The sequence below is a fragment of the Pelodiscus sinensis genome, chromosome 3 (assembly GCF_052426305.1).
Source record: "Pelodiscus sinensis isolate ZL-2025 chromosome 3, ASM5242630v1, whole genome shotgun sequence".
Lineage (NCBI taxonomy): Eukaryota > Metazoa > Chordata > Testudines > Trionychidae > Pelodiscus > Pelodiscus sinensis.
Genome location: NC_143054.1, coordinates 173,790,000 through 174,078,357, shown reverse-complemented (window position 1 = coordinate 174,078,357; position 288,358 = coordinate 173,790,000). Strand labels below are relative to the sequence as shown.

Genomic DNA, 288,358 nt, shown 5'->3' with positions numbered 1-288,358 from the left:
ATGAGGGGATTTTTTTTGTTTCCTCCATGGTCTTGGGGCAGATTACTCCATTTAATGAGCAAATTGGCTATCGATTTCCCAGTGACAGTTGCAAGGGACCAGCATTTCCTTGTGATTTAACAAATGTTATTTTCCATAATATAGTTTATTCACTACCTCCCCATAGCTTATAATTGTGGAGTTGTGATTCAGAGCAGAGTAAATCCCCAGCCAAATGCTGCCAGATGGAAAAATATTGCAATAATCACTGACAGAATCAGAACCTGACAATGGGATGATTGTATCAAAAGTGGCGTGGGCGTGTGATGCTCTGCAAAACCTGCTACAACACATGTCCCCCAGAATCAGGTGCCTGGCAAATAGCGGGTAGCACAAGTACAAGTTTTTGTACTACTTTGGATTTTCTGAATTACAACATTTCTCCTTGATTTTGTTCTGAAAGTTTCCCATGGAGTTTATTTAAGTCTGGAGTCAGTTGCTTCCAGACTCATCATCAGCATTTTAGAAATGCCTGAAGTAAGGATGTTAAATTGTGGTTACCTAGCTAATTGTATAGTTGATACAATTTATATCAACTATATGATTAGCTGATAGGACTGCTCTGCAGCAGAGGTAGCTCCAGGAGCCGACTTGAGCCGCCAGGCTCTTACTTTATTTAAAATGCAGAGACGTAGCATCCCAGACCAACACAAGTTGGGACTGCTCAGTCCCAGCTTGTGCTGAGTCCAGCAGCCCCTGTTCATGGTTAACAAGGTTGGCAGCCATGAACAGAGACTGCTCTCGCATCAGCCCCTGTTCACAACAGCCAGAGGTCCAGAGGCTGCCCACTGGGACCCCTTGCAGACAGGGACTGCTTTGCATCAGCCTCCCCTGTCCCCCACCCCCTGTTGCCTCTATCAGAGGCAGCAGGAGGCATGGATGGCACGCCAGAAAAGAGCCAGCTTTTAAACTGGCTCTCCCCAGCACCAGCTCCTGCTCCCCACCCTTGCTGCCTCTCTCTGATAGAGGCAGCAAGGGGGGAGGAGGGTTGAGCAACTATCTGAGTCATTACTCAGCTAGCTGATAAGCTTATGCTTGTCAGACTAGTTGCTTACATCCCTAACCTGAAGAGCAGAGAATGATTGAAGAATGCTTGGTAATTAATTTATGAGACTGGAATTTGTTTTTTGTATTGTCTATAACCAAGGAAATGGTTCATTAGGAAGTAACCCACCATGTCACCATTCATTCAGAACCACAGAGAATCCCATGTTATAGGGGAGTTTAACCAAACCGCAAAATAAAGAAAAGAACCTGATCATGTCCAGCTAAACACTTCCTGTTCTACTCACAATTGTTGTTGCAAGGTTTAGTCCTTCTTGCTGGAAAATCCATGCCTTATTCCTGGCTCAGCCCATCTCTCCCAGCTCTTGCCCTGCACTCACACAAAAGACTGAACAGGTAGAATCTATTTCAGTTCAAATCTCTCATTCTCTTCCCATTGGCTCTTCTGGCTCTCAGTCAACACTTCCTAGAAACCCATTATCTTTGGGTTTAACCCTTTACAGGAAATTTGAATGTCTGGGATATCTAGAAAATGGTAGTACCCTTCCCATCCATCACAGGGGGAAAGGAGTGTAAGTTTGATTTAATTACAGAGAACAAAAGTCACTTTCATATCATGATTTTTTACAAGGAGAATTGCAACAGAGGACCAAGTCTACCTTCATTTGGGGTTTGTTTGGAGAATTTCATTCAAGTGTCAGGCCAGAATATAGGGTTTTATTGTAGACTGCAGAATTTTGATGATTTTTCTTCCTCTATTGTTTCTAAGACAGAAAAAAAACATTTCATAGTGAAAGCTCTTAGTCTTGAAATCAAATGTGTGGGAGGAAAGCTGATGTTTTATGAAAGATTTAAAAGGGCGAAATATAATTTCCCACCTGATCTTCCCATTGATCATCTTTCAAATTCCTAAACATTCCATTTTGACAGGAATCACATTCACAGCTTCATTTATTCTGGCTATGAAATTTGACCTTCTTTTTTCCTTGCTGGCCCTAGAGAAGATGCTTGTTGTTTCTCTTGGGGTTTTATTGGTGAGAGAGGAGATGGAATCAACTTCAGAACTGATTTGATTTTGCAATTAAGTTTTTTTCCCCTTTGAAATAATATTTGCTTCTATTGGAACTGTCAGTAAAGTGGGAGAAGCAATTAATATTTTTGCCTCTGTGCCTTTCATAATATCCCTGCTTTTCTGCAAGCATAGCTCTTGAAAAAAATTGCAATTCACCTTGACGAATGATGAGATAGAAAAGAATGGTAACATCTTCCCTGTGTCCCTTGATCATTAGCAATGACTAGGCTGTGAGAAAAAGAGAGATCCCACAATCAAATGTTTCAGAAGGATAGCCGTGTTAGCCTATAATTGAAAAAAATCTTAAAAAACAACAAATAGTCCTACAGCACCTTAGGGTATGTTTACACTTGCACCCTAGTTTGAAGTAGGGATGCAAATGCAGGCATTCAAAATTGCTAATGAAGTGGGGATTTAAATATCCCGTGTTTCATTAGCATGATCGCGCCAGCGCGTTACTCCAAATGCCAGCTGTTCCAAAAGAGAAAGTGCGCACCAGAACGCATTAGTTTGAACCAAAAAATTAGGAGTAACGTTAGTTTGAACCAAGTGGGTTGTGCCCATGAAAGCTTATGATACCATCTACATTTTTTGTTAGTCTGTAAGGTGCTGCAGGACTAATTCCCTCAATCAATTTTTTTTTAAACTCAGTTGCAATAAAATATATTTGGATGCTACAACAAATAATAATTAGAAAGGGATTGGCCATTTCTTTCAAAAATCTACTTAATCATTGGTGTTATTTTTGGTTTTTGCAAGTTCAGTCAAAACAATTGTAGCCTGAAATGGTACCAATTAGGTACAATTGATAAAAAATGGTACCAATTAGGTACAATGTGCTGTTTACCAAATATATATTGGATCCTTTTACAAGCTTTGTTTCATAAAGTAGAAATTGGCTCCTAACTGTGACTCACCACATTAAATGTCTATTGCTAGTGTGTATCTCTGTGTTATGCACTACTGAGTCTGCTCAATTTGAAAGGGAAACTGAAGGCTGAGCTCCTTTTGAAGTCAAAAGCTCCTTTTCTTGAAGCTTTGGGCATCTGATTGTGTTACTATCGCATCCAGTATCGGATTCATTGAATTAGTTCTTGCAGATACCTAACTGTGTGAGTGGTTGGCAAAATACTTGATATTCTGCTTTGCTATGTTTTATTATTCACTATTTTTCTATTATTGTAGTACCTAAAGAACTCATATTACATCAGAGCAAATGTGCTAGGTGCTGTAGACACAAATAATAAGAGATCACCCCTGTCCCCAAATGCTTACAATTTAAATACAGAAGAAAGACAAAGGCTATATAATTATTTTCATTTTACAGACCAGGATCTGGGCAGAGACATGTTTAGTGACTTGGCCAATAGTCACACAGACAATTGGTAGCACAGCTGATGAATCCAGATTTTGCATCCCAGCTCAGTGCCCTACCCACATCTCATTGAGTCTGCAAATTATTTACTATATTTCCCATTACTTTGAATTGATTGATTATTTATTGCCTCACTTGCTAATATCAGATAAGTAGTTTGCAAAGGCTAGCAATATTTCTCCTATGGTCGAACTTTGAGTATAGTCAAACAAATGGCTGGAGATCTACTGTCCAACAAATACAGTTTAATCCTGGTAAATCTAACAAAATGGCTAACATATAGTCTAAAACCTTTAGTCCTGACCACCAGAAAGCAGCAAGCTGAGCAATGGAGCAACATGGCTAGGAGCTGGGGGAGTAGAGCAGGCTGGGAGCAGATTGTTCCACTTCTTACTGCTGTCAGTGAGTTTGGGGGCACACTTGAAACCTGCTGCTGGTTCCAGATTCCCACTAATTCCCCAGACCATGTTTCTTTAGGGAGGGGAAATTAGCAGGGGTCTGGAGCCAGCAGCAAGAGGAAGAGATGGAAGGGGCAGGTTAGAGCAGGGCCTGAGTATGTGAAGGTTCTCCTGAGTCCCACACCCCTCCCCCTCCTGAGGCCTGAGATTCATTGTATTCCCAAGCACTAGGGAAAACAGATATGATTAATACCTCGTTACATGAGGAAAGTAGGACTGAATAAACTAGCAACCACAAGAGCATTAGAAGCCCGGTTGTTGATACTGTTTGTTTAAATTTGGTACCACCTAGGAGCCCAGAGAACAGATTAGATTCCCATAGCACTAGGCATTGTACAAACACGTGTAAAACATAGCCCAGAACCCCAACATGCTTCCAGTGCAAGGGAAGCTGATATGCACTGTTTTCATCCCAAAAGTTGTAAAATGATCACTTTCTTTAGAAAAATGAGGTATTATGTTTTAGTGCAACTGTCCTAGAAAAAAGTGTATGTTTTTAAAAGGCGGTTGGTCTTCAGAGAGCGTGGGGTGAGGACGGAAGCAGCAGATTTCATCATGATCTGCCCTTATCCTCCCAGGTTACTATGTTACAAAGGCTGGGAGGAGCAAGCCCCTTGTAATACCAGTTGTCTCGGAGCTGCCCCATTTTTCCGTTAAAAATATTTGCGCAAAATCATGCCAGTCTAGACGCAGCCTAAGTTACTTCCACATTGCAAACATGTTCTTCCGAAAGTAAATCGAAAGAACAGAGGGTTTTTTCCGGTGTTGGTAAGCGTCTTTCTATGAGGAAGAAGCCTTTTTCCAAAAGAGCTCTTTCGGAAAAAGGTGTGTGTGGACAGGGAAGAGGGAGTTCTTTTGAAAGAAGAGGAAAAAGCACAGGTGCCCTGGTGGCCACTCTTTCCATAGTAATCACAGCAGTGTGGAAACTCTCTTTTGAAAAAGCAGATTGATTTTTGATGCGCTTTTGTGTGTGGACGCTGTCTTTCAGAAAAAGTTTTTTTTGAAAAATCTCTTCCGAAAAAAGGTTCTTCCAAAAGAAGCCTGCAGTCAAGACATAGCTTCCCTGCAATGGAGGCAAGGGCCAGCATCTAATTACTATGTACTAGAGCTAGGAAGAAGCAGGGGAGGAATTATGCCTCAGAGGGTTGTCTATGCCTCCTGAGAGTAATGCAACTTCCACCTCACCCCTTGCTCTGGGCTCTGCCTGAAGTCACAGGTAGCCCTGTTATATTTGAGAGATTTTATTTATCATTTATTTTTATGGAATCACACTTCTGTTGCACAATATACTTCTTGCTGTTCAATGTGCGACAGCAGTGATGAATAAATATCAGTATATTTCTTTCTGTTCAACTCTGGCTTGGTGTATAGACAGACTTCAATTCTTTAGGTATAAATGGAAAGTTTAAAAGGCTATCCAAAGGTGCCTTGTTTAAATAAGAATTCTGAAGATGTTATTATATGGATTATGTATTCAGAGTAGAAGTGTGCCATGGATGAATTCTCTGACACTTCACCATCATGTCAATTTGAACCTGGGACCTTTCATATACAAGGTGAGAACTTGCCTTATTTGTCACTACATCACTCAGTTCTGTCAATTTCAGCACTAATGGTATTTTGTGACTCAGTGACCTTGTTAATACAGCAATATGTTTCCTGCCATATCATCAGTAACAATCTTTCAAAGGGGAGTGGAGGAAAGCTAGCATTAAAAGAAAAAATCACACTCAGATTCATTCCATTCTTTTCCTGGAAAAGCAAACAGCTTCCATTACCGTAGCAATTAGATTACTTTAGAACCCTACATAATGAGATGAAATAGTTAAAGCATTACTTTCCACGAACGCAAAAAATGTTTTATTAAAGAGCTCATTGGCAAAAAGTAAATGACAACAACATAAATATGGACAGGGTCCTTTTAAACCTAGCACACTTGAAGAACCCTTCATTACACAAGGGAGAGAGAATGACACTTTTAACATCAGTTACCAACAAAAAGGTTTGCATGAGAAGGTACTATGGTAAAACTGGAGGGGTTTTTTCTTTACATTTTCTATTTCACATTACTTCCAATTGTGTTGTATGACATTAATAACTGGGGTTGGGCTTTGACAATACTGTTATGTAGTTTATAGTGGTCAGATACTGCAACCAATACTGAGCCCCGTAGTTCTTAGCAGCGTACATACATATAGTAAGAGCGCTCGGAAAAGCTCACAGGCTAAATATACAAGACAAAGGGGAAATAGGTATGAAGAGGGGAAGTGATTTGCCAAAGGTCACACAGCAGGACAGTAGTGGAGTTAGGAATACATCCAGTCTTCCTAAATCCCCAATCCAGCATCTATCTTCCAGTCCAGGTTGCCTCTTGATTTATAACTAACATCCCTAAGGAAACTGGCTAAGAAGATAAAGCTCTGTGGAAATGAATAGTTATAGAAAATTGTTATTGCAGCATGTCAAAAGGATTTTTATAGGCTTTTACTCTTAAAAGAGCCAGGGCCTCAGGACCTCCTTTGCACCAGTGTCCTGGCAGGCACAACTGGGGACACAGCAAAGGTGATGAGTGAAAGCAGACAAGAAGTTGTGCAAGTCCAAAGATTTGGCCCAACATATTACATGGATATCATGACAAAGGGGAAAGTGCAAAGTGCCTTGAGGAATCCACACTTTCTGAATGAGCCAAGAGTCTCTCTCAGGCTATGTCTACACTTCGGGGGTTTTCCAGGATACCAGAGGTATTTCCAGAGGTATCCTGGAAAAACTCTGCCTCAACCAGGGAACACATCTACTCTTCTGCTTTTTTTTGTGGAAGTACAAATGCACTCTTTTGGAAGCCCCTGTATTCCTCCTTCCACAATGAAGAGGGGCTCTTCCAAAAGAAGAGGCTTTTCTGAAATATGGCACAGTGTAGATGGGCCAAATGTCAGAAAAGCCTCCTCCAAAAAAGCTATCGGAAAAAGTACACAAATTTGAGTATTTTTTCTGATAGATCACTGTAGTGTAGACAGAAACATGTTCAGAAATCAGGTAAGATAATTCAAACGTTCAGTTTTCAGGAAAGGAGGCAGGATAGTTCATGGGATGGATGCTTCTTGGGAAATCCCTAGACAGTTTCATGATTAAAGAGATGCTACTTTCCATTTGATTTCACTGTTATCTCAGTTACCAGTATGATGTGAGGATACTCTGCATCTGCAAGAGTTGTCTGTCTGATAGGACATGAAATTGAGGTTCTGATCACATTGGACTTTTAAAGATTCTATGGCATTTTTCATGAGTAAAAGGATATTAGCCCTTGTGTCCTAGCCAAATTAGTTTTTTGATAACAAAATCCTGCCGTTTTAGTTCACCTGCAGTTTCTATTGGATTCAACACATCAGTTCATACCTCAACATTCTGTAATAATATGGTGTCCTGTTAAATAAGTGCTGAATCCTACATTAGATGTGGCAGCATTTTAGGGAAAGTGTGCGTATCTGTTTGGATTTATTAAATGTACCTCATGCTAGATATATTTATAATTTTTACTTTTCAAAATCCATAGCAAACTCTGTGCATTTGACAAAGTGGGTTTTGCCCAAAAAGCTTGTGACCAAATAAATGTATTAGTCTTTAAGGTGCCACAGAACTCCTTTTTGTTTTTGCAGATACAAACAAACTCAACTAGCCCTCTGAGACTTACAGAAAATACTAGTTTATCAATATTCACCAATATACTAAAATACCAAACTGCCATTAATACATGTTAGTTAAACAAATAAAGAGTAAATATACTCCCCACAATCAGCCAACCTCATTCAAAACTCTTTCAGATAATATAAAGAAAGTTGTTGTTGCTGAGTTATGTTTATAAGAATTTGAGTATCTCTTGGACAGCAGGTAACATTTTGTAAGAGCAGAATTTCCAAAATTCTGAGAATGGAAGCAGGAGTCTCAGGCTTTGTCTACACTACAAGGTATTGTTATCAAAAGCTACAGTTTGGCAACAAAACAGCGAGAGCATACACATTATAATGTGACTCTTGTCTGGAAAAATTTCCAGTTTAGGAGACAAAAAGTCTCTCTCCCTACCAGAGACATTTTTTTCTCCTCCCTTTATTGTTCACAAAGAGCCAGTGTAGGCAGAACTGGCTTCTGCTAGTATCCAACAATGCCTGCCCTGATGGCTGCACTCAATGTTTTGATCTCTCATGCACCCCTCCCCTTTCAAAGCTCCAGGAAGTACCTGAGAGCTCGTGTGCTGCTCTGTTTTTGGAATAAACAAAGAGCAAATCATTGGACTGCTCCTGTTCTGTCCTGTGTGAGGAACACAGTGATTGTCAGACTGCTGCTGCAGCAGGAGGGGGACAGATTTGAAATTCCTCAGCAGGGAGTTTACCCAGGATGTTGCTCCTAGCTAGATCTGCAAGATGTGCAGAGATCCGCTCTGCCTTCCCACAACACTACATTGTAGGATACATACCCACAGGGCATTGCTCACACTGTTGATGATGGTGTCCCCAGTGTGGATATGATCTGTTGACAGAGGGAACCAGTGTGAACACCCGCTAATGATTTTTGCTTTGTGGACCTCTGGGTGTCGACTTAAGCTTTGTTGTCAAAACTTGGTTGTGTAGACATAGTCTTAGAGAAGAGCATCCATGCTCTAGAATGGAAACAAATTCGTTACAGATCCATTCTGGGATAAACCCTGATTCCACAGTGCCCCTAAGTTCATGTTAAATTTTAGCCATGTATATACATTCCTAGTTTGAAAACCAGCTGAATTTATTTCCTGTTAAGCCCATGAGTATTCTCATTAGTTGTAAATAGTTTGTGTTTTGAATGCTTCGGCAGGAGTAATATCCCCAAAAGAAATTCATGATTTTTCAGTGGATTCACTCTTGGGAAAGGACCTACAATTTTTCATATACTAAATATGTGTATTGAGCATTGCTTGAACATGTTCTTAAGTAAATACCCAACTCAGATCACACAGAAGCTATAACAAATAGCTTTCCTTTTTCCTAAAATGAAACTAAATATAAGTAGTTTTGGGCTTTTTATTTTTCATTGACCTGGTTTGTCATAAACAAGATTTAAGAACCAGCTCTTGCGGTGTCAACCATAACTAAACCTTGGGGTGTGCTTTTTTATCTAAATGGTTCATTATGATTCAGTTTGTCAACCACCATTCGGGCCAAGAATGGTCTTTGAATGAGGTTGTTTAATGTACATGAGCTTCGGTGCGTGCATCTGTTTTCACAGACAACTCTAATATTTCCTGCTCCACTGGCTTTACCTTTATGAGTTCTTTTGACTGGTAATTGAGAAAATAAATCTTTGAAGAACTTACATAAATGCAAACAAATACATTAAGATTCCAGCCATAAAATGCTGACTAGTGTATTTTATATGGTACTCTTTCAGACTTTTGCTCTTTAAATTCATTTAGCCAGACAAAGATTCAGGATTGGTATCCAGTTATAGATTTCTCTTCTTGTGCTCTGTCAACTGCACTTTTATATTTTTACTTTTAGTATCAGCATAGTAAATGATGTTTTGAGATTGACCTTGAGATTGTATTAAAGGTACACCGCAAAAGAAAGAATTTAGTGAACTATGAGAGTAGGGCTTTGTCTACACTGCAAAGCTATTTCGGGATAATGGAGTTCTTGAAATAGCTATCCTGTGTCTTCACAGCAAGCCTGTAATTTTGGGCTCACTGTTCCAACATCTCTGTAAACCTCATTCGATGAAGAATATGGGATGTTTCAGAATAGCGCTTTAGACACACCCTAGGTGCCTTCAGTGCCCATATTCAATGCTGAGGTGTCCTTATTTGTAAATTTCAGGTCTCTACACACTGTAAATGTTATTAATTAGTAGTGCATTACAACTTTTGTTACTAATGATAGTGAGCTCTCACTAGGTAGTAAGAGGCCACTCTTTTTGTATATTCTTGTAAAGCAAGAATGCATGCTGAGAGCCCTGCATCTGTTAGCATAGAGGTGTTATAAACAAAAACTTCCTTTTGTTTGCCCCCCCCCCCTTAAGCCAAATCAGCATTAGATCCTGAGTGGAGAGAAAGAGTTGTGTTGAGGGGGTGGGGTGGGGGACCAAACTAAAGAAAGTGGCAAAGCCATCAATTGCTGAAAAACTTGATAATAATCACAACATGTTTCAAGGGCAAATAAATACATGAAAATAGATGCATTTTCATTATACATAGGCAGATCTGTGGAGCCTAGGCCCCATGTATCACAGGCTACACTTATGTATAGTGAGAATCTGTAAGAGTCTTGACTAGCTCACCACAAAAGGGCTACTGTCGCCCGTGTTTATTGGTCATCCGGGCCAGTCCTGTAGCCCTAGGCACGACCCACGGCGAAAACCCGCCCTGTCCCCAGTCCCTTTTTTATATTAATGAACGCCCGAGGCTGCCTTTCCGGCCAACGGAGTAGGGGGGTTCGGGCCCACCCCCTCTCCGAAACCCTGCCCAGGGCCCTGAAGGCAGGGACTCACGGTCCCTCCCTAGCGGATGGGGGAAGTACCCCAAAACACACCCGCTCACGGGCTCCATGACCCCACCCTGGGCCGCTTCCTACTCCATCCTTCCTAAGGGCTGGTCCCTTCTGCGTATCCCGGCCTCACCTCTCCTTCCTCCTGCTTCCCGGCTCTCAGTTTCTCTCCCCTCTTCCATGGTGCCAGACCTGGTTTTAAATCCCCCGCCAGCCCTGGCCCCACACGGCATCTCCTCCACGCCGCCCAGCAACCTCCCTTCCCCTGTAACGTCACACGCCGGCGCCTCCCTAGCCCCTCCTCTCTGGGCCTCGCCCAGCGGTGCCCCTTGCACCCCGTCACTCGCCACGCCGAGTCCCTGCCCGGCAGCGTGGCCCACCGTCCCGGCAGCGTGCCGGCTCTCCACCCCCCAGTGCGTCCATCCGCCGTCGCCCCGGGCACCCTGAGTGCGGCGTGGGAGCGCCCCGTCACAGAATCCTTTTCAACTCAGCTTGTTAGGTTAAACATAGGAAAAGCCAGAGAATAATAAGGTCTGATCACAGCAGATTTGGAGAATTCTGTTTTATAATGTTCCACTTATTCATGCTCCAGTTTTTAACTTAACATTCCCTTTCTAAATCTTACTTGATAAAAGACTAGTGCAGCCAGACACAAAATGAAATGGCATGATACCCATTAACATAAATGCCCCGCATTTATGAATTAGCTAACACCAGGGATCCAGTGACTGCACAAATAGTGTGAAATAGTGATTCAGGTTAGATGTTCTGCTCCTGAAAACAGGCCAAAAATTAGGTCTGCCACAGGTAGCATAAACCCAGTGCATTAACAACTGCCAGTCTCAAAGAACATATATTGCCAGTGTGTGACTTCCTTATCGAAACAGAACCTGAACCTTTTGATTTCTGAAAAAATGTGAAAGTCTACTGTCTAAAAATCTGGCCATGCAACAGAGTGACTCTGTTTTGAGCCAACAAACTTCAAGCGGGAAAGTTACGGGAGCAGAATGAAAAAAGTGTTCCAATAGCTTCTGCCACAGAATACGCTTCCTGGAGGCAACCGTTATCTAACTATGTGCATCTTTCATAGAATACTTCTGACAAACAATTTACCATGAAATAATCACCCTGGTGTATCTGCCAAAATACAAAAAATCAGTTATTTGTCCATTTCTACTGAATAGATGTTATACTGAACTGTCTGATATTCCTCAGTCTGCAAAATTATGAGGCTGGACTGCAATGTTCCCTCTAATCTTTTTCCATCTATGTGTGTATTTTTCTATCCATGTGTGCATTTTTTTCCATCCATGTGTAGAATATTTTTTTATGTGCAAAAAAAAACACCTAGCTGTGGGCACTCTGTTAATCAGCTGGGAAGAATGTGAATCTCTCCTGAGTGGCCGCACAAGCACACAGCTTACAAGGAATACCGCTGGACAGTGGTGAAATGTTGCACGGGGTAAATGTTGTCTTCAGTTATAGTCATATACTCTCCAGCCCTTCATTGGGGTTGCACAAGTGTAAATCAGAGCAGATTTTACGTTAGTTCAATTTAAAGAGCAAGAATACTGTGGTGAAAAAACACATTGCTAAAGGTCTGTAGTTAACTCCTCAACTATTAACAATCTATAATAATTTATTAATCACTTAATAAAACTTTTTAAAAATAATTCCGTATCAGCTGCTTATAAACATACCAGTAATATAAAGGATGGCCACCTTGTGTTAAGAAATCAAAAGTCTTCCCCTTAAAACAAAACAAAGGAGAATTTTTTTCACTAAGATTTACGAATCAAACCTAATTAGAAAGTATGGTACTTTTCAGAACCAATTAAGCAAATTCCTCTCTAAAAATCTTCATACACTGCTCTTAGTGTGCACACGTGGTAGAAATATGTTAAGGAACTAAACTAAACATCTAATGCACTTTGATTTTAAAAAAACATAAAAAGTATACACAGCAAGTTACACTCTTCAAGCTGTGTGGTTTCATTATTCCTGGCTAGATCCTCCTAATTTCTCCTTTCTTCTTATCCCATGACATCTTATTTTTCTTTAAAATCTTTTGTGAGACTTGTGAAAGGCTTTCTGAAAATCTAAGTACACTAAATACACTAAATCCCCCTTGTCCAAATGTTTGTTGACCCCCTCAGAGAATTTTAGCAAATTGGTGTGGCATGATCATAGAATCATAGAATATTAGGACTGGAAGGGACCTTGAGAGGTCATCGAGTCCAGTCCCCTACCCTCATGGCAAGACCCAGCATTGTCTAGACCATCCCTGATAGACATTTACTAACCTACTCTTAAATATCTCCAGAGATGGAGATTCCACAACCTCCTTAGGTAATTTATTCCAGTGTTTAACCACCCTGACAGGAACTTTTTCCTAATGTCCAACCGAAACTTCTCTTGCTGCAGTTTAAGCCCATTGCTTCTTGTTCTATCCTCAGAGGCAAGGAAGAACAAGTTTTCTCCCTCCTCCTTGTGACACCCTTTTAGATACCTGAAATCTGCTATCATGTCCCCTCTCAGTCTTCTCTTTTCCAAACTAAACAAGCCCAATTCTTTCAGTCTTCTTTCATAGGTCATGTTCTCTAGACCTTTAATTGTTCTTGTTGCTCTTCTCTGGACCTTCTCCAATTTCTCCACATCTTTCTTGAAATACTCCAACTGAGGCCTAATCAGTGCAGAGTAGAGTGGAAGAATGACTTCTCGTGTCTTGCTCACAACAACTTCTGTTAATGCATCTTAGAATCATGTTTGGTTTTTTTTGCAACAGCATCACACTGTTAACTCATATTTAGCCTGCAGTCCACTATAACCCCTACATCCCTTTCTGCCATACTCCTTCCTAGACAGTCGCTTCCCATTCTGTATGTGTGAAACTGATTGTTCCTTCCTAGGTGGAGCACTTTGAATTTTTCCTTATTAAACTTCATCCTATTTACCTCAGACCATTTCTCCAGTTTGTCCAGGTCATTTTGAATTATGACCCTATTCTTCAGAGCAGTTGCAACCCCTTCCAGCTTGGTATCACCTGCAAACATGATTTCCCTTTAGAAAAAGCATGTTAACTTTTCCCCCCAACAAATAGTGTTCATCTATATGTCCAATAATTCTGTTATTTTTGTATAGTTTCAAACATTTTTCCTGGTACTGAAGTTAGGCTGAGTAGCCTGCAATATTGCTTCTGGAGGCTTTTAAAAAATATTGGTGTTACATTAGCTCTCCCTCAGTCATCTGGCACAGAAGATTATTTGAATGATAGGTTAGTAGCTCTGCAATTTGACATGTCTGTTCCTTCTTGGGTGAATACCATCTGCTCCTGATGGCTTATTACTGTTATTTTTCAATTTGTTTCAAACCCTCCTCTAATGACCCCTCAATCTGGGACAGTTCCTCAGATTTGTCACCTAAAAAGAAAGGCTCAGGTTTGGAAATCTCCCTCACAGCCTCATCTGGATGAATGGAAGATGGAGCTTCCCCTGGGGAGGACTAGCCCCTTTTCCTGCCTCGTCCTCCTGCAGCCCTATCCACAGTCCACCCTTGCTGCACCCCAGGCTCTGCCCACTCCCGCTGCACCTCACCACAGCTGCCTCCTCACCCTGCACCTGCCACAAGACTCCCCTGCTCCCACTCTTCTCCCAGCCATGTCCTTCCTTATCCCACTGCAAGATTTCCCCCCCCCACACACACACACACCTACTGCTTGCTGCTTTCCCCCTCACTCCTCTGTCCATTGCATACTCTGTCCCTGCTCACTTTCACACCTGCCACAAGACCCCCCTACCTACCACTTACCTCCTCACTCCATGTATCCTTCCTCACTCTCTGCCAATCAGGACACCATCCTGCCCATCACTAGCTCAGCACAGTCCTCCTCACTTCCCCACCCACTGTGAGACCTCTCCTTGGTGCTCTCTTCCTCTCCCTCCCATTGTGTCCCTCTATGGTGAAACCTCCACCTACCACTCTCTTTCTCCACCCCCACCATGTGACTCCCCTTGCCTGTCACTAGCTGCATCCCTTCTCCCACACCTGCTGCTTGCCTCCTAACCTGCCTGCTGTGTCCATTCTCACCTCCTCCCAGCATGAGATTTCCCTCATCTGCTGCTTGCCCCATCTCTCCTCATTCCCCTGCTTACCACAAGATGCTGGCACCTGCCACTTCCCTCATCCCTCTGGGGATGGTGTTCCATCAGATGCTAATAGATGTTCAGCTGCATGTGCGTGTTCCCTCTGTGTGCCTCCTTTTCTCTGTGCAGATAGCTGGTGAAGCAGACCTAGAGTGCACTGCCCAATGACCACAAAATCAGATAAGAGATGATGGCACTGCCAGGTTTATTGTCACTGAAGCATGGTCCTAAAGTCTCAAACCACTAACACATGTATGTCCATTGCAATGGATTCAGCTTAGTCAGAGGTAGGACTTTCCACTGCCCCCGAGGCCAGACACAGACAGCTCCTTTGAGATACAAACACCTTGTGTGTTACTTCTCACGCATCTAAGGTGTTTGGATGTCACCCATTGCCTGTCTATTTGACCAAAACCACCCTATCCAGAATGCTGTCATCCTCATCTTATCCTGAGGATGAGTCAGTATGGGTATGTCTACACTACAGCACTAATTCGAACTAACTTAATTCGAATTAGTTAATTCGAACTAAGCTAATTCGAATTAGTGCATCTAGACCTAAAAACTAATTCAAATTAGCATTTTGCTAATTCGAAATAGCATGTCCACATTGAGTGGACCCTGAACCGAACTTAAGGCTGGCCGGAACCAGTGCCTGCAGGGCATCAGGTTAGGACTTAGAGTGTGGAGCTGCTGCCTCAGGCTAGCTGAGGGCTGTGCTTAAAGGTTCCCGACTCCCACCCCGGAGAGACAGCTCTCAGGGTTCCCTGCTTGCTTGTCTAACTCGATGAGGGACAGCAAAGCAGTCCTGTCTTGGAGTGCCACACTGGCACATCACAGCACTCAGCCATCAGCCCGGCTGCACTTGCCGCAGGCTGCTATCTGAGGGGAGTCAAAAGGGAGGGTTTCAAGATCCTGGAGGCCCTGCAGGAGAGCTTCCACCCCGAGGAGCCCGCAGAGCCAGCCCAGTCCTCCCCATCGGGGGTTCGTGCCCCATTCCTCCCTCACCTCCTTCCACTTACCCCTCCCTAGCCTCCCTTCCTGATGTAAAAAATAAAGAAACTCTCTTTAACAAAACTGGGGGGAGGGATTAACCTCTGGGGAGACTGGGAAAAGGAGGTGGGAGAGGGGAAGAGAGAGGGTGGGAGAGGAGAGGGGGGAACCTGGGAGGCGGGAGCTGGAAGGGGGAAGCCAGGGGAAGAAGGAGGAGGGGAAGTATAAAACTAAGGTACACTATATCTTCAGTACTTTGTACAGATGTGGTCTCTTCACCTCAAAAAAGTTATTTTGGCCTTGGAAAGGGTTCAAAAAAGGGCAACTACAATGATTAGGGGTTTGGAACAGGTCCCATATGAAGAGAGGCTAAAGAGACTGGGACTTTTCATCTTAGAAAAGAGGAGACTGAGGGGGGATATGATAGAGGAATATAAAATCATGAGTGGTGCGGAGAGGGTGAATAAAGAAAAGTTCTTCATTAGTTCCCATAATAGAAGGACTAGAGGACACCAAATGAAATTAATGGGTAGCAGGCTTAAAACTAATAAAAGAAAGTTTTTCTTCACACAGCTCATAGTCAACCTGTGGAGCTCCTTCCCACAGGAGGCTGTAAAGGCTAGAACTATAATAGAGTTTAAAGAGAGGTTAGATAAATTCATGGAGGTTGGGTCCATGGAGTGCTATTAGCCAGAGGGTAGGAGTGGTGTCCCTGGCCTCTGTTTGTGGAAGGCTGGAGAGGGATGGCACGAGACAAATGGCTTGGTCACTGTCTTCGGTCCATCCCCTCCAGAGTACCTGGAGCTGGCTGCTGTTGGCAGACAGGCTACTGGGCTAGATGGACCTTTGGTCTGAACCAGTACAGTCATTATTATGTTCTTATGTTCTAAGCTCAGGGCTCAGGGTCGGGGGTTTTACTGGACCAAAAGCGGCGAGGAGTCCTGTGGCACCTTATAGACTAACTGAAGTATTGGAGCATAAGCTTTCGTGGGCAAAGACCCACTTCATCAGATGCATCTGACAGATGCACAGGACTCCTTGCTGCTTTTGAAGATTCAGACTAACACGGCTACCCCTCTGATACTTGTCACTGGACCAACTTGATTTTCATGCAGACCTGCTCCTGGGTTTGCATGTGGCCTTTGGTGGCCAGGCTGGCAGCTATCCTGCCCTAGACGGCCACATTCCTGTGCCTAGTGTGGAGATCGTGGACATTGGAGGCCTCCCCCCAAACCTCGATGAGATCCACGATCTCCGCACTAGACCAGGCGGGCACCCGCCTCTTGCGGCCCCAGGCAGGCTCCTCGGAGCTACCAGCCTGGTCCTGGGAAGAGGCGGAGGGCTGGGTGGCAGCGGGTGGCTGACTCATGCCATGTCAGGTGCAGGGTCTGCTGGCTGGGTGCTGGCAGACTTGTACCTGGCACAAGCACTGTAGCCAGACTGTGCCCCTTTAAGGGCTCCGGGGCTGGGAGAGGGGCAGAAGAGTTTCCCTGGTTTGGCCCAGAGTGGCCAGCAGAGCAACCTGGGAAGGGCTAGCCTCCCACTAGTTCGAATTAAGTGGCTACACAGCCCTTAATTGGAATTACTTAATTTCAGCTAGGCGTTAGTCCTTGTAGAATGAGGTTTACCTAGTTCGAATTAAGTGCTCTGCTAGTTCGATTTGAATTCGAACTAGCAGTTTGTATGTGTAGCCCCTATGAAACGGCTGTTAGTTCGAATTAACTTTGTAATGTAGACATACCCTATGTTCTTGTTATCCATGGGTAGTGTGCTGGTACTGGGATGTTCTGGCTCCAGCCTGAGCCCAGCAGTCTACCTGCAATTTAACAACCCAGGAACCTGAGCCCTGCAAGCATGATTTGGATGGCATAAGCCAGCCATTGGGATTTTCTTTGCTCTGTAGACATACCATCTGAAAGAATGTAGATTATGTGTAACAGTGTCACCTGGTGATACTTGCCATTACAATAGCATAATGTGCTGTGGTAGGGCTGTGCTCATATTATGAATCACATTTTAGTGGATAGATTGTCTTGTGAACATCTCGCTTGTCTTTTGTTTCCTCACCTAATCTCTCAGCACATCTGAGACCCTAAGCACAGCTATAGAGTGACTATACCTGACAGCAGACTGTCAGCAGACTGAGTCCCTGACAGCAGACTGAGTCCCAAAGCTGAGTTTCCTTCATGGAGAATGTACTGTTGACAAATCTGGAGATATAAAAGCACTTTAGAAAATTAATGAAATGAAACAGTGGAGATACTGTAGGTAAGTAGAGTAAACCAAAACACAGAGAGGTTCAGTGATTTTCCCAGCTTTATTCATTGAATTGGTAGTAACTGATCCAAAATAGACCCCAAAAGTCCTAGTTCCACAAAGCTCAGTCTTGGGTTAGGTCCGATTCTCCCACTTCCTTTAAACAGACCCTTTGTATAACCATCGGTATACAGGCACTCTCTGACTTACGTGGATCCGACTTATGTCGGATCCGCAGTTACGAACGGGGCTCGCCCCGGAGGACACGGACTGCAGGACCTCGCGGTCCTGCCGCCCGTGTACTCCGGGGCTTTCTCCACGTCTCCCTGGTCTGCAGACCAGGAAGACGCGGAGCAAAGCCTTGGGGAAGCCGGCAGTGGAGCAACCCAGGCGCACCTGGGCTGCCTCGCTGCCCGAGCCCCTCCGCGGCTTTGCAAAGCCTCGGGGGAAGCCAGCAGCGGGACAGCCCAGACGCACCGCGGCTGTCCCGCTGCTGGAGTCCTCAGAGGCTTTGCTCCCCGTCTCCCTCGTCTGCTGGTCTCCAGAAGACCAGGGAGACTGGGAGCAAAGCCGCAGAGGACCCAGGCGGCGGGACCGCGGTGCGTCTCATTCCGCCGCCCGCGTCTTCCTGGTCTGCTGGGGTGGGGGGGGCGCAGCTAGTACGCCCCCCCCCTCCAGCAGACTAGGCTTTTCTCCGGACGCCTGTGGCAGAGCAGCTGGGGCGCTGCCAGTTGGTCCCGCAGCGCCGCTCTGGGCGCTACTGGACCAACCCGGCAGCACCCCAGCTGCTCTGCCCCAGGCGTCCTGATTCAGCTGCTGCTGGTCAGTTTCAGCAGCAGCTGAATCAGGACGCCTGGGGCAGAGCAGATGGGGTGCTGCTGGGTTAGTCCAGTAGCGCCGAGGAGCGGTGCTACTGGAGCAACCCAGCAGCACCCCAGCTGCTCTGCCCCAGGCGTCCCCAAGTCAGCTGCTGCTGAAACTGACCAGCGCTGACTACAGGAAACCCGAGGCAGAGTTGCTCTGCCCCGGGCTTCCTGGAATCAGCTGCTGATCAGTTTCAGCAGCAGCTGACTTGGGGACGCTTGGGGTTCTTAAGTTGATTCTGTATGTAAATCGGAACTGGCGGTCAGTTTCAGCAGCGGCTGAATCTGGACGCCAGTTCCGACTTACATACAGATTCAACTTAAGAACAAACCTACAGTCCCTATCTTGTACGTAACCCGGGGACTGCCTGTACATTCTAATCTTTTCACCTGGAATCCAAGGCTCCGAATGAAACCACTATTAACATATGTACTTATAAATGTGTCTGAAACATCACTTGATGAAATAAAAATCATAGTTCAAAACTGTCACATTCTATAATCTTTGATATGTCAGCTACAAATTTTCCCTGTTCTTGAGGATCACCAATTTTGTTGTCTTAAAGATCAGAATTGGTTTATTTGTTAAAACAGATACTGCATTAACTTTGTGTAGAATTTTTTAAAGGTTTTTTCCATGATGGTTGTTATCAAAAAAGAATCCATGGGAACCATTTATCTAAAGTACACTTAACAATGCTAACATACTCAGCCTGCTAGGTTTGCTGACAACTTCTTCTGTTGCTTAATGATGATTTCGTTTAATTTAACATTTTAATGAAAAATAATGTAGGAGTTAAAACTTTAAATGAGGGTAAGAAGACTTTTGTACTATAATTGGCATTGAACTTACCAATTAAATGCAACATGAATAAAAATTTGATGTATTTTTAATTGTATCTTCAATAAGTAAAAATAAAGCTTTTCTGTTATATATTCATTGAATATTTAACTATTGGATTCAGTCCTGAATTTTATTGAGCTTAATTATCTGTTGATGGAAGAAGAAAAGGATTCTATCATTTACAGATAAATATAAGAAGATAAATTATTTGTTATGCATTCCCCTTTTGAATAAAATTATCAATACTCTACTATTAAAATTATATGTTAGGTGAATAATTAACATTTGTATCTATATTGCAAACTGTATGAAGAAAATATCTGGTAGGAAATACCTTGAACAATTTCAGGAATAGCTATTGAAAATCTCACAGGAGTTCAGCAGATGAACCAAATTAATATATTTCATTTGTTATGGCTCTAATGTGCCTGTAATCATGAAATTAGGATGCCTTGTTTTGGAGGTTCAAGTTTTCTCTGTTGAACAAACTCTGAACTTGATGGCAATTGATATGGAAAAATGAAGAGGATAAAATGGCAAAGATCCCCTTGGGACTGTCATCTGGTGTGCTGGTCATACCACTGAGCCCACTTATCTCCCTCCAGGGCACCCCATTACCCAGTCCTGGTAGGCCGGAAGCTAGAAGGCCAGAAGATGAGTCTATTCCAGTTAAGGCACTGAGGGTACGTCTACAATAGCCCCCTAAATCAATCTAGGAAGGCTAATGAGGGCGACTGAAATTGCAAATCAAGCCCGGGATTTAAACATCCTACACTTGATTTGCATGTTCCTGGCCGGTCGCCATTTTAGAAATTGAGTAGCCCAAAGTAACTGCTCGCATCTACATTTGACAGTGAAACGGGATTCCGATTTAAAGCCCCTAAATTGAATTAGCTGGTAAACCTCATTGCAGGAGGAATACCAGCTAATTCGAGTTAGGGCTTTAAATCGGAATCCCGTTTCATTGCCTCATGATAATAAACAAGTGTTTTTATTAAGTATAAAAAGTAGAATTTCAGTGATTACAAGTGAAAACAGACAGATCAACGCAAGTTACTAAATTAAAATAAGAAAATGATACCAGCTAATCCTAATACACTAAGAGAAATTATTACAGATCATCATTCTCACTCTAGTCCTTACTCCAAGTAAAATCTTTCAAGACAGAGCTGATTTTTTCTTGGTCCTGGGCTTGTGCCTTTGGAACTCCTTGTTTTCAGTTTTCTTCTTGTTTATCTTCTTAAGAGTAGACAAGGAAGTTTCAAAAAACAGCTGAAGATGGTCCTTGATTGTGTCCCCTTCCTTAGTCAGAATTTCTCCTGGGTGTGAACCCTTTGTTTAACTCCCCACATATCCATGTAAAAATTCCAGATACAATGTGGATTACAGCACCAGAGGTCATGGTCACATGTCTTTGTAGGACCAACCACAGTTTGGGTCCACAGGAAAAACAAAACCATTTACAGATCATTACCTTGAGTATTGGGTCATTGAGCTCCATAAGTACCACTAATGGCTCTCACTAGAAATTCTACATTACTAAGCAGGTACACACTTCATATTTTCTAACTTCACATACAAGAATGATACATGTTCACAAATAGAACATAGACTTTCAGGTGATCACAGGCTCTTGAATGATAGGTTACTTTACCTGTTTTTCATAAAGTATTTTCAAGTTATTCATATTAGTATTAAAACATATTTCCATAAAAATATGTGGGCATAGTGTCACAGAGTGCGCAGCAGAAAGTAATAAACTCCTGTGACAATGTGGGGGAGTTTTGAGGGATTCAAACAGTTTGTATGCAGAGGGGGGAGGCACTCAATGTTCCTGGATGTTATTGGTTTAATGAGGTGCGGGGGAGGGAGTTTGCTGTTACAGGGACCAGCACAGAACTGGAGACCCCAGCAACTGGTGACATGGTGATTGGGAGACCCAGCTCAGATGGCACAGCCAATTCTGGCCAATGAGCTGCAGAGAGAAGACTTTGGTGACCTGACCAGCTGATTCCAGCAGGGGGGAAACAAAGGATAGAAGAGAGGAGAGACAGAGAAGAGAGGGGCCAAGGCGACCCTGTTTACCTGGACAGAAGACAAAGGACACACTTTTCTCTGCTTTGTTTGTGTCCTCTTTCACTTTTCCAGTTTCATACTATCTCTACTGTCTTATCACCTTATATGTGTCTCTCTCGCCACATAGCCCATACTCACATTGTATGTTAGCCTCCTTTCCCCTACTGTTGTAATTATTAGGATTTTTTTTTGTTATATCTTTGCAAATAGTCTGCTTACCTGCAGATATAGCTGCCATTTTGTGAACAAGAGTGCATGCAGCATCTGAGAAAAGAGAATCACACTGTACTCTCTCTTTTACTTTGCTTTTATTCTTTCATGTTGTGTTGTTTCATGAAACTAAAATATATCAAATTTTGTGTATCCAAACTATATTTAACTTATTTCATCTCACATTGCTCTTATTTCTTCCTCCTCTTTCTTTTGAGTCAGTGGTGTTACTTCCATTCTTCTCTAACTTTTGGAGTGATGAGTGAACATCAATGGTTCCAAGTTTAGATGCTTGTTTGAACCCTCCTACCATCTTATGTCTGAAAAACTCATGAGAAAAAAACTTTCTTGTTTGAATTCTCTTCCTTCTACTAGCAGGGGAATATATTAAGGATCACCTTTCTTGAGTATTTTGACACTGCTAAAGCTCCCAGAAAAGTGACATGTAACATCATATAGAAAGGGAATATAATGGAGTAAAAGAGGATTGTACTTCAAACATGTCCTACACAAAAAGGTTCACTCTGAATTTGGGCCAAAGGTCTAGAGAAATTATGAGGCTTTCAGAAATGACAAATCTATCCCCTGTTGTTTTAATAAATTATGTATTTCTATTGCAATAGTGCCTAGGAGCCCCAGTCATAGATCAGGCTTCTGTGTCCTGGACACTGTACAAACATACATAGGTATAGATGGTTCCTACCACAAAAAGTTTACAATATAAGTAAAGTTACTTTCTGGTCTGTTTGTTTTCTTACCTACTGCCCTCCACACATTTTTGACATATGCATTGCTCACACTTAATGTTCTCTGCTTGATTAGCTCAAGATAGCACTGAGTTTTGCAATCATAGAATTATGGGGTTGGAAGAAACCTCAGGAGATCATTGAGTTCACCCCCCTGCTCAAAGCAAGACCAACCCCAACTACATCATCCCAGCCAGGGCTTTATCAAAATTAACCTTAAAAACCTCAAAGGATGGAGAGTCCACCATCGTCCTAGATAACACATTCCAGTGCTTCATCACCCTCCTAGTAAAATAGATTTTCCTAATATCCAGCCTAAAGATGCAACTTGAAACAATTGCTCTTTGTTCTGTCATTTGCCACCACTGAGAATAGCCTGGATCTGTCCTCTTTGGAATCCTCCTGATTCCTGTCTTCTCCAGACTAAATATGCTCAGTTCCCTCAGCCTCTCCTCATAAGTCATGTGCCTAAAGCCTCTGATCATTTTGGTTGTCCTCCACTGGACTCTCGCAAATTTTCCACATTTTTTCTGCAATAGGGGCCCAAAATGGGACACAATACTCTTGATTTGGCCTCACAATGTTGAATAGAGAAGATTAATCACTTCCCTCAGTCTACTGGAAGTGCTCCTACTAATGCAACCCAGTGTGCTGTTCACCTTCTTGGCAACAAGGGCACACTGTTGACTCATACCCAGCTTCTCATCGATTATAATCCCCTTGTTTTCTGCAGAATTGCCACTTAGCCAGAACTGCTCACATTCAGAGGAGTATTGTGGGGGCACTGCAGGGCCATGTGTGGGCAGTTAACCACATGCTGATAGGGAAGTGGTTCCACCCCATGTCCAACAGATTTTGGAAGGCACCTCAGATTCTTAAACCTTCGGTCAAATGCTATCTTTAGAAATCTCACATTGTTTACCTTCTCTGTGTTTTGTTAAATCTGCACTGACTGTGTTCTTAAATGAACATGCGCTGGGCCATCATCCAAGATTGCTATAACATGAAATATATGGCAGAATGTGGGTAAAACAGAGCAGGAAAAATATAATTCTTCCCGAAGGAGTTCAGTCACAAATCTAACACATTTTTTAATGAGTGTCATCAGTACGGAAGCACGTCCTCTGGAATAGTGGCCGAAGCATGAAGAGGCATAGGAATGTTTAGTATTTCTGGCACGTAAATGCCTTGCAATGCCAGCTGCAAAAGTGCCATGTGAAAAGCCTCTTCTCACTTTTAGGTGACAATGTTGTCATGAGCCCCCCTCTCCTCATGTTTTAAGAAAATTGGCTTATAAATATGTATATGCAAAACAGATCACATATCCTATCATTCAAGAGCCTGATTCCCTTAATGTGTATATTCTGTTTTTATGCATGTATGTAACACTCTAGTATGTGAAGTTAAAAATATTAAATGGGAACATGTTTTATTAGTCCTGGTATTGTAGTAAAAGCCATTAGAGAAACTTTAGGAACTTAATTACTTAGTGATCAAGTCAATGACCTGAAAATGGATTTGTTTCTCCTGTAAGCCCAAACTGTGATTGGTCCTAGAAATACATGTGACCATGCCACTTGGTACTGAAATCCATGTTGAATCTACTAGCCAGTATTTTTCCATGGGGAAGGAGAAACTAAACAAAGGGTTCCCTTCCTGGGGGAAGGTCTATTTAAGATGTGAAAAGCAATCTGGCTTTTGTCTTCAGCTAGTATTTTAAATGGTCTCCCCACTTTAAGAGGATACACATGAAGACACCAGAAAACAAAACTCTAAAGAACTCTAAAAAACTGTAGATCCAGACCAGAGAGAAAGAATAATTCTGTCTTGAAAGATTTTTACCAAAACCAAGGACATGGGTGAGAAACATACCTTGAAACAATTTATCTTAACGTATTAGGCTTAATTGGAGGGTTTTGTTTATTTTAGCTTAGTAACTTACTTTGATCTGTTTTCACTTGCAATCACTTAGATCCTACTTTTTATACTTAATAAAAACACCTTTGTTTATTATCAACCCCAGTGTAAATATTGTTACCTTGCGGGGGGGAGGGGGAAGGAGGCAACCACTGCACATCTCTCTTTTTCACTGATAAAAGGGAGAACTTATAAGCTTTTTCTGTGTAGAACTTTTATACAGGGTTAGACAGATTTATTTGGGGGTTTGGTCTTCTTTTGGGTTGTGATTTTGGGTGACATCAATGGCATTATAGATGAGCCCTCCCAGAGCAGAACTGCTTCAGTGTCTGTGTTGCTCTACTGAGGGGCTGTTATCCCAACTCCATGCCTTGGCTAGGTGAGACCAGAACTTCTGGCCTAGCAGGACAAGGTGGTGGGGTGACCCAGCGGACAGCTTGGCAGGCTCAGTGACATGACCAACATACTAGGTGACAGACTCAAGAAGGGCCCTGTGATCTGACCCATCACAATTGAAAATAAGAAGCAAGCAGCATTAGCTCCTGTAAATGTAAATAAACTTTCTTGTGTTAGCAATTGACTAAAGGAGAACTGAGTAGACATGTAATCATTAAAAAAATCTATATTTGTAAGTTGCACTTTTATGACAAAGAAATTACACTACAGTATTTATATGTGGTGAATTGAAAAAGCAATTAATGTTATTATTTTACATTACAAATATTTGTAATAAAAATAATATAAAGTAAGCACTGTACATTTTGTTTTGTGTTTTAATTAAAATCAATCTATTTGAAAATTTAGAAAAACATCCTAAATATGATATTTCCATTGGTATTCTATTATTTAACAATGCAATTAAAATTGCAATTCAACACAGCTTTTTTAATCATGATTAATTTTTATTAATTAATCACATGAGTTAATTGTGATTAATTAACAGCCCTAGGGATTATTTCAAAGTTTGATGACAACTGACATTGCGTACCAAAACAATTGATTATAAAAGTCCTCAAGCATTCTGACAACTGACAGGAATATTATTGCCTACATTTAAACTGTTTTGCTGGAATAAATCACTGGCAATGCCAAAATTCACCTTTGGCCCTTTTCAGATGACTTTTAAATAGTAATTGGTGAGAATGTTTGTTTAAGCAGCAAAAAAACTTTACGTAGCAGACTTCCATTCTTTTCTGAATTTTCCCTGGAAATGTTATTTAATCAATAAGCCCAAAGAAATTAAAGCTTTACTGAATTGGTTGGTTGTCCTCAACTTTGGTAGCAACTGAATTAAAAGGAATCTTGCTCCTCTTTTAATATTCTGTAAAATAGTTTAAAAAATAAAAACATACTGATTTAAAAATATCCGAGGGAAGAGTACAATTCATGCAAAATTTAGGATTCATTTTTCTGGCTTTCTTTTCCCCAATATCTCCAAAGGCTGCTATGTGTGCCAGGCCTTTCCATACATGTACAATTCCCCCTACAAATACAAAAGTGCACACTTTGAAATACAGTGTACAATTTCTAATTCTTTTGTCACAATCCTGTGGTCTTACACAAGTGACTTGTTATAAACATTTTGCATGATTACAAATGCAGGACTGGCCATTTCATTCCCTGTGTGTCTCTTAGTCCTAATACATTCAGATGAAATGCATCAATGGGAAGAAATTCTTGATACTTAAATACATATCTACAAAATCTTTATATTTAGAATATGGGCTGAACTCTACATTCAGGATATGTCTACACTACATGACTCCATCGATGGAGCCATGTAGATGAGCTTTGTAGACATAGTAAAATGAAGCGGTGATTAAATAATCGCCGCTTCATTTACATCAAAATGGTTGCCGCACTGTGCCGATCAGCTGTTTGTTGGCTCAGTGCGGTAGTCTGGATGCTCGGTGGTCGACATCAAAAGCCTTTGTTGACTGCCCCGTTATGCCCAGTTAAGCCTTTGTCGACCGCCGAGCGTCCAGACTACCGTGCTGAGCCGACAAACAGCTGATTGGCACAGCGCGGCAGTCATTTTGTTGTAAATGACGTGGCGAATATTTAAATCGCCACTTCATTTTGCTATGTCTACAAAGCTCATATACATGGCTCCGTTGACAGAGCCATGTAGTGAAGACATACCCTCAGAGCCTCCAGCCCTTTTGCACCTCTGACAAAGCACAAAGCAGTGAAAAACTGTCTGCAGTTGGATAGTAGAAAATTCCTCCTATGGTGCATCTTTTGACCTGCCTGCCATTTCATTTTGCAGGCATAAAGCAGGCAGTGTGTGGGTGTGGTGTACAATTTATTCTGAGCCTATGTGCTACCTAGCTCAGATGATACTTTACCAAGATTCATCACTGAATTGGGTTTGCCGATTGGATTAATATCTTTGGCTTGGGCAGGATACTGACAAGGAATGCAATCTGACTGCTGATCAAGGGCCCCCCAATGATATATTGAGGACCCTGTGTCAGCGACACAAGTTAGAGTTGCCAGTAGGCGGTAAGCTCTAGCTCTAGAACTGGTACCCAGAACTAGTGAACACCCTGCAAGCCCATTTCTCTCTAAGGCAGCATAGCACTGTGGTGCAATAGAGAATCAAGCCCTTTTTTATCAATCTATACTAAAATAAGAACCAAAGGAAATATCTGTCCAAGATGCAGTGGTCCCTATTCACCATAGTGCCACAATCATTTATACCACTGCAAAGTGGGTGTAAAATCCTACCATCCCAAATCAGTAATCTTTCACAAACACACACACCTCTCTTTGAACAGTGCAAATACCTATACACGGTCAAGGCTAATGCTGAATGAGGTCATAGATTGATCTGTTCCAAGGACAGACATGACCATTATGATCATGCAGTCAGATCTCCTGTATAATACAATCCACAGAACTTCCCTGAAAGTAATTCCTAGAGTGCAGCTTTTAGAAAAACATCCACGGTTGATTTAAAAAGGTCAGTCATGAAGAATCTACAATGACCCTTGGTAACTTGTTCCAATGGTTAATTTATGTCACTATTGTGAATATATGTATTATTTTCATTCTGAATTTGCCTAACTTCAGCTTCATCCCATTGGATCATGTTATACCTTTTCCTGCTAGGTACAGTGAAGCCAGCTCTTTTACCAGTTGACAGATGTTATAATGTACATTAACACACACACTTTTCTTACCTTTCCACTCCCTGGTTCCTTATAAGGCTGGTAGTGTGATCACACAATAAAATGGGCAGCTCTCCAAAATTTAAGTGTAGAAGCATGCAAAACAGGCTGTCACTATGAGATCTCCAGCCTGGGTTTTCTGAAGAACCTACAGGGACAGGTTTGGTTGAGAGATCACATCACATGAATACCAACATAAACTTCTGTTTCTAAATATCTTTTCTATAATGTCATGTCATGGTTGTCTGATATTTTTGTAAAGCTCTAGGATAAATCCCCATCTGTTTTTTGTTATATACCAGGGCACAGGGCATATTTATTGAAAATGGCTTGGTATTTAGGCTTTTCCATTGGCTCTAATATGTCCCATGTCAGATTGCATCAGACTGTTATATCACATAACATGATATAACTTGACATGACCTGATATAGCACAATGCATGTGTCTCCTTATATCAGAGATTTACAGAAATTCACTTAATAAGGGGTAATTATGCACAAAACATGAGTACTTTCCTGCTGCCTCTGATTAGAGGCAGGTAGCATGTGTTCGGCTTCTGGCACATATTTAATTTTGATTTGTTCTCAGTTAACTTCTGCTATCTTGTTTTTAAGGGCTTACATAACTACAAATCTTCTGCCAGGTCAAGTAGCACTAGTATCATTCTTCCTTGTACATATAATGAAAACGTAAAAATGAAACAGTTCAGCCATTTTGTCATCATAAGTGATTCATTTTCTCAATCTGGCCCATAATATTCTAATTTCCTCCTTCCCTCATCTTTTGATTTGTACTATTGAAAACTGAGTTATATTTTGCATGATTTCAATTTCTATTTTCAAAGTTTTTCTTTGCATTTTTAAGACTCTCCTTTATCTCTTCTGACATCTTCTTGTAATCTACCTAGTATTCAATACTTAATTAAAAAGTTACTGTAGTATGATTGAATGACTGCTTTTGAAACTCAATCAGTATAATTCTTCTCAGATTTCTGTACTTATCCTGATGAATGGTTACTTAACGGATGATTCAAGAAGTGAAGAGGTTAAAGAGCTGCTGCAATGATGCCTTATGGGGAACTCTTAAAAACATTTTTGTTACAAGAAAATATTACTGAGCTATCCCATCACCTGAAAACCTTGTTCCTGTTTTTATTTTATAAGGAATGTTTGCATGAAAACAAGATCTTTTTTCTTTAGAAGTGCAGCTGTTCCACTTGTATTCTTCACCTGATGTCATAGTTCTGTCTTTATGACATCATATATTTCCACAAGAATTAGGTTTTGACATCACAGATGGAAAATCTTGTAACTTGAACAAATGGACATTAAAGAAACAATCATAAGAATCCTAACTTTGCTTGTAATATCAAGGGACAAGATTTCCAGCAGATAAGACTTGACATAGCTCCATTGAATTCGATGGAGCTACACTCATTTACTTATCTAAAAATCTCACCAAAGTTCCAGCTAGGTAAATCAGAAGAGCTCTTAGTGTAACTTTCTCTGGAAGGATGTGTTACTTAACATGAACTGAAATTGATTTGGTGGTTTATATTTATATCTGTTCTGACTGAGCACCTCACAATATTAAAGTGTTTGGGTGCAAAAAAAAAGAGCATAATAAGTGTCTAAATAGCTTTCAGTGGGATTTATTTTCAGTGGGGAGCATCTAGACTACATCCAGTTCTGTCGACAAAGCAAGCCGCTTTGTCGACATAAGAGTGTAGACGCAAAGGACAGTGTAGATGCAATAATGCTTTCTGTCAACAGTACTCTGTTGACAGAAGGCGTTATTCCTCATAGAATGAGGTTTACCACCGTCGACAAAACTGCCGAATTCTGTCGACGTTATGTCGACAGAACTTGGCGGTAGTGTAGATGCAGGTATAGTTTTGTCAACAAAAGTCTACTTTTGTCAACAAAAACCCTGTAGTCTAGACACACCCTAAATCAAGATAGCACATCTACATTAGGGAAGCCTGCCTCAGACTAATTTTGAGGCTTCCCTGCAGTGTAGATGTGCTATTTTGAAATAGGCTATTTTGGAATAACTATTCCAGAATAGTTTATTTTGAAATATCAGTGTAGTGTAGAGGTACCCTGGGAGTCCCAACCTAATAGTGTATAGTTTCACTTCATATTAGGGATGCTAGGTAGCAGGTAATTGAATAGTTGAATAACCGCATGAATTCTTGTTGGTTACTCAACTATTCTATAGTCCCCAGGGGTGGGACCAGCAGCCAGTGCAATCCTGCCCCACTCCTGGGGAGTCCCCTGCAATCCCACGCTGATGCCTCTGTGTCAGAGGCAGCAGTGCAGGGTGCTAGGCATGAGACAGTTTGTGAGGGGAGCCAGTTTTAAAAACAGCTCACCATACAGACTGACTGCCAACTGCCCTATACTGCTGCCCCTGTCCAGAGGGCAGAGCAGCCTCTGCCTATGGTTAGTCTGGGCCTGCCGCAGGCAGAGGCTGTGTCATGGCAGCCTTCCCCCTCCCCTTTCCTTTCTATTAGAGGCAGTAGCATGGGGGGAGGGTAGGCAGCACTGTGGAGCTTGTGCTGGGGGGCAACCAACTTTTAAGCCAGCTCCCCCCACCACTGACTCCTGATTCCCCCCTCTTGCCGCCTCTATATAGAGGCAGAAAGGGGGGGCAATGCAAGTACTCAACTAGTTTAACTGATAAGCCTAAGCTTAATCGTATAGCCGACTACTCGTTTACATCTCTACTTTATATCCCAGCTGATTTGACTGAGGTTTAAGGCATTTTAGAGGAATCATGTATATTAACCTAATTTTTCTAATCTGGGTATTTTAACATATCCTTCATGTTATTTTTGGGTGGCTTCAATATTAATGTTGATTACTGAGGGAAAGGGAGGGCATTGGGTTGTCTTGTGACTACTGTGTAATCTTTGGGCTTGAATTAAGTGCATGTAGATTCAAGAAATCAAGCAAAACATGTTCTGGATCTTGTTTCAGAAATAAAACTAGATCCCAATGGGATGAGGATTACTCTTTTGTATTGGCCTCAATATCACTTCCTTCAACTGGAGTTTAACGTTCACTTTGATCTAGCTGGTAAGAAAGGCCTGTGTAATTAGTTTACCTGTTGAGACTGACAGAAGCTGTAATGGACAAAAATGCTGTGGAATCTTTGTAAATAAAGAAAAATCTTTCAAAATATGCCACTTTGCTTGAGCACAAAGACATGAACAAACATGGCTCCTTCCTGCCATAAATGAATAGTTGCTAGAGTAACCAATGAACAGGAACATAGGAACTGCCTAGTTGGATCTGACCTGTAATCAATCAATGTTCCATCACCAGTACTGACTCGTCTCTTCCAGGCCCTGCTCTGCCTCCTCCCACCTCCTTGTACCTTTTCCCCAAAACTCGCTCCCCCAAGCTACGTGACTTGGGGGATTACCAGGGGTCTAGCATGGGGTGGCAGCAGGGGTCAGCCTCCCTGCACATTCACCACAGTAGCATGAGCCTTGGAAGTGGTGCAATGAATGCAGCAGCATGCACCACTTTGCCTGCCATCTCCCAAACCTGTCGCTCTTCTTCACTGAAGTAGTGGGTGTGGTAGTCAGGCATCACCAGTGTGGTATTCTGATAGATCTTCTACTCCATTGATGATGATAACCATACAGCTGTGTGCATGTGCTCATCTGTATACTGCTTTGATTTTGCTCAATTAGTCAACATAGCAGATTCTAGGAGAGTCAACAAAGATCACAAAATCAGATACGGATTGAAGGCACCAGACCACGTTTATTGTCAAACAAAGTACAGTAAAGCTACGTCTACATTGCCCAGTCTTGCACAAGAACATATGCAAATGAGGCACAGCAATATTCATCGCCGTGCCTCATTTGCATATGGTCTTGCGCAAGACCGGGCAATATAGACGTAGCCTAATAGTTGTAAGTAGACTCTACCGAACCACTATGCACATATACCCCCTAAAAATGGATCAGCTCAGTCAGTGTCAGGAAAGTGGCACTGCCCCCTCAGCTGGACAAAGACAATTCCCTTGGGGTGAATTTTTGTACACAGGTACAATCAAGTTACAAATCACTCCTGACATATAAGGTTGCCACTTGCAGACATACCTTTATCCACCCATTACCTTCTACACGGGGGTTCAATCACTATCATGCTGTCAGTTTAGACCCTGTCCAGAACCTATATTGATGTGTTTCTATTAACTGTGCGGGGGGGTGTTGGTACCAAGATGTTTCTTTACGAGTTGTTTGTGATGACCCCTCTGGAATGTGTTTACAGCCTATGTTTAATTCCTCTTAGAAATGAGTGTTTCTGTAATAACAGCCTAGTTCTTGCCAACTTCTATGAGCAAGGCCTGCCTCTTGCTCACAGCTTCACTTTGCTTTATATTAGCAAAGTATTGACCCTTGTGGCCCAGGCCTCAGGTCTTATACCAGCCTGAGATATGTGAGCCTATGTTTCAGATCTTCATCTTACTACATTGAGAAGTGGAGCACCCTGCGCCTGGCCTTAGCCCACTGTGCTCCAATCCCTCAGGTCTGCATCATTTTGGGGAATGGAACAGGCTGGGCTGGGCCACTCCACTTCTCTCTGCTGCGGTGAAGCACAGCAACCCGGCTGGAACATGACATCAGAGTGGAGCAGTGTGTCGCTTTCCTTCCCAGGTGCCTGCTACCGTGGTGTGTGCAGAGATGCCAACCCCTGCTGCCACCCCATGCCAGCCCTCCTCAGGTTATCCCCTAAGCCACTCTGAGCCCCACAGGCTACCATGAATATAGGGGACGAGCAAGAGAAAAGTAATAGGAAAATAATATTCAATGGCCAGCTGGGTGAGTGGGACAATCAGGATATGGATGGACATAATAAAATTATATCAGATGAGAAGACAATCAACAAATGGGTGCCACTCGACCTCCTCCCTCATTGTTTACGTGACCACCATTTCCCCCATTACTCGGGATTACAATTGAGAGGTTATTTTTTACACTTTTTCCTGGACATATCCAAATCCTGCTGTTATTTCCTTCTCAACATCTCCCAAATTGTATCCTTCAATCTATCTCTATAGTGAGATCTCTTATTCAGGTCTCATTATCACATGCCTCTACTGCTGAAACATCACCCTCACTGGCTTCCCAAACACCAATGTTGACCCTCTTCACTCAAAACATAATGCAGTTGCTAACATCCTTAGTCTTCTCTGTAGCCTTGATCATCTGTTTTCCCCCTTTGAATCCCTGCAGTGGCCTCCCATCTGTTTTCATCTGAGGTTTAAATTCCTTGCCCGCTCCTACCTTCAAAACTCTTTTTCTCTTCCTTTTCCCTTATTGAGCCTTTGCTTTACTCCTCCACTCTATTGATGCTTTTAACCTCATTCACCCATTTGTTGGTTTCTTGCAAAGGCATCTTCTTATCTCTGACTGTATGACAGGCACTGTAACAAGCTGCTGTACACACCAATGCATTGAAACCTTTCTCTCCCAGAAATGCACTGTACAACTAAGAAAGACTCCAGTTCTGTATGCTCTCCTGTCCTCCTGAGAAAGATGATCCTTATTGCCCTCTCCTAAGTCAAGGGGATGCTTCATGGAATCCAGGATGTGACCAGGTGTTTGCTTATCCACAAATATGAAATATCAATAAACCTAGCAGGGAAAGAGTTTGAAGAGCAGTATATTAATAAAATGAGCTAACTTTCTTGCAACTTTATTGTACATCACAATTAATCCCATTAGGAAAATGAAGTTACTGAATTATGTCAAGATACGGGTCCTTGTGATACATCACCAAATTATTATAATTTGTGTTTTATTACAGAGGTATCTTGGATATTATTGGGCCACCTCTTTATTTAAAGTACAATACTAGCCACTGAGTGTGAAATCTCTGTGAAGAGGTTTTCTCTCCAGTCATGGTCATTGGCTGTTTTCCCCTTTCTGTTTTCTGACAATTACCCTGCCATTATCTTCAAAGTAGGAATAAGAGATCTCTGGAAAAGGGCTTTTTTCCGGAGGATCGGGGACAGTGTAGACGCTCTTTTCCGGCTTTCCTAAAAGCCGGAAAAAAGCGGCGGACATTTTTATTTAAATGCCATGGGGGATATTTAAATCCCCCGCGGATTTCCCTATTACGACCTGTCAAATTAGCATGCCCCTTTCGGAAAAGGGGCCAGTGTAGACGTAGCCCTTGTTTTTGTGCAAAAACCTCTTCCAAAAAAAGAATTGGACGAGGATATGCAAATGAAGTGGGAGATTTGCAAATCAGTGTTCCATTTGCATTTCCTCTTTCCTCATTGGCATTTCCTCTTTCGGAAAAAGAAAGCACACTAGATGTAGCCTAGGTCATTACTGAAATGGGTTTTCAAAAGCTCCTGGAGATGCAGAGCTCCTTGCTGGGCTCTTCTTGTTGCCCTGGTATCTGGCTGCTCAAAATTAATTGCCAATCTATCTGCTTGAGCACCCCATCACTTCTGGAACTTCCCTCTCTTTGCTTCACATATATTATGGATCACACAGTGCGCTGCAATAACAATGGTGATTTGCTTTCACTGAGGTCTAACCTAATAAGCCAATGGAACCCTTTAAATGTACAAAGGCATATTCCACCACTATTCTACATTTGTTCAGCCTATGATTGAACTGCTCCTATTTGCTGTCCAGGTGACAAATATAGAACTTCAGCAGCAGGGAGGCTGCATCTTCCAGAATCACAACTGATATTTCTACATCATCAATGGGCATTCTGAGGTTTGGAAAGAAAGTCCCTGATTTCAGCTTTCTAAACAGACCTGTGTTCCTATTGATGCATGATCCTTTCCTAAACCTCCCATGTGAATGTCTGTGAAATGACCCCTGTCATGTAGCGGGTCCTTTTGACCACGGCCTCGCGCGTATTGCCCATACTGCCACACCTTAAAGCCCCTCACAAGAAAAACACAGGCTGCTGAGGTGGATCCAGAGACAGAGCTTGAATTCCCTTGGGTGCTCAGTAAACGGAACTGGACTTGGTAAGCACCCGGGCCAGGGACCTTTAAGCCCCAGCACAGTCCCCAGTAAACGGAACTTGAACTTGGCAAGCACCTGGGCCAGGAAAATAAGAGTGGGGAAAAAAATTAAGTTAATGAGCACTAAAAACAGGACAAGGTAGGAATAAGGGAAATGAGCTGCCATAATACACCAGTTACCAAGCACCCGGAACAGGGAAAGAAAAAACATAGCTAGCGTTCATGTGTGCCAGTCATGTCTGCATCAGGCATTGACCACAATGCCTTGAGGCAGATGTCATATCAAACAGGAAGGAATCCTAATATGGTACCGGATATCAAATCATAGTATCAACTAAAGCTGAACCCTAATATGGCACCGGATGTCAAATTTATAGTATAAAGCAACCTGAGCCCTAAGCTCGAGGAGGTTCTGTATCAAAAAATAGAAGGCACATATCGTCCAGCCTGGCTGAGGGGTTGATCACCCAAGGCCGCCTCCCACCCACCGAATCACGAAAGGGTGTACAAATCTGGAGCATGCTATGCATTATTTTGTGTCTGTGCATTGCAATCATTTCTGGGCTTAAGTATCAGAGGGGTAGCCGTGTTAGTCTGAATCTGCAAAAGTGGTGAGGAGTCCTGTGGCACCTTATAGACTAACTGAAGTGTTGGAGCATAAGCTTTCATGAGCAAAGACTCACTTCGTCAGATGCATGTAGTGGAAATTCCCAGAGGCAGGTATAAATATGCAGGCCAGGTTCAGGCTGGAGATGACAAGGTGGATCCAATCAGGGAGGATGAGGCCCACTTCTAGTAGCTGATCTGGAGGTGTGAATTCCAAGAGAGGAGAAGCTGCTTTTGTAGTTAGCGAGCCATTCACAGTCTTTGTTTAATCCTGAGTTGACTGTGTCAAACTTGAAGATGAACTGTAGCTCAGCAGTTTCTCTTTGAAGTCTGGTCCTGAAGATTTTTTGCTGCAGGATGGCTACCTTTAGATCTGCAATTGTGTGTCCAGGGAGATTGAAGTGTTCCCCTACAGGTTTTTGTATGTTGCTATTCCTAATATCTGATTTGTGTCCATTGATTCTTTTACGTAGGGACTGTCCAGTTTGGCCGATGTATATAGCAGTGGGGCATTGTTGGCACATGATGGCATATATTAAGTTAGTGCAAGAGAATGAACCAGTGACAGTATGGCTGATCTGGTTAGGTCCTGTGATTATCTAAACCAATGATTTCAGAGGATGGAGAAAGAGAGGAAACTGCATAATGGGAGGTTGAAGACATTTTACCATTCTCACCATGACAATATTTTGATTCTTTTAGCATTGCAAGCCTTTCCCAAAACTCCTTGTGCTAGTTACACTGTGAGGGTATGTCTACACTACCCCCCTAGTTCGAACTAGGGGGGGTAATGTAGTCATACGGAGTTGCAAATGAAGCCCAGGATTTGAATTTCCCAGGCTTCATTTGCATAAAACCGGCTGGCGCCGTTTTTAAATGCCGGCTAGTTCGGATTAGGCTTCCTAATCCGAACTAGCTAGTCTGTGCCACGCGTGGCATGGGGACCGAACTAGCCGGCATTTAAAAATGGCGCCATCCGGCTTTATGCAAATGAAGCCCAGGAAATTCAAAACCCGGGCTTCATTTACAACTCCGTATGACTACATTACCCCCCTTAGTTCGAACTAGGGGAGTAGTGTAGACATACCCTGAGATCGCTACCCTTGGTACACATTTGAATATCAGTGCAAGCATTACTTGCGAGGACACACTCTCACCAAGACAATGAGGTTCATGACCAGCTTAATTACTATGGATGTCGACTTGTATTAAGTTGACTTCAGTCTGTAGTGAAGACATGCCCAAAGAATCATGCTTCAAGCAGCAAGTAGAGAATCCCTTCACAAAGGCACACTCCTTTTCTGTTGTCCTTTGGAGTTAACCCAAATAAAGACATGAAGCAAAGCCCACTGAGGTCAATGGGAATCGTTTCTTAGGTGTCGTCAGTAAGCTTTGGATCAGATCCTAAAATATTTTCCCTAAAGAAATGTCATCAATAGAAAACAGTTGGTAGACTTCAGCTTTTCACTGTCAATGTGCACTTTAATTTAAAATTAAGCCATTTGAATAGATTGGTGATTAATTGTGTATATTCAGTTAGATTCATTATGCATATTAAAGAAATATGAATTACTACAATGATAAATGCTCTGTCCTGTGAGAGAGATGCACATAATCAGTTTTCAGGACTGATAAATAAAGCTTGCACTTTTTTACATCAGTCTGCTCTCTGAAGTGAGTTATGAGTTGTACAGTTCTATTCAGCAAAAGGTGGTCTTCTGGTCAGCATGCAATTGTAAACACATGCAAGCATATTATTTATAATGATATAAAACAGAAAATGCATATTAAATGTGTTTATTGTATGTGCCATAACTACTAACTGAATTATACAGTGAGTGCATGCATCATAGATTTAAATAAGTTGAATGCATCACAGCATTGTTATAAATAAATGTACATATGCTCCTATTTCTCTTGATGCCACTTAAACTCATTAGCCAATTCAGTATCTTAGATCTTTCTGAATTTTGGCTAATGCTTCTCTTGTACAGAAGTCAAAGATCCAGCCAGGATCTGCAATGTACTGGCAGTAAACATTCTTTTCTAGTCTTTCCTTTTCCTGATATATCTGACCAGTTAGGAAGGGTTGGTGTTGTAAACAAGACAAATGGTGATACTTCTCCTGGGTAGCAATACAAATTAAACCTTGCAAACAAGTTACTTAAAGTATTTTGCTAATCTACCTGATCACCACTAGTCTTATCTGCCTGTAAGATCTTAAATTTACAGAATGTAGTTAACTAAATGAAATGAATTAGACTGGAGTGTTGTGAAAAAAACCCGGCTTTAAAATCTTGTTCAAAGTTTTTACAAGGGCAAGAATGTGTCAGTCTCAATCCATTAATCCTGTTTATCATCCTCTGAAAATGCTTAAGTGCAAAGGTATTTTCAAACTCTGCAAATTTGCCCATAACTCATACCCTATATCATATATCATTTTCATAGCATATTAAATAGCTGTACTTATGTTTTCTGTTTGTGCAGCCAGTGGTGGATGATTTTTCCAAGTTCCCTCTTAGGCTATGCCTGCACTGGCGGGTTATTGCACAAGAATGGCCGTTCTTCTAGAAAGTGTCCACACTGTCCACCCACTCTTGTGCAAGAAGATTTACAGTACAGCATGGTAAGAGAGAGCTTCTTGCACAAGAGCTACACTCTTTATTAACGGGTGTAAGCACTCTTGTGCAGGAGCTCTTGCGCAACAGGGCAGTGTGGATGTTCAGCAGGGGTTTCTTGTGCAAGGAAGTCCTATGGCTAAAATGTCCATGAGCACTTTCTTGAGCAAGAGAGCGTCCATACTGTCATGGGCACTCTTGCACAAAAGCACAGCGGGCACATGGCAGTGTGGACATTTTCTTGTGCAAGACTTCTTGCACAAGAACCCTTGCACAAGATGTTCTTGTGCAAGAAGCCGCCAGTGTAGACATAGCCTTAGTGTTTTCATCTGTGTGATTCCAATAGTTCCTTAGGGTGTGTCTAAACTACATGGCTCCATGGAGCCATGTAGATTAGACAGATAGGCAAAGGCAAATGAAGCCGCGATTTAAATGATCGCGGCTTCATTTAAATTTACATGGCTGCCGCGCTGAGCCGACAAACAGCTGATTAGCTGTTTGTCGGCTCAACGCGCTAGTCTGGACGCTCCCCTGCCAACATCAAAGCCCTTTGTCGTCAGCCCCGTTATTCCACGTGGGATGAGGTTTACCGGGGCTGCCGACAAAGGGCTTTGATGTCGGCAGGGGAGCGTCCAGACTAGCGCGCTGAACCGACAAACAGCTGATCAGCTGTTTGTCAGCTCAGCATGGCAGCCATGTAAATTTAAATGAAGCTGCGATCATTTAAATCGCGGCTTCATTTGCCTTTGCCAAAAAAACAAATCTACATGGCTCCATCAACGGAGCCATGTAGTTTAGACGTACCCTTACAGAGTAGTGCGGCAAGGGCTCCTCTTTCCCTTGCCTTTCTCTGAATTTCTCTCCTATTTGCAGTGTCTGGGCAGTTAGCCTTCCCCTTAGTGGGGGGATGAGCTTGTAGTCTTTTACTGAGGCAGGGACCCTAACATACCCTTCTAGAGCACCTCACTCTCCCTTAGCTCAGTAGCTACAGCAGTTTCTTCCCATCTCTACCTCTACACCCACCAGGGGAGGCTTTAAAAGGCCTGAAATGGAATCAGCTGACCCTAATTGGTCCAAGATTGCCCTGTTCCAGTTGATCCTAATCTGCCTGAGACAACCCCTTGTCAGCTAATCCTGCTTGACCTGCTGTAACCCACTTCTAATTAGCAGGTGAGTTGGCTTTTTACCCCCCTAGGTTTCCCTTTTCTCACTCCATTGCAGCCCTCTGGTTTGACTTTGTCACAATAGACAGCTGGACAGTTCACATATGCTTTCTCTAACAGGACTAGCCATGCCTCATGTTTTAGCAAATCTAATGCTGAGATTGCTACCCAGCTCAGGGGGTAAAGTGTCACTGATTCAGCCATTTTTGGGGGGGTTATTCATGAGGTGTTCTGAAGACAGTAGCCAGTTAGATTTTAGATGGGAGGTTAGTTTCAGGATATAGTCATTCTACCTCAGTAACAATGATAGTCTCAGCTAATAAACTCTTTGCCCTTAGCCCAGGAAATGCCTAATAATATGGAAACTGGAAAATTCCACTAGTATTTAAATAAAAGCCAAGAGACCTGGTTAAAGGACCATATTACTGATAAGCATGCACAGACATTGTTTTAGCTCCATTAATGACCAGACTTATCCATCATGATGGTTCTGCTTTCTTATCTTTTGCTCCTTTGCTTTGTGTATGTGTGTTTTTCCCCCATATCTCTGCATCTAATTTCAAGATCAGACTCAGTGATTTATGTCCAGATGTTGGGAGTGATGTACAGTCACAGCACCCCATCATGGAGATCCATGAGGGTGTTGAGCTAAATAGATGCAGTATAGCTTCATTAGCTCCTGTAGGAAGCAGAGATGTGCGACCCTTCTGGATTGGTTTGCTCTTGGGGGGGGGTGAGGGGGCGCTAATAGGAAGCAGTCATTGAGTTTCTTCAAATACACCTACTGCATTTATCACAGCCCCTTGGGCTGGAGTCAGGAGCATGAAAACTCCCCACGCACTCAAAAAATGATAGAGATCATTTAATTCACAGGCTTTGCCACCTTTTCCTGTCCCCTCCATCCATTCTCATTTTGTGCCACCTCTTTGGTTCCGACCCTTCTCTCTTCCTCTTTGTCACTTGTCAGTTTCCTTCTTTTTTTCTTGTCTTCTTTCTCTTTTTTTACATGTTTTACCAGTCTCTGGCTAAGACACTAGAATCCAAATGCTACCTCAGCCTGTCATCTCTAGAAGAGCTTTGCTCCTGCTTTACCCAGCATGTCTGCAAGGTCAACTGTCTCACTGCTTGTTCCCTGCATTGGTATGCCCACAAGTGATGGTCTAACTAGCAGAATTCAGCATGATTTAATCGGGCATCTCTCACTGAATAACATCCTTAAGTAATATTGAATGAGATCCAAGAACATCTGATGTGATGTCTGTTGGAGATCTAGTCCAGGTTGATGAAACTGAACAGAATTCAGAGATGCCTTGACTTCATCAATGGCTCAATTATCAATAAATAATGATAGTGTAAGTCTAGATAAGTGAACTAAATAGCAAAATCTGTGCTTCCCAGTGAGAAAAGTAAATGTGCAATATTCCATAAAATTCAGTCAAAATCAGAAAATTAGTTTCCTCCAGCAGCAGGGGAGCAGAAAGTTTCCAAAGGCCCACAGACAAAGGGCTGGGGAGGGCGGAGGGGGGAGGCTGGCTCAGTGCTTCTGGAAGAGATGTGTCCTCATCCAGAAGGGGTGGGGATATGGCAGCCAGACCACAGCACAACACCCACTATCCCCCAGCCCTCACAGCTGCTCAGAGCACTCAGTGCAGCACTCCAGCAGTGATTTAAAGGTCTTTACGCTTGGGCTGCCAACACTGCCAAAGTAGCAGCAGAAGCAGCAGCTGAAAAACCCAGGCCCCTTTGAATCACTGGGCCCTGGGACAACTCCCCTGCAGTTGGCGGGCCCGTCCTGCAGGCTTTTTTGTGCTTGATAATGGTGGATGTAAGTTGTGACACTAACAGCTCTAACCAAGATGAAGGCCCCATCATTCTACGTACACACAGTACATGACAGAATACAGGACGGGGACTCAGGTGACATAGTTTCTATTCCTTGCGGTGCCACTGGCCTGCTTGATGGCTTTGACCAGCTATTTCTCCTCTTCATACCTTAGAAAAAAGGTGATAAGGAGAGAGGCCTCCTTTGAAAAGCACTTTGAGATCTATTCATGCAAAGCAATTTATACGTGCTAGACATTATTATGAGCAGGGAAGTCACTGGAGAATTTACAATCCAAGTAGACAAGACTTCCTGTGCACTGAACAAGACAGGGGTCTTGAGGTATGCGATCATGTAATTAAAGACTATTGTGATGCATACGCATGAGAGGGTTGAATTAAAGCTGCAGAGGCAGCTTTTATCCTGGTGTTTTCTAATATTTGAGTGTTTGATTCTGCAATCTTGGTACCATATTTTTAACATAAGGCTGTGTGCATCTAATTTGTTGTAACTGGGGAAGGCTGAAACAACACTGACTGTGTTAATCTGCCCCACCACTTGCCAAAAAAGACAGCTCCCTCTGGAGTACTTTGTGAGGGTGCAGAAATTTTTATTTTATTTTAGCTAGAAGTGGATTTCACAAGCTAAAAGGAAAAGCTTTTCTTCTAACAAAAGCTGAGGACTATATCTCAACCATTTTAGAAAGAAAAAAAACCCAAACAAATGTATACAAATTAACTGTTCCATTATTTGTAGACCCTCAACTAGAGCAAGAAACCATAATCACATTATCTGTTAAGCTCAATTAGAAAACAACAGCTGTGTTTCAAAATGAACAAAAGGAGACTATTTTATAATAAAATGCATTAGTGGAAGAATACAGATGGTTATAATCAAGGCCATTGGAAAATTGTGGCTCTCTCAGCTTTTACTAATGTCACTGTGATTTTCAGGTCACGTCACCCTTACTCTTTCTCTTCACCACTAATTGTGGTTCTCTGTTTCACCAATGTCTATGACTTTTCAAAACCTATGACCGTTGTTCTTGCTTTTTATCCTTTGCCTTTCCAGTGCTGACTTCAAACATGTCTCAGACTCAATGGTTTAAATTAGTGTATCTCAACAACAGGTCAGTGGACCTGCACCAGTCTGTTAGATCTTCCAGACAGCAGCAAGCCAGTCCCTGATATCAAAAAGGTAGAGAAACATTGGTTTTAGATGCTCTAGAATCCAAGGTCATCAGAGAATCAACTGGAAACTAGGAGGAAAATGAACATTTCATTATGAAAATAGAGAGTTCATCTTTCCCCAAAAAGAAAAAGAAGCAAAATGCCATGCTTCTTTGCATGCAACGAGGTAAAAAGAATCGGGATATCCCCTAAAAAGTGCTTATAGACCTTGGAGATGAGCATAGTAAGGACGAGCAAAATCTAGAGTAACTCTGAAAGAAGGAAGTCTCTAGATGTCATTTTGTGACACTCTGCACCCCAAAACAGCTTTCTCGCACCCCCATATTTACCATGGTGATATAATTATGATAAGTGTTGTGCAAAATATGCCTTGTAAGAATAATTTCAAAAGTCTTGATCTGTTGAATCTTAATATAATTTTGGATTGTATGTGCTTTTGTTATGAATATTGACTATGTATCAATATGGCAAATGTTTGCTGCTGGGATGACACCCACAAGATACTTTACATCCAGTCTAGTCAATATGTTATGAATGAACCATTCGAGGTAATGGCCCATTAAGAAACACAATAGGTCAAGGAGGAAGCTTATCCCTACCTGATGGATTTTTCCATGGATGTTTTAGCCAGTATATGGGTAATGGCTGCTATGAATCATTGAAGCATACAAAGGCATGGGACTAGATCATGTAATACCGGATTCCATCTTGTGCCTGTACTTTTCCACAAAGTGGCTGGAGACTTTGTTTGAAACAATGAATTTCTTTTTATACATGCTATAGAAGGGGAAAGTAACATTATCATCACTTCACCTCACTCCCCACAAAACTCAACACCTCAGGAACAAAGACTGGACTGGGGATGTGGCCCCAGGCTGAAAGTATTTCTTGCTTGTGTATGGATTATCGGAGGACTGTTTGTGCTATCAGGTGAGGCACTGTTTGATTCAAATCATCTCAACGTATACAACTTAGATTATGAATTTGTTTTATTTCTTAGGTAACCAATTTTGATCTATACATTATTACTTACAATCACTTACAAATCTGTTATATAGTTTTTACCTAAAGCAGAGTGCTGTTTGCAAGTCAAAGGGAAATCTGCTCAGGAACATTATCTGGTGCATTGTCCTCTCCACATTGAGGGAGCTGTGAACTTTATAATACATTTACACTGCTCAGGCTTTTGACTAGGGCAAGACAGTACAGCTCTGGGCTCCTAATCTGAGGAGCTTGGGGGGAACTAATTTAAACCTCTCTACAGTTAGTTCACGAGTGGCTAGAAAAAGTATCCAGCTGAGTTTGTCCCTGCTTGTGTATGATTGTATAAGTGCAAGACCGGGAGGGGATTATATCTTGTCATAGACTCACGGCTTGAGAGGGTGCCCAGATAGATATGCCAGAGAACTCAACGGTATCTCAGTTCTAGGTTGCACCCGGGGAAGTGCATCACACCTTCAGACTGTAAAAGCCACAAAGCTTTTTGGTTCTGCAAGGGACAGAGTAAACACTGCAAGGACAGCAGCAAGAGCCCCACCCTTTCCTGATGTAGCCATCTGCGAAGGGGCATATTCACCACAGTGGCACTTGAGAGGATAAATTAGGCATATGTTCACCCAGGGACTGAACAAAGACATTGCCTGGATGGGTCATTACATTCAACACCCAAATGACATCAAAAGGTAAGTATTGGACACTTACTGCCCACTCTATTAGCTTCATTTAGCACAGACACTATAATTTACAGGGTTGGGGTTTTTTTCTTCACCCTCTCTCTCCTCTTTTTCTGCTCAGGTTACAATAGATTTATATTAAAGTAGTTTGGCTGTAATGCAAGGGACTTACAGGCAACATCCTATATGTTGAGATAAAACAAATCCAGTATACACATTGTGACGTAGTGGGGGTACCTGGATGGTTTCTATGCTGCTGGCTCTGGGGTAACCCCCACTGGCTGCCGTGGGTACCATGACCCAGCAAAACAGGATGAGTCACTCGCTATGCAAAAGGATCTCTCAACCAGTATGGCCAGACACCCCCCATGGAGAGGAACAAAGGAAGGTGGAATGCTGCCCTGGCTGGGGGGCAGGGCTGGAAGAGTGTTGGTTAGTTGCTGGCTGGGAGCATGGAGGAGACAGCCTAGGGAAAGGGGCTGGAGTTTAGGGGCCCAGTCTCCCCCATCTCAAGGGGGCCTGAGGCATCCTAGCCCAGCTCTGTGACCAGATTACATCTGTGCTGTACTGTATCCTGGAGAGGCAATAAACTTCCTCTATTCCACCGGCTGGTGCAGTCTGTTTGTGCCATTTCGGGGTGCAGGAGACGGGGGACCCCCAACGCGCCATCACACACATACCTGGAACTTTTCACTCAAATAGCAAAGTCAATGTGCATATACAGTAAAACTCCGATAGTCCAGCATTCAACTGTTCGGCACTCCTGATACTCCGGTATCAAAATGCCAAGCACTCCTGACCAGCTGATTAAAAAGCCTGCTGCTTAGCACATGCGCTGGCTGTAACCAGAGGGAGCATAAGGTTGGGGGAAGGAGGTGGGACTGGGATCGTGTTACAGTATGGAGAAGAGCGTTTTGCTTCAGCGAAGGGGAAAGGGGAGAAGGATCAGGCTACAGCAAGCAGGAGAGAGAGGCAAAGAGGAAAGGAGAAGGAAGGAGGAGGAGGATCAGGTTAAAGCACGGAGGAGATGCGAAGAGGAAAGGGGAGGAAAGAGGGAAGGAGATCATGTCCTGGCCAGCTGTTAAGCATGCAGCTGTATCGGATCTCCTAATTCTCCAGAAAATCTGATAACCCAGCACCACCTAGGTCCAAAAGGTGCTGGATTATCGGAAGTCTACTGTATTCAGGACCTTTCACCTTGATAAAGCAACCTTCAATGGCCTAGGGAGGCCTGGTATGAGGAAGGACCTTCTCACAAATTCTGAGACTCTGGCAAAAGCAGCTGATATTGCAGAAATACACATTCCTAAGTAAGGTTAAGCACAGAATACTCACACAAGTACACCCTGATATTAGGTGGTACCAGAATATCTCGGTATCAAGAATGGTAGAAAAATATTCTGCATGGATAACAGGAACACATTGAACCCCCTTCCCCAAAAGGTCAGAATAAGAATAACATGTATAAATAATGTCAGGGGGCAGTAATTAACTATCAGTGGAACAGCACTAACCCATTTGTATTGGGGCATAAAAGTGCAACTTAGAGAAAGAATCTTTGTTCAGCTGAGGGAAGACCTAGAAAGTTCTGCAATTCACTGAGTCACTGTCATGGGCATACATGTTTTAATAGCCTCATAGAGTCTGCCAGGTGCCATTACTGTGCTTTGTCGATGATAAATCTGGGCTGGACCTTTCATCCCTTAGTGGGTTTTGTGGTTATTGGGCAGTTTGCTCAAGGTCTACCATGACAGCTGTTTGCATAGGATTGGTGCAGCACACCAAGAGAATACACACAGACAAACTTCTATTAACGTTGTGCCATCTTGGTACTACCACTGTTCTTCTGCATCCATTCCACACATCTGTGCAGAATATATTGTTGTGGATGAGAAAGATGCAAGGTCAGCCTTTCAAAATTAGATTAGCTCCCTCCTAGTTCTACTTCATTTCTGCCCGATTGCAGCCTTCTGTAAGGATGAGCAAACAAGAAGGGTCACAAAAGGTCCAACCAAATTGGAACCAAAACCTTGGAAATTCAAAAAAGTGAGGTTTTTTTCTTTTTTGCTGTTTTGCTGCACCTTCTAGTTTTAGCGAGCACCAGGTTTTTATAGTATTTCTGACCTGAGAAATCCTAAGAAGGATTGGAAAGCTCATAAGAACCCTGTTCTTGAGGTATTTCTGGACTGAAGAGAGTCAGATGAATTTTGCTATTCTGATTGGCTATGTCTAGACTGCAGTGCTTTTCCAATGCCGCATCCAAAGAGTGTGTCCACTTTTTCCGAAAAAAAAAATAAAAAAGTAGACATGCTCTTTCACCATCCATGTAATCCTTATTCTATGATGAAGAAGGGATGTTTTGAAAGAGGTTTTTCTGAAATCTGGCACTGTGTAGACACACCAATTTTTGGAAAAGCCTCTTTCGATGGAAAAACGGAAAAAGAGACGCAAATTGTGGTTCACAGCCATTCAGGTGGAAGAAATAAATGAAGGTGTCCATCTCATGAGACACAAAGTACTCAAAGCCTCATTTCTAACTGAATTCAGTTCCACTCAGGTTCCTGTATCATGCCGATCACCAAGTATCTAAGCAGCTTCCAGCAGTGCATTAAGAGGCATGACTAACAGCCATTACAAGTGATTCTTTCCTTTTCTTTCCCCCATGTGGATTGTTTTTATTAAATTACTGTATGGTGTGCAATGTGTTTTGATACATGAGGTCAGGCTGAAGTCTGCTTTTAGATTTGAAGTAGAAAGCAGGGAAGTGGTTCTTAGATGCTGAGGGACCTTGCTCCACAATCATTTCCTGGCCCCTAAAAAAAGCTCTGCTACTACTTAAATAAGATTTACCCTTACTGCATGCAGGTCCGGTGGCATTGGAAGAATCTTGATAGTGGGGGTGCTGAAAACCAGCCCTATTATCCCTGTCTTCACCCCTTCACCAAAGCTAGGGCCCAGAGCAGGCTCATGTCTCTGGGTGAGCGGGATACCCCGACAAGGATAAGGGAGCAGAAGTAAAGGCCAGCAGATGGGACCTTGAGTATGGGAATTGGTAGGTGGGGCTCAATAGAAAACTTGGTGGTTCTGAAGCACCCCCCCCCACACACACACCTCCAGTTCCCATGCCTATGGACAGCTCCATTATTCCAGAGGAGTGATATTCACTGCATTACTTGTCCTAGAGCTGGCATACCTGAAGGCACTCAGCATCTCTTGGCAGAAAAGCTAGCAATCTTCAGGTCACTACAGGTACGTCTATATTGCAGAGGAAGATCAAAGCTGTCACTGTCGATCTTCCAGGGATCGAATTAGCAGGTCTAGTTAAGACAGCTAATTTGAAGAGAGACACTGTTGTCAATGCTGGTAACCCTGCGTTCACAAGGGCCGTGTCCAGACTCAGGGGTTTTTTCGGGAAAAGTAGCCTTTTCCCGAAAAAACTTCCCCTGCGTCCAGACTCAAGCCGCGTTCTTTCGAAATTATTTCGAAAGAACGCGGCTTTTCTTTCGATGGCGGTAAACCTCAATTTACGAGGAAGAACGCCTTCTTTCGAAAGTTCCTCTTTCGAAAGAAGGCGTTCTTCAATGTAAAGAGGCCGTCTTCGAAAGAGAGCATCCAGACTCGCTGGGTGTTCTCTTTCGAAAAAGTGGATTTCTCTTTCGAAAGATCCACCTGCAGTCTAGATGCGATCTTTCGAAAGAGGCTCTTTCGAAAGATGCTTTCAAAAGAGCCTCTTTCGAAAGAAGCCTGCAGTCTAGACATAGCCAAGGAGTAAGGGAAGTCAAAGAAAGAGTGTTCTTCCTTCGACTTCCTGCTGTGTAGACAGAGCCAAAAGCCGAGTTACACTACTTTGACTTCAGCTACACAATTAAAGTAGCTGAAGTTGCGTATCCTAATTCAACTTTGTCCCGTAGTGTAGACATACCCCACAAAAGCAGATAAGGCACTCTATCCCTCCACAGGTAACAGATCAGCTACCACAGAGAATATTGAAGGTGAGTATATTTTCCGGAATGTATCTACAACTTTCCATGCATGTATGCCTCAAAAATCTCCATCAATGACAGCATTAAATTGTTTCAACTGCCATAGATTTTTTACACTGAGCGAAATCACTCCTAACATCCAGTATTGGCATGTTTTCTTCATAATGCCCATCAAATGTGGTCTTTTTTACAAATGTATGCAAGCAGCAGTAAGAGGAAATGCAGAATTAGTTGCCCTTTCTGGCTTCAGCAATACAATAAATATTAAAGTGCATTTTAGTGGCTCACAACTTGTATAACCTGAGTATATTCCCAGTCTTCCCAGAGCAGAATTTTTTACTAAAAAGCTTTACATTTCTTTTAAAAGTGGGTTTCTAATTCTGAAGAGGAACATTTCTGCAGCACATTTTCACAGATCACCTCAATTCAACCCTAACTAAATTCATTTAAGATGCCTGCCATGCTGTACATCTCAACTTATTCCTGCCTTGAATTTACCTACAATGGATATTGCCTGGTTGCACGGATCATTGAACAGAGAAGAACTGCTATGCCCTTCCCTGCCCTTCTCTAATAATCAGTAGGAAGTTGCAAATTATGCTTCCCTATAATGAGGTGCTCAAAAATATCTTCAAAGCTCATGGGAAATGACATTCTCTGAGCCAACTTGCTGACCTGTCCTCTTTGCCTTATAATTTCAGTTGGCTGGTGTTTGATCACCAAAGGTTTTGATTCAAGTTTACATTTGTGTGTGGTTTTCTGTTGGCACATGAGTAGATGTTCATGTTCATCCACTTGAAACCTGCAGGAAATGGAGATCTCAAATTTGCCTGCTTATGAAAAGGGAAATAAAAAAAAACACAAGGAGAGCATTCACCCATAGTTAAGCTGATAAATGACAAAAAAAATTAACATTCTTTCTACATACAGAATTGTCTCACTCCCTTGAGATCTCTGTTTACACTTGGTAGTTTTTGTAAAGGACTGTTAAGGAAAGTAGTATTTGCAGTTTGGCATGGTGTTAATAGTTGCAGTTGGATATCCTCAAGCAGCTGATTCATAAAAGGTATTCTCTTTAACAAGTAAATGTAAAATAGCCAAGTTATATCACTCATCTGTTTGGACATAAATCAAACACACTACTTGTAGTACAGTCCTTTGTGCCACTCTGCAACAAACATACAGACAGAAAAGCCTGTCAAGAATTGGCATGTAACTCTACTCTTTCACTTACTTTGGAAAACAACATTTCCTGCTTTAATCAAAAGAAAAAAATGTTATAGTGGGCTTCTGGTGCTCAACACTGTAAGAGCTCATATACTTAAAGCATTAATGTATATACCCTGGAGAGTGAAGGAAATCTTAAATAGGGGAGTCAAAATGATGCTTTGAGATATTAAATAACTTGAGCAAGATCACACAGGAAATCAGTAACAGAACCATGAAGAGATTCCCCATTTCCTAGTTCACTGCCTTGATCACAAAACTATCCTTCTGCTCTATTTATCTGAACAAGTTCACACACACAAGATGTCAGTACCAAACTGCAGCAGCCTACATTCTGAGACTTTGGTCTGGCTGTCTTCAGGGCAATATTGCTGCGAGGTAGAGGATGGTGCTGGAATTGCAGATAGGTGTCACTGCTGCTTCTAATTCAGAAATGGATGTGCTGAAACCACCAAATTACAGGAAGGTTAATGTAAAAGTATTTTCCTTCTTAGAGATAGCCCCTGCACACTCGCTCTTGTGTGATATGTCCCTGTACTGCTCGGCTCCAGCAGCTTCCAGGGGCTCAGCTTCCATTGAGGATACCTTCTCATGGCACCAAATGTTCACACTCAGGGTATGTCTACACTGCAAGGTTTTTGTGCAAAAACGGCCATTTTTGTGCAAAAACCTGCAGAGCGTCCACACCTTGAATGCGCTTTTGCGCATGTAAATCAGCAGTAAAATGGCAGAACAGAGGGCTTTTTCTGGTATAGATACACTTCCTACTACGGGGCATAACTTCTTTTTGCACTACAGCTATTGCACAAAAAGGCAAGTGTGGATGCTCTGCAGGGGTTTTTTGCGCAAATAGAGCCTATCCGAAAAAGCACAGGTCCTCTGATGGCCATTCTGTGAATGGCCATTAGAGCTTTCCTGTGCAAGAACATCCATGCAGTGTGGATGCTCTCTTGCCCAAAAGTGCATTGCAAAAGCGATGCACTTTGAGCTGTGGCCGTGCTTTTGCACAGAAAGTTTTTGCACAAGAACTCTTTTGCAGAAGACTTCTTGCACAAAAACCCTGAAGTTGTAGATGTAACCTCATGGTAGGAAAGGCCTCATCCATCATAGTTTCTTCCTTTTGTAACCATCCATGGATTTAGTGACTTTTACTCTTTGCTCAAAGCAACAACCAGATTAGTTGCCTTAAAATTATACTTGGTTTCGTGTGTATGGTTAGTGTTTAAGCTTTCTACACTTTCATGTATGTATCTTCCACACTAGACTCTAAGCCATTTGACCAATTACAGGTTGGAAGTCCCTGGGCCAGCACCCTGGGGACCTAGATGAGGGATTTTGCTAGACCAAGAGAGGTCATTTCTTGCCCCCACTGCCACCGCTCCACCTCCACCCTACCTCCCCAATGGGATTCCCTGAGCAGTCCAGCTGGGCTAAGCACTGCATTACATGCTGGACTTCTTGGCTCCTGTTCCTCCCTGGCAGAGTGGCAACCTCATGTATCCTCTCCCCTGCCCTCCCCGACACACACACCATCCACAGCCTAACTGGACCATGCACCAGGCTCCTGCTCCCCTCTGCCCCCGCATCATGCCAGATTCTGTTCCCCTGGACATTACAAACCCATCTGTCCCATGAAGTAGATCAGCATCTGTCCCATAAAGTAGATCAGCATCTACTTTAAAGCCAAACAAGTCAAGAATAGCACTGGCGCCAAAAGAAATTAATGCCAGAAGGGCTAGGCTCTATGGCTATATTGCCCAAGTCTTTCACTGTCATCATGGCTTCTGTGGCACCACAGAAACGAGCAATGCTGAAGCCATCTTTGGCTCCTTCTTCACACAGGACACATCTCAGGGACAGAAGAAATTGGCTCTTAAACAGGCTGCCATGGAAATATTGTCCCTGGAGGCTTTGTTAATTACTTTTATGTAGCACTGCTCAGAGCAGCTCTAGACCACTTTGTTTTTAAAATGGTGAGTGTGGGCAACTCCTGAGGGGTGAAGGAGCCTTGCACTGCCCTTCCTGTGTACCTCCATGCAGTGACCTGCTGCCCCCTGCTGGCCATCGGCATACACAGATACATGCTTTCTGCTACAGTCACCTGTTTCTGTGTGTGTGTGTGTGTGCATATTTTGTGATTGCTATTTAAAAGGGAGAACCTCTGCTGGTTTAAATAGGCATAGCCCCATCAGATTCAATGGAAGTACTCTACTTACACCAGATGATGATCTGGCCCTGTTTTTTTTTAAATATAGCCCTGACATTTAGGTTTTTTTGTTTTGTTTTGACCTTTATATGTAGCCCTGCTTTAGAACTAGAGAAGTTGAGGAAACACTTAATATTGAAGCTTTTAAAACTACTTCAAGATGGAGAAAACTGAAGTTTTTGATCCATAAGATCAGCTGCTTCCTAGAGCCCAAAATTTAATCTTTGAAATAATTTTAAAGCCACTCAAATTTTATCAAAGTTAATTGACCAGCAACAATTCTGCCATGTAAAAATGCTCCTTTGATTTCTCACCATTTTGTAGCAATTTATCCTGACATTATAACAAGCTAACTATATAAAATAGTTGAACTACCACTTATTATGAACCCTTTGTGGGTGGAAAACGAAAAGATCGATATGCCTAATTTAACTATCAAAATGTATAAGATATTTAGGTCATTAAATAGGTACCAATGAAAATCTAGTATTGGTGGTAATAAACAATACATTCTGTCACTCCACTTTCTAAGCAAAATTAAATTTGCATGATATGTTGGTATTAAAAACTAGTGAAGATAACAGGATATTTCAATTTATTTGACTATGTGGCTATGTCTACCATAACCTGCTTTAATTTCTTGCAATATCTTTTGTTGATTGCTTGTTGTTAATTTTATAAAATGGTTCCAAAACAGTCTTGGAGACTTAATTTCATCTGCCATATTTCAGTCTTTCTGACCTGTAAAGTGATTTCCATCAAGTCCTACAAAGAAGACATTCCTTCCTAGTAGAGCAGATGTTATATTAAGATTATAGGACCATACTTGCAAAAACTCTTCCATTAAGTTGTACTTGTGTGCAGAGGTGAAAGTGGGTGCACCGCGGTGCGCAGCTTCGTCATGAACTGGTTGAGCTGCAGCAAAAGTCAGCAGGGAGCTATTTAAAGAGCTGACAGGGACCTGGGTTGCAACAGGAAAGTACCTGTAAGAAATGTTAAGTTACTTCCACCCCTGCTTGTGTGGGTTTTTACATGGTTCTATTCTGCCATCATTCCTGTTTGATGTGTCGAAGGCTTTCAGTAACTGGGATAAGTTGAACACAGTTGTTCCACAACTCCAGGAATTGCTTCTTTTGTTGATTCAGGTTTGTTGATATTAAGGATACAATGTTGGGGTAATTTATCAGATCAAACTTGAATGAGTGTGATTTGCAGAACTCCTCGAAAGGGGAAGGCTGACTTCTTTACTAGACTATTCACGTGGGAAATAAGACACATATTTTTAATAGCCAGGGTAATTAATCAACTAGAATAATCTGCCTATGGGTTTGGCCTTCTTTAAATCAGGATGGATGCCTTTCTAAAGACATGCTGTACTCAACCACAGTTCAAAAGCTTCAGAGGGGTAGCCAAGTTAGTCTGTAACAGGAAAAACTAAAAAAACAACAAATAGTCTAGTAGCATTTTAAAGACTAACAAAACATGTAGATGGTATCATGAGCTTTCATGGGCAAAACTTCTTTAGATGACCAGAGTATAATGAGTCCAGATCCAAGGATAAATAAGAGAAGGAGAGAAGAGGGGAAGGAGAAAAAGGGGAGGGGCCGAAGAAAAAGAGAGACAGTGAGTAGATAAAACTTAAAAAACAACAATTAGTCTAGCAGTACTGTAAGGACCAAAAAAACATGTAGATGGTTAGTAGATAGTTCAATTAGTTACAGGAGTCTGTGAAGAACCTCCATTGTTTGTTTGGTTGGTTAAGTTATTAAAAGGTGGATGATGTGGGAAACTCTGGTTCCCTTAGTTCTTGCTTGACAGTGATTGCAACCTACATACAAGCAGTAACTAATAGTGGATTTGTTCATGAAGGGATCATTTCCAATAGAAGTGCAACAGTTCTGGAAAGTCCTTGATTTGCCTCTGGAAGGGTCCTGTAAAAATTATTCTACTTTCACAATGGACAAAAGAAATTCAATGCTAAAGAATGAGTTCTGGATCAGAAATGTATTGTATGTGTAATGTAACCTGTTTTGTTAGTGCACTTTACTTTTAGCTTCTTGATAATTTCATTCTGAAATAATGTTTTAAATAGTTAAAATTAATATCCTATTAATTGCCAATCTCTTGGGCTGACAAATGTTAGTCTTGATCTGCCGAGTCCCATTTACACTGTACAGATGGACAGCTAACCATGTGGCATAGGTAAACTCCTACCTTATCTAAAGTGAAGGTTTCTTTTTGACCTCAAAGCAGCTGTTGTTACCATGTAGGAGACAGGGCAGCCTGAAAGGTCTCATTTTTCTACAAAGATACTTGATTTAGACTCTTGGTGTGCTTCACTCTATAGATTCCACTGGTGTAAGCCAACAGAGCTTGGGCTCTAGAATGCTGGTGACTGAATAGCTACCATCAGAAGAGATGAAGCAGTGGTCCAGATTGTGCACAACCCTCTCCTGGAGGGCCTGGAAAGGGCTGACACATCCCCACAAGCTGGGGAGGTCAATCTAAGAAAGCATGGGCCTAGTTGCCACTTTGCACCTTCTATGGGAAGCGTCAGCAAAAGGAGCTCTATGGGAGCCTTAAGACGGGACTTAAAATTGGCCTCCAATATCACTGTCTTTTGCTGGTGAATCTCCATGCTTGCAACAGTTTCCAAATGAGTGCTAGTGGACACACTTTCCACTTCCCTTCACTCCCAGAAGAAATTAGCAGGTTGTGGCATTGAGGTGTTACAGGTAGAGCCACTGCAGTACGATAGCACCCTGGTTACCTTAGTGAGATTGTTGTTGAAGAACCACAAAACATTCAGCAATTGAAACAAGTGGGATTTGGGTTGTTGGGGTTTTTTTGTTTTGTTTTTTTGTTTTGTTTTTTGTTTTTTTGTTCCATTTTCTCTCTCTGCTGTTCTATTAGTAAGTGGAAAAATCAGGCTTTTGTCCCAAGTAGTTGTAGCCATTATGCCATCAACTCTAGCAATTTTCATAATGAAACCATATCATTTATATCCTGAAGCCATATGGGGGGGGAAGGTGATTTCTTCAACCCAGTGAACAACATAACTTATGCCAACATAGTGTAGATATGCCTGGATCTTTGTATGTGTATACTGACCCTTGCGTAGTGAGGCACCAATCCTTATTGGTGGTTTTGGGTGCCACCTGAACATAAAATAACATTAATTTAGAGAACGAGTAGGTGAAATATATTTTTTATTGGGCCCACTTCTGTTGGTAAAAGAGACAAACTTTTGAACTACAAAAGACCTTTGTTTCCTCATCTTAATAATCACACTAATCCCTATCTTAACATAAATCAGTAGATTACAGGTCAAATCTCCCCTGCGGTTTGGAAAATCCTGAGATCTTTCTCAATTAATCAGCACTTACTCAAATAAATTCCCATGGACTTCAGGAGGAGTCTGAGTAAAAATTGAGCTAGGACCTCAAGATTTACCTCAGTATGCATCATTGTTTTCAGGGTTGGTTTGTTTGTTTTGTTTTTAATGTTGTTCAAATATTTGATTCGTCACAAAGTTTGTTTTTTATAGATATATAAAAAATTCTGACTTTACTTAAAATGTTTCCAGGCCTGTTTATTTTTGCAGGATTCTCTTAGTTATTTGGGGGGGAGTGTTTGTTTTTTGGGGGGGTTGCCTGGGACATTTGTCCAAATTTTCTGGTTCCACTTTTATTTCCCAGGGAGATTGCTAACTGCTAGTGGAGTTTTTCCATGTCTCTATAGTATAATTATATATAAAAGCTGTGGGGAAGACATATTGTAAGGCTGATTCTTCAAAGCTGCCAGAAAGTAAAGTAAAACCTGCCACAGGACAAATGTCATATATTAAACAAATACACTTGCATATTCTTACCTAAAAGCTGCATTTGGTTTGTTCTGTTGAGACAACCATACTCTCCCTACCAGCTAAATCGAAAATGCTAATGAACATATCTTTACTATATATTAATCTTGAAAACAGAGCAATTAGTTATTTATGAGTGTTCAAAAAGTGTATGTTGCTTTGAAATGCTCATCTTGCAGTCCAATTTTGCACTGATATATAGCAGGTTCTGGCCACATAAAGTAGAGGGCACAGATCTGAGGGCTAGAAGGTCTTCTAGGCTGTGTCTAGACTACATGGCTCCATCGACGGAGCCATGTAGATTAGGGTTGTAGGCAAAGGGAAATGAAGCAGCGATTTAAATAATCGCTGCTTCATTTAAATTCACATGGCTCAGCGCGCTAGTCTGGACGCTCCCCTGTCGAAATGAAAGCCTTTTATCGACATCCCCCGTAAACCTCATCCTACGAGGCATAAGGGGGATGTCGATAAAAGGCTTTCAGGTCGGCGCGGAGCGTCCAGACTAGTGCGCTGAGCCGACAAACAGCTGATCAGCTGTTTGTCGGCTCAGCGCGGCAGCCATGTAAATTTAAATGAAGCCGCGATTATTTAAATCGTGGCTTCATTTCCCTTTGCCTATCTGTCTAATCTACAAGCCTCCATCAACAGAGACATGTAATGTAGACACACCCTTGGAGAAGCATGTGATAGCACAAGGTAGGCTACAATCTCCTTTCTATTAAGGCACCTATAGGCACCAGTACTAGTCAACAAGTGTTGGTTGGGAAGAAATGGGGGCATGGCTTAGTATCTAGGAGATGCATTCATGCAGTAAACCCTGACAATAGGACTCCCAAAAAAGAAATGCAATGTCTGTCCCTAGGGGCCTGTTGTCAACTTGGAGAGTGAGATGGATCCTTTCAGGGACTTGAGGCATCATGTACAAACTGCAAATTACAAAAGGAGCTCGTGGCACCTAGGAACTCCAAGAACCAGGCTCTTGGAGCAATTCCAGACCATGCTTCTCTTTAGAGAGGCGCTTTTTTTTTTTTTTTTTTTTCCGTGCAAATGATTGGTTTCTTTCAACAGTCAGGATATGACTGGATATGAAATATATGCCCAACCCAGCATGGAGTGGGGCAGTACCTGGACAGGGATAGAGTAACTGCCACCAAGCCCAAATCACGGCATCCAGGGACCTAGGCACACCCTGAAGTGGGTCCCTCATGGCCATGGCCCCAATCTCTGTTAAATGCAGAATGCCTTCCATCTCAGAGAGCTAGGGCAGTAGCCAGGATACACATGCTAGCAATCAGGGATGCTTGGTTTTGGGGATGGGGAGAGAAGACCTGGTATATTTTTCTCCTGCTGCCACACACATGCACTTCAGCTGTCAAGAGGGCATTATGTTAATTCCAACATTTATAGAGCAGTTCAATGACTCTGAGATATTGATATTGCAGATTCGGGCACACGTCGCTGCTTCAGTTACACACAGTTTTCTTGTGGCTTTTTGCAATCATGAGGGCTAAAAAGATACATTTAAAAAATGAAAGGAAAACTTTCAGGATAATCCCATGACTCCATGATGTGGTACCTTAAGTATGAGCCTAAAAAGAGAGACAATGCTTGTTTGTCAAGGTGCAGGTAAGACAATCTTGTTTTCTACCTGCAGGGAACTGAAACACATGAGGATTTGCCAAAGCTACTCCATCAATTTCACTCAAAAGATCGCCTCACAGTGGTTGCACATTTGTTCTCCAGCATGGGGGAATGTACTCTCAGTGCAGATTCACGTTTACTTTAAAAATAAGCATAAAATTACAAAGCTTTACTTTCTAAAATGTAACCAGTTTTCAGTTATGGATACAAGTACATCCAGTGAAAATTCACACTATAGCTGTTCATTGGCATCAGCATTTTAGAATGTACTTTCTAAGCTGCAAGGAATGTCATAGGTTAATAATTGAAAATGTTCTGGGGTGCAGTTGCTCTAATTTCTGTTAAGGGGCACTCACTTAACAAAGTGGCAGTGCACCTACTTCTCTTTCTCTAGCACTGGAAAGTCTGGATGTACTTTAACAACAGTACGAATGCAAGTTTCATAAGCATTGTTTCAAATATTTTAATGACCACATTATTGAAAGTCTGACTTGTTTAGCAACCCTAATAGACTGGAGAGAGAACGAAGTGCCACACAGTGGGAAGTTTGTGTTAATAAACAGCAGTTCACACCTTGTAATTGTGACTATGTTTGCAGACAACACTGGGTTTAAATGGAGCAGGTTGTCAGCTCTTCCATTATTTCAAGCCACTGAAACAAATTGAAACAGCTGTTCCTTGGATGTAGTCCCAATTTAAGGTGACCTAGAAAGAGAAAAAAACGGGTAAAGGGATCCTGCTACATACAGTCGTGAGATTGTCAGAGAGTGTAATTACTGTTGCACGACTTATAGACCAGCATTGTCTGCTTGGGCACATGTGAGCTTACATTTGTGTTGCTGAGGTGAACTCTGCATTCTGGCTGTGTATAAACCTGACTATTAATGGATCCCTAGGTAAATCCATTTCAGCGTTAATGAATTCTAAACTTCTAGCTGGCCATTTACAACGAGGAAACATAATCTAAACTTCGTAGGGTGACCATATTTCCCATAGGGACACCAAGCCGGGGGCCTGCTGGCACTCAGGGCTTTAGCCCAAAGAGGGGGGGCTGCTGGAGTTCAGGGCTTCAGCCCTATGGTGGGGAGTGGGGGGTGGAGGGTACTGGCATTTGGGGCTTCAGCCCTGCAGTGGGGGAAGGAGAGGAGAGGGGAGCCAGCAGTTGAAGCTCTGAGTGCAAGCAGCTCCTTGCCCACCCTACCCCACTGGAGGGATGAAGTTCAGCCCCACAGCATGCAGGGTGGGAAGGGGAGGGGAGGGGAGCCGCGGCACTTAGGACTTCAGCAGCTAGAACCCTGAGTTCTGGCGGCTTCCCTCCTCCCCATATTCCCACTGCAGGGGAAATATGGGATAATGTGCCCATTTTTTAAAAAAAGTCAGGACGCCAAGGAGAGTTCTTAAATAAGGGACTGTCCCAGTAAAAACAGGTATCAGAGGGGTAGCTATGTTAGTCTGAATCTGCAAAAGCGACGAGGAGTCCTGTGCCACCTTATAGACTAACTGAAGTGTAGGAGCATAAGCTTTCGTGGGCAAAGACCCACTTCGTCAGATGCATGTAGTGGAAATTTCCAGAGGCAGGAATAAATATGCAGGCCAGGATCAGGCTGGAGATGACGAGGTGGATCCAATCAAGGAGGATGAGGCCCACTTCTAGCAGCTGATCTGGAGGTGTGAATTCCAAGAGAGTAGAAGCTGCTTTTGTAGTTAGCAAGCCATTCACAGTCTTTGTTTAATCCAGAGTTGATTGTGTCAAACTTAAAGATGAACTGTAGCTCAGCAGTTTCTCTTTGAAGTCTGGTCCTGAAGTTTTTTTGCTGCAGGATGGCTACTTTTAGATCTGCAATTGTGTGTCCAGGAAGATTGAAGTGTTCCCCTACAGGTTTTTATATGTTGCCATTCCTAATATCAGATTTGTGTCCATTGATTCTTTTACGTAGGGACTGTCCTGTTTGGCCGATGTATATAGCAGTGGGGCATTGTTGGCACATGATGGCATATATTACGTTGGTGGATGTGCAGGAGAATGTACCAGTGACAGTATGGCTGATCTGGTTAGGTCCTGTGATGGTGTTGTTGGTGTATATATGTGGGCAGAGTTGGCACCGAGGTTTGTTGCAAGGATTGGTTCCTGAGTTCGAGTTATTATGGTGTGGTGTGTAGTTGCTGGTGAGAATATGCTTCAGGTTGGCGGGTTGTCTGTGGGCAAGGACCGGCCTACCTCCCAAGGCCTGTGAAAGCGAGGGATCATTGTCCAGGATGGGTTGAAGATCACTAATGATGCGTTGGAGAGGTTTTAGCTGGGGACTGTAGGTGATGGCCAGTGGTGTTCTGTTGGTTCTGTTGGAGACTCTGGAAGAATTTCACCATGATTTCAACAGCTTCCACCCCACCATCAACCTCAGCATGGACAAATCTACATGGGAGGTCCATTTCCTGGACACCACGATACAAATAAGTGACGGTCATATCAATACCACCCTATACCGAAAACCTACCGACCATTATACTTATCTGCATGCCTCCAGTTTCCATCCCGGACACACCACACGATCCATTGTTTACAGCCAAGCACTGAGGTACAACCGCATATGCTCCAACCCCTCAGACAGAGACCTACACCTACAAGATCTTCAACAAGCATTCTGTAAACTGCGATACCCACACGAGGAAGTGAGGAGACAGATTGACAGAGCCAGACGTGTACCCAGAAGCCTCCTGCTACGGGACAAGCTCAAGAAAGAAACCAACAGAACACCACTGGCCATCACCTACAGTCCCCAGCTAAAACCTCTCCAACGCATCATTAGTGATCTTCAACCCATCCTGGACAATGATCCCTCGCTTTCACAGGCCTTGGGAGGTAGGCCGGTCCTTGCCCACAGACAACCCGCCAACCTGAAGCATATTCTCACCAGCAACTACACACCGCACCATAATAACTCGAACTCAGGAACCAATCCTTGCAACAAACCTCGGTGCCAACTCTGCCCACATATATACACCAACAACACCATCACAGGACCTAACCAGATCAGCCATACTGTCACTGGTACATTCTCCTGCACATCCACCAACGTAATATATGCCATCATGTGCCAACAATGCCCCACTGCTATATACATCGGCCAAACAGGACAGTCCCTACGTAAAAGAATCAATGGACACAAATCTGATATTAGAAATGGCAACATACAAAAACCTGTAGGGGAACACTTCAATCTTCCTGGACACACAATTGCAGATCTAAAAGTAGCCATCCTGCAGCAAAAAAACTTCAGGACCAGACTTCAAAGAGAAACTGCTGAGCTACAGTCCATCTTTAAGTTTGACACAATCAACTCTGGATTAAACAAAGACTGTGAATGGCTTGCTAACTACAAAAGCAGCTTCTACTCTCTTGGAATTCACACCTCCAGATCAGCTGCTAGAAGTGGGCCTCATCCTCCTTGATTGGATCCACCTCGTCATCTCCAGCCTGATCCTGGCCTGCATATTTATTCCTGCCTCTGGAAATTTCCACTACATGCATCTGACGAAGTGGGTCTTTGCCCACGAAAGCTTATGCTCCTACACTTCAGTTAGTCTATAAGGTGCCACAGGACTCCTCGTCGCTTTAGTAAAAACAGGGTGGATGGTCACCCTAATTCTTTGGGCTGCAAAGAATGTTAATCTGTCTCAAATCAAAGCCTTGAACGCTTTCCTCCTGTAACTTTCATATTGCTCATGCCCATCTCCTTCTTGTCTTTTCATTTACTATTTAAAGGCAATTTATTTTCAGTTTTGTTGTTGATAGGAAGCTAGTGGAAAGCCTACTTATTAAAACAGCAATGAACAAACAATGTTCACTTTACCTTTTTTTCAGACCTGGGGAGAGGGGGGATAAATGTATTTGTCTTCAGCTCACACATTAGTATTTCCTAGCTACCCAGAAATAAATCATGAATATTTTTTCCTCAGAGCAGCTTGTCTAATTTTAGGTGATATATGTACCAGTTAGAATGAAACAACTATTAATTTTACCTGCTAAATTATTTCTACCTCTGCAGTGTGTTATTTCTTCACATCAAATAAAAAAGCTTTTAAAAGAGGTCGTTAGTTGGCTCCATGACTTTTAAAAGTTTCCGAAATCTGAAAAGCTGCAGCAGCAGTTCTCAGATTTGTTGGTACCCAGGTGACCTATTCACCAACACAAATTTACCTGGGTCTCAAAAGCCTTTTTTCCTTTTTATTAGGTACATCAGTTGGGCACAAACAAGTGGTGAAAACCTGACTTACAGAACTCTATCACAATGATCCAATCTGATCTAAAGAGAAAAAACCTGGTCTCTCCTGAGCATTTTTTCCTTTTACAATTGTAGCATTAACTCTCTAAATTGGGTCAAATAGTGTGGATACCTCTTATGACCAATCTGATACTGCTACCCAATGACAACATATGAATAGCTAAAAATGCATGTCATGGACAATATATATCAATTATGTACATATCCGGCCAAGTGTGTATATATGTACAAGATTTTTCCAAAGTCATTCTGACTTTGAGTATCACAATTTTTGAGTACCTAACATAGGACAACTTCAGGAGGCCTTGTGTTAGACAATGCCTAAATACACATACACATGTTAAATATTATGCTGAGCATATCAACTTTACAACTAGATATGTTAATTCTTTACCTAAGTAATACAAACTTGTTTGGAGTTGTAGGGTGGAAAATGAACTGGTGCTCTTTATTAATTGATACTGAATCGGGGTCTGTTGTTAGCATGGTAGGTCTGTAATATGAGGGTGGGGCTGATGGCTGAGCAGAGAGCAAGAGGGAGGAGGTCCTTTCTTATTCTCCTAACAGCTTACACCTATTGGTTGCAAAGAGAGATACCAGAGCAAGCAGCCTCAATGGTGTTAGCCTTCTCACCTGTTGGTTGTCTCTTGGGAGCCGAGGAAGACATATTATGCATTTCATTTGTGGAGTCGCATGTGGCTCCAGAGCCCAAAGGTCGAAGCACACATGCGGCTACAAATAGGGCATGGGACGCCGGTTGTCAGGACAGGAGAGAACACAGCTCTATGTCGTCTTTCACGTGCAGCTGCGAGGCGTTGGCAGCGGTCATCCTCAAACTTTGTCACTGCTTTTCTCGTAAGGGAACGCCAATTAGTCCTGTCTGAAGCAGCTAGTTCAAATTGTCGAGGTTGAAGGCCTGTCCACTGCAAGTTGGTCTTCAGGTTATCCTTATACCTCTTCCTCAGGCGACCCTGTGCGACTACCATGTACCAGCTCTCCGTAGAACAGCTGCCTCGGGATCCTGCTTTCATCCATGCAGAGAACATGGCCAGACCATCGAAGCTGGATCTGAAGGAACTTGGCTTCGATGCTTGTGGAACTAGTTCCATCAAGCATTTCTTGGTTAGTAATTTGGTCCTGCCAGCATACTCGCATGATTAATCGTAGGGAGTTCATATGGAACTGCTCCATCCGCTTGATGTGCCTACGGTACAGGGTCCATGTTTCACAGCCATACTGGAGAGAGGTGAGGACCACAGCATTATATACCTTGAGTTTAGTTGTCAGGCGAATATCTTTGTGCTTAAAAACTTTAATACGCAATCTCCCAAGTGTCTCACTGGCTTTCTGGATTCTCGCTGTAATCTCTTTGTCAAGAGATCCATCACTTGATATTGTGCTGCACAGGTACTTAAAACTGTCCATTACCTTCAGTTGTGTACCATCAATAGTGATACATGACTGTGGAGGAGCACTGTTTGGCTGTTTGGTGCAGGCAGGAAGAGGACTTCTGTCTTTCTGAGGCTAATTATGAGACCAAATAGTTTAGATGCTTCAGAGAATCTGTCGATGGTCTGCAATTGGTTCTCTTGGTGTGCCATAAGGGCACAGTCATTAGCAAACAGCGCTTTGGTGATAAGCCTCTCCAGTATCTTGGTCTTTGCATAAGGCGTCTCAAATCAAACATCAGAGAGGTAGCCGTGTAAGTCTGAATCTGCAAAAGCGGCGAGGAGTCCTGTGGCACCTTATAGACTAACCGAAGTATTGGAGCATAAGCTTTCATGGGCAAAGACCCACTTCGTCAGATGTATGTCTGACGATACATGCATCTGATGAAGTGAGTCTTTGCCCTTGAAAGCTTATGCTCCAACACTTTGTTTAGTCTATAAGGTGCCACAGGACTCCTCGCCGCTCAAATCAAAGAGTGAACCATCCAAACGGTATCTGAGGTAAATACCAAGATCTAAGTCTCTGACAGCATGTATGAGGACTTGAGTGAAGAACAGGTTAAAAAGCACCAGGGCAAGTATGCAGTCCTGCTTCACGCCATTGGAGATGTTGAATTTCTCAGATGGCACACCATCCGAGAGTATCTCTCCTGTCATGTCATCGTGAAACAGCTTGATGAGTGAGATGAACTTCTCTGGGCAACCCAGCTTCCTGAGGATGATCCACAATCCATCTCTGTTAACCGTGTCGAATGCCTTCATCAGATCAATGAAGACAGAGTAGAGGTTCACATTCTGCTCAAGGCGCTTCTCTTGCACCCGTCTCATTATGAAGATCTTATCGACAGTACTGTGATTAGGGCGGAAACTACATTGTGACTTAGGGAGACTCACTTCTGAAACTGTCTAAATCAGCCTGTTCAGGGTGATGCAGGCAAAGATTTTCCCGGCAACGGAAAGTAGCGAGATACCTCTGTAGTTCCCGCAATTGGTTCTTGCACCCTTATTCTTGTACAGAGCAACTATCACGGCATCACGGAGGTCAGATGGCATTTCTTCCTCTTCCCAAATACTGGTCAAGACATTATGAAAAACCTTAAGTGAGTCCTCGTTAAATGCCTTGTACAGTTCTGCGGGAATTCCATCCTTGCCGGATGCCTTGCTGCAACTCATCTGCCTAATGGCCTATCTAACTTCATCAATAAATGGAGGCTCTCCCAGGTCTTCAAGAGTTGTCTTCTGAGGAATCTGTTCCAGTGCTGACTGATGGACTGATGATGGATGATTCAGGAGCTGACTGAAATACTCTTTCCATCAGTTATTAATGCCAGCCTTATCCCTAATCAATGTGGTTCCGTCTGCAGACAACAAGGGGGCAAAGCCAGACTTGGAAGGACCAAAGACTGACTTAATGGAGTAGAAGAACTCCCCTGAGTTATTTAAGTCAGCATAGTGTTGCACCTCTTCAGTTTTCTTCTCCCACCACTGATCATGCACTCTGCGGCTTTCTCGCTGAGCCTGGTCCTCGAGAAACTTAAACCTGTCTTTCTTAGAAATGGATCCTGGGTCATTCTGCCACTCCATAAATGCCTTGTTCTTCTTGGCAAACAGGTCCTCAATAGCACTGTTATTCTCATCAAACCAGTCTTGATGATTGTGTTTCTTGGGACCCAGCACTGCCTTCTCTGTCTCCATCACCATTTCTCTAAACTGGCTCCACTTCTGAATTGGACCTCCAATCAGTGGTCTGTTGGCAGTCAACTTTTCATCAAGGCTTGACTGGAACTTGCGCAGATGAGAAGGCTGCTGTAGTCTGGCAATGTTAAAGGCTGTTCGAATGAGCTTTGGGCGCTTTGGGTGATGCTGAGCAACATGTATTTTGAAAATAGAGTGGCAAGCCTATGGGCAGTCCAGCACTCTGCTCCTCGCAGGGCTCTGGTGATAAGGACATCCCGAATATCACACTGATGAACAATAACATAATCTATCATGTGCCATTGTTTTGATCTAGGATGCACCCAGGTAGTCTTGTATTTGTTTGCCATCCTGAACACTGTGTTTGTAATGAGGAGGTCATATTCTGCACATTTGCTCAACAGCAATAAGCCACTGCTGTTCATCTTACCAACACCAAGTTTGCCTAACACTCCCTTCCATCGACTGTAGTCACAGCCAACTCAGGCATTGAAGTTTCCCAACAAGATCAACTGGTTGTTGGCCGGCACTGAGCACAGAATGGACCTGAGATCAATGTAGAACTGTTCAATTGTCTCCTCTGTGCTGTTCATGGTGGGAGCATATGCACTGATGCCTATTGCATGCCGCTTGTGACTAAGGGGTAGGCGTAGCTTCATAAGCCTCTCATTAATACCAACATGCAGGTCCGAAAGTTGTTTCATCAGACTAGTCTTAACGGCCAGGCCAACTCCATGAACCCTATCCTCATTCTGCGCTTTCCCTTTCCGGAAGAAGGTATAACCACTAGCTAGCTCAGTTAGAAATCCCTCTTCAGCAAGCCTGGTTTCACTCAAGGCAGTGATATCAATACCATAGCGTGAAAGCTCTTTAGCGACTAAGGCTGTTCTCTGATGTGGTCTTACTGTGTCCTCATGGTCCATGAGCGTACAGATGCTCCATGCTCCCATTACCAACTTCTTTTTTTTTTTTTTGCACAACATAACCTGTGCGTGAAAAATATTATTATAGTGGGAAAGCCTTTGCACAGAGATGATCCCACTCTCTAGGCCTCAGAAGTCAGAATCCAGTGGCACAAAAAAAAGCATTACTTCTGGAGACTACCTAGGCTGCACTGGATGGCCATGTCACCTTAAATGTTCTGACATGCCCCACACACTCCACAGTGTGCTGCTGCAATGCTTTCTCAGCCATTGAATCATAAGGATTTCCCCCGCCTGATCTGTCGAAGCAGTCTTTGCATGCTGGGGTGCGCAAGTCCCTAACTCACCAAAGGTTTCAGTCCCATCAGTTACCCTCACCTGGTTTAGCCGGCCTGTCAAAGATGTTGTCCAGGGTGTGGCAGTTGCTGCAGGCAAAGCAACTATGTGGAGCCACAGGTGAGAGCTGAGTGCCGGTAAAAATTGATACTACCATGCAACCACATACACCCCAGCCTTCTCACCCAGGAAGCATGGAAACCAGTGTGTACAGGGTGAGTGAGACTGAGAAGCTCACAGACTCTAGCAGGATCTGGGCTATGCAGGTTCTTGTTCTATTCCTGCCATTTAAGAAGATACCCAGGGCTACTGACAGGGAGAGGCAAAGGGGACAGCTGCCCCAGAACCTGGTGATTTAAAAGCATCCTGCATTCCTGGCCACCACTGGTTACCTCATCCATGGCAGTAGCTCGAGACCCAGGCCCTTTAAAATCACCTCCAGAGCCCCCCAGAAGCACATGCCTTATGGCCCCTTCCACCAAAGGTCTCTCACCTTCTGGGGAGCCAAAAGATGCCTCCTCCCAGGACCCTGCAAAACCTCTCCTCAGCCCTAAAGATCTTATCTGCTAGTGAAATGTAAGCTTACATGAGACAAATATGTGTGTAGGATTGTTCTCCCAAATGCTTGGTTCCAAGAAGGCTGAGTTGGTCATTAATATCACTGGTCACAGTTTTCCCAAAGTTAAGAAACAGAGGGCCCAAAACCCAATCAGGTCTGCAGGATGACAAACAATTGATACACACAGGCCATTGTAACCAGGCCCTGGCCCAAGAGTGAGATTTCCACCTTGAGATAGGTAACTATTAAGACCTGAGATGAATGCTTTTAGAGGAACCAGAAAGGGGACAGAGGTGTAGCTACCTCCATAGCCTTGTCAGGTATATAAAATACAAATGTTCTACTTTACTAAGGCTAATCTAGTTTATGGCCATTGGTGATCCCGGATGAAGCTGGAGAGATAATATTTGTTGGAAAAAATGTTGAAATATGTGACTTGCTATGTTATGGTGAAACTGATAGCCATGTACCTGTGGCCTATTTGCTAAGTGGCCTCATCCTCTATTGTCAACTGTTGCATACAGAAGAATGGCAAAGGGGGTGGATAAATCCAGCATAGTAATATGTTGTGATTTACCAGGAATTGTGGGAGAGATTCGAATAGCAGTAATAAATGTAGCTACCCCATGTCTACACAAGCCACCCATTATTTCAAAATATTTTTCAAATAACGACAGTGTTATTTCGCCATCCTGGTAAACCTTGCTGCTCAAGGGATAAGTAATGTGCTCAAAATAGTGTGCTGTTTTGAAATTTGGTGCCGTGTAGACACACCACATTTCAAAATAAGCTATTTCGAAACAGATTTGAGATAAGATATGCAATTTGCATAGTGCAAATTCAGGAGATAAGATAATATCTTATCATTGCAAATGATATAAAAATATTCAGAGTATTAAGTCCAAAGCAGACCATAAGGACTTACAAAGGAATTTCACAAAACTGGGTGCGCCCCCACATTGAATACTGAATACAGTTCTGGTTGCCAAAGAAAGATATATTAGAACTGGAAAAAGTACAGCAAAGGGCAACAAAAGATATTGAAGTTATGGAACAACTTGTGAGAAGAGATTGAAAGGACTGCAGGTGTTCATCTTAGAAAAGAGATAAGTAAGGGGGGATGTGATAGAAGTTTATAAAATCATGAGTGTGGTGGAGAAGGTAAATAGGGAGATCTCATTTACTCCTTTACATAACACAAGAACAAGGGGTTACTCAATATAATAACCAACAAGTTAAAAGTAAACATAAGGAAGTACTTTTTCATAAAACACACAGACAATGGAACTCTTTTCCATAGGATATTGTGAAGACCAAGACTCTAACAGGGTTCTAAAAAAGAACTAAGATAAGTTCTTGGAGGATAGGTCTATCAATGGCTATTAGCCAGGATGGGCAGAGATGCAAAATCATGCTCTGAAGTATTCCTAGCTTCTGTTTGTCAGAAGCTGGGAATGAATGACAGGGGATGGATCACTTGGGGTGTTTCTACACTGCACTGCAGGTTGAAATAAGATACACACATTGGAGCTACACAAATTGTGAATCTTATTTCAATGTTATTTCAAAACAGCTTGTTTCAAAATTTGGCACTGTCTATGCAGCTTTTATTTTGAAATAAATCACGATTCTGAAATGTCCCTTACTCCTTGTGGAATGAGGTTCACAGGGATATCAGAACAGTGAGCCCATTATATTTCAAAATAATAGGCTTGCTGTGAAGATACAGGATAGCTATTTCAGGATACTCCAGCATCCCGAAATAGTGCTGCAGTGCAGACTTAGCCCTGATGATTACCTGTTCTGTTCATTCTTTCTGAAGCATCATGCATTGGCCACTGTCACAAAGCAGGATTCTGGACTAGTCGGATCATTGGTCTGATTCAGCATGGCTATTCTTATGTTACTAGCCAAGTAGCCCGTCATAAGATGGGATTTTCAGGTCTCTCCTCCATGTCGGTCTTCTCTCCTGAGCCTCCGGTCTCTCTCTCTCCTCCTCTTCCTCCCCCTCCCCCTCTCTTAGCTCTCCTCTGCCTCCTGCTTCTCTCTCTGTCTCTCTCTTTCACTTCTCCTCCCCCTCCTGCCTCTCACTTGGGGGACCGCAGAGCCTAAATGGCCATTTGGGCTATGCACTCCCCGTACTGCATGGGGGGTGCGGAGCCCAAATGTTCGCTTGCACCACTTGCTCCCACGAGGTGGCCTGGCTGAGCAGCGCAGAAGTCAGCCGAGCGCCACGGCGGGAGGCGAAGGGGGACAGGGTGGTGACGTTCACGGCCAGGGGGCAGGGCCTGGAGCTGCTGTCACACCGCACGTCACCACCCCGCCCACCTTCGCCTTCCACTATGGCACTTGGCTGACTTCTGCACCGCTCAGCTGGGCCGCCGCAGGGGAGCAAGCTGCGCAAGCGGCCGTTTGGGCCCCGCACTCCCCATGCAGCACAGGCCACCCAGAGGGAACAGCCAGCATTTTGGTGTTAGAGACTCAGACACTGGGCTACTATATATATATATGATTATGTAATTTCTTAATATTCTGTAGATTATTATAATATAATGCTCAGGACATAAAATTGGAGAAGTGGGGTTGAATTAGCCAGGAATAGTAATGCCAATACATATTTTGGAAAGCATAACTTGCTTTCTACACTAGCAAACATCTTTTTTTCAAATCAAAGTGCAGTAAAGATGCCTCGACCTCTAATGTATTTTTAAAATGCTAATGGGTATTTTTGTGCATGCACAACAAGAGCAGGGTATGAAGGTTTCTAGAGAACAATTTGCTGAATGGGCTCAGAAAAGTACTGTACTTTCTAATTAGGTTTAATTTGTAAACCTTAGTGGGAAAAGTTCTCCTCTGTCTTGTTTTAAGAGGAAGGCTTTTGATTTCCTAACAGAAGGTAGTCATACTTTATTGAGAAGTAGGTAGCTTTAATCCTAAATGGGGTACAGGATCTGGTCCAAGAGGTAAATATAGTTAATATATAATTAAATGTAATATCCCTGTGGTGGGAAAAACACCATAGCAGCCCAACACTATGGCATTTATTTTCAGAAAGGGAAACTAAACAAAAATGAGGAGTTGAAAACAGGAATTAAAGGTACAGTGCCAAAAGTGCAAATTCCCGCAAACTGCAAAGAAACTTTTCAAAGACACTGTAATAGAGGCTTAATTTAAATGTATACCCCACATTAAAGAAACATAGTAAGAGAACCTTAAAAGTGCCCCAGTGACTTAGCAACCAAATAAAAGAAGCAGAGAGAGATAAAAAGGCATAATTAAAAAGTGAAAGTTAAAACCTAGCAACGAAAATAGAAAAGAGCATAAATTCTGGCAAATAAAGTGTAAAAATATAATTAGGAAGGCCAAAAAAGAATTTCAAGAACAGCTAGCCAAAAACGCAAAAAGTAATAGCAATTTTTTAAATACATCAGGAGCAGGAAGCCTGCTAAACAACCAGTAGGACAACTGGTCAATCAATATGCTAAAGGTGATAGAGATGTAGCCGTATTAGTCTGGTGTAGCTGAAACAAAATCTTTTACAGGACTATGTAGCACTTTAAAGACTAACAAGATGGTTTATTAGATGATGAGCTTTCGTGGGTCAGACCCACTTCCTCAGATCAAATAATGGAAGAAAATAGTCACAACCATATATACCAAAGGATACAATTTAAAAAAAATGAACACACATGAAAAGGACAAATCACATTACAGAACAGAAGGGGGATGTAGGGGGGGGGAAGGAAGGTGAATGCCAGTGAGTTAATGATATTAGAGGTGGGGAAGGGGAAATGTCTGTGGGTTATGCTAAAGGAGCACTCAAGGATGAGTGTATTACAGAGAAACTCAACACATTCTTTGCACCTATCTCCATGGCTGAGGTCATAAGGGAGAGTCCCAAACCTGAGCCATTTTGTTTAGGTGACAAATCTGAGGAACTGTCCCAGACTTAGGTGTCAATAGAAGGGGCTTCCTCTAAGCCCCTCTCTGAATGGCCAGGACTCTACACAGGCTCCTTCCAGCAGGCTTTAACCCCTTTGAGCCAGAGTGGGGTAGGCACCTCACTACAGTAAGTAACATTAAAATCTAACATTCAGTGTCCCAGGTAGCACAAAAACATCTTCCTATTTGTAGAATAGAGACAACCTGATCTCATAATTACATTAGGGTAGCCATGTTATGGGGCACACACTGCATATCTTAATCTGCTAAGAAAAATGAAGCCGGAGGCCATGTCCCAAAATTACATTTAGGTGAAAAAAACCTCTCCCTCACTGTGGTTGACTATATAAGCAAAACAAGTTATTTAGGTGCCATTCGTGATCTATATACAGAAAACATACATGTTTGTTTATTCCTCATTTTAAGTTTGTTGATTTTAATTAACACCTCCCTCCCCCCTCCAGCCCACACACAGAGGAAACTTCGAGAAATTTTTAATCCACCAAGCATGCTCATCATCAGTTATATGGGTTTTCACAAGTTCTTTCAGCTTTCCTCTAATCTGACCCATACCAAAAGCCCTCAAAGATAAAACTGTAGCCACATAATGATCTCCCTCTCCTTGTGCACAATTATTTCAGCCAGCAGTTGCATGAAGCAACTGACAGCACACCATAGAATAAAACAGGTCTTCACTCCCAGCATTTGCAATCAGGCTAGGAAGGACCCTAGCTGGACATTACAGGCACCAAGTGATGAATGGAATACAACTGGGGTGCATCTAGACTGGCAAGATTTTGTGCAAAAGCAGCCACTTTTGTGCAAAAACTTGCCAGCTGTCTACACTGGATGCTTGATTTTGCGTAAGAGCACTGACGGTCTACTGCCCGAAATCAGTGCTTCTTGCGCAAATGCTTTGACGCTCCCGTTCAGGAAAAAGCCCTCTTGTGGAAATGATTTTGCACAAGAGGGCCAGTGTAGACAGGCAGCTAAGACGTTTTGCGGAAAAGCAGGCTAAACAGAAAAAAGCCCTAGTGGCTGCTTGGAGACTCCGTAGCCCCAGTCAGCTCCCGGACTTCCTGGTAACCCGAGCCCCCTTAAAGCAGACACAGGCTGCTAAGGTCACGAGGCAGGAGCCCTTCTCGGACTTCTGGCCAGAGGTCTGCCAAGTGGCCCCTGCCATCCTCAACAGCCACCCCAGAGCACGACGGCAGCTCCAGGGGGGGATCAGGCACCCGCACCCCCAGCACAGGAGGCCCCAAGGGCCAGAAAAAGATGGGCCCCAACCTGGTTGTCAGGGGAGCTGGAAGCCCTCATGGACCTGTGGCAGGAGGAGGAAGCCCTGCACGACATCTATTCCTGGTGCTGGAACACAGACATTTTTGCCTGCATGGCCCAGGCGCTCACCCAGCTGGGCCATCCAGCCCGGACCCTGGAGCAAGTCTGGGCTAAAGTTAAGGAACTGGGCCTGGGCTATGTCCAGGCCAGCGAGGGCCAGGGGGCAGGAGCCGACACCTGCCCCCACTACTGATGGCTCCATGCCATCTTAGGCCAGCCAGCACCGCAAGCACCGGATGTCCCTGTGGACAGCAGCATGTATCCCTCCCTCCCCCCCGTCACCAGGACCACCGAGGTGGGAGAAGAAGACACCAGCAGTGGGTCGGAGGATGAGGCCAGCACTGCCACCCTGCAGGCCCCCTCCGGCAGCCCCGATATCTGCCATGCATCCTCGGAGATGATCCACCAGTGAGTGTTGCACTTTGCACTCACCTCAGTTTTTCTGCAAGGATGGTACACTCCCCAGTCACCCCTGGTTCCGTCCAGGAGACATCCCATGTGATGGGGATATGAGAGCCCAGACCACATCTGCCAGATGTGCTCCCAGGCACTGTGTGGGGATTCATCTCACTCCCTGTCAAACACTATTGATCAGCCTCCACCGGCAGGGAGTTCGACAGGTTAACACAACACAAGTGTTCCCCAACCCTCCACGGGGCCAGGACACAGACCGGTGGTTCCAATTGAAAGTCTCCTCCCCCTCCCAGTTGAAGGTCTCCTCCCCCTCCCTTTCCGCATAGTAAATAATAAAAGACAAGTTTTTGTGTTCAAGAAAAAACTGTGTTTGGTGTTTATTGGGAGGAGAGGGGAGGGAGGGGAGGGGGAAAGAGAGGGAAGGGAAGGGAGTTGTAAAGGGAGACCAAGGCGACCCTACTATGGGGCCTGGGAAAACATCTCCGTCAGGGCTTCCCGGATGCATACCCCATCCTGGTGCACCTGGCAGATGGCAGCTGTGTGGGGCTGTTTGTAGGCCTGGCCCTTGGCTGCCATCCATGCAGGGAGGAAGGCCTCCCCACTCCGCTCCACAAGATTGTGGAGCATGCAGCCACTACCTCCATGGCATTCCACTCACCCATCTCGAGACGGGTGAGCAAACACCGGAAGCGGGCTTTCAAGTGGCCAAAGGCGCACTCCACTTGATTGTGGCCCCGGTTGAGGTGGTCGTTGAACTGGGCCCGGTTCTGGTCTGGCCGCCTTGTGTAGGGCTGCATTAGCCAGGGCAGCAGGGAGCAGGCCGCACCCCCGATGACACGGATGGACATAGGCACATCCCTGACAGTAAACTCCCACCGGGGGAAGTAGGTGCCCACCTCCAGCCTGTGAAACAGGCCAGAGTTGCGTAGTATGCGGGAGTTGTGTGCCCTGCCAGATCAGTCCACATAAATGTCCAGGAAGCGGCCATGGTGGTCCACGAGGACCTGAAGTACGATCGAGCAGTACCCCTTCCTGTTCATAAAATGGGCCGCTTGATGCTCCGGGGCCCAGACGGGGATGTGGGTTGCATCTAGGGCTCCCCCGCAGTTGGGGAACCTGAGGGCAGTAAAGCCGGCCACCGTAGCATCCACGTCGTGCAGGCGGATGACTCTCGGGAGCAGGAGGTCGTTGATGGCGTGGATGACCTACAGAAGGGTGCAAAGAAACACAGGGGAACACATCACATAATGCAGGGTGAGTGTGTGCTCCCTTGCCCCCCCATGATGCCCTCTTTGCTCTCGCACACACACACACCAGGGCCCCCTCGCCCCACGGCCCCCCACCCCACCAGCAGTCCTGTGCAAGGGAAGGACGGCCCAAACCCCTGGGTGACCCAGCCCGGAGTCTTGGCTGCCCCTGGGCATGGAGTGCAGCACCCTTCCCCCACCCCATTCCCCACTCCCGCTGGGACTTACCTCCATCACAATGACACTGACAGTGGATCTGCCCTCCCTGAACCGGTGTGCCACCAATCGGTAGCTGTCTGGGGTGGCCAGCTTCCAGACTGCTTCTTGTTGATGGGGATGGGTGCCCACAGCCGGGTGGTGGCTCTCTGGGGCGCAGGGGCGAGCCAGGAACACAGCTCCAGGAATGTCCGCTTTCGCATGCAAAAGTTCCGGAGCCATTGCTGGTCGCCCCATTGCCCCAGGACCAGCCGGTCCCACCAGTCCGTACTGGTGTCCAGTCTCCACAGTGGCTTCTCCACCCTGGGGTGGAGATGCCACAGGGACGCCATGGCCTCCCTGGTGAGGGAGTCCAGAGCAATCTGCGCCTCCAGGTCCTGGAACGGGAGGTCACCAGCCTGGAGCATGAGCTGCAGGCACTCCAAAATGGCCGGAAGGGGCCAGAGCAGGCACATGACTACCCCTGGCTCCATGGCAGAAAAACAAGGGAGATTAAAAAAAAACAGGCAAAGGCACTAAGGGTATGTCTACACTACCACCCTACTTCGAATTAGGGTGGTAATGTAGGCAACCGGAGTTGCAAATGAAGCCCGGGATTTGAATTTCCCGGGCTTCATTTGCATCTCGCCGGGCGCCGCGATTTTTAAATGTCCGCTAGTGCGGACTCCATAGTAAGCCTAGTCCAAACTATCTAGTCCGTGCCGTGTGTAGCCACGCGGCACGGAGTCCGCACTAGCGGACATTTAAAAATGGCGGCGCCCGGCGAGATGCAAATGAAGCCCGGGAAATTCAAATCCCGGGCTTCATTTGCAACTCCGGTTGCCTACATTACCACCCTAGATCGAACTAGGGTGGTAGTGTAGACATACCCTAAGTGACAAAAGGCAGTGGTGTCCAAAAAGGCAGAGGGCTACCACCAAAACTTCTACAGCTGTCAGTCCCTGCAAGAGGTCCTATAGCATGCAACAGGAGAGAAACGGCTGTCTGGGGAGATCCCTTTAAGCACGTGTCTCAAAGAAGCTCCAGCACCAGCCCCTGGAAAGGAATGGTGCCCTTTTGCCCTCTTCAAAATGGTTCCAGGCTTCTGCTTTTCCGCAAAAGCGTCCTGCCAATGTAGACGCGCTTTTGCGCAAAAGCGCATCGTTATAATGTTAACTCCGGGTCCAATCTAGATGCTCTTTTGTGGAAATACTTTTAACAGAAAAGCTTTTCCGTTAAAAGTATTTCTGCAAAATCATGCCAGTCTAGACGCAGCTCATAAGTGAACACATTACCCTACACAAAATTACAATGATACCTGTGAAAGTGGAATTCCCAATGAAATTGGCTTCGCACTCTGAATCTTCTCAACTGCTTGCAAGAGCACACAGGATGCAAAGAAATCTCTGCTTGTGAGTGAGGATGTTTTGTTTGGTGATTGCTTGGGACAAGTTTGGTCAGACTTGTTTGACTTGGTTATTGCATTATTCATAGCATCTTTTTAATCTGATGAAAACCATTTTATAGCAGTTCAATTTGTCTGGTAAATGGTTAAATATGTACTTCTTTTAATTTTCACAGCCTGCAGGTGGTAGAACTGTCTATAACCAATCTCTGTAAACAAAGCAGGTATTATCACACATTAAAATCACAGCGTTGCTTTTGAAAGCACAAACTAGCTCTGGGCACTTACCTTTGAATTGAGAAATAGCTTCATAATTTAAATGTGGGCTTACATAACAAGGTGAAGAATCATGGTGAGAATGGCTGTTACTGAAACAACACATTCATTTTGGCTTAAAAGAAGCATACACCGAAGTGACTGTACTGTCTGTATCTGACAAATTTGAAATATAAAACAAATACTGTAACTGAAAATGTATTTAAATTAACTATTCTGACTCTGTGTTTATGTGTCTCCTTTGAACCTCTAATCCCAATGACATGTAAAAGACCCTAAATCTGATATTCTATGATTCTATGATTCTACAATACATGGCTTTAGCTCATCTTTCTTAAGCTTGAAACAAAGCACTTCATCTCAAGGCCAGCACATGGGCATCAGTTTCAAATTCCTCAACTTCATGATGCAGAAAACCTTGAGGGAAGCAAAAAAAGAAAATGTATTTCAACCCTGGACTAATCTTTAGGAAATTCTGTGTACCTGTGTAGAGATTTGGCCACGGTTATTCAAAACAATTTGACTTTTTGTAATTAGAGGTTAGTCAAAGGATTTTTATTACCTTTAAAAATGATTTTGAAATAGTAGTACTTCAGCGGCAGCCACAGCTTCAGCTATTTATTAGTTACATTAAAATATAAAGCTTAGCCAGTAGCTTTATGAAAGTTATTAAATGTGGGTAATTTATTGTCCTTTTCCATAAGCAGATGAAGAGAGAACAAATTGGCTCCTTTTGTTCCTTTCCAGGATTGAATGTTTTTCTTGCAAATTAATTCTTGTATTTTGATTAAATCACCGGTTATGCTGACCAGCTTTTAGATGCACAATGAAATGAAGCAAGGCTCAGTATGGAGTGTGATTTTTACAGTTTGCATAGAATAAGTCAGGAAACCTCAGAACTCCTGCCTAGAGAGAGGTAAATTTTCATGGCTTCAAAAATATTCCCATTCTCTACGGGGCATGATATGAGCATGAGAAAAAAATAAAAATCCAGTAGCCTGGTAGTTAGGACACATATACTGGAAATTTAGGTTCAAGTTCCTAGTCTGAAAAAGGCTGAAGGAACTTAATTGTGGTTTCTCTTGTGTGATTATCCTAACCACCAGGTTATTGGCTATTTGGAGAGTGGGGATGGAATCTCTCTTGATTTGAGAAGAAATCTCAGCCTGGACCTGAGATACCCTACTCAATGCAAGTTTTGTCAAAACAATATATTAGTGTGAAAAGTTTAGAATTCAAGAATTTTCCAATAAACAACAAAGTTTATAAAAAAAAATCCTGACTCGTGCTAGCTCACCTTCATCAGTGCTCATCTTCTGGGATGCACATGTTCACTAAATGGGAACTGAGTTTGCGATAATCTGATTCATAAAATGTTATCCATTAAAAAGGTGTTTTGTGCATGCATGAAATGTGATGTTTCACTAGTTCATAATTTGACCTATTCCAAAATAGTTTCTGGCACAGCACTTAATAAAGGTACTTCTCTTCAATGTTGAGTGTCAGCTTTCCATTCGTGGCCCTCGTGGTTTTCAAACTGTTTAAAAAAATCATGCAAGATTTAGTTTAAACATGCATTCAATATTAGCTGAACTAATATTGCTCAAATTTACCAAAAACATCTAATCACTTTTGGGGCAGACACCAGATTTGACATCTGAAAATTTCAGAAAGTTAAGAGCAAATCAGAATGAGGATTGAATGGAAACCTTTAGGTAGTCTTATTTATACATAGCGTTTGCACTCCAACCTAAATAGCTCACACATCTGAGGCAAAGTCAGGATTCTTCCCAACATTTTTTAACATTTGTGTTTATGGTCTCACATACTTATCTATAGTGAAATTAATTCAGAGCACTCTAGGGCTGACTACATAACAATTACAATGTGTTCTTGTACAAGGTGTGTTGCAGTTTTTCTTTTGAGAACTGAAACAATGTAAGAAACTCAGAATAAAGACAAAGCTTGTTGATGGTTATACAAAGACAGGTGGCCAATTTGAAATAAGCTTATGTTCTTGTGAAACAAATTCTGATGATATTGATAAACTAAGTGCCAGCTCTTGCCAAGATTGGAGGCATTAGCTGATCATTGACAAATTCATAGCTGGAAGCCAGATGTTCAGGATGGATTTTAGACTTGGGAGGATATGTTTAGTATCTAGACTCTATAAAATGCTCGTAAGTTGCTGCATGCATTAATCTTAGTTGTAAAGTCTGTGTCCTGTGCTTTAAGGCGGAGGAGAGGAACCTCCAGTCTGCAGGCTGGACAGGGTTAGTGACTGGCAGGCTTCCAGATGCTTTGTTTACCAGAGGATCTGCAGGTACAGCTGCTCACAGTTCTCAGTGGCCATGGCTCGCCATTCTAAGACAATGGGAGCTGCAGGAAATAGGGTATGTCTACACTACCCTCCTAATTCGAAATAGGAGGGTAATGTAGTCATACCGCAATTGCAAATGAAGCCCGGGATTTGAATTTCCCGGGCTTCATTTGCATAAAGCCGGCCGGCGCCATTTTTAAATGCCGGCAGTTCAAACCCCGTGCCGCGCGGCTACACGCGGCACGGAGTAGCTAGTTCGGATTAGGCTTCCTAATCCGAACTAGCTGTACTCCTCGTGGAATGAGGAGTACAGCTAGTTCGGATTAGGAAGCCTAATCCGAACTAGCTACTCCGTGCCGCGTGTAGCCGCGCGGCACGGGGTTCGAACTGCCGGCATTTAAAAATGGCGCCGGCCGGCTTTATTCAAATGAAGCCCGGGAAATTCAAATCCCGGGCTTCATTTGCAATTGCGGTATGACTACATTACACTCCTATTTCGAATTAGGAGGGTAGCGTAGACATACCCATAGTGGCCAGGTCTGTGCTGCTTCCCACAGCTCCCATTGACCAAAAACAGTGAATCATGGCCAGTGGGAGAGGCTGTGCCTGTGGAGATGCAGGTAAACAAAACATCTGGTGGCTGGCTAGAGGCTAACTCTAGCAAACCATATTTGGCCAGTGCACTAGAAGTTCCCCACACCTGTTATAAGGTATTATGAAAATGTCTGTTCGTTGTAAAAATGCTTTCTCTGAACGTGTGCACCTTGACAAAAAGTGGCTCCCCGACTCATCAAGAAGGACTATGTAGACTACATGGGCTACGTAGGAGAAAAGCTTTGATTGCCCCATCCACCCATGAAGAGTTTCCATGTTAGAGGACTTGATCCATCAGTTTAAATTTTTGGAAAGGGCATATAAAGATGCCCACAAGAAGAAATGACATTTATTTGCTACTTAGACTCTCACAAGAGCTGTAGATAAGAAATAAAAGCAAATGACTCCTGTGTGAACCTGGGTTAGCCCTAAAAGACATACAGTGGACAGATTACAACTATATATTTTGAACTATATATTGTAACTCATTTGTGGTTGTGTTTTGCCTGCTTTAACTTGTAAATCACTCTCTAATTTCTTTTACCCATTTAACAAATCCTTAGTTAATCTACTTAGTCAACCTTTTTTTTAATAAAGTATCCCTTTTTAAAAAAAATTATAAGTACCCCCAGTACAATTTTCAGACACACAACATTTTTTTCCACCATTGCAATACATTTGTTTAAACAACTTAATAGCAGCAGGATAGGCGATGAAATTTTTGGGTATAAAAAGTACAAAAATAATAAAGTGCTGTAAAACTTAAAACAAAAATTCAGTTTTCTCCAAATTTCAGTTGTGTTGATGTACCCCTAAATTTCTCTCAAGTACCCCTTAGAGTACTTGTACAGTGGTTGAGAAACACTGGTCTACTGTAAGATAGGTTATCAGTGTTGTCTTTGGTGTAAGATTTAAGGCACAAATTGATCTGGGGTAAGGGATTGGTCTGGGAGAAACCAAAATATTTTGTGAATTGGGGGGGGGGGAATTTACGATATATCTCTAAATCCAGCTTGCCTCAGTGGCAAGATAGACTGGAATGCCCAAGAGGATTGTCTGTGACTATAGAGGAAGACTATTACAGTGATCCAGGAGTTCACATTTGTTACCAGGTTGGTGGAAACTGATTATGAAATATCTGACCAGATTGGGGTGTTTGATCAGTTTTTGACAGTCCACCTAGAAGTAGGCACTCATGGCCATGTACCACTCCATGCAGGTTTCCAATTGTCAAGCAAAGCTTATATTCTTTGACGTGAGAGAGACAAGATGTGTGACATGATCTCTTCTGTTGGACCAATTTAAGATGATGAAAAAGACAACTTTCAAGCTCCAGAGAGCTCTTCTTCGGGTCATCTCTCCTTCACCAACTGAAATTGGTCCAATAAAAGATAATTACTTCACCCACCTCATTTCTCTTATCTCCTGGAATCAACATGGCTACAATGGCACTGCAAACTATCTTGATTTGACATCCTTTAATACAATTCCACACACAAATTATGATTCAAGCCCACCTGATATGTGAATGAAGATTAAAAAATGATGAGGGATCAGCCCATCAGAGAGAATAGCTGCAAGTCAATATTTGTATTATGGGACCTAGGCAATTTGTTTTCAAAGTGTAACACAGTTGATAGTCCATGGGAGTATGGTTCCCGATGGCATTTCAACAAAGGTATTACAGTGTTCAACCTGGGTTCTGCATTAATATCCAAGGATACATCTACACAGCAGGGCTAAAGTCCAATTAAACTACGCAACTTCAGCTTTGCAAATTGCTTAGCTGAAATTGAAATAGCTTATTTTGGCTTATGGTGCCATCTATACAGCAGGAAGTCGAAGGAAGAACACTTTTCCTTCAATCTCCCTTACTCCTCATTAAATGAGGGTTACCATGAGTCAGAGTAAGAAGTCCTCCAGCTCAACATTATTTCGAAATAAAGGCTTGTAGAGTAAATGCGCACTATGTTATTTCAGAATAACTGACATATTCTGAAACATTGCTGCTATGTAGAAGTACCCCAATATAGCTTTTTTTTCTATCGGTGAATGATTGTGCTGCTGCTATCTTTCTTTTCTACAGATAGCCAGAAAATCTATGAATATTGATAAGAGAACCATTGCACAAATTCATAGCAGTGAATTGCCTCCAACTGCTGTACCTTTACTTTAATGAGCAGATTGTTAAAAATAATAATCTGCTGCCCAGGCACACCCTAACGTACTATAATACCTGGCATTATACATTGCACTTGGCCATGTTGGGTCAAAATGTAGTTAAAAAAAACAAATCAAAGAACAAAATATGGTAGGCAGTTCCTGTGAGCCTGAAGCAAATAAAAGGAAGTAGTGGTGACATAAACTTATGCAAATTCTGTATTGTACCTTATTCATTAGCAATTATAAACATGTATCCATGAATTTAAATGCAGAATATCTAAAACTGAGTGACACGAACAAAATCTCCTTCTCTTCCATTTGTAAATGTGGAAATTATGAACAAATTTCGGATAGACTCCAGTGCTATTCATGAGACATGAAACTGTATCAAAAAAGGCAGATGAAAGTGAATTGGCATGACATTTGTACTAACATAGAACTGGTAAATTAACAATAAAAGTGCAAACTCTTGTCTATACATGTAATGATGTTATTTGTGAGAAAATACCTCTACAAAAGGCTTCCTTAGTAGGCAACTTACATTAGTTCTTAAGAGCATAATACTTTTTCACTTGTAAAAGAAGCAGTGAAGATAAAAGACAAATTTTTAGACTAAAGCATAGTGCGCTCCACATGATAAAGTATACAGAGTAAAATGGCTGTCTTTGTAGAAACCTTTTATGCACCTCTGCGATTATTGTAACCTCCAGTGTGTATTTTTAGTATAAATGGGAACATTTTTAAAAGACTCCTCTCTCGAAAACCACTTTTTCTGAGTTCCACAGACAATCTTAGTGGAAATCAGTCTTATTCTCTGTAGTGAAACCTCCTTAATAGAAAAATACTTATGTTACCTTAATTTAAATCTTCCATTCTCCAAAATTCCATTGGTGAAATAAATATTATGGTTTCTGTGTGGTATTTTTCTTATTTGAATAAAACTCACATGGATTTCAATAGGACTTTTGACTGAATAAGGACTGCAGATCTTGATCCTGTGTCTGAGAGGTTAAACTTACCTACAGCCTATAACAAAAATATTTAGAAGTATGGCTAACTGCTCTCAGTTACAGTCTGCATATTCTGTGAAACTATGCACAATGTAGGCTCCTAGGTCTTGATATCAGCCATTTCTGCTTCCCAAAAATGGGAAAGGAAACAAAAGGGCAGGAATAGATATGTTTATGAAAGATAATAGCAAAATGGGCTTTCAAAAATATGCAAATCAAAGCTGGACATACATATCATTAGCATACAGGAGTTGTACAGAGAAAGTTGTATTTTTTCAAGTTCTAATCACATTTTGCTTTTTGGGGGACATGGAGGATTGTTTTGTGGCATTTTTACTGAGATTTATTTCTTCTTTGCTGGTTTCTTTTTTTAAAAGTGAAGTAATACCTGACATGGTATTACCTGATATAGTATTTTGGAAGAATACAAGTAGAGCAAGAATATTTCTTTAAGGAAAGATGGAATATGCTCCTTAATCTTAAACTTAGATTTCCTACAGCCTGATGTGGCAACCTACCTACTTTGCAATGAATACACAGCTAATTAAACATGTATGCTGTTATTCCTCTAATTGGATCCCACTATTTTACTTCTTCCCTTCTTTGGCACTGCATTTTAACCACATTTGTCTGCTGCATTTTGTGCTGAGCTTCTACAGGATTTGAACACAGGAGCTGTCCAAGAAATCCTCCTTTTATGCTGCCAATTTGTGAGAAGCTGACACCAGCCTTTTGATAAAGCTGTGATGTGATATGATTAAAGCCCATAATTTGTAGAAATTTACCGTTTGTTTGTTTGTTTCTTTGTTTGTTTCTTTGTTTGATGATGAGGAAATAAACTGGGAGGTAGAAATATCAGTGGGGGTGTGCTACACTTTGGCTATGTCTAGACCGGCATGATTTTCCGCAAATGCTTTTAACGGAAAATTAGTTAATTCGAACTAAGCTAATTCGAACTCACGGATCCAGACTAAAAAACTAGTTCGAATTAGCGTTTTGCTAATTCGAACTAGCATGTCCACATTAAGTGGACCCTGAACCGGGGTTAAGGATGGCCGGAAGCAGTGCCGGCAGGGCATCAGATGAGGACTTAGAGCGTGGAGCTGCTGCCTCAGGCTAGCTAAGGGCTGTGCTTAAAGGGACCCGACCCCCACCCCGGACAGACAGTTCTCAGGGGTGCCCTGCTTGCAAAGCAGTCCTGGCTTGAAGTGCCCTGAGTGCCCACACTGGGCACATCACAGCACTCGGCCATCAGACCGGCTACACTTGCCACAGGCTGACATCTGGGGAGAAGGGGCAATCGGGGGGCTGCAGGAGAGGTTCCACCCCCAGAAGCACGCAGAGCCAGCCCAGTCCTCCCCATTGGGGGCTCATACCCCATTCCTCCCTCACCTCCTTCCACTTACCCTTCCCTAGCCCCCCTTCCTGATGTACAAAATAAAGAAAACGTGTGGTCAAAAATAGAATCTCTCTTTATTGAACAAAACTCGGGGAGACTGGGAAAAGGAGGCGGGAGAGGGGAAGAGAGAGGGTTGAAGAGGGGAGGGCAACTAAAATGATCAGAGGTTTGGAACAGGTCCCATATGAAGAGAGGCTAAAGAGACTGGGACTTTTCAGTTTAGAAAAGAGGAGACTGAGGGGGGATAGGACAGAGGTCTATAAAAGCATGAGTGGGGTGGAGAGGGTGCATAAAGAAAAGTTCTTCATTAGTTCCCATAATAGAAGGACTAGAGGACACCGACGGAAAGGAATGGGTAGAAGGTTTCAAACTAGTAACAGAAAGTTATTCTTCACAAAGCAAAGAGTCAACCTGTGGAACTCCTTGCTGCAGGAGGCTGTGAAGGCTAGAAATAGAACAGAGTTTAAAGAGAAGTGAGATAAAGTGATGGAGGTTGGGTCCATGGAGTGGTATTAGCCAGGGGGTAGGAGTGGTGTCCCTGCCCAAACTTTGTGGAAGGCTGGAGAGGGATGGCACAGGACAAATGGCTTGGTCACTGTCTTCGGTCCATCCCCTCCAGAGTCCCTAGGGTTGGCTGCTGTCGGAAGACAGGTTACTGGGCTAGATGGACCTTTGGTCTGACCCAATACGGCCATTGTAAGCTCAGGGCTCAGGGTCGGGGGTCTCAGTGGAGCACCTTGATTTTCATGCACACCTGCTCCTGGGTGGCCAGGCTGGCAGCTCTCCTGCCCTAGACGGCCACTTTCCTGTGCCTAGAGTGGAGGTCGTGGACGAGGTCCACGATGTCCGCACTAGACCAGGCTGGGGCCCGCCTCTTGCGGTCCTGGGCAAGCTCCCGGGAGCCGCCAGCCTTGTCCCGGGAAGAGGGGGAGGGCTGGGGAGCATTGGGTGGCTGGCTCAAGCCGTGCCAGGTGCAGGGTCTGCTAGCTGGGTGCTGGCAGGCTTGCACCTGGCACGGGCACCGTAGCCAGCCCGTGGCCCTTTAAGGGGTCCGGGGCCAGGAGGGGGGCAATAGAGTTTCCCTGGTGTTGGCCAGAGTGGCCACCAGGGAAAGCTGGGGAGGGCTAGCCTCCCACTAGTTCGAATTAAGGGGCTACACCCCCTATTCCAGACACACTTCCATTTTCCAGGCACAACCAAGCACTAACCTTGCTTTAAGTTATAAGAGGAAGCTGTGTACCAAATTTGTTGATCCTAGTTCTTTCTGTTTAGGAGTTCTTAAACAGACAGATACAGGAAAAAAACTCTCAAATTTGTTGTATATGTGTAAGTTTGGTGCAAGTGTTTTGAATAGTCTGCTGCTTCTGGCAAGCTCTTAATTTACCCCAGGCTCTTCCTGATTGTGCTGTAGCAGTCCCTGCCCTGGATACTCAGGAAATAGACAACAGTTTGCTTTGAGGCCACCATATCTAATTTCATTCAGATTGTGGTAGCCAATTTGCCTGGGTATATCATGTTATATATTATATAATATGAGATATTGTAATAACTTCAGTATGACTCCACTGACCCTGTATTCTGTTCAGTACTTCTGATAGCAATGAAAATAAAGGAAATACTTTTTCATTTGCTTGTACAGTTATGTAGTGGTGTTGGCATCAAAAGAATGAAGCAGCTGATGTGATCCTTCAGGTATATATTGGAACTGATTCACTACTCTCAGTATTTAATTTATAATGAAAGAGGTGCTATCACTCAATCTATTTTTTTTTAGATTCATAGCAGCAAGCTCAGATGTGCTGGGGCTGTGAATTGCTAAGCTGATAAAAATTAAGCACTGCATGCTCTACTTCACTAGGGTATTAGAACTGAGAATCAGGCCTGCAATGTGGCTCTGTGATCTTCCTCTCCGAAAAAGAGAGAAAAGGAAGGAGAGGTGTTTGAAAACAAGATTCTTATAACTTTGCAATCAAATTTTATTTTGTTAAATTCTCAGAATAAAAAAGGAAAATTTTCATCAAAATTAGACAGGCCAAGTCTACACTGGTGTGATCTTGCGCAAAAACTCTTTAGCGCAAGAGTTCTGCAAGTTTTTCTGCAAGATCATGCCAGTATAGATGTAGCCAGGGCTTTCTTGCGCAAGAAATTCATGTTACCTGTCTACACTGGCCTCTTGCACAAGAACAGTTGCGCGAAAGGGCTTATTCCTGAGCGGGAGTTCTGGCGCAAGCCCTGATTTCATACATTAGAAGGTCAGTTTACTTGCGCAAGAACACACGGCCAGTGTAGACAGGCAGCAAGTTTTTGCGCGAGAGCAGCCACTTTTACGCAAGATCGTGCCCGTGTAGACATAGCCACACAGTATGGTATGTAGTGACTTATACACTGTGGCTACGTCTAGACTGGCATGATTTTCCGCAAATGCTTTTAACGGAAAAGTTTTTCCGTTAAAAGCATTTGTGGAAAAGAGCATCTAGATTGGCATGGGCGCTTTTCCGCAAAAGTACTTTTTGCGGAAAAGCATCCGTGCCAATCTAGACGCGGTTTTGCGCAAGAAAGTCCCGATCACCATTTTCGCGATCGGGACTTTTTTGTGCAAAACAATACCACGTTGTCTACACTGGCCCTCTTGTGCAAAAGCATTTGCGCAAGAGGACTTTTGCCCGAACAGGAGCAGCATAGCATTTCCGCAAGAACACTGACAATCTTACATGATATCGTCAGTGTTCTTGTGGAAATTAAAGCGGCCGGTGTAGATAGCTGACAAGTTTTTCCGCAAAAGCAGCTGCTTCTGCAGAAAAACTTGTCAATCTAGATGCAGCCTGTGAGAATGTGTAACACTGGCATTTGCTTTCACTCATCCTTCAACTTAAGCTCATATTCCCTTACAGCCAAAAACATACTCACTAGAGGCCAAATTCTTCTCATGCTATTTATTTCAATGGCAGCCTGTGTATGTTTATCCAAGGGCAGAAGCTGCCCCTAGAGAAGATAGAACTTCCTTTGGCACTCAAGTATTTAAAGACTATTGGAACTAGTTTTATAATTAACACTTCCCTGGTGAATAAAACATTGCAACAAAGACAGGGGTCAAATGTTCAGTTTCTTGCAGCAAATCTTATTAGCACTCTTGTGGAGCATCTGAGCAGTGTAAAAAGCAACAAGACCATATTGCCTGTGGCTAAGTGCTTTACCACAGATGGACTTCACAGCCTCTGGGATCATGCTGTCAGAAACAAAGAAACACAAGATTATTTTAACCTCTTAACTTCAAAAGCTCAAGGGAGGAACAATCTAAAATAAAGCTCTCGCTGTTTTGTGATCCAGAATTCCTATATAAATGAGAAACTACATTCAAGGGCCTGATTATCAGAACTAAGTGACTTTCCATACTTAAAGCTAAATACAAATCAGAATAATACAGGCTACAGGTGCAGCTATACTGCACCGTTACTTTGAGATAACTAGCGTTATTTTGCGACAAGGAGTCCTGTAGTGCATCTGACAAAGTGGGTCTTTGCCCACAAAAGCTTATGCTCCAATACATCTGTTAGTCCATAAGGTGCCACAGGATTCCTTGTCGCTTTTGCAGATCCAGACTAACACGGCTACCCCTCTGATACTTAGCGTTATTTTGAAACAATGTGAGCATCTACACAGCCATTCCGCTATTTTGAAATAACGAATAGTTTATTCCAAAATCTGTAAACTTCATTCTATGAGGAATAACACCTATTCCAAAATAACTATTTTGAAATAAGGCATGTGTAGACATTCCACTGCTGCTATGTCAAAATAGCTCCTCCTCAAAGCCATTCCAAGTTATTCCACCGCAGTGCCCCTCCTGGAGCTCTAAATTGAGATAGCACGTCTACATTTGGGAAGACTGCCTCGGACTAATATTGAGGCTTCCCTGAAATGTAGACATGCTATTTTGAAATAAGCTATTTTGGAATAACTATTCCGGAATAGTTTATTTTGAAATAAGCATGCAGTATAGATGTACCCTAAGGTGAGAAGCATCAACATCCCCTGTTTATAACGTGTAACAAAAAAGGGAATTAAAACTATTTTGAACATTACAAACTGGAGTTGCAATTATTGTTCAAGCAGAGAAAAATGCTTATGCAAAACATATTGGCTTCGTCTACACTGCAGGGTTATTGAACAAGAAGCCATTTGCGGACGAGTTCTTCCGCAAAAACTCTTGCGCAAAATCATGTCCAGACTTCAAAGCACATCACCAAAGCGATGTGCTTTTGCACAAGAGAGCATCTACACTGCATGGACACTCTTGTGCAAGAAAGCTCTGATGGCCATTCACAGGATGGCCATCAGAGCACCTGTGCTTTTGCTGATAGGGGTTTCTTGAGCAAAAACCCCTCCGGAGCATCCACACTTGCCTTTTTGCACAAGAGCTGTAGTGCAAAAAGGAGTTATTCCTAGTGGGGAGAGGAATAACTCTACTGACAAAAGCCCTCTGTTCTGTCAATTTACTTGTGCAAAAACATGCTTGAGGTGTGGACGCTTTGCCAGTTTTTGCGCAAAAACAGGTGTTTTTGCACAAAAACCTTGCAGTGTACATATAGCCATGGAGAAGCCAACACCTTTAACTTTAGAAAAACTGCAAAAAGCAAAAGGGTGATTGCAGAAAACTTCAAGAAGACATGCTAACAAGTTCTGGCTAAACCTATGTCACAGTGTACGATCTGCAGCAGAGGCTGGAATTCAGCAAACCATGTATGAAGGCATTAAAAGAAGACTCAGAACACCAATAATATCCAGAGTAGTTCCTATCAAATCTAAAGATGGTCACATCTCATCAGGCTAAACAGAGCAGATGGAACATTGTGTGGAACATCATTTAGATCTGTGCTCTTCTAAGAACAGCATTGCTGATAATACACTTGAAGATATCTCTAAGTTTCCTATAGTAATTGAGCTTGATCACAAACCAAGCATTGAAGAGCTGGATGAGGCTTTAGATCTCTCATTATTGGAAGAGCAACTGGAAAAGATGCTACTGAAATGTAGGAAACCATCTCTTTTACAATATCTGTAGTCTCCTCCTTTAAAGCTGGAAAGAAGGAAAAAGTTCCTCACTATTTCACACAACAAGGGAAATTGTAACAACCACACAGACAATTCACTTCTCAGCACCATCAGCAAATTGTTTGCTGGAGGAATGCTTACATAGCTGCAAGTACTTGCTGAAAGGGTCTCCCAAAGACAAAATGTGGATTTTCATCAGGCAGATGTAAAGTGGATATGATATTCTCTTTTGCTTACTATAGGAGAAAAGTAGAGAACGAGAGAAACCACTTTTTATTGCCTTCATTGATCTGACCAAAGTGTTTGACATAATTAGTAAAGCTGGTCTGTACAAAGCACTCTGTAAAACTAGATGGCCCCCAAAGCCCCTTGGATAATACAATCTTTCCACGACAACTTGCAAAACATTTGAAGGAAATGCCTCTGAAATGTTTGAAATAAAATGCAGATTAAAACAAGGATGTGACCTGGCATATACACTGCTTGGAATATTCTCAGTACTCTTGAGACATGTATTTAAAATGTAGAAAACAATGTTTATTGTCATACACAATCTGATTGCAAGCTCTTCAATCTCAGGTCTGAAAAGATGCTCTGAGGGTATGGCTACACTTGCTTCCTCGTTCAAACTAGGGATGGCAAATGTAGGCGACTGAAATTGCTAATGAAGCGGGGATTTAAATATCCTGCACTCCATTAGCATGATCTCGCTGGCGCGTTACTCCACTCAACAGCTGTTTCAAAAGTGAAATCCCCGCTTCATTAGCAATTTTGGTCGCCTACATTTGCATCCCTAGTTCAAAGTAGGGAGCAAATGTAGACGTACCCTGAGAGAATTCCTTTATGTGAATGACACTGTTCTTGTCTCTGGCTATGTCTACACTTACTGCTCTCAGGGAGTGGAAGTATTTTGTTAGCAAAAGTGCTGCCAAACAGCACTCACACACTAACTTTTAATATCTGGGCGGTGTCAACTAAAATCAACCAAAAATCAGATGATTCACCAACTTTTCTTTAAACGTGATTACGAAGTAGAGTCATTTATACTTTGCCATTCTCAGTTATGTATTTTCTTGTAACAGTTTTTTTAAAATCAGTATACTTAACTGAGTGGTAGGTTAAGCAGTTAGCTGATTGGCTAACAATGACTTCATCAGAGGAAGAGTCTGCATGGATTCCAGCTAAAGATTCCTACAAGCAAGTGGAGGGAAAACATTGCTTTTGACTCAGTAAACTGTATAGATATGTTGATCAAAGACTCTGAGGTGAACTCAACCTAAGCTTTTGGGAATGCTTGAGTTTCTTCTCATTGGCTGTGTCTAGACTGGCAAGTTTTTCCACAAAAGCAAAACTTCCCAGCTGTCTACACTGGCCGCTTGAATTTCCGCAAGAACACTGACTTCCTACTGTCTGAAATCAGTGCTTCTTGCAGAAATACTATGCCGCTCCCGTTCAGGCAAAAGTCCTTTTGCACAAAGCTTTTGCGCAAAAGGGCCAGTGTAGACAACTCAGATTTGTTTTGAGCAAAAAAGCCCCGATCGCGAAAATAGCGATCGGGGCTTTTTTGCTCAAAAGCGCGTCTAGATTGGCCACAGATGCTTTTCTGTAAAAAGTGCTTTGGCGGAAAAGCGTCCGTGACAATCTAGATGCTCTTTTCCGAAAATGCTTTTAACGGAAAACTTTTCTGTTAAAAGCATTTGCGGAAAATCATGCCAGTCTAGACGTAGCCACTGTGTTTCTGTGGAAAGTGACCTGTTTAGATTTAATTTGGGTTTTTAATTTGGATTTTATGTTTATATATGTGAAGATGTGGGTGGATTACAAAATCGCTAAGTTATGTTATAAAATTAAGTTTATTATAAATCTTATTATAAGAAACATAATAAATAATTAAGTTTGAACTTACAGAAATCAGATGTGCAGATGTGGGCAATAAGTCGGAGGCAGTTCACCAGGGTTAGCCTCAGGCGTTCCACCACCACTTTATTTATCTACACATCTGAAAGTACTGCTCTTGCAGTTCCTGTTGGCTGCAGATCGCTGATCCCAGCTGCAGACCAGGTTACCATTTCCCACAGATCCCATTAGCTGAAACAATGAACCACGACCAATGGGAGCTCTAAGCACCTGTACCTGTGGTTGCTCAGGTAAATACTGTGCTGGTGATCAGGCCAGGCTAACCTTGTCAAACTGCATCGGACCCACAGGCTCCTTGTTCCCCACCCTTGTCTTAGAGACTGAATTCTGGGTCTCCAGCTGCTTTTCAATGGGAGTTGGGGTATTTTTAAGCACTGGGGAAAGGCAATGAATTGCACTCTAGCCCACCAAAAGGCTATATATAGTGTCTCTATTAAATAGTGTCTCTATTAAACACTGTTTGCTTGTGCCCAATTTACCAAGGTATTCAGATTACTCTGCATCAGAGACCTGTCCTCTGCATTTTAGCTGGTTAATTTTAGCTGGTGAAATACGTTATCTTCAATGGGGCTCCATCACTTTACAACAATTCTAGATCTGGGCTATATGTGTTTTGACAGTGGCTGTAAGCTAAATTTGAGACACATCGCTTTCTAAAGGCTAGATTCTGGAACTCTTACTCCTGTTGGTGAGCACTTGCATGTGCTCAGTATTTCCTTCGGTAGGACTGCTCATGTGAGTAAGTGTTCATTATTATGAATAAGGGTTTCATAACCAGGACTGCCCTTCTAGCAAACAAATCAAGCCCTGTAGCCATCATAATGAGATATCTAGAAACTCTGGAGCAGGGACATTCTGACTGGATCTAAGTAAATTGCCTGTCACATGGTAATGTTTGCTTCCCAGTTTATCATTTCCTGTCTAGTAAACAACTAAGGATACCTTTGTAACAGAATGGCTATAGGAATGCTAGGGAGCCCAGCACTGCTAAATATTTCTGGATGATGAAAGGATTAGACCAGAAGGACCAGATGGATCATACATCCCATGCTATTTCAGCCTTCTATTTTTTCCTCTTTCTTCTGACCCTTTGTCGAATACTTTCCTTATATTTCCTGCAATAGCCTGTGTACTAACTGGTATTCCTGCAAAATATGTGAAAAAGATGCTTTCTGAAGATCTTATATTGTTGTTTCCTTGGCTTTTGCTGATTCACTTCCCCTGCTGTTTCCTCAGCTCCTTCCAATGCTGGCATTCTTAGGGTGACATCCCAGCCAGCCATTTTGTTGTCTGGTGTGACCAATACCTCCCGCAAGCATTCTGTTTTCCAGCTTTTTCTGCTACCAACCCTCAAGATCAAGTACTTTATCTATGATATTCCTGAGTGAAAATATTTTCTTTGGCTGGCATTTGTTCGACCCAGCCTCCTTCCTCTGCACTTGCTGATAGTCAGTAATGAAATTCAGTAAGATGTGTGTGTTGGTTTCTTAGCATTGTTCTTTTTATACAGCTACATGTAAACAAGGGATTATGGTGAGAAAAACTGACTAATAATAGCAATAATTCATCTGAAGACTAAGCTTAATTAACATGCTGGTAAACTCTGGAAGCCATTAAAGCAATATTTATACAAGTTCATCCACTTAAGATAATTCTAAAATGGTGGGAATTTCATTTTTCTTTAATCCTCTGAGTTGACAAGATTTATTTGTCCTCAGATCGTACTGTCACCATTCCTCAGTGGGTCACAGCTAAGGTTTCCAAATTCAGGCTGAACTGCTAAGAAATGAGGCAAATACACCCCAAAATGCTTGTTATTCTACCATCAGATATACCAAGCCAATATCCAAAGTAAACTTGGTTGGTGAGATACTTTTGGCATATCTTTTGGTTAACAAGAAGTGAAAAAATGCAGCTCCGCAAGCATTCCAGCACTTGTTTCACCACCAAGACATACATTTTATGATCTGCTGTTATTAAAAACCAATATAATCAAACAAAAGTTCCTTCTAATCCCAAAAGATCAGCCACATAGGTCAATATATAACTCAAATCTTTTTTCAGAAATCACACTGTTGTCAATCTTTTAGCACCTCATCTCTAAAGTTTTATCTATAAGAGGAGGCAGTTAATAAAATGATTAAGGAAATCAGACACACACAGTCATTGCAAAGTTCTTACATCGGGTTTGAAGCAGTGATGGAATAAATTGCTCTCTTGTAAAGTGTCTAAAATTGAAAGGTCCTCATTTCATTGGTTGGAAACTTGGAATGCTCCTTTTATGTAAGTCCATAATACAGAGATCAGAGCAAGAAAGAGACAAAATAAAGCTGCTTCCAGGGATTTTTTTACACCTTTTCCCATGTGAAGAGAGTGCTCTCTGTTTTGGTTTGTGGGAAAATAATGGTACACGGAGTCCATGGTCCATATGTCCTTGCATTCTTTGATGACCACAAGGAATAGCCATTACTTGTATTCTGGCTAAAGTGTCTACAAGAAAGCTCACCACACAAGAAAGAGATTCTTTGATGGCCCATTGTGAGAGGTAAGTGGTCTTTGATTTGCCATCGACTAGAATGGCTCATTCACAATGTGCTGTCTGCCTTTAGTGTAGATTTTACCTTATGGGTGCTACTCAGGAATACAGCATATACATAAAACCTCAGAGTTAGAAAATACTTAGGGAATCAAAGATGTTCATAATCCTGAACAAAGCATTATGGTTGTTCTTACAAATATTTACAACTCAACATTGACTACGTACAGCTTTGAAACTTTAGTATAGAGAAGAAAAATCCTGCTTTTAACTGTCTTAATTTAATGTAATAAGCACAGAAACAGTTTCCTTACCTTGTCAAATCTTTATTTTAAACTTTCCCTTTATTTTAGTAATTTATGACACAGTAGTGTGTTTTATTTTATTTTGCTTCACTGCTGCCTGATTACATACCTCTGATTCCAAATGAGGTATGAGGTTGATTGGTGTTCATAATGATGAGGTTCTAATGTAAATGTAGGATTCCAATACATAATATCTATAACTTCAGACACAAAAATGATCCATACATATAAACAGGATAACTATGTTCAACAAGTCACATTTTTTTCCATTGACATCTTACATAATATACTTTGTACAAGATTTGTTGCAATTGTCTATCTAATTGCTAATGATATAAATGGTCATGTTTCAATTATACAGCATCTCAGATGATATATCAAATAGAGAAATATAAAAGGTTAAGATTAAGATTCTGGGTTGTATGTTAACATTTTCTTACATTGCAAATTACCTGGATTCAGATCTGCCTCCACATAAATTTCTCTGGTTTCAAATTAGCTCAGTGTTTCAAAGCAACACTTGGTTAAAATCTCAGATTTTAACCAAGTTTCAGCATCCACTTGCATCAATTTCACATGATTTTGTTGTAAAACCATATAGCAACCCAGATGTTATCAAAAGGTTTGTGAATCTTAGCCAGACCTTAAACATAGTCAAATTTTAATTTTATAACAGAACACACACAAGCAGATGAGCTTCCATAGATTATAAAGTCAGAAGGGACCATTACAATTATCTATTTTGATCTCCAGCATAATACAGGCCAAAGAATTTCACCCAGTAATTGCTATATCCAGCCCATAAGCTTTACAGCATTTTGAATTTTCTTCCAGAGGTCTACTACACCAGTAAGCATTAAAAGGAATTTGAAGTGTCTGTGTGCTGCTGCTACGCCTGCTGCTGCCAAGTAAAACATAAAATTAATGCCAAAATATTATAATCTGAAATACTTTACCCGTTTTTTCCTTTTTGGACATCCTCTTCTTCTTTCTACAGGCTGCACAATAATAAAATAATAATAATGTATTATTTTCTAAAGCAAAAGCATTAGCCTATTAAATACAAATAATTCTGTACGTTTTAACTTTTCCCTTAGAGTCAGTTGGATTGTTTTGTACAAATGACTGCTAAAAGTTAAACAAATTAGCCATTTAACTAGAGCCACACAAACACAGGCACAGACATGCAGCCTGGCCATTCTGCATCGGGTGTCAAAAATATTAAAAATATCCACACGGGCGATACAAATAATAATACAACATTGATATAATATTTTTAAAGGTTGCTGCCCATTATGGACATCATAATTCATTATATAATTATTTTGTATTAATTGGAATACTGTTTTTTTATAATGTGTTTTATGTATTGTTAAAACCAGAAGCCATAATTGCTTCTTTATACATTGTTTTTTAAAAAAAATACATAAAATGTGACCCATCCAGTATTGTCATTATAGTGTAAAAAGGAGGATGTCTGGTATTTTCTGTTTCTCTCAGACAGAGGGCCAGCGGGGAGCAAGGAGCGCAGGGATATTTAAAGGTGCAATGACCTCTTTTTTTTCCCCCCATGTTCAGGATTTTTTGTGAAAGTATCTGGCAACCCTAGAAATGAAGGCACCAGAATCATTGTCCTTTAGCCCTCATAGTCAGAGAGAGAATGCAAATTAACAACACCAAAATGCAAAAGTCATCCCCCTAAATCAAAAACAATATAAGAGCTGTAAAAACAAAATGGTGCAAGTGAAAAAGAACTGCAAAAACAATCAGTCTGTAATTAAGAGTCCAATATAACATAGCAAAGTCCATATGCTTATATGAGGATTTGTTGCTATAGACAACCGGCAAGAGTCAAGGGGCTATGAGTCATTCTGCAACAACAGTGGAGCTTCAGACATGTCCCGCTGAGGCCCAGCTCCTCCACTTGTGCACAGTCTTGCTGGCCACTGACCTGACAAGAGCAACAATGCAAAGTAGTAACTATCAACCCCAGCTGCAGAACCTTTGGTGGAGTATGTGGGGAGTATTAATGTATGCAAATGCTGATTTCTGATATCTACATTTTATTTTAAATAAATGTGACGCATTGCCTTGCACCCTGAAAAAAAATTCTGTGAGCTTTTTAAAAGCGTAACACTCTGAGACAGGCTGACCTTGATACTGTAACTTCAATTAAACTTGCATTTTATTTCTCTCTTTGGATGTTTAGGTTTTTATTATTATTGAAAAACATGATGGAAAGATCTAGACTGAATGAATTTGTAGAGTTTGATTCCCTATAGCTTCATATTTAATATGGTTGTTTACATGTGTGCAAAGTGTCTATAACTGATACCATTCTGAACTGGTAGCACCCTGAAGCACCTTTACTGAACATAGATGACACCTAAGGATGCGGGCAGTGGAGGATCACTCTTTTTGTTAATGCTCTCTCATTATCTCTTCAGTACATTGTTAACAACTGATATCTTTTCAGTGGTATCCTTGGAAACAAACTGGCAAAACTGATAGTATCTTTTACCCAAACCGATGTGCAACAAAACAAAATCAATCCAAAAATGTATTAATTTTGTGTTTTAGATTCATTCACAATTAATAATTAAATGTAACTGTGATGGGTTGCAACTCCCTTGGTCTGCTACCTGATTTTCTGAGATACCACTGGGCCTGCTTCCTCTGATAATCTAGCCCTTCTTGTTGAGCTCGGCTCTCCAGCTTGCTTCTTTGGAGACACAGGAATAGAGCCACATCCAGTGTTCCCTCTAAGCTGTGGAGCAGCACAGCTTCACAAGTGATTAATCAGCCCCGCCCAGTCAGAGGCTCAGAGCTCCCTGCAACCTGTTGATTAATCACCTGTGAAGCTGTGCTGCCCCACAACCTTTTCCAGATGGGGATCTATTTTGACAATTCAGGAAGACTTGGTGACCCAGGGCAATTCAAAAAATGTGTGAATGGCTCCTTAAGAGTCACCTGGGGAGACACCTGGCGACCGATATTTGGGTCCCAACCAGGAAACCCTGGCTTAGAGGGAACACCAGCCATATCTGCAAGCCTGCAGACACACACTGAAAGCGGCACCATGTGGACATGTCTATGCTACATTACATTATTATTACATTACTTACATTATTTCAAAATAACAAGGTGAGTGTTCACACTGCAAGTTCATTATTTTGAAATAATTTAGAAATAATGCGCTGCTTATTCCAAAATAATAAACCCTCATTTCACGAGGAATAATACCTATTTCAAAATAGGCTGAGTGTGAACGGCTCCGCGGTGCTTATTTCGAAATAAGTGGCCTCCAGAGCTTCTCACAGCTGCCTGGTGGCCGCTCTGTCCACACCCCTCAGAACACTATAGCGTCCCTTCCCCTGCAGCCTTCAAAGGTGCAGGCAGAAGAGAAAGGGCTTGTGGAATGACACAGGCCCTGTTCACACCATGCCACACAGCAGCACCCTGCTCTGTGTTCCCTGCTGCTATGAGTGACCACAGTGCTCCCTCCAAGCCCCCCACAGCTGCAAGCAAGCCTGCAGCCACCTTGGAAGCCCCTTGCCAGGGGCAGAAAAGGGCCCTATCCTGGACTGGTGTGGAGAACCTGGATCTCATCAAGATCTGAGGTGAGGAGTCGATTCTCCAGGATCTCTGCACCAGGTGCAGGAATGCTGATGTCTATGGCAGGATGGCTGCAAGCCTGGCCTAGAAGGGGCACACCCTCACCCAGGAGCAGGTATGAATGAAAATTAAGGACTCCAGCAGTCCTATGCCAAGGCCAGGGAACAAAGTTCCCTATCTGAAGTGACATTCCAGACCTGCCACTTCTACGCCCACCTGGATGGCATCCGGGGGGAGGAGGGAGTTGGTACCTTCCCCCTCTCCCCCATCATGGACTCTAACCTGGCTATACCTGTCATCAGCCTCCAGGAGTGCAGGCTGTGGACCAGAACAAGGAGGAAGAGGAGGAGAAAGTCACTGATGACACCATGCCCACCAGCCAGGAGATCATCCTCAGCCTAGAGCCAGTCCCACCCCTCCCAGAATGTCTCCCAGAGCTCAGATGAGGCCAGGGAAGGCACATCAGGTGAGTTCTCCACCTTTCCCTATCTACACATGGGGGCAGGCAATGGGCTGCAAGGGACTGCGTGCTCCTTGCCTGGCCTTCTCAGCCTAGGAATCACATAATAGCCTGGGCACGTGGATGCACGTGAAATGCCAGTCTGGAGTACATAGCCGCAATAAGGCTAAGACACATGAACCTGTTGCTCCTTCTCACAAGGATTTTAGACAGACCTACCTTACTCTGAACTCTGTGATGGGACACGTTCCCACCACAAGCCACCACTAAGGAGGCTGGGGTCAGGGAAACAGCAGTGATGCACATGGCACAGGCTCATGCCTGCACTCTCGGGCAGCATCCACACCTGGGCAAGGGCAGCGAGGCAGAGGATACTGATCCCCTGCAGGGGAGCCTGCTGGGGGGAAGAAGTGGAGGGGATCCCAATAGCACCCTCCCCAACAAATGGCATCTGTCAAACTCACAAACACCTCCTCCAACACCCTCCCCTACCTCTCCTCCAGCGAGTAGGGATAAAAGTCCTCTCTCTGTGGGATGCCACCACTGCCAGACCCACTGGCTGTCTATAGACTGGCCAGTTTTTCCGGAAAATCAGCCGCTTTTCCGGAAAAACTTGCCAGTTGTCTACACTGGCCGCTTGATTTTGCGCAAAAGCACTGACATTCTACTGTCCGAAATCAGTGCTTCTTGCGCGAATGCTTTGACGTTCCCGTTCGGGCAAAAGCCCTTTTCCGGAAATGCTTTTGTGCAAAAGGGCCAGTGTAGACAGCTGAAAACTGTTTTGCGCAAAAAAGCCCCAATGTCGAAAATGGCGATCGGGGCTTTCTTGTGCAAAACCGCGTCTAGATTGGCACGGACGCTTTTCCGCAAAAAGTGCTTTTGCGGAAAAGCGTCCATGCCAATCTAGATGCTCTTTTCCACAAATGCTTTTAATAGAAAAGCTTTTCCATTAAAAGCATTTGCGGAAAATCATGCCAGTCTAGATGTAGCCACTGTGTGTATGACACAGAGGGAAGCTGAGCCACCGCATCACTCACTCCTGCCCACAGGCTCCTGGCCTGGCCAGCACCTTTGCACATCTGCTTGTCCTTGAGCAAAATCTGGCAGCAGCTGTCCCAGCACCAGGAGATGATGTGCATGGCATACACCAATGCCATCACGCACCTGGTTGCCACTATTGAGCCATCCAGCAGCCTCCCTCCAGCACCCACTACCCTCTAAGTCCCCCTGGCACCTGCACCTGCCTCTGCCCTCACCACCCCGGCTTCTCCTCCTAGCCTACCCACCCTCCTTCATCAGGGCTGCCAAGGGCCTTGCACACAAAGCAGTAGGATCTCTCGGGCAGCTGAGGTATCCCAGCACACCCAAAGCCAGCACCAGTCCCAGCCCCATCCCTAAGCCCCTGCTGCTCCTTTGTCCCCCGCCCCTTTCCTCTCTCCTCCCAGGTTCTTTCACCAATCTCTCCCCAGTTATATATTCCCCAAATAAATATAACAGAGTTTATTGTTTCAAATGAAAAGTCTTTTTTTATTTGTCCTGCAGGGGAGGATGGAAGGTGGGAAGGGAGGGCAGAGGAAGGGAGGGGTGAGAGGGGAAAGGCATACAGGAGCAATGCAGAGGCCCCTTGAGAGGAGGCCCGGGGGAGAGTGTCTCAGCTGGCCTTGGCTGAAATTCCTCCTCAAGGCCTCCCAAATGTGCACAGCCCCCTCTTGGGCTTACTCAATGGCAGCAGTGCATGGCTGCTCAAAATCCCTGGTAAGCCACTCGGCCTCTGCCCCCCACCCTGGCAAGAAGGTCCCCCATTGTTCTCACATATGTTGTGGAGGACATAGCAGGCCACCACCACCTGTGGGATGTTCTGGTCGCCGAGGTACAGACAGGTGAGGAGACACTGGAACCTCCCCCTGAAGCAGCCAATGATGTCCTCCATTACAATGTGGCATCTGCTGAGCCTGGTGTTGAACTGTTTCTTGGTGGGGTCCCAGGTGTCCCATGTAGGGCTTCATTACCCAGGATACCAAGGGGTAGACTGCATTGCCCACAATGCACATAGGCATGTGTATGTCCATGTCCTTGACCCTGATGGTGTGGTCGGGGGGGAAGCACCAGCATGCTTTCTCTGGAACAGACTGGAGTTGAGGAATATGCTGGCACTGTGTGCCTTACCTGACCACCTGACATAAATGTCCGTGAAGCGGCCCCAGTGGTTGACGAGGGCCTACAGCACCATTGCAAAGTACCCCTTCTGACTGATGTATTCAGAGACCTGGCAGTCAGGGGCCTGGATGAAGATACATAGAATCATAGAATAATAGGACTGGAAGGGATCTCGAGAGGTCATCGAGTCCAGCCCCCCGCCCTCAAGGCAGGACCACGCTCCGTCTACACCATCCCTGACAGATGTCTATCTAACCTGTTCTTAAATATCTCCAGAGAGGGAGATTCACCACCTCTCTTGGCAATTTATTCCAATATTTGACCACCCTGACAGTTAGGAATTTTTTCCTAATGTCCAATCTAAACCTCCCCTGTTGCACTTTAAGCCCATTACTCCTTGTCCTGTCCTCAGAAACCAAGAGGAACAAATGTTCTCCTTCCTCCTTGTGACACCCTTTTAGATATTTGAAAACCGCTATCATGTCCCCCCTTAATCTTCTTTTTTCCAAACTAAACAAGCCCAGTTCATGAAGCCTGGCTTCATAGGTCATGTTCTCTAAACCTTTAATCATTCTTGTCGCTCTTCTTTGTACCCTTTCCAATTTCTCCACATCTTTCTTGAAATGTGGCGCCCAGAACTGGACACAGTACTCCAGCTGAGGCCTAACTAGTGCAGAGTAGAGCAGCAGAATGACTTCACGAGTTTTGCTTACAACACACCTGTTGATACAACCTAGAATCATATTTGCTTTTTTTGCAACAGCATCACACTGTTGACTCATATTCAACTTGTGGTCCACTATGACCCCTAGATACCTTTCCGCCATGCTCCTTCCTAGACAGTCACTTCCCATCTTGTATGTATGGAACTGATTGTTCCTTCCTAAGTGGAGCACTTTGCATTTCTCTTTATTAAACCTCATCCTGTTTACCTCTGACCATTTCTCTAACTTGCTAAGGTCATTTTGAATTATGTCCCTATCCTCCAAAGAAGTTGCAACCCCACCCAGTTTGGTATCATCTGCAAACTTAATAAGTGTACTCTCTATCCCAATATCTACATCATTGATGAAGATATTGAACAGTACGGGTCCCAAAACAGACCCTTGAGGAACTCCACTTGTTATCCCTTTCCAGCAGGATTTAGCACCGTTAACAACAACTCTCTGACTACGGTTATCCAGCCAATTATGCACCCACCTTATCGTGGCCCTATCTAAGTTATATTTGCCTAGTTTATCAATAAGAATATCATGCGAGACCGTATCAAATGCCTTACTAAAGTCTAGGTATATGACATCCACCGCTTCTCCCTTATCCACAAGGCTGTACAGGTGTCATTAAAGGACCCCTGCAGTTGAGGAAGCCCATGACAGCAAAGCCAGTGATGATGGGGTCCACGTTGTCCAGGATGATGACCCTGCATAGCAGAATGATCTTGATAGCCCTCACCACCTGTAGGGTGATAAAAGCATGGAATCACAGGGTTGCCAGAGTTCCCGAAGACCAAGCCCCTTCCCACAGCAGGACCAATCCCAACTACCCCATCCCTGGCAGGGCTTTGTGAAGGTGGGACTGAAAAACCTCCAGGGAGGGAGATTCTACCACCCCCTTCCCTAGGAATCCCTTCCAGTAATTCACCATCCTCCTGGAACAATAGCAAGAGATTCATACTCACTGAGCATTGCCCCGATGGTCGATCTCCCCACGTCCAACTGGTTCCTGATAGAGTGGTAGCCAGCATGGAGAGCTTCCACAGTGCAATGGTGACCCACTTCTGGAGGGAGATTGCAGGTCGCATGCAGGCATCCTGTTGCAGCAGAGCAGGGGCGAGCCACTCACAGAGCTCTAGAAAGGTATCCTTCCACATGCAGAAGTTCTGGAGCTACTGGTGGTCGTCCCACCACTCAATGACAATGTGATCACACGAGGCGGTACTGGTATCCTGGCACCAAAAGCAACAGTGCACGGTGTGCAGTGGGGGTGGGAGGAAACAGGGGTGGATGATAATTTTGCGGGGCCTAGGGCTGCGCCGCGGGGCCCGGGGAGGCACAATTTTGTGCATGCGCCTCGGCAGCAGCCAACCAGAAGTAGCGTTTCGTGCATGCGTCTCGGCAGCAGCGACCGGAAGTAGCGTGCGCGGTGTGTGTGTTCAGGCCCTATTGAAGCGCAGGGCCCGGGGCAGCCGCCCCGCTCGCCCTGCCCTATATCTGCCGCTGGGAGGGAATGTGGTGCATGAGGAGCACCCGGGTCTGGGTGAAGGGGTCACACAATTCCAGGCTATTCATCATCCTCAAGCAGTGCCATGAGGTCAGGCTGCATAATCTGCACCAGGAGTTGTTGCAGCAGGTCTAAGAGCCGGTGACTGCTTTGCAGCAGGTCAGGCTCCATGGCGGAAGTGCTGTGGCATCTGCAAGGTCAACCGGAGCATGCAGTGTGGTGTTTGCTGTCCCTTAAGGAAGTAAACAAAGGAGAAGAGACTGAGACATGGTTATAGAGGGGAGTCCCTTTAAGCACAAGCCTCAGAAAGCCTCAGGCAGGAGCTACAGGAAGTGACTGCTGGCCTGATACCCTGGCTGGAGTGCTTCCAGGGGGGCTTTAAATGTGATTCAAGCTCCAATGAGTGTGGATGCGCTATTTCGATATAGCTCTGCTCTATTTCTACGGTGATTTGTAGTGTGGATGCGATTTTTGGAAATAGTTATTTCAAGAGTTATTATTTCAAAATAATTTATTGCAAAATAATCTTGTAATGCAGACATGGCCTGGGAGACCTTTTCTCAGCACTCAAATACACAGCCTCTCTGGGATATGAACCCTAGATAAATCTGCCTGTATAGAGATCTATAGAGTGTAAACTCATGAAATTCGCCATCTTTCTCAACGTAAGGAGAGAGATGCACAGGCTATTAGCTACCCCAAGTAGAAATTACTTACACTGGGTTTATTACTAAACAAAAGTGATTTTATTAAGTATAAAAAATAGGATTTTAGTGGCCATAAGAAGTAGCAGATACAAAATAACTAAGTAAAATAAACATCCAAGTTAAGCTTAATATACTAAAGAAACTACATACATAGAAGATCTCACCCTAAACGTAGTTCTAATAATATTCTTCACATACCAGACACCTTTCCAGCTTGTGCCTTGTTTCTTCCCCTTCCCACCCTCCCAGTTCAGTCTTAGTTGTTTCCAGCAGTCATGTTGGGAGGGATAGCGAGGCAGAATTGAGGCCCAATATTACCTCACTCCCCACCCTTAATTTGGATTTGTATAAGGCAGGAGTCCTTTGTTTCATAGTGTGACCCTCCTGTCCCTGCTTCTCATGGAAAATTGCAGAAATCAAGATGGGTTCCAGAATCGGGTTACCTGGTTGCATGTCTCTCTAGGCATTCTTCATGGGCTGACCCACACATTCCCAGGAAGGTTAAGCTCTTTTACAGTTCATTGTCTCTTGCTTTGTATCAAGCATATCTGAGTTATGACATTCATATCACATACTCATATTTTAATAAAGCATATGAAATATTACAACACAGAAACTATGGGCTAGATGTTCTGTTGCACCATTTTTATACTTCTATAGTTCCATCCACTTCAGCGGAATTACACCTGGCTCACATCTCTGTAAGTAAAAGGAGAGTCAAGCCCTATATTTTTAAGAGAGTTATAAAACATCCAATTTCCTTGTATCTTGATCATACTTACTGTAAGAAAGGATTTTAAAAGGAGTCTGTTTCTGACTAGCAGATGCTGCATCTGAGGTAAACTTCCCTCAGTAAATAAATTTTTAAAAAAGATCAAAGGAATGGTTAAATATTAAATAGTTACTTTCACAGCCTCAAGGACAAGCCTAGTGAAGCTTTAGCAAGCCACTAGGGTGACTTATGCTACTTGATATGCAATGTAATGTTTACCAGTTACCATTCAATCAGATATCTACATGAAAAGCACCCTGAAAATCTTAAAATGATTGAAATGAATACTAAGATGGCATCATTCATATGGTAACTTTCATTAGATTCTTTGAGAACAACATTGAAACTAGGCCAGCTGATGGAATAAGCCAAGACATCTCAGGTAAAGAATCAGATTTACAGTAAGCAAAATCAGGTGCAGGTAGCATGTGATAAGTTCTGCAATTCATCAGCAGTAATAGAAGAAATCAGAAAGAGACTCTCTTTGAAAGGGTCTACAGAATATTTAACATGCAAAATGACCTTGTAATCTATTAGTCATTAATACAATAGCACAGAACATGAATGCCACCCTGTGGTTACTGAAATTATGGTTAATATAACATAATTCTCCATAATTAAAAATTAATTAATTTTTTCTCATTGCTTATAGTTAATGTTTGTCATGTGCCATTCTTTTTATATAAATAAATTGTCACAAAAATTATTGAGTTTCTAAAAGAGAATAATACCCAAATAACCCTACTCTGAGCTAAATAGTGCAAGTATGAAAATATTTTTAGTCAGACTTAAAACCCCCTTCATTATGAAATTTCATAATGCCAATTAACAAAATGGTGATTTATAATTATTATTGCATCAAATATACAAAGTGCAAATTAAATGGATTGCATATACACTCTACTCCATTATTAAAATTGTAAAATCGAGCATTGAAAAGTTATAAAATGCTTGAATGAAAGTTGCCTGTGCACCCTTAATTTAGCACCGTTGTGAGTATGCATTATCATACATTTAATTATGTGATTGCATACTATTTTTATAAGACCCTGCCTCAGTGCACAGAGACAATGTATGCATCAGGGATGTGTAGTAAACTAGGCTGTTGTTTTGTTTATGCCAGAAGTTGGAAAGTGTGTAGTAAATAAGGGAAGGGGTCACAGGAAGAGAAAGAATAACCTCATGATTAAAATAACATAATGCTGCTCTGAAAATTGATTCTGTCACAGAGTGTCTGCGTGAAATTGCACAAGTCACTTAAACCAAACTTTTCACAGGTAGTGCATTCTATAATTTCTGGAGGCTTTGCTTGATATCCTAGGTCTGAATTGCAGAAGTGCTGAGCATTCACATTTGCAAGTGAAGTCAATGAGAGCTGTATCTTGAAAATATAAATGTTTTATAATCCTAAATACTGTGAAAAATCAAGTCCTATGTTTCTTACTCTGGGCACTCAAACTTAATGGAAAGTTTTTACCTTAATTATATCTTTATGCTTCAGTTCCCACAATATAAAATGCAGATAATATCACCCCCTCACAGAGATTTTATGAAGGTAAATAAATTAAAGTTTTTTCAGCACTCAGAAAATATAATGATGAGTGCCACAGAAAAGCCTCTGAAGAAGTTACTAATTCTGTATTCAGAGCAGTGTTTGAATAGTGTACAGTAAATTCTGCTAAGAGCCCTATATTGAACAATGAGGATAAAATTAAATATTAAATAGTTGCTTATAGAGGCCTGGTTTATACTAGACCAAGCGGGTCTGTTTAAGGTATACAATTCCAGCTATGCAAAATGTGTAGCTGGAGTCAGCTTACCTGCCCATGCCTGTCTCAGTCTCCACCCATCAGGTCTCATCCCAGTCTCCTTTCTGAAACAGTCCCACTTCCCCAGTCCTGGCTTCTTGACTGTTTGCCTCTCCCCATCATTGGCTTCCAGCCGCAGTCTATCTCACTGGGCTCTTCCTCCATCCTCAGTCTCCCCCATTTCTTATCCCAGTCTCTTTCGCAGCTCCCAGTTACTTTTCAGATTTACCAACCCATCACCATTCGCTCTCACTGGTTCCTACTCCCAGTCTTCTTTTCCAGACAGTCTCAGGTTCTCCTTCTCCAGCTCCTTGTTTGATCTCAGCACTTTTCTTCCTTCTCCAGCTGCCAACTGGCTCCCAATTCTTACATTTCAGTCCTACTCTCCTTGCCCAATCAGTCCCAGTCTCACCTTACTCCTTGTTCACACCTCTCTTTTCCCTCCCTCTGGTCTGGCTTTTATCCTCTCTGCACTCAAATCAGATTGCTTTTCCTCCATGATGTCTGGATGTAGTGGAAGAGAGAGGACATTGACAGTATAGGAGCAGCAAACTCTCTTCTTTAACTTCTGGTCCCCAGTCCCACCCCAGCCCAGTGGAGCTGAGGAAGCAGCCTTTACAGGGGAAAGTCCAGTTTCATGATGGACTAGAATATGCTCAGATGCACTGAGGGGCTAGTGCAGGAACTGAGGGGTTAACATGTGCAGCCCAATCCGTTCTAGAAGTTGCAAGGGAATGGAGCATGCTCCATGAAGATGCAATCTTAGAGATTTCTGCTACTAAAATCAGTCTGTTCTCAGCAAAATTACATTTTTGTCAAAGGCCTGTACCTGGGCTAAATGTGGGTGGATATCTAGAGATACAAAGAGGCATCCCTGAGACAAATTTCAGACATGCCTATAATATATTTTTATGAGTGGATAGTGCTCATGAAAGTGAGACACTAACAATACCCACTAAAGCCAGATACAGTATGGTATAGGCTTTCCACAAAGCAATGCTGTGACACTGTTCTTTTTTAGGGAAATACTCTGCTCCATCTGTGACTAAGATGCTGAAAATCAGGGCAAGGGGAAGGACACTGTAAGGAGACTCTGTACTCCAACTTGGTAGGAGATTTGGTGAAGATTCCTGCAGTGCGGGAGGTGGCAAAAGCTTTATGAGGAAGACATATTAGGAAAAGCCTGGCAACAGGAACTGGATTCTCTGGTTTAGATTGTACGGGGCAGCATCTGTGCTGGAAAATACATTGTCCTGAAATAGATACTGAAATTCAGGTGCAATTTGGAGCTTGATATGACAATCTGGCCCATTTTACAAATGAGTAAATGATGTGGCATTTTTAAGATGTCCAGCTGTCCTGGCCCTGAGTCTTCTGTGGGATCCTGTCTGTAGGTCTCTTCTTATAACTCTTGCAAGATGGCCCATCATCTGACCTGCAAGTGATCACCTGATCCTTGACCCACAATCCATCATGCTTCCTGAGGCCAGATTTGTGCATTTAACCCAATGCACACTTACCTACTGCATATGTTAACCAGTTCAGACTGTTATCCTAATCTTTTTGTATCTAATGCTTTTCCACTGAGATTCTGTAATGGACAGGAATAAATATAACTAGTCTCATCAAAAACAAATCTAATGTGAAGAACACATGATGCAGGTGGTTAGGTCTAGAGAAGTCTCAGCGCTCCACTCCCTATCCTTCCCCCATCTAGCTATCTACCAACTCAATGACTGTCTGGCTGCCTGTCCCCTGCTCCATAGGAGAAGCTCTGACATGGATCACATGATGCTATGGCAGGCATGTTGGAACAGCCTGGGTGAAGGCGAGGACCATGAATCAGACCTGTAGTGCCACCTCCTGGGCCCGCACTCCAGCACCCTGGGCCTAGCCACATGGACAGGATAGGGCTTGAATAAAAGCAGGAGTCAGCTGGCTCATTCTGGACCCACCATGGGACAAGCGCACTGCTGCCCAGATTGAGTGTGGGATGAGCTTGCTCTCCATCCCCTTGTCCTCAGACCCTCCCTCTACACTGGGCCAAGATAGAGCTGTGAGGCAAGAGCTGTCACTGTATAGGATAAGTGCAGGGTAGACTCAATCCCCAACCTACCTTCCTTACCCTCCTACCTGACCTCCCCTCCACACCAGTCTGGGATAGAGCAGGACCCCAGCCCTCCCCCACCCCCATGCCTAAAAAACAATCTTCACCCTTCACCTATGGTAAGTATAACAACAATAGCATAGTGTCACTATAGAAACCAAAGCTCTCAAGTGATCTCATCTATTGCTACATTTTAGCTTTGAGATTAATAAAATCAACATAAGGACAATAAATATTTAAATTAAAAAAACAGGAAGAATATTTTAGGTATAATATTATAGCTGCATCCCAAAATTATGTTACAATCATATATTTGAAAGGGAATTTTTAGACATTTGAGTCAGACATTCAGTATACTTTTGCTTATCATTTTGATTTAAAATTAATATATTGTAAATTTAGAACTAGCATGTATCTATTTTAGAAATCACAAATCTGTATTTCTTAGAGTCTTAAATTGTATTTATCCTCAGCATGCCCTCATAAAACTGGGATGTGCATTTATCCTCATCGTACAGCTGGGAAATTGAGACAGAGAAGCTAAAGGCCAGATTAGTAAAGGTATTGCACTGCTCAGCAATGTGTGGTCTAAGTCATGAAGACAGCAAAGTTCCATTTTCAAAAATGATTTAGGCACTTAGGGCTAGATTCACACAAAAACATAGACACCTAGCTGCCTCTTTGAACACCTTTAAGCAACATTTTAACACCACTGAGACCCTGCTCTGTTGCCACCTAATCCTCAGCGACCGAAATTTCTGCAGGACAAGTACTCATGGCACCCATGCTTCTTTCAGGGGGTATGTGCAAAGCCAACTAAATCCTGATGTCACCAAGCAATGTAACCCCTAGCTCATGCCTAAGCACCATTGGGATGTTTCCAATTCAGTAGAAACGCTCAGAGCATGCCTAAATCACACAGAAAGCTGCTGGGGCAAGCAGATTGTAAATATTTGAGGCAGGGCAGAACATGCTTGGCCTGGAATACCCCCTGGGTATTCAGTTGTTAGGACACTCACTTGGCATAGGGGAACCCCAGGTTGGAATTCCTGACTTGCAGCAGGGACCTGAACTTGACTCCTAGATCCCAGGTAACTTCCACAACCACAATGTTACACACTATTTTAATGTGGGGACTCTCCCAATCTTTTCCACTTTGTATTAATAATTAATTATTAATTGGACCAAAAACTAAATCCTGATTCTTCTGCATGACTGACCTAACCACCAGGCTGCAGAGTTAATCTCTTGCTTTTTCTCTCTTTCTCTGGCCCAGTGAAGACAATATAGACCAGTTTCAACAGAAGAAAAAAAGGCTCACCCCAATAGCCCTGCTGTTAGGCATGCTCCTAGAAGGGGAGAGATGGACATATACACTCAACACCACTCTTTCCTTAGAGCTCGCAATTGACAATTCACAGGCCAAATTCTGCTCTTAGCTACATTAGCATAGTCATGCTCATGCAAAATGTTCACAAGGAAACCCCAAATTCCACAGAACTCACCTAATTTCAATTTCACCCGCATGGCTGAAATCCAAATTTGGTAGTTTGTACCTGGCCCTCCCTTTGTTCTCCAGGCCTCTCAGGAGCACCAGAAGAGCAATGTGGCACATATCCTACACACAGGACTGGTGATTATTAGTAGAAGTTACGGAAACACTTGAAGGGCTGTAAAAGTTAGCAAATCTCTCATATGCTCATGGGCGGTGGGTGAGGCAAGTGGGTGTGGCTTTCGGAGGCAAGCTCCAGCCCCACCCCTTCTTCCCAAGACTCCACCCTCTCTGTGATCACCAGAGCCCAGCCGTCATTGTGGCATCCCTAAAGAGACCTCCTTGTTTCACATGACTCGATCTATTCATCTTCCCAACTTCAACCTCAAGACTCACCGAGACAATAGGGAGATCCTACTGCTCACCCTAGACATCAGGAGATCCCTTGCATTCTACTTCTGTGGGACAAAGGCCTTCAGGAAGTCTCCTAGACTGACCCTTTCTATGGCAGAAAGGTTTAAGGGCTCAGCAATATCAACCCAAAATACTGTCCAAACAGATCTCAAATTAGATGAGATAGTTCTACCAAATTCATAATATGGCCCCTCCAGGCTCGATCCAAACATATGACATGAGATTTATCTCCCTATCTGTCACCTTTTTAAAATGTCCCTATCTCAGATCTGCAGAATGAGATAAATGAGCATCAGTCTACACATTTGCAGAACATTATGCAATCACCGGGGATGTCATCTTTGGCTCTGTAGTACTATCATTTATGAACTCTGAAGTCACAACTCCTCCAAGGTGGGTACTCTTGGTACACCATCTACAATGGAGCACCTGCAGGGACACTACTCAAAGAAGAAGTTATTCACCTTGTATATTAATGATGGTTCTTCAAGAGGTGTGCCCCTCTGGATGGTCTATTACCTGCCTTCTTAGTTCTCTCTACTTCATAGTTCTTGCTATGACGCTGTGGTAAGAAGGAACACACTGAGTAGCCTCATGGCACAGCACAAGGAGTGTCAGCATATGTGCAGGCCCAATAAACACAGCTACTGAAGTTCTCCAATCAGTAGCACAGGGGAGAACCCATAGGGGGACACATTGCAAAGAACCATCATTACTCCACAAGGGGAGTAACTTCTTGACAAACCCAGACAATCATTATTTTTGCTCTTAGTAGCATGGGTGCTTAGAGGCCCCAATCAGGGTTTGAAGCCCAATGTTCTAGAATAGTGGGTCCCAAAACTTTTTCTCTCGTGTCCCATCCACTTACCAGTAGCAGAATCTATCCCCCTGGCTTCTAGGAGCCACAGTCAGGGAACACTGTCTGGAGCCAGGTTGAAGTTGGAAGCTGGGTCTGTAGTTAGAAGCTGTGGGCAGAAACTGGGAGCCAGGGCTGGGGCTAAGAGCTGCAGTTGGGAGCTGGGAGCCTGGGCTGAGGTTAGTTGTCATGGTCAGAAGCTGGGATCTGGGGCTGCAGTCACAAGCCATCATAGGAAGCTGGGAGCCAGGGCTGCAGTCAGGAATTGCAGTGGGGGTCTGGGACTGCAGGCCAGAGTTGCAGCTGGAGGCCTGGGCCAGGAGTCAGGCCACAAGCAGGGGCCAGACTGGGGGGCCAAAGGCAGGGCCGGGAGCTACAGCCAGGGCTGGGATTGTGGACGTCTTGTAGCATCAGAATGAAATGGTCATGCACAGTAACTCCCTCTCTTCTTTTACATGAGGACTGACACAGTAAACAGTGTTGGCATTTAAATGATCATCACCGGGCATCTGAGTTGACTCCATATTGAGATGTGTGGGGATATTCATACTTCCTAGAGCTATTGTGCCAAGCTCTCTGCAGATTCTTTGGGACTGCCTGCAAAATAGTGCAATGTTATGCTAACTCATGTGTGTGAGGAATGTCATGTTCTACGGAAATTTGATTCATTTTTGTGGTTCATTTCAGGTATACACTATCACTGTAAGATCATTTAGTCTAAAAAATACCTATATATGTGTTGAAATCATTATGCCATGAAATCAACTACATGAAAGCATTTATTATTAACATTGGCTCATTTGCTTTTCTATTAACATTGCACGGTGCTGCTATTGCCGTTAATTTTTTTTTTTTTTTTGCACTAGCGGACATTTAAAAATGGCGGCACCTGGCTTTATGCAAATGAAGCCCGGGAAATTCAAATCCCGGGCTTCATTTGCAACTCCGGTTGCCTACATTACCACTCTAGTTCGAACTAGGGTGGTAGTGTAGACATAACCTAAGTCCTGTTTCCGTCCAGCCTTAACTTCAGTTCAGGGTCCACTCAATGTGGACATGCTAGTTTGAATTAGCAAAACACTAATTCAAATTAGTTTTTAGGTCTAGATGCACTAATTCAAATTAGTTTGAATTAGTGCTGTAGTGTAAACATACCCTAAGATGCCACAGGAATTATTGTTTTTAAAGTGGGTCCATGTGTCCAACTGGTTATTACAGATCCTGGCACCATTTAATTCTCACTCACCATTCTGCGGACGTTCCTCTACACATGATGTGAAGTATTCACATACTTTCTCCCTCTCGTTTATATTTATATTCCTCACAGGCTTTGAGGGAGGCTCCAGACTTCATATTGTCTTTAGCTTTCAGGTGGGCCTTTCTCAGCTCATTTCAGTTTGCCTAGCACCGGGGCCGGCGTCGGAGGATCGGCTCGCCAGGACGGGGTGAGAGTAACTGCCGGACCTGGCGGCGATAGCTCGGGGCCAGCCGGAGAGGAGGAAGCAGCCCAGGATGGAATCATGGAGACCCGGGGACCGGTGAGTTGAGGCGATAGCCACCCTGGTCGGGCAGGGCATCCAAGACGCCTGTCCTTAGGGTCCTGGGCTGGGACCTGGAGAGAGGAAGGGCCCAGGTCCCCCTCCGCTCACGATCAGCACCAAGGGTGCAGAACCAGCCCTTATGGCAGGCAAAGGGTAGTGGACCCTGCGAGGGGAGCCCCTGCGGGGGAAATACATGACAGATGGATAGAAAGCTGGCTAGATTGTTAGGCGCAATGGGTAGTGATTAACGGCTTGATGTCAGGTTAGCGGTCGGTTTCTAGTGGAGTGCCCCAAGGATCAGTTTTGTTCAACATTTTTATTAATGACCTGGATGAGGGGATGGATTGCACCCTCAGCAAGTTTGCAGATGACACTAAGCTAGGGAGAGAGGTAGATATGTTGGAGGGCAGGGATAGGGTCCAAAGTGACCTAGACAGATTAGAGGATTAGGACAAAAAAAATCTGATGAGGTTCAACAAGGACAAGTGTAGAGTCTTGCACCTGGGACAGAAGAATCCCAAGCATTGTTACAGGCTGGGGACCAAATGGCTAAGTAGCAGTTCAGCAGAAAAGGCCTGGCAATTACAGTGGAGGAGAAGCTGGATATGAGTCAACAGTGTGCCCCTGTAGCCAAGAAGGCTAATGGAATATTAGGGTGCATTAGGAGGAGCATTGCCAGCAGATCTAGAGAAGTGATTATTTCCATTTATTCTTTTCTGGTGAGGCCACACCTGGAGTCTTGCATCCAGTTCTGGGGCCCCCACTATAGAAAGGATGTGGACACATTGAAGAGGGTCCAGTGGAGGGCAACCAAAATGATCGGGGGCTGGAGCATATGACCTATGATGAGAGGCTGAGGGATTTGGGCTTATTCAGTCTGCAGAAGAGAAGAGGGAGGGGGGATTTGATAGCAGCCTTCAACTTTCTGAAGGGAGGTTCCAAAGAGGATGGAGAGAGGCTGTTCTCAGTAGTGACAGATGGCAGAACAAGGAGCAACGGTCTCAAGTTACAGTGGGGGGAGGTCTAGGTTGGATATTAGGAAAAACTATTTCATTAGGAGGCTGGTGAAGTACTGGAATGGGTTACCTAGGGAGGCGGTGGAATCTCCATCCATAGAGGTTTTGAAGTCTCTGCTTGACAAAACCCTGTCTGAGTTGATTTAGTTAGGATTGATCCTGCCTGGGCAGGAGGCTGGACTTGATGATCTCCTGAGTTCTCTTCCAGCCATAGGATTCTATGAAGTCAGTGAATTTTCATGTGCCTATTTTCAGAAATCCATCAGCTACCCATGCTTTAGCCTGCTTGTTAAAGCAGTTTACCAGTATATGGCCACTGTCTCAGGCTATTTGGAGTCACAGCTAAGAGCTGAATGTAAATGGGGACCAAAGTGACTGAACTACTCTCTAAAGCTATGTCTACACTACAAGGTTTTTTCGCAAAAATGGATGTGGAATGAGCAGCCAAGCTTGAGCTAACCTGAGAGGCTGGGGAACGAAAGGCTGAAGCTAGGATTTTTTGACCCAGTTCTTGTGGAGACCAGATTTGGGCAGGGCCAGACGGAGGCATGGGTGAGCCGGGCAGCTGCCCAAGGCGCCAACTGATGGGGGGCGCCTGATGGCAGCTGTAAGGGGCACGCGGCGTCCCTTACCGCTGTCATCAGGCGCCGCACGCCCAGCTCCCGCAGCGTCGGCCCTCCCGCATCCCTGCGGCACTGGCCAGCAACGCCCTTCTCCCCACGGCCGTGGGGCCCTACACGGCCTGACGCGCATGACAGCCGGGCTGGACTGGGCCGTGCTTGCACCGTGCGTTATGTCTCCTTGTTTTTAAGTCTCCTTACATCTTCACTTTCCTAGGCCTAACACGTTATTTGAATGTTGGGCTTTTTTATTTTTATTTTATTTTATTTTTAATTTTCCCTTGTTCTCTTGCTTTGTTTCCAGTTACTTGCACACATGATAGAATATTAAGTGGGAAGGCGTCTCTAGTGGATTATTTAACATATTCTTATGTAGCAGTAAGTGGAATTTCTTTTTTCCTAAAACATACCCAATACCCACGGCTTTCAGATCTAGAATACTGCCAATAGCGGAGCTACTTGTACTTTGTTCTTTTTATGGCTAAGTTTTTCCTCGTGTCTAACTAAATTGCTCCTGGCTGAAAATTATTTCTTATTCTGTCCTTGATGACAATGTGACAATAAATTTTTATGTACCTGCTGTTACTTCTTCTTATTCAAAGAAACCAAGTTTAGTATTACGGTTTTGATACCATTTTTATACACACTACTCTGTGTGGTTGTGTATATGAGTAGAATGCTAGTTAATGCTTAGTTGACCTTGAACTGTTCTATCTGAAGATTATTTTTCTTCCTCATCTCTTTGCACCTTCAGAACTGGATCTACCTATTGACCACATGCACTAATTTCGCCTGAGATTTGAGTCTGAATTTTGCAGACCAAAATTTTGGGTTTAGAATAAGCTTTCATTTTGATTAAATATTGGTTTTTAAATCACTTTCTTTTAAGTTCTTTTTTTGCAAGCCTCTCACCTTTAAATACACTTTTTCAAATGCACTGAAACTCTTAAAACTTTGAAATAATCTCCTCTTAAGGTAGATTAGCTAAAATAGCTATCACTTGCAGTTTAAAGAATCAAATTCTTCTTTCATATCGCAAAGGTAGAATTTTGATCCTCTCCACTCACTATAGAAATAGTGATTTCAGTGCCCCTTCATCAGTAGGGGTGAGTCTACACAGCAGGACTTAACTCAAAATAAGCTACGCAAATCATAGAATCCGAGGGCTTGAAGAGACTCAGGAGGTCATCAAGTCCAGCTGCCTGTCCAAAGAAGGACCAAGTCATCCCAGCCAGGGCTTTGTCAAGCAGAGACTTCAAAACCTCTAGGGATGGAGATTCCACCTCCTCACCAAGGATTTCCCCGGTAAGCCAATCTGGTCGCCTACCATATTTGCTTTTCTTACTGCACATCAGGATGGTTTCTTCCTGTGCCTTTAATAAGGCTCCTTTAAAATACTTCCAGCTCAATTACATCAATTGCGTAGCTTATTTCAAAATAGTTTATTCTGAAGTTGAGAGTATCTACACAGCATTTATTTCTAAACAGAGCACTCTTCCTCCGACTTCCCTTACTCCTCATACAATGAGGCTGTGTCTAAATTGGCACCCTTTTCTGGAAAAGGGATGCTAATGAGACACTTCGGAATTGCAAATGCCGTGGGGGATTTAAATATCTCCCGCGGCATTTGCATTAACATGGCTACCGCTTTTTTCCGGCTCGGGGTTTTGCCGGAGAAAAGCGCCAGTCTAGACGGGATCTTGCGGAAAATAAACCCTTTTCCGGAAGATCCCTTGAAAGTAGGAATAAGGAATCTTCCAGAAAAGGGTTTATTTTCCGCAAAATCCCATCTAGACTGGCGCTTTTCTCCGGCAAAACCCCGAGCCGGAAAAAAGCGGTAGCCATGTTAATGCAAATGCCGCGGGGGATATTTAAATCCCCCATGGCATTTGCAATTCCGAAGTGTCTCATTAGCATCCCTTTTCCGGAAAAGGGTGCCAATGTAGACACAGCCTGAGAGTTACAGGAGTTAGAGTAAGAAGTCCTCCAGCTTGACAGTACTTCGACGTTATTTCGTAATAACTGCCTGCTGTGTAGATGTGGATTCAGTTATTTTGAAATAACACTAGTTACTTTGAAATAATGTTGCTGTGTAGACATACCCTAGAAGAGAAAAATAGAAATAATAAGATTAATAAGATCTGCTATACAGATATCAGAAAACAACTTCAACATTTTTTATTCTTGTTCCTTTTGAATCTAAAGAGCATAGCACAAGAAAATTGATTTAAGGGGCTTGTCTCTTATATCATCAGAACAACATCGTGATTATACTTGTGTGTGTGTGTACACAGAATAGGCAATAGGCTGGATATTTTTGTAAGCATTTGAGACCAGCCCAATTAATCAGGCATATTTTTAAAACCACTCGGGTTTATATGCATTTTGGAAAATGAACGTATTTTGCTTATTGTTTTTACTTGATAGTGCTAGGTTGTTCTTTTTTACTCTAAGTCACAGCAGAATTCTGCCATGAATAACTTTGAGTGCTGAGAGTTCCTGAGGGCAGGCATGTAAAATAAAATGAGCAATTATGTATTTTAGGATTTTGTAAATTCTGGCATGAAGGACCAGGCAAAGCAATAGTGTAAATGTAAAACTTTGCATGATGCTTCCTATGCTGGGGTATAGTATCACAGTAACATTTTTGCCCTACTAGTATGGCAAGGATTAGTTAGTATGCGGCAGCTGTACAGATCTTCATCTCTGATAAAACTTAGTTGGTGAGGTATTTGCTGATGATTGTCAACAATCAAGTGAATTATAGATGATGTTGGCAAACAAATGCTGCCTTGATGAATGATGGGTTGGCTATACTATGACAGGACTGCTAAGTCATTCAAAGTACTGATTAAACCCATTACAGTAAAATAATCACCATCCATTACCTTTAACATCGTGAACTGACAACCTAGTTAAGGCAGCTGATGGTGTCAGCAAAATGATTTGTTGGACCTCATGTCCAATGACAATAAATCACTTCGATAAATCAATGAACAGTAGCAATAAAACAATATATTTTCATTTTTCTTGACATTCAATTACAGAGTGTGAAAACTGACTTATTCTTAAACACTAACACTGATATGGCAGGATTCAGCATCCATCAGCAACGAACATTTGGGAAAGAGGGAGGTTCTCTTTCCCCCCCTCCCTCCACTGCCCATCATGGTTTTTTTCAGCTGTATCTGCTGTTTCTTAATCTGAAAACTTCAGTGGTATTTGGTAGCATTCCTGGTTCGTCTTCTTGTTGGTAAAGTGTATAATTTGGCATACAGGTTGGTAGATAAAAAACTTTTCAGTTCCCCTTTCAATTAAGTCCAACATTCAGACTTCTGCGTACTTTATGAACAGTTGATGATATTGCTGACGCTGAAAACTAGCAAGGAGCTGTCCTTTCCCTGTTTTGATACCCTGAAGAGAAATGCAGAACTCTGAATTCCAGCCTTGACAGACAAGCAAAGGAGGACAGTACAAGCATACCTACTTTAGAAATATATATTGAAGTGTAGTTACCCAGCCTCTACACACATGCTTTTAGAGCTGAATACCAATCCCACTGAAGCACAAAAACCCCATCACTCAATAACGATGAAAGGCAAACCAGCCCCTTAATGACTTGCAATCTTAAGAGTATGTTTATGTAAAGTGCTTTGTCATTTCAGAATGGCAATAGCCAAATTTTAAACACATTCTTTTTACCTAAAGAAGTGCTTCTAGTGCAAGGACTGCTCCTTCTCTGACTCCCTTTCTCTTTTTCGGTTGAAAACCATACACAGAATGAGAACACCATACTCTTAACTATGGTGTAGTTTTTACAGACAAACTGATGAGAAGGGGAGAGGCTGAAATATTGCAGTGCCTGTGGACCCACTGCACAGAGTTCACCAATCATTGGTGCATACAACAAGTAGTCTCTAAGGTGCCACAGGACTAACAAAAATAAATGTATAGTATCATGAGCTTTTGTGGGCAAAACCTACTTCTTCAGATGAGGTGATCTTGAGTGGAAAAGAAGGGGGAACCCTCAGAATAAGAAGGGAGAGAGGAAAGAAAAAAAAAAGACTTATCAATTGTTGTTCTGGTGCTAATGAGGATAATTGAGTGGGCTGGAAGTGTCCCATACTTAGCTTTTGATGTCAATAGGGTGCTGAATGTAAGAAAAGCTGCTGATATAATATGTTCAACAGTTCAAGACTTTCTTCAAACCAAGTGAGATGGGGTCAAATTTGCAAATGAAAGTAAATTTTGCACTCTTTCTCTGTAGTTGGCTTGTGAAATTCCTTTGTAGAGGAATGGCTGCTTTTAAGTCCATTAATGCAGCAGTTTCCAACTGCCGGGCTGCGGATGGGTGCCAGATTGCAAACCACTGGCTGCCGGGCCATGACAGTTCTGGAGTCAGTGGCTAGGGTACACCACCCAGTACCTCCCCTCCCATTGAAGCTGTTGGGACAACGTGTCCTGCTCCACTTCTCAGCCAACCAGCACCAGGCAAAGGCAGGTCTCCTCCCAGACTGAGAAGAGCAGTTCGCTGTGCAGTGGCAGGACTGCACAGAGCCTGGCACAGCAGCCTTAGAGCAGCCGCAACCTGGGCAGCACCACTCAGCTGACAGCTGGGAGGCAGCGCAGGGCTGAGGGGAGCGGGGCAGACACTGGGGGATCTGAGGGCAAGGCTAGTGTTGGAGGGTTCTGGGGGTGGGAGCTCTAAAAGGCAGGAGCTGGCACTGGGGAGCTCTGGGGGCAAAGCTAATCCTGGGGGGCTCTTGGGACAGGTCTAGTACTGGGGAGCTCTACAGGGTGGGGGACTCCAAGAGGCAGGAAGCTGATCTGGGGGCAGGGCTAGTAGTGGGGAGGAGATTGCGGGGCAGGGCTAACAACGGGGTTCTCTGAGTACAGAGCTAATATTGGGGACAGACAGCTAACACTGGGAGAGGCTCTGGGGAGGCTCGGGTGCAGTGGAGGTCTGCAGGCAGGGGTCTGGCACTGAGGTTTTTGGGATGGGGGCCTGGCCCTGGGTGCAGGGGACTCTGTGGTCAGTGGCTGGCACTGAGGGGTGGGAGGCTCCAGGAATTAGGGCTGACACTGGAGGGTTTAGGAGGCCGGAATGTATCCTAGCCCCAGCCGCCAGAGCCACAGCGAATTGTTGGCTTCAGCTGCAGCAGCCACCCGCCACATGGTAACTGCTAGAGCTGAAGCCGGTTGCTCATGGCGGCTCTGGGGGACGGGGGCTTTGGGCAGACCGATAACATTATATTTGTGTATTTGCATATTTGTTATTTGCATAATGAATATGCAAATGTGCAAATAAAATGTTACTGGTCCACCAAAAGATTGTGAAGGGGTTTGCCAGTCTGTGGTATAAAAAAGGCTGGGAACCACTGCATTAATGAATGCCCAGGCAGATTAAAATGTTCCCCTACAGGTTTCTGTGTGTTACCGTTTTGAATATCTGATTTGTGTCCCTAAATCCTTTATCATAGAGACTGTCCAGTTTGGCCAATATACATGGCAGAGGGGCATTGCTGACACTTGATGGCATAGATCACACATCAGAGAATGTGCAGTTGTATGAGCCTCTGATGTGGTGGCTTATGTGGTTAGACCCGGTGATGGTATAGCTAATATAGATGTGTGGGCAGAGTTGGCACTGGGGTTTATTGCAAGGGTAGGTTCCTGAGTAAGTGTATCTGAGGTGTGATGTGTGGCTGCTGGAAAGAATTTGTTTCAGGTTAGGGGGTTGTCTGTTGGTGAGGATTGGCCTATATCCCAAAGCCTGTGAGAGTGAGAGATTGTTTTCCAGGTTAGGTTGCAGATTATCAATGATGTACTGGAGGGGTTTGAGCTGGGGACCATCAGTGATATTGGTGCATACGTTATGCAATTGTTAGGACTTGTGTTACACAACTGTATTCTTAAATTCCTAGGAGATTATCTGAAGAAGCAGATATTTCGTGTCTTTGTAAAGATGCAAATTTAAGAACTGTAGCATTTGCTTTCAGAACAGTATCAAAGACTGAGCAGAATTTCTGTAATAGAGAAAGAGCCCATAGGTATTACCTATAAGTTGGTTAAAATTCGTAAGTACCTTGAAAAAATCACCTTGATCATCAACTCCAAGCCCACAGTACAGAATCTGTATCCAAAGGTAGAATCCCAGTTCTAACTGGGATGCAGAGGTAGGCTTTAATCTTACGTCATTAAAACAGACATTCTCCATGGGGGCAGGGAATCATGGCCAGCCTGCCCTTCCCAGGCTGATAAATGAAGTAATTCAGGTAGTTTAGGGGGCAACAAAGGGTCCCAGGATGGAACCACTGGAATATATCATGTACAAGCATTCAGAGGGAGATGCTAATATTATCTCTGACTCTGAAATAAAGTATCATTTTTGTACAGAATATTTGCTAAAAAAAACTCTTCCTATTGCAGTCAGAGGTAGTCTTGGAAAATAAACACTTTCCCTATGACTTATCACATACAGGTGAGACTTCTTCCTTATTCCTTTTTAAAATTAGAGATGTCAGTAGAGAATGACTGGTTCTTACTAGGCATATTGGTAGTTGTACTAAAAGGCTGAACATCACTAAGTGACAATAAAAATGACAAGTTGGCTAGAAGCTATTCTGATGTCTATATTCATTTGGAGCAGAGTCCTGGAAAAGTAAGTCCATCCAATGCAAAATAGTGAGCTTTTGATGTAGATGTCCAGAATATTAAAAGTAACATGGACAGGTAGAATAAGGAACAAAAGGTCCTACAGAGGACATAGTATCTACACAAGAACTGATGGATATTTGGGGGGCATCTTTTAAGCATGTCCAGTAATAAGCTACCTAAATAAGTATTTCTTTGGTGACCCCCCAGGGAAAAGAGAAGTGACCAATCTACAGGCATACTGCATACCACAATAATGTCATAAAAGTCAGTATTATATCGGACTATAAAAGACCTAGATAAGTGAGCCCAGGACAAAAATAATGGTGCCATTTAACTTCTGTTTTATGCATCTGATGGTCCAGGGAGGAGGACAGTTAAGCATGGCCTAAACTAGACCAGGAAGCTCAGCTTAAGGTATGCAATTCCAGTTACACAAAGGCTACTTCTACACTGGCATGATTTTTCGGAAATTGCTTTTAACAGAAAAGTTTTCCGTTAAAAGCATTTTCGGAAAAGCGCGTCTAGATTGGCAGGACGCTTTTCTGCAAAAGCACTTTTTGCGGAAAAGCATCCGTGTCCAATCTAGATGCGCTTTTGCGCAAAAAAGCCCCGATCGCCGTTTTCGCGATCGGGGCTTTTTTGCAGAAAACAAATCTGAGCTGTCTACACTGGCCCTTTTGCGCAAAAGTTTTTTGGAAAAAGACTTTTTCCCGAATGGGAGCAGCATAGTATTTCCGCAAAAGCACTGACAATCTTACATGAGATCGTCCGTGCTTTTGCGTAAATTCAAGCGGCCAGTGTAGACAGCTGGCAAGTTTTTCCGCAAAAGCAGATGATTTTGCAGAAAAACTTGCCAGTCTAGACACAGCCAAAATGTGTAGCTGGAGTTGGCTTACCTTAAGCTGAGCCTGGCGGTGTTCATAGTGTAGGAGCTTCCTTTACTCCTTGCAAAAGAAGGAGTACTGGACACCGGCAGGAGCTGCTGTCAGCATTCGATTTATGGGTCTATACTAGACCCACTAAATTGAACACCAAAAGATCAACTTCCAGAGTGTCAATCTTCCATTAAGTATCAACATTCCCTCAGAGACGGACACAGGAAAGGAAGAAGTCAATGTAATTTATGTAGTAGTCACCAAACAAAATATACCAGAAAATGTTCCACGTTAGTGGTAGAAAATAGCTCTGTAAGCCCTCCCCTCCACCTTGTGCAGTAACTGACGTTCTTTGAGCTGTGTGTCCCTGAGGTGCTCCACTACTTGTCCTCCTCCCCTCTACTTCTGATCTGAAAGGTAAGCTCTACAGCAGAGAAGGAACAGGGTGGTGGGAGTGCTAAGTATACATAAAGCTCATGGCATGAGGTGGAAAGGCATGCATGTGAATGATAGATGTCTGATCTCAGGTACAAGCATAGGGATACACCTCTCGAAGAATTGCAGTTATTACACAGAATGAGTAACCTTCTCAACTCGCCTCTGTTTCAATGCTAAATTGAGGGATTTAGCTCTCTCAAAAACCTTCTCTATTAAAACAATTTTGAAAGAAAAAAATGACGGCACATTCAAAGAATAAAATTTTCAACTTCTGTTCAAGGGCCACAAAACATGAACTTCTGCCCTACCTGTAGCAGTACTGTGAACCCCAAATATTCAAAAATCATGGAGTACGGCTCACCAATAAAACAAAGATTTTGGAGCTTTTTACCATCTGCTTTTTGAGCCTCAAGAGTGTACTGGAGTCATATTTTGAAGCTTCAGAAGGGCTAGAAACATGTTTTCTTTAAAAATGAGGACTGAAATCATCACACATTCACTTGAATCCAGGATCTAGCCATTTAAGGAAAACAATTATCATGAGATTTGTGACAAAATTATGAGACTTGGCAACACTGTTACAACCCATCTTTCTTCCCACTTTGGCTATTCCTTTTTTTAAAAAAAACTTGGGGCCCAAAGTCCTTCCTGTATTCAGGAAAATGGGGTAGTAGAATAGAGGACTCTTATGGTTTGGAGTCAGGATGATGGTGTTGTATTTGGATGCAAACATCACCATGTCACATGTCCAAAGCTCATCCTCAATTCACATGATAATGTGGCTCATTTGGATCCCCATCACAGCTATTTACTGAGTAGGTTCACTCTTCTCTATTTTCAAGTTTGTTTAGTTGTAAAAGTCTCCATTTAGCCCAGTTACAGTGTAAAAAGAATTAAGACAAGATGTTAGCTATTAAATTGAAATTACACAGCCATGTATCCTATTTTGCAGAGGGACAGATGCATCAGGGAGCTGTGAAGTAGCAATAAATTAAATGTTTTCAATTGTAACATTTTATTGATGGTACATAACAACCTTATCTTAAAACTGGGGGAGAGGGAGAAGGAAGTGTTTTCTGTTAATTCTCTACTGTTTTATTTACTTTGATTTTTATGTACATGCACTGCATGTGGTCCATGAATAAAACACTGGCCTACCAGTCAGGAAACCTGGATTCCTAGCTCTGGTGATAAACCCCTGTGTGACTGAACAAATTTCTGCACCTCTGTGGTTATCCCCAGGGGCATAATAATATTAGACTTCCTTTTGTAAAGTACTTTCAGTTCTAGGTGAAAGTCTGATATATTTAGGTTCCTAGTAGTATTTGAGCACCTTTTAAATCTAATAAAAGTAGCTAACATCCAACACATGTAATTCCTCCTTCCTTCGTTTCCCCAGAGAGAAAATTTACATTTTTAACACTGTACAGTTATTTATGAGGCAAAGTTGAACAAATGCACTCTATATTTGGACAGGAATGACTGGATAAGTGTTACTTGGTATTATACCCGTGGTGCCCAATTCACTGATGGAAATCATGAAAAATACAATGGTAAAACATAGGGGTATTAGATATTGTGTAATTGAATAGTCGTGTAACCGTATGAAATCTTAGCTGTTACACAACTATTCAATAGTCCCCAGGGGGGCGGGCCAGCAGTCAATGTGCTCCTGCCCCACTCCTGAGGAGCCCCTTGCCATTCTGCATTGCTGCCTCTATATCAGAGGCGGCAGCCCAGGCTGGCAGGCAGGAGCTGGTCCACGAGGGGAGCCAGTTTAAAAACCAGCTCCCTGCACAGACTGGTTGCCTGCTGTCCCCATGCTGCTATCTCTGATACAGAAGCAGCAGTGCACTGTAGCAGCAGTTCCTGTTGGCAGGGGGTCTGAGATCACCACAGACAAAGGGTGGTCTGCAACAATGGCCCCTGTCCACAGGGTGCTCAGACACCCCACAGACAGGGACTGCTGCCACAGACCAGCCTGTGTCCACAGTGAGCCTGGGCTACTGTGGACAGTGGCTGCTTCGTAGCAGCCTCCCTGCCACCCAGGCTGCTGTCTCTGTTAGAGGCAGTAGCACGGGGTGGGGAAGGAAGGAAGGCAGGTCCACAGAGCAGGTGCTAAGGAGAACCAGTTTGTAAACTGCTTCCCCCCAGCACTGGCTCCTGCCACCTCCCTCCCCCCGCCTCCTTAGGAAGCAGTCAGAGTATGGGGGAAGCAGCTCCACATGAACCAATACACTCAGACAGATGGCTTGAAAGCCAGCTTCCTGTGTGTATCAGCTCCAGCCTGCCCCCTCACCCTCTGCACTGCTGCCTCGCTACTAGAGGCAGCAGCATGGGTATGGGAGGCAGGCAGATCTGGTGCTCATGGGGAACCTGCTTAAAGTCAGCTCCTTATGGGTACCAGTTCCCTCCCCCTTGCTGCCTCTAGAGAGGTAGTCTTATCAGTTAATTGTGTAGCTGACTACACGTTGGCATCCCTAGTAAATCAGGTACAGTATATGTGTTGTAACTGTAGTTCTGCAAAACTTTTGCACTGGAACTGGACATTCCTCAGTGCACATAACAAAATTTATTCTGCCCAAGGATTGAAAAACTTAGAGGGAACCTTGGTGCTCAGCACATGTTCCTCAAAAGAATGTCTAAGGACAAACCTGAAATTCAGAGTGAAGTGCAACCTGCAAACAGACCTGAAGCCGAAACAAAGCAATCTCAAGTAGACCTATGGAAACAGGTTTTATCTGAACCCATAGCAGAATATTGGCAGTGCAATTAGTGCAGACTGAGTGCATCATTCTGCTAAACAGTGCAATTTTAAGATTGGGGATTTGCTCTAATTACTACTCTACAATAGACCGGCAAAGCCTCTATCTGTATCGGCAGAATTTATTGCAGATTTTCGAAGTCGACTAGTGTGTAGAGCTTAGGCAGACAAGGCTGAAGGGCTGCACTGGTGCAGCTACATAAATCACAGGCTACTAATGGATGTAATCAGGCTAAATCTCTAGTCTAGAGAAATCTTAGTGTGGTTTTGATCGGCCCTATGTGGGGGCAGCTGTCATACACTCCACTATTGGGAACCACACCAAGGGAGAGCAGCTACAGACCCATACTCTGTCAGGGTATGTCTACACTACAGAGTTAGTTCGAACTAACTTAGTTCGAATTAGTTAATTCGAACTAAGCTAATTCGAACTAACACGTCTAGAACTAAAAACTAGTTCGAATTAGCGTTTTGCTAATTCAAACTAGCATGTCCATATTGAGTGGACCCTGAACAGGGCTTAACGATGGCCGGAAGCAGTGCCGGCAGGGCATCAGAGGAGGACTTAGAGCGTGGAGATGCTGTCTCAGGCTAGCCGAGGGCTGCGCTTAAAGGGACCCGACCGCCACCCCGGACAGACAGTTCTCAGGGGTGCCCCACTTGAAAACCAGTCCTGGCTTGGAGTGCCCAGAGTGCCCACACTGGGCACATCACAGCACTTGGCCATCAGCCCGGCTGCACTTGCCGCAGGCTGCCATCTGGGGAGAGGGGACAATTGGGAGGCTGCAGGAGAGCTTCCACCCCCAGAAGCCCGCAGAGCCAGCCCAGTCCTCCCCATCGGGGGCTCGTACCCCATTCCTCCCTCACCCCCTTCCACTTACCCTTCCCTAGCCCCCCTTCCTGATGTACAAAATAAAGATAACGTTTCTTCCAACATTGACTCTGTCTTTATTGAACAAAACTGGGGGAGACTGGGAAAAGGAGGTGGGAGAGGGGAAGAGAGAGGGTGGGAGAGGGGAGGGCAACTAACATGATCAGGGGTTGGGAACAGGTCCCAGATGAAGAGAGGCTACAGAGACTGGGACTGTTCAGCTTAGAAAAGAGGAGATGGAGCGGGGACAGGATAGAGGTCTCTAAAAGCAGGAGTTGGGTGGAGAGGGTGCATTCAGAAAAGTTCTTCATGAGTTCCCATGGAAGGACTAGAGGACACCAAAGGAAAAGAATGGGTAGCAGGCTTCAAACTAGTAAGAGAAAGTTGTTCTTCTTGACAAAGCAAATAGTTAACCTGCGGAACTCCTTGCTGCAGGAGGCTGTGAAGGCTAGAAATAGAACAGAGTTTAAAGGGAAGTGAGATCAAGTCATGGAGGTTGGGTCCATGGAGTGCTATTAGCCAGGGGGTAGGAGTGGTGTCCCTGCCCAAAGTTTGTGGAAGGCTGGAGAGGGATGGCACGAGACAAATGGCTTGGTCACTGTCTTTGGTCCATCCCCTCCAGGGTCCCTAGGGTTGGCCGCTGTCAGCAGACAGGCTACTGGGCTAGATGGACCTTTGGTCTGACCCAGGACGGCCATTGTAAGCTCAGGGCTCAGGGTCGGGGGTCTCAGTGGACCCCCTTGATTTTCATGCACACCTGCTGCTGGGTGGCCAGGCTGGCAGCTCTCCTGCCCTAGACGGCCACTTTCCTGTGCCTAGTGCGGAGATCGTGGACAAGGTTCACGATGTCTGCACTAGTCCAGGAAGGTGCCCGCCTCTTGCGGTCCCGGACAAGCTCCCGGGAGCCGCCAGCCTGGTCCCGGGAAGAGGGGGTGGGCTGGGGGACATTGGGTGGGTGGCTCTATGCCGTGCCAGGTGCAGGGTCTGCTGGCTGGGTGCTGGCAGGCTTGCACCTGGCACGGGCACCGTAGCCAGTCCGTGCCCCTTTAAGGTGTCCAGGGCCGGGAGGGGGGCAATAGAGTTTCCCTGGTGTTGGCCAGAGTGGCCACCAGGGAAACCTGGGGAGGGCTAGCCTCCCACTAGTTCGAATTAAGGGGCTACACACCCCTTAATTCGAACTAGTAAGTTCGAACTAGGCTTAATCCTCGTAAAATGAGGTTTTCCTAGTTCGAACTAAGCGCTCCACTAGTTCGATTTAAATTCGAACTAGCGGAGCGCTAGTGTAGCGCCTATGAAAGTTAGTTCGAACTAACGTCCGTTAGTTCGAACTAACTTTGTAGTGTAGACATACCCTCAAGTATTCAAATTTCTACCTCCCAATGAACTGATCTACAAGCCTCCCATCTTTTGGCTCTCCTTAGCACTGGGCTTCTGCTTCTCTTCTCCCTTCTCTACTCCCTAGTGTAAGGGTTAGGGAGGGGAGGAGTCTCACCCTTGCCAGATGTGGGAGAGAAGGGGCTATCTTTTCCTCTCTCATCTCATTGCACCCATCTCCTTCTCTCTGTCCTACCTCTTCACATAAAGCAGCACTGGGAGCTGGATAGAAGTTCCAAAGCTAGATGTGGATCAGCAGAGCTGAATGAATTTGGATCACTTTCACCCTGTAGAGGGAAAAGGACGAGATCTCTGCCTGTTTCATGTGCTGAAGAACCCCTCAGCATGTGGGCCAGTTCTGATTGACTGTCTTTATCCAAGAGGTAGAGATACCCAAACAGGAATCCTCCCTCAAAACTCACCTCTTCTGAAAAGTAAACTGCAACATGAGAGTGGCTTGGCTGGTGAGGAGTTATGATCTTGACAGCTAAAAACTGTGTGCAGCCTATGTTTGTTTTTTGGTTTTTTTCACGTCCTCTGCCTCCACTCTAGCCGCTTGTTTGACTCCGATACTTTGTCTGTTTCTTTAGTCTAAGATCTTTCTGGAGTAAAGATTGCTATCTTCTGTGTATTTGTGAAAGCCTAGCAGAGTGGTTCCTTGAGTTCTGTGCCCTCTAGCCATTACTGCAATATTAATCTTAAATGACATACAAAAAGACAGGAAAAGAATGTTATTTCAGTCAGTGACAACATCAAGCACCCAAAAGTTAAAAATGCCAGGCTTATGGATGCTTGTGCATCCACTTGCGCACTGACCAATGCAGGCATCTTGTGGAAAAACAACATGTGATCAAGTAATTAAAGATTGTATCATAGTAGTATAACTATTGCAGTGATCCCTACCTCCCTTTGTCATGAGCCAAAGACCAATGATACTAAGCATTGTACAAACACAGAACTAGCAAATGTCACTGTCCCAAAGAGCTTACAGGCTTGGTTGGGCTCCCTCTTTCTGTTTGCCTACACCCAGGGCATGTCTAGACTACATGCCTCTGCTGACAGAGGCATGTAAAATAGGCTACCCGACATAGTCAATGAAGTGGAGATTTAAATATCCCTGGCTTCATTAAAATAAAAATGGCCACCGTGCTGTGCCAGATCAGCTGATTGTCGGCACAGCGTGGCAGTCAAGACATGGATTGATCGACAGGGGAAGCCTTTGACGACCGCTCCATTATGCCTCGTGAAACAAGGTTTACAGGAGCGGTCGACAAAGGCTTCCCTTGTCGACCGATCCACGTCTTGTCTGCCACTCTGTGCCAACAATCAGCTGAGCCGGCACAGCGCGGTGGCCATTTTTATTTTAATGAAGCCGGGGATATTTAAATCCCCACTTCATTGACTATGTAGGGTAGCCTATTTTACTTGCCTCTGTTGGCAGAGGCATGTAGTCTAGACATACCCCCGGAAACTGAACACAGCTCAGCTCTTTCTCCTTGCTGCCCTTCCCTCAACATCTGCCCTGGTAGTTCATAGGCATTCCCTACTGCTTCTGTGGCAGTGTGAGCTTATCACTTTGAAATGTTACTGTGTTTAGTAACTGTTGTTCCAGACTGCCAAACATTTTTGGAGGGACATAAGTGAGAGAAGCAATGTGGTGATTTTCTTAACGGCTGCAAAAGCCAAATGGAATTTCATGGAGCAAATGAAAAATAGTTTCTTAGCACCAGAGCATTTGCCTGGTTAAATACAAAAGGCAATCAAGAAGGAGTAAACTTCTGTGAAAGAGAAGGTTATTAGGATCCTTTTTAATGTAGGGTGGGGTGGTTACTAGCTTTCCATATATTAATCAGCAGGGTATCCTCTGCAGACCTGTTATAGGATCGGAAAACACAGAGGCACCTTTATTAATATAATTTGATTTCCATTCCCAATGTTATAGTTGGTACAGGTTGGACTTCTGCCACCTGGCAACATTTGTGGTCCAACATTCCTGTGAGTGCTCTTGGGCTGGAGTACTCACAGGGAAAAGCCAGGCCCCATGCTCAGCAACTCTTCCTCCACCCTCCCAGAGCTTCTGGAGCACTGCAAAAAGCTCATGTGTGACACACAAACTCAGAGAGGAAGGAGGAGGAATGGGGAAGAGGGGTGCTCAGGGGAAAAGGCAAGGTGGCTGCAGAGGCTGCAGGCCGGAAGCACAGCTCAGCAGCCACTGGGTTCGGTGTGCTCCTATGGGGCTGTGTTTCTGGCCATCAGCCTTGGAGCTCCACAGCCACCCTGCCTCATCGCCCACCTCCCACACTCCACTTTGTCAATGCTGACGCCTAATCTAGCAAATTTCCTGGCTTGGGACTGGTCAGGTCCTGAGAGTCCTGGACCAGGAAGGTACAAATAAACATATAAATGAAATCAGATTGTAGATTTTCTGAAAGTTTTGTTTAAAATCCCAACTGCTAAACAATCTTCTCTTCTTCTTCACTGAAACTAAAATCATGATTATCTGATCTTCACAGAGTACCTTTGTAAAGGTTTCTAGACCTTCTTCAGGTGATGAATTTTTTGATTAAAACATGCTCAATCATCTTGTCTTACCTCTTGTATAACATAGGTGTAGTATTTCATCTACCTACTCCTGTATTGTTTGACAAAGTCTGTGTTCTAGAAAGACACCCAGTCTTAATTTTAAGACTTCAAATAATGAAGAATCTACCAGAACCACTGGAATAAACCATCAACTAGTCACCCTCACTGTTAAGAATTTGTACCTGATTTATAATTTGAACCTCTCTGGCTTTTATTAAGCTTCATTGCAGTTAGAAATCTGAAGTGTTCCTTATCTGGTGAGCCTTCACAAGACTTTCAGTTTGATAAATCCACTGAATAGGTTTAACTTGGTAGTTACAGAACCATAGAAATGTAGGATTGCAAGGGACCCCAGTAGGTCATGTATTCCAGGCCCTGGTGTAAGCCATACACCTTGTGTGGTTCACTGTCCCATGCAGTGGCCCCTAGACCACAGTAACAGATAAGAACAAGAGACCTCTACAACATGGGCTGCAAAGCAACTGGCTTTTAGCTCAAAGGGTAGGGGCTCCCATACTAAGCTCCAGAGGGACTCAGGTTCAAATCTGCACAGTGGCAGTTACACCGGCACTCAAGGTGGGACTGTGTAATAACTAGACAATTCCTGACAAGTATTTGTCTAAGAGGATCTAAAAACCTTCAATGTTGGAGATTTCACAGTTTCCTTGGGCAATTTGTTCCAGCATGTATCAACACTGGCAGTCAGTAAATTGCAATAATGTCCTATTTAAACTTCCCTTACTGCAATTGAAGCCTGTTGCTTCTTACCCTAGCCTCAGAGGTTAAGGAAAATAATGTTTCATCCTCCTGCTTATAACCACTTATGTACTTGAAACTGTTATCATGTCCCACCTCAGTCTTCTCTTCACCAGACTAAACAACCCCAATTTTTCAATTTTTCCTCAGGTCATGTTTTCTTCACCACTACTCATTGTTATTGATATCCTCTGAACTTTCTCCAATCTAGTCACATCTTTCCTGAAATATGGTGCCCAGTACTGAATACAATACTCCAGTTGAGACTTAATAACAGTGGAAGAATTCCAACATATATCTTCCTTCCAACATGCCTGCGACTATATCCCAGAATGGTGTTTGCAACAATTGCACTGTTGACTTATCTACTGTAACTCCAAGACCCCTTTCTACAAGTACTCCTTCATAAGCAGTAATTTACTACTTTTATATGTGTGGAACTGATTGTTCCTTCCTAAGTGGTCTGCCTTGCATTTTCCTTATTAAATTTCATCCTATTTACTGGAGACCATTTTTCCAGTTTGACCAGATCATTTTGTATTTTAATCCTAGTCTCCAAAGCACTTGCTGCCTTTCCTATCTTGGTATCATATGCAGACTTTAAGTATATTCTCTCTGTGGCATTATCTAAATTATTTATGATTATATTGAATAGACCTAGACCCAGGTTCAATCCCTGCTGGCCCCCACTTGATATGCCTTTACAGTTTGACTGTGAATCACTAGTAATGGTTTTCAAGCAGTTATGCTTTCACTTTATAATAGCTGTATGTAGGCTCCCTCCTCTCTCCCCCGGCTTGTTTATTAGAATGTCAAGTGAGACAATATCAAAAGCCTTACTAAAGTCAAGGTATACCACATCTAACACTTTCCTCCATCCACAAGTCTTGTTACTTTGTCAAAGAAACCTCTTAGGTTACTTTGATATAATTTGTTCTTGACAAATACATTTTCACTGTTATCACCTTATTTTCTTAGTTTTTGCAAATTGATTGTTTGATTGTTTGTTCCGCTATCTTTATGGGTACTGAAATTAAACTGTCTGGTTTGTAATTCCATGGAATTATTTCACCTCCTTTTTATAGATTGGTACTACGTTTGTGTCTTTTGTGAGTTTTCAAAGATAATCACTAATGGCTTGTATCACCTCAATCAGCTTCCTGAGTATATTTCATCAGTCCCTGCTGACTTGAAGTCACCTAAATTGCTTCAGTAATTTTTAACTTGTTCTTTCCTTCTTTTAGCCTCAGATCTGATGCATTTTCACTGGCATTCACTATGTTAGATATCAAATTACTACTAGTAGATTGGTAGAACAAAAACTTAGCACTTCTGCCATTTCCACATTTTCTATTATTGTTTCCCTCTCCCTCATGAGTAATGGGTCTACCCTGTCCTTAGTCTTCCTTTTGCTTGTAATAATTTGTAGAATGTGTTCTGGTTACCCTTTGTCTCTAACTAGTGTAATCTTTCTGCCTTGACCTTTCTAGTTTTGACCCTTCATGCATGCTGCTTTTTAATATTCATCCATTGTAATTTGTCCTAGTTTCCACTTTTTGTGGGATTCTTTGAATTTCAGATTTCTGATAATCTCCTGGTTTAGCCAGGTGGCTGCTTGCCATAATTCCTACATTTCCTGTGATGAGGGATAGTTTCCTCTTTTGCCCCTGACCCTACCATGCAGTCTGCCTGACTTTCAGGTACAGATTTTTTTGAAGTGTTCAATGGGGCAAGGTAGGAGGCCTTGGTTTAAGTGAGTGAGAATGCATCCTATCTGGGTAGGAGAATGTTGGGTCTGGATGTGTGGGGAAAAATATAGACCTTTCATTCACTCCTCACAAAATACTGGCTAGGAAGGTAGCAGGCAACTACAATTTCTCCCAAAAGATACTACAAGTAAAGCTGGTTGGAAAATGGGTAGCTTTTTCTGTAGACAACTTAAGATTGCCAGTGAAAATCAGAACACTGAAATATTTCAGATGAAAACAGAAATATTTCTATTCAGAAATGCCATTGATATGCCTCATGCTGCATACATAGGTCGGGCTCCCTGACTGGACTACATATTCTATGTTGCAGCAACATCTTTCCTTTTGAAGCAGAGGATGTGATATATGCTGGGAGACAACGTCCAGTCAAGGAGCTCAGTTCTTAGAGGATAATGGGGTGACTGAATTATAACTCTCAGATAGTACTGAAGCAACCATCCAAATGGAAGTTTAGGTTTTAGCCAAGATACTTTGGGCTTTCAATTAAAAAAAAATCAAATTTTCCCTGTGGAAAATAGATAATTCTTGTGAAAATAAAAACATCATGTAATCAACCCCCCCCCCCCATTTCTTTTATTTATTTATTTTTAAAACAGTGACTCACCATTGTAAGTCAGTGACAAAAATCTTAGCCTTATCTATAGGTTGTGACTCCAAACAATAAATAGGAGAAGGGAGTTTGGGGTTTTGTCATCAGAAGGGCTATACGTGACTGAGGCAGCTCATGTCTAACTGAACTACAGAAACAGTAAAGCAAAAACTTTATAGAAAAATCTGACATGCAATTGTAAGGATGGTGATTCTGCCACACAGCCCTAGCTCCATTATTCAGTGAGAAAATGGATTTTGAAGTAATTAAATAAATCTTAAGCAAAACCACTACCACCACCCCCATTTTATGTTACAGAAATGAAAAATTCCAGACAGCAAAATTCAGTGATACAACAGTTCAGCATTTCTGTTACTTCGTTTAGTAGCTCTGCAGGGGGATAGTGCCCTGTCATCAGACAAAATGCTACTTTCCACAGCTTGCTGAATAGACTTCTTGATACTGACTTATCCTAGCTCTCAAAGAACCTTAAAATAGAATATATTGTTAAAAACGCTTCTCCAAATGAAAGGGAATACAAGATTCTATCTTTCTGAGATACAAAACCTTAGTCTTACCTTTCTCAAATCTTTGCCCTCAGGAAGCGAGCTGGTTCCTCTTCTCTGAGAAACTTTTGTGATTAGTAAAACACCAGCAGTCAGTTCAAAGAAGTACAGCTCTACTTCCATCATCCCTGTGCTGGTTGGAAATATTCAACCAGTTGAATAACAGGATTTTCTTATTTTTATTTTAGATTTGGAGAGAGAGATATTAATCCCTTGATTTGTCAATATTCTTCTGAATAGGAATATTGAGTCATGGCATTTGTGGTGTCATAGTATTCATTACTCATAATTCTTTGGAGAGCCACGGTTATGAAAATATCCACAAATCTGTTTTAGGAATTTTAGCCCAAATGACTATTCATCCAGGGAATGCGTTAATTATTTGTTGTTCTCTTCAAATAATTGCCAATCCAATCAAGAAGCAGAGAGAATACCACATAACTTAGGTAACCAGCCGTACCACTCAAGCAATAAAGTAAAAATAACTGAAGTAAACAGTTTGTATTGACCCACAGAGTGCCTTTTTAAAGCCAACTAATATTTACATATTCAGAAAAAATCAGACTTGATTTGCAAACAATTCATGATCCAGATTCTGAGAACCGCTTGGCACAGCTCAGAGGAGAAGGGACATAGTTGGCAGCATATCATCTTTGTGGGCCAAGATCTTGGAGTTGGCTAAAGATAATCTGGTCACCCATAAATCTTCCCATGCTGTTATAAGACATAGGAGTTACCAAAGCACAAGGGTGGCTACTCCACCATCACCTATGTTTGTGCCCTTTTGCTAGCCCTAAATCAATTTTCTTGAAGTGAGTTAAACTGAAACCAGATTGTTAAGTGTCAATAATATCTGTTGGAATCATTCACGAGAGCATAGTTCAGCATATGGCGTGAACACAAACCATTAAGCCCCACTCTCTGTTTCAGTTGTGCTACTTGCCATGTGCTATTTGCACTGCACAATCAGTCACTTTGAGACATGCAATATTGTTTCTTCTCCTTCCCATGCCTACAAATAACTACCTCAAAATATATGTAAATATTTCCATTGGAAATATTTGTGTAAATATATATAATGTTTGTGAGCTTTGCTGTGCGAATAGGTATGTGACCAACACTTTCCCTTTACACAAACAAACATTCTTATGAACCAATTTCACTTTCACAACATTTTGGAAAACTCCCAAATAAGCAATCACATATGAGTCAAAACACATAGGCTGGTAGTACTGGAATGAAAATTCTTTCCTATCTTGAATCTTAGCATTGCTTTGCATTGGATTCTGCAATGTTTTTACACAATATAGTCTTGCTTTATGAACACACTGAGTCATGCATGCAAATTGTGTTAAACTTAAGTAAAAAAACCCAGCTTGGATTGCCCTGTAATAACAAGATTCCAGAAGGTGGGGTTTTTGGTGGGAAACCATTTTGAGACTTAATGAAATCACAAAAGCTAGTGACATGAAATTAACTCACCTGTTCTTTATTACTGAGCCTCTTTAGGTCAAAGGCAGGACTGTCTCTCCAGATCCCTGACAGGTCTGAGTTTATAGAAGGATGAAAAAAAATAATTGAGATGACTGTACTAGAATGGTCTAGTAGCACCTTAAAGACTGACAAAACATGTAGATGGTATCATGAGCTTTCATGAGCACAACCCACATCTTCAGTCCAATCATCTGAAGAAGTGGGTTGTGCCCACGAAAGCTCATGATACCATCTACATGCTTTGTTAGTCTTTAAGGTGCTACTAGACTATTTGTTGTTTTTTAAGTTTTTCCTGTTACAGACTAACTTGGCTACCCCTCTAAAGCTTTTGTACTAAAATGATGCCTCTTTGACCTGAGCAGCTAGATAGTATAGAGGCCCTTACGAGGTTGTTTCCATTTGGAAGCAAAATTGATACAATGTAAGAATGTTCTTGTTTATTTATAAATGTTTATAAGAACAAAAGAATGGCCATACTGGCTCAGACCAAAGGTCCATCTAGCCCAATATCCTATCTTCTGATAGTGGCCAATACCAGATACCCCAGAGGAAATGAACAGAACAGGTGATCACTCCCCCTGTCACAAATTCCCAGCCTCTGACAAACAGAAGCTAAGGAAACCATTCCTACCCATCCTGGCTAATAAGCATTGATGGACCTAATCTCCATGAATGTATCTAGTTCTTTTTTGAACTCTGCCAGGGTACATCTACACAGCAGAGCTAAAGTCAGAATAAGCTATGCAACTTCAGATATGTCAATTGGGTAGTTTAAGTCAAAATATCTTATTTTGGCTCTATCTACCCAGCAGGAAGTTGAAGGAAGAACACTCTTCCTTTGACTTCCCTTACTCCTCATGAAATGAGGGTTACAGGAGTCAGAGTAAGAAGTCCTCCAGCTTGAAATTATTTTGAAATAAAGACTGGCAGTATAGATGCACTCTTTTTTATTTTTGAACAACAACAACACTTATTCTGAAATAATGCTGCTGTGTAGACATACCCTTAAAGTTCTGGTCTTCACAACATCTTCTGCAAGGAGTTCCACAAGATGACTATGTGATTCATAAAGAAACACTTCCTTTTGTGCTAAACCTGCTACCTATTCATTTCATTTCATGACCCTTAGTTCTTATGTTATGGGAACTAGTAAATAGCTTTTCCTTATTCACTTTCTCCACATGAATCCTGATTTTTTTCCAATGCTAAGGTATCTTTTTTGAGATGATGCAACCAAATATGTACACAAATCTGGACTTACCATGGTTTTATGCTGAGGAAATAAGATATTCTCTGTCTTATTCTCTATCCCTTTTTAAATGATTCTTAACATTCTATTTGCTTTTTTGACTGCTGCTGCACATTGAGTGGATGTTTTCAGAGAACTATCCAGAATGACTTAAAGCTTGCTCTCTCTCAAGTGGTAATGGCTAATTTAGTCCCCATCATTTGTACGTATAGTTAGGATTATGTTTTCCAGTATGCATTACTTTGCATTTATCAACATTAAAAATCATCTCCCATTTTGTCCCAGTCAGCTAGTTTGGTTGTACAATGCCCTGCTTCTCTATGTAACCCACACACCTACTGGGTGTGGTGTACTGTCCCATGTTGTGACACTTAGATCACTTACATAGAGAAAGACTGGTTTCCTCTACAGCCTTAGCTGGCTTTTAGTTCAAGTGGTAGAGGCTCATGCACTAAGCTCCAGAGGTCCCAGGTTTTGTTCTGGCTGTCAGTGTCACATCTGGACAGTATATAAATAACACAGTCCCTTTAATTGTAGAAGGGAAATTGTTAAGCATTCCTTTTTCTTCCATCCTGTCCCCCCCCCCCCCCCCATTTTTCTGCTCTCAGATCATTAAGGTGGCTTTCCTGGCGGAAGATATGTGCTTTCGGCATTGTCAAATGGGTGATAAACAGAAAAAGAATTAGCGGATGATTGACTCTTGTGATGTTCCAGGAAACACAATTTATATGAGCAGAAATGCAGAAAGTTTAAGTCAATATCTCTTGATAAGACTCCTGAAAAGTGTCATTCCTTTGGATTTCTAGCTCCATATCTAGAAATGGTCCATCTGAGTTTCTTCTAACTTGGCCAAGGGTATGAAAAGGAAGGAAGAGAGAGGGGCAAACCAGGAAAGGTAAAAGACAGAAACTGGAGAAAAAGAAATGAAGTGGGTCAAAACTGATCACAAAATTGAATAGATAGTTTTTATCTAAACTGAAATAGGACCTAAATCTAGGAGTTTTGCAACTCATCCCTCCTCCCTCCCCCAAAAACAGCACCCATGTAGACATATATCTGTATTCCTTCTAATTTGATAAAGAAGAAATAGTTCAGTATCATCGCTATTGCACTAGTCAAACAACAAAAGGATAAGACTACTGGCAACTTAATTTAGGAAGAAGTCTATAGTGAATTTAAGAAAATTAAACAGTTGAAACTATGTTATACTAATATAACGAGATCACTTGCAAATAACTATGTATTGGACCCATCCCTGAGTGTTCCAGTCAGGTGTCACTAACTCAGACAACTGTTAGTGCTGTGAGTCAGCAGGTTCTACCACCTAACTTTTAGGTTAGGTCTACACTACAGAGTTTTTGCACAAAAACAGCTGTTTTTGTGTAAAAGCTAGCAGAGCATCCACGCCTCAAGCACCTTTTTGCACACGTAAAATGAAAGAACAGAGGGGTTTTTTGCACAAAATGAGGGAAGAGGGAAAAGCACAAGTGCCCTGGTGGCCATTTTGTCCATAGCAATCACTGCTTACTTGCGAGAGAGCATCCAGGCAATCTGGACACTCTCTTGCACCAAAGCACATTGCTTTTTCGATGCGCTTTTGCAGTGTGGACGCTCTCTTGTGCAAGACATTTTTGCAGAAAATCTCTTCCGCAAAAAGCTTCTTGTGCAAGAAGCTTGTAATCTAGCCATAGCTTTAGTGACACAGCTATATCAATAAAATCTGTATAGTGTAGATAAATCCTTACCGACACCAGACATGGGAGGTAGGGAAGTGCTATCAACCCACTGCAAAGATGGGGAACTGAGGCTCAGAGGTAAATAAACTATCCAGGGTCTGTGGCAGAAATAAAAACTGCCTCTCTTAAGAAACCCAAACAATTTAATAGGGGGAAATGAAAAAAATATAGTATTAAGGCTACTCAAAAATAAAAATGGCAAATGTTAAGGTTCTGACTATGTTAGTTTGATTATATTGCAGATATGAAGTAGTTTTCTGTTCTCCTGTTGAATGCTGAATATGATGTTACTATTTATGTCCAAAAGGCTATACCATAGTACAGCTAGAATGGAAATGATGTCTGAGTTAATGTTGTTGTTGGACCTTTTTTGACTTTCTGTGACTGTGTGTTCTCAGTGCTGCTTTAAAAAAAAATATTCTGCATTTCACTCAGTAAAGTTAGAAAAAACTTCTTTTATTGCCTGCAGAATTCTTAGGTGACATGCAATCTTTTACTTTATTCCTGTTTAGTGATGTTATAGAATATGGTATTTGATTGTAACTATAATTGTTTTATTGTAATATACAAAATACTGAATCTATAAAAATACTGTAATATATAAAAATGGCTGAAATGTTCTTAAGTCCAACAGTATACACCAAGTGCTTCTAAAACTGTCAAAAATAAAATCACTAGGATTCATTGTCTTCCACTCATTTGTGACTAATCAAAAAGAAAAGAAAAGCATTTTTATATGCAGTTTTATTTAACAAATGTTTTGAAAATATGTGGAATTGACTCAATAATTCATGTTCTTTAAAATCAGAAACTGAGGCAAAAAAAAAAAAAAGAGGAGGCAAGGGATTCGCTAGGACTTGGCCAGTTTGGAAGCAATGAATTCTTATTCTTTATTTAAGTAAATGCAACATTAAAAAAAAAGATGTTTTTAACATCAGGAAAAACTGTTTCTAAAGATGAGTCTGTAATAAAGTAGGCTATTCTTCAGAAATTAAATTATTCAGGTTATGCTTGATCAGTTCAGGTTAACATTCTCATTGCTCACAACTTGTTCTGTGCAACATAAAAGCAATACTTGGGGGACAAAACATAACTGCATAAGGGAGCATGAAAACTTCCAGAAAGTAGCCATTTCCAAGCTATACCCCAAATCAGCACTTCTAATTAATTACCCCTTTAGCTTGAACAAGCTATTTAATTTGTTTCTTGCTTTACACAAAATATTCCATTTTTTTTCGGATTGAACACTGCACCGAAATTAAAATCAGAAATATGATGCTTGGTTTTTTTCAGGGAACTGATTGGTAGTGAGTGCAATGTGCAAGTGAAGCTTGGGAAAGGCAGATAATGTAATCCTGCAAGATCCCTTCCCTGGATTTGTGATAGCAAGGTAATGTAGATGTTTGTTATTCCTGTTCTGTTTTTAGATGCAAATGTAGTCACCAGTCCTGCAGATAGTTAATCCATTTGTGCACTTGCTTAAGTTAGTGGGGCTTTTTTCATGCTTAAAGTTAAGAGTATGTTTGTTTGCAGAATTGGGGTCATATAGTGTGACAATTCTATGCATGCCAGCTATTGCTTATGCTATACATACAGATCATAATTACTAATTACAGAAGAAACATCTTAGTTCAGATATAATGGTGATACCTTCAAGAAGCATCTGTTCTTTGAAAGGTTTTGTTTTTAAGAAGGGTTCTCAGTTTTTCCTAAAATTTTTAGACATTTGTTTCCTTGGTGATTTCACATCTCAAGCATTGGGTAGTGGTGTGAGTTAGAAAGACTTAGCCATCTCCCTGTCCTGCACATGAACAGGACTCAGACTTGGTATTTCTTGAGTGGACTAAGCAGATGGCCAGAGGGAGAGGGGGAATGATGGTGAGAGGGAGCAGTTAGTGAACTGAACTGGCTTCTTAGGTATGTCAATCCTTCTGCACTCCCTGAATACATGCCACGGGAGGGAGCACACACTGCTCCTTTTTAGAGTAGCACAGCTGTGTGCACAGGGATCCAGCTTTTCTCATCATGCTGCTCTGAGAATGATTGTGAGTCAGAGACTCATAAACCCTCCAGTCAGCTAGTACTCCCTTTCCTCTTCTTCACTGGCAACACTGAAGTTCCAGGGGTGAATTTTTCAACTTGACAATGTGTCCAATTACTTAGTAAGACTTCAACACCAACATGATTTTCAAAATGAAGGCTTTAAAGTGCCTCTCAGCTAAGAAACTGTAAGAAAAGAAGTGTCTTCACCTGTCTGAAAGTGTTGCTTTCATATTTTTGTTTGTTACTTTTTCAAAACCAATAGTCATTTATGTTATATTTTAAAATTGTCTGAAAGCACAATCCATTTCTGGAATTACAAACAGCATGCCCTGCATCTCTCCTGTTCTATTTCATGCCCATGCAGAGAAGGTTAAGCACTGAATTAGCAGGCAGCTTTGATTGTGTCATGGACAACAATCTGCTTCAATACATTATCAAATAATAGAGTATAAATTATGTAAGCATTGAAATGTCAGCAGAACAGCATTTTCCACTGCAAAACAGAAAAATGTGAGTTAGAAACCACAAGTTATAGTGATGAATTCATTTTGAAAGTCAGAAGACTAACACTAAGTATCCAATTCTCATTTTCCTTTTGTCTTTGCATCTTATGAAGTAGATTTTCAGTAGACTCCACTTATTACATGTCTACCGATCAAGACCTCATCTAGTAAAAAAACTATTTAAATAAATATTCATGTTATGCATCAATATTTGACCTCTTACTATGTGCCCTGAAAAAGAGATCCTTTGTCCCCAGTATGGACACTGAAGATGTCAGAAGCGGATGGTGTCCTTAGTGTTTTCAGTCAATGGCTTCTCTTTTTCCAGCTATTGTGGAATACATTGTGCATCATCTTTCTGCAGTGCTTATCCATAGCACATGGTACACCATAAAACAGCTTAAATGATCAGGCTATGCTTCATGGCATACTAGGTAGCACAAAGCCTTTGACCAAGTAAGTAGCCCTGGTATAAATGCAGACGTTTCACTTGGTGGGTCTCCAAATAGAATCTTTCTCCATCCTGGTCTTCTCTACAGTCTATCTTGGATTATCTGTTCCATCTAAAATTTAATAGATGAGGGTATGTCTACACTACCCTCCTAGTTCGAACTAGGAGGGTAATGTAGGCATACCGCACTTGCAAATGAAGCCCGGGATTTGAATTTCCCGGGCTTCATTTGCATAAGCGGGGCGCCGCCATTTTTAAAACCCCGCTCGTTCGAACCCCGTGCAGCGCGGCTACACGGGGCACGAACTAGGTAGTTCGAACTAGGCTTCCTCGTGGAATGAGGAGTAATGGTAGTTCGAACTAGGAAGCCTAGTTTGAACTACCTAGTTTGTGCCCCGTGTAGCCGCGCTGCACGGGGTTCGAACGAGCGGGGTTTTAAAAATGGCGGCGCCCCGCTTATGCAAATGAAGCCCGGGAAATTCAAATCCCGGGCTTCATTTGCAAGTGCGGTATGCCTACATTACCCTCCTAGTTCGAACGAGGAGGGTAGTATAGACATACCCTGAGAGAGCCAGACCTTTAAGCTTCATTTGACAGCCATCTCAGCCTTTTATCCTCCAGTGCAGGGCAGACCAGTGTTCTCCCATGAGATGATGGTCAGGTTTCTCAAGGGCCAGGAAAGATTTTACCCTCAGGTTTGTCATCAGATTTCCCCATGGGACTTGAACCTAGTCCTGTCAGAGCTCACAAAGCCTCCATTCAACCCACTGATATCTTGCCCCTTGCTGCTTCTTTTTTGGAAGATTGCCTTCCCGGCAGTGATCACCTCTGCCAGAAGAGTCTCTGAGATCAAAGCCCTGATGTCAGAACACTCTTATATGGTGCTCTTTAAGGACAAAGTCCAGCTACACCCTCATCTGGCCTTCCAACCAAAGGTGATGCCACAACAATTAGAACATATTTTTTCCTATTTTCTTTAGAAAACCTCTTAAGACTGCTGACTCCTGAGTGGAAAGAATTTTGTCATGTGCAACAATATGGAGGGGATATGTGATGCATCACCCTCATGTTGATGTACATAACAAAACTCATGTGGTGGGGGGCAATGGGTTCCAAGTGTGGGATGGGGCTCAGGCCCAGGGTAGAGAATTGGGGTGCAGGAGTGTGCGGGCTCCAACTGGTGGTGCAGTTTCTAGGGTAGGGATAGGGCTGAGGGACTCAGGGATGGTGTGATGTAGTGTTGGTACCTTGCTGGTTGCTGTAGCCGGGGCACTAGGTCACAGCAGGAGCACTCCAGATCCAGGTCACCTAGGACTCTCCAGCTGGGGTAGGGGGTGCTGGGCAAGACTGCAACAGGGGGACTCCAAGGCTGGGCTGCTCTGGTTGTGACAGGGGGACCATATGGCCAGGTCATTCCAGCTGTGTCAGGGGGACTGCAAGCTGCTTGGCTCATGGCAGGTGTGTCAGGCCAAGGATGTCGTAGCTACTGCAAGGGAGTTCTGGGGGCAGGGTGCCCAGTCACAGCAGGGGGGCTCCATTGCTCGGACTGCACTGCTCAGGAGACTCTGGCTTCAGCAGGAGGTCTGGGGGAGGAGGGGCTTGGCCACAGCTTGGTGGTCTGGGGGCATGCTGTGGCTGCAGGACTCTGGGGCCAGGCCATCTGGGTCACAGCATGGGAGCTCTGGGGCCAGGCTGCTCTGGCCACAGCAGAGGAATTCTGGGCCAACTGGCCTGTGGCAGATGGGATTTGGGGCTGGGCCACCTGGGCTTCAGTTACATTCAGGCTGGAGGGGAAGCTCCAGGCTCAGGTCATCCCTCCCCCAACTACAGCAGGCTGGAGGCTGGACTTGGTTGGGGGTGGAACAGCCCTCCTCCCTGTTTTGGGCAGTTGCCTTGAACACCTGCACAGTGCTAACTAAGCAGCTGTGCCGCTGCATGGCCACACAGCTTACAGAGAACTTCAGTGTCATCGCTTCCTGCATAACCTCCTATATCTGGGCTTGCTACAAGCAGACAAAGGTTCCACCTCCATCCATCCTGACCACTCATTCCACAAGAGTTCAGGCTTCATCAGTAGTGTTCCTCAAACAAGTACCAATCCAAGACATTTGCAGGGCCACAACATGGTCATCAGTTCATACCTACGTGTCCCACTGTGCCATCACCCAGCAGGCCCATGATGATGCCACCAACATCTCCATAAGCTCTGAGCCCACCTGTGGACATCCTTGCTAGATGACTCTCATGCAATAACAGACATGAACATGCACTCAAAGAAGAAAAAATGGTCACTAACCTTTTGTAACTTGTTCATCAATACGTGCTGCTCATGTCCTTTCCATGACCTATCCCTCTACTCCTTTGTCAAAGTTATTGGCAGGAAGGAACTGTAAGGGTCAGAGCCTGTGATACCTCTTATACCAGTGTATACACATGTGATTCTAGGGCCACTACAGACAGTCCTATGGATACCACTGAGGGAAAAATCTCTGGCAACTTTGCACACAGAGTGTACACACCAAGCACAGAATGGACATGAGCAACACACAACAAAGAGCATCAGTTATGAAAGATTAGTAACTATTTTTTCCCTTGTAGAAGTTTCCATATTGGAACATCCCACTATTATTGGTACTATCCAAGAGAGTGGTTTGGAACAGGAAAAGGAAAAGACTTAATTACCTTAATAATTTGAGTAACTGCTTTATTGATGTAGTGAAATTGTGGGTCACAGCCTCAATTGCTTGACGCTAATGATGGCCAGCAGAGGATGTGGCCCACAATTGTGAAGGAACCTCTTTACAGCTCACTTTATCTAAAAAATAGGTAAATTCATTTCTTCACATATATGCACTTTCCAAAGACAATATGAGGAGGGATGGATTGACCGAACACACTCTTTTAAAATAAAGGAAAAAGAGAAGGTAGAGATCAAATTAAACTGTCACAGTTTTAGAGTAACAGCTCCTTTATTCCCCCACTATGGTCCACCAGGGCCACCCACTTTTTAGGTTTCTGGCTCCTCAGCTATCACCTTTCTTGGGCAGAGACAAGCATTCCATTCCCTCCTGATGAAAAATATTAATGCTTCACAGCTCTGTGCCTTACATTGTCATATTTCCAGCAAGCCAGACTGTTGAAAAGACCAGTGCCTGAATTTTGCTTAGTCTTTGATGACTGTGACCAGTGTATTGCATAATAAACTACCACAAAACTCCTAAGCAAGCACACTCACCCTTAAGGTAAAAGAACTACAGAGGAAATTACATGAAAACAATACAAGAATGCAATCTAGCAATCTTATTTGAGGTCACTCCCAACTCCAATCAGGCCTCTGGTAGGTTTTAGCCCTTCAGAACCCAAAACTAAGTTTTTCCTGTGGTTATAAGTCATTAGTCTTTAGAATTAGATTCACAACAAAATCCTGTCGGATGAAACAATAGTTATTTAATCGAAAGTCCATTCTTTATTGTTTTGGCCTCTGGAGAATCCAGTCTGAACCAGAATACAAAACTCTGCCCTGAGTGTTAACGTGAGCGATATTTTTTATCATTCTCTATCCATCAGTGTCAGAATGGATAAATTGAGACAAAACAGGGCTGTAGGCACATCCCACATTGCCCACTTTATGCCATTGCCCTGCTCTATTTGAGGTGGCATCAGATTTCAGAGTGCCAATGAATAGGACAATTCACACTCCTAGAGCTATTGTTTCAGGCTTCCTACAATCACTACTTAGGCCTTGGGACGGGAGTTGAGGAAACGTTGTTCTAGGTCAGCCATAAAGAAATTCCCATCGCCTTTTACCACTTCTCTACTTACGCTACATCGATGACATCTTTATGATCTGGACGCATGGCCAAGAAACACTGGAGACATTCCACAGAGATTTCAACAACCCACACTCCACCATCAACCTCAGCCTGGACTACACGAGAGATCCATTTCCTGGACACCACAGTACAAGTCAACAATGGAAAATTAGACACCATCCTCTACAGAAAACCCACTGACTCATACAGTTACCTACATGCTTCCAGCTCCCATCCAGCACACACCATACGCTCCATCATCTATAGCCAAGCCCTTCAATACAACCGCATCTGCTCTAATCCCACTGACAGAGACCAGAAACTTCAGGATCTCTACCAAATATTTATAAACCTCAACTACCCACCCGGAGAAATAAAAAAGCAAATTGAAAGAGCCAGACGAATACCTAGAAACCATGTACTTCAAGACAGACCCAAGAAAACCAACAATAGAACACCACTTGTCATCACCTACAGCCCCCAACTTAAACCTGTCCAACACATTATCAATAAACTACAGCCTATACTGGAACAGGATACTAAACTCCAACAGGCTCTGGGAGACAGACCCATAGTCTCCTATAGACAACCACGCAACCTCAAGATGATTCTTACCAACAACCACAGGACATACCACACTAATACCAACCCTGGTACCTTCCCTTGCAACAAACCCCGTTGCCAGCTTTGTTCACATATTCACTCTGCTGATACCATTATTGGACCTAACCAAGTGAGTTATAAGATCAAGAATACATATTCCTGCGCATCCAGAAATATAATTTATGCTATCGTGTGCCGAAAGTGTCCGTCTACTTTCTACATTGGACAAACGTCTCAGACACTTCGCCAAAGGATCAATGCCCACAAAACAGATATTAGACAGGATCACAAAGAAAAAAACAGTTTCTTGCCATTTCAACCAGAAAGGACACTGTCTCAACGACTTAATCACCTGCATCCTGCTGCAGAAGCCTTTTAAATCTGCACTTGAAAGGGAATCCTCTGAACTGTCATTCATGCTAAAATTCAACACTCTACGCGTCGGTCTCAACAAAGACGCTAACTATCTTACCCATTACAAAGATAGCTTTCCCAATTATCAGCTCTAATACCATTAGCTCACAGACATTTACCTTTTCCCACCTCTAATACCATTAGCTCACAGACATTTACCTTCCCCCCCCCCCCCGTATCCCCCTTCTGTTCTGAAATGTGATTTATCCTTTTCATACGTGTTCATTTTTTTAATTGTATCCTTTGGTATATATGGTTGACTATTTTCTTCCACTATTTGATCTGAGGAAGTGGGTCTGGCCCACGAAAGCTCATCATCTAATAAACCATCTTGTTAGTCTTTAAAGTGCTACATAGTCCTGCACACTAAAATATGATTTTGTCAGGAAAACCACACATTTTTGGCAACAAAAAAGTTCACCGCTGCAAGAGACTTTTGTCATTTCCCCCTCCCTTTATTGTCAACAAGGAGCCAGTGTAGATTCTGCTGTTTGTTTTGTCAAAAGTACTGAGTTTGGCCAGTATCCCACAATGCCTTCCCTGATGGCTCTGCTTAGTGTTTGGTGATCTCTGCTATCAGACAGGCGTGTGTCCCTCCCCTTTCATAGTTCTGGGAAGTATCTGACAGCTGAGTGAGCTCATCTGTTGGGCAACAAAGAACAAATCATTTTAGTGCTTCTGTTCTACCTTGGATTAGGACCACAGCAGCAGGCAAACTACTGCTGCAGGGGAAGGGCTGGAGAAACCGTTTTCTGCTTTGACATTCCTCAGCACAGAGTTCTTTGCATGCATGTGTGTGTATATATGCGCGCACGCATACACATTAAATGAAAGCAGAGATTCTAATCTAATCATAGGACTCTAGAATCTGAGTCATTAAGTACAGTGAATATAGCTGTCTGGTGCTGGTGTCAGAAGCCAGCCCATTTCCAATTAAAACTTCATGCAGAAAACAAAGAGAACTGAGGGAAAGGAACTGAAATTATTTACAGTAGTGGGAATTAATTTAGCTCTTACCTCCTCCAGGCACTGAAGAATGCTCCATCCAAAGGCTGATAAATAAATGTCTAATAAATTTCCAAGATCAGCCCTAAAAACTTTCTCTGATCCTTTCTGGCCAAGAACTGATTGACATCAAAGGCACTATGCCAGTTCAGGATTTGACTGAGTATTCTATTCCATTTGGCTTATGTGGGCTAGATTTCCAATTATTGAAGGCTATCTCTTTGGACTAATAAAATGCTTATAGCTTCCTATATAATTGAGCTGCAGACTGTGTTGTCATGAGGATTTTTTTTTTTTTTTTTTAGGGACAGGCATAGCTGCTACAATTCTAATATCACATGCGAAAGGGAAAGCCTATACTACAGACTTATATCAGTAAAACTACACTGCTCAGAGGTGTGAAAAATCCACACTCCTGAGGAGACATGTATACCAACCTAACTCCCAATCTTGATGGGACTATGTCACTGGGAGAGCTTCTCCCTCTCGTGGAGGTGGATTAACAACGCCCATGGGAGAAGCTCTCCCATCAGCACCATCACTTAAGTGCCACACCTGCACCCATGCATTTTAAGTGTATACTTGCCCTAAGCAGGCCTGATAAATGGGGGAAATAAGAAGTTAACTGCCCCATGGCTTGGCAATTGAAAAGGGGTGGAGGCTGCCAGCCACTGATGTGGTTACTGTGGCAGCTGCAGTGGCCAGAGCCCTGAGCCTTTCAAATTGCCACCGGTGCCCTGTGCTGCGTGTTCTAGAGACTTCAGAGGTGTGGTCCAGATAGCCGTGAAGGCTGGCTGCCCCCAGATCTGCCCCTCCTGCCCAAGATCTGCCCTTTCAGGAGCCCACAGCTACGCCTCCTCCAACATACACTTTGCCTTGGGGCCCAGAGAGTTTGTCTGCTCCCCTGGCCCTAAGCTGATGCTGAAGATTCTAATTTTTTAAACATTTTGTCCATAGATTTTTTTTCACCAGCTTCCTCATTTAAAAAAATACAATACTTTGTTTTTTTCCAGTTCTGCATCACAGTGAAATCATTTCAGTAAAATCATTCCTAGAAGGTTGTTGAATTTAATTATAGTGAATAGATACTTAACTACAGCTACTTCTTGCATCATTGCTTATTACTTAGAAGCAAGGTAAGAATTGCTTTTCCTCTTCTTCTCCATACCAGGTGTTACTAGACAAAATGAGTACCAATATAGTCTTGATAAGACATTGGACCAGATAATGGGCTATGCCATGCAATTAGTCTTTAAGGGAAGGCAATGCAAAGTTCCTTATAAAAATGACTTATATAAGGTGGCCCAATATAGGATACATGAACTCAACTACATTTACTCTTTTATTGGCTCTTTGACTTTTGGATCGCTTTAAACATTACTCACCATTAGTACCTGGATCCAGATATCACTAGCACTATACCCCCACTAGGAAAGTGCAGGAAAGCTGACAAAACTACTTCAGCCAATAGACTTATTTCAGTTTGTACCCTCTGAGTATTTGGTTCCCTTAATTGAGTTTCTGGTAGGTTTGCTTATTTTTGTAATGGAATATAGACTCAGAGGACCAGATCTGCAACTGCTATAAATTGGTCTAGATCCTGAAATGGTGCTATGATGGTTAATACCAGTTGAGGAGCTGGCCTGTGTAGATTTGACCATTAGGCTCAAGACTGCTTAAGAACATATGCTAAGACATCAAGAGGGTTATGGGGAGCATTGGAGGTAATTTCTCTTCATATTCTTGGAAAAGTTTGATAAATTTCAGAGAATAATGGATTTACACCACATTAAGGATGTTAAAGACTAGTCGACTATCTGATAAGCAAAAGCTTATCGGATAGTCCAGTCAACAAGTCGATTCCCCTCCTCTTTGCTGTCTCTGATAAAAGCAGAAAAGGGGGGAGGGGAAGTACTTCAAAGCAGCAGCACCGCACAGCTGATCCCGGGTTCAGCTATGCAGCGCTGCCTCAGGGTTTCAAAGGAGCACCACCCTGGGCTCCATGCAGTGCTGCCCCTTTGAAACTCTGCCATGGCATTTCAAAGGGGCAGCACCACACAGCTGATCCTGGGCTCAGCTATGCAGTGCTGCCGCTTTGAAATCCTGCCACAGTGTTTCAAAGTGGCAGCACCACGTGGAGCCCAGGGTCAGCTGGGGACTTCCCGGCTGATCATAGGCTCCATTTCCATGGAACCTGGGATCATCTGGGGAGTCCCCAGCTGACCTGGGCTCCGCGTGGCATTTCAAATCAGCAACGCTGCATGGAGCTTTGTCAGTGGGGAACTGTGAATCCCCCATTGGTCCATGGCTCCATGAGGGTGCTTCTGCTTTGAAATGCACAAGAGCCCCCGCTGACATGCTGCGTGCAGCCCAGAGTCAACAGGACTTCCTGCTGGCCCCGGGCTGCACTTGGATTTCCACATTCCCCCTTTGAAATGTACAAGAGACCCAGTGGGGCTCTTGTACATTTCAAAGGAGGAATGCTGAAGTGCTTATCGACTAGTTGAGTAGTCAATGGAAAATTGATCAACTACTCGACTAGTAAATTACTCACTATTTAACATCCTTACACCACATTATACTGTGTAACAGTTAGAGTAGTGTTAAGTGGACCTAAAAATCCCACATCTGTCTGGAAAAAGATCACCTGACATAGGAACTGCAGGCTTATCCTGAGAACCTTATTACGATCCCAGGAGAAGGGGGTGAAAAGGGTGTGTCAGGGCAAGGCTGAATAGCAATCCTAAGGACAAAGAAAATCCAGTTAGCTTTGTGTTGTATACTGTAGTAGCCCAAGGTGGAAGCTGCTATAACTTTGAAAGGGGCCTCTCCAACCCACAGAGCAGCCATGGTTTGAAAGGGGGCAAAGATTATTTAAATCCTCCCCCAGCCTATGTACTCTAGGCTCTCTTTCCAACAGGCACAGCACTGAATCTCTCCAGTCTGTTGAGCCTTAACTGAACCACCAAATATTTTCAAGTTGGAATTTCACTTCCTATATTGTTAGAGATTTTTAAATCTCTTCATAGCACTTATTCTCCTTTGTCCTGTGTGCGTCACAAAGGGCAAGAAAAAATGATCCAGCTTTGTAAAAATAGTTTGCATCCATCCACATACACTTTTGGGTTTGGCTTGTTGCTGCTTGAATTGTTATTGTCAGCTTGATCCAAAAGGCATTTTTATTTTTCTTCAAAGCGAGACATAACACAATAGGATATGTCATTATTTGATAAATTGTGTCGTACCAAACCATAGCCTGTAAGTCAAAGGATAAAGAAAATTCCATTAGGGGCACAGAAAGATGAAATATGCTGGGGGAGTGTTTTTGGGATTGTTCTTTTTTTTTATTTTGTTTGCTTTTATATTCAAAATGTTCAATAGCTTTCAGTCACTTCAAATACATAGCTTCAGCATTGTCCTCTGGCTCCAGCATTGACCTAGGGCCCAGAAAAAGCTAAAGGGAGCAGATATAAACCTTAAATCCTGATCACCTGATGTTTCTTTCAATCCTATGATCCATTTTGTAGAAGTCATGGTATTTTGGTGCCCTGACCAAATTTCAATTAAAGTAATTATATTTCTTTGCTAGATTAAAAGATCCCTTTTATGTCTGGTTTGTACAGTTTATTGAGATCCTTTTGAATAACAAGTACTGTATAAATTTTAGGATTAATGAAATCTTAAAGGGAGAGGAAGAGCAGTCCACATGAGTCTGAGAAGAACTGGCTTCAATCCCTTTTCTGACTCAGACATCCTTGTTGACCTCGGTTAACTCAGTCCCTCAGAATTTATAACATTGGGGAGGAAGGGATAAAAAAAATTCTGCTACCATAACAAGGATGTTATGAGGAAAAAAGAGTAAAATATGAAAAATGATTAATGCTACAGTAGTGAAGGCTATTGAAAGTGTTGAGAGGGTACGGCTAGACTGTGAGGAGGGGGCGGTTTGGGATACCAGAGGTATCCTGAAAAACTCCGTGTCCAGTGAACACGCTTTTTTTATGGAAGAGCCATCACGCTCTTTTGGAAGAAGGGGGCTTTCGAAAGAGGGTTTTGTTTTGTTTTGTTTTATATTTGGCCCAGTCTACATGGGCTGAATGTCGGAAAAGCCTCTTCTGACAAAAGTATTGGAAAAAGCTACGCAAAATGCAGAGCACATTTTATGTAGCTTTTTCTGACAAACATATGTCATCTAGACAAACCCAGCCTGTGAAGCTTCTTTTTCTCTATTTGCAGAGTTTTACTAGGACTTCCCTCTTTGTCCTGGAACTGATGGAAGGACCACACTTCACCCCCACTGTTAGAGGGGGACACAGAAATGCTGGGCAAAGGGAAAGACAGAGAAGCCATATCTTCATTCTCAAAAGGGAGCATGTTACCACCAGATTAGCTTCCCTTTCCTGACAATCCATCATCAGAGAAGAATAGTACAGTTGAATTCTCAAAGGTGCATGAAATATTACAGGAATTCAAATTTATTAAAGCCACTTGGAAAAGTCATCTCCCTATAACTCCAATCCTGAAAAGACTTAAAAATGTTTAACTTCAAGTAAGTGAGCAGTGAAAGCAAAGCTAAACATGTCCTTGCACGATTGTAGTCTAGAAGCGTGTTCCACATTCTGATACTTTTATTCATGTTTGATAGCCTCATGTTTCACAAGTAATCCCACTGACTTCTGTAGAACTACTCATGAAATAAAGCATTGTCCAGCATGAGAAGCAGGAACCCAAATCTGGCTCTAAATAGTAGGACAGCAGTAATATCCTTTTGGGATGGATACCTTAGAGATAAGCTATTTAGATCCTATTACTACTTCTTGGAAACTTAATTATATTCTTTTCTTAAAATTCTTTTTCACAGCAGAAACCTCCAGAGCAAAATTAGCATCAGCTGCTTTTTTGTGGATGCTTCAAACAGGGGTTCTCTGCCACTCTTTTCTGTGCCCCTTTAACATGTATAAAAACTCCACAGCCCACCTGTACTACAATAACTGATTTTGACATATAAAAGCCAGGGTCAGCATTAGGGGTAGCAAGCAGGGCAATTGCCTGGGGCCCCACGCCAGAGGGGCCCACATGAAGCTACAGGGCTTTGGCTGTGGGTGGCAGGGCTTCAGATCCTGGGCTTCAGCCCCATGCAGTGGGGTGTTGACTTTCTGCCCTGAGACCGAGCAAGTCTAATGCTGGCCCTGCTTGGCAAACCCCTTGAAACCTTCACTCAGACAGCCTGGTTGAGAAACACTGCATTAAAAGGAAGAGTAGACCTTCAGTTTCTCTTTCCATTATGTTGCAAAATAGGTAGTGGCAGTTAGAGCCCTGGTTAGCATTTATGTGGTTTATTTAACTCATCTATCATGATGGTAAAAAGCGTGCAACACTCTGTAATACTTTACAAAGCAATTGGGTCATTTTAACCATCTTCTATCAATATTACCTGAGCTAATTGCATGTTGCTTTCATTCCCTCCGCCTCTTTCCTTTAATTTGTTTCTGGAATTAGTGACTCATTTGCATCTTCTTTGGAGAGTTTAACAAATGTTAATTTGTCATTTTTAACTCTCCATTTCATTAAGTGTCAGGATCAAATGCATTTCCCAGAAGGCTATTCAGTGTCTTTCATGTATCAGTCAGTGTAGAGCTCTTACTTTTCTCATGCAGAGCTGTTTTCTCCTAAGCCGTTTGAGGTCAAGAAAAGAGGTGAGAAATGTTTTAGTCTTTGCAGGGTATCTTCAAAGTAAAGATGTAAGTAGTAGAAAGTTTAAGGGACACATGGCTTGCTGTTAAAATATCTGTATTGATGCATCTGATATACCTAATGCTTGACATTCTTCCAAATAGAGAGGAATTCAGTGGACTTCAGTTTCACTGGCCAAGTTATATGTTGTTAATAGCCAGTGGTATAAGTCAAGTTTTCTCTGATGTAGTTCAGTGCTTGACAGAATGTATTTGTGCTTTTTCAGTCTTGTATCTCTGTGTAGCAGAAGATGCAACATATTTTGAAGATTTTATTAGACTGTTTATTTTATTTCATAAAAAATTCTTTAGTGCATCTAAGATCTCTTACATTTCAATAAATAAGAGTTTTAAAGTGGTTATTACGCTGTAAAGGTTCCTGACTATTAGGCATGTGAACTTCAGGAGTATAAGGAGTGTGTGAGATTGTCAGGGAAATGTTATTCTTATTATGATGAAAATCAATGTGTGTGCTAAAAGATTGTTCCTGACTAGTGTTACTAGCAGAGTCAAATATTATAAACCTATTCTTAAAAAAAAAAAAAAAAAAAAAAAAAAAAAAAAAAAAACCTGAGAATGCAAACTTTTAAGAACAGGTATGGTCTTAGTTGGCATTCTAAATGTTGCAAGGGAAATTTCTGAAGGCACATGTGGCAGATAAGTTCCTAATCCCCATTGACTTCCAGTGGGAACTGGATGCTGTAAGACTCTAAAAATCTCCTCTTTTGCTTATTGTTTTACATCTTTATGGCCCAGTCCTACAGTTGTCCTCACATCAGGCCAAATCACCACATCCTGGGAAAAAACCTTGAAAGGCTACCCAGGGAATTTAAATCCTTTGATAAGGTTCTGGAAATGCCTCCGCTCTTCAGTGTGAGTCTGTGGGGTCCCCCCCAAAAATTGTTGAGGGCAAGTAAATGAAAAAGAGTTTACATGGAAACATCTGGTAGACATGGAAAGAGGGGTTGTAGCTGTTTTTCCAGCCAAGACTACAACTACATTATGACTTTTGCTGTAAGAGCCTATGCAAATGAAGCACAGATTAGCATTTTCCCACTCTTCATTTGCATACTCTTTTGGTCTGTTTTTGCGCAAAAACAGGCAGTGTGGCCGTGGCCATTTTGCATTAAAAAAAAAAATCTTTTTCTGCAAGATTCTTATGCCTGTCTGGGAGAGGCATAAGGATCTTGTGGAAAAAGGGTTTTTTTGCGCAAAATGGCCACAGCCACACTACCTGTTTTTGTGCAAAAACCCCTAGCGCAAAAACGGACCGAAAGAGAGTATGCAAATGAAGAGCAGGAAAATGCTAATCCACGCTTCATTTGCATAGGCTTTTGCAGTAAATTCTGTAGTGTAGACAAAGACTTAAAACCTGGGTGTCAGCTATAGGATTGTTGGGCTAACACCGGAAGGGTAGTATTCCTGTCCTTTGGTTCTGCACTGAACATATACATTCAGTCTCCCTCAGCCCTGGTGTATTTTACCTACATAAGTCCTGAATCCCACTTCTGAGAATAATATTAGGGAAATCCACTAAGCAGAGTTGGAAAATCCTCTGAAATCCTAACTTAAGAGCAGGCTCTCCTCTGGCAGAGTGAAAGTCAGTCAGGGAAAAATATTTGAAGAGAGACACAGCCTAAAATAATCTTTCCCTAGCCGATATAAATAGTGAGAGCAGAGCTATCAGTGGGTGATTAAGCTTAAAGAATCTGGAAGGGGAAGAGTGAGGAGAGGCCAAAAAATGTAGGGTTTGGCAAGATACATTTAATGCCTTAGTCGGTGTGTTCCTATAGATTCTGTTCATTATTCCATCAACTGCAAAACTTCTGTTTAATAGACAGGCTTGTCATAGACAATTATGTAATCAAAAGTTAGACAATCACAGCGAAGGAAATTTGATCTCTAATATTGGACATGTCTGTGCAACTCAATACAGGGTGCTGTGTGTGTGTTTGGTTTGGTTTTTTAATCTGTTATTTTTCCTTTCCTGGTTTCAATGTTTCTGTTCCTGGGAGTGAAAGGGCTCCCTCTAGTGTATAATTTAATATTTTTGCTGTTTGACCAAAAGCTGTGACTACATTTACTAGGTGTGAAACCAGTACTTTTATTAATCAATCGAATATCTGTGGGAGGAGGGGTTGTTTTATTTGTATCTACAATACTGAGGTGCAAGGGAATAATGTCTGATCACTTAAATGTATTTAAAAATATGAATTTTCAACATGCATGAAAAAGGCCAAGCTAGAACATGTCTTTAAAGATAATTTGATACTTCAGAAAAAGACATAGGCTAGGTCTACACTGTAAACTTACTTTGGTAAATTACAAACAAATCCATACCCCTCCCCCCCCCAGTGATGTAGTTATACCAACCTCAATCCTCCATGTAAAAAGCAGATAAGTTTCTCCCGCTGACATAGCTACTGCCTTGCATTGTTAAGCAGCTCAGCTTCCTACAAGGTCTCTAGTGTAGAAGGAGGACCAAAGGCATATCTAAACTATGAAATTATTTTGAAATAACTAAATTCAAAATAATAATTCCCAAAATAACAAAATGGAAACTATGGAGGTGCCTTGAAATTAATCCGAGGCAGGATCCAGTATTGTGGACATTCTACCTCAACTTAAAGCCCCAGGAAGCACTGCGGAGTAATTACTTCAAATTACTCTGGGGAGTAGTTATTTCAAAATAGCAGCAATGGAGCACCCACATTAACACTGTTTCGAAATAAGTGTTTATCCCCAAGGAAATCAGGAGTACAGATTTCAAAATAACCAGCCTGTTATTTCAAAGATACACAAGACAGATGGGTCCCTAATCCCCACTGACTTCCACTTATTATTTTGAAATAAGGGTGGTTATTTCAAAATAACTCTCTAGTGTCGACTAGAGCCAAGACACCTCCCCTGAGGTAAGAGGTGTAAGACAACTCAGCAGAGAATCATACTGAAGACCTGGCATAAAGTCACTGGACTGTTGTTTATGGAATTCTGTTCGTCCACAAAAGATGCAACTGAAAGTGACCAAACAATAGATGTAGCTGGGCCAAGTAACAAGTTTGTAGTGGCTGAGAAGCAGGAGCAGCAGGGAAGAGAATTCTGCTGTACCATACACTGACATGAGGGTTTGTGCTGGCTGGTGAATCAGTCTTCTATTCAAGGAGTCCTACAATTTATGAAAACACACTTTAGTGTATCTTTTAAAAGAAACAAAATGTTCAAAATTCTAAGTGCCTTAAATAACTAATTTGCTTCTGAGCATTTGCATTACATCAAGCCAAAACATTGGAAGAGTATTGAAAACAATAACATGGTGATTCTGCGGTGGAGGATAGCTTTATCTCTAGCCATGATGATCAGTTAAGATATTTAGAAGATCTGAAAACAGCTTTATTCTCTTAGGCTGTGTCTAGACTGCAAGGTTTTTTTTAAAAAAGTAGCCTTTTTTCGAAAAAATGTCACCTGCGACTAGACTATAGCTGCGTTATTTTGAAATTAAATCGAAAGAATGCGGCTTTTCTTTCGACGGCGGTACTCCTCATTTCACGAGGAAGAACGCCTTTTTTCAAAAGTGCTCTTTTGAAAAAAGGCGTTCTTGAATGCAAACTGTGCTTTTTAGAAAGAGAGCATCCAGACTGCCTGGGTGCTCTCTTTTGAAAAAGTGGCTTGCTTTTTCGAAAGTACTGGTTGCAATCTAGATGCTCTTTTTTCAAAAGAGGCTTTTTCCAAAGTATCTTTTGAAAAAGCCTCTTTCGAAAGAGGCTTGCAGTCTAGACGCAGCCGTAGGGTACGTCTACACTTGCTCCCTAGTTCGAACTAGGGATGCAAATGTAGGCGACCAAAATTGCTAATGAAGCGGGGATTTAAATATCCCGCGCTTCATTAGCATGATCCCGCCAGTGCGTTACTCTGCTCAACAGCTGTTTCGAAAGGGAAAGTGCGCGCCGGGATGCATTAAGGGGTTTGGTTTGAACTAACGCATCCCGGCGCGCACTTTCACTTTCGAAACAGCTGCTGAGAGGAGTAACGCACCGGTGGGATCATTTAAATCCCCACTTCATTAGCAATTTTGGTTGCCTACATTTGCATCCCTAGTTTGAACTAGGGAGCAAGTGCAGACGTACCCTTATTTAGTTTAAGGTTTGAGAAAAAGCAGGACTCTTTTCTTGGACACAGTGGCTTGACCACAGATTACTATTCTAAGGCAATGGCTAATGAATCTAATTGATGCTGGAATTCTGTCAGTGATTATATTTTTTCATGTTGTTGTACTAGTATTTTAGAGCCAGACCTTCAGCTGTTGTAAACTAATGTAGTCAATGGCCTTCACTGTTGTAATTAGAGAATAACTTGGCTGAAGTTAACGGAGCAACTCCCACTTCAAAGCAGCATAGGAGAATAGAGTCTGTCCCTTAAGAGGAAAGATTGAATATCTTGCATCAACTCCAATGGGCTTAAGAAACTCCTTTCATTCTTAAACGATTGTTAGAGCCAGTCACTGATTCATAATTCAACCAGGAGCTGGTGTTTTTGCTTAAAGCCCTGGCTCCTAGACTCATACTATTTCATGAGAATCTCAGCTTTTATTTCTCCTTTCATTTGTTGCAAAGAAAAGCTTGAGTCTATCAATCCTTGAAGGTTAACCTGAAGAATCCACCTTTAAAAAAAACCTAATTATTTTGGGGGGCATGATGACTCATTTTTAAATTGTTGGAGTTGTCAATACTGGTAAAACAAGGTTCTGTGTCCCATGATGATGGTTTAAATTTTTATATGGCTTCTACCATAACCAAACAATAGAGGTAGCTGGATTTATGGACCCAAAATGTATCAAATTGAGATCTGTACTGTTATGCTGCCTGGGTACTGTTTAATAGACATGTTCATGTAGTGAATATTGATACAGATAAATCTAGAGAGAGAGCTTTTAGAGCTTTGTGTCTGTCTGCAAACCCATTTGTTCAAGAATTCCTCCTAAGCTATAAGATCTAGGACTACCAAATTAGGCATGCAGCTTCCTCTTATTCTAACTTAAAAGCAAAGTCAAGGTTTGGTTGTGCCAGGAAAACAGGATGTGCCTGGAATCTGATCATTTTACATAACATGGAAAGGGAGGAGGGGGGAAAAAAAGAGAGGAAGGATGAGATCCTCATACTCACCACCAGGGGCAGTGAGCACAGGAGACAGCTATCCTGCTGAGTGACCATGGAGGCACCACTAAGAGAGTGGCCAGCTTGGGATGGGACTCCATCATCTTGTCTGTCACTTGGTAAGTGGCTTTCCTGGTTAAAACTCCCTGGCTAAAACCCCTCCAACCCACTCTTTGCCCCGCCACCCTACACAGGGCCTACTGGCACCCCTCCCCACCACCTGCATTGCCAGGCCATCCAGCGTGGCTGCTACAGCCTAGCTAGTGCAGTCCCTCCCCCTCCCCTTTTCCTCAGCCCGGGCCCAGAGACTGCCAATGTGGGGGAGGCCTGCATGGCCCCGCCTTCCCCCCCACCAAGGGAGCACTGGTGCAGGGGAGGCCTGGCAGTCCTTTCCCGTTCCCCCAGGTGGGGCCTAGGGAGCATCAGTGGAGAACATCTGCACGGCCTTGCCCAGGGAATGCCAGTAGGGGAGGCCTGCATGGACCCCTCACCCCTGTGCCCTGAGGAATAGCAACAGGGGAGGCCTGCATGGACAGACAGACAGACAGACAGACAGACCCTACCCCATGCCCCTCCAGGCCCAGGGGGCACTGGCCTGGGAGAGACCTGCACGGTCCCAACCTCCAGTCCTGGTCTAGCCCCTGTTCCCAGTCTGGCCTCCCTCTCCAAGCTCCAGGCCATCACTCCTGGGCCATGCCAGGGCCATGCCCTTCTGCCAAGCTCCTAGCCCTCCTCCCCCATGCCGGACCCAGACAGCACAGGGTAAGTTTCAACATAAAAGATTAAGACATTTCTCTTTGACTAAATGTTCTTCTGCCCCACATAATTCCACCATATCCTGGTACTTTCAATAGCAATTTCAGTTGAAAAACTTCAAGAACTAGAGATTCAACACAGAAATGCCCTATTCATCTTAGTTAGTCCTTTTAAATGTTGTTCAAATCCCAAAGTCTTTAGTCAAGCCAGGTTCAATGAGGTAATGTGGAATTTGCCATTGAAATCACTGGCAGTTTGAATGAGGACAGAAGAAGAGACCAAGGCTACATCTACACTGCAGGTTTCTTGCGCAAGAACTGTTTTGCACAAGAGTTCTTGCACAAAAGATCTTGCTCAAGAGCATGTCCACACTGCCGTGTGCTTTTGCACAAGAGATGTGCTTTTGTGCAAGAGCATCCATGGTGGTGTGGATGCTCTCTTGTGCAAGAAAGCTCTGATGGCCATTTTAGCCATAGGGGTTTCTTGCAGAAGAAACCCCGGTTGCCTGTCTGCACTGCCTTCTTGTGCAAGAGCTCTTGCGCAAGAGGGCTTATTCCCCGTGGGGAGAGGAATAACTCTCGCGCAAACAGCACTCTTTTCTGATGCTTTACTGTAAATTTACTTGTGAAAGAACACGTGTGCGGTGTAGACACTCTGCAAGACACTGCGCAAAAAGCCTGCAGTGTAGACGTAGCCCAAGGGTTTAGCCTTTTAATTTTAATTCCAATATTTCAATTAGAAAACGAGGGAGAAGTCTACTTTCCTATTTCTTGTAGACATGAGCAGGTGTAAGTTCATAGAACCATTCAGTGAGTGGAAACAGCTAGAGTTTGCAAGGTCTGTTCCTCAAGAATTCTAATTTTATAACAGTAAGGAAAAAAAATTTAATGTAAGTGTAAAGTAAATGAATTAACTCCCCAAAACAGAGGCCTGTGACTTAGCTTTATGAAGTCTTGCCTTCCTGAAGACACTTCCTTCTCTGTCTCCCAGACATCTGCCCCCAGGGAAGTGAAGATTAAATCAAATCCTTGCTCAACAGGGACCATTTATTGCCCCTTCATGCTCTCCTATCACGGTTTCTCCAAAGATATAAGCCAACATGTGCTCAAATGGTGTGTGAAATTGTAATTCAAAGTGCGTATTTTGGTTTGGGTTAGGGTCTTTTTTTAAGTCAAGACCCTATCCAATAAAATCCACTGTAGAATTCTTGTGTCCTTATCACGGGAAGTTGCAAAGTACTAACAAAGAATTCAAGTTCTTGACTGTGAAAGCTAGCATACAAGTATAAACACTGCAGCATTTGTAATGAGAGAGGGATCCAGCAATAACAGGTAAAAGTTCTGGGTCCTTAGTAGTTATTGTTTAATATTGTATATGCAAACACAGCAGTAGAAAGAGAACTTTTTGCAGTATAGATATGTGAAAAGATTTCAAACACTTCAATTAGATTATTAAGGTTCTGTGGCTTCACCCATGCCATTTTAAATATAACATTTTATCAGATACATTCCTGATAGCATACAGCTTCTCTCTCCACACCTTCCCTAAAATGCTTATGGAGGACAGGCCATGAACTGAAACTTAAAAAGAAGTCAGCCCCCTAAGAATCACATGATTCATTCAGCTTTTAAGGCGGATCTTAAATTAGGGGAGTTACTCCTAGTCATACAGTAGAAGGTTATGGAGCCTTCCTTTTAAATGAGGGAGGAAAGCACAGATGTAAAGAAAAACATGTCTCTTTTTTTAATCTGCTTGGTGGTTTTCATGGGTGATTGCTTGGGATGTCAGCATCAGCTCTGTCAGTGCTCTGACAGGATATTCATCTGCCAGGAGAGCCAAGTGACCCAGATTCCTCAGGACATTCCCAGGAACTCCACTGAACTGTAAGTAAGAAAAGGGAGCAGTTGCAATTTTCAAGGAGCAGCTTTACTGCTGTCTTGTAAAATAAACTTCTGCTTCTTCACTTACTATGCTCATTTTCATAGGAGTCCAGAAATTAGTGTAGGAGATTTATAACAGCTTTTTTAAAAGCAGAGAATTCTCATTAAATCACCATATCCCCTCTTCAAAACCTTAGTCTGTACAATGAGTTGCTGTTCCTCTACTCTCTATTTTAAGAACTTAGTTGAGAAAAGATCAGTTAAATAAAAGCATATGCAAAATTTTAAAACAGCTTCTCTTTGGTTCCATGTATTTCAAAAGGAATCTATCATTTTTATTATCCCAGTATCTAGGGACATACATTTTCTTTACAAACTGCTTTAGCGTAACTGAAAATAAGTGGAATATGTACCATGTTTTGCCTGCCATAGGGAACTTTGGACATGTGTTTGTACAGTAGCAACTTTCTAGAGAAGTGTTGATTTTCTAAAAAGGAACTTGTGGTTTTCATGTGCAGTCATACAACTCTTTAAAAGGTTATCAGTTCTCCCCCATTTCCCCCCCACAAAAAAAAATCTGAGGAAAAAGGTGATTCTTGAAACACTGACTCCATTAATGTTAAAGTAAGATTTAGTGTTGTCTTAGCTAATGACTTTCTAATTCTTAGAATTTCTAGTTGTTCCCCATAGGAGAAGTACAGTGTTGGACATCCAATATCTCCTAATTTGGAGACAAAGCAAGTGAAAAACTTTACATACAAGCCAGTATTGAACTTTAAAATAAGCCAAAATGTGTTTTCTCTTTCTTTGCTTTGAAGCAACTACACCTGTAGTGAACTAACATAATAAACTTAATGTAAAATGAGCATACCTGGTGTAAATCCTTTAATGGTAATTATAGAAGCCTGTCTGGATTGAAGGACTAAAATAGAATAAGAGAGATGATAGTTTACTAATTGTATCTTACAAATCATTTTACATCTGTTTTGATCTCAAAAGCTATGGAGTTATCTTAGCGTAAACACTATTTTTAATCAACAGAAAGGATGGCCAAAAGATGCATTGGGCACACAGCTTAAATTAAAAGCAATAGACTGCAGTGAGACTCTAGAAAAATGTCTAACTTAACTACAGGAAGGCATGGAGATTTAAATCATTAAACATCAGCTAGAGGGGAAATCATCCATCTACAATTAGAGTGGTCTAAATCCTGGGTGAGCCACTCTCCAAGCATATATGGCTAATTTTGTTTGATTCATTTCTTTAGATTACACATTTAGGATCTGCCATCTAAGGACTAAGCAAATCAGTATATCCCTAGTTTTATAAGGAAATGGAACTCCAAACAGTGGCACCTATTAAAGAGGGACTTGGTAAGGTGTGGGCAACCATGTACTAGATTATTGGGGATTGCAAATTCGTCAGCTTCTCAGAATGACTACTACTCCGGTGGGGTGTAATAACTGAAACAAGCTACTTGGAGAATGGCTTTGTATGATTAAAAATGGTAAGTAATATTTCAAGAAGAAAGCATTTATCTAAATTATATAGCCTTGAGAGTTAGAAGCTTTGGGCCAGACTATCTTCTCACTTAGAACAGTTTTGATCCTTTTGATGAACTCTTTGCCTCATTGTAGTCAATGACAAACTTTCATTGATTTCACTTAGCTCAGGATTTTACTCATAGCCGTCCCTAATACAGATATGTGTGTAAATGAGACTAGAACTAGACTCTTTCCATGTACTGTACTGTGGCAAGACTAGTAATGGGCAAACCTTAAAAAGGTTCATGCTGTGTCAGAAAACGGTCTATAAAAATGGCATCTTCCTACTCAAAGCATTCTTTGCTGTGGGTCAGATGTACTGATTTAACTGTGAACTCCAGCTAGCACTGCAGATTCAATGTAGCTAGATTCTATTCCAGCCTTATGTCTCTTTGACAACATGTAGGAGCCCAAAATAATGCAGGGACTGTGGACCATTTTAATAATGTGAATAATGACTAGTGAGTGGTATTGTAAAAAGGGCTAAGCTTTCCTCCTTCTGCAGGCATCATTTCTTTCTGTTTGCATTCAGCTTCTGACAGCTGCTTCTCACTCAGGTCCAGATTGTGTGCATGAGAGCAAGGATACAGTGATATTCATGTTTTTTGCCTTCCTCTGCAGCATGAGGCATGGTCACTTGTAGGTTGAAACTATTGTGAATGATGAATTCTCTGCAACTTGAAGCATTTAAAGCATGATTTGAGAACTTAGGTAACTCAACCAGAGATTAGGGGTGTATTTCAGGAGTGGGTGAGGTTCTGTGGACTGCGATGTTCAGGAGATCAGACTAGATGCTCTCAAGTTCCTTTATGACCTTACTGTCTACAAGCTTGAGATAGGGGATCTGCATGTATTCAGAATACTTCTGGCATTTCACCCTGTTTTTTCCACAGGCTAATCTAATAGCTTCATATAGACATTGAATAACAGCCTTGACATGTGAAAGCTTTAGAAATGGAGGAAGACTTGCTGATTGCAAACCTGGGGGGAGGGGAGAGGTTAGTCCAAAAGGAAGGCTCTGAGCCATTTCAGGATGTCTCTGTGCCTCCCTAACATAGGCCAAACTTTTGGAAGGAGAATGTTCTGTTTCCATTTGTTTTTTTTGCAGGTTTAGGAGACCTGACTAGATGGAATTTGGCAGGGGCCAGAAATTCAAGGAGACCAACAGGGTGGTTTCTTATTTCTGGCTGAAACTTCAAATACAGTAGCCCAAAAATTTCTATCAAAGGGTTGATTAAGCCAGTTGGGAGAGCTGTCTAAAAACCAGTGGCCTCAAAGAAAAGCTTAAATGTAGGATACTACAGGATTTACACTTTTTTAAAAGTCATTAAAGTTTTAGTCTTTCTACTCTTTAACATTAAAATTAGATGTGGGTTAAAAAAACTAAGATTTGCTTCACTCTCAGATCTTGGGATTTGGCAAAATACACTTAACAACAAGAAGAAGTGTGAACAGCTGTTCTTAATGTTTGCAGCTGGAAGTAGAAATAGAAACATCACAAAAGAAGTTACTCATACTATAATACATTATTCTTCTATCAGGCTTTTCATCTGAGGGGAGCTGAGTGATTGGGCAGCAAAATGACAGATGGAATTCAATGCTGATAAATGCAAAGTAATGCATATTCGAAAACATAATTCCAACTATACCTTGAAATTGAGATCTAAATTAGTTGTTACCATTCAAGAAACATCTTGGATTCATTATGAATAGCCCCCTGAAAATATCTGCTCAATAAGCAGTGGCAATCAAAAAAGCTAAGTGTTAGGAAAGGGATAGAATATAAAATAAAATTTGTATATAGATCCATGATGTGCCCCACATCTTTAATACTGTGGGTAGTTCTGGTCACTCCATCTCAAGATTTCACCACATGTTCTCTATATGCCTTTTAAAATCAGCATTCCAGTTTCACTAAGTTGTTGAGGGTGCATCACCGTTAAGGAATATAATGAACATTTTGTCTTAAACCTCTGCAATACATAAACATTGCATTTTCTTTGCCTTCCACATATGTGTCTTTGTACTTGTGGTCAAATATATTTATTTTTATACTATTGTGTTAAGCTTGGGTAGGTATCTGTTCTTTGAATAATCAGCAACCTTGGAATAGCAAATTCTACATTAATCGTCACAAACAAGCTAGATGTATAATCTAACAATTTGGAACAACAGCTACAAACCAAACTATTTGCATCAGGATTTGCTATAATTTCCTTTAAATCTTTAGGGAAAAAAATAAAATAAAGGCTTGTACTGTTACCAGGTAATTATCATAAGAATTAACTGTTCCCATATTTTCAACAGTGCTGGTTTGCTACATTAAAAACAAGGTGTATTGCCCCAGGTCACTGATGAGTTACTTTGGTACAGGCTGTGATTCGATAATAAGAATTGTAATTGTGTGCAAATATCAATAAGTCTCTTAAAACAGCAATGACTAGCCCCCTACAGTTTGATGCTCTTCTATCTTGCACTGGTATAAATAGGACTCAATCAAATTATACAGCTGTAAAGAATGTGTGAGAGGAGAATCAGGCCACCCGAGTCTTATTCCAGTATGCACTAGACTCCGCGTATAACCTAGAATAGATTATTTGAGGCTGGCCATCTTGGACTCTTCCAAAGGCTTTCTGAGGGACCCTAAAGGAACTAGATACTGTAAAGGGAGAAAATGAGGAAAGGAGAGAAATAAACAGAGTACTAAAGGAGAAATCAAAAGAAAGTAGTACTATAGGAGGGGGAGATATTGAAATAGTTGAAGAAAGATGAAGATGATAGGAAAAGGAAGGCCAACAAGCACAGGAAATGGAAAGAGGCAAAGAACAGAGAAGTATGTGCAGAAGCAGAAACATCAGGGCTGTGTCTAAACTGGCCAGTTTTTCCGGAAAAATCAGCCGCTTTTCTGGAAAAACTGGCCAGCTGTCTACACTGTCCGCTTGAATTTCTGCAAAAGCACTGACTTCCTACTATAAGAAATCAGTGCTTCTTACGGAAATACTATGCTGCTCCCGTTCGGGCAAAAGTCCCTTTTGCGCAAAGCTTTTGCACAAAAGGGCCAGTATAGACAGCTGAGATTTGTTTTCCACAAAAAAACCCCGATCGCGAAAATGGCGATCGGGGCTTTTTTGCGGAAAAGCACGTCTAGATTGGCACGGACGCTTTTCCGCAAAAAGTGCTTTTGCAGAAAAGCGTCCGTGCCAATCTAGACGCTTTGTTCCGAAAATGCTTTTAACGGAAAACTTTTCTGTTAAAAGCATTTCCAGAAAGTCATGCCAGTAGCCCAGAAGTAGAAACATTGAGTAACCAATAGGAGAAGGGATAAGACAAGAACAGAAAGAAATTAAATTCAAAAGGTTTATATATTTTAAAAAAAAGCACAGAACTAGAGAAGGAATAGGAAAACAAGTTGAGTAAGGGAGAGCATTGGGAATGGAAAGTTTAGATGGAGCCTTGAAAGATAAAGACACAAATGTGTACAAAAATATGAAAATAGATTGTGTGTCTGTGTCTAATTTAATGTTATAGTGAGTGGTTTTGGTTGTTTTTTGTTTGTTTGTTTTTGTTTTTTGCATTTTTCCATTGCCCACATGAAATCAGAGTCCAGTTTGGAAACCTATTTCTCAGCAGCAAGGATGTGTATAAAAAATACTGAATCTCATAGTAGTTCAGATTCAGAACACTCAGTTCCCTGCCCTTCTTCTCTGACAGCAGAGTCCTAACCACTACCTTCTGGTTCTTTCCATCTCCCTCCTCCACACAACATTGCTTTTGGAGGAGTTACTCTTACCCCCATGCTTCTAATCTCTGTCTACTTTTGGAAATCTAACAGAAGAGCTCTGTTTGCAGACAGGCATGGTAAACAGCACATGAGGAGGGTTTGTTTGCTTCCATTTGAAAATGTGGGAAAGGGTGCCTGCAAACTATAGCCCTTGTTCACAATGTGTGCATTTACAAAGGGGGGGCAGTGGGTTTGGGGTGCAGGGGCTCTGATGTGCACAGAGTGGGGTCTCCCCTCCTGCACAACCAGAGATGATCCCTTCAAGCCCATTGCAAACAGGATGGCACACATGGCCTAATAATTTGTTGAGGGTGAGCAAACAGAGGTGGAGTTCAGTTTTATCAATTACAGAATTTCCTCCATTGTATCCAGCTTACCATGCGTAATATTGGTCTTCTCCAAAATGATGGTAGGGAACGGAAGCTACATCATTGTGATCAGAGACCTTATGCTGCTCTGCCTTTTGCTGCAATGTTGCTAGATCTCTTACTGCTGGCTTGGAATGAGGAGTACTACCATTGAGGATGGAATAAAGCAGTCCTCCCCAGAAACCTTCTGAGAAGGATTTCAGTGCACCTAGAGACTTTGTAGAGATAAGCAGGAATCTTCCCTGCACCGTCTCCAGGCACATTACCGGTAAACTTTTCCATGAAGCACCTACTGTGTAGATCTACTGGTGTCCAGTCCATTATCCCTGTTGCCCAGGGCAGATCAAAGATTAAACCCAATTACATATAATCACTGTAGTGTGGTTACAAGTGTGCACTCACCAGAGGTGCCATCCCTACCATCAGGGTTCAGCAATAATAGGTCCTGGGAGGGGATTGCCTCCAGAGTTTGGAAAGTCCTAGCAGTGGGAAGAGCAGATCCTCCACTTGCCTGTTGAGCATTCTCCTCCTCATCTACAATGTCCTCCTCATTGTTGCTCGAGGCTGCCTGAAGAGTCGATTGGGAAGATAACTACAGACAGTTTTGGGATAGTAATGGGGTCCCCTCCTAGAATCCATAGAAGCTGCATATCTGTGGCTCTGACCATAGAAGCTGCAGGTCTGTGGCTCTGACCTAGAATGACTGTTTGCCTCCTTTGTCTTCTGGTACACTTGCCTGGGTTCCTTTATTTTCACACAGTACTACTGGGTGTCTGTTGCATAAATTGCAAGGTTTCGTCCCCTTGGAGGCTAGTCTGATTTACCCCAAGAAGAGAGTCACACTTTCAGGCTGGGTCCAACTCAAGTTTATTGGTTGCAACCACGGTACGGCTAAGGAACTCAATGTTCAAATCAGAGCCGACCCCCAACATCTCATATGCAGGGGTTTTTATAGGGTTCACATCCTTCCTGGTTTAGGTGCCTTAACATGATAGGTTACTTCATTTTTGACGTTTAGCATTCCTATAGGTCAGGTTAATTTTCCCAATGAGGTTAAATACAATGCCTACTTGCTGACTTTGTGGTTACAGCTGTGTTACATTCATTCATTTTTGCTGAACAATGGGCAAGCCATACTTCCCTTTTTCCTTTCCTGCTTGAGCCGGTCACAAGTTTAAAGGATGTGGAATCTATCCATATCTCTACTTAACAGAAGACTGGTTTCACTTCCCTTCGTCTCCTTATTATAAGTTATTACCTGTGACAGGCCTTGACCTTTGTCATGTCTTACTCCTATACAAATAGCAAATATATCTAAGCATTAGCAATGTATGTATATTGTACGTGCCCCTCATAGGGGAATCAATGGCTCCGGGGGATTTGACTTCCCTTTTACACATCATGTCCCTGCTGTATCCTCCCCGCCACCCACCTCCCCGTGTCATTTTGGCATTTCTTCTGCTGGTTCAGAGTTCTGCCTGTACAGATTCTTCTCCCACAGAGTATTCAGATCCAGTATATCCTGAAAGCTCCATGCTAGTGCTTGCTTGCAACTCTAGGCATTGATGGTCAGGTATGCTGCTGGACTTGCTATGCTGACCAACCAGGAAATGAAATTCAAGAGTTCCCAGGAGTTTTCCCGTGTACCAAGAAGTACAGCAGAGTCGAAAGTGTTGGCTAGAGTTGTCATATTGGTGCACTGAGACACACCTCCTGGAGTCCCAGAATGTTGACTTGAACAACATTGTGTCTACACTATCACACATTTGATTCTGGAAGGTCAAATATAGCTCTACTCTCGACAAGGTAGAGTACAGCAGTAGATTTTAAGAGGGTCAGCAGAAGGGCCTTGGTGTCAACACATTCATTATAAATGGAATTAACTTTGACCTAACCTCTTAGTGTAGACCAGGACTAAGTGTAGACATAGTTTCCAGAGCCTGAGGATTTGTCTGCTTGAAGAGTTAGTCAGGAACAGCTATTCTGGAACAACTCCTTCTGAGGACACTTGTCTGGAGTAAGGGTGCCTTGTTCTGAATTAGTTTGATCTGCTTAGGAAGTGGGCTATTCTAAACCAGAAAAATGTGATCTTAATGTGGAATAAAAGTGTCCATGCATGGAGTCTTTTCTGGCATGGCTATTTCACTTTAAATTTGCTTACTACTTATCTAGAGTAACTTTCAGGTTTGGACAATGACTTGACTTTCAGCATTGTAAGACCTAATGGCAAGATTTAAAAAAATATTTGTTTAAGCACCCAAAAATGAAGGTGACACTAGCAAGATTTTTAAAATCATCTCAACACCTAACTTCCATTGTTATTAATTGGATTCAAGTCCCAGATCTACAAAGTGGTCCCAAGCTAAGCACTCTAGGGACTCCAAGTCCTTCACTGCTTATTTTAGGCTCCAAAAATCTGACATTGAAGTCATCTTTGCAAATGTAGACCAACAGAAACCGAGGTGCCTTGGAGACTTAGGCACCTCCAGGGTGCAAAGACAGCTGAGAAGCAGTTTTGAAAATGTCAGTGGTGCCTAAGTCATGGATTTAAAGTTTTAAACGGCTGTTTGGAACCTACATATCTATAAGGAGTTAGGCCTACATGGTTCAGAAAATCCAGCTAGGCACCTATATGAATCTTTAGGGATCGGCCTAAATATCTTTAAAATCAATGTCCCAATTTCAAACATGAGTTAGGCACATAAAAACTTTAGCCCTTTCCCTTTCATTGAGACACAGGAGTCTAATTCTTTTTTGAACATGGGATTTACCAGCCATGGTAAATAGGAGGTAGGGATCTGAACTTTCAGCCTGGCAACACCGGGCCTTTGGTGCTTTTTAAAGTTATCCATGGTATTTTAAAACTTTACTATTTCTAGCAAAGTTTCTAAACTGTGCACAGAGAAATCCCAATAGAAAGGGTAGAACCTTTTGAAATGGTTCAAATTTTTAAAGGCACCCACTGAAGCAGTTCAAGGAGATTGTGAAACATGCTTTAAAAAAATGTCATAGGTGTGACTAATCCACACAGGATAACCACATACTACTGCAGCAAACTAATGGGGTTATTTCTTTAGTTTAAGTTGTGAGGCTGAACAGTAGGAGCTATGAGAATTGCAAGGGAAAATCATCATCAAGTTATTTACCATCTTTCATCTATTTTATTTCTAAGAAAAGGAAAAACAGTTTCTACTTTATCTAGTTTTACTTGAAATACTGTATAGCAAACTGTGTAACAGCCTTGAAAGTCTGAAACTATTTGGAACTAGGGATGTGAAAGGTTAACGGTGAGACTGAAGCAGCTCTCCACCTGCAGGCTACTCCAATGGGCTGGAACAGTCCCCTACCCACATCCTGATTAATTGATTAAGCCTAACATTTAACCAGTTAACTGATTAACCAAGAGTTTACATCCCTATCTGGGACAAGGTCACAGTTAACTTCAACTGACATTTTCACCAGCTGAGGATCAGGCCCCCTGTCAGCAACATGGAAGAATGCCAACTCTTAATAGCAGCTGTTGGTAATGTTAATCTTTGTGCCAAAAAAAATACCTTTATAAAAGTAGGTGCTATTTCTCTTAATGGTTTATGTTGGTTTTGCTTATGAGGGATAAACACCTTAGTTGAAATGGCCACATTCTTTTTCAGAACTTGTCCTTTCTAGGAAAAAGATGTAAATGATTTTACACTGCGTACCTCTTGTTTGATTAGATGGCTCTCAGCAGTAGTAAAATTTAGGTAATTAAAATTTAGATCATATCAAGTCACAGGCCAGATTAAAGCCAGGATTTCACACAGGTTCTAAGAATATAGACAATTATTCTTCCTAGTTGTCCTGTGACAACATTAGCTTTAACAAGGAGTCCTACTGAGACATCTTTACTCAAGCATGTCAGTATGAATCCAATCCCACAACCCTTACTAAAGGCAAGTTTTTTTAAAAAAAGTCTACCTGTTGCTGTGGTCAACATTGCAACCCTAACTGATTTAGAGGCCTAAATCTCATTTTCAAAAAGAATTTAGGCACTTGGGAGCATATGTCTCACTATCAATCCTAAATCAGATAGGTGTTTTAACACAGAGCACAGCAACATGTTGGTCTTTGTTCTTATATGTAACCCATCACTAAATCCATGCATGAGTAAGAGTTGCAGGAGTGTGAATTCAAGATTTGACTTTTTTCCTTTTAGTCTCTTCCACTATTTGTGTTCCCAGTCTTCAGTAAGGTTCAATATGCGGCCAAAAAGCATCACATCCTGTTCTGCACAAACGCTAACAGAAGTGTTAGAAGAATCATGAGAAGAAGAATCTAATTTCAGAAAATAATTTGGAATATCAAAGCCACCTCAGGAATCCCAGGCCCAATTAGAAAAGTGTTTCTCAAGTTCAGGCTTAGAAAGTACACTATTTTCTAAAGGGCTGAATGCAGAATATTTTATTTAACTTCAGACGGATGGAACAGTCAGTTATTAAACACAAAAATAACAAAGTGTTTCTGGAAACAAAACTCCCTACTCAAATTCTTTGGAGGTGGAGGGAGGCAGGGATGGGGGAAGGAATACAAGTTGCTGTAATGCTTTGAAATGTTTTTAAAAGAAGCTCAAGAAACTTTGGGTTTGGGAACAAGAGCATTGGGAAAGAATGAAAATGTTGAGAGGAATGGGGGAGAAAAAGGAGGCCACAGTATTGTTCAGAACTAGATAAAAGGGCTTCTGATGTACTCTGCACATTCCAAACATAGCAAGAAAGTGAAAATCCAGCAAGATGGGAGATGAGGCAAACACTTTTTTCTTCATTTGGTTTCTTTTAGTAGAGGGCTTTCTTTTCAAAGGAGAAGGGGGTAGGGAGGGAGAAAAAGACCCAATTTTATTCTAAGCTGTGACCAAGGAGACAGATCTGGAAGATAGAGAACAATTGTATGGGTGGGGGGGTGTTCATATTTGATAAAGATACTATGGGGAAAGGTGCTGTCTTTTTCTTGTTTAACTGAAATATTCTCTCAGCATCGAGAACATGAGGAGCAAAGAAAAATTAGTTACAAACATTTTTTTTTTAAATGAATACAGAGGAAGACTGTCAAGCTGGCAGGTTAAGAATATGACCAGCTTTCTTATATATATATAAAACACTTTCAAATCCATGTTATACTTGCCCTCTGTAATAACTCCTGATATTAATTTGAAGATGGATCTGGTCCTATCAATCTTTAACATTTCCACATACTCCAGCTCTCACCATATAATTTGGTGCAGTTAGGATCTCCATCTTACCTTCAAATTAATCTCTGATTCCCTGCCTCCCATTTCATCATGTGACTGCATTTAGGGCTCCAGCAAGTACACTCAGGAAAAGAATCCATGTCCAGGGTCATAACATCCAATGTCTGCACCAGCACTCTACATTTGCTACAAGATACTACATTGATTAGCAAGCAATACAATCTGTCTGGGACCTAGCCCCTGAGCACCTGCATCAGGAAATTGGCTGCAGCTGGGAGGCAATTACCTTTCTGCTTGCTCAGTCTCTTTCCCCAGCTGAGAGAGAGTCTGAACAGAGAGTCACAGTTATGGCCTTCCATGATGTTCTGTGCTTATGTTCCTCACAGGGGCATGGGTAACCCTGAACTGCACTCACGGTGGCTTGACATCTCCAGTCAAGAACATTCCTAGAGGTTTGGAGAAAGCAGAGAAAGTAAGATGGGAGTGGAAAGGATCTGTAAAGATCTCCTCCTGATTAGGGGGGAAGAGTTGACCCTGAAGAGCACCCTGTCCCTGAAGACAGTTCTGACTGGTGTATCTGCTCTAGTGAGAAACAAAACAACTAATGGAGAATAATACAACAAACACTGCATCAGACAGTGATAGCAGCAAAGCAAAAACTGCCCTGACTCAAAACAGTTCCCTTTGACTTGAATAGTGCTCCAAAAAACTGGTTCTGGACAATAATTATTGTACCACAGACTGGGGAACTCTCCATTTTCCTGTCAGTTACACATTGCTGCCACTGTGTTTGGAACCACACAGCATTTGTATCCTAACTCTCAACATACCATATTGCTGTAAGGTGCAGGAAAAACACCTCAGTAAAGAAAGAAATGTCATGGGGAGAGCCCACAGAACTAGTTGTAATAAGTAACTTTTTCTAAAAGAGAGAGAGAGAGAGATCTGGGGTAGGGATGTGAAAGTGTAAATGGTTAACCAGTGAGGCTGGGCTTGTTGATTATCCTTCATGGTTACACACAGCTCCCCTCTGCCCCACAGCACTGAGGAGAGAGAGGCAAGAGCCAGCCCATGTGGGGAGCCGGCTTTGAAGCCAGTTCCCCACTTGCACCAGCTCCCAAGGAGCCACCTCCCCCCACTGTATCAAAGGCAGCAGTGCTGGGGGAGAGCAAACAGGAGCCAGTGCTCATGGGGAGCCATCTTTTAAGCTGTGCTGTCCCTCCCCCCGCACTGCTGCCTCTGATACTGAGGCAGTAGTGCAGGGAAGAGGGGCAGACAACTCCACCGGAGCTGGTGCATGTGGGGAGCTGACTTAAGCTGTCCACATGCACCAGCTCGCAGGGAGTTGACTTGCCCCCCCCCCACCCCATGTGTAAACGTGTAATCACTAAACATTTCAGTGGTTACACATTTACCTGAGTAAACACATTTTAACATCCTTAATCTTGGACTATTCTGTTTTTACTATTATATCATTTTATTTAGCATTTTTGTAGCATCTCTCTTTAAAGAATCTAAGGGTGTCCACAAATATTAACTAAATAAGCTATGGCTACACTGCTGTCTGAGGTGTAATTGCAGCCCAGATACACAAACCTACTCTAAAACCAGCAGTTTTGCTTCAATACAGTCTGTACATGCTCCCCTGCCTCTCCCCCCACAGGGACACTAGAAAAATGCTCTTATTGCTAGTCTGGGCTGGAGTCTGTGCATGTCTATGCTGCCACCATCAGCACTGCTGCTATTAGCTGTGCTGATGTGAGTGAAACCAGTGGGATGTGCAACACATCTGAGCTGTGTCTAGACTGACCAGTTTTTCCGGAAAATCAGCCGCTTTTCTGGAAAAACTTGCCAGCTTTATTTTCCGCAAGATCCACGTCTAGACTGGCGTTTTTTTCCAGCAAAGCTCCGTGCCGAAAAAAAGCGGCAGCCATTTTTATGCTAATGAAGCGGGGGAGATTTAAATCCCCACTTCATTAGCAATTGCGATACGTCTAATTTGCATCCGTTTTACGAAAAAGGGATGGAATCTAGATGTAGCCCTTTTGTGATACATTTGTGGGGTTGTTTAAAGGACCTCTTGTACCTTCATATACCTTTCTAATAGCTTTCTCATCACAGAAGAGTTTTATGTAACCCACACATCTAGTGTGGTTCACTGTCCCATGTGGTGGCACTTAGATCACATACAGTGAGAGGTAAGAACAAGGGAGCTCTACAGCCCACTGTGAGAGCTGGCTGGATTTTAGCTCAAGCAGTAGAGGCTCCTATACTAAATTCCAGAGGTCCCAGGTTCAAATGTGCTTGAGGGTGGTTGTATTTACTCTTAGCAGCATCAAATGCATACCTGCTGCTTTGTGTACACAAACAGTATAGTACACTGTTTCTCAAATGCAGCCACCAGGGGTTTTTCATGTGGCCACAGACCTCCTGGGTAGAGGAGCAAAGCATCACTCTTTTCCCTCTCTCCCTGTTGCTCCTAGATGCACTGCCCTGCACCACCTCTGGAGGTAGATGAAGCACAACACAGAAAGATCAAGGAGAGTTATTAACGTATGAAGGGGGGGAGGAGTAATGGGCTCAGGCTTCAGCCCTGGAGTGACTGTCAACAGGCTTGGGCAGTGGGACTTAAGGAGCCTGGCTGCATGGACCAGGGAGCTTTGGGTACCCACATTCCAGCTGCAGAGTTTTGGGAAAGGATGTTAAGTATCGAGTAATTTACTAGTTAAGTAGCCAAGGTGGCATTTCAAAGGGGCAGTGCCACACAGCTGAGCCCAGATTCAGCTGGACAGCACTACCCCTTGGACGCACCCCCTCTTCCCCCCCCCCTTTGCTGCCTCTATCCGATAGAGGCAGAAGGGGGGGGGGATCGATTAATTGACTCAACTATCTGATAAGCAAATGCTTATTGGTAGTTGACTAGGTCAGTGCACAAAACTAAGGGTGTTAAGGACATGTGGCCCTGGCCTTTGGCCATGCGGCATCAGGGTCCAACTCCTAGACACACAGCAGCAGGCTATTATCCTGGCTCTGGCCACAGCCCCTGGTGTCAGCCACTGGCACTGGGTGCTGACTCACAGCCTCTTTGCTCTGACCCCCAACCCTAGTGGCTGACCCAGGAACAAGCCCAGGCCAACAGCCCCAGCTGCTGAGCCCCAGCCCTGACAGCCAGTGACCACCAATCATGGGTTCTGGACCCGGATACTGACCCTTAGCCCCAGCTGGGTGGTCGATGGTGCCAATCTGGGCTTTAGCAAGGACCAGCCCTGTTGCAGATGCTCTGTCCCAGCTGTTCAGCAGTAGATGCTGGCCCCAGACAGAGATCCAGAGAGGCAAGCTCCAACCCCCAGCCCTAGATGCAGAGCCTGGGTGCTGGCACTCAGCGCTGGCCATGTGACAGGAGTTGTTGGTCACAGGCACTAATCCTTAGCCCTGGCCAGCTGGCATAGGCTCCAGTGGGTGCTGGCCCCAGGTGCTGGCCTCTGGCTATGCAGCAGCAGGTACTTGCCCTAGGCACCTACCTCTGACTCCCTATGCCCCTGTTATTCCTGGCCTCTGCTGTCTCTCCTGGCCCCACATCCATCCCCCAGGCACTCACTGCCTCCCTGATCACATCCATCCCACCATTATTCCTGAGTCGCATGATTGCCCCTCTGAGGCCCCTATCCAGGACTTCCTTACACCTGGGGCTTGCTAAGAAACACTCATGCAGGGAGGTGGTGGAATCTCCATCCCTAGAGATTTTTAAGTCCCAGCTTGACAAAGCCCTTGCTAGGATGATGTAGTTGGTACTGACTCTCTGTTTTTAGCAGAGGATTGGGCTCAATGACCTCCTGAGGTCTCTTCCAACCCTATGATTTTGCATCCTCACTTTTTTCTACCCTCTTAATTCCTGTACAAGTTGCATCTCCTGTAACTGGGACTCCCTGGTTCCCGGACCGTGGGTGTCCCTGGACCAGAGAGCCCTGTGGCAGGAGGCAGTCCAGCGGCACGGCCAGGATCCCCATGGCAGGGAGTGGTCCAGCCACGGCTGGAAGCATAGTTAGCAAGCTGGAGGCAGGGAGACCAACCAGGGCCAGAAGTGGAGCTGGCAGGAGGTGGGGGTTGTGAAGGGTGATAGCAGGGGACCTCTCCTGAATCAGCAAATTCCATCCTTCGGACCAGTCAGGTCCCAAGGATGCCTGACCTGTATTTGTATAATCATTCTGTGATTTTGATTAGATGAGCAACATTTCAGAGTGCTGTTACAGTTAGTAAATTTAAGGACAGCTGAGGTAGAGATTTTTGGCAGACATTTCAATTACAGATAGCTTACTAAATTGAGGGGTTTAGCCCTTGTATAGGAGAGGCCTTTGCATAAATTTAGCTTTTCTCTTTCCATGTCTCTCCCTGTTTTGTTTATATCCCTTCATAAATAGATGAACTGCCATGTGAAAATAAATATATAAACACACTCAAATTTTTCTCTGGCTCAAGTCACTCTTACACTAGCTACTGTTGGCTTTTGTGTGTGCATATAACATATATGGGACCAATCTGCAAAATTTAGATTTTGTTTTTTGACTACCTCACCTTCAGAGTTCGACAGTCTGTGAATGCAGAGATTTGGCTTGGGCTCTTTTCAGAAATGCGGTGCAACCTCAGCACTCAGACTCATTGAGATGGCTAACAATTAATAGTATTACAGGAATCCATTCATACCGCTGGCATGTTCTGGAACTATGGCTTGTAGGATTGTGAGATCCCAATTTGTTATGCTTGCCATTAGGTTTATCTGCATGAGATATGAACACAGTCTGGGAGAAATGCTTTCACACACTGGAAATCAGGGAGGCCACATTTTTGTTCAAGGTTTTGAATCTTCCCCCCTCTCCCCCCGCCACCCCCTTCAGGCTGCCAAGGAGCGGCCTTGGTTCTAGGTATAGATTCAGCTGTTTAATGTCCTCCAAGCTGAAGGAATGTAGTGGTGGTTATCAGCAGAAATAGGGAATAAGGCAGGGGTGTTTCAAAGCTCCACCATGAAGTCTCCTTGAAGACTTTCTGTAGTCCATGAATGTTTGTTTACATTTAAATTGGAGAAATGAGAGTCTTCTTTTTACTGACAGTGCCTCACTCTTTAGGTCATTCTAGAAACTTAAACAACAATATACTGGTATCAAACATATGAGCAACATGTTGAATATTCAATCCCTTCTGCTTAAAAGTTGAGTTCAGTGGACATTGGATCAGGCTTTAATTTTTTGTACAGGATATGCTATTTTTGTTTATGCACATGAAGGCAGAACACCCAAACTCCACACTGACCTAAATATGGACCCATAATAGGAATTGGGTTTTATTGTGTCACTGAAGCAGCTTTCAAAGGATAAGGTTAAGGCCACTGACATTTTATATAACGAAGCTTTGTACTAAATTCATAAGCACTTTTGTAATGATCAGACTAACTCCACACATTTCCAACTTACATTCGACTGGTGCATTAATTCTAGAATTCGTGGGTGGTTTCTTTTTTCTCTCTCATTAATACCTCAGTTTTAAATTAAGATGATGGTGACCTGAAACATGCACTATCCAAAAGGTGACAAATCAACCAAGTACTGTTGTCTCTGCATCCCAGATTCTGAATCTTAATAATCATTACATCACATGCTGGCTTTCCCAGCAGAAATGTGTGGGCAGATACACTCTGTGTACTTACAAGTGTTGACCTTGAATGAAGGAAAGCAATGGAGAAATATCAAAAACAAAAGAACACCCACGAAACCAACTTAGACAATTAAGTTATTCTCTTTCTATTCTTTACTTGTGTTTGTCTGAGTGTTAAATAATTCATAACTGGTGACCTAAGTATTGGATTGGTGACCTGTAATAACAGCACTCACACAATAAGACTACTGAATTGCTGCAATAGTAACAATCTTTTAAAAACTGCAGAGTGATAAGAAAGACACTAGGAAACAAACATCCTTAGCAAGTGACAGACTCCCAGTGCTAAGCTCAATTTCTTAGCACAGCAAAGTATAGCTTGTTTTCTTTTGAGATAGTCACGGAGGGAATGACCTTCTCCAGTAATACTTACTGTAACTATCATTTAACTAAGGTATTTCCGGCAACAAATTGCATGTTGTTGTTGTTGTCTTGTTTATTAAAAAAAATAGATAAAAGTACTGAATTGCTGAGACTAGTTTTAGAGATGGTAAATTAATTGTACATAAAAACTTTAGATACTAAGCTAACTGGTACATTTTGGTTGGTGAGTGATCAACTACAAAAATCTATGCTTTTTTTTTCTGCAAATCAAGCTAATCATTTAACCCTTAAGCAAACTACTAACCTCACAAAACAAGACAAAAAATATATCCCTAAATAATGAAATTATAACTAGAGGAGGCAACTCAGATACAACATGAAACTTCATAACACTTCCAAAGAAAGTTTGTTTAAATGTGAATATTCAGGAAACTTCCCGAAGAAATTTCAGGATGTGTAATAACATACCCTTTCCTTTTTGCAGGTGCTAATGAAAAAAACAAAATTCCCAATGTATACCAGGTCCATTTAAGTATGAGCCTTTTGCACCGATGACTATCAAACAGATAAGATGTACAGTACCTAATGTACAGTACATTTGCTGATTGTGGATACAGTCCAATAAGAATGTAAGGTCAATAGTTTTGGCATAATTGTGAGTTTTAAAAGTCCATCTCAGGATGTTTAGTTAAAAAGGTTTTTCATTATGTCATTAAATGGCTAAGCTGTGTTTATTTTCAAGCTTGCATACAGTGCAGAGAGTTTATCCAAAATATATTCCATTTAATGCAAGGTCTCCTATAGATTCCATTTAGATCAGGCCCTAATAGAGTGTTACCACTTTTATTGTATTGTCTAAATGTTTGGTCATAAGCACTGAAATCTCCACTAGTGGCTGAGTGATGCCTGCATTGTTCTCCTGAGTAATCAACATTTGTTTCTATAGGCTAAAAAAAACTAGATGACATTAAATTCGTATATAAATTAGACCCCTTTAATTATTCTGTCTCGGCACGTTATTGCTAATTTAATTGAGTATCCTGCCTCAGAATGGCAAGATTTAGATTCTACATTGGTTTCTGCTGGTAATGTGTGTGGGGTTTTGTGTTTTTTAATTTATTTTGAAATTCTAATAAGAAATATTGAGGAGGAAAAGGAAAGTTCCAAATCTCCTAATACTCAGTAGAGAGTATTATGTTTTACTAACTGCCTACCAGGTGAGCAGTCCAGATAAGCCACTCATCTCTAGCCCATCTAATTTTTTCATCATGTTTGTTGTCTTATAATAAATACAGTGTAAGTGACACTGCTGGATAAATCATTTCTTCCTGTCTGAATAGGAAATTACATTGCACTTGAATCATAATTGGTATTTTGCTGGCGTTTTTACCAGAATACAGTCAACCTCTTGTTTCTATTGGAGCTGAAGGCATGTCTACACAGCAGCGTTATTTTGAAGTAACAAATTGAGCATCCACACAGCAAGCCTGTTATTTCAAAATAATGTTGAAATAACAGGCTTCTTATTTTGAAATCTGTAACCCCCATTTTATGATGAATAGTTATTTTGAAATAGGTTGTGTGTAGACAGGGCAGCTGAAGTTATTTTGAAATAACTGGCCTCCAGGCCTTCCCACAGGTGCCCTAGTGGCCACTCTATCCACACTCATCAGAATACTATAGTTCCCCTTCCCTTGCAGTCCTTAAAGCTGCAGCCACAGGGGAAAAGTGTTGTGGCACAAAGCAGGCCCAGCTCGCACTGTTCCACACAGCAGAGCCCTGACTGCTTTTGCTGCTGCCCTGTGCTCCCTCCAAGCCCCCTTGTGCTCCCTCCAAGCCCCCCTTGGCTGCAAGGGTGCAGGCAGCCACCTCCCAAACCCCTGCCCAGGGGCGAAAGAGGAGGGAGACCTTGTGAACTAATGAAGAGATCCTGGACAAGCAGGGAGAGGCAGTGGGTGGCGAAGAGCTACACGCTCCTTGCCTGGCCGCCTTGGCCTGGGGGTCACACAGCAGCCTGTGCACGTGGGTGTGCACGGAGAGCCAGTCTGGAGCAGGCAGCCACAAGCTCAGGAACCTTGCGCCTTACTCCCGACTCCATGGTGTAACACCTTCCCGCCACAAACCACCACTAGGGAGAATTGGGTCATGGACACACACACACACAGCAGTGTTGCACACGGCACACGGGCATGCCCATGCTCTCGGAGCAGCATGCTCTCATGGGCCAGCGCAGCGAGGCTGAGGACACCGGTCCCCTTGCCAGGGCACCTTCCTCCAACACCCTCCCCCACTCTCCTCCAGTGAACAGGGATACAAGGGACAAGAGCAGGGACACCGCCACTGCTGGACCTGGCGTATGCTTGGCATGGAGAGAAGTCGAGCCACCACATCACCCCACTCCTGCCCAGAGGCTCTTGGCCTGGCTGGCACCTTCCCATGCCTGCTTGTCCCTGGAGTGAAGGGGTAGCAAGTCTCCCTCTGGGACATCTGTGCACCTGCAGGAAAGAGCCCGCTGTGTAGGCCACATATGGCCTTGCTCGAAGCACATTGCCTTCATCTGACCTGAGACCTTTCGGTGTCTGCTCAGAGATGAGGGCTACATCATGCACCCTGTGTCCTGGGATGACTGCCCTTCTCACTTTCCTTCACAACTGGACCAGCTGCAAGTGAGGTGTAAACCACATCTCCCGCACCAGCCTCCGAACCCTGTGAGATTCACAGGCAAAGGACACCCCATGAAGGCCTGTAGCAAGAGCACATCGCCTGCCTGCATGCCCTGCAGCAGTCTCTGGCTAGGCAGGACCTCAGACTGGAGGCTGACCTGGAGCTGCACCGCAACACCGGACAGGAGCTGTTGCAGCAGGCCCAGACTATGTGTGCGGCTTATACCACCACTGTCAACTGCTAGGTGGCCCTTTCTGCTCCTACCCAAGCTCCCATCCCTCCAGCTTCTTCCCCTAACCTCTCCTTGGCCACCGGGGGCCTCACACACGAGGCAGTGGGACCACCTGAGGCAGCTTCCAGTCCCAGTTCCACCCCTGAGCGTCTCCTTCACCCTCCTCCCCCTTTCCACCTCCCAGGTTCTTTCCTCAGTCCCTCCCCAATTACATTTACCCCAATTAAAAAAAATAAGAGTTTATTGGTTCAAAACAAAAGGTCTGATTTATTTTATCAACAGAGGAATAGGGGAAGGAAGGACAGGGCAAGGGAGAGGTGGGAAGGAAAGGCACAGGGGGGCAATGCACACACCCCTTGTGGGGAAGCTCCAGGGACAGTCTAACCGGTGTCATTGTCTGAAATTCTCCCTCAGGGCCTCACAGATGCACACAGGCCCCTGATGAGCCTGCTGGATGGCAGCCATGCGCAGCTGTTCAAATGTCCTGTCCAAGTGCTCAGCCAAGCAGTGGAAACTTCCTTTCAAATGGCTGAAGGCACCCTCCATCACAATTTGTGCCCTGCTGAGCCTAGTGTTAAAATGTTCCTTGGTGAGGTCCAGGTGTCCAGCATAGGGCTTCATTACCCAGGGGAGCAAACTGTAGGCAGCATCCCCCACGATGCACATGGGCATGTCAATGTCCCGAAACCTGATGGAGCGGTCAGAGGAAAAAAGTGCTGGAGTTCCTGAAGAAGCAAGCATCGTGTGCCTTCCCCAACCACCTGATGTTAAGGTTGGTGAACCAGCCTCAGTGGTCCATGAAAGGTTTCCCTTCTGGTTGATCTGATGCTTGGTGGTCAGGAGACTGGAAGGGGATGTGGGTGCCGTCAATAGACCTCCCCCGCAAGGTTGAGGAAGCCCATAGTGGCAAAGCCAGCAACGATGAGGTCCAGTCACCCAGGATGATGACCCTGAACAGTAGGATGGCGTTGATGGCCCTCACCACCTGTAGAGGATACAAACAGAGAATCACAGGGTTGCCAGGGGAGTTTCCCCGAGCCCAACCCCCTCTCCCTACACACCAGGAGCAACTTTATTCCATCCTGTGGCACAGTTTTGTAAAGGCAAAACTGAAAAACCTTCTAGGGAGGGAGGTGCCACCACTTCCCCTCCCCCGCTTCATTAGGGAACCTGATTCCAACCGTTCGCCGTCCCTCTGGTGCAATAGCACGAGAGAGCCATACCTGCATGACCACGGCTCCGATGGTCAACCTCTCCATGCCGAACTGCTTCCCCTCAGAGCAGTAGCTGTCCAGCATGGTGAGCTTCCACAGTGTGATAGCAACTCACTTCTGGAGAAGGATGGCAGATCACATATGGGTGTCCTGTCACCTGAGGGCAGGGGCAAGCCACTCGTAGAGCTCCAGAAAGGTGTCCTCCTGCATGTGAAAATTCTGTAGTCACTGCTGGTCATCCCACCACTCCATGACGATGTGGTCCCACCAGTTGGAACTTGTGTCCTGTCGCCAGAAGCAGTGGTACACAGTGTGCAGGAGAGGGTGAGAGGGGTCATGCTGCATGAGGAGCACCTGGAGAGAGGAAAAGGATGCACCTCACAATGAGCTGCGGGTCCTGTTCCTGCAGGGCCGTCTGCAGTAACTGCACCAAGAGGTGTGGCATAAGGTCTAAGAGCTGGCGACTACGCTGAAGCAGGTCTGGCTCCATGGCTGGAGCGCTGTGGTGTCTGCAAGGGCAACCAGAGCAGGCAGTGAGAAGGCTTTGCTGTCCCTCGAGGAGGAAAGCAAAGATGAAGAGCTTGAAACACGACTATACGGGCAGGTCCCCAGGGCCGGCTCGAGCAATTCTGGTGCTCCCGGCAGTGAGCACACGATGGCAGCTGTAAGGGGCAGCACGCGGAGCTGGCGGCAGCAGGACGCGCATGTGCTGCGCTGCCCAGCCCGACAACCACTGCTGGCGCACAGCCCGGGGCCGCCCGGGGTGGGCCACGCCTGGCCATGCAGGGCCCCGCGGCCATGGGGGGAAAGGCGTTGCTGGCCAGCGCTGCGAGGGCTAACGTGGCCCCAGCCCTGGCGACTGCTGCAGGGTGGCCACTGGGAGATGCTGCAGCCCGCGATCCAGGAGCCGGGCATGCGGCACCTGATGTCAGCTATAAGAGGCGCTGCACACCCCTTACAGCTGCCAACAGGTGCCCCCCCCCCCATAGGTTGGCACCCTGGACAGCTGCCCGGCTAGCCCACCCCTTAATCCACCCCCTCGTCCCTGTAAGCACGAGCCTCAGATAGCCTCAGGCAGCAGCTCCAAGAAGTGATTGATGTCCTGCCTGAAGTGCTTCCAGGCAGTGTTACATGCCATTGAGGGGCCAATCAGTATGGACATTCTATTTTGAAATAGCTCAGCACTATTTCAATGGGCATTTGTAGTGTGAACGTGATATTTCAAAATAAGCTATTGTGGAGTTTTTATTCCAAAATGGCTTATTTCGAAATAAGCATGCAGTATAGACACAGCCCGAGAGAGTTGTATATCTGCTGGCAAGGCCATTGCTTGCCATACAACTTTATGAACTCTGCCTCAGATTGGATCACAATAGAAACCACCTATGGATTTAAACTTAATTTGTTGTCACATATTCAATATTATGTTGCTGAAGATGATATAAAAGAAGGAAGTCTGACATATGAAAGGCTTCTGGAGAATTAGTGGGAAGAATGAAGGCTATTCTACAGTTGTATATAGGTTTCTATACAGCAGTGGTCTCCAACCTTTTTAACCACAAGATCGCTTTTTCAATGTAAGATCTACCTCAAACCCAAATACCTTGCCCCACTTCCTTCCTGCCCCTTCTCTAAGGCCCCGCCCCTGCTCCACCCCTTCTCTGAGGCCTCACCCTGCTCACTCCCATCTCCTTCCTTCCCCCATTCTGACTCAATTTCACCAGGCTGGGGTAGGGGAGTGGGGAGCAGGCTCTAGTCTGAGCCAAAAGGTTTGGAGTGTGGGAGGAACTCCAGGCTGGGCCCAGAGTGGGGGATTGGAGTCCAGGAGGGGTTTCAGGGTGCAAGCTCTGGGAAGGAGTTTGGGTGCAGGGGGACTCACGTCTGGGGCAGGAGGTTGGGTGCAGGAGGAGGTTCAGGGCTGGGACAGGGATTCAGGAAGCAGGCTTTGGCTGGGCACCATTTACGTGACACAGCTTCTGGGTGGTGGAGCAGTGGGGTTAAGACAGGCTTACTCTTGCCCTGAGCCTGCATCACTCCTGAAAGCAGCTGGCATGTACAGCAATGGCTCCATGTTATCATGTGCTGCCCCTCATCTACAGGCACTGAGCCCATAGTTTCTACTGGTCATGGTTCCCCATTACTGACCAATGGGAGCTGCATGAATGGTGTCTGCAGGCAAGGACAGCATGTGGAGATCCCCTGCTCTGACTTTCTCAGGGGCTTCAGGGACATGCCAGCCACTTCCAAGAGCAGCAATTTCCAGAGGGATAATTACTTCATCCATAACAGGTTAGGCATTCTAGAACTCACTACTCAAAGAATTAAATTTAAGCATAAGAGGGAAATGAAAATTATGAAATGCACACACCAGTCAAAAACCAAAACATACACTTTACAAACAGTGTTGGTGAGTGACAGACACACACACAGTGGGTGAGAGTGACAGAGATTTGCATTATCAAGCTCCCTCCAACCCCTTTTCTTTGTGTGGAGATGGGGTACAGAAGTGGTGAAGAAGGGATACCCTGACATCAGCGCCCCCTTTCTTCTCCCTCCCACACCCTGCACAGCAAGCAGAAGGATCCCAGGGCAGCAACTCCAACACAGAGGGCAGGAACAGCATGACAGTGGGTGAAGGGGCAACTGAAATGCTAGCACTGGATAGCTTCCTGGCCAAACCAATCAGGATCACCTGTCAGAGGCTTCAAGATCCACTGGTAAATCCCTATCTACTGGTTGGTGACCACGGCTATACAGTGTTCATCATCACAGTATCTGAATCCCTTTTATTAGTACATTAAACAATGTAACTAACATCTGTCACGTGTTTGTTCTGTTATTATAAGGGTATTATTCTTCCTTCAGTGTTTATCTATACTACAGCCACAACAATGATAAGGTATCTTATGTCTATTTGTGGGCACAAAAACCCATACAATTCATGCCAGCCATTTATCCAGAGACGGAACAGAAGTTAACTGTGGTGACTGGTATCTTGTATTGTTCTGCCACCTCTGGGATGGGATGTGGCCAGCCAATAATGTCTGCATTTATACTATATTTGATTGCTGACATTTATTCAGGGTTGGCACTTTATATTTTGTTTGGGGAGGCAGCTATAAATATTTGTAAAAGTGGTTTGGGTTCTTGTTTCATATAATATTTTCATAATAAAATTGTCATGTACCATGCACATGTTCCAAAGCAAAGAATCGATGTGTTCATACTAAATGATTGGCCCAAATACAAACAATAAAGGATCCAGATTTCAGAGTTTTCCTACAATGGTCCAAACTAAACCTCCAGATCTAAATAATAACTTCTAGTTTCAAAATGTTTGTAAGTCCAGATTTTTTACAGCTGGTCAAAAACCGGGAAAATTTCACTCTAAAAGTTTATTTTCACAAAGTTTCACTTTTGAAAAAAGGTCCTTTTTCTTCCAACAAAAGAAAACTCAGCTAGCTATACAGATTTGCCTGGGACCCATCCCTAGTTTGAAATCTGTCCAATGGAAGCACAGAAAACAAGAAAGACTGATGCCTACAGCCCTGCCTCTCATAGTTACAGAGAGTTAATATATAATGTCTTCCTACCTGTTTCAAAGGATAATCCCTGCTCACCTCTTTTATCCTCTCGAACTGCCTTCTCTAGTGTTCCTTTCCAAACTGGTATGTGATTAATAGTTTAGTCTAAGTATGTGAGCAAGAATCAGCATTCCTGCGCGTCTACTCTCACATGTAATTGAGAGTACATCTACACAGAAGCATTATTTCAAAATAATGTTCAGCTGGAGGACTTCTTACTCCAACTCCTGTAACCCTAATTTCATGAGGAGTAAGGGAAGTCTAAGGAGGTGTGTTCTTCCTTCAGCTTCCTTCTGTGTAGACAGTGCGAAAAGCCAAATTAAGCTATTCCACAATCACCAGCAAGGGCTAGAAATAAACATTTTTCAACACTGGAAAAAAAAAGGTGACTCTTGATGGCCAACAAAAGTTATCTATTAAGATGAGGCCACTGTATAAAAGCCAAATAGGACATGATGTGATGGCCCACTATCAGCAGTAAATTTATCACAATATCTGCTAACATCTTCGCTCACTGTATTTTTGTATCTTGGCATTTTTCCAAACTTGAATAAAAAGACAGCACAATTGTAAATGGATATACACATACACAGTAATTTGTCAGTGCACACTGTGTAGCTTTAGTTGGATCAGTGCTGTAAAATGCATCCAGAGCTTTGCATATAGAGCCGGATTGTGCCCGTCAAAATAAGTAAGGTTTAGATGAGATTTGAATCATTAACGTTTTAAAAATTCACTTGACAAAATATTGTGATTTTTAAAATATCTTTTTCAGATTGGAATTTCAAAACATTAGCATTAAAAACATTTTTAAAAGCTCTAGAGCTATAAGAATCTGATATGAATTTCCCCTTCTTCTCCACCTATGATGGAGCACATAGCTAAAGTTCTTGATTCCAAATACACAACTGCTCCATCTTTCCTCCCAGCAGCATGCATTCTCTCACTCCCAAAAAGAAAATCACTGCCAATATATTCAGAGGCTCTCTCCTCAACTTATCTTCTACTATATAATGTGCAAGAGAGTGCAGCTATCCAAATCCTAAGAAGTTAGTATAAGGTAGATGGGAAAGTGATTTCACACAGCCAGCTTCTGCACAGTAATCAAGTATCTGAATCTTTTCTCATGTGGTTCAGCCTATCTGAATAGACAAATATCTTTAATCCATTGAACGACAAGGAGAAAGTCCCCAGCAGCTATTCAGATTTAGGGATAGAAAAAATGTGACCTACACTGAAGGATGTGTTTGCTTAAATAAAGAACCATGCTAGATTTTTTCCCAGAATGTGGATTGAACTTCTGAGATTCTCAAAAAAAAGTCTGGATAAAAGTATTTGGGCCATACCATCCACAATGAAGGAAAGAATACATGGGAGCAAGTCAGGAAACCTATGGAATTTCGTACGGATGATTGCATCCTCTTTTATCTCCTACAGAAAAGGCAATAGTATTGACCCTTCAAATCTCCAGATGGCCCAAGCAGAGTGGTGAAGGAACTCTGGGAGTCATGTGATGGAGGCCTAGTGCCTAGTTCTCAAGGCCTAAACTATGGGGCTGTGTCTAGACTGCATCCCTTTTCCGTAAAGGAATAAAGGATCTTTCGGAAAAGGGTTTATTCTCCAAAAGATCCGCGTCTAGACCGGCGCTTTTTTCCGGCAAAGCTCCGAGCCGGAAAAAAGCGGCAGCCATGTTTATGCAAATGAAGCGGGGGGGATTTAAATCTCTGCTTCATTTGCAATTGCGATGTGTCTAATTTGCATCCCTTTTACAGAAAAGGAATGCAGTCTAGACACAGCCTGGCAGTATGGCTCCTTGTTACTGTGCTACCCTCTTGTAATCTCCTTTTCGGTGATGGCTCCAAAACCCTCACCTCAGTTGGGGGAAGGGAAGGGTGCAGAAGAGAAACAACATGAAATGCATACAAAGCTAGTATGGACATATTCTGAAAACACCCATGGGAGAATGGTCTCAGAGTATATCCAGCCCCAGCACTTCCTATCTGCCATGTCAAACCTGCAGAACCCCAGCCTTCTGATGTATCTGGTGTGAACAGGTTTGGAAAAAGGGTGGTGCATGCCACAGAACTGTTTCTCCTTCCCTGGTGAGACCCTGTCCCAGAGCCATTCCTATCCTGCAGCAGAACTAGAAGGGACTTTAATTTTAAGCATTAGCTTCTGAATTTTCTGAGTTTGGTCAGTAATAGATATCAGAAACCTTCCTTGTATGATTTCTGACATCCCAAAAATCAAATCAGGGAAGTACTAGATATCCTGCTAAAGGAGAAAACAAACTGTGCTTATCAAATGGAATTAAATATTTCGTGGAGTGCTGATTATCATTTGTGTACTAATTCATTAAGTTGGCAGAAAGTGGCTTTTTTACCCTCTTTAACAGGGTTGTGTCTCATTAAACAGCTCTGATATAGAAGCTGTGAGACTATAGATGGAAAAGGATATAAATAATAGAACTAATTCTTTAGAAATCTGGCCCAACAAAATAAACGATAGAAAGGAGATACTTGGTATATTGCCAAATAGCGATCAATGAAGAGGTCAGCAACAATTTATTCCTGTGATTTTGCTCTTTAAAGGAATCTTTACATACAGTAAGATGCACAGACCACAGAATTTCATAATTTTGCAATTGACAGCTTTTCCTGAAATCAATACAAATAGCATTTTGGTTGAAGGTTGAGTCAATATAGAAAGTCCTGGAGTCCTTATATGTGCATCCATTCCCCAGGCCTGAGATTCCTCATCCCTGCTCTAGAGGACAGGAACACAGGAACTGTGCTGCCAGCCAGCTGCCAAGAAGGGAGGATTCTGATGCCTTGAGAACTGCAGAATTCCCTTGAGCAAGGCTGTTGATTACAATGACTGCTGTCTGCTGAAGATGTCACTGCTTCTCTGGACTTACTCAATTCATTTCACAAAGAAAACCTTTGGCAAGTGATTTTTTGCTGTAGATACAGCAAGGCCCAAGGTTGTAATCTACATCATACATTTAAAAAATATCAACGTGTGCGAGTAGATAGATAGATACAGTAGTAGAATACAATTTCAGGCCTTGCTGTATCTAAATCTAATGCAAAAATCACTTGGATGTTTTCTTTGTTAGATGAGTTGACTCACTTGGGTAGAGGTTCAGCTGGTGTAAATTGTCATTTAGGTTAACACCTCTCTAAGGGTATGTGTACACTACAGCACTAATTCGAACTAACTTAGTTAATTCGAACTAAGCTCATTCGAATTAGCGCAGCTAGACTTAAAAACTAGTTCGAATTAGCGTTTTGATAATTCGAACTAGCATGTCCACACAGAGTGGACCCTGAACAGAGGTTAAGGATGGCCGGAAGCAGTGTCGGCAGGGCATCAGATGAGGACTTAGAGCATGGAGCTGCTGTCTCAGGCTAGCCGAGGGCTGTGCTTAAAGGGACCTGACCCCCACCCCGGACAGACAGTTCTCAGGGTTCCCCGCTTGCAAAGCAGTCCTGGCTTGGAGTGCCCTGAGTGCCCACACGCGGAACATCATAGCACTCGGCCATCACCCCGGCTGCACTTGCCACAGGCTGCCATCCGGGGGAACGGGGTAAACAGGGGGCTGCAGGAGAGCTTCCACCCCCAGAAGCCCGCAGAGCCAGCCCAGTCCTCCCCATCGGGGGCTCGTACCCCATTCCTCCCTCACCTCCTTCCACTTACACCTCCCTAACCCCCCTTCCTGATGTACAAAATAAAGGACAATTGTGTTCAAAAATAGAATCTCTCTTTATTGAACAAAACTGAGGGAGACTGGGAAAAGGAGGTGGGAGAGGGGAAGAGAGAGAGGGGAGGGCAACTAAAATGATCAGGGGTTGGGAACAGATTCCATATGAAGAGAGGCTAAAGAGACTGGGACTATTAAGCTTAGAAAAGAGGAGACAGAGGGGGGAAATGATAGAGGTCTATAAAAGAACAAGTGGGGTGGAGAGGGTGCATACAGAAAAGTTCTTCTTTAGTTCCCATAATAGAAGGACTAGAGGACACCAAAGGAAAGGAATGGGTAGCAGGTTTCAAACTAGTAACAGAAAGTTATTCTTCACAAAGCAAATAGTCAACCTGTGGAACTCCTTGCTGCAGGAGGCTGTGAAGGCTAGAACTAGAACAGAGTTTAAAGAGAAGTGAGATCAATTCATGGAGGTTGGGTCCATGGAGTGATATTAGCCAGGGGGTAGGAGTGGTGTCCCTGCCCGAAGTTTGTGGAAGGCTGGAGAGGGATGGCACAAGACAAATGGCTTGGTCACTGTCTCTGGTCCATCCCCTCCAGGGTCCCTTGGGTTGGCCGCTGTCGGCAGACAGGCTACTGGGCTAGATGGACCTTTGGTCTGACCCAGGACGGCCATTGTAAGCTCAGGGCTCAGGGTCGGGGGTCTCAGTGGACCACCTTGATTTTCATGCAAACCTGCTCCTGGGTGGTCAGGCTGGCAGCTCTCCTGCCCTAGACGGCCACTTTCCTGTGCCTAGTGCAGAGGTCGTGGACAAGGTCCACGATGTCTGCACTGGACCAGGCGGGTGCCCGCCTCTTGCAGTCGTGGGCAAGCTCCTGGGAGCCGCCAGCCTGGTCCCGGGAAGAGGGGGAGGGCTGGGGGGCATCGGGTGGCTGGCTCGAGCCATGCCAGGTGAAGGGTCTGCTGGCTGGGTGCTGGCAGGCTTGCACCTGGCACGGGCACCGTAGCCAGCCCGTGCCCCTTTAAGGGGTCCGGGGCCGGGAGGGGGGCAATAGAGTTTCCCTGGTGTTGGCCAGAGTGGCCACCAGGGAAAGCTGGGGAGGGCTAGCCTCCCACTAGTTCGAATTAAGGGGCTACACAGCCCTTAATTCCAACTAGTAAGTTCGAACTAGGCTTAGTCCTCGTGGAATGAGGTTTACCTAGTTCGAACTAAGCGCTCCGCTAGTTCGAATTAAGTTCGAACTAGTGGAGCGCTAGTGTAGCGCCTATCAAAGTTAATTCGAACTAACGTCCGTTAGTTCGAATTAACTTTGTAGTGTAGACATACCCTGAATCAGGACTCCGTGGTCTGGCCCAGAAACCTGGAGTGCAGCAGCTGGGCTGTTGTGAGGGAGACTGGGAGCCTGGTCCACTGGGCTGAAGGGAGTGAAGGCCAGGAGCCTGGCACACTACAGTTGGGCTGTGGGATCGAGAGGGCCGGGAGCCTGGCCCACAGCTGGGCTGTGAGGAAGGGGACTAGGAGGGGGCTGGGAAGCCTGGTGCATGGTACAGCTGGGTTGTCGGGGGGAGGGGAGCCCAGTGGGGCCCCAGGGCAGGGACACAATGGCAGGTGAGCCCAAAATGACAGGGGAGGGGAGCCAGAAATCCCTCATCCAGGACTAATCAGGTCATGAGAGTGCCAGACCAGGGAGGCCCAATTTGTAGCTCTATTGAAATAAAATTATTTTCAGCTTTACTTCAGTTTCAGCCAATGCAAAACAAGTACAGAAGAATAGACCCTTAGAGCTCGGACAGTTTATATCTGCTGAGGATGTACTCGTTTGAGCTGGTCCAGATTAAGCTAAAGCAGCAGCACCATATAATTCCTTTTCTAACTCTAAAATGTACAACCATTTTTTCTTTACCTTAAAAAAAAATCAGAAAAAAATCACCCCTGTCCCTAACACAAACACACATACTCTAACCTCACATGGGTAAATTCAAGTTAAGTATCTGAAAACTTCTTATGACTTTATTTTTTTAACTACCTGCACATGTGGCCTTGAACAGAGGCTATCTGGAGTGGTAGATGAGTAATGTTATTAAGGACAGTGGATGCTTTGTCCAGAAATGAAAAGTGTATCAGTGTTAAGACTGAACAGGCCATGTTTTGGGGAATCAAACAAAGAATAAGTTTGAAGGCATGTTGCTTCATAGATGACTTGTTCATCACAACATTTTACCAGAGATGCCAAGGCACTCATTGTTCACAGCACTTTTGGACTTTTTCCTGGCCTCTCTTCAAAGTCCCTGCTGAGAGCCCCCATGACAGGCAAACCTCGGTAACGACTTAGCTGACTTAGGCAGTTTCAGAGGGGTAGCCAAGTGTTAATCCAGTGGTCCCCAACCTTTCAGGACTGCCGGGCGCTCAGGGGCGGGGCCGCTCACACGCCGCATGCCCAAGGGCGGCACCGCGTATGTGCTGCACACCTGGGGCAGGGACCACCCATGTGCCATGCTTCCAGTGCCGGCACCATCCATGTGCCGTGTGCCTAGGGCAGGGGCCGCCTATGCGCCACGCACCGGGGGCCAACACCGCGCATGTGCCATGAGCCTTGGGGCGGGGCCGACCCAGATCATTCCACGGGCGCACATAAGTGCCCCGGCGGGCGCCATGGCACCCACGGGCACAGCGTTGGGGACCACTGTGTTAATCTGTTTCGGAATAAGCTTTCATGGCTGGAGCTTTATTAGTCTTTAAAGTACCATAAGACTCTTTGTTTTGACTTAAGCAGGTTTCTTGGATAGAAAAAAATGGCTTTTCTGAAAGAAAATAATATGGATACCTATGTAGGACAGATTGGATTTAAGTCATTTCAGCATAGAATCATAGAATCATAGAACTGGAAGAGACCTCAGAAGGTCATCAAGTCCAGCCCCCTGCTCTAGGCAGGACCAATTCCAACTAAATCAACCCGGCCAGGGCTTTGTCAAGCCAAGACTTAAACACCTCTAGGGATGGAGACTCCGCTACTTCCCTAGGTAACCCATTCCAGTGCTTCACCACCCTCCTAGTGAAATAGTTTTTCCTAATATCCAACCTGGACCTCTCCCACCACAACTTGAGACCATTGCTCCTTGTTCTGCCATCTGTCACTACTGAGAACAGCCTCTCTCCATCCTCTTTGGAACCTCCCTTCAGGAAGTTGAAGGCTGCTATCAAATCCCCCCTCACTTTTCACTTCTGCAGACTAAACAGACCCAAGTCCCTCAGCCTCTCCTCAGACTAAACAGACCCAAGTCCCTCAGCCTCTCCTCATAAGTCATATGCTCCAGCCCCCTAATCATTTTGGTTGCCCTCCGCTGGACCCACTCCACATCCTTTTTGTAGTGGGGGGCCCAGAACTGGACACAATACTCCAGATGCGGCCTCACCAAAGCCAAATAAAGGGGAATGATGACATCTCTGGATCTGCTGGCAATGCTCCTCTTAATGCAACCTAATATGCCATTAGCCTTCTTGGCTACAAGGGCACACTGTTGACTCATATCTAGCTTCTCATCCACTGTAACCCCCAGGTCCTTTTCTGCAGAACTACTACTTAACCGGTTGGTCCCCAGCTTGTAACTATGCTTGGGATTCTTCCGTCCCAAGTGCAGGACTTTACACTTGTCCTTGTTGAACCTCATCAGGTTTCTTGTGGCCCAATCCTCCAATTGGTCTAAGTCATTCTGTACCCTATCTCTGCCCTTAAGCGTATCTACCTCTCCCCCCAGCTTAGTGTCATCCGCAAACTTGCTGAGGGTGCAATCCATCCCTTCATCCAGATCATTAATAAAGATATTGAACAAAACCAGTCCTAGAACTGAACCTTGGGGCACTCCGCTAGAAACCGACAGCCATCCTGACATCGAGCCATTGATCACTACCCACTGGGCCCGGCCTTCTAGCCATCTTTCTATCCATCTTACCGTCCATTTATCCAATCCACAATCCCTTAATTTGCTGGCAAGAATATTGTGGGAGACCGTATCAAAAGCCTTGCTAAAGTCAAGGTATATAACATCCACTGACTTCCCCATGTCCACCGAGCCAGTTACCTCATCATAGAAGCTAATCAGATTGGTCAGGCACGACTTGCCCTTTGTGAATCCATGCTGACTATTCCTAATCACTTTCCTCTCATCCAAGTGCCTCAATATGGATTCCTTAAGGATCCCTTCCATGATTTTTCCAGGAACCGAGGTAAGACTGACCGGCCTATAGTTCCCTGGATCATCCTTCTTCCCTTTTTTGAAGATGGGCACTACATTTGCCTTTTTCCAGTCATCCGGGATTTCTCCCGATCTCCACGACTTTTCAAAGATAATAGCCAAAGGCTCCACAATTCATTTGCCAACTCCCTCAGTACCCTCGGATGCACTAAGTCCGGACCCATGGATTTATGTACGTTGAGCTTTTCTAAATAGTTTCTAACCTGTTCTTTACCCACCACGGGCTGTCCATCTTCATCCCATCTTGCGTCACTTGGCGCAGAAGTCCAGGAGCCGACCTTGTCCGTGAATACAGAGGCAAAGAAAGCATTGAGTACTTCAGCTTTCCCCACATCATCTGTCACTAGGTTACCTCCTTCATCCATTAGGGGCCGCACACCCTCTCTGATCACCTTCTTCTTGTTAACATACCTGTAGAAACCTTTCTTGTTATCCTTCACATCCTTAGCCAGTCGCAAATCCATTTGCGCTTTCGCCTTCCTGATAACTCCCCGGCATTCTCGAGCTATACCTTTAAACTCCTCCCTGGTCATTTGTCCAAGTTTCCACTCTTTGTAAGCTTCCTTTTTGTGCTTAAGTTCACCAAGGATTTCCCCTGTAAGCCAGTCCGGTCTCCTACCATGTTTGCCTCTCTTGCTACGCGTCGGGATGGTTTCTTTCTGTGCCTTCAATAAGGCTTCTTTAAAATACTGCCAGCTGTCCTGGACTCCTTTCCCCTTCATGTTAACATCCCAGGGGATTCTGCCCATCAGATCTCGGAGGGAATCAAAATCTGCTTTTTTGAAGTCCAAGGTGTGTATTTTACTACTCTCTTTTCTTCCTTTGGTCAGGATCCTGAAATCTACCATCTCATGATCACTGCTTCCCAGGTTGTCACCCACCTCCACTTCCCCTATTAGTTCCTCCCTGTTTGTGAGCAGAAGGTCAAGCTGTGCATGGCCCCTGGTCGGATCCTTCAGCACCTGTGTCAAGAAGTTATCCCCAACATTCTCCAAAAACTTCCTGGATTGCCTGTGTACTGCCGTATAGGTTTCCCAGCAGATGTCAGGGTGATTAAAGTCCCCCACGAGAACCAGGGCCTGTGATCTGGAAGCTTCGCTCAATTGTCCGAAGAAAGCCTCATCTACCTCATCCACCTGATTCGGTGGCCTGTAGCAAACACCAACCACAACATCAATGCTGTTGTTTGCTCCTTTAAACTTAACCCATAGCCTCTCAACAGGTTTTTCTCCCTCTTTATACTGGAGTTCAGAGCAATCGTAGTGCTCTCTTACATATAGTGCAACTCCTCCTCCTTTTCTCCCCTGCCTGTTGTTCCTGAACAGTCTATACCCTTCCATGACAGCGCTCCAGTCATGCGAGTCATCCCACCAAGTCTCTGTTATCCCAATTAAATCATATTTCTTGGTCTGGGCCAGGGCCTCCAGTTCTTCCTGTTTGTTGCCCAGGCTTCTCGCATTAGACTTGCTCTGTTGCATATCATGAACTACAATGTACAGTTTCAGAAAGCCTTACAAGGTCCCTCATCAAAGGTTCTCAAGCAAGTAGGTTGTCATAGGATTAGAGGGAAATCCTCTCATGGATTGGTAACTGGTTAAAATATAGGAAGAAAAGGGTAGAAATAAATGGTCAGTTTTCAGAATGATGTCCTGTCCTTACTAGGACCAATCCTATTCAATATATTTATAAATGATCTGAAGAAAGGGGTAAACAGTGAGGTGGCAAATTTTGCAGATGATATAAAACTGTTCAAGATAATTATGTCCCAAGCAGACTGTGAAGAGCTACAAAAATATCTCACAAAAAAAAGGTGTCTGGGCAACAAAATGGCAAATGAATTTTAATGTTGATAAATGTAAATTAATGCATATTGGCAATCATAACCCCAACCATATATAAGGAACAATGGGGATTAAATTAGCCACTACCACCCAAGAGAGAGATATTGAGAGTCACTATGGATAGTTCTCTGGAAACATCCACTCAATGCGCAGCAGCAGCCAAAAAAAAAAGCAAATAGAATGTTAGGAATCATTTAAAAAGGGATAGAGAATAAAACAGAGAACATCTTATTGCCTCTATATAAATCCATGCTATGCCCACATCTTCAATAATGTGTGCAGATGTGGTCACTTCATCTCAAAAAAGATAATTTGGCATTGGAAAAAGTTCAGAAAAGGGCTTCAAAATTATTAGGGGTATGGAACGGCTGCCATGTGAGAAGAGATTAATAAGACTGGGACTTTTCCAGTTGGAAAAGAGACAACTAAGGGGAGATATGATAGAGGTCTATAAAATCTTGACTAGTGTGGGAAAAAATGAATAAAAATTATTTATTTATTCCTTCCTATAATACTAGACCTAGGGATTCACCAAATGAAATTAATAGGCAGCAGGTTTAAAACAAACAAAAGGAAGCATTTGTTCACACAGTGCACAGTCCACCTGTGAACTCTTTGCTAGAGCATGTTGTGAAGTCCAAGTCTATAACAGGGTTAAAAAAAGAGCTAGATAAATTAATGAAGGATATGTCCATCAATGGCTATTAGCCAGGATGAGCAGGAATAGTGTCCGTTGCCTCTGTCAAAAACTGGGAATAGGCAATAGGGGATGGATCACTTGATGATTACCTGCATTATTCATTCCCTCTGGGGCACCTGGCATTGGCTAGATGGACCTTTGGTCTGATGTAGTAAGGTTATTCTTATGTTGTTGTGTAATGTTGATATCTAAGGCACACTGTACTAATGAAAAGCCAATTCAGGCCTGATTCTAAAGATATATATCAGTTATATGCCAAGTATACTAGATGACCTTAAAAGTTTCTTTTTACTGGTCTGCTCACACTTAAAACTGGGAATACCACTGGTACAATTTATCTACTGATACAGGAGGTAAAATGAAACTTTAAGAGGCGACCCACTGTCATAGGGTCAGAGGCAGTTTTCACAAGCTAAATAACAATCCCATTAAATTTAAAGGAACTGCACAAATTGTCTTCAATACATTCAGATCTCCAAAGAAGAACGGCTTCATCCCATGTCTAAAATATCCACTTTGTCTTTGTCGCTTCATAGAACATATGGTGAATCATTTTAATTAATGTAGAAGATTTCTGTCTCTTTAACTGTCAGATCTGAAAAGGTTCCTATTTATTATAACTTGGAAAAGGGCATGTGTAATATTTATCATTTCAGACTTACAATGCAATCTTCAGTCATATAGTAGAATGTCATAACTGTTCTCTCTTTAAGTTAGTACATCAATGCTGTGACTTGAATTTTATGAATTATACTACAGTAGATCTTATAATATTTTAATGTTTTCAATAGTTTGTATTTCCTCTCTGGGTTGCTAAAATGGTAAACAAATTGTTTTCATTTTGATAGAATTAAAAATATAAGAAAGAAGGTACCATAGAAAAGCACAGCGAGATCTGGGTCCAAGACCTGGCTCTGCTGTAAACTTCCTTTGTGGCCTTGGAAAGACACTTAATCTTTGTGGGTGAAGTTTAGGTCTCTCTTAAATCAAAAGGAGCCTTACCATTAACTAAATGGTTTTCTCCTTGCTTGCCCATATGCAATATGGGGATAATTTTTTCAACTCTTTGAGAGTCTTCTATATTTAGATTGTTCCTGCCCAAAAATACAATCACTGACTATATGGTGGTATAGTACCAGTAGCATTAGGTCCCTGATCTCAGCTGCAATATATTATTTTTAGTCCTATAAATAATATATTGAATTTTAAAAGGGGAGAGAGAGGGAAGGAGGAATCATGTGAAGGATCTTTAACCTTTAAGGTCACATTCTATCCCCATTGATTCCACTAAGTATACAGGCAGTCCCCGGGTTACATGGATCCGACTTACATCAGATCCCTACTTACAAACGGGGTGAGGCAACCCCGCACTAGCTGCTTCCCCCCAGAAGACTAGGGAGACGCGAAGCTAGTGCCCCTCTCCCCCCCCCCCCCAGCAGACCAGGGAGACGTGAAGCTAGCGCCCCCCCCCCCCCTTCCCAGCAGACCAGGGAGACGCGGAGCGGCTTTTCTCAGCAGACACCTCAGCTTGAGAATAAAGGACTGAGGGAAGTGAGGTGTGGGAGAATAAAACTGAGCTCTGGAGAAATGTTTGGCTAGAGTTTCCCCTACAATATGTACCAGTTCCGACTTACATACGAATTCAACTTAAGAACAAACCTACAGTCCCTATCTTGTACGTAACCCGGGGACTGCCTGTACTCAGTGAGTAGGATTGTGGAATTCAGTGGAATTATTTGAAAAGTAAGATATTTTCTCTGTGGCAGAACTGGATGCTTTTGGAATATTACTGGATTCTACTGGAATAATTTTACAGTAAATTTTCAGCATTTGTGTTGACTTTATTGTGGAAATCTCAGGTTTGTTACAGTTTGTATAACACGTTTCTCAATTGCTCAACGTAGACAGTGTTGAGAATGTCAGGTTCACTTTCTAATGCTTTAATGGCAAACGATAATTGATAAATTCTTCAGGCCAGAGTCTCATCAGGTATAAGTCATCATGGCTCTGTTTTTGGGGAGTTACCAGGGACGGACTAGCAATCAAAATAGGCCCAGGAAATGGGTTGAGAATGGCCACTTTTTCACATCAAAGATTTTTTTTTAAATTTACTCTTTGACCCCCCATTAGCCACACCCCCTAATTCCTATTAGCCAGGCCTCTGGAGGTAACACTCTCGGGGCAAGATGGACACATAACCATAAGTAAAAGGTTTCATGTGACCCCTCTCTAAGGACTTTTCCCACTATCTTCCTACCAATACGGATGAATTGGCTCCCACCAAACCCCCCTCATGCAACTATCCTGCAATTGCATTAACCCAATGTGTGTGACATTAACTCGGGGGCTGATGGGTGAAGAGGCTGGGGAAAGAGTTCCCTCTAAGAGTTTCCTCCCATGAGCAGAATGAATTTTGTGTTGTGCACCAGTACTGAGTTCATGTGGCTTGTTTGGATGTGCCACTGTGTCACCCAAGTTATTAACAAATATCGTATAAACCTCTACTTTTTCCCTCTGCTGCCCTGTCTCCTCCCCTTGCTCCATCAGCTCCCCTGGTGCCTGCTGCCCTTCCTCCCCCTCCCCCCCCGCCCTCACCCTCCTCTGCTGTCATGACTCCTGCCCTTCTCACTGCCCTCAGCCCTCCTGCAACCTGCCCCCCTCCACCAGACCTTCTCTCTCCCCTGTGCCCACTCCTCCAGTAGCCCCACTCTGATCATGTGAGCTACCCCTCCTCATCTCGTCACCTAACACCTCCCTCTACACACCTGCCTTGCCTCTGTCCTCTGGTTCTGGTCTCTCCCCTGCAGGTGTCTGCCCTTCTGCTTCACCCCCAGAATCCCCTGGCATCTGCACCTTCCCTTACCCCTGCACCCTCCTGGTGCCCTCCTTCCCTAACTGCTCCTGCACCCTTTGCCCTCTTTTTCCCTGATGCCCACCCCCTCACCACCCTCTGCCCCGATCCTCTCATGCCCCTGTGCCCTCACACATGACTTGCTCCATCCCCGCTTTCCTCATGCCCACCCCTTCTTTCAAGCCTTATCCCAACACCTCCCCCTCCAACGCCCTTACCCTCTCCTCTCCCAGCATCACCCCGTCCCCCTCCCACGGACACCTCCCCTCCTGCCCTTTTCCTCATTGTCTCCACTTAGCCCCCTAGCATTTGTCTCTCCTCCATTCTGTCCCTTGGTGCCTTCCCCTTTCTTCTCCTGACCTGCCCCCATCCCCTCAACACAAGCCCCTTTCTCTCCCACCCCTTCTCCCTATTTCCCCTGCCCCCCACCTTCTGCCTTCCAGTTTGTGGTGCTGGAATCTGTGATCGGGCTCCAGAAATCCCCACAGCCCTGGCCCCAGCTGCTTCCGGGGATCCAGACCACTTGCTCGGCCTGAAGCTGGGTCGCACAGTGCAACTCTGGGCTGGGCGGTTTTAAAGTCCTGGGCCGTGACGTCACACCACACCCAGGTGTCTCCCCTCTCAACTGATGCACGGCGTTTGAGCATGCGCTCCCTCAGCCCACCGTGCCCCGTACAGGGATGGCACCAGGAATTTAAAGTGCAGGGCTGCAGCACCCTGTCACAATCCCCCTCCTCCTCCAGCAGCCACCAGCCGGCCCTTTGGCCGGCCCTTCAGATGATAGCCCTCCGAGAAGACTTAAAATTGTCTTCACTAAAAAAACACACTTCAGAGAAGTAGATTAAATCATGGAAGGGACCACCCAAATATCCTGCTCCCCCAAAGAACCTGCTTTAATATAGGAAAGAGAAACCCCCTACTTCTCACCTAGTATTCCACATTGGTACCTATGTGGCATATCCTCAATCAGACACAATCCATTTTTGATGGGGACCACATCCTGAAATAAATATTTTATGAACCCTCTTTTCTGCCTTTCAAATAACCCCTTGTCTTTGTAACCCACACACCTAGGCTATGTCTACACTGGTGCGATCTTGCTCCAGAGATATGCAAATGAGGCTAAGCATGGAATATCGCTGCGCCTCATTTGCATATCTAATGAGCTGCCATTTTTGCAGAAGAGGCTCTTGCGCCAGAAGGAGCTGTCTACACTGCCCCTTCTTGCGCAAGAAAAACCCTCTTGCGCAATGCCGTTATTCCTGAAAATAATCAGCATAATGGCATTGCACAAGAGGGTTTTTCTTGTGCAAGAATGAGCAGTATAGACAGCTCCTTCTGGCACAAGAGCCTCTTCCGCAAAAATGGCGGCTCATTAGATACGCAAATGAGGCTCGGCAATATTCCACGCTTAGCCTCATTTGCATACCTCTGGTGCAAGATCGAGCCAGTGTAGACATAGCCCTGGTGTGGTTACTGAGCAATGCAAGTGGTACCTAGACCACAGCAACAGTTAAGATCAAGAGACCTCTACAGCAGAGCCTGGGAGCCAGCTGACTTTTAGCTCAGAGGGTAGAGGCTCCTATATTCAGTTTCTAAAATCCCAGGTTCAAACCTGCCCGGCAGAAGTTACATCTTCACCAAGCTCATGAGAAGAAAACTCTTCACATCAATTCAATACAACATTAAACCCTGTCAGAATAGATGCAGAAGTTGCTGACAGAAGTTGGCCACTGCTACAATGACCAATACCGTCACACGATGCTCCGTATTAGTATGCTCTCAAATGAATCCTCTCAGGAAAAATGGTAAGAGGAAAAACAGCATATCACTCATGAATGAACCCTTTTCACAAAGTGTTTGCTCCAGCTAATCTTTGTCCTCCTGGGAAACCTGCACAATCCCTTCAAAATGCAAGCCTGTAAGCTAAAATTCATAATTTTTACTAGACACCAAAAATAAGGATTTAGCAGAGATGATGGTTATATGACTTTGTATACCATCATTCTGCCTGCTACCCTTAATTTTCTGCTTAAGATAATCTATGTATATCTATTCTGATTATCCATTTAATGTCAAATGACTGACTCCAACATACATTACCCCTTCTGCTCAACATTTTTTTCGCAATTTGTATTTAGCTTATACTCTACTTCCTTCCCCAGACTTAAAGAAGTGCCAAATGTAGCCTGGAAGGCTGTGTCTACACTGGGCCACTTATTCTGGAAAAGCAGCTGCTTTTCCGGAATAAGCTGCGAGCTGTCTACACTGGCTCCTTGAATTTCCGGAAAAGCAGTGACAATTTACTGTAAGAAATCAGCTGCTTTTCCGGAAAAACTATGCTGCTCCCGCTCGGGCAAAAGTTCTTTTTCCAGAAAACTGTTCCGGAAAAGGGCCAGCGTAGACAGCCCAGTAGTCTTTTCTGCAAAAAAGCCCCGATCGCGAAAATGACGATCGGGGCTTTTTTGCGGAAAAGCGCATCTACATTGGCCACGGACGCTTTTCCGGAAAAGCATCCTGCCAATGTAGACGCTCTTTTTCCGGAAATACTTATAACGGAAAACTTCCGTTTTAAGCATTTCTGGAAAAAGGTGCCAGTGTAGACACAGCCGAAGACTGTATCTTATACACAAAAGTTGGTCCAATAAAAGCTCTTACCTGATCTATCTTGTCTTCCTTATTTAAAAACAATATGTAAGAACAACAAATGTATTTGGTCTGTCAGTCCATCTTGGAAACTTCAACTGAGAAATATTTTTCAATCTTTTCTATAAAAATTTATATTTTCTGCTTGAAATTCTCACCTCCACCCACTGTTGTGACCTCAGTAGATTCTCATCATACTTTATAAAGCTGCTGGTGGTTGGCTGTTTTTATGTTTTGGCTCTAATCCACAAATCTGTCACTTTTAAGCCAGGCTACTCTAATGTGCTGTACATGGATCTTAACCTTCAGACCACTTAGGGCATGTCCACATTAGGAAATTATTTCAAAATAACTTATTTTGATAGAACTCCCGAAATAACTATTTCAAAATAGCATTTCCACACTACAGGGAAGCCTTGAAATTAGTCCGAGGCAGGCTCCTTTAATGTAGACACGCTACCTCGACGCAGAGCCCCAGGAAGCACTGGGAAGTAATTACTCTGAATGACTCTGGGGAGTAGTTATTTCAAAATAGCAGCAGGAGAACTTCCACATTACTGCTATTTCAAAATAACTATTTTGAAATAAGCAGTATTCCTTGTGGAAGGCAGGAGTTGTTATTTCAAAATAACCAGCCCCTTATTTTGAAATAACAAGCTTAGTAGTGTGGATGCTCCACTTGTTATTTCAGAATAAGGGGAGTTATTTCTAAATAGAAATAGACCCAGGTTTAGAGATTAAACAAGCCTGGAATGCAGAGCTTCCAGCTGTCAGTGGTGTTGCCAGTGTGGTATGTGGTATTTTTTCCCTTCTAGCTCCTGAAATCAAGAGATATCATGAGACTCTTAGCTCTCTCTTTTTTTTAAGTATGTTCCCATCCTTCATGGTCATGGAGAACAGCTTGTAAACATGATATAAGTACATGCTAAGGCTCTGAAACCAGAAGGCAAATAAAAGAAAAGCCATGATGGGGTGTACTTACCTCTCATAAGTGTCTCTAGCTGAGTGTGTGAATGCCTATACTTTCTCTCCCTGTAGCCCTCCTTAGGTTTAGGTCTTCAGTTAGTTCTGTAGTCCATCAATGGACTCAGCCCTGGCATCAAGCCATCCTCTAGGAGGGAAGTCCTGGAGTACCTGTCCTCATCCTTTTTTGGGCCTTTCGGGCTCTAGCTCTCTTGTTGGGCCACCAAATACTTCAGCTGTCCTTCTGGGATGCCTCAAAGTCCAGATCACTTGCCCCAGTGACTAAGGGAAGGAGGGCATCACTACTTAAGAGACCTTGTAGATAAGGGTGGGCAAATATCGGTCTGCAGGCCAGATCTGGTCAGCCAGGATTAGCCCCTGGTGGGCCGCCACCACTATATTTACCTGCATCTCCACAGATACGGGCAATTGCAGCTCACATTGGCTGTGGATCACAGTTCCAACCAATAGTAGGTGCAGGAAATGGTATCCCTGGCCGCTCTCACATTGGCTAGGAATGGTGATCTGCAGCCAATAGGAGCTGCAATTGCCAGTACCTGTGGAGGCACAGGTAAATATAGTGGCAGCGGCCCACCGGGGCTAATCCTGGTGAACCACCACCATTTTATTGCCCACCCTGCTGTAGATAGCAGCCATGGTCCTTTATCTACTTGCCTGGGACACTTTCCATCAGCTCTGCAACCTTCTCTACTCTCATCTCGGGGCCTTCCTCTACTGGATAGAGCCCTCACAATCTGCAGGTATGCACTTCATATCCGTGGATCATTTGTGTGGCTAGCAGCTAAGATGCAGATACAAATTTTGTGTCCACACAGGGCTCTGTAGTTCAGACACACCAGAATGGAGCAACTCTCACCTAGCCTGCAGGCTGCAGACAGCTCTCTGGGTCACACAGCCCATTTGGCATTCTGCAAGATGTAGTCCCCAGCTTGTTTGGACCACAGTTCCCAGAAGGGATTGAGCCAAGTGCCATTTTGAAAGAGATGTGGTTTTGTAATGTAAAATAGCCGGTGGCAGCAGCCTATTCTATGAAAGGGGAGTCATTATCACCACTCTCTGCCTGGGCCAGGTCAGCATGCATTACAGCCCCGCAACTTAATTGGGGTGTCTGAGCTCCCACACAATCCCCAGGGAATGTGGCTGTGCACATGAAGGCCCAGGATTGTATCCTTTCTACCTGGAGCAGGGAATAAGGCACAGTGGGGGTGAAATAGGTGGTGATGCAGGAAGACTTTTTGGATAAATGGGGGACAGTCAAGTGTCAAAGGCTTGGCACAGCTCTGCATCATTGCCACAGGTACCAAAGCCCTCCCAAAATTGGGGGTTCACCAGAGCCAGGTTGGGAAGAGCCCATGTGTGCAGTTGTGGGGAGAGTCACAGCCCAGAGTCATGGACCCTCCACCAACAGAACTCTCTGCACTCCCCCTCACACCAAAAAGAAAAGCTGGGAATACAGGATGTGAGGCAGAGTGACCTGCCACTGACCCCAAAGGGGAGGGACCACCACTAAGCCACTACAGAGGATTTGCCAAATCACTGAGTTCTGCTTAAAAACTGATGATGTGATGATGTTCAGAGACTCCTGTTGAGTTTGTATGGTTGGTGTAAAGGGAAACTTTGAACATGTACTGTATGAATGTTTTTAATATCAATGGGCATTGACAAAAACAATTAAACTCTCTCAAATAAAACCTCTAAACTGATCATATGACTTTCCAATACAAAATCATAGCCCTGGTTTCTAGGCCCTGAAACCCTACTTCCCCATAAATATGGCAGGACTTGTCACATTACATTTATTAATAAGGTCTTTTTTCTTACTGAAAGTACTGCTCCTGTTGAGGAAAATATCCTTATGTTAATATATTTCTGCGTATGGCCTTTCTAGCAAAATTATGTTAATTGTTTCCATATTCATCCCACTGATGTCAATAGGACCACTCAATCTCACTCAATTTAATTCAGTAAAGCTAATCAGGATTTTTCTCAAGTCTAAGTAGGATCAGAACTGGACCCAAAGGAATTTTACATTGACTCAAATGGTAACAAGATCATAAGCTTAGAGCCAGATCAATGAAGCAACACTAAATTACATTTCCTGTGACTCTTGCCCATCGTGTCTATTTTCCTAATGTTGTTACATGAAAATCAAAGTGTTCTTCCATTGGTCAATAAAAAGAAAATATAATAACTTGGACCAGGATTTTTTTTTTCTTCTTAGCAAGAGAAAGCAATAGTGTACACAAAAGGGTTCATGGCTTTTGTTATTGTAAAACAGAGACTCATTTGTTGTTGTTTGTGCTAGAGCAAAAACGGAGAAAAAAAGTGCAAAGAAAGGAAATTACATTTCTCAGTAAATCTTTCCTTCTGACAAAACACTCATCGCTGCATAGGGTTAAAAGGTGATAACATCAGTAAATTACCTCAGAGATTAAAGTAAAATGGTCTTAAAATCTTAGCATATTTATTTCTTTGGAACTGAATCTGGTGATTTGGCATTATGGTCACTGAGTCTTGGATTTATATTTTCTTTTATTATGGTACTTTATTTGAATTATAAAGCTTATGGGTATATACTTGATGTAGTTCATTTTAACATCATGAATTTGCATTTTACATGAGTCAAAGAAAATTTTATAACACATATGCTTTCTGATTCCCACTGTGTAACTTTTAAGTAGATCAGTTAAAGAAGTTTAAAAGAGTGTTTTGAAAGACCTAAATTCAGCTTTTGCTCTATGATGCAGAGATTAATCTTTTCTTGATTGTGATAATATAACTTATGATAATCAGTGAAAGTCCTTTATTGTACAAGGTTATTGCCAGCTGTGAGAAATAGTTGTTATAGGAGCTGGTAGTTTGATTTCAGTTTAGCTCCTTTAAGAAGTAAGGATAAGAATCTAGAGGTGGTTAGGTAAAGCTCTTTGCCTAAAACATCCTTCCAGGTGTCAGCTAAGAAGATACTTTAGGACAAAGTCCTCAAATTAGGTGGACAAACCAAATACTGGTATATTTGCATTCAGGTATAAACTGTTAACACAGTACACAAAACACATCTGTTTGTGGAAATGCCTGTTGATGCATAAACTACATGTCTTACATGCACAAATACTTCTTTGTCTACACATGCATAGTTTGCATATCCAACTTTGGTACTTAAAAACAAATTGGCCCTGAAATGCATTTTTGTTGTGTTCTTATTTGTCTGCTCTTTAAATACTTATTTATATCCTAGGTTTTTGTGTGATTCTTTCTTGAGAGTTGTTATATGCTGGAATGGGTCTGCTTTCTGTCATTAGTTCAGTTGGGACCGGATGGAGGTCAAGACATTCACTTCACTTTTCTGTTCTCTGCTTCCCTTTCTGTCAGGAACTGTGGGCTTGAATTCTGTCATCTGAGCTTGGAGCTAGTCAGGTCAGCTCTCAGGCCAGTTAATGACTCCAGCTGGGCCATAGCAGAATGCCCTGATTGGCTGCCAGGAGCCAACAGGTCTGTATTTAAGATCAGCAGCTAGACAGTACTAATGCCTGTGATCTCTTATGGGCCTGATTTGGTCCTAACCTTGTTCCTGTGTGTTCTAGTCCTGTTCCCACCCCTAGCTCTCACTCTGACTACTGGTTCCTATTCTCAGCTCTAACTATCCAACTGGATTCTGGCTTTAATCATCAGATGAATCTTCTCAGTTGTGCCTGTGGATCAGTCTGACATTTTGCTTGTAGGGCACACTTTGGTTCTGGTGAGCTATTTGTTCTTTCAAACAATGAAGTTGTGCATTGATTATTGTCTGGTAGTTAAATCTAGATGCAGTTATTTAAAACACTTGAGACACTACTGGTAAGAATCTATCTGTATTATATCCTGAATAAATCAACTAGACTAGTGAAGTTTCTTTTGCACTCTGCACTGATCAGGCCTTAATTAGAACACTGTTGCATCCATTTGTCCTAAATGACAGACCTTCAGTTGTTAGCTCATAAGAGAGCAACTAAAATAATTAAAGGTTTTCCCAAACCTTTTAGACCTGTGCATATTCAATGCAGAGAAACTAAGTCAGAGGAGAGACATGTCTGTACATAAAGACACACACAGATATTAAAAATAAAGCAGAAATAAATTCTCATTAGTTACAAGACTAGATAATGGATTTAGCCTGGGGTAGGAAAAAAGTTAATTAGAACATTAACCATAAAAGCAATTAAGCAATGAAAAAAGCTTCTACAGCATACTGCAGTGCTGATAGAGGCAGCAGTGGTGGGGGAGGCAGGTTGCACTGCAGAGACCGGGCTGGGGGAAGGAGGCTTTTAAACTGGCTCCCCCCAACATTGAATTGTGTCCCCCGATTCAGAGGCAACAAGGGGGGGGGGGGAATGTAACTAGTTGACTACTCACTGAGATCTCTATTTCAAAGTAGATCAAATTGAAACAATTTCCTAATTAGTTCAGCTTTGTAACATAAGCCTATGGGATATCTTGAAGGCTTCCATTGTATTTAGCTAGACTAAGGAAATCCAGACATAACTTTGCATGAATTACATTCACCATGTTTTGAGGAAAGCTTTACAAATTGCCTAATCCAGTATAGGCCCTTTCTGGAAGCTCTTTAATCCCTCAACATTTGCATAATCTCAGTACTGTAATTCTTATGTGACACTGTATGTAAGCTATTTCTGAACAGTTTTAATTAATAATTAAGGCTACATTTTAGTCCTGGGTATTTTTAGTACCGATCATGGGCAGTAAACAAAAATTCATGGACCTGTGGCCCGTCCATGACTTGTATTATATGCCGATTAAATCTTAAATGAAGAGAGTGCTTGTGGATGCAGGCAGAGCACCTTAGGGGACAGTGCTATGAGATCTTAGATGGGAGCAGGACTCATGTTGGAGGGGCTGGACAGCTTACTACCCAGCTTCTTGGAAGCAGAAACATTTCCCTCCCTTAGCTCCGTGTGCAGCCAGCTTCTCAGCTCCCATTGGCCAGAAATCATGGCCAATGGGAGCTATGGTGGCTGCAGGTGGTGGGAGTATATATGAGGCTAGAAACTAAAAGTAAGGGACAAGTGGCTGCTTCCAGAGAGTCTCCCTCCCACTCTTGCACCCCCAAGGTCAGCACTGCCAAGAGCTCACACTCGTCCACTCCCCACACAAACTCCTCCTGCTGTTGTTGAGATGCAGTGTGGGGGGCTGAGACTTCCCCCACAGCAGCCGGTGTGCCTGGCCCAAGGATGCATAATCTGCTCGGGCTCTGGGAGAGAGAATGGGATAGTTAACAAAACTGTGTGGCTATTTGACATTAAAAAGCCCATTTTTCCTTTTATAGACAGTGTCTGTCTTTGCACCTGAAAGGGTTTGAATGTGACTTCCATTGCTAGCAGTAGCTGTTGAAATAAGGATAAACTCCTTTACCAACACACTGTATGATGTGTGGCCCATTCCCTCCATATTCCAGCTTCTTGTCCCAGTTACTAATACATAATGGTATATCACAGGGGTTCCCAAACTTTTTGACACGGGGACCAGTAAATCCATTCACGAGCTTTCAGAGGACTGGCAACATTCATTAGCATATTTGCATATTCATTAAGCAAATGATGAATATGCAAATACATTGGTTTTGGTCCTCCCAAAGCCCCCAGGGCCAGCTTTAGCAAAGCTTTTGATACCGCCACCCACAATATTCTTACCAGCAAGTTAAGGGACTATGGATTGGATAAATGGACTGTAAAATGGATAGAAAGCTGACTAGACTAGGCTTTCCCAAACTTTTACTTTAGCTGGAACCTGGGTTTTTTTCCGTACTTTTTTTGCAGCCCAAAAATATAAAATCACATTAAAAAAAAGAAAAATGAATACATTTTCATAGTTTCACTCGCTGCATCCTCCACCCAACCTGGGCTAGGGTTTGGGGGACCCAGCGCCGCACGGGCACTCCAGGAGGCGGAAGCAGGAGCAGATTGGGGGTAGGGTAACTGGCTAAGAGTGAGGGTGCAAGAAAAGGTAGGGTTGCCAGGTGTTTAGTTTTGTACCAGACAGTCTGGTATTTGAGGGTTCTGTCCGGAAACAAATTAAGAAAATACTGGCCAGAGAAAATGTCTGGTATTTTCTAATTAGGTACATTTTATTATTATTATTATTATTATTAGGTGTATCAGTTTGTAGTTGCCAACTTCCTGGCTGGTCAACACGTGCTGCGTGAGTGTGTCCACCAGGCAGGCAGTTCGCAACTACTCAGGGGTGACAAAATGGAATCTAGGAGGCCAGACTCCTTCATGCTTCGCCCGGACCATGCACGGGCCGGGCAGCGCCCAAGGATCTGTGTGCACCCGGATCAGTCCCACTCCCTGCTGGCCGATTCCTCCCCCAGCCATCCCCGCTCACCCCGACCCTCTGCCAGCCTGGTGGTTCTTCTCCGCTTCTCCTGATCTCCCCCGGCCAGCCGTGCTGCCTACGCCAGCCTTGCTTCCTCCGGTCAGTTCTCTCCACCCGCCCCCATCTTTCTCGGCCAGCCACATTGCCTCCCCTCCCCCAGCCAGCTCTGCTTCTGCCAGCAGAACCAGCGTAATCCAATAAAACCCTGCACTACCACATCGTGTATTGAAAAGAGGTTCATTTATTTTCACAAAGCGGACACCATCTTTGGAATTTTTTATCCATATTCTCATTCCAGATGGAGAATGCACCAGGTTCTCTCCATTCTGACACATTGTAGTGCCTTTAAACCTCACTGTCAGCAGTGGAGATATTTAAAAGGCACTGCTTTTACATTTTTATTCATGATCTGTGTTTGCCCTGCACTGTCCCGCTGGCCGATTCTCTCCCCCTCCCCCGCCCCCCAGCCAGCCCCGTTGTCCCCACCAGCCAATTCTCTCGATCTCCCCTGGCAAGCCCTGCTGCCCCGGCCAGCCCTACTTCTGCTGGTTGGTTCTCCCCACCCACACCCATCTTTCCTGGCCAGCCCCACTGCTCCTGCACCCCCAGCCAGCCCTGCTTCCGCTGGCTGGTTCCCCAGACAGCCCTGCGATCTCCCCCAGCCAGCCTCACTGCCCCTGCCAGCCGGTTCTCCCCCTCCCACGCAATCTCCCCCGGCCAGCCCCACTGCTCCTGCCCCCTCCGGCAAGTCCTGCTTCCATCAGCAGGTTCCCCTCTCTATCTCCCTTGGGCAGCTCCACTGCCCCGACCCTGCTTCCCTGCGACCCATATCCAACCTCTTCCTCCCCCCCTGCAGCCAGCAATAAGAGCTCACCTGGTAACCCTCACTATGCCTCTGCCGGGAGCCTGAAACATATGGCTGCATCCGCCCAGCCTGGCTGAAGGCTTGGGGGACCCGGCATTGCATGGGCATTCCGGGAGCCTGGCACACCCGGGCAGCCATGCTGAGGCCCGGTATTTTTCTCCCACGGCCCGGTATCGGGCCGTGGCCCATAGTTTGGGAAACGCTGGTATATCAGGTGGTATTGATAAACAGGTCATTTTAGCTTAAATAATTCTTTATATTTTTATTTCTATTCACAATTAAATTAATTAGCCATTAATTAGTATAATGTTACTTATCCAAGGATCAATAGATAACCTTACTTTTTGTTGAATAGTACAGCACATACCTGTACCTCCTCGTATTTACTGTGCTAAAAGAAATGAGCCATACATAGCAGAAAGAGCCTAAAGAAGTGCACTGATGATTATGTTCCTCCTCAATTTTTTTCCCAGAGGTCCATTGAAGTCTATTAAAACCTTATCCAGGTCAATATGGGAGATTCTCCCATCAATCATGTAATACTTCCTGAAGATCTTATTAATTCCACCACCATTCAGTAGAATACTGTAGGTAAATATCAGCACAAACTGAAACACTGTATTCTATAGAGAGAGTTCTAAAGTTACATCCAATATTAGATGAGACCTTATTGTCTGTGCACTTTTGTTATTTAGGGCCAGACTGTGGCCTGATTATGCATGGTAAATGGAGTATAAGGCAACCCTTTTGTACCTTCTGCCAGTAACCCCTCTCACCACTTACAGTGTAGAAGGTGAATAAGGCCTAGCAGACCCATTCTTCCACCACCACATGCAGTGGGTGGAAGAGGGCAGAAAGGCATGGAGAATGTCTCCATCCTCTGCCTCACATTGCATTGACCAACAGTTATGGACCTAGAACTGTTTAGTCCCTGCTAACGCAGTGAGGAGACCAAAGGGAAACTGTGACTCACAGAGTAACATTTGGCCTCACTGAACGCTGCCATCGCAGAAATCTTCAGGGCAAAAATCTGTCTCTGTGTGTACGCCATCTATAGAATAGTGGATCCGTAATTCTGACCAGGGCTACTAGGCAGTACTGTGATATACATGCAATAATCATAATTTTTTTATTATTATTTCAGGAGATTTGTCCTCACCAAGGTGAGAGTCATTGCAAGAGGAGCTTTCTCCGGACTGGGTGACCTAGAGAAAATGTATGTATCACATTTACTGGGAACTAAGTGTGTTGTTTTAAACAGTGATTTGGGGTTACTGATCCTTTTACTGCCCTGTTCTGCAAGCAAGTCACTGCAGGAATATGTTTTTATCTAACTACAGATCTGTAAAAAAATGCAATAATAAAAAAAAGGTAAACCAGCATTCCAAAACAATGTCACAAATACATCTACAAGGAATAGTGTTTGGACAAAGGCTGAGATCAGCACATAATGTCAGCACAATTAACAAATAAAATGTCATAGCAAAAGTGCATGGGAATCTGAACAATCTGAGAACTCTGTGCTTCATTACAGTATTTCAGCTCAGGATCAGTGAGAAGAACACCATCATTCAGAGCTATGGGTCAGCCAATTTCCATTTCACCAGTGAAATTTGGACTAGTATTCTGTATTTCTTATGGAGAGGAAGGGAAATAACTAATTTGTGCTGAGATTTTTACAAAGCTAATCACAGGACTGAAACATTCATTTCCTATTAATTGTAGTTCTCACATACCAAGATGAATAAGCAGATATAATTACAGGAGGCTTGAGCTATTATTAATCAGTGATTAATTTGTTACACATCTGGAGTATTGCATCCAATTCTGGGTCCCCCACTACAGAAAGGATGTGGATGCATTGGAGAGGGTCTAGCAGAGGGCAACCAAAATGATTAGGGAGCTGGAGCACATGACCCACGAGGAGAGGCAGAAGGATTTGGGCTTATTTAGTCTGCAGAAGAGAAGAGCTATGGGGGATTTGATAGCAACCTTTAACTTCCTGAAGGGTTGTTCTCAGTAGTGACAGATGGCAGAATAAGAAGAATGGTCTCAAGTTACAATGGGGGAGGTATAGGTTGGATATTGGGGGAAACTATTTCACTAGGAGAGTGGTGAAGTACTGGAATGGAATCTCCATCCCTAGTGGTGGAATCTCCATCCCTAGAGGTTTTTAAGTCTCAGCTTGACAAAGCCCTGGCTGGGTGGATTGAGGTGGGATTGATCCTCCTTTGGGGAGGGGACTGGACTCAAATACTTCCTGAGGTCTCTTCCAGCCCTAGGAGTCTATGACTCTATAGTTAAGGGTGTCACTGGTAAACAGATGTGTAATGCACCCATTTCTATAATATGTCCGTGACATAGCCTTGTTCCAAGTGTTCCTCAACCACTCTGTCCAATTTTCTTTAGCAATAGAAAGTCATAGACTCAGTCTAAAAGGTCAGAAAGGATTACAGTGATCATGTAGAGGAGGAACCTCTCTAGTCCAACACTTCTGGTCCAGCAACATCCATAGTTCAGCATGATTTTAGTTAGCTGGATGTTCTCTTATCGTGGATATGGCCAAGTTTCCCGTGGTCCCATCAAGTTTGTTTACAGCCATCACTCCTGTCTTTTAATGTTCTGTGCCATTGTTTAATTTACTAATTTAATTTACTCCTAAATGTCTTATCAGAGCTCAATAAATAGTGTTGGTAATGCTGCTAGACAACAATAACCTGCCATGGTTTGGCAAATACTCTGGTGCAAAACCAATCAAATTCAGAGGGTGCCGGATTAGAGAGGTTCAACCTGTACTCTGTTCCTCTGCTTGGCTCCTGGCTCCAGCTCCCAGAATGTTACCTCCAGCCTGCTGCTCACTCTAAAATACAACCTTTGATTTTTGTCTTGAGACTAAATCCCTCTACCCAATAGCTTTTTTGTTTGTTTATTTGTTTGTTTTTTTGTGATGCTTCATGACCTGGACAAAGACCTATAATGGAGACTCCCTGGTACTTCAAGGCACATAAGCATCTGTTTAACTCTAAATGTGTGGGTTATACCATCCAAATTTTAGCAAAACTCTTAAAGAATATGCTTAATGTGGTTTGTCTCATTGGTAGTGTTAAATTTTCTGTTACACACCAAAATGTGACTTCAGACCCTTAACAAAATGTGTTTGATTTTGATTAAATGTTTCTCCTCTTATTCTCAATTCAGCTCTGAAATGAAGTCAGTGTAAAAGCTTCCATTTGCCTCATGTGATTATATTAGTCTCTTCATCAAAATTGCATTCTTTTTTTTTGAGAAGACGAAACAATGAATTTTTGACTAAGTGACAATAACATTTATCTCTATAACAACCCACCAGTCCAGCATCAGCTATGAAGTAGTAAAGCAACTAACTTTAAGGCTGTGTCTACACTGGCGCGATCTTGAGCAAAAGCGGCCGCTCTTGCACAAAAACCTGCTGCCTGTCTACACTGGCTGCGTGTTCTTGCGCAAGTAAACTGACATTCTAATGTATGAAATCAGGGCTTCTTGCACCAGAACTCTGATGCTTCCACTCAGGAATAAGCCCTTTTGCGCAACTGTTCTTGTGCAAGAGGCCAGTGTAGACAGGCAACATGAATTTCTTGTGCAAGAAAGCCCTATGGTTAAAATGGCCATCAGAGCTTTCTTGTGCAAGAGAGCGTCTACACTGGCAAGGATGCTCTTGCTCAAAAGCACATCTCTTGCGCAAAAGCACATGCCAGTGTAGACGCTCTCTTGCGCAACTACTTTAACGCAAGAACTCTTGCACTAAAGAGTTTTTGCACAAGATCACGCCAGTGTAGATGTAGCCTAAGAGTCATAGTGTAACCCAGACTCCATGGCCTGTTCATTCTGTATTCATCTTTTGTTTTTTACAGTGCCAGTGTGTAACCACCCCGAGGCAGATTTGAGCCTGGACCTCTGGAGCTTAGTGGAGGAGCCGCTACAGCTTGAGCTATAAAGCCAGCTGGCACTCAGTTTAGGCTGTAGAGCTCCCTTGTTCTTATCTCTCACTGTAAGTGGTCTAAGTGCCACTACGTGGGGCGGTGAACCACACTAGGGCTATGTCTACACTGCCGATTTTTCCATCAGAGTATGCAAATGAAACATTAATTACCATTTTGTCACGCTTCATTTGCATAATCTATTTGAGCCATTTTTCCGCGTGGGGTTTTTGAGCAAAAACGAGCAGTGTGGATGTCCTTTTTGCACAAAATCCCCTTTTTGCACAAGATCCTTATGCCTCTCCTGGAGAGGGATAAGGATCTTGCACAAAAAGGGGTTTTTGCGCAAAAAGGAAATGTCCACACTGCTTTTTGTTTTGTCGCAAAAATGGCTTGAAAAGATTAAGCAAATGAAGCACGACAAAATGCTAATCAGCGCTTTATTTGTATTTTCTCTGCCGGCAAAGCCGGTGGTGTAGACGTAGCCTAGGTGTGTGGGTTACAAGTGTACATGCCAATTAGTGGCAGAAGTGCTTTTATGGAAGTGAACATCTGTGCATTTCAACATAAATCGCTGAACAGTGGTTACATAGTAAAAGATTTGAATCATGAACAAAATGGGCCGAACTTGTAATCAGGTACCCCAACATGGTGGTAGTTATACAGTACGGCTGTGTCTAGACTGGCCAACTTTTCCGGAAAATCAGCCACTTTTCCGGAAAAACTTGCCAGCTGTCTACACTGGCCGCTTGAATTTCCGCAAAAGTACTGACTTCCTACTGTAAGAAATCAGTGCTTTTTGCGGAAATACTATGCTGCTCCCGTTCGGGCAAAAGTCCCTTTTGCGCAAAACTTTTGCACAAAAGGGCCAGTGTAGGCAGCTGAGATTTGTTTTCCGCAAAACATCCCCGATCACGAAAATGGCGATCGGGGCTTTTTTGTGCAAAAGCGCGTCTAGATTGGCCACGGATGCTTTTCCGCAAAAAGTGCTTTTGCGGACAAGCGTCCGTGCCAATCTAGATGCTCTGTTCCGAAAATGCTTTTAACGGAAAACTTTTCCATTAAAAGCATTTCCCGAATATCATGCCAGTCTAGACGTAGCCTACATGTTTACAACATTGTTCAATCTTCTATCTTAGATGAAACCTTCATCAGTGCTCGTATTTATGGTTCAGGAATATAGTTAAAACACAACTTGGTTCACCTACAGTGCACGATCAACAATGTTTAAACCATGTTGGGAGAAAACTGTATTGCAGCCAAGGGGCATCTATAAAGGAGTTATTGACACAAATGGACCCATAAAAAGCAAACTTGGGACATCTGATAACCCAAGGTAGCGGGCCTGATTCTCCCCTGCTATATTCCAGCTGCTTTACATCCATACATTTAATTCAACAAGCATTATATCCTCTATATACTATAGCTACTAACACTATAGCTAATCCAATCTACTAAATTTTATTTCAAAGAATTTCCTGCACTGTTTAATTTTGTTTATCACTCAAATACAGCAAACAGTCATCAGAAGAACTAAGAAAGGAGGTCACACGTCTTATAGATATGAAGTTCACTGGTTAGGAATAAAACTAAATCTGATCATACAGGTAGTTTTTGTTGGCCCTTGCTTTTCACAAAATATAGCTTGTAATGATGATTTTTTTTTTTATAATGGAGATTGCTTCTCTCCTAGAGCTGGAAGGGACCTTGAAAGGTCATCATGTCCAGTCCCCTGCCTTCACAGCAGGACCAAGTACCATCCCTGACAAATTTTTGCCCCAAATGGCCTCTGCAAGGATTTAACTCATAACCCTGGATTTAGTAGGCCAATGCTCAAACCACTGAGCTATCCCTCCTTTTTTATTTGGTACTTGTAGGATTTCCTTTTTTGTTTGGTATTTGTAGAACATCACTAAAGTCATTGGACTATGATGTGGATTGAAAAGTGGGTTGTAAACAGTTTGCATGGTCTTTAATTACTCAGAACCCATATGTCAGAGCTATATGAAGTGTGACAACATTGAATATGTGAAGTGGTGATTTATTGTTAACATATGGAGAGGAGTTCACTTTGAAAATACATTTATGTATACTCTGGTGAAAATCAGTTATAACGAAATGTCTTTGAAAATAAGAGCAATTAATATGTAAATGAGACAAATGAACATCAACAGAGATATTGTATATGCAGATGAGAAGGCAAGCAGATAAAATATGAAATAGCTCACACATCACAAATATAACCCACAAATCATTCTTTGCAAATATTCATGATAACACAGGAACAAAAAAGTGTGTAATCAAATGATTTATTTGAATATAAAATAAAGCACTGAATGAAAACCTTTTCTCTCTCAAGATTATGTACAAAAGAAAATTAAAAGCAAGTTGAAGGCTATTTAAAGGAACCAGCTATTAATAATGTGATGTCTCAATGTGGTCAAAATTGGTTTGTCTGGTGTACAAATTATATACTTGACCATACTGTAATATACACTGAAAGATTAAACATAAAGAGATGGACTACATTTGCTGAGTATATTAGTGAATGAGACATAAAAGGAAAACAGATTTCCCAAAGCCTAAAAGACCGTTTTAATTTATTTACAAAGATAGTTAGAACCATTTGTAAATGAGCTTTTAAGAATGGGGTTGGTCTTATGGTCCATAACTGAGCCTGTCTTGGACACCAGCTTACCATTTGCAAGTAGTGGGGTTGTCACAGAGAGAGAACCTTTCAGTATGGGGAAGCTTTCTGGGGAACTGGGGGGGGGGGGAGGGAGAAGGTTGTCCTCCAGAAAATCTGGATAAGAATCCTAAGTCTTATACTCTCATTCAAGATCAAATTGTGATTAGGGCCATCTGATCTGTATTTAGCAGGAAGTAGGTATTTGAGGGAATGTATTTGCTCACAAAGGAAGTTTCAAAGAATGAAAGCTCTAAATAGAAACCTTGCCAACTTAAACTAGTGACTCAAGTTTTGTTCTGCTCTGCCCCACTTTAAGGCCAGGTCTATAGTAGACCCAGAAGGTCAGATTAAGGTACACAACCCCAAAACATGAGGAAGAATGGCTCTTGTACAAACAGGGGTTTTTGCGCAAAAAGGCACCATCTACACAGCGCTTTTTTGCACAAAAACCTCTTGCACAAAAGGGAAAGGAAGAGGAAATGCGCTCCATTTGCATTTCCTCTTGCAGAAGAGGCTCATAGTGTAGACGTAGCCTAAGTGTTGGCTTGAAAGTTCTTAATTAGAGAAAATCTGAAGCATTTAAAAGGAGGTTTCCTCTATAAACTTTCCTCATGTTTATACTACAGTGGTTCTGAATGCAGATGTGACATAGATGACTCGTTTAACCCCCGTACAAAGGCTACGTCTACACTGAAGGCTTCTTGCGCAAGAACTGTTTTGCGCAAGAGTTCTTCTGCAAAAGGTCTTCCACAAGAGCGCGTCCACACAGCCATGTGCTTTTGCCCATGAATGCTTTCTTGCGCAAGAAAGCTCTGGTGGCCATTTTAGCCATAGGGGTTTCTTGCGCAAGAAATTCATGTTGCCTGTCTTCACTGCCTTCTTGTGGAAGAGCTCTTGCACAAGAGGGCTTATTCCTCATGGGGAGAGGACTAACTCTTTCAGAAGAAGCCCTGTTTTCTGACGCTGTACTATAAATTTACTTGCGCAAGAATGTGCATGCAGTGTAGACGTTCTGCAAGTTTTTGCACAAGAACAGGTGTTCTTGCACAAAAAGCCTGCAATGTAGACGTAGCCTAGCAGCTTATAGGTAGATCTGACACTAAATAGCTGACCTGAATTTGGGAGAGGGGGAGAACAGCAATGGGAAGCTTTTGAGTAGCACACTCATGCTTACTTTATATATCTGCAAGTTGGAGATATGCTGAAATCCATACTGTATGCAAAAAACCTGAAAGTATTTAATACAAGCCATCTGTGGTGATGATGTAGTTTAATCAGGAGTGGCTCGAGGAGAGCTGCCGGCAACTGGTGCCCTAGGCGGAATGCGTGATTGGCATCCCGCCTCCATAGCCCTCAATGGCGTGACATCATCATTGGCAACTGCTGAGGTTGCCTACATCCACGGGCTGCCCCTGAGTTTAATATTTAGTGAAATGAGATAATGAAGAATAAAAACTATAGGAGAGATGATTGGATATGCTTTTGAATTCAATGAAATATGCAAATAACCCTTTTTAAAAAATGAGCAAGAGCATTGTCATGTCAGTGACGTTTAGATGTCTCAAAATGAAATGACAAGCTTATATTCAGTAGTTCTTAGGGGGAAAAAAACACCATATGGGGGCTGTGACTTCATTAATAAAGACAAAGGTGCCAGGATTTAAATGAAGCAGATATTCCAAAGTGAAACACTGGTTTTTATTGAGATCCTATTTGGGGGCATATTTAAGTGTCACTGAACACCTAGAAGGAAGGTACTCTGCGAATCTGGATCATTCTACTTAAGTGCATCTTTGATGGGAGAAAGAGACACTGTGATCAGATCTTTCTTCTGTGCTACTGAAGGCGAAAGGTCATGATTTCCTTATCCCATGCAAGCCCAAAGTAGCATCTGTGAGGCTTTCTCTGGGTACCTTCTTGCTCAACTGCCTCCACTGTGGGGGAGGGGAAGAGGAAAGAGTCATGATGGTGTTTACCTGGGTATCAGTCTGTTAGCTGCCCAAACAATCTCGGGGGAATGCAAATTTCTTTTTCAAGACTACAATAGTTGCATCTCAGTCCCTGAGGCCCTATGAAACATTTCTTTGTATAGTTCAGCCCCTGTCACTGGCTACTCACAGAAATACCAGATTTGCTGTTCTAGGAGGGGGAGCGCAAATTAGCTTGTTTGATGAAACTGAGCAGCATCAGATCTTATAGAAAAAGTTACAGCACTGAAATGAGTTCATTATCAAAGATTAAGACTGACGAGGTAGTGAGTAAAGATAACAGAAACCCTATAAAACACAATCATAAAATGATTTCTAGAGACTAAACTTAAATTCTTTAGATGGGTGGTTAATATGCAAAAGACATTTGGGATCAGATTTACAGTGTTTCTGACCAAAGTTGGTTGGGATCCTGTTTCAGTGAATGTAAACATTTTGTCCATTTATTTCCTTGAATGAAAGATAAAATGGTTTCCTGTTGTCTTCTCTTTATATTCTCCAGAATCTATTGTTTGTTCCCAGAGTGAAGTTCACTCACCACAGTTTATTCACTAGTCTGGTGACTTTGACTTCACATCCTCATGTTGATCATGGATGCAAACAGGGCTTACTATGATTCATTTACACGTGATCCCCAGCAGACAAGTGTCTATACATCCTTTCTGTGTGACAAGAAACTTGTCAACCCTGCCTTGTTCAGACTTTTAGGAATGCATTTTCAATATATATATGCATAACTACTTAGTATCATCTGTGCATACATTTCACAAAATATTAATGACCAGTGTGCCTTTATCATTCATTAAAGACTCCACACACTGTTCTTTATGCATAACTGTAGCAGTGGGCCAGGTGTAGACAGCAGCTCCTAACAATCCTGATAAACTAACCTGGAGCAATGAACCCTTTGCCATTGAGCCTCCAGGCCACAGCTTCATTATTCTCTAGGACATGATCCTTTGAGAATTCATAGCTCTACTTTTGTAAGACTAATGCTAAAGCATAATGTTTTGTTTCACCACCCATTCCCTGACCTATGATGGAATGGAACACTCTTCTTCTTTGCTCAGTCCAAGAAACAGTCTCCCTGATGTGTGACTATGTTCTGTGGTTACATGTTGCTAAGGAGAAAAAAGCTTCATCACAGTTGTTGTGAGGGCAGAGCTTTTAAATGGTTAAGGAAAGATTTTCAGACGTTCCCAAGAGACTTAGGAACACAGTTCATAATGCAACTTGTACTCCTAAATCATGAAAACTTCAGAGCTTAAGGAAGCAGCCATAGCAAAAGCCCTGGAGATTGAAGTCCTCCTGTCTATAGAACAGACAGTGGTAATACAAGCCCTCGTTTCTCTTTATTTCCCCCTTAGGCTATGTCTAAATGACACCCATCTGTCGGCAGAGGGATGTAAATTAGATGTATCGAAAGTGCAAATGAAGCAAGGATTTAAATATCCCATGCTTCATTTGCATAATGGCGGCCACCGTTTTTTTTTTTAAAAGGAGTTTTTCGAAAAACAGCAGTTTAGATGGGGCATTTTCGACAGAAATGCCCCATTTTGAAAGATCCTGTTCTCCTCATTTTTTGAGGAGGGGTATAGTTTAGACAAGGCCTTAATGTCCTTCACCTGTTGTCTAAAGGAATTATCTGTGGAGAAGAGCTTGTCTTCACTACATAGACAAATGCTGCCACAATCAATCTTCCGGAGTTCAATTTCACGAGTCTAGTTAAGACATGCTAAATTGAAATGAGAGGTTACCCCCACCAGAATTCAGTCCTCCTCCTTTTGCAAAGAGTAAGGGAAGTTGATGGGAGCATTTGCTCCCATCGGCCTCCCACTGTGGGGATGCTGCCAAACTCAACTTAACATAAGCTGACTCCTGCTACATATTCTTCATAGCTGGAGTTGTGTACCTTAAACCGAGCTTCCAGATCTAATGCAGACCTGCTAATTTGGTCAACTTTAACTTCTCTACTGAAACTATCAACGAAGTAACAACTGGTGCCATATCTGGTACTGATTTATATTGATCTACTAGGAACAAGATATGAGTAAGATCACCAAACTAATTTTATATTAAGGCAACCAAACAGCTGTACAGTCCAAAGAACTCTTGGTCAATTCCATCCTCTGAAATTCAAGCTATCCAGTCTCATCATTACCCAAGATGCTAATCCCAAACTCACTGAGCTCTTTCCACTGATTTCAGTGAGTTTTGAATTGGACCCAACTGCATTTTTTTTAACAAAAAAAGATTTATTTAAAACCAAGTGGTTGCTGAATCAAGGCATTCAATGATGAGATTCAGGAAGACAATGTGCCCATTTATGTTATGAGAGTTAAGTACATACAGGGCAGGCAAGAGAATTGCTGGGCCCCCGGGCCTCAGGTGGAAGGGGTGAGGCTGGGGCATGCCCTTCAGTGTTGCCTAGAATGCACCTCCACCCCCACCAACCCTCAGAGCCACCAAGAGCGTCTGCAGAAATTTAAAGGGCCCAGAGCCCCAGCTGGTACCAATGCTGCAGTAGTGGTGGCCAGGAGCCGCAAGCCTTTTTGAATCAGCAGGCCCCAGGGCAGCTGCATCAGTGGGCCTGGGCACATATTTAACTACCTGTTGAATCTGAGCCTCTTTACTTTAAAACATTTCTATCTTAGCTGTAAAATGCTTGCCGTGGCTGGAACTTGGCACACAGGATAGCATCACTAGTACTAAGTTCTCTTTTTTTTGTTATCTATCTAGAATTTTTTTTCAAAGACTATTGATTGTAATCCCTCCTGAAAGGGTGGGCAGTAAGTGGGCCAATAGCTCTGCCTCCTTCTCCATTTGCCATTGAAGCTAGCTTATTCCAGATGAGATCTTGTGACAGATGAGCTCTGTGGCACATGCATAACCCTTTGCAGCAACTTAGGTGATGCAACTTCATACAGACCCATCATCGTCTTATACTTAATGGCACAATCTTGCACTAAATTCAGTAGTGCATATCCTGAGGAATATAAATCATCAGGCAAGGATGGGCAGCATAGGTCTGGTTCTACCAAGAATGCTTCTGTTTTGGAAATGGCAACGCTGCCACTCCTTTGATTTTTCCTTTGGAATGCAGGGTGTATTGCATCTTTTGGTAGTAGTGGGATAGCAGAAAACAGAAAACAGTAATTTTGAATTATTCTGAGAGCACTTTTAGAACATGAACTTGAGACCCCACCGGAAACTGGTTCCAGATAGTAGCGACCTTCTGGACCATTATGGTCCCTCTGGACAAAGCTGCAGTCTTGGAAAAAGACAGAATATGGATTTGCTTGAACTGACATATGTCAAGTAAATGTGCATCCACAGAAGTATTAAACACCACCAAGCATAAGGGAGAACATATCTAAATGGCATTCATAGCAAAATAAATAAAGATCATGGTTTTCACCAGAAATAGTCAAGGGTGTAACACCATGAATGTTTTAGCCTAGTATACCAGATTATGAGGTTATCATGAAAGTAGATAGGGATGCAAATAAGCCTGCTACGGCATTTACATTAGTAGCATACCCAGAATGGGACAGGTGGGTGGGTCCCAACTTTGTGTGGGTGGGCAATGACTGGAAGGGGTAGGAGCAATGCAGTGACCTTGCCACCCTCTTCCAGCTGGCCTTGGAAAAGTGGGAGGAATAAATGCTCTGGCCATGGGCCTTGTAAAACTGTGAGCTCTTGCTGAGGAGGAGAATTGGGGTACGGGGCTGCTCCACCTGCCCAGTGTTCCAGAATAAGAGTGGGAGCGGACTCCTGGAGCCTACCTGGTCGGTCTGCCTGCCTGTCCAGCGCTCCTGCTTGGGAGCTGGGTCAGGGCACAGAGGCTTGCACGTCCCTGACTCTGCTCCCTGTAAAGAGCACCTGCTGAATGGAGCAGGGCAAGCCCTTGACCCCAAATCCTGGCCCACCTGTAGCACTAGGTAGAGGGGCTAGTCCCCACACTCTGGCAGCAGCAGCAGAGAGTAGGTGGCAGCAGCAGAGGAAGGGTTGAGAGTAGATGGGCCCACTTCCCGCTACGACCCTGATTTATGTGAGTATAAATATGCATTTTCTCTCAGGCAATAGAGAACTACGCTTTTTAAAGCAAGTGAGGGCTCTTACATAAACCAACAAAAGTGAGGAAGTACAGAGTTAAAACTGACATGTCAGTGACTGAATATTTCATGAGTCTGATGTTATATAGAAAATTTTATTCCTGATTCAGCATCTCAAATGCAGTATAGGGCAGCCATGACTGACAATTGCTACCATCTAATAAATATTTGATAATCTGTATGTCATGAAGAATCAGAGGTCTTGGTCCCATTCCTCAAGATGGAATTCTATATCCCAAAATACAGCATCCTAGTTGCAGGTTTTGTATGGAGGTCAAGGACTGACTGGGTAAAAAGATTGAACACTCTCTTCTGAAACCTAAAGTGACACCATCTCTGCTAATCCCTAGAGATGATTTCTCTGACTCAGAACTGTAGTTCAATAGCAAAACAATGTAAGGAAGCTTACATTGTCACTGTACATCCAGTGTGATGTACATACAGTGCCTTGGTGTTTGTATATATGTTCTGTTAGATAAAGTGTCCTGTAGTGAGCACACCCACAGACAAGCAGATGATGGTAGAATTGCCACCTCCCCATCTCCAACAGAACCATACATTACCCTTTGAAGTTTATTCCTATAGTTTATTCCTATAGCTAGGTATGCTGTTCTCTCTACAGGTTCCACTATACCAACCTAAACTGAATTCATTTTGCTGCTGCTTCTGAATGTGGCCGGATTTGATTTATTTGAATTTCAATCAACAGTAAATTCTCAAGATGTGGGCTCACTACCAACAGTGCTGCAAATACCCCTTTTGGGATAGTTATCTTAAGTTTTCTGCATATAAGAAAACACAGGTGGCATGTTACTATTTTAATTAAGATTATTGTCTGGAATAAAGGATATGTGTTGAATTCTAAATGTAATCAATAATGGACTATTTAAATTTTTAATCTGTAGAATGCTTGTGCTACACCACCACCTGCTAGCCTGCCTTTTTTTGCCAAGGTCTTTCTGTAGGAGAGACCTTGAAGTTTGTATTACTCTTGTTATTCTTCATACACAAATGGAAAAGTGAATTTCTGTTTAACTACCTTTGCCGGTAACTAACATTTGGTGTTCAAAAGCATAAATTTCAGTCAAAATATTATTATAATCCATTGAATGCATAGCACAGAAATTAGGATAGGTGGAAATGTTTTTGCTAACTTTCGGACTGAACAGAATTTTAAAAATTGTCTTTAAAATAGAGTTCGGTAATTGTAAAATTAATTCAAAACGTCAGTACTATTTTTTTCATATCTTTACTTTAAAAAATGTACAAGAAAGCCGTGATTGCAATATTATGTTTGTATTTGCATATGTAAATTAAAGTACATAATCCTATTTTTTTATTTTAATTTCATAGTTACCTTACTTGTGATTATATATTTTGCTACTGTTTGCTCCATGGATAAATATATATTTAGAAAGAAATACAATTATGTTTTGCTATTGCTTTATTTTATTTTGCAAGAATGAGCATTTTGTAGTAGTATCGTTATTTATGTAACCTTCCTACTAGTAGCCATCAGCAGCCAGAAGGGACAAGTTCAGAATCTACGGAGACTCTTTCAACAAGGGAGCCAAACTGACTCGAGCCCCCACCCAGTAAACTAGGAAAATTCCAACTTATCCACTGGGAGCCTTTTGAGGCAATTTTTCCCCTCTCACAAGCACTGAATTGGAGATGGAAACAGTCTGTTTAATAACAGTAATCTAGCATCAACCTACAGGAACACACAAACAAAGAAAACCCATAAGCAAGGTACCATCCCCAGAGTCCACAGGGCAGTCTTTCCAATTCCAGCTTGAGCGGGACTGTCACACTTGGTAAATTTTCCCTTAGAAGAATCTCTGAGTTAATAACTGTATTTTGCTATTTGGTGTTAAGTATGTGCTGTAAACAGCACAGATGGAATCTATTAACTTTTTCTCTGATAAGCATAAGTTGTTTGTGTTTCCCCATCATACGAGTGTGCTGAGGACAAAAGCTTGGTAAAACCACTTTGATCTTGATGATAAGCTTTGAGTTGCTCAGTGTTCTTTTAATACTCCATTCATTTGAAGAAGTGGGTTGTACCCACAAAAAGCTTATGATTCCATCTGCATGTTTTGTTAGTCTTTGAGGTGCTGCTAGGCTATTCATTGTTTAAGTTTTTCCAGTGTATTTTTGGTTGGTCTGCTAATGGTGGTGGCAGCCTTTCCAATGTGAATATTTAGTTCTTCATCCAGAGAGATGTTGGCAGTCCCTGTAGCACCTAAATTGCTGAACTTTTGGATTATTGTTGGATTTGCATTTAAGGTGATTGAAGGAACTTCCTACAGTTGTTTTCTTAATGCAGACAGTGAGAGCAAATGCCTGACAAGCACTTGAAAAGGAAGTCCATATTTTTTTAGAGTAGATCCTAATTGTGGGCACTCAGCAGCAAAAAGAAGTTCCCTGATTAGCACCTTTTTCATGTTAGACTTTACCTTAATCATGAAAGGTTCCATCTGATCTTGTATGGAGATACATTCCAGCTCTCATGTCTTTAAATGTGCAGTTCGGGATTGTGGAGGAGAAGATTCCAAAGAGTGTAAGGGCAAGAACACATCCTTGTTTCAGTTCATTTCATTTTTCATTTCAAAGCTGTCCAAAGTGGACCCATTGAACAGGACAGTTGTTCTTATGTTATTGTGGCATAAACATATAAGACTTACCAGATTTGGTGAGCCTCCTGTCTTTCCTACTATTGCAAATAGACCTTCTCCGTTGACTGTAGATGCTCTGGTTAGGTCCATGTACAATGGTTGATTTTGCTCTTGACTTTTTTCTTGGAGTTGACACAAAGAAAATATGTCCCTAAATGATCTTCAGGCCCTAAATCCACACTATGATTTTGGATGGACACAACTTGCCAGCTGTTGTAGTCACACTAAGACAGGGGTTGCCGCTCTACTCTGCACTAGTTAGGCCTCAGCTGGAGTACTGTGTCCAGTTCTGGGTGCCACATTTCAAGAAAGATGTGGAGAAATTGGAAAGGGTACAGAGAAGAGCGACAAGAAAGATTAAAGGTTTAGAGAACATGACCTATGAAGCCAGGCTTCATGAACTGGGCTTGTTTAGTTTGGAAAAAAGAAGATTAAGGGGGAACATGATAGCAGTTTTCAAATATCTAAAAGGGTGTCACAAGGAGGAAGGAGAAAATTTGTTCCTCTTGGTTTTGAGGACAGGACAAGGAGTAATGGGCTTAAAGTGCAGCAGGGGAGGTTTAGATTGGACATTAGGAAAAAATTCCTAACTGTCAGGGTGGTCAAATATTGGAATAAATTGCCAGGTGGTGGAATCTCCCTCTCTGGAGATATTTAAGAACAGGTTAGATAGACATTTCAGGGATGGTGTAGATGGAGCTTGGTCCTGCCTTGAGGGTGGGGGGCTGGACTCGATGACCTCTTGAGGTCCCTTCCAGTCCTATTATTCTATGATTCTATGAATAATTTTTGCCCCGGGGGCCACTTCAGCAATATTTTAAGTAGCCCCAGACCACCCCAGAGGGGCGGAGCCTAAACAGGAAGGGTTAGGGTTAGAGCCCTGGAAGAGGCTCGGCATGCACCCCCACCCCCAGGCCCATCAGGGCCTGGGGACAGGGGAGCACAGGAAACTTCCTCCTGCCCTGCAAGAAGCATGTGGCACTTTGAAGTGCCACGGGTTCCTTGCAGGGCCGGGACAGGGCGAAGGAAACATCATGCAGCTCCCTTGCCCCGAGGCCCTGATGGGCTTGGGGGCGGGAGAGTGCATGAAGCTTTCTCTGCTCTGCCCCCACCCTGCGAGCAGCACGTGGCATTTCAAAGGGTCACTTGCTCCTGGCAGGGTGGGAGGAGGCTTCCCGTGGTCCCCTAACCCCAGGCCAATTAAGGTCTGGGGACAGGGGAGCTGCAGGGCCTCTGCAGACCAGATCCAACTGTTTGGTGGGCCAGATTCAGCCCACGGAGGCCCTTTTGCCCATCCCTGCACTTTTTTGAAAAGGTTTTCTTACTACACTTAATAGTGAGATGTTCCAGTCACCCTTTTTTTTTTAAAGGTAAAGAGTGATGATGTTTGTGTCTTGAATCTCTTGTGGTACCTCACCCTCTCCCAGCATTGAAGTAGCAGCTGATGAAGATACGATAGCAAGCTTTCTTTCCTGCACTTGAGGATTTCTGCTGGAATGCCATCTTCCTAGGAGCCTTTCTACTTGTTAACAAATCATTGGTTTTGCTTAGCTCTTCCACCATGGGTTCCACAACTATTTGTGGCATGAGTTGGTGTTTGGTCCAATGATTCGCTGGTGATGTTTCTCTCTCTCTCTCTTTTTTTTTTTCTGCTTTAAAGAACGTTCAACAAGACAACAGCTTGCTTTTATCTGTAATCATTTCACCACAGTGTGATTTGAGAGGGACGGCCTTTTTGACAGTAAGGCCTAGACCTTTCTTCAGGCCCTTATACATGACTTTGAGTTATCCTGAGGCTGTCTGTATTTCTTCATGAGTTTGGTCTAGTCATGATTTGCACATTGTCTGCTTTCTCACTTAGCTTAATTTTCCATGCCAAAGTCTCACATTGGTGCTCTCAGTTGGCTTCCTATAAAATATGACCTGGAAATGCACCATTTATTTTCAGTGTGGAATTCAAGAAGTCATTGGCCTTCTCATTCATCTTTTGGATGTCAAAATGTGTAAACCGCCTTGGCATGAGTAGTAGTCTGCAACAAATTCTTGCACTGAAATAATCAAGAAGGAAAAGTTACTCACTTGATGGCATTCTTTTGATCACTTGATCCAGAGATTTGTAAAATGTTTCCTCTTCCTTGGAGCTAGAATTGCGTGTTGGTGCATAAGCACTAATGATCACACAGCCGGTGGTCATCTGAAGTTTAAGTGAGATAATCCACTCTGCCTTTCTAATGGGAATTTCTAGCAACTTTACCCACTTGTCCTTTCACAGTTTTCTTTGCTATTTTTACTGTGCTAAAAGAAGCTATGGTTGGTATTTTGGACAGAATCAGTATCTGAAAGTCTTGTTTCCTAGATTGCTGAAATCTCAATGTTGAATTTGTACAGCTAAGATCTATCAAAGCTGACTTCCATATGCTGCTTGAGTATTGTAGGTCATCATTATCCTCTATCAATCCCAGACACCTGTTCCTGGCATTCCAGCTTCCAAGCCAGAAAGTTCTTGATTTCTTATTGTTCCAGGTACAAGCTTTCAGTCTGCCCTTCAATTTTGGTCTAGTACCACATACCTCATGATGCAGACAGACCAAAAAGGATCAGCACCTAACTGTCCAGAGGCTGTATGGCTTTTTGGGTGGCTGTGGATGGCCAATGGAATGCAAGGATTCCTTCACATGTGTGGAGACCTCCCCTACATGAATCAAGTCAGAGCATACCCCATAACCATTGCCATCTGTGTTATGTCTATGCTAACAGCAAAGAGAGAGTGCCCTCCCTGTGCAATGTGGCTGCAATAGCTAGTGTTTATGAACTGCTGGGAGTGGGCCACATCCAGCCTGATTGAGCTGGTCCCGTTTAACTCTCTTTAGTACTTGATAAAGTAACTCCCTTTTCATGTGCTAGTATATTTATGCTGCTTCTGTAATTTCCACTCCATGCATCTGAGGAAGTGTACTTTTGCCCACAAAAGCTTATGCCCAAATAAATCTGTTAGTCTTTAAGTTGCCACAGGACTCCTCATTGTTTTTGCAGATGCAAACTCACATGGCTACTGCTCTGATACCCTCTTCAGTACTCATCTGCCTGAACCCATTGTCACATCCTGAGGTTTCAGGGTTAATTAACTGCCACCTAGCACTCAGCATTGACCAATGCAGATTGTACTGTTTATGGTCATATTAGCAGGTTCTTACTTCTGATTTAAGTGGAGTGGCTGGCTATTACTCTACCTTTATTAGTGAGATATATTCTGGTTGTTCTACTAAAAAAACCTCACTGAGTCAAATTCATCCTAGATGTAAATCTACTGACTTCAGTGAGTGTACAGCAAGCATGCACTTAGCATGTTATGTGCATTAGCCAATCTCTGAACAGCTTACTCAAAATAATTTTAGATTTTTGGGACAGGTCTAGGCAACTGTTAATCTGCTGGATTATGGTGTATGCATAAGAAGTGTAGTCTTGTGTCTGAATCTGCTTATGGCTGACAAGTCCAATTTGAGAGCATCACAGATTATTACAAGTTTCACAGATCTGCGTATTCTCCAAGTTAGAATCTCGGAATCTGAGTTGAAATTGTGTATTGTCTTGAGTTGGAATGCTACTTTCTTCTTTCACACTTTGTTTCCATCCTCCTCCTAGCTGCCATGAAGGCAGGGGATTGGACTTGATGATCTCTCAAGGTCCCTTCCAGTTCTAGTATTCTATGATTCTACATTGATGCCGAATGACATTTTTACACATACCATGGTACCACCATAAAGAATAACCCGGCTATCTAGAGCCATCGTAAATCTCACTGTATAAAGTATTGTTGGGAATACAGTCTCCTCCCATTGTTTTGATATGACCAAGCCATTGCAACCTCCTATGCCTAATAGCTGTTTCTAATTGTGTCAGTCCTGTGTGTTCCAGCACTTCAGTTGGTATTTTGTCTTCCCACTTGTGTAAGCATCTCAGATAGTAACTGTTCTGTCTCCTTATGTACCTAGCATATGTAGTCCACAGGGGCGGCCCGTGCCTATAGGCAAACTAGGCAGCCGCCTAGGGTGCCAAGTCGCATGGGGCGCCAAATTCCAAACCCTGCCTCTTCCCTTTCCCCTTCCCGGTGCCTTATCTAGAGCACGGCTTCCCTGCGGCCAGGAGGGGGGTAAGTCCTGGGAGAGGCAGCGAGCACGGGGGGGGGGGTTCTCCCGTGCCGCGGGGGGGGTGTTGGCCCCGGAGGAGGAGGAATGTGGGGGGGGTCAGCCCCGGGGGAGGAGGAATGCGGGGGGGGGGGTTCCCCTGTGCCGCGGGAGGGGGGAGTCGGATCCGGGGGAGGAAGAACGCGAGGGGGTTTCCCCTGTGCCACGGGGGGCCCCAGAACTCCAACTCCATCCCCAGCCCCTCGGTCACCAGCCACAGAACTCCATCCCCAGCCCCCTGCCACAGAACTCCATCTTCAGCCCTCCCTCCCCAGCACAGAACCAAAACCCTCAGTCGATATCTGCCCTTGGGGTTGGGGGAGGGAGGGCGTGTGGCAAAGGTACATAATATTTTATTTTTCTGTAAAACTCCAGGCACATTTCTGGGAATCTGTACCTAATAAATAATCATAAAATATAACAACATTTTAAAATACTCTTAAGAATAGAATGTGTTTAAGATTTAATTAGCTGGTTTACACAAATTATGGTTTAGAATGAAGCCAGTTTGACATATTTAATAAGGTAGTCATATCAGTTTGAAATTCAGAATTAACAGGAGAAAAATGTAAAATACTGACAAATACTAGTGACTGTGCATTTTAAAATACATTCAGCAGCTTATTAAGACTTGGGGGACATATCTTTCACCAGGGATGGGCAAATTCTGACCATAGGCCAGATCCATTCCACAGGGTTAGTCCATGGCAGGCCTCCACCTCTGTATTTACCTGCATCTCCGTGGGGATCAGCTGATTGCAGCTCTTGTTGGCCAATCGCAGCCAATGGGAGCAGCAGGAAGTGGTGTCCCAGTTTGCCCTGTTTTCTGCCACTCCCATTGGCTGCAAACAGCAATCTGTGGCCAACAAGAGCTGCAATTCCCCAAATACCGGCAGAGGCACAAGTAAATATAGTGGCTGTGGCCAGCCAGGATTAGTCCCTAACCCTGGCTAGTCCCCATTATTATTTTTTTTTTTTTTAACACAAAGGTCTCTGCGGAACCCTTGTCATTTTTTGTTAGACTATGCTGAACCTCTGCTCTTTCTGCTAAATCCATTCTGAGATAGTGACCAAAACTAAATGGTGGCATACAATTAATTTACATAGTGATGTTAAAGAATTTTGAGAATTATTTTCTATGCTTTATACATCTTAATACTGTTGAATATGACATGCCTCTGCATATGTAGCAAAGCATTTCAGTTTTCTGCCCACTGTGAAAGGCAAAATTTTTCCGCAGCAGATACAGTTAATTTAGCAATGTGCATGAATATTAAATAAGTCTAATTCTTTCCCATATCCATTAAGTAGAATTTGACACTGAATTCTGTTCACTTTTATGGTACCGATTTACCTACCTTAGGTCCTTCTGAATTTTGACTTGCTTTACTTAAATCATTTTATGTCTGATCATACTGAAAATTCTTTATTTATTTTTACTGTTTCATATCTTTTAGCCTCTTTTTTAAGGGACTCTCTCTCAGGTTTTCTGCAAGTCCGTATAAAAAAATTTCTCTTTTCTCCAGAATTTGGGTGACCTGTTCAGAGAATTTATTGTAGATTAGAGAGGCATGGTTTTTTTCTTTACAGGAGCCATGCTAGCTTACCTTGTCATATCTTCTTCATCTAGATGTGTTATTTTTATTTTTAATTATCACTTTTAGCAATTTATCTGGAACTGAAGTGACTATTTAAGCAGGCCACAATTCCAAGCATTTTTCTAGCTACTTCTATAAAGGTAGGAATATTAGATTATAATTAGTTATAAAATGTGCTTAATTAAATCTTTAACACTTTTTGGCAGTGAATTCCCTCATTTTGACCTCTCTTCCACTGATATAGGTGAGAGATTTAGGCCTCAGTCTTTTAAGATTTATGCATGTGCTTAAGTACACTAATAGCACACTGAATGCATTACAAATACTTACATATTTAAAGTTAAACACTTATGTTTGTAGAACTGGCTTTAAAGAGTCAGCCAGATGTGAAAAATCTTTCAGTTACTGGAAAACTAACTAGAATGTCTTAAATTTGATGATGGTTCCTGTTGAATTGCTGACAAACTGTTGCTCACAAAAGATTTTAGAAGCACAATGTAGTATTTGCTGTCTTTGATATTATAAGGTGTGTTTCTAGAAAGGTACTCAGTGGAACTCTCACAGCATTTAAACCAACCTAATCACACATTTTTAAAAAGTGAATCTTTGAATATGGTCTCAGTTGCAGTGTAAACATATCCTAAAAACCATATTATGTTTTCAGTCCATTGTGTTATCAGGTGCTATACTTTCAGGATGAAACATAGTATATCAGCAACAGGAAGTCTCTCTGTAAAGTGAGTAGAAAATTATGCCTGTGCTAGCAACTGCTTCTGGTCACAAAAAGATAGCCCTCTCGCCACCCTCAAAATGGTCCATTTTAAAGACAAGAAATATGTATGTGCCACAATGCAGTAAAGACATACGCTGTCCAGTGTCACACTCCCTAAAGTGAAATCCTCCAGAGACAGATTTGATTGCACTAGATGAGCACAGTGTAACTTCATTAATTTTTAGTAGTTACTACTGAGTACTACTGAGATCAGAAGGCCCAGCATATGAAAGGGAGATGTCTTCTTTAAAAACTGTAAATCTTGAATACACTTGTCATCTCTATATCTTGTGCAGTTCACAGATGAAAAGCTTATTGCCATTGGCCAGGTCTTTTTGTTTACACAGGTGTCAAATAATAAAGGAAGAGCATCCAACCTTGGGGAGAGATTGTTCAATAGTGTGCTTCTTTCTTGCTGTTACAGACTCTCCATAGTCTTTTTTTAAAAATCTATAGGGCTTATTCCCATGTTGACCTTGCCTAACCATATTGATGGTTAGCAATTGAAGGCTAATTAGAAAGCAAGTTACTATGGTAATACTTGAGTCATATATTTAAAGAGACAATACTATTAGAAAACCACTTATGCGTGGTGACTCGTAATACAGCTAGAAAGTACAAATTAAAAATATAATTCATATGAAGATGTTATATGTAACTGGGAAGTTTTTTCCTTGCTACCACATTTTTCCCCTTCATCCTCATGTTTACTCTTTTATTTTTCTTTTCTAAAGTTATGTATAATTTTAGAGCTAAAGTATAAAACAAACTGTTAAAAAACTCACACAAAAAAAAGTTAAAGTGCTATAAATGACAGATAGGTCAGATAAGAGAATGGGATACAGTGCCTTGTATTTCTAGGTCACCTGATGAAATACAGCTCACGTTGCTGGACTGGAATGTTTATTTTATGATGGATAACTCAATCCAACTCCTAGGTAGTAGTTTCCCATATTTTAATCCACCACCACCATTAGCATTAATGGGAAACCTTCTTGGCCAAAGGTTGAAAAGGCTATCCTCTCACTTTCTACTGGGTGAAGCAGTCAAACTTGTGAGGCATTATAGGAAGTAAGCCCTTTCACTGACTTGACCTTGCTACTTCTGGGGTAAAAAGAAATAAATCTCCAGGGCTTTTGGTCCAGTATCAGTCATAAATAACATCTTCAATTCACATTGTTTTTCAGACATGAGCCACAAACCGAAAAGTCACTTCTGTCCTAACTATTCACAGAATTGCCACTTCCTTCTCTATTCCTTTGCCAAAACCCATTTTAAACACACACATACAAAAAGCATGCCATTCTTGATATGTATGCGAGCACATGTATTTTAGAAAAAAACGGAACAAGATAATGGTCTTAAATGATATATAATCTTGCTGCTCTCTTTGAAGATGAGAGAATTGACATTACATTTAGTATCATATGTCTGCATGTTAGATGTATTGTACGGAATAGCAGAAATACTTGAATTTACTATACTCTGGTGGAGAATTTTAACGAAGTCCTGTGTACCACTCAAGTCCTTAAATGCACTTGTAGAGTAGCAGAGTTTACAGCAGTAGGTGAGAAAAATGCAGTCACTTTTGTCAAAATAATAATGTCTTTAATGTACTTTCAAAATGAAATGCCTTCGGATTCCTCCTTTGTGACTCAGGGCTTCCAACACACTAAATTTCACTGATTTGACTAAAGATGGGATTTAAAATTGATTTAATTAAATCACTACACAAGATTGTGTGAATACTTTTAAATCAATATAAACCTGTCCTATATTGAATTAGCTTCGATCAGTTAGGACTGTGTTTAAACTAAATCAGGATCAAGTCACTCAGACCTCAAAAGAAGAGCATCTATTTAAGGTTTTGTGTAGTGCTGTCAAGCGATTAAAAAATTTAATCACATGATTAATTGTGTGCGCCTCTCCTTTGAAACACCGTGGGGGCGTTTCAACGGGGCAGCACTTCATAGAACCCAGGATCAGCTGGAGTCCCCAGCTGAACCCAGGCTCCATGCAGTGCTTCCCCTTGGAAGCACCACAGCGGCATTTCCATGGGGCAGCGTGTTAGGAGCCTCTAGTGCATTAGGACTCCAGCTAATCCCTGGCTCTGCTTGCACTGCCCCTTTGAAGCGCCAGAGCGATACTTCAAAGGGGCAGCACAGCACTAACGCCTGCAATTAACACATTAAAAAATTAAGATCAATTGACAGTCCTAGTTTTGTACCATTTTGGAGCTCTGACATATGTTGTTATTGAATAGGAATCACATTTTTTAAAATATCTCATGGTCCCAATGCAAACTGATTGGCAGCATGAAGACTTTAACCCTAACTTTATTCTATCAAAGAAAGAAGAGTACTGTATACATTCTCTCTGTTCCTGTCTTTTGTGTATGTCCACTTTAAATATAACAGGACTACCTCCCTGCAGAGATGTTAGTTAACTGAAAATAATCTTACAGAATGAGAAATATACTACGTTTCATTTGTGGAGACTTATATATATTCCTTGTTTTCTTTAATTTAAAATAAGTTACCTCATCTCAAAGTATATCTATTGCTCTTTATTTGTGGGAAGTGACAGTATTTTCAACTATATAGATAGATGTTGTAGAAATTAGGCACGTAGTGTTTTTCTAAAACACCAGCATGTATAAAACATTCCAGAAGGTCTGAAAACTGAACTGCTCTCATCAGATTTCATCATCTGAGTTGTATTTTGCTTTTCTGAATGTGTGTGTATAGCACTTTGGGTAGCTGAATTTTACTAAGATCATGTCTTAGCTTGTCCCATTGTCATTGAGGGTGGCTTAATTATTTTAAGGGACATAGAACAGCTACAGAAGAGATCTTAGAGTGGTGGAACTGCATCAGTATAGCTATAATTAAATCTCAAGGGATTCTCCAGAAACAGGGTGCAGTGCCTTCACTTATATTTTTTAAAGGTGCATGGGCCAGAAGAGACTGCAATTTTCTAAAGTGAAGAACATTAATGTAAATACAGACTCTAATCCACTGCAATCATTTGGGCACTATGTGTACTGCCACATAAAATCTACCCTGGCCCAAATTAAGTGGTGGTTTTATTTTCTCCAACACAAACAATCCCAGTTTTTTATTAGAGCTAATTGCAATTGTTTTTAACAACTATTTTTTATTTTAAATGTCTTTGTTTAATTCAAATTCTCAAAATTGTTGTAATCAAATGTATTAATTTCTCATGAAAAATATTTCTTAATTTGTGTTACAAAATGTTATAGAAACCCTCATTGTTCTACCTATTGTGATTTATTTTCATGATATGGGGGTGACAAACCTGGATGTGCAGTTTTGCTAACTATTCAAAGTCAACTGATAAACTTGGGAATATAGTTTTTAATTGTCCTTTTGAAAGAGTACTGTTCCAATAGGAGACATTTCCTCTTCTCAGCTTCAATACTTTGTTTAATGTATTAGAATTGGTAACAGATTTTTCTCCTAATGGTGTTTGTGTACGCACTACTATAGAAAACTACAGGCAATTCTTGCATTTTGTTCTTCCTATATGATGATAAATTTGGTTCAAGCATGTGTGCATGTGGGACATTTCATCTTGTTTTGAAGAAGAGAAAGAGAGCGAGATCTTGGAGTCATTGTGGATAGTTCTCTGAAAACATCCACTCAATGTGCAGCGGCAGTCAAAAAAGCAAACAATGTTAGGAATCATTAAAAAAGGGATAGAGAATAAGACAGAGAATATCTTATTGCCTCTATATAAATCCATGGTACACCCACCTCTTGAATACTGTATACAGAAGTGGTCACCTCATCTCAAAAAAAGATATATTGGCATTTGAAAAGGTTCAGAAAAGGGCAACAAAAATTATTAGAGCTTTGGAGCAGGTCCCACTTGAAGACAGAATAAAAATACTTGGACTTTTCAGCTTCGAAAAGAGGGGACTAAGGGAGGATATGATAGAGGTCTACAAAATCATTACTGGTGTGAAAAAAGTGAATAAAGAAAAGTTATTTGCTTATTCCCACAATATAAGAACTCAGGGTCACCAAATGAAATTAATAGACAGCAGAATTAAAACAAACAAAAGGAAGTTTGTCTTCACTCAGCACACAGTCAACCTGTGGAACTCCTTGCCAGAGAATGCGGTGAAGATTAGGATTTTAACAGTGTTCAAAAAAAAGAGCTAGATAGATTCATAGAGGTTAGGTCCATCAATGGCTATTAGCCAGGATGGGTAGGAATGATGTCCCTAGCTTCTGTAAATGGGTGACAGGAGAGGGATCACATGAAGATTACCTGTTGTGTTCCCTCCCTCTGGGGCACCTAGTATTGGCCACTGTTGGCAGACAGGATACTGGGCTAGATGGACCTTTGGTCTGACTTACTATGGCCATTCTTACGTTCTTAAAGTACAAAGATTCCACATGATGTAAACCTCAGCATTGCCTATTCTTGTGATTCTATTATGAATCTCCGGATACTTGGAATAAACGCCACAGTTCCTGGAGCCTTTTTGAGAATCTCAGCTTCATGATTATAGAGAATAACTGGAAAATGTGACCTGAGTGTACCCTACCAGCTCAACTGCCAGAATGCAACTAAGGAAAGAACCATCTGTAACTAAGTATCTCTTTTTTAAAAAGTCAACCTCCTTATTCTTTTGTGAGGGAGGGTGAATCGTGCCTTTTGAAAGTTTGGCAATATATAGATCCAATTATTTGAGTTTTAGGTGAGGAAATGTTGGGAGAGGATGAGAAAAAGGAAATGGGATGCAAGGGGTAATTATCTGACTATAAAGAGAGAACCCATCACTGTGTAACCAAATGTTCTACCAACCTGATGTGCAGAAATATGACTCTATACAAGAGTTAAGCAAAGAAAGGTGATTCCATTTCATTGAGGAATTTCAATCATATGACATTTTAGATTTGTTCTGATCAGAATTTCTAAATTTTCTATGCAAAGGAATGGAAGTTTAGCTCTGATTCCATTGCACACAACTATTATCATTTACAAATCATCAAAACCAAGAGGGGAAGTTACAAAATAAAAAACAGGTGGCAATAAATTCATCTAGTAATAATCTGAAAAATTTTTACTAAATGAACTAAAAGATTGTGTTACAAGTTATGGACTATTCCATGCAACTTTGTGATACAAAGGCTCCCTATCAGTTAGTTAGATTAAAATCTCAAAATTCTCAATGGACCATTATATTTCAAGAAAGATTTGTCTCTTCTATAGTAGATGTTTGTATTTTCTAGGAAATTAATTATACTTGCCTTTCCCAAAAGACCACATCTTCATAATCATCTTTCCTAAACCAATATAACTAATGAGGAGGCAAAAACACTGTAGACTTCCTTGTTATGTGTAAAATTAGGTCATCATTCAGTAGAAATTTTCTTCTTAAATGTACATGCATAACCATCTTTCACCTTTATTCAATATAACCATTCCCACCTCATACCTTTATTTGGAGATACAAGCTGAAACCTGTTGATTGCAGAAAATTTGAAGAGCTACCATTCAAAAATTAGATGGAGATTCAGAAGTTGAATATGAAAATAAGAATCACCTATATAGATATAATTAATCATCAAAGATATTACATGCAAAAAGCCAATGTTAAAATTCAAGAATGGTGGAGCACAGTAAGTGCAATCTCCACATCCAAGATACTCCATAACTGTCGGAAGTGGAAATTGGACTTCTGTGGTAAACTGCCATTTCCTCTGAATATGCAGCAGTGTTGGTGTTTATTTGAATCAGGAAGCCCAACACATTTCCAGAGTCATGGAACATTAAGATTAGTTTAGTCTATACTTTCTGTAGGACATCATGGAAACACATCTATGTACCAGTGCTGTGCTAATTATACAGTCAGTGTTTGTATCAATGCAACCCCTGCTTTTGAATCCCATGGTATTCAGTTCACATCCCACTGAACAATCAGGCACTTTGAAAGATCAATTTAATACTGCTGCATTGTCCATTAATTAATTTGATGCCACAAAACGTTCAAAGGAGTTTCTTGGGGACTGTTGGTATGCTGCTCAGGCCCTAATATAAATCCCCAGTGGTGACACTGGCTGCTGTGTGTGGTATGCAGAAACTTCCAATGCTTTCCCCCATGTCTCAATTAATGTATTTTGGTGTTGTGCTCTTATCTCATACTACTGAAGTAGGACTGCAGTTATTCCATGTTGTAGGATCTGGATGACACCCATTTAGGATTTGTTGGCATACAGCTTTTGCCTTGATTTGATTAACTCAATACAAGACCACATTTGATTAAATAGAGTTTATACTCTGAGTTTAAATTGAGTACAGACACAATAATAGTTAACTTAAGAGTTCCCCACTGAAATGTTAGGAGGATTTGTGGCAACCAATTTTGTAAGTACAGTGTATCCAACAGATCATGTGTACAATTTGTAGTTTTTCTTGATAAAAAATGTAGAGTGCTGGGCTTCTCAGGAGCAGGAGAGAAAAGGATCAAAGTTACAAATCTATATGGAAAAATGCCAAAAGTCCAGATTATTTTAACCGAACAAGTCTATAGTTCAATCCCTGATATCAGCCAAGAGAACAATTGTCACGTGTTTGTATTTTCTCCATCAACAAACCAAGAGAGTGACTAATTGAATTTTTCTTAATTATTCAAACAACTAATGCAAACACACATAATTAGGTGCTTGGTTTGCAAACTGCTCACATCAATTTGCTATTCTTTGGGTGGGATTGGTCACGTAAATCATGTGCTCTTGTTTCTCCTCCTTAACTGATTAAAATTTTCTTTTAAACAAGAGAATAACAAATAGCAAATACAGTAGACTTCCGACAATCCGGCACCCTTGGGACCCAGGTGGTGCCAGATTATCAGAAATGCCAGACTATCAGGAGGTACTCTGGCAGGGGCGGGTCTCGTTGGAGGAGAAGCGGGGGAGGGGGCAGGGGTGTGCCAAACCCTCCCTCCTGCTGCAGGGAGGCAGAGCCTGCGAGCGGTGGAAGAGGAGAGGCGGTGACAGGCAGGCAGCCGCATTCAGGACGTTCTGGTCAGTTACAGTCACTCCGGCTGGATCCACAGCCGACACGCAGTTAATGTAACTTTCCTCTCTACTACCGGGAGGAGGGGGGGCAGGGGAAGGTAGGGGTCAGTGGGATAGGGGGAGGGGGAGGAGGAGGGGGCGAGGGTGTGCCAAAGCATCTGCATTCAGGACGTTCTGGTCAGTTACAGTCACTCCGGCTGGATCCACAGCCGACACGCAGTTAATGTAACTTTGCTCTCTACTGCCGGGAGGAGGGGGGCAGGGGAAGGTAGGGGTCAGTGGGAGAGGGGGAGGGGGAGGAGGAGGGGGCGAGGGAGTGCCAAAGCAGCCGCATTAAGGAACTTCTGGTCAGTTACAGTCACTCTGGCTGGATCCACAGCTGACACGCAGTTAATGTAACTTTGCTCTCTACTGCCGGGAGGAGGGGGGGCAGAGGAAGGTAGGGGTCGGTGGGAGAGGGGGAGGGGGAGGAGGAGGGGGCGAGAGTGTGACTGTAACTGACCAGAACGTCCTGAATTCAGCTGCTTTGGCACACCCTGCGTGTCGGCTGTGGATCCAGCCGCAGTTAATCAATTACTCTAACAACTTGAAGCAGCTGCCGGAGCACTTCCGGGTTGCAGTTGGTGCTGGACCATCAGGCGTACTGGACCACTGGATGCCAGACCACCGGAGTTTTACTGAACTTTAGTTTGTGCACAAATATTCATATTTGAATGTATACGAGGATATTTATTCCCCAAAATGTTTGAACAATACTCATTTTCTGTGAATAGTGTGGTTAGAACTTTATAAATCTTTTAAATTAAAAACAGCTTTCAATCTTCTTCCTTTCCTTTTTTAATCTTTTAGTCTCCTCTTCCCTTTCAAAAACAATGTGGACTGCTTAGCCTAAGATTTAGTCTGACCTTTACATGGATTTCTTAAAAGCAACATACAACCTGCCCTAATATCCCGAAGTCAAAAACATATCTCTGACACAGAGGCCTTTAATACATAAGCAACCTATAAAAACATACTCAAATTATATGAGAGAGAAATCTTTCCAGTGCTATTACAGTACTGGGTTCACATTATATTGGGTCAGCTCTTGAAACCTCAGCAGCACCATCTGTTGGGGAGCTCGTACAGTATAGTTGACACTATCTTGGGAGCCTTTACTGTGACATGCAAAAAACCTACAGTTACAAAGGGCAAATAAATATGTAGCCCTCGTTCCTATGCTGTTTTGCAGCATAGACTCTTTCCTGAGTCTCATTTCCAGGTGTAAAATGTTCTGCATTTTCTGTGGTTTTGCCTGTAAGCAGCATCTGAATGAATTCTTCTGAGAGCTAGCTGGTGGAAAGGAGAGGGTTTAGGAGCAAACTATATTTACATGAACAAACCTACTCTGACTAGCTATTTAGTACAAATGGTTTCCCGAATGGTGTTCTGCAGAACCCCAGGGTTCCGCAAAGTGAAAATAAGAGTTCCGCAAAAAAATTCCATTATAACAACATTTTATTCTTTAAAAAAACATTAATATTTAAGCATTCATGAATGTTATTGAAAACAATTTATTTGTGTTTGTCACTATAAGGCTGTGTCTAGACTACATGCCTCTGTCGGCAGAGGCATGTAGATTAGACACATAGGCAAAGGCAAATGAAGCCGCGATTTAAATGATCGCGGCTTCATTTACATTTACATGGCTGCCGCGCTGAGCCGACAAACAGCTGATCAGCTGTTTGTCGGCTCGCGCACTAGTCTGGACTTTCCCCCTGTCGACATCAAAGCCCTTTGTCGGCAGCCCCATTATTCCTCGTGGGAGCGTGGATCACATGGGTGACTGAATATAAATATATTAGCAATACCTGGGATGAAGTTGAAGTTTTAACTGTCAAACCAGTTGCTTATATGGGAGTGCACAGGCAGTGCTCTCGCGAATACTTTTTCGGTATAGTCGCATGATTTCTTGTATTTAAAAATTTAACCGTGACAAATATAAATTGACTGTGATAGATTGATCTACATATCTACAATACATAACAATAATACTTATGTCATACTCGTTTAGCATTTGTTTATTATTAGCCTTACTTATTTGTGGTCTACTTTTTCAGCTCCATATATAAGACTGTTATTAGGGTTTCCACACAATTATTTTGCGTTTAAAAGAATTCTGTGGCCAAATTAAATTGGGAAACACTGATCTAGCGATAGAGTGGTGTTGTGTAAAGTGATAAACTTCAAATGTTGGGTTACAGAAGATCACTTTAGTACTCAATGCAGGAGTAGTGAAATGCTGTTTCAATGTTTTCATTGTTATATGGATACAGGAAAGAGGAATTGTGCCTAGCCTGTCCCAGAACCCCTCAATTCATAGGAACTTAGTAAAACAGGAGCTCAAATGCCAGAGCCCCGAGAAAGTAAGAGGGGTGAGGATAGGTCTCTTAGCCAGGAGATCTGTGGACTCTTCCTAGGGGGTTTCTGAACTGGTTTAACCTGTTCCTCCTCACTACTCAAAAATAGCATCATTAGAAGCCTGGGTATGTCTACACTACCACCCTAGTTCGAACTAGGGTGGTAATGTAGGCATACCACACTGCAAATGCAGCCCGGGATTTGAATTTCTCGGGCTTCATTTGCATAAGCCGGCCGGCGCCATTTTTAAATGCCGGCTTGTTCGAACCCCGTGCCGCGCGGCTACACGCGGCACGGGCTAGATAGTCCGAACTAGCAAGCCATCTACAGATGGTGTACAGAACTAGCAACGAGGTGTACAGATAGTGCGGAATGGCTTGCTAGTTCGAACTATCTAGCCCGTGCTGTGTGTAGCCGCACGGCACGGGGTTCGAACAAGCCGGCATTTAAAAATGGCGCCGGCCGGCTTATGCAAATGAAGCCCGGGAAATTCAAATCCCGGGCTTCATTTGCAAGTGCGGTATGCCTACATTACCACCCTAGTTCGAACTAGCGGGGTAGTGTAGACATACCCCCACTGTGTTATTTTAAATGCTCAGAGCTGAAATTAGTTGTAATGGGGCTATTTCTGTCCAGCCTACTAAAAGCTAATAATCACTGAGAGCTAAAATCACTTGAGATGGGGAAGTGTTTTTGCTCAGCCTGCAATGAGCTTAAAATTGCTAAGAGACTTATGTGCAGAGGTCACAGTAAAGAGGCAGGTGGCATCAGAAGGTGACTAACAGTCTGCTGATGAATGAGTGGCTGGTGAGGCACTGAGCAGAACAAATGGGTGGCAAGGCAGCCAGGAACTGCAGCTCCCAGGATGGCCAAGCAGTGAGGAGCAGAGAGTGGACAGAGAGAAGGTGAGAAGCAGTGGCTAGTGGGGCATGTGCTCAGATGGTGTAACAAGCAAGGTGTCTTAGTCCTGGGTGACAGGTGAACTCGCACAGATGCACCTCTGAACTCTGGGTCCTTTCTGACCAAAGACAACCACTGTGGGTGGGGTTTGGAGAGGAAGCAGACAAGGGAACAGTAAAGGAGCTTTTAGTGGTAGACTGCAAGACCATGAGGCATAAGCACAGCCCCACACCCTCTGGGTTGGATGTCCAGCTCGTAGTTCTATGATTATAAATCCTGCTTGTGGCATTTCCCCTAATCATTGTCAGGTGACTGCCTTCGTTTCATTAAACGTTTCCTTGCGAGTTGGGATGTATTGCCTCTCAGAGGCCCCCAGGGGAGTGTGTCACTTTCTCAGGTCTCTGCGTGGGGGGTTGAGCCCCTTCTGTGTTGTACTGATGGAAAGGAACCCTCAGATCTTGAACCCAGCCATGGTTGCTGCAGGCCCCTCTTGACAGACTGGTTACATATCTTCTTCTAGATGACTGATTTTTAGATTGCAGGAAAATCTGACTCCCTGCCTCCGTACTGCATTGCTCCCAGAAGTGGCTGGCACCATCTTTGCAGTCCCTGAAGGAGAGGGGAGTGTCTCCAGGCATTACCTCTACCCTGAGGGCCAACTCTGCAGCTCCCATTGGCCAGGAACTGTAGCTAGTGAGAGCTATAGGGGCAGTGCTCGTGGGCAGTAGTGAGATGAGACCTCCTCACCTCCCATGCATAGGAATCACTGCCAGAGGGGTGTGCCAATTGCTTTGGGAGTCACACCGCCCAAAGGAAACACTCACCTTCTTCTACACCACAAACCTCTGCCCCAACCCAGAGCCCCTCATCCCCTCTCCTTCCCATGAAGTTGCACACAAGGCCCCACTAACTATAAATTTGCCACTGGATGCAGACTCCAGACGTGGCCTCATCAGTGCTAAATAAATCCTTTCCGTCCATTTCCTGGCAATGCTCCTGCTAATGCAGCCCAATATGCCATTAGCCTTCTTGGCAAAAGGGTACACTGACTCTCATATCCAGCTTCTCATTCACTCTAATCCTCCAGTCCTTTTCTGCAGAATTTCCTCATGGTCAGTCAGTCCCCAGCCTATAGCAATGCTTGGGATTTTTCCATCCCAAGTTCAGGACTCTTCACTTTTCCTTGTTGAAACTCATCGTTTCTTTTTGCCCAATTCTCAATTTGTCTAGGTCACTCTGGACCCTATCCCTACCGTCCAACATATCTACCTCTCCCCCCAGCTTACTGTCATTCGCAAACTTGCTGAGGGTGCAATCCATCTCCTCATCCAGGTCATTAATAAAGATGTTAAACAAAACCGGCCTGAGGATCAACCCCTGGGGTACTTGCTTAATGCTGGCTGCCAACTTGACATCAAGCTAGATCATTGAGCCCAATGATCTAGTCAGATTTCTAGCCATCTTACAATCCATTCCTCCAAGCCATACTTCTTTTGCTGGCAAGGGTACCATGGGAGACCATACCAAAAGCTTTGCTAAAGTCAAAATATATCACTTTCACATTCACTTTAGCAAAGCATTTGATACAGTCTCCTGCAATATTCTTGTCAGCAAGCTATGCCTTGAATGAATAGACTAGAAGGCAGATGGAAAGCTGGCTACATTGTCTGGCTCAATGGATGGTAACTTATAATTTCTCCCAACTTGAGGTTATCGAAGACTTGACTAAATCTATATTAACATTCAGTGATGTCTGTAATCCAGTAAATAGTCTGTGGTCCATAAATAGTGCTCTGTAATGTCATGTGCAGGCACCTATGATAATTGATAAAACCTTTGGGAAGCAGTGTGGTCTCATGAATAGAGAAAAAGGTATGCCACTCAACAGACCTGCATTTTATTCCCAGGTATGTCACACGCCTGCTTCACCTCTGAGCCCCTGTTTCCTCATCTATAAAATGGGACTAGTGATAAAGTACTGTAACGATAAATTGTGAAGTACTTTGAGACCTGTGGACAAAAGGGGCCATTTAAATTCTAGGTATCATTTCTTCAAATATTGATACTTCTTTACTTCATTATTTCAATTCTACCGTTGCATGAGATCTCAACTTATTTTCTCCACAGAGAGATCTCCCAGAATGATGCCTTGGAAGTCATAGAAGCTAATGTATTTTCCAACCTTCCCAAACTACATGAAATGTAAGTGAGCAATGTAAGTTTGTAAGATAGAAATCTAAAGACTAGTGATGGTCAGCTATCAAACAATCTTGGTTGGTTCCAGATGAACCTTAAAGAATTTAAGTGAATATGTATATGTTTGAGACCTCTTGCCATCTACCTCCCACCTTCTCTTCCCCCACACCTTTTTTCAACCAGATGCTTCCCTTTCTCTTATAATCAACACTCTCTCTTTGAGCACAGGGTCATTTGACTGCTCATCTAGTAATTTGATGTACTCCATCAAATGCCAACAGTGCCTCTCTCCTATATATATTTTATATATATATAGGTCAAACTGGATGTTCTCTGTGGGAAAGAATCCATGGACACAAATTGGATATACGTAAAGGGAATACTCAAAGCCAGTGGGAGAACATTTCTGCTTACCTAACCATAATCTAATAGATCTGCAGGTGGCGGTCTTGTCACAGGCCAGCTCCTCAAACCTAATCCACAGGGAAAGCTTGGAATTACAGTACATATACAAATTAAATTCACATGCTAATGGGCTCAATCGAGATACAGGATGGTGGAGTCTTTATCACTGAAGGTGCTAACAGCTTTCTGAATAGTATCTTTCCTACCTTAGCAATCTGTCTACTGACTTTGATTTTTATCTGCTCGGGTTTAGCATCCTTTTTCCATATACTTTAAGAAGAAAGGAGGGGGAAAGAGGGATGGGAGACAGAGCATCTTTCTCTCCCCCATCCCCTTCTATTTATTTCAAGTTTTCATTTCCCCTACTCATAACTCTGGTCACCTGAAGAAGTGGGCTGTGCCCACAAAAAGCTCATGATACCATCTACATGTTTTAGTCTATAAAGTGCTACCAAACCATTTGTTGTTTTTTTCTTTGAGCTAAAACACTGTTAGCAACATGTTAAAATAGGTAAAGGCCTGGGATTTTGTGTGTCCCACTTTCTGGCTGATTGCTGTAGTAAGGTCATGTAGAGAGATCCTCATGTTAGAAAAGCCACCAGATTTAATGTGTTCTATATGTAAGAGAATCTCTAGATCTGTTTTTATAAATCACTGATCCACATGTTGAAATGTTTTATTTTCTCTTTTTTGCAGAAGAATTGAGAAAGCAAATAACCTTGTGTATATTGACAAAGATGCCTTCCAGAATCTTCCTAGCCTCAGATATCTGTAAGAATTTTGTACTTGCAATTATAATCATTGTTTGAAACAATATAAATCCATTTCTATTATCTTCCATGCAAATTCCATAAACATTTTTGCTCTGCTTTCTTTCAACAATGGAAGTGCTTTAGCAAGGGCTTTTACACTTGGCATTGAATGATTAAATCCTTTTAATATGAGTTCATTTGGTATTCAGCTTCATTTTATTTTAATTTAAATAGTGCTCATTATTGTGAATGCTGTTTGCACTAATGTAGTTGCCATATCGGCATGGGAATACTATCATAATTTAGTGTTACTTTATTTTAAGGGCAAATTTAATTATTATTATACAAAAATATTATTGTAGCTTCTGGAATGCAACCTTTACCTGACTGAATCTCTCAACTATATATTTAAAAAACAAATGAAATCCAATGGATTCTCTTTAACAGCAATTGTGTTTAGTGGTAGCAAATTTAAGTAAGTTCCTGGAACATCTTTGATATATATCTGTATAGTCCAGGATATAACATAGCTTATTTTCATGCTCTAACCCACACTTTTAAAAACAAAAGCCCATATCCTGCTTGCCTTACTCATGTAAGCAGTCTCATTGGCCACAGTTTTCAAACATGGGTGTCTAAGTTTAGACATCTAAATTACTGTTTAAACTCCTAAGTAAAAGTGGACTGACTTTCAGAAACTCAGCAGGCACATTTCCCATTTCCTTCAGTGTATATTGTGGGTACAAAACACATCTGTAAATGAGACCTCTTTTAGATATGATTCTGAATAGGAGTTAGCTGGCTAATTTTAGAAATCCAAGACTACCGAGTTTTGTATTGCAACTGGTTACTAGACAGAAAAAAAATCCGTAAAGGCATCTGTACAGAAAAGTTGAAAAGTTTCCCTTTCCTTGTCAGGTTGCCTTTCCTGAATGGATTTGGTCACTTTTTTTAAAACCAGGAATGTATATTGTGCAATATGGACAAGCAAGTAAAATTGCCTGGACAATGAAGGGCCTGATATAAAGTCCCTGACAACAATAGAAAGATTCTCTTTGACTTCTGTGGAATTTGGGTCAGACTCCAAGTGCTGTGAATCTTGAGAGGTCCCAGTAGGAACCTTTACCTGCTCAGATTTGTGAGAGCAAGCTCCCACCACTTTTATATCAGTAGTCCTTAAGTTTCTACTGACATTCTGGCCAACTGTGGCCTCCAAGCCTCGCCTCTGTCACAGAGACAAGCCACAGTCTGTATGGGCCACGCCCTCCCCGCAGGAGGGTATAGCAGTTCTCCGATTCACCCATCACTGTGGCCAGTTGTAGCCTCCAAGCCCAGTCCCTCTGTCTCAGGAGCAAGCCACAGTTTATATAGGCCATGTGACTTGGTATTAAGGTGTGGTGCAGGGGAGAAGAGGAGAACTCAGGCCTGCCCACTACTTTGGGTCCCAACCCAGGGCACTCTGGCAGAAACCTTGTTCTGTTCTACTCCCTTTCACAGCTTCTTGTTCCCTGGGCCACTTCCCCTGTGACCCTTTGCACCTTCCTGGCCCTAGTAGCAAGGCCAGCAGCCTGGCAGGTATCCAGCTGGAGCCCCCATGAGCCTGTCCAGCACTATTCTCCCTATGGTGCTTCTCTGGGATCAAGGTCCTGCACCTTCCCTGGTCAGGACCTAACTGACTATCTGCTGGACAGCTCCTTATATACAGGACTGCCCAAGTATGCTACATCTTGATAGGCTCCTTAAAAGCCTATCCTTGATTGGCCAGGACTCTGCACAGGCTCCCTCTAGACTGGATTAAACCCTTCTGGCCACTGTGAGGCATCCGCCCTACCACAAGGACTCTCTGGCTATGTCTACACTGGTGGGTTCTTGCGCAAGAACATCTTGCACGAGAACACGTCCACATGGCCATGTGCTTTTGCGCAAGAGCATCCATGGCAGTGTGAACGCACTCTTGCTCAAGAAAGCTCTGATGGCCATTTTAGCCATAGGGCTTTCTTGCGCAAGAAACCCTGTCGCGCGTCCACACTGCCTTCTTGCGCAAGAAGGCTTATGCTTGTTAGAAAACAGAGTAGTTCTTGTGCAAGAAGCCCTGTCTTCCAATGCTCTGCTGTAATTCTTCTTGCGCAAGAGCAGGCAGGCAGTGTGAACGCTCCCCGGGTTCTTCTGCAAGAACAGCCATTCTTGCTCAAGAACCCGCCAGTGTAGACATAGCCTTCGAGTATCTCTAGCATTACCTCCCACTCCTAGCAGTTAGTGCAATAGCTGTGACTGTCCCATGATTGCCTACTACTAGAGCATCACCTTGTAACCAGTATTCCCTCTATGCTAAGCAGTGGCACAACTTCACAGGTGATTAATCAGCTCCTTCAAGCCAGTTAGCTCCGCCCTGAGCCTCTGACTGGGCAGGGCTGATTAATTAACAGGACTAATTAATTACACTGCTTGTAACTGATGACAGCATAAATTAGATCAATGTGTGGACAAAGAGCTTGATTCTCCTTTCCCAGTAGGGTTAATTAGGTATAACTGGTGCAAATGGAAAGAGAACCAGGCCTGTATTTGTCATACTACAATAATGGAAGTACAGCTGAAGATCTGTCTTTCTCCCTCCCTCCTCCCAAACCTGGGGTTGACAATTCCTTGGAAGCTGCTCCGACTTTAACACAGCTGTCCTGGAGGGCCATTATGGAAGCCATAGAGCACTTGAGTGAAGGGATGCCCATCCTACATAGCCAGCTAGAGGGGAATGTTTCCAAGGCACAGCCTCAAAAAAGATATAAGGTGAAAGGAAGAAGGCAAATCATAGAATTATAAAGATTAGGGTTGGAAGAGACCTCAAGAGGTCATTTAATCCAACTTCCCACTCAAAACAAGAGCAACCCCTAAATCATTTCAGCCAGGGCTTTGTCAAGCCTAGTCCTAAAAACCTCTAAGGATGGTGATTACACCACTTCTTACACCACCCATTCCAGAGCTTCACCACCCTCCTATAAAATAATTGTTCTTAATATCCAGTATAGACCTTCCCCACTGCAACGTGAAACCATTTCTCCTTGTTCTGTCATCAGCCATGACTGAGAACAGTCTAGCTCCATCCTCTTTGGAACCCCTCCCCCCCCTTCCAGTAGTTGAAGGCTGCTATCCAGTTCTCCCCTTTTCTGCAGACTAAATGAGCTCACTTCCCTCAGCCTCTCCTCTCCTCTTGTGTCCCAACCCTCTAATTCTTTGGTTGCCCTCCACTTAGACTCTCTTCAATTTGTCCATTTTTTTCTTGTAGCAGGGGCCCCAAAATGGAGGCAATACTCCAGATGCAACCTTACCCGTGCCAAATAGAGGAGAATAATCAATTCCCTTGATCTGCTGGCAATGCTCTTACTAATTCAGCTTCAATATGCCTTCTTAGAAACAAGAACATGCTGTAGACTCATTCACCTTCTCATCCACTGTAATTCCCAGGTCATTTACTGCAGAACTGCTGCTTAACCAGTTGGTCCCCAGCCTGAAGCAGTGCTTGTGATTTTTCCATCCTAAGGGCAGATGAATGGAGGGTACTGAGGACACCTTTTATTTATTGTCATGTATTCAGTGTAATCCAGATGGAATTTTGTCCTTTTTCCTCTCCTCAGTAGTTGTTCAATTTCCTCTCTCGATTTGAGCTTCTGACATTTCAGCCAATAGGAAGGGATCATGAGACAGCTACAGCATGTAGAATTTAAGGAGGTTAGTAGAAACTCAGCAGCCACTTGGAACCATAAGTCTACATTATGAAGTATGAAAAGAAAACTACCTCAGTCTGCTGTCTTTCATCTCATTTTGTGCTGTCTCAACGAACTCCAGCTGTGGGGCTTAGCAAAGGAGTTGTGTCTCTTCTTACAGGATACTTTATTATACACTTTAGCAGATTGTATGGTCCAGACTGAGCTAGGAAGGACAAACAGCTAAATGACAAGCAAAGCATCGGATGACAATCTTTCTGCAATTTTCAAATCCCTTTTACCTAATAGAAGAAGTTGTTTCTAGTATTGCTTCCAAATTTAGACTTTCTGCTCTACAAGGACCTTTCATTGGTGAACTAGAGGCGCTTTGGAAATACCTCTTTCTATTAAATGTGTAAGATGCAGGTAATGGTTATGAGAAAGGAGAGAAACATGAGTGAGATCAGGAAAAAGGACAGAAAACATTGACTGGCCAGCACTGTAGAATTAAAAGCCCCACTGATCAGTTCTTAACTGCTTTTATATAAATATTTAGGATTACATTTTAGAGGGCAGAAGTTTATGTTTTGATCACACAGATTGTAGTAAAATGTTGATTAAAGGGTTAACTGGGTTACTCAGCATACTGTCATAGAATCATAGAATAATAGGACTGGAAGGGACCTCGAGAGGTCATCGAGTCCAGCCCCCCGCCCTCAAGGCAGGACCAAGCTCCACCTACACCATCCCTGACAGATGTCTATCTAACCTGTTCTTAAATATCTCCAGAGAGGGAGATTCCACCACCTCCCTTGGCAATTTATTCCAATATTTGACCACCCTGACAGTTAGGAATTTTTTCCTAATGTCCAATCTAAACCTCCCCTGCTGCACTTTAAGCCCATTACTCCTTGTCCTGTCCTCAGAAACCAAGAGGAACAAATTTTCGCCTTCCTCCTTGTGACACCCTTTTAGATATTTGAAAACCGCTATCATGTCCCCCCTTAATCTTCTTTTTTCCAAACTAAACAAGCCCAGTTCATGAAGCCTGGCTTCATAGGTCATGTTCTCTAGACCTTTAATCATTCTTGTCGCTCTTCTCTGTACCCTTTCCAATTTCTCCACATCTTTCTTGAAATGTGGCGCCCAGAACTGGACACAGTACTCCAGCTGAGGCCTAACTAGTGCAGAGTAGAGCGGCAGAATGACTTCACGAGTTTTGCTTACAACACACCTGTTGATACAACCTAGAATCATATTTGCTTTTTTTGCAACAGCATCACACTGTTGACTCATATTCAACTTGTGGTCCACTATGACCCCTAGATCCCTTTCCGCCATGCTCCTTCCTAGACAGTCGCTTCCCATCTTGTATGTATGGAACTGATTGTTCCTTCCTAAGTGGAGCACTTTGCATTTCTCTTTATTAAACCTCATCCTGTTTACCTCTGACCATTTCTCTAACTTGCTAAGGTCATTTTGAATTATGTCCCTATCCTCCAAAGAAGTCGCAACCCCACCCAGTTTGGTATCATCTGCAAACTTAATAAGAGTACTCTCTATCCCAATATCTACATCATTGATGAAGATATTGAATAGTACGGGTCCCAAAACAGACCCTTGAGGAACTCCACTTGTTATCCCTTTCCAGCAGGATTTAGCACCGTTAACAACAACTCTCTGACTACGGTTATCCAGCCAATTATGCACCCACCTTATCGTGGCCCTATCTAAGTTATATTTGCCTAGTTTATCAATAAGATAAACTTGTTGGAGCCATGTTCCATCCCTCTCTCACTTCCATATAGTTAGATTTTTTTTAACCAATTATGCACCCTTCAGTACTGATAAAAGTATATAAAACACTGAGAGGGTTTGTAGAAGGTAAATGAGGAACTTCCGTGCCAGGAAACTGAAAGGGAGCAAATCCAAAACTGATAAAAGCAAATGCTTTTTTGGTCATACAGTGCCTATTAGACTGCACAACTCATTGCCACATGATATGGGTATGTTCAAGAATTTAGGGCAATTCAAATAGGAGGAGAATATGTATATACATAACAAAAATATCCAGAGTGTTCATAATTATTGCTAAATATTGGAAGGGATATGAACCTCACACTTTCATCTCTAAAGCAATTTTAGTTAAGGAGAATAGACATTCATGAAGATAGATGTCTGCATATGACAGGGTTTCTTGCACCATCCTCTGAAGTTTTGGGTGCCTGCTGCTCTAGGAAACAGGATAGTGGACTAGTCTGGTCCAGAAAAGCTATATTCCTAAAATCCTAAATGTGGATTTCATTGAGATGAAATCAGCTGCATTATATACTGCTAATAGAAGTTAATAGAGAGTCAAAATTTTAAAAAATAAACAAAGGGATAAGTGCATACAAATTCAGTATAGAATAGACACTTATTTCAATTATAATATGTGGCACTGTGACAGACAGGGGTGGCCCGTTCATATAGGTGAACTAGGTGGTCGCCTAGGGCGCCAAGTTAAATGGGGCACCAAATGGTGGCCAAACCATTGAGGGGTTTAGAGTTGGGGGCGCCGATTGCATGGTTCACCTAGGGCACCAGCTGCTGACAGCTAGTCTGGGGCCGCCCCTGGGACAGATGATGAATTATCTCCAGTCATTTCATTATATTAGATCAATTTGTATACCTCAATATAATTGAGAAGAGGAAATAATCTTAAGTGCTAGAATGTTCAGGAACATAAAAATAGAAGGGTTTATCAACTCTATTACTTGTTGTAAAAATTTCCTTGTCTCTTCGTGTCACATCATAGTCTTCACACATGAATTGCAGCTGTGTTTCCTTCAATAAAGATTGTGAGAAGTTTCACAAGTAAAACAAAATATGGTGAATTTTATTCTTTTCACTTATTGCATTAAAATGTGATATGAAGTCTTCTGCCATTGCACTTGATTTTGTTATAAAGAAAAAACAAACTTGTTCAGCTAAGGCAAGGAGAAAGAAGTGATGTTCCCAGGCCCACAATATCTTGTAGTATTAGATTCTAGACTTATCCCCACCTCAACCCCACATTTGATTCTGATGAATAAGTACCTGTAACATTTGCACAATTATGTTAAACTGAAATAATCTTCACAGGGAAATACAAAAGATTGTAGCTGTATGAGTAGCAGTAAAAAATCCTTGTTCCGGTTGTGAAGGTAGCTGAAAGTTGACTTTGTTTGGTGTTTTAGGGACCATCTCTTTGGACAGTCCAGGTACAAGATTGTCGTACTGAACTGCTTGGAAATACCTTTGCAGAACAACTGCAAGCTTCCAGAAAGCATTCTGTGAGCACAGTTGTGTTCCTAGCAGCCCAGTTAAATCATACTTGTTAAGCTGATAAGTAAACACCTTTTCAGACTGTGTGGAATCTTCACCTGCTGGGATTCACCTTTGATTTAACAAGATAGCTGGCCCTAAGCTACCTGTCAAAGTGGTGTAAATCAGAAGTAACTGCATAGGAATCCAGTCATATGCAGTCATTCTGCCACTTGAGCTCCAGAATGCTCTCTGCTAAATGTTAGCCATAACATGGGTATTTTGTTGCAGGCTTCTTTTAAAAATGGAGCTATGGTACACCATGACAATTGTCTGCTAATTCAAATCTTGGAGATCCTTGGAACCTACAGATCCTCTTGCCGATGAAGTTTGTCTGTTCTGTGCATTTCAGTTCACTAGATGTCTTATAGATCTGACCTGACCCAAGGTATTTGAAAAAAAAACGCACCTTGTGAGTTGTGTTGGGGTCTTCCATTCCCATAGTATGACCCTTATGTACTGTTGTGTGGCATTCCTTTCGTGAATGGAGATAGTGTGCTAGAGCTAGATTCACTCAGCACTATAGATGGGGCACTTGTAAGAAAATTAGTTATAGTTCCCTGATAGGCAGGGCCAGAGGTTGTCCTGAAGCTACTTCTAGTTGCAGCCAGGCAACTCTGAATTGCACAAGTGATAAAGGATCCTTAATGGATTCTACTGCTGGTTTCTACTGAGAAGCAATGGGGCTGTCACCTGGCTAGAGTCCGGGTGAGTATCTGCTGTACTAACTTTAGTTGACTAACTGAATGTTAGGGTGTTGAAACGGAAATAAGGCAAATTCTGAATCAAAGAAAAGCATCATCCCTTTGAGTAGAGGTATATTTTGCTAGCATTGGGGAAAATGACTGGAACTCCAGTTGTCATGAGTAGCATTTACATGCCTTTTTCTTTTGCCTATTAGGTTGAATTATACTACTACATCTCTATGTTTGACTGAGGTTATGTCTACACTTCAGAGTTTTCAGGAAAACAGACGTTTTTCCGAAAAAACTTCATTTATGTCCACACTGCGATCGTGTTATTTAAAAAAAAAAGATTGAAAGAACAGGGGGTTTTCTGACGTTGGTAAGCCTCTTTTTATGAGGAAGAAGCTTTTTCATGAAAGAGCTCTTTCATAAAAAGGTGTGTGTGGATGAGGAAGAGGGAGTTCTTTTGAAAGAAGAGGAAAGAGGAAAATGCATAGGTGCCCTGGTGGCCACTCCATCCATAGCAATCATAGCTGAAATGCGAGATAGCGCCCACACTGAATGGACGCTATTTTTTGAAAAAGCAGATTGCTTTTTCGATGCGCTTTGGCAGTGTGGACATTCTTTCAGAAGAAGTTCTCAGAAGATCTGTTCTTGAAAAACTTCTTCCGAAAGAATCCTGCAGTCTAGACATAGCTTGAATGAATTAGAGCATATTTCCCAACTAATTGATATATGGAAACAAAAATCACCTGTCTTTGCACAGATATCAATACACTGCTCTCATTCATTTTCGAAATGGAGATGCTTAGAATAGGATGCTCAAGGAGGAGATAAGCTTCCCTAGCCCAGAAATTCATTGGAGCCATTGGGAGTTTTTTCATTGACTTCAAAAGGTCCTGAATTATGCCCGAAGTGAGATAGCTACACGACAGCTGTTGCGGGGGTTCCCGACACTTGACTTCCAGCTGAGTCTCACTCCTTAGCACCAGGGCTCTCTGGTCCGGCAACATCTGGACCATGGACATAACTGTCTAAAATGTCTCATATATAGGAGGTTTAGCCTGTATTCCCATCAACAAATTTACACTTTCTAAGTACTGAATATTAAGATGGTATTGCATGTATTTCTGTCAGCACTGGCATCCCCAGATTTAGTAATTAAGTCCACTGTAATCCATTAACATCCTATATCATCATTGGAAAAACGTCTGAGGAAAAAATCCTGTACTAAAATATAACAAAATCATCATATTAAAAAATACCACCTTAAACTTCCTCACCAGGTTTTTCTATAGCAGAGACAGAATTGTTAATTGGCTTTCTTGGGTATATGCCAACCGGAGAGTGTTTCAAAATGATAACTTGTTGACCTTTTCACAAATACAAGATCATTTAACTATCTCATTAGGGAAAGAATAGTAAAATAAGGTATCGAATGTAGGCAAGTAGCTGTCCTTTTTCAAGCCTCTCTCTTCTTTCCAAAATTAGTTCATAGTTGCAATATAGGACCTATGATGCTGTAGCAGTGGGTATGTCTAGCTCCTACACTGAATAATTTCAATTTAAACTGGAAAAGAAGATTTAAAGATAACATTTTCAAAACATTAGCATGGCTGTAACTAGGTCTCAGGAAAATGTCAAAACAATGTACATGTTATGTGCAAAATGTAGTTTACATCGTAGATGGCAAAAGTTACTGTCAGGCTTTTTTGGGAGAGTTGACACAAAAATTAATAGCATATCTTCTGAACACAGAGATCATTGGACGTACTGTAGGGATACCATACAGCATAATGATGTTTAATCCTGAAATCCACATAGTCCCTGATCCTTGAGTGTGTCCCCTGATCCTTGAGTGTCCCCTCAGGAAAGGAGGGGAATGCAGGCATGCACCACCTCACCTATATGCATACTCTGCTTACGGGTCAGGGTCATTTGTAACCCTTGCACTTAGGAAAGCACTTTGATTATACAACTCCTTCCATACCAGTCCATGGACTGAGCTGGACACACTGAAAAGGAGCAGGCTGTACTATCTGAAATTAGGCATGTTTCCCTGAGGTACAATCCGCTCCAGCAGCTCTCCTCCGCAGTTCTTTTAACTCAGGACTGTGACTAAGTGGCTCAGTCTGCCCCAAGAGGGCCCACAGCTACCGCGGCCGAAGGGCAAATCGTGGGAGGGTGGCTCTGCACCCTTAAAGGGGCGGGGCCTCGTACAGAAGGGTCAGGGCTGAGGGCAAGTCAGCCCTTAGCACCACTGGGTATGTCTACACTGCCACCTTAGTTCAAACTAGTTTGAACTAGGGTGGCTAATGTAGGCATTCGAACATTATTTTCCCATTTTGTTTAGAATGTTTTCATCCATGTTATACATAACCATCTTTTGAGATTTGCATGTAACATGCAGGACCAGATCTGAAACTAAGTCAATTGACTTCTGGTGAGGAACTAGCCAACAGTGTATAGCTTTTTGTTCGGAAAAGTTATTTGTGTGTGTTCTTAACTGCTGGATTGTTTACTAAGCTTTTCTTACATCTCAAAAGGCTTCTGTATTTAAATCTCAAAAGGCTTCTGTATTTAAAACTAACTTCTGAACTTTGCTTTTTTCATTAGGATTTGTAATATATAGGTTTATAACATTCATAAACTAGTGAGACAAATTAGCAATCTCATTTTATGCTCTGATCTACATATGTGGTTCATTTAACAAATATGTACAATAAGTTAATAAATTAAACCATATTCTCAGTTTTATAGGGCAGCTCTTATGGTGGATGTATAAATAAGAGTGGACTTTGGCTCAGTATCTACATATTAGCAGGCAGAAAATCCATCAGAGGTGTGAGGGTGGTGATTTTTAAAAAACTTTCTCTGCCCTGTGAAACCTTTTTTAAAAAAAACAGTCATAATTTTGGAATGCAGCAATTTGCAATCTAAAGAGAAGTGAACTGCTACACGGGCAGATATAGGGCAGGGCGAGCGGGACGGCTGCCCTGGGCCCTGCGCTTCAAGAAGTCCCACGCATGCGCGTGGCGCCACCGCGCAGGCGCCATGGCAAAGGGGGGCCCCGCGAAATTGTGCTGCGCTGGGCCCCACAAAATGGTTATCTGCCCCTGCTGCTACAGAGCTATTTATATGCATGATAGATGGGATTTGGTTATAATGTAGATTAAAGGCAACACTTGTTTAAAGGGAGCATACATAAAAAATATATTACATGGTAAATATATTATAAAAATTGTTCTGCAGTAAAAAGGATTATCTACATTCTAACTATCCACTTACAGGCCTCTAGAGTAGAGATATGTAGTTGAATAAAAACAGAGAGAGAGAGAGAGAGAGAGAGGGAGGCCGGCCCAACAGAACTATGATCTAACCAGCATTTTTAGATTTTCTGCAACACAACTTGCTAAAAAAAGAGTCTCTCCTGTTTCTAATCACTGTTCTGTCCACCAGTGCACTCTACATACTGTACCACCTGCTGATTTACTAAAAGTGTTCAGATTTTCTAAATTGTACATTTCATAATCTCATGCCATAAAACCACCTGAGGACATCAGTATCCTGCCCAAAACCTTTGGAAGAACAGAAGGCTTGTGACTGCTGCATCATGCAGATATTACCAGTTCCCCTTCCCACTTGTGGGGTGCAAGATATGCTAACCAATATAACACATTCCTTGGGGGCAAGACTGGCCTTATCATGAGGCAAACTCAGGTGGCTGCCCCAGGTGCCATACTGTGGGGGGGGGGCACCATTAGGACCCAGAGAATTGAGACCTTTCAAAGTTTTGGCCCAAGCAAGGGGGCATGGAGGCATCATTTGAGCTCTCCACCTCAGGTGCCAAAATGTTGTGGACTGGCCCTGCTTGGGGGAACTAGTGGTGGTGATACAAGAGTATTCTAGACCTTGCACTGTCTGAACACAAAGACAAGCTTAGTTATTGGAAGTGTGTCACCAGGCAGACTCACCACCATGGCACCTCCAGCTGGTTGCTCTGGGAATTAGCTTGATGACTCACTGGATGCCTCCCTCACTGGTGTCTCCCTGTGTTTCTCTTTGACCACGGTGTACTCTTCAGGACACTGCCCTCCGGCAGTGCTCACTCCAGTCTCTGAGCCCCCCTTTTGGGTGTTGGTGTTTTCTTGCTTGCACTCCAGCATCTTCCTTTCCCCAGGGCACCCTGTTCTCCACCCAGGGAACACCCAGTTCCCCTGTCTCCACCTTGCCTCAGTGACCCACTGCAAGTCTTCATCTAGCCCCTGCTTCGGGCAAACTGCAGTCTGTAACAGCCATTCATCACTGCCAAAGGGGCATGGACCCGCTGCCCCTGCCTACCATGGCTGCCTCTTGTAGCCCCAGTAGCTTCAGGCCCTGCAGCCTGGGAGCCTGGTTGGTCAGAGCCTCCCCAGCCCTGCCTTCCTTCCTCCCTCAGCACTGCTCTGCCTCCAGGAAGCCTCCTGCTTCCCCCACAGTCAGGTCCCTACTGCTTTCTATTCAGAGCAGCAGTCAGTTCTCTCCCTCCAGGAGTTCTTCTTTATATAGCCCCCAGCTGGGCCCTCATTAGCCAGAACTGCCTCAGCTGGGGGCTGTGCTCTCACTCCCACTCAAGGTTGGGGTTTTGCACTTAAAGGGCCAGTGCATGGCAAACACCCTGTCACAGAGTGATATGGGGAGGAAAACTATTCATTCCTTCCCTCCATTCTACTATATCCCTACATAATCTGACAGTGGATTATCATCAGAGTCAGATATTAGTGAAACAAACGCATAGTATAATTTGTATGTAAATGCAACTGACTCTCACATGTAACACCATAAACAATTGCATGAAATAGTAACCTCCTGACAGTCATTGAAAATCAAAGGCAGCTGTGTAGTTCAAACTGCACACAATTCTCAGCTAATTTGGGGATTGAACTTTAAGTGCCATAAGGAAGGGGATGCAGACATTATCTTTCTATCTCTTTTAATGGTTGCTTTGCTCACTATATTCAAGATGTAGCATTGCAAGATGTACATTAAAATAAAAATCCTGTGATGATCCATCTACTGCATTAATTATGCTTTTCATGTGATAGTTTTCCGAAGTACATACTTTATCGTTGCACTTTCTTGGTGACAAGTTCAAGTTGTTTTTATCCAGTATGAGCATCCCTGTTTGCAAGACAAAGTAATTGTGACATTTAATAAATTGTCCCCAAAGTGTGTCCTTGAATGTTTACTGTCGTTCCTTTTAATGCACTTTCATGCAATGGGAAGAATTGTGGTTATAAAATCAGACTGTGAAAGATTTTCCAACTTGTCTAAATAACATATCCAGATTCCACATTTGAGAGCTTGAATCAGCACTTAGACATCTAAATGGCCATTTTATGGACCTACGTGTCAATTTATATGTTCAAATGTAGAATGTTGATGTCCTGTTTAGATTACCACATTCAGTCATAAATACCTAAAAGGGCTTTTTAAAAGTGTTCCAAAACTCTTCAGGTTCACATTGAACATTATAAGAATGCTCATTATGTTTTCCAGAGTGAGTCTCAACCAGGGTTTTTCATCATCATCCAATTATTGAAGAATGTAAGGGTACGTTTACACTTGTTCCCTATCTCGAGATAGGGATGCAAATGCAGTGTACCGAAATTGCTAATGAAGCATGGGATTTAAATATCCCATGCTTAATTAGCATAATCACGTCCGGGAGCCATTTTGAAATTGCGTTATTGCGAAATTAAATTCTCCGTGTAGCAGCATTATTTCGAGAGAAAACCTTTCTCTCAAAATAACTGTTACTCCTCTGTTTTATGAGGTGCCCGGACGCGATTATGCTAATTAAGTGTAGGATATTTGAGTCCCACACTTCATTAGCAATTCGGTACACTACATTTGCATCTCTATCTCGAGATAGGGAGGAAACGTAGATGTACCCTAAGTGTGCAAAAAATTACATTCAGTAACAGAAGACAACTGTTCTGTATAAGTGCTAATACAAAATTAGCCTGGTTTAATCTATAATGTTAAATTAGACTAACTACATTGCTCAGGACTGTGAAAAATGTCATGTCCTAGCCAGCTCCTTTGATGAAGTGGGTCTTACCCATGAAAACTCATAGTAATATATATATATATTTAGTTTCTAAGATTTCCAAATAGTCCCGTTTTTTCCAACTCTGTGAAATGCTGTCATTTTTCAGTGGAAACCTCTAAAGTGGAGGTTAAAAATTGTGGTTAAAATGGGTTCATATCTACAAATACATATAATAAAAATCTGTTATTCTGTATCACTGTGGTTAATCAGCTTATTCTCAGTCTATTAGTTCATATTTGAATACATCAATAGAGGGTGTAAAATTAGAAATTGAATATTTTCTCCTCTTCATCCAGAGGCCCCCCAGGCTATGCCATTTTATTTTGGGAACCATAAAATCAGTCCCTAACCTTCGTCCTTCAGTTGAGGAACCAAAGCATTATTGATGAACTCACATCTAAGAAAAATACATTTATGAAACCTAAAAAATTGAGGCTAAAAAGCACCCCATAGGGGACCAGTTCAAAGCCCCTAGGCAACACCATTTTAAGCCAAAGACAGAATTTCAGAAAACATTCAGCATTGCCCTTACTCCTCTCCCATGGATGTCAGTGAGGGTACGTCTACACAGCAAGGCTAAAGTCAAATTAAGCTACGCAACTTCAGCTACATCAACTGCGTAGCTGAAGTTGAAATAGCTTAATTCAGCTTTTAGTACTATCTACACCAAAACACTCTTCCTTTGACTTCTTTGGTACTATCAACACCAGAAAACTCTTCCTTCTACTTCCCTTACTTCTCGTGAAATGAGGATTACAGGAGTTGGAGTAGGAAATCCTCTAGCTTGCCATTATTTTGAAATAATGGCTTGTTGTATAGACGTGCTCTTTGTTATTTCAGTATAATGTCATTTATTCTGAAATAATGCTTCTGTGTAGACATACTCTGAGGCTACGTCTACACTGGCATGATTTTCTGAAAATGCCTTTAACGGAAAAGTTTTCCATTAAAAGCATTTTCGGAAAAGCGCGTCTAGATTAGCGGGATGCTTTTCTGCAAAAGCACTTTTTGCAGAAAAGCGTCCGTGGCCAATCTAGACGCGCTTTTCTGCAAAAAAACCCCGATTGCCATTTTCACGATCGGGGCTTTTTTGCGGAAAACAGTACTGTGCTGTCTACACTGGCCTTTTTGCGCAAAAGTCTTTCGGAAAAAGACTTTTGCCCGAACGGGAGCAGCATAGTATTTCCAGAAAAGCACTGACAATCTTACATGAGATCGTCAGTGCTTTTCCGGAAAGTCAAGTGGCCAGTGTAGACAGCTGGCAAGTTTTTCCGGAAAAGCTGCTGATTTTCCGGAAAAACTTGCCAGTCTAGACACAGCCTGAGAGTTTTACTCCTGACTTAGGCTACCACTTTTGAAAATCCTGCCTAAACTGTGCAACATACACAGGGCTTCACTGGTTTGCAGACCCTCTGCATGTTGCTCAGTTTCACTTACATGAGTCCCAATTTTATTCTATTCTATTCTTTCGTTCGTTCGTTCGTTTGTTTGATGCTTTTTTTTTAGTATTATTTTGCTCATGAGCCACTGCTAATAATTTTCATTTGTTCTCTCCCTCTTTAGGTTAATATCAAATACTGGCATTAAGTTTTTACCTGCTGTACATAAGCTACAATCTCTCCAGAAGGTTTTATTGTAAGTTTATATTGGCAGCTTTTAACTTTTTGTTATCTCAATTTGCATTTGTTTAGTGAATTTGTCACTGTATCATCGATTGTATTCTTGTAGGTACTGAAAATTTATTTGACATTATTTGATTTCTCTATACAAGATTTTATATATGGTGCTTGACAAACAATTTTTATTTGGTTCATGGGATCAACAATAGCTTTTCATTTTTAAGTCACCAATTTAAATTCAAGCGAGGCTGGTAGAGTCAGAAATGTGTTGTCATCTGATGACTCTTCTATGGTCAGTGTGAAACAAGTTGGCCTCACTCCAGTTTCCAGTGGACAGGTTACAGAAAAATCACTGCAGTGCCCCTGTTAGCAATAGAGGTAGCTGGAAAATGGGTAAATTTTACCTTAAAATTTTTCAACAAAAATTAAGAACAAATCTTTTTTTTAATTGTCTATGGAAAATTTTGACTTTTTGTTGAAAAAACAGAAATGCAGACATTATTCAGCTGTTGTTTGTGTTTTCAACAAAAATTCAAGACTGTCCATGAAAGTGTTTCACTCGCACTCTCTCTCTGAAAATGTTAATTTAGTCAAAAACCCAGGTTTTCCATAAAAATACAGCATTAATAATCCTGACCCCTCAAAATCAATGGGAATTTTACAATTGACTTTAATAGGTCCAGGAATTCACTAGCTAAAATACAATTTTGACAGAAAATTTTCAACAGCCCTGGTTGTCAGTAACAAGCCAGGTAGCCAGGGAATGGATAGGTTCTCTTTTTTTCACCCTTATATTAATAGTGAGTTTATTGGGAAATATTTCCACGACTTTTCCTTATCTTTAATAAATCTCATAAAACATTATTCTTTAGGAATATTAATCTACCACCTGTCTTGGGTGCCACTATTTACACATACATATAGAATTCAAAAACAAACTAGGTGCTCTGTTTCACCAAGTGTGGAGTTTGGAGTTTCTGGAATTGTACTGTAGCTCTTTGTGACTCTCTCTGTCACATATAGCATGCAAAAAGCCATGCAACTTTTTTTTACACAGCCTTGCAATCATCTTCAGACTTAGCTACCCTGGATCAGTTTGTGCTAGTAAATCTGAAGTTATTTGCCTGAGGTAAAATTCCTCCCTTTGCAGAAGGCCTGCATGAGGCCTACATACCATTCATGGTCCAAAATAGATCTTGGTTGAAATCCTGGCCCTATTAAATTCACTTGCAAAACTCCTGTTGACGTAGAGACGGAGATGCAGGATTCACTCCATGAGAGAGAGAGAGAGAGAGAGAGTGTGTGTGTGTGTGTGTGTGTGTGTGTAAATCAGGGGTGAGTAATAATGTCTGATGAAGGGGCCACTCCAAGATTTTGGTAAGTGTTCAAGGACTGCACTTTTCTAAGGTGAGGGTACCGGGGTTTGGGATGGAGGTTAGATGCAGAACGGAGTTCAGGATAGGGAACTGGGGTTCAGGAGAGTGTGGGGGGGTCTGAGAAGAGAATTTAGAGGAAGGAGGAGGTTGTGACCTGAGGCAGGTGATGGGGTTCAGGGTTCAGGAGGGGGCATGGTGCAGGAAGGGGTATGGGTATAGGAGTGGATTCTGTCCTATGGGAGAGGGTGCTGGGTCTGGGAGGGAGTTGAGTGTAAGAGGGGATGGGGTGCCAGATGCTTGCCCTGGCTGAGAGGTGCTTACCTAAGCAACTCCTGGCCAGCAGCACACTCAAGCAAGCTTCCCTTCTTGCCAGCAGCCCTTGGCTGTCTGTTCCATGTGGCTCTGCACTGCGGAGGCGGGGAGGCTTTGCATGCAGCCTCCTCCCCCAGCAAAATCTTTTAGCTCCTATTGGCCAGAAAGTGACTAATGAGAACTGAGAAATTGTGCTATACTCCTTCCCTTCCCCTCCCCACACCCAACCCCGCAGCCAAATCTCTTGGCTTTTTGACCAGTTCTCAGCCAATAGGAGCAGAGAGATTTTGATGGGGCGGGGACAACGCATGAAGCCTCCTCATCCCCCCGCAGTGCAGATAGCCAAAGGGAGCAGCTAGCCACTTTGAGCAATGCTGTTCCATGCTGCAGGGGTGGGCAGGTCAGATTAAAAGGCTTGGCAGGCCAGATCCAGCCTATGAGTTGTATCTTACCTGCCCCTAATGTAAATGTTACAAGACTTTGTGTTGGCGAATTTCACTTACCAATGCTCCTATTGATTTCAATGGGAATTACACTTGCAGAATGAGGCCCCTGTTTATCTGTCAGATGATTCAGTATCATGGGCATATATAGCTCTTAGAATGAGACAAGTTTGGAGCTACATTAGGTTTCAGGGTTTGCTAGACATTCATTATGTTCACTGCTTTCCATTTAAAACAGCATGAAAATAACAATTTTCACAGTCTAAATTATGAGTAATACTGTTTAACTTCTTGGAGCTGTATTTTGAACAAGTAACAGTAATGTGTATGGGCATCTTTTTTATATATCAGTGAAAAATGTATTACTGTGGAAATGACTGAAATGAATATGGTCAATGCAACAGACTGTCCGAGACCCCAGTTTAGCCAGTGCCTGTTTTAAGCCCATGGTTAAGGCTGTGAGTTTGTCATGGCCATGAAAGTGTCTCAGATTTCATGACTTTCCATGGGCTCTATGACTTCTTCAGTAGGCAGAGCAGCTGGCACTGGGGTTGCCTAAGTAGGTCAGGCACCCTGGCCCAGTTGCTCCAGTTAATGCTAGAATTACATGCTTATGTAGCTTGATGATTCAGGGCCAAAGAACCACTCTTCTCTGCATTATTTAGGGCTCAATCCTGCAACTCCTTTAATTAGTTGTATCAGTATTATTGATGAGTCTAAGGGTAATAGGATCTAGTCCTAAATGCATATTTTGGATTTTACCTTGCTTAAGATGCATGCTCTAGAAAACAAAAAGCAATGATATGGAAATTATTTCTCCCATGTCATTCCCTAGCAGTACATGGACAAACTTAAAGTTATGTCTTTCAGGAAACCTACATGTAAAGTATTTTCTCAGATCTAATGTAAAGAACAATCACTTTGGTGGCTAAAGCATCATTTCCTGTCAAAGAGATGAATGAATCGCAGAGCTACAAAAATGTTTTAATTTTTACTGTACATTCTTTTTCAGAGATATTCAAGATAACATAAATATACGTACAATAGAAAAGAATTCCTTCATGGGCCTGAGTTCTGAAAGTGTCATTATGTAAGTAAGAATTGGCAAACATCACCTCTCAGTTCACATTTTCTACAGAACAGGGCCTGAGGAACCTTCCTGGGTGCTACTTTATGGGTTTGCAAAACTAATTTGAGTGTGTGAAGCCTTTTCACCCTTTAATTTAGTCCTGTGTGGGATTTTTTACCCCATGAAAACCAAATTTGTTTAAAACAAATTCTAGCTATATATGTGATATGTATCAGGGACAGAGCTGGTCCCCAAAAGTTAGGCTAGCAAGCCTGCAAATGGGGCCAGCAGAGGGTCATGAAGCCAATAACCCTGAGGGCTGTCTCCTCTTTGCTGTACCGAGTATAAACTCCGGGCAGCAGAGCATTGTTAGATGTCCTCTTTTTTCCATCAGAATGGTGTCTCCCCATACTACTTCTCTTTTTATCCAGCCTTTGCTTATTCTTCCAGCTGTCCATGCTCTTCATCGTTTGTCCTCCTCAGATTTCACTGGATTTCTTCTCTCTGACCCCTTTGTGCTCCTTTTTTGTTAAGTAGAAAGCCAACCCAAAACCACTTTAAAAGCCCCATCACATTTAAATGAGTTTGCAAATGGGAAAAGCTTCTAAGACATATTTCTTTTCTTCTTTTATACTTTCAATATGCACTAATCTCTCCCTCCTGCCGTTTCATCCCCGCTCCGTATTTTAGAACCTCACCACAGAGCATAAAGCAAATTTAATAATGAATGCTACCAAAGTTAAGGACCACGATGGTTCCACCAGATACAAGTTTTGTTCCAAAGGATAAATATGTACATATTCACCATCAGATACATCATTCAAAAACATTCATTATTCAAGCAAATTACATGTAGATATGTGTAAAATACGGTATACTTGTACATAACATTTCTATATCCTTATAGGCTAGTTCACAATGTGATTTCATGCTGTGTAGTTAGATGACTTCTTATCTGACTTAACAATTATGGTTTTTAATGAACTAGCTGAGTTTCTTGATCCTTTTTATAGGGACATTGAATGTATACATGCTGTGCTACAAAGCTGTTTTCATTCCACCGCGGCCAGCGCCTAATTTGGAAAATTTACCATACTCACTACATCTTGATACAGGAACCTGGGGTCATGTAGCAAGGGACCAATTCTGTTCATATTGATTTGGATAGAAGCAGGATTAGATCCTGAATATTTGACGATAGAGCTAAGGCAAGGTTAACTGCTATCATCCCTCTATTATCTGCTACACCATTTATCCATCCCATCCTCCTGAAAATCTACCAGATGTGGATAGTATTCCCTGAAGAGTTAAAAGTATGAGAGAGATTGGCACTGTTATGTGGAATAGATACACATGGAATGAGATCCTAAATCTTAGTTGTTTACCTTTTCTGTGTTATTTAATAATAATTCATACCACCTATATTTAGCTCTTTGCATCTTCTAAGCCTGTGGGGTCCAACACGCTAGCCACATGTGGCTATTTGGCTGGTTGAGTGTGGCCAGTTGGCTTCAACAATGTGGCAATTTGGCCAGTTAAGTGTGGCTAGATTGCTATAGCAGTAGCCACTATAATGGCTATTGCTTCAGAACTGGTTGGACGCCACATACAAACAACATCCTCTGAGTTTCTACAAACCCCTAAGAGATGAGATAACTAATTACTGTGGAGCCAGATTCTTTCTTCTCATCTGATTTCTTTATGCCATCCTAGCAACATAAAGGGATCAGAAAACTCCTTATCTCCTTAGCACATAATTCCCAACACCTGTAGTAGTACCATGATGACCCTGAAGCTTTTGCACCATTCATCCCATAGTATAGTGATCATTACGGGGAGGAGTGAGACCTGAGTGCTGTTGCACTGCATTTATTCTGTGCTGGTGTAATGGGCCCATGGGGTCAGAGCCAGCCAACTTTAGAGTAGACCTCATGCTGCACTGAACTACATGAGAGTTGGGGTTGCCATAGAACTAGACCCAGAATCAGAGAATCACATCCAGGTCCTCTATTCCCCCTCACCAACTACATCCATAGAAAGTGAAGGACAGTCCAGTATGCAAATGTGGAGAAGACAGTCAGGCAATGAACTATGTAGTGAATTGCTGACATCTAAGACCCTTCCTAAGTTGGATAGCTTTGATTCATTCTATATTACCAGAAGCCACAGAGATGATGACAAACCTGGATTTCAATAAACACCCCACGATCAACCTTAGCCTGGACCACTCGACATAAGAGATCTATTTCCTTGACACTACAGAACAATTAAATTATGGCCAAATTGCCACCATCCTATACTGGAAACCTACCGACCATTATACTTACCTACATGCCTCTAGCTTCCATTCAGGATACATCACATGATCATTTGTTTACAGCCACACCCTAAGATACAACCGTATTTGCTACAATCCCACCTGCAGGATCTTTATCAGGCATTCTTAAAACTTAAAAACCCACCTGAGGAAGTGAAGAAACAGATTGACAGAGCTAGATGAGTACCCAGGAATCTGCTTCTTCTAGACAGACTCAACAAAGAAAATAAGAGACCACCACTAGTCATCACCCAAAGCCACTAGCTTGAACCCCTTTAGCACATCATTAACAATCTACAACATATCCTGGAAAATAATCCCTTACTCTCATGAGCCTTGGGAGACAGGCCAGTCCTCACCTACAGACAACCCCCTAACATGAAGCAAATTATTTCCAGCAACCACACATCACACCTCTATCATACTCACTCAGGAACCTATTCCTGCAATAAACCCTATTGCCAACTCTGTCCACACAGCTATCCAAGTGACACCATCACAGGACCTAACCACATAAATGACAACATCAAGGACTCATACAACTGCACATCCTCTTATGTGATATGTGCCATCAAGTGCTAGCAATGCCCCTTTGTCATGTATATTGGCCAAACTAGGCAATCTCTACAGTAGGGCTATTCAACAAGTGGCCTTCCACACAAAAAAGTAGTAAATATAATGGTGTTTTATTGATCAACATTTTAATAGTTAAATTCCTGCAGTGTCATTGTTAATTAAAAGTGCTGCTATATAGGTGGAAATTGGGTAAATATTGCATTTTATTAATATCCTCAGAACTGATGTAAATGGGGCCTATGTGTTGTGTAGTCTTGCCTTAATCTTTATATTCTTGCCTGTCAGTGTGAAAGAAGCTATTTGCATATATTTGCATATATATTTATATGTATATGCAACCACACTTAAGTTGCAGCCCTTGACATGTGCTGTGAGTATCATTGTGGCCCCCGAAGCTTCCAAAGTTGAGTCGCCCTGCCCTACGGCAAAAGATAAATGGATACAAATCCGAAATCAGACATGATAATACACAAAAACCTGTAGAAACACATTGTAGTGTGAGCCCTCATTAATGGATTGAAAAGTAGCCATTCTTCTTCAAAGGAATTTCAAAAACCAACTACGAAGAGAAACTGCAAAACTGGCCTTCCTATGCAAATTTGACACAATGTCTCATGGCCTGAAAAAAAGATATGAACTGGATGGGCCATTATATTCAACACCCAATTGACATCAAAAGCTAAGTATGGGACACTTCCAACCCACTTGATTAGCCTCATTAGCACTGGCACTATAGTTGACAAGTAGTTCCCCTCCCGCCTTCTTTTTCTGTTTTAAAATGTGAGGTTTCTCCTTTTTTCTGTACTCTGCTCATCTGCTTTTGCCCATGAAAGCTTATGATTATGTATATAAATATATGGATGAAGCTGAGAATCCAGCCCATTATCTTTATAGAAAGAAAATAGACACAAAGGTTAGGTAACTTATCCAAGACTACTCAGTGAACCAATGACACATCTAGGATTAGAATTGTGGAGTAACTAATCTCAATTAACTAGACCAGTGAATCTCAGACTTTTTTGGGGGGTTTTTTGGACTGTGACCCATAGAATGAAGATGTGATAGGGAAGGTGGTCTCATGCTGCTGGATGGGATGATTTGAGGATGAAAGGCTGATGTAGTTCAGACTGTCTACACAAATACTTAGATGCAGAAAACTGGGATGTAAATCTACCATTCTGTACACTGAGGGTGTGTTTACACAGCAAAGTTATATGAGAATAATGAATGTTATTCCAAAATAACTAGGCGAGTGTCTACACAGCAATTCCATTATTTCAGAATTATTAATATTGGATGGCTTATTCCAACTTCTATAAACCTCATTCTATGAAGAATAATGCCTATTCCGAAATAACTATTTCGAAATAAGGTGTGTGTAGATGATCCACTTCTGCTATTTCAAAATAGCCCCTCACCAGGGCCATTCTAAGTTATTCCTCCTGGGGCCCTACATCAAGATAGCATGTCTGCAATAGGGAAGCCTGCCTCCAAGTAATTTTGAGGGTTTCAAAATAAGCTATTTCGAAATAACTATTCCAGAATAGCTTATTCCAAAATAACTGTGCAGTGTAGACGTAGCCTGATTGTCCATGTGGACTTTACTACAGGGCACTAAAAGAGCCGTAGTGCATTTGATCTTTCTGCTTTGAAATGGGAATAGATAAAAGTGCACTATAAAATTATTATTGCAAGGCAGGAGAATCCACACAGACAGTGATCCTGAGTGACAGGCTAGAACAAGATAGATTACATTACAGCTTGCCACAAACTAAATATTGATATCAACATCCCCTAAAATTGTGCATAGTTCTGTAGTAGTCTTCCACATGGGTGAATTTTATCCCCAGATAATTTAGTGGATGGGCCTGAGAAAAATAGGACAAAGCTGTTTTTACACATATTTGACTTCATTGCAGCTACCCTACTTTTATCCACAAAGTAGAACTAATTTCTTCCAAGAATGAAGTACAGTATCTAGTTTATTCAGTTTTGGGCATTTCTCTCAATACTACATATCTCTCCATAGAAAGGAAATATCTCATTTTAAACCCAAATTTGCCTCCATTCCCACATAACTCTAATGTTCTTTTCACTATTGTGAAATTTTACTGTCAGAAATAGTAACCCATGGAACTAAGTTTATTATGTAAAATAATAGATCCCACATCATGTAAAGCCCCAGCACCATGATGTTATTTAGCTTCCATATTCCTACCTTGGCAGGCATAGCTGATCGCTGCTGCACACTTTAGCCAACTTAGATTAAAGTGCTAGACTGCTTCACAAATAACCCCCCTCCCAAAAACTATATTCTTAAAGAGATGTTTTTAAAAAGGCAAGGTATAATGTAAGTCACTTCCACTCTCACACAACTCTCTCTCCAGTCAATTTTATGCTTCAACAGCTTTCTCAGTCAGATCCTTTTAAATACCCACTAAACATTATTGATTTCATTGTGCCAGAATTTCTTCTTAGAAGTTAATAGTGTTTTTAGACCAGAAAGACAAACCACATCTGAAGATAGTATCACAAGGCTTTGGGGGAGGGCAAACTGAATTTTTATATAGATTCAGTTAATTCCTAAAAATATATAAAAGATTAAAATTCATCCCAATGCAAGGTGTAAGTTCCACCTTAACCTTTAAAATTAAATATAAATGAAACTTAAATGGTGCTATAGGTTTTGTGTTGACCTTCTGGACAGGAATGAATTTCATCCTTATTTTGTAAATGTACCAATACAGTGATCAAACATAAATACAAGAGGCTAAATTCCATAGCTCTCAAGTCATTTTTACTCGTCTTACTTAAACAAGACTTCCATTTAATCTGAAGCCAATCAAGATATGTGCTGGTTTAAGAAAAGAATTTGGGCCAAAGGGAAGTTGGCTATGTGAGTAAAAAGTGACTGAGGACTCCAGCGTTTAGCTCAAAGGCAAACTTTCTTTTTCCTTGAAAGTGGTGGGTGTATTTTTCTGCCAGGTCATTGCCATGCATAGTCAGGTGGTATGGCAGCAGTAGCTGTCACTATGTGCTCCACACTCAGCCCGGTGGTACTTAGCATGTTAGCAATGATAGAAGACAATGAGTGCCAATATTATTATTATTTTTAAAAAAACAGCGTGGCAGATGCTAACTAATATGAATGATGTAATATAATAAACGTGCCAGCTGGTATGAACTGAATTGGATTGTCTTGCTTTTATGTGTTGGCTCATTCATTTCTAATAGTGCCAGTAAGTGGATGGGATGGGAGAGAGTTTCCATAGACTGATCTGACATACATTGTGGACATTGGACCATGTACATCTGTCATTCCTGATCAAAAGAGTAATCCTTTCAGCCAGGCCCATTATTGATTTTCATGTTGACCTAAATCCACCATCCTGAACCTTCGATTAGTGGGAAGCTTATATGTTTTCACTGTGAATGAGAAGTAAAATGTGTAGGTTGTCTGACAGTTGAATTAAATTGTTTGTTTCATTCCATCATTCAGGCCTGTCATTCAGTGCCTGTGGGGGTAAGTGATACAGAGTAACCATGAAGAAGATGAAAAACTCTGTTATAGAAATGATCAGTATAACTGACCAATGTCAATTTTTAGAATCACAGCGGGATTGTGGGATAAGGACATTAAACATTAATTTGTTAAACACCACAGTTAAAACTCAGCAGAGAACTCCATGAATTTATGGAACCCTGATTCTTCCCTCAGAGGGGAAAACACGAGACAGTAGGGGGACTATGATGCAAACAGGGAATGCAGTTGGTGAAGGCAGCAGATGCAATAGAAACTCAGCAGCTATCTTGGCATATTCTGCACTCTTTCCACCCAGCACCCTCAGACTGTCTTGATGTACAGCCAGTCTCACTGCTCTGCCAGTGCTCTCAGCTCACAGAGAGAAAGAGAGAGAGAGAGAGGGCACAGATGGGAAGTTATTGCTGGTCCCAGCAGCACTTTTCATGATAAGTTAGAGGAGGTGCTAGAGAGTCTGCTGGCTCCTAGGAGTCCCCTCTTTCATCCACAGCTATTTCTCAAAAGCCTAAGCTTCTGAAACCCAATCCTACAGCACTAGGTCACTTTATGGAGGCTAGTAAGTGCTTTCAGTGAAGCTCCTGCTCTTCCCCTTCCATTTCTTTGGAGTCTTTCCTGTTGCATTTTACTCATCTCTGCAGTTAGTCCACAATTTGCACAACACTTTGCAAATGCAGTTTGTATATCATTAATGCTAACTGTCAGAAACATTGTGATCTCACTAGCTCTCATGTAAATCTGGGTGACCACCTTTAATTTCAATACAGATACTCTGGTTTTAAGTGAAAGCAGAACCTGGACCAAGAAATTTAATACAATTTATCCCCAATAACAGTGGCTGGGATTTTGTGATACAGGCAGTCCCTGACTTACGCGGATCCGACTTACGTCGGATCCGCAGTTACGAACGGGGCTGCCCCAGAGTACACGGACTGCGGGACCTCACGGTCCTGCCGCCCGTGTATCTGGGGCTTTCTCTGCGTCTCCCAGGTCTGCAGACCAGGAAGACGCAGCGCAAAGCCGCGGAAGGGCTCACAGAGCAAAGCCGCGGGGGGGGGGGGCAGCGAGGCAGCCCAGGGCGCCTGGACTGCTCCGCTGCCGGCTTACTTAATGTGCACATCTTACTTAATGTGCACAAGCATAATTTTTTGTAATCAGTATTTTAAAATGTGTTTCTTTGTTTCAGATGGCTCAATAAAAATGGAATTCGGGAAATTCAGAACTATGCATTTAATGGAACCTTCTTGGATGAGCTGTAACTATACTTATTATTTGGTACTCAGCACAACAATTACTGGGAATTAGTAACTGTAGCAGAGGTATTATCCCTGATTGTCTTAGGATTATGTTTATGTTTTACAGAAATCTTAGTGATAATCACAATCTAGAAAAATTACCTAATGAGGTTTTTCAAGGAGCCAATGGTCCAGTTGTACTGTAAGTAACAGTCATATGTTCTTTTCCTCATTATTAACTTTCTATTAGAGATGGGTTCTAGACACAAAATTCAAATCTGGTTGCAGATCTGAATGTCTAATATTCATATCAGGAGAGATCAGGTTTGGAGGTTTATTTCCAAATGTCAACTGTGGGTCTGAATCCAGATTCAGATTTGCAGATATGGGTCAGGTTCAGGTTTCATACTCCTCAACAAAGTTTAAGAGAATTGAATCCAGGGTTTTGTTTAATGTTGATCTCCACATTTCATTAAGGTCTGTTAGAAAGTGGCTGTAATGCATTTTATGCAAAAGGAAACACTGCTTATTTTCCTATTTTATTGTCCTGATCCAATCCTGGGGAGCTCCTCAGCTAATGAACATTGTCCTACTCCATTAACTTCAATGGAGCTAGGACAGCTTGAACCAGCTGAGAATCGGTCCTTGCAACTTTGAAGCCTAGCTGTAATGCTGCAAATCATACCCTGCACCTTGCACAATTTCACTATCCTCCAAAAACACTATGGGCATGTCTACACTATGCTGAAGATTGACGCTGCCGCAGTCGATCTTCCTGGTTCAGTTTAGCGGGTCTAGTGAAAACTTGCTAATTCAAACTGAGAGGGAGCCCAATCGGAGTTTGTAGTACTGCTCCTCACGAGGAGTAAGAAAAGCCAATGGGCTTTCCATCAATCTCCCATCAATTTACTCCCATCAACCTCCCACTGCATCGATGGTGATTGAAGATACATCGACTCCACTTATGTAATTAACATAGCTGGAGTTGCGTACTTTAAGTCGACCTTCCCCTTTAGTGTAGACGTGCCCTATGTTCACCTGTTCTTATTCCACATTGTAACACTTCATATTATAAATTGATCTATAAATTGATCTATAAATTAATTGTGGACACTGGGAAACAGATGGCAGTTGGTAACGTTGTCTCAGGCCTAGTTTTAGCATAGATCTGAGACTTACGTGACAGTGTGAGCAGTTGCTCATGCTTCTGTTCATAATTTCATGTGAGCAGCAACAGAAGATGCATTATTTCATTTTCAGCACTAGCCGCTCTATGCATCTATCTCTCTTCCCTCAGTGCTTAACTCAGCATGCCTCATGCTGACAGGAAAGAGACATGAGTTACTCAAATGAGTGAAAGTGAGGAGCGGCTGCAATTGTGAGTGGTAGTGTTCCTTGTGTCCTCCTTCAGGTCATATTAGCAACAGCTGCCCTTAGTAGAACTGGGGGGGTGTGGAGAGGAATTTTACTACTTAAGTGGCAGAAAAATTTTTGGCTAGACAACATAAAAAATGAGAAAGGAAAATAGAACGTTTAACTCCAGGATCTGATAGAAACCCCTCTATGAGGCTTATATCTGTGCTTCCCATGCCTTCCCCCCATTCTGGGATGCTCAATGCAGACCTGAGGAGTTCCTCCATATTTTTTCCTCCATATTTTTTCAACACTGGATAGCTACAAGTCCCTATATATGCCTTTCACCTTTGGATAAACTGCTTACTGAGGCATTTCTTAGCACCAACACAAATGCTGTTTCTTTTGTGGGAAAAGCATAGTTTCCAGTGGTGAAAATTGAATGTATTACCTGTGCAAGCTGGAGCCAATACAATTGTATTCTGATGATTTATCAAATTGATTTAACTATAGTTCAAATGTATTTGATAGTTCATATTCAAACACTGAATTATTTGTATAGGAATTATTCTGTACTATTACTACTATATCCACGGTTATATGGTAAATTGCCTTTTTATCCCGATTGAGATCACAAAAGAAAGCTCTTCCTGTCATCTGTCATTGTAGTGTACACCAGAAAAGTGCTTATAATTATGGAAATGATTGACCTTTAATAACATCTATGCTGGGAAAAACAGAATTGCTTATATCAAATTTGTGGTGCAGACTGCAATATTTTATTAGATAGTACATCTAATTATTTTACCTCTTGTTCTTCCTGAACCAGCATCCATTTGGCAATAAGCATCTCCTTGTATCCTGCATCTCAAAATATTGAACTAATATAACAGGTTCATAGAGTCATAGACGTTAAAATCAGAAGGGATCCTCTAATCCATTGTGATCCTCTAATCTGAACTCCCGTGTAACACAGATTATAGAATTTCATCCAGTAATTCCAGCAATAAGCCCATAATGTGGTAGCATAAGAGGAGTGTTTCTCAAAGTGCTCCGCAGACCCACTCTGAGAAAACTGCTGCCGGACCACTCCAGTTTGTTTATTACCAGCTCCACAGCCATAGAGCATAACGGCTCTCAGTGACAGTGGTTCACCATTTGCAGCCAACGGGAGCCGCAGGAAGCAGCGGCCTGGGTCCTGCTGCTTTCCGAGGCTTACACTGGCTGCAAACATTAAATTGCAGCCAATGTGAGCCACAGGGTGTAGAGCTGCTGAGTAAACACACCAGAGCATCCTGGTAGAAGCTTCCTCTGAGTGGATCCATGGACCATTTTGAGAAAAACTGCATTAGAGTTACATCTTTTAAAAAGACTTAAAGATTTCACGTGATAGAGAATCCACCACCTCTTTACGTAAGATCCAGTGGATAAACATCCTTACTGTTAAAAATGTGCACTTTATTTTCAATTTGAATGTTTCTAGCATTAACGATCAGTCATTTAGAATCATAGAATCATAGGGTTTGAAGAGACCTCAGGAGGTCATCAAGTCCAATCGCCTGCCCAAAGCAGGACCAATCCCAACTAAATCATCCCAGCCAGCGCATTGTCAAACTGAGACTTAAAAACCTCTAGGGATGGAGATTCTATCACCTCCCTATGTAACACATTCCAGTCCTTCACTGCCCTCCTAGTAAAATAGTTTTTTCTAATATCCAACCTTGACCTCCCCCACTGTAACTTGAGAACATTGCTCCTCATTCTGTTATCTCTCACTGTTGAGAACAGCCTCTCTCCATCCTCTTTGGAACGCCCTTTCAGGTAGTTAAAGGCTGTTATCAGATCCCCCCTCATTCTTCTCTTCTGTAGACTAAATAAGCCCAAATACCTCAGTCCCTCATTGTAAATCATGTGCTCCAGCCCCCTAATCATTTTTTTGCCATCCACTGGAATTTCTCCAATTCATCCACATCCTTCCTGTAATGAGGAGCCCAGAATTGGATGCAGTACTCCAGATGTGGCCTCAACAGTGCCAAATAAAGAGAAATAATCACTTCTCTAGATCTGCTGGCAATGCTCCTCCTACTGCACCCTAATATACCATTAACATTCTCAGCTACATGGGCACAGTGTTTACTCATATGCATCTTCTCATCCACTATAATCCCCAGGACCTTTTCTTCCAAACTTCTGTTTAGCCTGTCAGTTCCCAGCCCATAACAATGCTTGGGATTCTTCCATCCCAAGTGCAGGACTCTACACTTGTCCTTGGTGAACCTCATCAGATTTCTTTTGGCGCAATCCTCCAATTTGTCTAGGTCACTCTGGACACTAACCCTGCCCTCCAACATATATACCTCTCCCCAGAGGTGTCATCTGCGAAGTTGCTGAGGGTGAAATCCATCCCCTCATCCAGGTCATTAATAAAGATGTTAAACAAAACTGGCCATAGAACAAACCCTTGGGGTACTCAGCTAGATACCAGCTGTTGACCAGGCATCGAGCCATTGATCAGTATCAGTTGAGCCGGACAATCTAGCTAGCTTTCTATCCGCCTTACAGTCCATTTATCCAATCCGTACTTCCTCAATTTTCTGGCAAGAATACTGTGAGAGACTGTATCAAAAGTTTTGTTAAAGTCAAGGTACATCTCGTCTACCGCCTTCCCCATATCCACATTGCATTAACAGCGAAGCTTCCTTTTTTGATACCAGGTTGATGAGTCACAGGAGGAAGGATTTTGTGTTTGCATCACAGGATATTTAACTCTCATTACCTGTCTTGTTCTTTTTTAATTACTTCATAGTTGAAGCCTCCATTGCTGCCTTTGATATTCCATTTCACAAAGTAATTGCCTTCCACACAAATACATTTATCTGTACCTTCTGTAATACTCGCTTTCTTCTTAGATTCAGTCTCTGCTCTGTTTCCTTTTTGAGCCAGTTACACTCTGGAAATGTTTTGTTGTTTTTCACTTCTAGCAATTTGAAGCTTATCCCTTTTTAATCTGTTTTTTAATGAACACAAACTTCATTTTCCCAATCTTTCCACACAGCTGTTACCCTCCCTGTGAATTTCTATCATCCTATCTGCTGCTTTCTGCATTTTGTTCCAGTTCCTTGCTTTCCTTCCCATAATAAGATGTCCAGGATAGGCCATATTAAAAATTCAGGTGTGACTTCACTAGCCCATTGTATAGTGTCATAATAATCTTCCTCACTATTTGGTGCATTTCAGTTTTCCTAAACCCTGCCTCACAAAGAGCTAATGGTTGTTGTTATGTACAAGATTTTTTTATTGCTATCTCAGAATGTAGATCACTTGTCTTTTTTTTTTAATAAATCTGTAATACTTTCAACTGTAGACTTCAATTAACATCTGCCCAGGTCTCCCACTTTAAACACAGTCTCTCGTTTTTTCTTTGGTACTGATCCACTCAACCATTTTTTCATCATCTACAAACAGCCATAATTTTGTGTTTGTTTCCTCCTCCTTTAATTGATGTATAGTTTTTAAAAGATTGGGCTGAACATCCATTGCTGATCTTCTCTTGTGGGCATTTTCCTGCCACGTGATTTGTATCTATATGCTTTGGTTACTAATGCAATTTTTTACTCAGTCTAAAATTTCACCATTAATAGGTTGCTTGCTAATGTTATAAGCTGCTTCTTTCTTTCTTTCTTTTTTTAAGCAGTTTTGTGTTTCAAGCCTTTTTGAAGCCCAGTTATATGGTTTTCCATTTCATACATGTTTACTTTTATTGCCAACATCTCAAGGAAATTAATCCTATTTGTTGAGTATGCTTTCCTCCTGTCTAAGACCTGCTATGATTGTCTTTGATGGCTATACCTGTCCAACTCTTCTCTTATTTTGTTCTACATTAATGAGTTTTAGAATCTTTCCAAAGCAGATGTCAGATGTATGAAATGAAAAAGTGCAACTTCATCCCTGATCCTGTTCTCTGTGTGCTTTCTCTTATAATGTGAAGAAGCCAAAAAATGATTCTAAATAGGTGGAAGGAGAGGGTTATTAATTTACTTTTTTGCAAACAATATTTTATGTCTTCTTAAAGGGATATTTCAAGGACAAGAATCAGTTTCCTGCCCACCTCTGGATTAGAAAATATTAAGAAGCTAAGAGCACGATCTACCTACAATTTAAAAAAGCTGCCTGCCTTAGAGAAATTTATTGCCCTGATTGAGGCAAACCTCACCTATCCTAGCCATTGCTGTGCATTTGCCAATTGGAAAAGACAAATGTGAGTAATTTAATTTTCTTTCCATTTCTGACAGTTAATCAAATAATTAAACTTAATCCAGGGAAAATAGAATAAAGATGGATATGGAGGATTTATAGCATATATACATTTCTGTATACTGAGAGCAAAATGCATATTAGGGGCTATCGTTTTCTGGTCTATATGGCTATACCTCCATTACCATTCCATTCAGTCAGCAAAGTCCATTGAACCTGAGGTGGACCCTTCTGGAGCAACACTGAAGCCCTTGTAGGCAAGGGCAGAATTTTGGGAGGACAGGGGGGTAGCAGCCGTGCGCTCCAGGATGCAGCTTGCTTTTCATCCCATTCCCCATTTAAGGGTTCTCATTTAAGTATTTTCATGTCATCAAGTATTATTACAGTTCTGCACATTAATTGGTTTAATCCATAAACCCCTCAGTTTCTATAACTGATAAAGCAGTAGATGGTGTTCCATGAAAACTTTTGAGATTTTTGTAAACTCTTGTTTTGTTGGACATCCTTAAAAACATAGGAATTACCATGTCAGAAAAATCCAGATTATTCTAGCTGTCCAGCATCCCGTGTTCAGAAATGGCCTATATTTAGTGCTTCAGAGAAAGAAAACAAAAAATGCAAAGCCCTTGGAGTACTAAACTAATTTTTAATTTTATAATTTATCTTGATACTAATTTTACTAGGCAGAGAAAAACATTTAATTTTCCTTAATAATAAATATCACTTCAGAGCCTACAGTGATTTCTGTTTTAAGAATGTGAGTCTAATGGTTGAGGCTATGAAAATAAGGTCAAAATCTGGCTGAAATCATTATTCATTGCCCAGCATAGCTCCAGGACACTCCAAAATGATGTCAGCCTAAATCAGTGGTCCCCAACCTTTCGAGGTTGTCGGGCACCAGGGGGCGTGGCCGTTCGCCCGTCGGGCGCCAGGGGCGAGGACACTTGCACCCCGGGGGCGGCCCCCCCATAGCCGCATGCCTGGGGGTGGCCCCCCCATAGCCGCATGCCCGGGGCCGGCACTCCCCCTGCCAAGCGCCGCGCGCCCGGGGCCGGCGCTCCCCCCGCCAGCACCGCGTGCCTGGGGCCAGCGCTCCCCCCACCATGCGCTGCGCGCCCAGGGCCGGCGCTCCCCCCGCCCTGCGCCGCGCGCCCAGGGCTGGCACTCCCCCCGCCCAGCGCCGCGCGCCCGGGGCCAGCGCTCCCCCCGCCCAGCGCCGCGCACCTGGGGCCGGCGCTCCCCCCGCCCAGCGCCGTGCACCCGGGGCCAGCGCTCCCCCCGCCATGTGCCCGGTGCCAGGCCAGCCCCGAGCACCTGGCGGGCACATGTCGCCCGCGGGCACCGTGTTGGGGACCACGGTCCTAAATTATGCTGGCATACATCCATCACAGTTATGAAATCACTTGTGCATGTGCACAGTTGGCTCTTTGTGACACCCGTGCATGTTCTCATTAGGAACTCTTGTACCAGTTTCTATTGGTAGTGTGAAGCATTATGGGATGGCTCCTGAAAGCCAGTAACCATTGACATAAGCAATGCAGGGTCTATGCTGACATTGCATCAACCTGATTTCATTCACTGTGAACCTATGCCCGTTACTTCCAACATCAGACTTCAGACATCCTCATTATGGCCTGCTTATCAGTAACCCACTTGTCAATGTGACTGTTTTGATAGGTGAAAGGGGGTGTCCCGCCCTAGTGAACTTGCCAGGGATTTCCTTTGGAAAATTCCCCTAGGATAGACTAACTCGGTGTTGTCCTGGTACCGTAACCCCACCCCTTCTGCTCAAGAACTCACGTCTTTCAGGAGGGCAAAAGCTAAGCCCCCCTGCATCTTGCCCAGCACTCCAGCAAGTCTGTCACCAGCCCGACTTATGGCATGGACAGTTCACACAGCATCTTCCCCACTCACCAAGCTAGTTTTCCACTGTAAATGTGATCCTGCCTGGGGTACACCTGAGCTGTTGGACCTGCTGCGTGTCTGTGTCGAGGAGGCTGTGAAGTTACAGTTTCACTCAACCTGTAAGGACTTCAGTACCTACATGCTAGTGGCATGCAGGAGAAGGGGCATATAAGGGATATGCAGCCTCCACCCCAAAAAGGAGGCAAGATCAAGGAGCCACGCAGGCAAACCAGAGGGCAAGGGAGGCCAATCATTGCTGTAGTGCAGTACAGAAGACATGGGGACTCTACAAAAAGCTGCACACCATCTTCAGGGATGACACCACCTCAACCGCCAAGAAGCCCTTGGATACTTTGGGGGGAATGAAGGCAGTGGCCAGTACAGTCAATCTCAAGGGCAAAGTGGAGCTGGAAGAGGATGTGGAATGAACAATAAGGTCGTCCAGTATGTCTCAGGACTGCTATTTGTATCCAGAAAGATCTAGCCAGCCCCAGCAGTACAGCCCTGATGTACATGAAGCAGGAGATGCAAAGTCTGGTAAGCACACGTTTTGCTTTGATTCTTCATGGTGAGAGGAGATTGAGCGCTCATGTACTTAGTTATAGGGCAGAGGAGGGATAAGGAACAGAAAATAACAAATGAGCTTATGCAATTATGTTGGGACCTAGTGGGAAAATGGGTTAATGTACACCTAGATGTCTCAGGAATACTCCATAGTAATCTATAGATATTCTACAACCCTCTGCCAAAGATTCATTGTCAGAGCTGCCTTGTTTCACTTCTGTAGGAAACTTTGCCATGAAAACAAGCAATTATTTCTGCAGGGAATTATTTCACATAAGGGAGCAGCATACAAACAGCACACATGCAGGGGATGTACCTGAGCAACCCGGGTGTGGTAAAGGTGCCAATATTCAGAATATTCTCCCTAGTCAGGTAGAGTGTCCCTCTTTGCAAAGAACCCATTCCCTTTTTTCTTCTTCCCATTCCCACTTCCCAACTCCTTTCACCCAACCAAACTCACCATATTTCATACTTGCTCCGAGCTGTGTGCTAGCAAAGGGGAAGTGAGAAAAAGATGTGTGTGACTGTTGTGATTCACAGCTGCGAGTGAACTCATAATACTGTCTCTGTTCATTGTTTTTTTGGCTTCTGCAGATATATACTTGAAGACCTCCTCCTTCATAATGGTGGAGTGCCTCCAACAGATAAGTTGTGAACAGAAGGAGTAAGGAGGATATGTTTCCCAACATGCTGCAGTGAACAGATGCTGGAGATAGTGAAACAAAAGCATGGAGGCCAACAATCAATGAAACACTCAGACTGGATAGCCTGATGAAGAAGGCCAGAAAGAAGTGATCTGTACACTTAGAACATCTGCAGCCAATACGGAACTTTGTTCTATGCTCTCCCCAAATCTCCTCACCACATTCCACACATATTCCTGGCCATTCACAATACCCTATGCACTCCACCATTAGGGACTGGTTTCACAGTAAATGCTGGAGTTAAAAGCAACTGCGAGAGCAATTACCAACTGTTCTTCATTACCATGTCTCTTTTTGATAAAATGTCTGTGTATGGTCTGCTATTAAACTTTAGTTTTGTAAATAAAATGAGTTTTTATTTGTGTCATACACACGTTAGTTGATGCTGACATTCAAACACAGTGGCTAGAGGCAGGAATATTTCTTCAGTACTATTAACATTCTGGAAGCAAACACTACATGAGGCACTCAAGGAAACAAGCAAACATTGCCTGGCCAAAGGCATCACATAAAGATACATTACTGAGAATCATTGGCAAAATTCAAAGCCTGCCTAATTCTAACAGCACCCCAGTGTGCCCCTCGAATAACCCTGGTATCTGGCTGTTAGGCAATACAGTATGGGAAGGAGGTGGGCAGCCTTGAGAGGAGAAAGAACAGGTTAGAAACTATTTAGAAAAACTAGACATACACAAATCCCTGGGTCCAGATTTAATGCATCTGAGGGTATGTCTACACTACCCTCCTAGTTCGAACTAGGAGGGTAATGTATGCATACCGCACTTGCTAATGAAGCCCGGGATTTGAATTTCCCGGGCTTCATTAGCATAAGCGGGGAGCCGCCATTTTTAAATCCCCGCTGCTTCGAACCCCGTGTAGCGCGGCTACACGGGGCTCGAACTAGGTAGTTCGGACTAGGGTGCCTATTCCGAACTACCGGTACACCTCGTTTCATGTGAAACGAGGTGTACCGGTAGTTCGGAATAGGCACCCTTGTCCGAACTACCTAGTTCGAGCCCCGTGTAGCCGCGCTACACGGGGTTCGTAGCAGCGGGGATTTAAAAATGGCGGCTCCCCGCTTATGCTAATGAAGCCCGGGAAATTCAAATCCCGGGCTTCATTAGAAAGTGCGGTATGCATACATTACCCTCCTAGTTCGAACTAGGAGGGTAGTGTAGACATACCCTGAGAGTACTGAGGGAGTTAGCAAATGTCATTGCAGTCTTTGGCCATTATATTTGAAAATTCATGGAGATCGGGAGAAGTCCCAGATGATTGGAAAAAGGCAAATGTAGTACCCATCTTTAAAAAAGGACAATCTAAGGAACGACAGACTATTCAGCCTTACCTCATTCCCCAGAAAAATCATAGAGGGGATCCTCAAGGAATCCATTTTGAAGCACTTGGAAGAGGGGAAAGTGATCAGAAATAGTCAACATGGATTTACCAAGAGCAAGTCATCCCTGACCAATCTGATTACCTTCTATGATGAGGAAACTCGCTCTGTGGACATGGGGAAGGTGGTGGATGTGATGTACCTTGACTTTAATAAAGGTTTTGATACAGTCTCTCACAGTATTCTTGCAAGCAAATTAAGGAAGTATGGATTGGATAAGTGGACGGTAAGGTGGATAGAAAGCTGGCTAGATGGTCCAGCTCAATGGGTACTAATCAATGGCTTGATGCCTGGTTGGCAGTTGGTATCAAGCTGAGTGCCCCAAGAGTCTGTTCTATGGCCAGTTTTGTTCAACGTCTTTATTAATGACCTGGATGAGGGGATAGATTGCACCCTCAGCAACTTCGCAGATGACACTAACCTAAGGGGAGAGGTAGATACGTTGAAGAGCAGGGATAGAGTCCAGAGTGAGCTAGACAAATTGGAGGATTGTACCAAAAGAAATTTGATGAAGTTCACCAAGGACAAGTGCAGGGTAAACTCTTTGTAAACTATCTTTATTTAACAAAACTGGGGAGGGAGATTAAACTCTTGTGAGACTGGGGAAAGGAGGCAGGCGAGGGGAAGAGAGAGGGTGAGAGAGGGGAGGGGGAAACCTGGGAAGAGGGAGCCGGAAGGGGGAAGCAACAGGAAGAAGGGGGAGGGGGAGCTCCGGGCTCAGGGTTGGGGGTCTCGCCAGACCACCTTGATTTTCATGCAAACCTGCTCCTGGATTTGCATGTGGCCTCTGGTGGTCAGGCTGGCAGCTATCCTGCCATAGACAGCCACATTCTTCCATCTAGTGTGGAGATCATGGACATTGGGGGCATCCCCCCCAAACCTGAATAAGGTCCATGATCTCCAACCTGGATCAGGAAGGTGTCCACCTTCTCTGGGCCCTGGCAGGTTCCTGGGAGCTGGCAGACTGCTCCTGGGGAGCAGTGGAGGGCTGGCTGCCAGTGGCTTGCTGGCTCATGTTTTGGGGCCACTGGGTCGGGGCAGTGACTGCTGGATCTAGGCTGGTAGGCTTGGAGATGGCACAGGCACTGAGGCCAGAGTCAACCCCTTTAAGGGCTCTGGGGACAGGAGAGAGAGAGGAGTGTTCTTGGTTGAGGCTGGAGTGGCCACCAAGGCACTCTGGGAAGGCTGGAAGTCCCCTATTTCGAAATAAGTGTCTACACAGCACTTATTTCAAAATAGCTATTTCAAATTTGGCATTATTCATCATGGAATGAGGTTTACCAAATTCAAAATAAGCGCTCCACTATTTCGAATTAATTTCAAAATAGCAGTTTGGCTGTGTAGATGCTAGTAAAGTTATTTCGAAATAACGGCTGTAATTTTGAAATAACTTTGCTGTGTAGACATACCCAGAGGCATTTACATCAAGAGGAGCCAAAAGTAAATGAAGACACTTCCACAGTTACATTGACACAAGGCAGCTTACATCAACCTAACACTTCAGAGTACTTCAAGCCTATATCTAAAGTATATGGATAGTGGAATTTGCTTCTTTTTAACCACTAATCCCTCTTTTAAGAGCAAGATGTCCAGAGTTTTTTAAAAGTGAAATGTAACATTCATTTGCAAAACTTTCTCCAAATTGTTTACTTTTTATTAAGCTACTGAGAAAATCTTATCTGGAGCAAATCATTCAAGCAGAGACAATATGGAGAAGGGATTCTATTGAAGTCCCATCCTTGTAGTGAAATAACTAGGGGTATGTCTACACTACCCTCCTAGTTCGAACTAGGAGGGTAATGTAGGCATACCGCACTTGCAAATGAAGCCCGGGATTTGAATTTCCCGGGCTTCATTTGCATAAGCGGGGAGCCGCCATTTTTAAAACCCCGCTGGTTCGAACCCCGTGCAGCGCGGCTACACAGGGCTTGAACTAGGTAGTTCGGACTAGGCTTCCTATTCCGAACTACCGGTACACCTCGTGGAACGAGGAATGTGGAACGTGGAACGAGGTGTACCGGTAGTTCGGAATAGGAAGCCTAGTCCGAACTACCTAGTTCGAGCCCCGTGTAGCCGCACTGCACGGGGTTCGAACCAGCGGGGTTTTAAAAATGGCGGCTCCCCGCTTATGCAAATGAAGCCCGGGAAATTCAAATCCCGGGCTTCATTTGCAAGTGTGGTATGCCTACATTACCCCGCTAGTTCGAACTAGCGGGGTAGTGTAGACATACCCCCAATGACTTAAGAACTACCCTGTACTATAGAGATTTAAAACAAAAACGTTTTAATTCAGAAGAGTTGTGATGTTTTGAAACTGAATCTCAAAGTCATTTGCATGTACATTAGCTTAGATATTGGGGATAGAATGTAACAGATACATGTGCTTCCATGTCAAAGCATTTTCTGGGTCTGGCACAAGCTCTATGTGTACTCAAGACTGTTCAATTGTTTTGAAGAGTCCTTAATAGCTGGTAGTACATGTTTAACCCCACTGTGATGATTGCTTGATCAAGGACTACACTTGATAATTGGAAGAAAGATTCATCATCATGAGAGTACCGGTGTCACTTGACTTTATCATACATTATCTCAAAACCATTATATCTTCTTTCAAGAGTTGCTCTAGGATGTGATTTGTCAGGGAGGATAAAAATTATCTACCTGATAATCTGGATTATCCATTTTTAAGAAAATTTTAGGTTTACAATTGTCACACATGAACTTTCAAAGGATGTCAAGGATCAGATCCTCAGCCCCATCTGGCTGCTCCCCTGATTCAAGCTACCCTAACAGCAGTTAAGCAACACTCGGAGGACTCTGCTCTGTTGGAGAATCTTTAGGTACTAACAGCTGCCACAGCTCTTACATTATCCTTTCTTCTAGCAAAGCACCACTATATGTCAGTGATCCCTGGCTCCCAGAAGAACCCCTTTGAGTCTATGGGCAACCATTGTAAGATACAAGATCCCTGTGGCTGTTCTAACTGGTGTACAGGATCTGGTAAAAATGGACCAGCCTCAGGATAGAGGACTTCTAAAGGTGGATTAAAGAGAAAACAGTATTGTTCCTTCAATCCAAGCTCCCTGTTCTTGCACAACACATGACTGATTTAGCCCATATGATCTGGCCCTAATTTTGTGAGAGTTTATGTCTGTAGCATTGGGCAATAGAATCATAATACTAAAAGGTCTGATAGAGTGCATGTTTATTAGCTCAACATTTTATACAAACCTTTATAAAGTGTGTTACAGATGTGTTGAAGTCCATCTGTCTGGGATTCAAAAAAAATAAATTTTCTTCTCTGTGTATGTCTCTGAAGCTGACAATTCCCATCAGAAACTCCAGCCGTTGGTTTCTTTCTTTTGACTTAAAGATCATTTTCTGTCTAAAAGAATCATGATGATATGATTCTCTTCTTACATTTGAAACTGTCCTTTGGAGAACGTGTCTAGACAACAAAATTATGTCGACCTAATTTATGTCAACATATTATATATAATGCAGTTATTATATCACGTGTGTGTGTGCACATTTGGCTTGTTGTATTAATGGTATGTGCCCTCTCCAGAAAGACTCGTATCAATTGTATTGTAAGTATAGGACATTGTGGGTTGGCTCCTGAAGACCAGTAACAGTTGACATCAGAGAAACACTTACATTGGCGGGAACTAAATTGAAGTGATGACACTTGCACATTAGGATAAGGCAGGGCAGCAGTAAGAAAAACAAATATGGTAGGCGACCAGATTGGCTTACCGGGGAAATCCTTGGTGAGCTTAAATACAAAAAGGAATCTTATAAGAAGCGGAAATTTTGACAGATGATTAGAGAGGCTTATAAATATATTGTTCGAGAATGCAGGGAAGTAATCAGGAAGGTGAAAGCACAATTGGAATTGCAGCTAGCAAGGGATGTGAAGGGTAACAAGAAAAGTTTCTACAGGTATATTAGCAATAACAGAGTGATCAGAGAGAGTGTGGGGCCCTTACTGGATGAGCGAGGTAACCAAGGGTATGTCTACACTACCCCGCTAGTTCGAACTAGCAGGGTAATGTAGGCATACCACACTTGCAAATGAAGCCCGGGATTTGATGGTAAAACAATAGTTGAGCAATGGTCTCAAGTTACAGTGCAGGAGATCTAAGTTGGATATTAGGAAAATCTATTTCACTAGGAGGGTGGTGAAGTACTGGAATGGGTTACCTAGGGAGGTGGTGGAATCTCAGTCCCTAGAGGTTTTTAAGTCTCGATTTGACAAAGCCCTGGCTGAGATGATTTAGTTGGTGTTGGTCCTGTTTTGGGCAGGGGGCTGGACTCGATGACCTCCTGAGGTCTCTTCTAGCCCTAGGAGTCTATGACCTAACCCTATAGTGTAGACCAGGCCTCACTCTGTCACCTTCCAGTAATCCTAATTACTTAGAGATAGTGTCCGTGTGTAATCTAGATTTGGCCTATTTATTCTGCTGATTCAATTTCTGACCTCATGGCCCAACTATCCCCTTTGTTTGCCTTGCAATATATCTGGCTTTCCTTTCTTCATCTGTGCTCTTTGGTTTTGAACAGTTCATACTGTGTATTAGAAGGTTGCTAAACACAGATATATTTTCTCTGTTTCTAGATAAGGATTTTCTAATCCATTTCCCCCCATTTAAATGGGTAGCATAGTTTGGTGAACTGAGTACGAGACTGGGAAGTGGAGCTTTTCCTAGCTCTGACTTTGGCTTTTGTGACCTTGAGCAAAGTAATTTGTAATAAAGTAATTACTTAATCTGGCTGCCTACATTTAAGTTCCTTTAAGGGATCTAGTATCTTCTAAGAGAAATGTATTTTTGCTCTTCATTGTACAAGAATAGGTAGCTATGAATGGTGCTGTGCAATCTTTTAGGTGAAAGGTAAAACTACTGTTTTGTAATTATAGCTAAATTTTCAAGATATTGTTGACTTCATAAACTATTTCCACTCTGGAAATGCTCCTGAATACTTTAAGAAGAGCAACGTTAGAGAATTATTCAAATTCCTTTTCTTTAAAAAAAATAAAATTTTAATTACCATAAAAGATTACCTAAAATGATTAAAATGTACAAAAAATAATGCCATATACAGGGTATTTTTCCAAAAATGCCTAAGTCACTCATTGGGGGACCCTTAGTGCACGTGGCGCGTGCGTGCACACACACACACACACACACCTATCACTTTTGAAAATACTTACTTACCAAGGCACTTCGAAATTTTTACCTGCAGTATTTACCACGAAATGCTGTGATTCAAATCTTACAGGCTGACTGGCATTTTAATTTTATCTTCTTTCATCTACTACGGGTTGGATCCTCCCTGACCAGTCCTGAATGAGGGATTTTACCAGACCAGAGGAGGTCATTTCTGGCCCCCTTGCCACCAGCCTCCCAGCCGTAAGCCAACCCACAATGTCCTATACTTACAATACAATTATATTTTGTCATTGTTTGAGTGGTTTCTCACTATACTTTAGGGATAAGTAGCATCTACAGGCTCTGACTCTAAAAACCTTTATGCACATGCTTAACTTTATGCATGACAGTAATCCCACTGAAACCAATGAGATCACTCATCTCTATAAAATTAAGCATGTGCATAAGATTTGCAGGACTGGGACCTCAAATCTTGATTTGGGGTGAATAACCAATTAACAAGAGGGCTATTAATGGAAATAGCATGATAACTCTTATGTATTGTATTTCTTCTGCTGTATTTTAGGCACTAACTATGTTCTGTTCTCCATTCTAGTTCTTCATTGCATCCAATATGTAATAAATCCAATGTCGTGCAAGACCCTGATGAGCAGCTTGAAGACAGGTTGCATAAAAGATCTGCATCTGAGGATTACATTTCCAATGACTACATAGGTTTTGACTTGCTAGGAAATGAATTTGACTTTGACTACGGCTTATGTAATGAAGTTGTTCATGTGGCTTGCTCTCCTAAACCTGATGCCTTTAATCCTTGTGAAGACATCATGGGATACAATATTCTCCGAGTTCTGATATGGTTTATCAACATTCTAGCTATCACCGGGAACATCACTGTACTGGTTATTTTAATAAGCAGTCAATATAAACTCACTGTCCCTCGATTTCTAATGTGCAATCTTGCATTTGCAGACCTATGTATAGGCATCTACCTGTTGCTGATTGCGTCTGTAGATATACAGACCAAAAGCCAATATTACAACTATGCCATAGACTGGCAAACTGGTTCAGGATGCAATGCTGCAGGGTTTTTCACAGTGTTTGCTAGCGAACTTTCAGTTTACACATTGACTGTGATCACTCTGGAAAGATGGCATACAATCACCTATGCCATGCAGCTGGACCGCAAAGTTCGATTTCGGCATGGCATGGTTATTATGATTTTTGGTTGGATATTTGCCTTCACTGTGGCTCTTCTTCCTGTATTTGGAGTCAGCAGCTACATGAAAGTCAGCATTTGCTTGCCCATGGATATAGAAACACCCCTTTCCCAGGCTTATATCATATTCCTTTTAGTGCTGAATGTTCTTGCATTTATGATTATCTGTGCCTGTTACATCTGCATCTACTTCACAGTGAGAAACCCTAACGTTATCTCTTCAAACAGTGACACCAAAATTGCCAAGCGTATGGCTATACTGATTTTCACCGATTTCCTGTGCATGGCACCAATATCCTTTTTTGCCATATCAGCATCGCTCAAGCTTCCTCTCATCACTGTGTCCAAATCCAAGATCCTTCTGGTTTTGTTCTACCCAATCAATTCATGTGCCAATCCTTTTTTGTATGCAATTTTCACAAAGACCTTCCGCAGGGATTTCTTCATCTTATTGAGCAAGTTTGGTTGCTGCGAAATGCAAGCCCAGATTTACAGAACAGAAACTTCCTCATCTGTCCATAATTCTCACATGAGAAATGGCCATTATACCCCAGCTTCTAAAACCAGTGATGGAACTATTTATTCATTGGTTCCTCTGAATAACTTGAACTGAAATACTTGATGGATTTATGTATATGGCAGCATTATTGTTTTTAACTGTGAATTTGTGAAATGATTTTAACATAATATGTAAAGTAACGTTTTCAGTGAAAAAAATATTTTTTCTTTTTTCTGCTGTTCATTTAATTTTTATGACCAGCCAGAAAAAAGTGAAATATTATCTTCAGTTCTTGAAGAACAACCAACACATGTTCAGTTAATGTTTTCTTTAAAGAATTTCTGAAGAATTATGTAAGATCTGGAGAATATCTTCTTGTCCCACATTTTTTTAAAGCTGTGCTTGGCTGTGTACTGCATTGAGTTTGAGAAGTCAGTGTTGACTATCAATAGCTGAAAGGAAAAAATGCAGAATTAAAATGTTTTGCTGTCAAACATACTAGAGGTCTTGTTAAGGGTACAATAACTTGAAAAAGTAGTAATATGTATTACGCATTCAGCTGACAAGAGCTAAAGTGCAAGATTATTTCACTTACCCCCACACAATGGTATTGGAAGAAGAAATTTTAGCTCACATTGTTTTCATTTCCACTCACCAAAACAGGAGGCTAAAAGGCACCTTCAAGACAGCACTGGTCCATTCCTGGCCCAAATCCATGTGGTGGGAAGTGTCCCAGTGTGAACAGAAAAGTCCACCAGTGAATAGTTAATACACTTTTCCTCAGTGAGCTGAATGTAGCTATAGCAATCACTCTCATTTCAAAACAACATTGGTTGAATCTGGTGATTAAGAGTATTTGTGATTTTGTATCACCAGATTCTCACCTGCGAATGGACAAACTCCTTGCCCCTGCAAATCTCTGTGTGAGGCCTGTAGCAAGCATCATGGAATTTGGAGGGAAGCGCATAGGCTGCAGGGGGACAGAGTTTGGAGGGGGCAACAGCCAATCTGTGTGCACGATTGGAATACAAGCTGCAGCATCACTGTACATACTTATCTTAATAAAGAGTCAATTTAGTTTTAGAAATATAGAATCCTCTCCTGTTATTCAGCACCTGGTACAGGAAACAGTGCTCAAGAGTGAGTGCAATATATTTGTTCTCCAGCTCGAGTTCAAGGAGAGGTTAAGGGTACAAACTAGTTTAAACACTAGAACCTACACTTTCAAAAGTGATTAATACAGTAGTCTTCCGATAATCCGGAACCTTTGGGACCTAGGTGGTGCCGGATTATCGGATATGCCGGACTATCAGGACGTACTATAAGATGGTTTTTTATATATATATATATATATATATATACACACACACACACACACACACACACACACACACACACACACACTGTATATACACTGTATACAAAGTGTTTTAACCCTTTTTATTGTAGCACAAGCACTGTCCAGAGTCACACAATGCCAGTGGCAGACTGACTCGATCCCGTCCGGTTTTATTAAGTTCAGCTGCTGCCGCTGCTGTCTTGTGACTCATTTTTTGTCGAAACTCACTCACTAGGCTCTTGCCATTTTGATGCCAGACTATCGGGAGTGCCGTACAATTGGATGCTGGACTATTGGAGTTTTACTGTAATTTTAGGTGCCTTACTTTTTGACTGCCCAACTTAAGTGTTGGGTATTTTCCATCTAAAAATCAAGCCCCTCTAGAATCACTGATCTCTTCAGAAAATGTTCTCTGGTAAGTATATTATCATTCCCACTGAGCTGTAGTTCGTCTCAAGTCCACTGTGCACTTGGTTCCTTACAAGTATAAACATATCAGTAAGGGAAACTGAATGCATTAGGAGACCTACACTTAGGTGCAACCTTCATCTTGCTAATGAATTTGTTAATTCTACATTTCTTCTTAGGCTTTACCCCTGCTACTTGGCAAGAGTAATTTAGCAGTCACACATCAGTCTTCTCATTAATGGAAGACCAAGTCCCCTCATGTACCAAGTCCTGCTTTATAACTGCAAATCTTTGTACCTGTGCAGTACAGGTTTAAAACCTTCATCTTATTGAGATTATAACTTGCCCAGAAATCATATGCTGTGTCTACAAGGGCAAGTTTTTCCAGAAAATCAGCCGCTTTTCCGGAAAAACTTTCCAGCTGTCTACGTTGGCCGCTTGAATTTCTGGAAAAGCACTGATGATCTCATGTAAGATCGTCAGTGCTTTTCCGTAAATATTATGCTGCTCCCGTTCGGGCAAAAGTCTTTTTCTGAAAGACTTTTGCGCAAAAGGGCCAGTGTAGACAGCAGAGATTTGTTTTCCGCAAAAAAGCCCCGATTGCGAAATGGCGATCGGGGCTTTTTTGCGGAAAAGCGTGTCTAGATTGGCCACGGACGCTTTTCTGCAAAAAGTGCTTTTGCGGAAAAGCATCCTGCCAATCTAGACGCGCTTTTCCGAAAATGCTTTTAACGGAAAAGTTTTCCATTAAAAGCATTTTCAGAAAATCATGCCAGTGTAGACGTAGCCATAGAGTTGAAGGCCTAGAAGG

The 288,358-nt window shown here is 42.8% G+C and overlaps 1 protein-coding gene and 2 long non-coding RNA genes across 3 annotated transcripts; 1 reads left to right on the top strand and 2 right to left on the bottom strand.

Annotated features, from left to right (window-relative positions):
* Positions 1 to 114,857: 114,857 nt before the first annotated feature.
* On the bottom strand, positions 114,858 to 132,617 carry LOC149525188 (uncharacterized). The gene is made up of 3 exons (XR_016349057.1): positions 132,548 to 132,617; positions 131,078 to 131,198; positions 114,858 to 115,237 (listed from the first exon to the last, which is right to left on the bottom strand). It is a non-coding gene; the product is annotated as an uncharacterized LOC149525188 (long non-coding RNA).
* Positions 132,618 to 157,389: 24,772 nt separating this feature from the next.
* FSHR (follicle stimulating hormone receptor) lies at positions 157,390 to 288,141 on the top strand. The gene is made up of 10 exons (XM_075925453.2): positions 157,390 to 157,896; positions 207,890 to 207,961; positions 241,205 to 241,279; positions 242,375 to 242,449; positions 257,817 to 257,888; positions 261,016 to 261,093; positions 268,690 to 268,758; positions 268,866 to 268,940; positions 274,164 to 274,349; positions 284,681 to 288,141. Exons 1-10 carry the CDS (start codon positions 157,712 to 157,714, stop codon positions 285,912 to 285,914), a joined length of 2,121 nt encoding a protein of 706 aa, XP_075781568.2. The 5' UTR covers positions 157,390 to 157,711; the 3' UTR covers positions 285,915 to 288,141.
* On the bottom strand, positions 157,772 to 168,974 carry LOC149525187 (uncharacterized). Its single transcript, XR_016349270.1, has 3 exons — positions 168,859 to 168,974; positions 158,765 to 158,815; positions 157,772 to 157,894 (listed from the first exon to the last, which is right to left on the bottom strand). It is a non-coding gene; the product is annotated as an uncharacterized LOC149525187 (long non-coding RNA).
* Positions 288,142 to 288,358: the final 217 nt, after the last annotated feature.

What these genes read in the sequence shown, in the direction of transcription:
- FSHR (XM_075925453.2), top strand. Translation starts at nt 157,712, where the DNA reads ATGAGGGAGGAAAGCACAGATGTAAAGAAAAACATGTCTCTTTTTTTA. An exon ending in CTGGGTGACCTAGAGAAAAT is followed by an intron (nt 207,962 to 241,204) that starts GTATGTATCACA and finishes TTTTCTCCACAG; the next exon opens with AGAGATCTCCCAGAATGATG. An exon ending in TCTCTCCAGAAGGTTTTATT is followed by an intron (nt 257,889 to 261,015) that starts GTAAGTTTATAT and finishes ATTCTTTTTCAG; the next exon opens with AGATATTCAAGATAACATAA.